This window comes from Lynx canadensis, chromosome A3, assembly GCF_007474595.2.
Source record: "Lynx canadensis isolate LIC74 chromosome A3, mLynCan4.pri.v2, whole genome shotgun sequence".
Classification (NCBI taxonomy): domain Eukaryota; kingdom Metazoa; phylum Chordata; class Mammalia; order Carnivora; family Felidae; genus Lynx; species Lynx canadensis.
This window is the reverse complement of record NC_044305.1, coordinates 132197697-132462369: the sequence shown is the minus strand read 5'-3', so window position 1 is coordinate 132462369 and position 264673 is coordinate 132197697. Positions and strand designations below refer to the sequence as shown.

The following is a 264673-nucleotide window of genomic DNA, read 5'->3' as shown; positions in this document are numbered from 1 at the left end:
GGCGGTTAAGCGTCCAACTTTGGCTCAGGGCACGACCTCACGGTTCGGGGGTTCGAGCCCCGCATGGGGCTCCGTGCGGAACTCAGAACCTGGAGCCTGTTTCGGAGGCTGTGTTTCCCTCTCCCTCCGCCCCTCCCCCACTCGCGCTCTGTTTCTCTCTCTGTCTCTCAAAAATAAACAAAACATTTAAAAAAAATTAAAAAAAGGAACCGGCCAAAGGCCCGGACAGACACCTCACCTCTTTGGTGACACCCACAGACGGCGACTCCACAGATGGAAAGACGCCCTACGTCCTCCGTCACTAGTGAGTTGCCAGTTAAAACCATGACGAGACTCTGCTACACGCCTGTTAGAGCGGCGAAGGTCCAGGACACCGATGACACCGAATGTTGACGGGGACGAGGAGCAGCAGGAACGCTCGCTCGTCGCTGGTGGGCGTGCGGGATGGAGGACAGATCGGCGGTGTCTTGTAAAACGAACCACACTCTTCCCGTGTGACCCAGCAGTCGTGCTCCTTTTCCCCCAGGGAGCTGAGAACCGACGTCCACACAGAATCCTGCACACGGGTGCGTGTAGCAGCTGCGTTCATAACTGCCAACATTTGGAAGCAACCAAGATGGCCTTCAGCAGGTGCATCGGTGAATAAACCGTGGTCCATCCAGACGACGGAATATCATTCAGCACGGAAAGGAAATGAGCTCTCAACCCGTGGCAAGACACGGAGGAAATACAAATCCATGTCCCTCTAGGCTCATCGACTGGAACAAACACCCCACTCTGGTGGGGGATGTGGATGACGGGGAGGCGGGTGTGGGAGCAGGAGATATAGGGGGACTCTCTGTACTTCCCTCCTAATTTTGCTGTGAATCTAAAACTGTTCTAAACAATAAAGTATATCAAAGCCAAGACACCACACATTTGTTCTGTTATGCTTCTGGAGGTCGGAAGTCCGAAGCCAGTTTCACGGAGCTTAATCCAAGGTGCTGGTGGGGGTCCTGGAGAGAGTCTGCCTCCTTGCCTTGTGGGTTCTCGGGGGCTCCGTTTCCTGTCTCGTGGCTCCTTCCTCCACCTTCAAGGGCGGCCGTGGGGCGTCTGCAAATCTCTCTCTGCTCTGTCTTTGCACCACCTTCTCCTCTCTGGCTAACCCTCCCTCTGCCTCCCCATCATAAGGCCACTTGGGGTTGTGTTTAGGACCCACTCTGATAATCCAGGAGAATATCCCCATCTCAAGATCCTTAACCACACCTGCAAAGACCCTTTTTCGAATCAGACAACATTCACAGGGTCCTGGGATGAGGACTTGCATGCTTTTGGGGGGGCCGTTCCTCAGCTGGGGCCCTGGGCCGCACAAAATCCTGACAGTGGGCCAGGCGGTCCAGAGTCCCTCCCTACGGCAAGGGTATCGAGGTCCTCGGCCCCCGCCCCATGCAGCTACTCCCTAGGGTTGACTTAAGGCCGACAGCCTCCGGGACCCTGCTCTGCCCTTTCTAGTTCTGGTCAGGAAGGACCTGGGGTTGATTCCCCTTCTGGCCACAGGGGACACCACGAAGCTCAGGGTGGGTAGGACTTGCTCGCAAGCGTTCAGCGGGTCAGCGGTAGGGCAGACCTGGCCCAGGACCCACACAGCCCACCTGAGGCTCCCCACTCACGCCTCCAAGTCCAAGGCCACTTGCAGGCGGGATTTCCCCCAGGGAGGCCGCCACGGACCCCCGACCCGACGCCAGAGGTGCTGGCCTCTTGGGCGGTCCTTTGCCCCTGAAGCTTGTCCTCCTGGGTCCCACCGCCTTCCTCGTGGGCTCACCTCCTCTGGAGGAAGAATTCAGCTCCCCTCCTCTGAAGACACCCCGCTCAAATTGGGCGAGAATTCCCGAGCATTCCGGCTGCCTCAGCGATGGGTGCCCGGTGGGCTCCCTTTTAAGGAAACCTAATATGGAAAAAGGCACACGAGTCGGCGAGGGCACCCCTGTTCTCGGCCTGGATTAAAACTTCATTTGGCAGTGCGATCACCTTGCAGTGTTTTCCCACAGCCCCCGTTTCCTGGTGTATGTAAAATATTCGGGTCCACGACCCTTATTAGGTGCCGTGACGGGTACCCTGGTGCCCTGGGGGTCGACGGGTGCGGCCCTGGGGGTCCCGGAGAGGGAAGCAGAGGAATGATTCCCTGGTAACTAGAAGCAGGCGGGGGGGGGGGGGGGCCGTGTCCAGGGCAGGGAGGGGCCGGATCGGGGCCACCGAGGGGCCTCGCAGATGGAGGGCTTCCCCGGACGTCTTTGCGGCCATAGTCTTCCCAAGCCGCCTTTACGCAGGAGGGTTTCCCGACAACACCCGTCCCGCGGAGCCACAGCCAGGTTGAGGGGGGGCAGAGCCATAGGCACATGACGCAACAGCTTGGCCCTGGACAAGTTCACGTGCGCTAGAAGGAGGAGAGAGGAGACACCCGGCTTTCCGAGGAGGCGGTGAACCCGGGGCCGGGGCTGAACGGATCCTCCTGCGGTCCGCAGGCTGGCCTCGTCGGGGGTCCACCTCACCCCCGCCTTCATTCCCGTCCCAGCCTTGGCTGCGTTTACGATCCGGCTCACGTGTGCCGGCCCTTGTGCCGGGAGCGTCTGCAGGGTCCCTCGTCAATGGTCATGACGAGCCAGGGTCCCGGACACTAACCCTGAAAGGCCACTTGCAAAAAACGTGCCTGCAGCTGTAAACCAGCACGGAGGGAGGGACAGCCCGAGTGGAGCTGGGTGAGGGTTAGGATTTCACAGATAGTATCACGGTGGGGGCGGGGGAATGCAGTTTGGAATCAAGGAGACGTGGTGGCCGAAGATGAGGTGTGAGGGAAAGCAGACCCCAGAGAGCGTGGGGCCGAGGTTCTCCAAGATCGGTCCAGGGCACCCCTGGGGATCTCCAAGACGGGCTCAAGGGGTGTGTGCAGATCAACACTCTTCCCACAATGACAGTGAGGCATTATTTGCTTGCCTTATTCCCATTGTCGTGAATGAGTTTTCCCGATGTGTGCACCACCGTGATAGGTTAAATGCAGAATCCTCTATGAGCAAGACATTAAAGACATTTTCAAAAATGTAAAAGAAGGACATTTTTCTCACTATGTTTTGTTTTGAAAACTAGGGCCTTTTTTCACTTAAAATGTTATTATGCTAACGTGTAATGGATCTTACTTATTTGAGAGGGAGCGAGAGCACGGAAAGGTGCAGAAGGGCAGAGAGAGAGAGAGAGAGAAGAATCCTAAACAGGGGCTTAGGGGCTCAATCCCACGACCCTGGGATCACGACCTTTGCCGAAATCAAGAGTCGGACGCTCAACCGACTGAGCCACCCGGGGGCCCCTGGACCTACATTAAAGCGAATTAATAAAAGTATTTCTGACACTGTTGTCCTAATTTCTAATACTGTAACTATCAATAACTATAACTCCCCTGCACGAAGCATCTTTGGGGTCCTCAATAATTTTCAAGAGCACGGAGGTGTCGTAAGACCACTTAGCTTAAGAACGCGGGTCTAGGGGCGCCTGGGTGGCGCAGTCGGTTAAGCGTCCGACTTCAGCCAGGTCACGATCTCGCGGTCCGTGAGTTCGAGCCCCGCGTCGGGCTCTGGGCTGATGGCTCGGAGCCTGGAGCCTGCTTCCGATTCTGTGTCTCCCTCTCTCTCTGCCCCTCCCCCGTTCATGCTCTGTCTCTCTCTGTCCCAAAATAAATAAACGTTGAAAAAAAAATTAAAAAAAAAAAAAAAAAAAGAACGCGGGTCTAGAACCGGCCCTAAAATAAAAGCTGTTGCGACGTCTTCAGAGAAGACTCTGAACTTGGAGCTTGTAGGCTCTGGGCGCATCGCTTCGTCTGTCTGCACGTGCTTCTCCTCTGCCTGGGGACGGTCCTTCCAGTCCACAATCAGAGTGTGTGTGGGGTGGGGGTGGGGGGGGGGGAGAACGCGGCTTCGAGCCAAAAGCCGTGTGCAGATAATAACTTTATCACCTTCCACGCTGCTCCCCGTGCTTCCCTGGGGGGTCAGGAGCGTGTGTGGCCGGCAAAAGCCCAGCCACGGACAACTATGGAAACTGTGTAAGGTGTAGATGGGGAACCGTTTCTCTCTCTCTCTCTCTCTCTCTCTCTCTCACACACACACACGCACACGCTCCTCTGCTGTGGGAGGTTGCTCAGGTGCTGGCCTGTTTCTGGCCCCCCCAAGCCCTCCCAAAGGCCGGTGAGGCAGGTGGGGACTTCGGGAGGCCAGGGACAGAAGGAGTAGCAGCTGGCCAGTGGAGTGACCTTGGGCGTGTCCTCCTTCCATGGCCTCAGTCAGCCAGCTGTGAAGTGAGAGGGTGGGAGTCTGCTCGGCCTCGCCAGGCTTCTACGGGCTTCTCCGGGAGGGAGGTGTCCGGGGACCAAGCCCATAAGGGCCGCCCAGCTCCACCTGGCAGACGGGCCAAGGGTGTTAGCCGGGCCCTGTAAGCCACGCCAGCTGGCCTGCCTGGTGCCAGTCTCCATCCTCGGGCCAGCACAGGAGCCTTATCAGGCCGGCCCTGCCCGAGACACCTAACCTAGAGCTCGCAGACCCAGCATCTCGGGCTGAGTGGGAAGCATTGTGTGTGCGTGCGCGTGCAAATGCCCCGCCTCTGTTTACACCGGAAGGATTTTTCTAACTGGTGCCTCCTTGACCTCAGGAAAAGGCAGAGCCAGAGGCCTCCCAACACATCAGCTCCTGCTTCCGGGGGAGACCCTCCGAGGGTGGGGAGGTTCTTTCTCAGAAGCCTGATCGCCAGGCATGTGGGCTATAGGGGTTGTGCCCATGCTCCCCTACAGTAAAGAGGCTTTGAACCCAAAGAATACGGGAACACCAATTCGAGGGGACACATGCGCCCCTGTGTTTACGGCAGCATTATCTATAACGGCCACGATACGGAAGCAGCCCCAGCGTCCATCGATCGATGAATGGATAAAGGGGATGTGGTCTATATATACAATGGAGTATTACTTGGACGGAGCTAGATGGTATTTTGCTAAGCAACATAAGTCCGCGAAAGACAAATACCGTGTAATTTCACCCATGTGTGGAGTTTAAGAAACAAAACAAGCAAAGGGAGAAAGTGAGAGAGAGAATCAAAGCAAGAAACAGATTTTGAATTGTAGAGAACCCACTGACAGTTACCAGAGGGGAGGCGGGTGGGGAGCTGGGTGAATTGGGTGGTGGGCGCTTGTCATGATGAACACTGGGTGACGTATGAAAGTGTTGAATTACTATATTGTACACCTGAAACCGATACGACACTCTATGTTAACTACCCGGAATTCAAGGAAAAACCTAGACGTCCGCCTGGGGGGGCTCAGTCAATTAAGCGTCCGACTCTTGATTTTAGCTCAGGTCACGATCTCACAGTTTGGGAGATTGAACCCCACATAGGGCTTTGCACTGACAGTGTGGAGCCTGCTTGGGATTCTCTCTCCCCCTCATTCTCTGCCCCTCTCCCGCTCCCTCCCCCTCAAAATAAATAAACTTTAAAATAAATAAAAAATTACCCACAGGCAAGGGAAACAAAAGCGAAACTGAACTATTGGGACCTCATCAAAATAAAAAGCTACACGGCGAAGGAAACAATCAGCAAAACTAAAAGGCAACCAATGAAATGGGAGAAGATCTTTGCAGACGACATATCAGATAAAGGGTTAGTATCCAAAATCTATAAAGAACTTATCAAACGCGACATGCAAAAAACAAATAACCCAGTGAAGAAATGGGCAGAAGACATGAATAGACACTTTTCTAAAGAAGACATCCAGATGGCCAACCAACACATGAAAAAATGCTCCACATCACTCATCATCAGGGAAATGCAAATCCAAACCACAAAGAGATACCACCTCGCACCTGTCAGAATGGCTCACATGAACAGCTCGGGCAGACGTTGGCGAGGATGCGGAGAGAGAGGATCTCTTTTGCATTGTTGGTGGGAATGCGGGCTGGTGCAGCCACTCTGGAAAACACGATGGAGGTTCCTCAAAAAACTAAAAATAGAACTCGCCTACGACCCAGCAATTGCACCACTAGGCATTTATCCAAGGGATACAGGTGCGCTGTTTCGAAGGGACAGGTGCACCCCCATGTTTATAGCAGCACGATCGACAATAGCCAGAGGATGGAAAGAGCCCAAATGTCCATCAATGGATGAACGGATAAAGAAGATGTGGTCTCTATATACAATGGAGTATGACTCGGCAATCAAAAAGAACGAAGTCTTGCCATTTGCAACTACGTGGATGGAACTAGAGGGTATCATGCTAAGCGAAATTAGTCAGAGAAAGACAAATATTGTATGACTTCACTCATATGAGGACTTCAAGGCACAGAACAAACACCAGGGAAGGGAAGCAAAAAGAAGGGAGACAAAACATAAGAGACTCTCAAGTATGGAGAACAGAGGATTACTGGAGGGGTTGTAGGAGGGGGGAATAGGCTAAATGGGTAAGGGGCATTAAGGAATCTATTCCTGAAATCATTGTTCCACTATATGCTAACTAACTTGGATGTAAATTAAAAAATAAAAAATAAATAAAATAAAAATTAAATTACATTTCAAAAAATTGGGGTACCTGAGTGGCTCAGTCGGTTAAGTGCTGGATTTCAGGTCAGGTCATGATCTCACGGTCCGTAGGTTCGAGCCCCGCGTCGGGCTCTGTGCTGACAGCTCAGAGCCTGGAGGCTGCTTCCGATTCTGTGTCTCCCTCGCTCTCTGCCCTTCCCCCACTCGCACTCTGTCTCTCTCTCTCAAAAATAAACATCAAAATTTTTTTTTAAATAAACAAAAAATTAAAACTTAAAAAAAGATGTTTTGAGCGCATCCTACTGTGGACACCTTTATTCATTTACATATTACACACAAGTGTGTGCAAGCGTTCCTGTACTAACATATTTACATAAATTATGAAACATTCCCTAAAGAGAAGTTTTAAAGGGTGAATCATATACAGAGAAGCTGTGTTTTCTCACACGGGTTGTTCCCTACCCCCACCCAGGCAGATCGATCATTTTAGGACCTGAGCCAATTCTTTTAATTTTTTTTTTTTAATTTGATTTTTGAGAGAGAGAGAAACAGCACAAGTGGGGGGGGAGGGGGCCAGAGAGAGGGAGACACAGAATCTGAAACAGGCTCTGGGCTCCGAGCTGTCGGCACAGAGCCCGACGCCGGGGCTCGAACCCACAAGCTGTGAGATCATGACCTGAGACGAAGTCAGATGCTTAACAGACTGAGCCACCCAGGCGCCCCAGGACCTGAGCCAATTCTGCCTGGGGACTCGGGCTTTGCTTCCTGGCTGGCAGTGTCATCCTCTCCTGGCCCATATCCTGGCTGTGCCCTGCCCCCCCCCCCCCCCCCCCCCGCCCCCGGTCAGCATTTTGCCAGGAGCTCCGGGCCCCTGCAGGAGCCCCCAGCCCGGGAACGTTTCAACCCGCTGCCTGAAGCCCGCAGTCCTGCGTGACGTCAGGGTCTGTCCCCGCCCCACTTAGAAGCCCTGCACGAACCCGAATGACTGGAGGCCGAGCGGATCTGCCGGACCCTGAACCCATTCTCGGTGTGCGTGTGCACGTGTGTGTGTGTGTGTGTGTGTGTGCGCGCGCGCGTGCGCGCGCACAGCTACCCTCCCTCTGCTTCCTGTGGGTGCTTCCGCTCTGAAGTTCAGCTCCTGAGAAGGGTCACTTAGAACCCACCTCTTCCGTCCCAGACACTGGAGTCGAACACCCGCAGCAGAACCGGTGTGCGGAGACAAACTGAAGTTGCTTTGGAAGGTGACATCCAGGGCCGGACTCCATAGACGCGGCCAGCCTGACAGCCTTTGGGACACCTGCTATGCGCGCACACACATACACACACACACACACACACACACACACACACACACACGCCCCTCCCCGGGCTGCTCACACAGGCAGGGGTGGGGCTCCCAGGGCCCTACTTTTCTCTTTTTCCTTCAGACTGTCTGGCCGATTCATACTTTCCTAAAGTCCTAGTGACCTCACCACCTCTTTATCGCTCCTGTGGTCGTGGCTGGGTTAAGATGTTTTTCCAACTTCCTTTTACTCTTTCCAGCTGATTTAACTTTCCACGCTCAAGGCCAAATGACACTCCGGTTACTCCCGGTTAGCAGCAACACTGGTTCGTGCCTTGAGTGCAAGGTGCTGGGTTCCGGGTGGGGGAGGGTCCCTGGAGCCCTTTTCACAGAGGTGGGGGCTGAGGCCCTGAGAGGGGAGAGGGGCAGGGCAGGGTGCAGGGGGCGGGCTTCTCCTGCATGGCCCACATTCCTCGCTGAAGGGCTGGGATCCCGCTTCCCTCCTAGTCACGCAGAGCTCCTCTCCCAACCCCCACCCTCTCTTGGCCAAGAAAACTCCTCATCATCCCTCAGGACCTGGCGGGCAGCGCTTGCTCTAGAAGCCCACTGATCTCCCGGTTTGCATTGGATGCCCTTGCCTCCCATTAGGGCTGAATTCCGTCCCATCCAAATTCATACGGTGACGCTCCAACCCTCCCCCCCTCCCCGGCCCAGTACCTCAGAATATGGCTGCATTGGAGATGGGGCCTTTAAAGAGGTAATTAGGGTAAAATGAGGTCATATGAGTGGGCCCCAGTCCAACCTGACTGGTGTCCTTATAAGAGGAGATTAGGACACAGAGGAAAGACCATGTGCGGACACAGGGGAGAAGAGGGCCGTCTACAAGCCAAGGACAGAGGCCTCCAGAGAAACCAGGCCCGTTGACGCCTTGACCTTGGACTTCCTGCCTGCAGAACTGTGAGAAAATAAATGTCTGTCGTTTAAGTGCCCCCCCGCCCCCGCACACACACTGTGGCATGTGGCATTTTGTTACGGAGTGTAACACACCCCCTAACTTCTCTCACGTCTAGGCCTCCCTCCTCCGCCCCAGCATCAGGTTCATACACCCTCAGTCCCCTGACGTTTCCCTCACCGGATGGCCATTTCCCCGGAGAACTCCGTTCCTTCCGTGCCTGGATCTTCAGGGGTTCGAGAAACACTTCTTGGACTCAACTCGCCTCTCTCTCTTTTTTTTTTTTTTTTGGTGCAAACGCACAAACTTTGTACAGCTCCTAGGTTCACCCAAGAAGTGAAGAGTGGAGCCGGGTAAGGAGACTTTTCAACCCTCTCAAGGGTTCCAGGGGCACCAAATAGTACATTAGGCTCTTTTTTTTTTTTTTTGAATTTTTTAACATTTATTTATTTTTGAGAGACAGAGATAGAACACGAGCGGGGGGAAGAGCAGAGAGAGAGAGAGAGAGAGAGAGACAGAATCCGAGGCAGGCTCCAGGCTCCGAGCTGTCAGCACACAGCCCGACGCGGGGCTCGAACCCACGAACCGTGAGATCGTGACCTGAGCTGAAGTCAGATGCTTAACCGCCTGGGCCCCCTAGGTGCCCCTAGGCTCTTCTGATGGATTTCTGACGACACCCACAGAGTGCCTCCTGCGTCCTCCTGTAGGCCTGCGTCCTTGGGCTGCTACGGCTGGTTGTACATGATCACCTGCCACTTGATTATGTTCCAAATCCGTTTATGTTAGTTATGCTTGTTATTATAATGACATTGTGTAATTCAATACACATAAAATGATAAAGGAGGAATTCAAAGAGAGGGTTTTTCTATGAACACTGAATTAAATGCTTTGAAAAAAGATTCAATGAAGGTGAGTTGCTTTGAAAATATTGCTGTTGGAGGGGCGCATGGGTGGCTCAGTCAGCTGAGCGTCCAACTCCTGACTTTGGCTCAGGTCACGATCTCACAGTTCGTGGGATCGAGCCCCGAGTCAGGCTCTGCGTTGACAGTGTGGAGCCTGCTTGGGATCCTCTCTCTCTCTCTTCTCTCTCTGCCCCTCCCTCACTCGTGCTTACATGCTCTTTGTCTCTCTCTCTCTGTCTCAAAATAAAAAAATAAATAAACTTTAAATATATGTGTGTGTGTGTATATATATATATATATATATATATATACACACACACATTGCTGTTGAATGAAGGTTGGTGGGGCAGCCATTCTCCACACTGGCCCCCAAGCTGGTCGCCTCTTGGCATTCACACCTCCGCGTAGACTCCCCAGAGAAGACGGTGTCAGCGGCACCTCGAGTCTTCTGAGGTGGGGTAAGAGGCTAGGAAGCAGGAGTCAGGAGTACAGTGTGGGGGTCGCTGACGGAAGAGGGTCCCCTCACCGTCCAGCGGTGGGACCCTGCTGGGAGAAGCCTTTGCCCCTAAGTCAAAGTTGACTGGTGAAGGTCCTCTTTGGGGATTTAAGTTAAAAAAAAAAAAAAATTGAGATATGTTTGAGTTTTTAAAAATACTTCTCCGCCGTAACCAACTTTTTGCTGAACGGAGCCAACACCAGTCCCGAAAGCTTAGGAGAGGGCGTTTCTGTGGGATTCTGTAGATACAAGTGGCTGTCTGTCCCTTTGTGCAGGGACCTGCAAGGTTGTACGTCAATCATACTCAAAACATTGGAATGGGACTTTAAGCATCCAATCGGATGCTTTGCCCAGAAAGGGCTTGTAATAAATCCTTTGACCTCATTTGCGTCCCCGTCCCAAACAGAGAAGCAGGCTTGGCCCCGAAAGATTCCTGCAGAAAGCTGTTTTCTGCGGGTGCCGCCGTCCCACCTGCCCTGCACAGCTGCTTGCGCGGAGAGTTTCTTCCTCTGTGTTTTCACGAACTGAAAGAGGGTCGAGAAAGGGCCCGGCGGGTCCGGCGGCCACTGGCTCTCTGCTTTCTGCTTCCCACTGGCCTCTGCCCCACGCTGCTCCTCCCCAGGCCCAACCGCCTCCTCCTGGCTGCCATCCAGGTGTCTCCCTCCCAAAGACCCGGCTGCTGTGTGTCCAGCCTTGGGCGGGGCGTCTTGCGCACGGCCACGGCTCAGGCAGCGACCTCTCCCTTCCCCGAATCTCACCCGTCCGGTGCTTTCTCCCAGCAAGTGGTGCTGCCCTCCACCCAGCTTCTGCCTCCTCTCCCCCCTGCTCACCTCCGATCGATCACCTCCCTTTCTGTTCTCGAGGCCCAAGGACCCACCAAGAGTGGTCGCCTTGGGGCCAGAAGAGCTGGAAACCGATCCCTGATCTGCCAGCCCGGAAGAGGGCCCTCCCCAAAAGCCAAATCTGCCGATACCGTGACCTTGGACTTCCCAGCCTCCAGGACTGTGAGAGAGAAGTCACCTAAGCCACCCACGCTGTGATGCACTGTTGGAGTAGCCCTAGCTGACTACGTCAGAGACAAGCACAGGGTCTCCGGCTCATAAGAGGTTGTTCCACTAGAAAAACAGGTTAGGGGCGCCTGGGTGCCCGACCTCAGCTCTGGTCATGATCTCGCAGTTCGAGCCCCGCGTCGGGCTCTGTGCTGACAGCTCGGAGCCTGGAGCCTGCTTCCCATTCTGTGCCTCCCTCTCTCTGACCCTCCCCAGCTCGAGCTCTGTCTCTCTCTCTCTGTCAAAAATAAGTAAACATTTAAAAAAAAAAAGAAAGAAAGGAAAATGAGGCAAAGATCAAAGAGCTGCTACTTTCTTTGGAAAGTGAAAGTCCACGGCCGTGAGGGTGAGGGGGAACCAGGAGCAGGCAAGGAAGTGGGGGGGGGGGGGGACACCATGCCGTTGTGCGCGACCATGACTGTGCCAGCTGCTGCTTCCCCAGTGGGCACCTGGGAGACACAGCAGCCGCTCGGCAGGCACCCTGCCTGCCGGAGAGAGAGGAGGGAGACACGTGCACGCCGGCCGGTGTCTCCCAGTTTCCGCTGGTCTAGGTCACCCTACAGGGAGCTCCCCAGGCCCAGGGCGTGTCACCCTGAAAAGCAGACGCTGAGTCCTGCAGGCTGGTCCTTCAGCTGAGTCCCGAGGCGAGGGTGCCTCTGGCGTGGGTAGGCACCAGGAAAGGGAGAGAAGCCGCAAGAAGGCGGGGGGCTTTGGAGGGCACAGCTGCCCTGAGCTGAACGCTTGTCTCCTCTCCTCAAGTCCTAGGTGGGCCCCCAACTCCAGCGTGGCCTTCTCCCAGGAGACGAGGCTTTGATGGAGGTCATCTGGGTTAAGTGGGGTCATGAGGGTGGGGCCCTGATAGGATAGGACTGGTGTCCTCCTAAGAAGGGACACCAGAGAGCCCTCTCTCTCCCTCTCTCTCTCTCTTCTCTCTCCCTTCCCTTCCAGGTCACAGCAGAAAGGGTGTCTTCTACTAGCCGGGGAGAGCTTCCTCACCCAAACCAAATCTGCCGACTTGATCTTGGACTTGCGGCCCCCAAACTGTGAGGAATAAGTATCTGCTGTTTAAGTCACCCACGCTGCGGTATTTTGTTATGGCAACCTGTGATACTATGATTTTTAATAAGAATTATATATTTGGCCTCCACTCCTCCTACCCCACCGCACCCTACTTCCTGGCACAGAGCTCCTAAACCCTTGGAATTTCCTAAAGCGATAAGGGAGATAAAGCCTCTTGCGACCACACCTGAGTTTATGTTATCGAGGTGACTTTGGGAAAGCCCCTGAGGATGGGGGCTGGTTGCCAGGGAAACCAACCAAGTGATTAGAGGCTTAGCATTTTCGGTCCCCTCCCCACTCCCCCACCCCCGACCTCTGGGAGGGGACAGGGGCTGGAGATTGAGTTCAATCATCAATGGCCAATAATCTAATCGGTCCTGCCTCTCCCGTGAAGCCTCCATAAAAACCCAAAAAGAAAGGCTTCAGAAAGTTCCAGGTTGGGGAGAGTGTGGAGGTGCCGGGAGGGTGGTGCGCACCTTGGAGCCGGCATGGGACCTCCACACCCCTTCCCACTCACCCGGCCCTTTGCATCCCTTCCACCTGGCCGTTTCTGAGTTGTATCCTTTTATAACGAACTGATAATCTAGTAAGTCGACTGTTTCCCTGAGTTCCAGGGGCTGCTCTAGCAAAGTAATCAACCATAAGACAGGGTCATGGGACCTGCAGTCTTTAGCCAGTCGGTCAGAAGCACAGGTGACAGCCTGGACTTGTGACTCGAGTCTGAAAGGGGTGGGGGCAGACTGGTGGGACCTGCCTCTATCTCCAGGTCAGTAGCGTTAGAATTGAATCGCAGGGTACTCGGTGATCCGGTGCTGTAGAATTGCTCGATGCAGGGAAAACCCATCCGTCTGGGATACAGAGTATTCTGTGGGTGGACGGAACCAAGGAGTTTTTCCGAGACACGGCCAGGTTTGCGCTCGGTACCGTGAGCAAGGGGTCAAATTCACCTCTGCGTCCTGAACAGCCCCTGCCTGGGAGCTGCTCTTGCAAAGAGGCTCCTGCGTCTTGCAGGGGTGAGTGGGGATGAGGAGCTTCTTGGGGGGGGGGGGGGGGGGCTGCAAGTGGGCCTTGAGATCGGCCCAAAAGCGTCCCAAGGAGGGAGTGAACGAGTTGTGTCTCTGGCCGGTCCCGCAGAGACGGAACGGTGGAGAGGAGCCCATCTGTGTGCAGTGAAGTTTCCATGGCCTTCTCCCCGTGCGTTTCATAAGGGCCGGTGTGTAGGGAGAGGCTTGTTCTTCATGGCCAGCCGCTGGACCCCCAATCTCAAGGCCCCCTTGCAGCCCCCCCCCTCCAGGAAGCTCCTCATCCCCACTCACCCCCGCAAGACACAGGAGCCTCTTTGCAAGGGCAGCTCCCAGCCTGTGCACCTGCGGGCAGGGCACCTGTCACCTGTCTTTCACCCTTGTCTTCCTCATCTTTCCACCTTAAAGCTCTACACTCTTCTTTTACTCTCACCTCAGATCCTGGGAGCCTAGGTCTCCTCTCTGCAAACGTCAGGATACCTTAACTTCCAGACCCTTCCTGGATATGGGGGGAAACCTTTCCATTTTCTCCCGGGAGGCGCATTCGACCCTGAAATGTGTTGGCTCCTTTTGATGCAACAAAGAAAACGAAGGGGGGGGGGTAGGGAAAATTCATAGTTTCCATGTCAGACTAGGTTGTACATTTATTTCCTGTCTCAACGTCATTCAGACGTTTGTTGTCGGGCTCTAACAATAAGCTGGGGGCTACGGAGGGGAATGAGACGGGTTCCTGCCCTCAGCTGTACTTGGGCAGAGGCCGGCATCACAGAGCAGAGGTAGCACTGGTGGAAAGCTCTGGGCCCCAGTGAATCCGGGGCGACGACCGGCTGGCCCGGCAGGGAGCGGGGGAGGCCTTCCGTGGCCCAGCTTCATGACCCTGGCCTTGAGGCACAAAGCAGGTGGTGCTTCAGCATTCAGTGGAGAAGGGAGAGCTTGGAGATAGAAGATGCCACCTGTCCCTCCCCTTTGGGAAGTCCCGGGACTCCCACGCCTCTGCAGCTCTGAGACACCTGGTGGGAGAGAGGGCCCCGTGGAGTCCCCTGCCACCATCCAGGCCCTGCTGCCACTAGGGCGCGGGGAGCTGAGGCCTGCGATGGGTGTGCTTTGTCAGAGCCTGGCCCGGACACCGGGTTGAGTACAAAGCCACATTGTGTCCTCTGACAGGTGCTCACGGGCTCTGTGCGGCCAGCCAAAAGCAAGGACGGAGCTGAGGCGGGGCTCGCACGAGTGCGCGGATGCTTCCACACGCTCCATCAGGGGCTCGGCGGCCTTGCCTCCCCCTGAGGTCTGAGCACACCGCCCCCGACAGACGCACGCACACGCACGTCTGGCGGACAACCCCCGCAGTAGCCTCAGACCCTGGATTCTCCAGGACGGGCACCTTTTCCCACCGGCGGTCTGGGTGTCCCGATTCGGGGTTTGGAACATACAACCACAGACCCCGTGCCGGCTTGTGCCCCAAGACCTCGGCGGGGAAGCCGATCACCTACGACCTCCATGAATGACGTGTCCCATCCCACGAGCCTTCGAGAGCTTCCGTCCCACGGAGCGCTTCCTGACGGTGGACACCTTCGTGCCCCACCACCCCCAGGGGAGGAAAGCCGCCTTCGGAAGCAGGAGACGGTCAGGAGTGAGTGCTCGGCCTCAGGGCTCGGGGCAAAAGCAGGAATTTGTATTTGTACTTGAACTTCAGTCAGTGACCGGCAGTCCTGTGCGTTTCCTTTGCCACCACCTTGCCTTCCCTCTTGGGAGAAGAAAAACTCGGGAGGGCCTCTCCAGGGCCCTCCGCGGGGACACGGCAGGGCCTCGAAGGGCAGGGGTGGAACAGACACGCAGAGAGGCGCCGTGGGGTGTCCCAGGGCTATAATGAGGGGGTACAGAGGGCCACATCCCCTCCCATGGGGCACGGGCGCTGGGGAGGAGGCGTCTCAGGGGCCACAGCGGGAAGGGCTGCCTGGAGACCCAAAGCGGGAGCCACCCTGCAGAGGTGAGAGACCGCATGGTGCCTCCAGATAAGGGGTGGGACGTTCAGGGCAGAGGTCATGGTTATTTAATTCTTGAGCCAGCTTTAGAAGGAACGCGAGGCCCAATCCCTACTTCTCAGAAATAAGCAAGCCCAGGCTCAGGGAGGTTGTGCAACCTGCCCAAGGCCACCCAGCTGCAAGTGGTCTATTGAAAGCTCAAGCGTGAAGCCTGACGCCCGGTCCGGGGCTGGCATCTCAGAAACACAGGCCCCGGGCCCTAGAAAGCACACAAAGCTCCTCGCTGGCCGGCCGGCTGGAGGAAGTGGCAAGGCTCGCAGCAGGAAGCCCGTCCCGGTGCTGAGTCACCCCGGCCCCCTGGCTGGGATGGGGCGGCAGGAAGGTGGCCGTCCGGCAGCCCCGTGGGTCTGTCCGGCTGTGTAAAATCAACCCACTCACCCTGCCTCAACTGCCTTACTGGGCGAGGGCTGCTGTGTGGCCATGAGGGAGCCCCCCTCAGCGTGCTCTCGGGACCAGGGTGGGGGTGCAGGCTGGTAAACAGTTATCGCAATGCTGTGAGAGAGGAACACAGAAACCGGGGGCACAGGCCGGAGGGTCTGGAGGGGCGCTGGTGCTGGCTGCCGGAGAGGTGCTTAGGGAGGTGGCATCGAGCTTTGAGACCGGTTCGGGAGGGGGACGGGTGCCTGCTAAGTGCGGAACGCGAGGTGCGCTTTCCCAGCAGGGAGGGGTGGGTAAGGCCGGCATGTGCCGAAGCGAAGCGGAAGGAATTCCAGGGTCGGCCTCTGCAGACGGGCCTGCAGGGGAGCGAGGGAGAGAGGAGGCCCGTCTTCTGGCTGCCAGGACCTTCCGGCATGTGGTGGACCCTGAATTCTCCGCAGACCCCACCCTGATCGGGTTCTGGGTGGGTTCTCGGGCCAGGAAGGCCGGTGGGGCTCAGGGAGGGAACCAGAGCTGGAAAGGTCTGCAGCATCTCCATATCTTTACTGAGATCAGGAGACAGAAGGTCTTGGGTGCAAATCCCACGGGAAGGTTCCTATACCCTGATGGGTAGTCCGATGGGGCGTTACCTGACTCCCCGTGGGCAGGCCCGGCCTCCACTTGTCTCTGCTTTCAGCTGGGGCAGCCAGGCCCTTGGCTTGAAGGGTCCGTGGGCCCAGTGCTCTGTTCACTCTGAGCTGGTGCAGTCTCTGACAAACCAGGACAGTCGGGGCCTCCGTGGAAGGCACTAGAAGGAGGCACAGCCCCTGAATCCCAACCAGCAAATCACCCCTCACCCAGAGCAGAGTCCGGCAACCTTCCAGCTGACCCAGCACGCTTGCTGACTGCAGCCCCGAAAAGAGAAGCAAAGCGAGGTACTTTCCCGCCTGCACAACTTTCGAGTTCCTTTTGGTCCTTCCCCACAACCGACTCGGGTGGGATATTCCAGACCCAGGCTCCCGGGGCCGCCTCCTGCGAGCCTGGAGACCGTGTTGTCCGAGATGTTCACGATAATATCTCAGGCCCGGGGGTCCTGCTGACGGCCGGCCTGAATCCAGGGACAGTGGGCCTGGAAAGGACCATCTTCGCCCCGAGCCAACACGCGACGCTGCTCAGCCAGCCCAGGTTAGGTCAAGCCTCTCCGGCTTCAAGCAGGTTTCCCCGGGAGAGAAAATGAACTCAGGTTACTTCTCTGTTTTACTTTCCAGGAGGTGGGGAGGGCAGGCAGGTGACTGGGTTCGTTGGCTCTGTTCCTTTCTTTTCTTTTCTTTTTAAATTTTTGAATGTTTATTTATTTTTGAGAGAGAGAGAGAGAGAGAGAGCAGGGGCAGAGGGAGAGGGGGACAGAGGATCTGAAGCGGGCTCTGTGCTGACAGGAGAGCGCCCGATGCGGGGCTGAAACTCATGAACTGTGACACGCGGCCTGGGCCAAAGTTGGACGCTTAACAGGCTGAGCCACCCAGGCGCCTTGGGCTCTGTTCTTTTAGCGCAGAAGGAAAAGCGAGCTACCCATACTTCATTAATTCAGTTCCTAGTTCATTAATTCTGCCAGTGAGTGTTTGGGACAGCCCGTCTCTGGCACAGCCTGTCTTGACTCTGGGTATAGAAATGAAAATAGGGGCGCCTGGGTGGCTCAGTCAGTTAAGCGTCCCGCTTCAACTCAGGTCATGATCTCACGGTGCATGAGTTCGAGCCCTGCATCAGGCTCTCTGCTGTCAGCGTGGAGCCTGCCTCAGATCCTGTTTCCCTCTTGCTCTCTCTGTCTCTCTGCCCCTCCCCCCCTCTCAAAAATAAATAAACATTAAAAAAATTTAGAAATGAATACATAAGACAAGTCCCGCCCCCAGGGAGCTCCCAGCTTGGTGGTGGAGACAGGCAAATACCGAGCTTATAACAAAGCTGTGGGACAGACTCCCACAGAAGCAGGACAAGTGCAGAGGGAAGGCTTCCACAGAACAGGAACTAGGGCGAGGAGAGGGGGGCACTGACCTCACGTACAAAATGCAAACAGGCACCGAAAACTCAGGCATCGACAATGTCATTTTAATGTAACGTTTTTCAAACTCAAAATTAATGTAAAAAATCCATGATGAACATGAAAATTTAAACAGAGACAGGCTATTGTTTCTTGTAGGAATTATTTTTTAAAATATTTATTTATTTGGAGAGGGAGAGCACAGGTAGGGAAGGGGCAGAGAGAGAGAGAGAGAGAGAGAGAGAGAGAGTCCCAAGCAGGCTCCAGGCTCTGAGCTGTCAGCACAGAGCCCGACGCGGGGCTCGAACTCATGAACCGTGAGATCAGGACCAGGGTTAAAATCAAGAGTCGGGAGCTTAACTGACTGAGCCACTCAGACACCCCCGAAACTGCATTGTTGAGCAATGGGAACAAGTATGTCTAACTATGAACAGATTAGGCGACCCAGGGCTTTCGGGTGTAGGGCTCTTCTTCACCTATGGTTTCAGAAATGGGAGGATTTGGGTGGCTCAGTCAGTTAAGCGTCCGACTTCGGCTCAGGTCATGATCTCGCAGTTTGTGGGTTCGAGCCCCGTGTTGGGGTCTGGGCTGACAGCTTGGAGCCTGGAGCCTGCTTCCCGTTCTGTGTCTCCCTCTCTCTCTGGCCCTTCCCCTCTCGAGCGCTGTCTCTCTCTCAAAAATAAATAAACATTAAAAAAAATATTTTTAAAAAATGGGAGGAATTTTGATAAGTGTCTGGAGGGGCCCACACTTTCCCTTTGGCCCAGGGCTGCGGTGTGACTCAGGATGTCTGAGTAGCTTCTAAAGGCTAAACGTGTTTCGAGGTGGAGGACAGGCAGCCAGGGCCTCGGCAGAGGGCTCAGCCTGTGCAAAGGCCCGGAGGCAAGAATGCTATTCACTTGACCTGCCAAAAGGATACAGGAAACTAAAATCTTTTTTTCTTTTCTTTTCTTTTCTTTTCTTTTCTTTTCTTTTCTTTTCTCTTCTCTTCTTTTCTTCTCTTCCCTTTTCTCTTCTCTTTCTTTTCTTTTCTTTCTTTCTTCTTTTTTTTTGGTAACAACTTTACTGAGATATAATTCACATAGTATGCAATTCTCCCATGTTAGTGCACAATTCAATGGTTTCTGTCTGTTCACAGAGCTGTGCAACCATCACCATGATCAATTTTAGAACGTGTTCATCACACCAAAAAGAAACCTGTCGCCTTTAGCAGAGACACCCACCCCCCCTGCTCCCCCCCTCCCCCCATTTCACTCCGATCACTGCCTCTGGCCCTAGGACACCATGAGTTGACTAAGAAAAGAACATAATTTTTACTTTGGATGTTTGACTCTTGCAGATCCTAAACCTGTCTCGGCAGTGCAGACACAGATCTGCGCTGACATTCTGACCTCGTGCCTTCACTGGGAAAGCCCTGAGACCTTCGCGTGGTCGGTTTTCTAGCTTGACGCTTCCTTTTTTAAGCAAACAAAATATTTTTTTTGTTTATTTCAACCACTTTTTCATGGACATCTTTCTAAGATATTGTGAACATTGGCCCAACAGTGATTCTCCTCCTGTTCCTTAACAGTAGGATCCTAAATTTATTTGGAACTGCAAAGACCCCATTTAAAGACTACACATTTTCCAGCTTCCTTATGGAAAGGTGTAGCCGTATGACTAAGTTCTGGCCAATGAGATGTGACCAGAGGTGTTGTGTGGCACTTACCTCCTCTTTAGAAAGGAAGGGATGGCCCTTTTCCCTCTTCTTCTTCCTTCTGCCTGGACAAAGGATATAAATGCTGGAGCTTTTGCAGCCATTCTGAGCCATGAGGTGACTTGGAGACCAAAGATCATGGAAGGAGGAGAAACACAAAACAGACTGGGTTCCTGTCATCTGGGACTATTTTAATCCCGGACTTCCTGTCTCTGGACTACTTAAAAATAAATTTTTTAAATCAACTTTATTGAGCTACAATTTACTTAAAACGCACCCATTTTAAGTGCACAGTTCATTGAGGTTTGACAAACGTATATGCCCGTCACATATTCCAACCAAATGCAGAATATTTTTATCACTCCCCAAAGTTTTTATCCCTTTACAGTCAATCTCGGATCCCCCCACCCTCCATACACCTGCCCCAGGTTCCACCTACCTGCTTTTTGTCCCGTAAGAATAGTTTTACCCTGGGCTACTTTTAAATGAGCAAGAACTGAATGTTCTGTCTTGCTGCAGCCAATATTTGGGGGGGCCTTTATTATTCGCAGCTGATTCTAATGCAGAAGTGAATAGAGAGAGATTACACGCAGCCTCAAAGAGAGGCCCCTAAATACATTGTAACATTGTCTTGACCACCGTTAGATATCCACGTCTTAGATTGTTCCCTAGGAAACAGATCTGGAGATGAGATTTTTCGAGCCAGAGGTTTATTAGGGAGTGCCCTTGGGGACACAGCTCTGTGGTAAATAAGGGGCACAGGGGGCAGACAGCTGGACCAGAGCCTCAGCCATCCCCACAAGGAGCTCTGAGGCTGCGTAGACCTTCAGAGATGTCCTGGGCCCGATCCCCAAGTTACCAGTTACCGGATGGGAGCTGGGCCTGGGGAGCTGTGAACCTTAGGCCACCAGGCAGCTCCTTTCGCTCAAGGGCAGTTCCCAGGGAGGGATCGGCCAACGCTCCTTGCAGCTGAGGGACGTCTGTCTCGGCTCCGATGGGGAATCTGGAAGGAGAGTCACAGCGGCCACGAGACCGTGAATTCCCGGGTTGTCCTCGAGGGTTACTTAGCTGCGTGGGAGCCGCCCGCACCTGCCTGGAAGGCCTCATGCCCCTGATGGCGCAGACGCCCGGCTCGGTGGGTCCTATAGCTCTGTCCCCCCCGGATTCCCTCCGCACGTGGCCTCCTCACACCTGGGACACTGTGGCGTCAGACGCGTTCTCTGCCTGTCTCCCGGGCTGACCCTTGCCGGGCTGTCTTTGCACACAGTGACTTCGGCAATGCCTCTCCGTGTCCTGGCTTACTTTGAACTTCTCGGGGACTTCCCTGACCCTGCTCAAAAGACATGAAAGTTAACATCCTTCTGAGCCACTTAACCTTTCTCCACTCTGGGAACAGCTCTCCGTTTCCATGATCCTGCCTTACTTTACCAACAAAGCCTGAGGCTCCTAGAGAATTCCGTAAGTACCTGGGCTTCACAACAACCTTGTGGGGGGGGGAGAGCAAGAGCTTCTCCCCCTGCTGGGTTCCAAAAGGTTGACGTTCCTGGCACTTTGCCTTTTAAATTAGCTGGGCCTTCCCATAAATTAGAATCCAGACGCTTCCCAACAGACCAAATGAGGGACAAGGGATACGATTCATGTCCCCTTTTTATGAGAAATATTGCGAAATGCAGATAAATGCAGAGAAAAGGAATACACGGGACACACATGCATCTGTAACAGAGTTGCCACCAGGGCGCATTGGCTTTATATTTTTAGAAATAGTGCATGTCAGGCACAGGGGAAGCCCCTCGTAGCGCTACGATCTTTTCCGCATCCTGCCCTGTCCCAGAAGCAATCACTAACGTGAATCCGTGGGCTCTCCTGCAGTCCATTTTGATACTTTGCTATAGTTGTGTGTATTTACACAATACCGTTTCGTTTTCATTCCTTGCCTTTTTAAACATTCAGTGCTGTTTTTGTGGTCTATCCGCCTCGATTCAGATGTATCCAGGTGGTTGATTTTCCTGCCATTTATAGGAACTCATTGTAAGGGTATAAAGCACTTTGTGCACCCCTCCCCCTCACGCAGGACCTTGAGGATGCTTTTCTCTCCTCCTATGTTGTGATGTGTTCATGCATATGGCTTTTTGGCTTGTGCACAGACGTTTTCTTGGGGTGGGTAACTGCAGGGGCAGTTGCTGGGCTGAAGGGTGTCTGTCTCTCCAACTGTACCAGATATCGGCAAATTGTTCAAAGTGACGATTGCCGTCACGCTCTCCCCTCGGTGCCCGTGAGACCCCCTTTCCCCACGTCTTCCTCATTACTCTGTAGCTCTTATGAACAGGGCTGCTATCCACAGTCAGGCCCAAGTCTTGGGGTGGATGTATGTTTTCCATTCTCTCGGCTATGTACCTGGGAGTAGAAACGCCAGGTCACCTGGTAAGTCTATGTTTGAATTTTAGGAGAACTGCCAAGATGCACTCCAAAGCCAACGCACCATTTTCTGTTACCACCAGCCATGAATGTGGGTGGGTTCCAGATTCTCCAAATCCCCACCCACACTTGTTATTGTTCGTCTTTTTGATGACAACAGCCCCAGAGTGTGTGAAGTAATCTCACAGAGGCTTCGCTTTGTGTCTCCCTGACAACGAATGACGTGGGTCATCTTTTCATGCCCTTGTTGGCCCTGTGTATATCTTCCTTAGATGTCTACCTCAGTCCCTTTCCATTTTTATTTTTTATTTAAAAATTTTTTAGGGCGCCTGGGTGGCTCAGTCGGCTAAGCCTCCGACTTCAGCTCAGGTCACGATCTCGCAGTTTGTGAGTTCAGGCCCCGCGTCAGGCTCTGGGCTGACAGCTCAGAGCCTGGAGCCTGTTTCAGATTCTGTGTCTCCCTCTCTCTCTGACCCACCCCGTTCATGCTCTATCCCTCTCTGTCTCGAAAATAAATAAACGTTAAAAGAAAAATTGAAAAATTTTTAAAAAATGTTTATTTACTTTTGAGAGAGAGAGAAAGAGAGACAGAACATGAGCAGAAGAGGGGCAGAGAGAGAGAGAGGGAGACACAGAATCCAAAGCGGGGTCTGGGCGCTCAGCTGTCAGCACAGAGCCCAGCGCGGGGCTTGAGCTCATGCACCACAAGATCATGACCTGAGCTGAAGTCAGACGTTTAACTGACTGAGCCACTGAGGTGCCCCTTTCCCTTTCCATTTTTAAATTGGGTTATTTGTCTTTTTGTTGTTGAGTTGTAAGAGTTCATTATATATATGCAATAGAAGTTCCTGATTAGATATACGGTTTGCAAATATTTTCTCCCATTCTATGGGTTGTCTTTTCACTTTCTTGATGGTGCCCATTGAAGCACAAAAGTTTTAAATTTTGATGAAGTCCATCTTGTCAACTTTTTCTCTGATTGTCTGTGCATTTGGTGTCATGCTTAAGAAACCATTGCCTGATCCAAGGTCCCAAAGATTTATTCTTATGTTTTCTTCCAAGATTTTATTTTATCAACATTTATTTATTTTTGAGAGAGAGACAGAGCATGAGCGGGGGGAGGGGCAGAGAGCGAGGGAGACTCAGAATCCCAAGCAGGCTCCAGGCTCCGAGCTGTCGGCCCAGAGCCCGATGCGGGGCTCGAACCCACAGACCGCGAGATCGTGACCTGGCTGAAGTCGGACGCTTAACCGACTGCGCCACCCAGGCGCCCCTCTTCTAAGGTGTTATAGCTTTAGCTCTTACATTTAGGTCTTGGATGCGTTTTGAGTGAAATTTTTGTAAATGGTGTGAGGTAGGGGTTCAAATGCATTCTTGTACAAGTGACCAGCCAGTGGTTCCAGTATGACTTGTTGGGAAGACTATTCTTTCTCCTGTTGAATTGTTTCGGTACCCTTGTCAAAAATCAACTGAGTATAGATGTGAGGGTTTATTTCTGGACTTTCAATCTTATTCCATTCATCCAAATAGCTATCCTTATGCCAGTACCACACTCTCTTGACTACTGTGGATTTACTGTAATGAGACAGCTTTCCCAGATGTAAATGATAAAGCACCTTTCTTCTGCCTCAGAAGACCGTCTAGGCCGGTGGTACTCGGAGTGTGGACTCCTGACCAGTGGCAGCATCGCCTGGAACCTTGTTAGAAATGCAGATTCTCAGGGAACAGCCCAGGCTTTGTGAATCATAAACTCTGGGGTTGGGGCTTCGCAATCTGTGTTTTTGCAAGCCCTTCAGGGATTCCTTTTTTTTTTTTTTTTTTAGTTTATTTTTGAGAGAGAGAGAGACAGAGCGTGAGCAGGGGAGGGGCAGAGAGAGAGGGAGACACAGAATCCGAAGCAGATTCCAGGCTCTGAGCTGTCAGCCCAGAGCCCGACGCAGGGCTCGAATTCATGAACTGTGAGATCATGACCTGAGCCGAAGTCTGATGCTTAACCAACCGAACCACCCAGGCGCCCCCAGGGGATTCAGTTGTACACTGAAGTTGAGGATCCATTGCTCTATATCTGTACCGTCTGGGTGACAGCCACTGGCCACATATGGCTACTAAGCCCCTGAATTGTGCCGGTCCCAATCGAGACGTGCTATTAATACAGAACGCACGTTGAACGTCAGAGACTTAGTATGAAGAAAAGAATGCAAAACATCTCATTCATAACTTGTAGAGTGACCGCGCGTTGAAGTAAAAACATTTCCTCTATATTGAATTTACAAATGTGCCATTGGAGCGCCTGGGTGGCTCAGTCAGTTAAGCGTCCGACTTCAGCTCAGGTGATGATCTCGCAGTTCGTGAGTTCGAGCCCCGCGTCGGGCTCTGTGCTGACAGCTCGGAGCCTGGAGCCTGCTTTGGATTCTCTCTCTCTCTCTCTGTCTGTCTCTGGCCCTCCCCCACTCGCACTCTGTCTCTGTCTCTCAAAAATAAATGCACGTTTAAAAAAATTAAGAAAATAAAGAAAAAGAAACATGTGCCATTAACATTAATTTTGCCTGTGCCTTTTTACACTGAAAAATGTGCCTGGGTACGTGGGCCACCTTTTCTTTCTGTTGGGGTCTGGACCGCCGGCTAGAAGGCGAAACGGAGACACGCAGGGCTGAGGGGTGTTCCTTCCGCTGCTCGTTAGCCGCCCCACTGTTTCAGGCAGACACTCACCTACCGTCCGTGTGGGCTGGCGCGTCCCCATTTCTCAGGCACCAGGAGCTCTGTTTCCCAGAAGAGAAGCCATCCGGAACCGAGCTGGAAAGGCAAGCAGCCTTTTCTGGTTCAGATTGGTTGGAAACCTTGGTCAAAGCCACTGTTTGTGTTTGGCTTTCGGTTTAGCAGGAGCGCTGCCCCGCCAAACAGATTCTTGGCTGCTTCCAATGCACCCTGACCACTGCGTGGGGAGCGACCACTTCGAGGTCAGCACTCAAGTCCCCGGCAGGCACTTCCACAGCGTTCCAGGCCGTTTGCCAATCCCTGGTGCGTCTGACCTTTCCCTGCCCCGGTCGCCTGAGGGCAGCCCGACTCACTCCGGAGGAAACAGACTCCCAGAGCTTAGGTGTCGTGTTCAGGTGACGCATCTAGAATGTGCCAGAACTGAGACTGGAACCCAGGTCTCCGGAGATTCGTTAGGATGCTTTCCTTTATGCGTTTATACTGAGTCCGTCAGCGCAGTGCTGCTGACAATGACACTGAAGGTAACGTCCCGATCATTTATGGCGTATCTATCAAGCCATAGGCCCTTTACATACATTGCCTCTTTTAATCCAAGGGAGACGTTAACATCCACATGTTACAAATTAGGAAATCAGAGCCCTGGCTTAGGGCTCAGTCGTGATTGCTGAAGAGTATGTTCTTTTTATTTAGTCAGCTAGTTATTTGTGTTTATTTTTTTTAACATATTTATTTTTGAGAGAGAGGGAGCGAGACATAGAGTGCAAGCAGGGAAGGGGCAGAGAGGGAGACACAGAATCCGAAGCAGGCTCCAGGCTCCGAGCTGTCGGCACAGAGCCCGACGCGGAGCCCGAACCCACGAACCGTGCGATCAGGACCTGAGTCGAAGTCGGAGGCTTAACCCACTGAGCCACCCAGATGCCCCGTGACCCCGTTAACCTTGATTACTTCCTATAAAGTCTGATCTCCAAATCCAGGCACATGGGGGGTGTTGGGGCTTCAATGTATGAATTTTGGAGGGACACGATTCAGTCCATGGCGGGGTAGTCGCTCGAGGAGAGGGACCCTCTCGTTCATCGGAACCCTCTGGAGCTTGCAAGGGCGAAGGGGAAAGGGGGATCCATTGGAATGTGCCTCTGAGTCACATTCCCTGGGTAACCGCGGGTCATAGCCTCTGCCTCGGCGGCCATCACGAACACTCGTGGGTCCCAGGGGTAAGCAAGATGGCCAATCATCCAACGTCCCCACCTCGGATCCATACTGGCCCGAGGCAGGATCCAGCGATTCTAGGCATTCTTGCCGCTGGTGCTGCCGATAAGTTCTCTGACCGTTTCTCCTGGTTTGAGCTTCTGGAGCTGGGGGGTAGGGGGGTGGGCAGCCCCAGGTGCCTCATCTAGCTGAAGGGAGCAGCCCCACTCCTCCTCTCTGTAATTACAATGACACAGAGTGACCCAATCAAAAGAGGACCTGGAAACCATGGGGCCTCACTCCCTCAAGCTTCCAGGAGCCCGGGTTTATGACCTAGAACCGTATTTATCTGAAAGAGCCTCTCCAGGAGGATACACACTCAAGTTCATTGAAGTACTACAATTTGTTTTTATAGTATTTTTTCCAAAGCCTGTGTGGGCCCAGCACAGTGACGCTGAATCCGGCTTTTAGACCCCGCTGCCACTGTTACTAACATGTGACCTTGGACATTTCCTTTCTCCAAGTATAAGTGTCTTCATCTATAAAATGTGGGAATAGGGGCGCCTGGGTGGCGCAGTCGGTTAGGCGTCCGACTTCAGCCAGGTCACGATCTCGCGGTCCGTGAGTTCGAGCCCCGCGTCGGGCTCTGGGCTGATGGCTCGGAGCCTGGAGCCTGTTTCCGATTCTGTGTCTCCCTCTCTCTCTGCCCCTCTCCCGTTCATGCTCTGTCTCTCTCTGTCCCCAAAAAAATAAATAAACGTTGGAAAAAAAAAATTAAAAAAAAAATGTGGGAATAATCTTAACAATGTTGGAAATAGCATATTTAAAAGTGCTTCTAAAACAGTAACGTCATAAAACTATATCAGATATCATTATTTTATTTACTTTTTTTTAAACGTTTATTTATTATTAAGAGACAGAGAGAGATAGAGCATGAGCATGGCAGGGGCAGAGAGAGGAGGAGACACAGAATCCGAAGCAGGCTCCAGGCTCCGAGCTGCCGGCACAGAGCCCGACGCGGGGCTCGAACTCACAAACCGCGAGATCATGGCCTGAGCTGAAGTCGGACGCTCAACCGATGGAGCTATCCAGGCGCCCCAGATATTATTATTATTTTAATGTTTACTTATTTTTGAGAGAGAGAGAGAGAGAGAGAGAGAGACAGTGTGATCAGGGGAGGGGAAGAGAGAGAGGGAGACACGGAATCTGAAGCAGGCTCCAGGCTCTGAGCTGTCAGCACAGAGCCCGACGCGAGGCTCGAACTCATGAACCGCAAGATCACGACCGGAGCTGAAGTCTGACGCTTAACCGACTGAGCCACCCAGGTGCCACGATTATGTCAGATATTATTAAGAATAATCAGAACCAGTCCCGACTTTAAGTGTTTACAGCCATGGTATGGAAGACAAATTATATACAGCGTGCACCTGTTATGTGCTGAATTGTTCCCCCATAAAGATGCTGAAGCCCTAATCTCTGGTACCTGTGAATAGAACTCTATTCGGAAACGGGGTCTTTTGCACATGATCAAATGAAGGTCATTAGAATGGGCTCTAATCCAATGACTGGTGTTCTTTTTTTTTTTTTTTTTAAATTTTTTTTTCTTTTTTTTTTTCAACGTTTATTTATTTTTTTTGGGGGGACACAGAGAGACAGAGCATGAACGGGGGAGGGGCAGAGAGAGAGGGAGACACAGAATCGGAAACAGGCTCCAGGCTCCGAGCCATCAGCCCAGAGCCTGACGCGGGGCTCGAACTCACAGACCGCGAGATCGTGACCTGGCTGAAGTCGGACGCCCAACCGACTGCGCCACCCAGGCGCCCCGATGACTGGTGTTCTTATAAAAAAGGGGAAATGTGGACATAGAGGCAGACACACACAGAGGAAAGACGATACGAAGACAGAGGGAGAAGACAGCCGTCTGTAAGCGAAGAAAACACCTGAGGCTACGGAAGCCAGGGGAGAGGCCCGGAACAGATTCCCCCTCAGACCCCTCAGGAGGACGCAGCTTGGCTGACATGTTGACCTTGGCCTTCCAGCATCCAGAGCTCTGAGACGGAATGTCTTTGGTTTGAGCCAGCCAGTCTGTGGTACTTTGGGATGGCAGCCTCGGGAAAGTGACAGAGCACCATACCCTGAAATTGCTTTTCGTTTTACGCCAGTTTATCAAACTCAGAAGTACTTGTGAAGTAACTACTGCATGCCCTCCCTCCATGAAGCTTGATAAGGCGTTACTGAAAGAGCAAAAGGAAAGGACCAGGCTGTAGCTCATTTGAAGTGAGACACTCCTCTAGAAGTTCAGGGAAGGGAGAAGCGCACAGGAGCTGAGACGCGAAATCTGAACTGGATCCTGGGGATAGGGAGGTTCCAGATGGGGGGGACAGAACACAGCCCAGGCAAAGGCCCGGAGGTCCACTGATAGCAAATCTGCTTTCTCACTCTCCCCGAGCTTCCTCCCCCTCCACCCTGCTTCACCCTGGGTGAAGCTTTCCCCGCCTCCTTGTCTTTCAAGGCCCCTGACCCTCTCCCCACGAGCTGATTCTGCAGGTGATGGTAGCTAGCTGTGGCTCAGATCTCAACGACTCTCATGCTTTATGTGCGTGTCTGTCTGTTGTCCTGTGACTGAGCTTTGGAAAACTGTGCTCTGATTCTGTGGCAGGAGACGTCACGATGTGCCCACCAGAATGGCCGTTTTCTCCTGGGCACAGAGGAAGACTATAATTCCAGGACCCCCCGCATCCAGGTAGCACCTCGTGACTAACCCTGGTCAGTGAATGCAGGCCAATGTGACGTATGCCTCCTTCAGGCCTGGATCCTAGTGACTGCCTCCCCCCCCGCCCCGGCCCCCGACCCCCAGCTAGCACTGTCTCTTCTCTTGTTGCTGGCTGGAAGTCAAGGGGTCAGCGGAGTCCTCAGAAGTCCTGAAGGAAGAATCTCCAGTTGGAAGAGATTCTGCTGGATCTCCAGCTGGAAGGGGCTGGAGCTCCCGAATGCTCGTGACCAGCCTTCCCCGAGCCCTCCAACTGCAACCTGAGTGAGAAGTGAGCCTCACGTGTGACCCCAGCAGAACGTGACTTACCCCGTCAAACCCAGTATCCACCTGGTGGATGGGCCCGGGTTTGACATGTGACTGCAGGCGTCTCACCTGTAACCCTACCCTCTGCGTGGATATACTGCATCACCGTGGCTGCTGGTCTGCTGAGAAGGAAAGAGGGTGCCCCAGGTACCAGAGTGGCTCCCTGTGACGTCACCCCGGCCCCCTGCTGCTGACAGCTGAGTAATGATCGCATTTAATCCCCACAGCAGGGCTGCCTAGGAGACTAAATGCCTCTGGGGTGGTTTTGCCATTTGCTTGCCGAGAGAGAGAGGGGTCTGGGCTTCGACCACCTTGCCTGCCGGCCCACCCTGTTCCCCCGGCCCGAAGCCACCCACCAGCATTCCTCTCTGCAGCCTCCTGTGTGATGGGAGTTCACTCACCACTTTTGTGGAGGAGTATTTGCAGGAGGATTTGCGTTTTCCCCTAGAGACGCGAGAGAGACAGACTGTCTCAGCCTAACACTAACGCCCAGCTCCGCATTCATGGCTGTTTCTGTGGTTACCTTTTCTTCGGGGATGTTTGGGGTGGGTGGTGGTGGGTGGGTGTATATATTTGCTTTTCCAGGGCCCAGATCTTCAGGAGCTACTGGGAGGAGAGGCTCTGGGAAGCACAGTCCCTCACTCCCTCTCTCCCAGGCAGGTGCCTTCGGAGGGGGACTGAGGAAGTCTGCAGGACGCATGGGGTTGTCTCTCCCTGACACCCAGGCCACCGGCCCCTGAAAAAGGAGATTTCCCCCAAGTCCCTTCCTCCGCAGAGACTGAAGGCACAGAGCACGTCTGGGAGGCTCCCGTCCATTTCCTAGGTGGGGAAACCAAGGCCGGGAGTCTAAGGGACTTGCCCGAACCGCCCGCCCGGAATTGGCAAAGGCAACCAGAACTGGAACTCAGGGGTCCTCGGTTCTTCCCTGAAAGAGGCGCGGGAAGGCTGGTGCTATCTGCCCGGGGGGGCTGGCGGGGAGGATGCCAGAGGGCCCCGGGAGATGGCCTGGGGCGACTCCAGCCTCTTTCCTTTCTGGGCCACCAGAAAGGGCTGCACTTCCTGCAGAGGACTGGGGAGGCGGGGGAGTGGGCGCGGAACTGGCCCCTCCCGGTGCCGCCTCCCCGCCTCTCCCACACCCGTAGGCCAGAGGCCAAGGGTTAGGGAGGCGGAACTGGTGCTCGGCCCCGGTCCTGCCCCGAAATCCAGCCGACACGGGACCGGGTTAAGGCCTAGGCCGGGCGGAGAGTGCGCTGAAGGGCCGCGAGGGGCCGGCGCGGAAAGCTCTGAGGCCCCGGGCCGAAGGGCCAGCAAGGGGCGTGGCTAGAGACGGGGGCGCGACCCAAGCAGGGTAGGTGGGCGGGGGCAAGACGGGGGCGTGGTCGAGACGGGGGTGGGTCCGCTGGAAACTTGAGCGCCAGCCCCGGCCGCACGCTCCGCCCCCGGCCCCCGCCTCCGGGTCCCGCCTTCGAGTCCCTTCCTTCCCGGCGCTGGCAGGCGGGCCGAGGCGACCGCAGGCGGCGGACGGGCGGACCGGCGGACAGGCGGGCGCCTCCACCTCTTTCCCTCCCTCGCTGCCGGCTTCCTTTTGTTTTTCTGGGAGGCGATGAACGCAGGGCCGGCGCGGAGGCTGCGGGCGCACGGAGGCCCGCGCTCCTAGCCACCCTCCCGGCCTCGGCGCGCTCGTCCCGGGCAGCGGCCCGCGCCTGCCCCAGCGCCCGCGGCGCCGAACTTGGGCTGGGGAAGCCGGCGGACCGCGTCCTGCTGCGGAGCAGGTAGGGTAGCGAGGGGCTGCGGGCTCCGGAGAGTGCCGGCGTGTGCACTGGCGTGAGCTACGATCTGGCTCTCTGCGTGCGTGAGTGTGTGTGTGTGTGTGTGTGTGTGTGTGTGTGTGAGCGCGCGCTCGCGTGGTGTGTGTTGGGGGTGCCTGTGTTTGTCTGCGTGGTGGAGTTGTGGGTGACCGAGGACGGTGGCGTGTCCCTGGAATGGCGTGTCCTCGTGGGGATCCGTGTGTGCAGTGGGTGTGCACATTTTGGGCTGCGTTTGTGGAATTGTGTGTCCGGGCGCAGTTGCTGGTGGGGACGGGTGCGGGGCGGGTGGCTTGGGTGAGCGGCTGCGCGTGGGGCGCGGGTGGCGGGGTGGGCGTGGGCGTCCAGCCTGGCGTGCGGGGCCCTCTGTCCCCCGCCGGCCGGCGCAGTGCGGAGCTCCAGGGCCCTGGGAGACAGCTGGGATCCGAGGGAGGTAGTGCGGGCCTTTGGGGCAGCCTCGGCTGGCCCCGCGGGGGTGGGGGGCAGGTGCGCGCGGCCCACGTGGGTGGCAGGTGAGCTCCGGCCAGGGTAGGGGGCTGGCGCGGTGGCCATCCGCTCCCTCCTTACGGGCGGAGGGGCGACGGACAGAGAGCCCTGCTCCTGAGTTAGGAGCCCTGGTATCGCCGTGACCCGCACTGCGACCTGGGCCAGACACGCCACCTTCTCTGGTTGAGATTTGGTTCTGTATCAAATGGGGACAGTTCCTCCCTTGGGGTATGTCATGACATTTAAAATGAGAACGCGCTAAAGATAGGTCTCGGCCGGGTGCTTGGCACATAGTAGGTGCTAAGTTAATTGAATTAGCGTCTCTCTCTTTTTTTAAATCCTTTTTTCCCCTTCATCGTGGGTGGGGCTATTACATCCCCCGCCCCCCGCGCGTGTTTCGTGCCTCTCTCACGGCCCTAACTTAACCGCGAAGCCCCGAGATTCGAGAAAGTTTAGGCTGCTGGGTGCGCCGCCTGCTCGCCGCATCTCCCGGGCGGCGCCGCCTCGGGTGTGCAGGAGCGCGCAGCGCCCCGCAGCGAAGTCTCCAGCGCCCGAGCTGGGGGTCCCTCTCCTGGCCAAACGCGGCGGCTGCTGGAGTCGGGAGCCTTTTTGTTCAACAAGTGCCTAGTCCCCGGGGCTGTAGCATCTCACACAGTCTGCCAGCCGGGGCGTGAAAGTGGTGCTCCCCGCAGACGTGACTCTCGGGCTCCCAGGGCATCCCAGCCTGGCCTCGTCAAGCTGAAGGCCATACCCCTTTACTCTCGGCCAACACCCAGTCCCCCTAGAGGAGGCTGTTTGCCAGGACGGCGAGTCCCGCCTTGGGCCTCGGCATTGGATTCCAGCCGACCCTACCCCCCCGCCCATGCAACTGGGGTTCTGTTGGATCAGCCTTCCGCAGCAGGCCGAGGCTCCTAGTCCCACGCCACGATGTGTCAAATATTTAGTTTGAAACCTACTACTGTGTAACATTGAACGGCGGTGGATGCGCACACCCTCTAACCACGGTGCAGTCTCGGGGAGAGCCCTGCCAACCGCAGCACAGCGCTTGCTCAGACCCAGCAGGGCCAGCTGGCCCGCGCTGCCCTGCTGCCTTCTCCCAGAGCTGGTGATTCCTTCCCTGCATCGCCGTGGTTTCTTTCTTCCTCTCAGGACCCTCCCCAGTCCGGAAGACAAATAACCTTTCACCAGGGGAGCGGCCAGCCTCGTGGTGCGTGAGGCTCTCAAAATGGGGCAGGGGCATGGAATGGGGACGGGGGGCACGGGGACCATCACGGGCTGTGCGGAGGTGTGGGATGCGATTCCCGGGATCATCGGCTCTCGGTGGGTGTGCTCCGGGAAGCTGGCATCCCTTGCAGGCTTTTATGACACGGGAGCCGAAACCTCTCGCTTGCTCTGTCTTTTGCCAGCACTGACCGCCGAGGCTTCAGCGGTGATCGCAGGCCAGGGGACCTGGCTAAGCTAAGTTTTCATCTGATTTGGTGTCAGGGGCACACATAAAATGCAACCTGCTTTTTCTGTTTTCCTAAAATGATTTTATATCCTAGAGGGAAAAAAGGGCCTTTCATCTGAATCCTGCTCTCTTCCCCGTAATCAGATTCAGTAATACTGGAAAACAAAACAAAACAAAACAAAACGAACAAATCAGGCTGGCTTCCTCAGATCAGAAGATAGACTGAGAGCTGGCCTGTTTGTTGTTGTGGTGGTTGTTTTGTATTTTCTGCTTTAGGCCACCCTTTATCTCAAGCAAACCAGTGTTTTGGCCCTAGATCTATTTCTGTTTCACTTTTGAGAGCGCCTGTAATTACTGAGCTCTTGAGGTTTTATTGGATAATGTGCCGGAGGGAAGGCTCAGGGGCTCTGCCTCTTGCTTGCGGTGGGATGTGGTTCGACGTGGTGCGTTTCAGCCTTGCTTGCTCCCTTTGGGTTCCGCTTTGATGCTTTTTGTAAGGTGGAAAATAGATGTCAACGTGTGATAATCGTGGGGGACACTTGGCATTGGGAATCAGAAGGCTGGAGGCTCAGACTTGTGCAGGAACAAGTCTAAACCCCAGAAGAACAGAGATTTGCCCAAACTCGGGCCAGTATCCATTCATTTCCAACAAACCCTCTAGAGGGAAACTCTTAAGAGATATGAAGGAGCTGGGACTCATTCTTCCAGAATTTATGCTAACGCCGCTCTCTGGCCACTGACTGGGCCGGGCAGAATTCGGAATGCAAGCTTTTGAACCCCAAGGAGTGGACTCACCTTTGTGCACAGCCCCCATGTGGGCTTCGTCTTTACTGAGCTGTGTCTCTACCTGGAAATGCTGCCGAGTTTGCTCTTAGTAAGGCAGAAGTACTCTCTTCCCCGGCTGACACCCGCTGCCTTCAGGGCCCCGCGTGCACGGTTACAAAGGTTGCCTTTTCCCATAAAATACCCTAGTGTGTATCTGTGCATTAGGCACTCTGTCTCCCCGTCACTGCCTACGGTCCTTCCCTCAAACTTATTCTAAGACCTCGTATTGCCTCTCCTAAGCGGTAAAGTGCTCAGGTCACTGAGGAACCGGTGATAATCCTGGATAGGCCTAAGGAGCCCCAGAGTGTATTTGGCACCAAAGAGTAAGCTGCTTGGCAGCTGAAATTTTATCTAGATCGGGATCAGGTTTGTGTTAGAATTTCGCATTCCAGGAAGCCCTAAACCAAGCTTGTTTGTTACGGGATAATGCTTCCAATTTGTGAGTCGCCAGCCCAGGCTTGACGGGGGGGGGGGGGGGGGGGGGGGGGGGGGGGGGGGGGGGGGGGGGGGGGATTAAGCGTATTTTGCTAGTGTGTCAGCCCCAAATGTCATTGTGCTTGCGGAAGGAGGGCACTTGTAGCCTTTAATGACGCTCTGTCTACTTTGGGCCTCACCATTCTCCCGCAGTCTTCGTTGGGTTTCTTTGGCGTTTTCACGTCCACATGCGAGGCTGTGCCCTCGATGCATCTCATATAGCTCTTGCGCTCTTTGCTTTGGGTCGAGTTTCCAACCAGGGGGTGACAGGTAATTGTATACGGAGATAGCAGAAGGGGTTCAGGAGCTGTCTCCGTGACTCTTGCTCTATGGGGGGGAAGATGTTTCTTTCAAAGTACTTTCCACCAGAAAAAAAAAAAAAAAAAAGAGGGTGGAACCTAGTGGCATGGGTTTTAATGTAACTTCAGGTAATCAATACAGTTTGACAGGTGCAGCATTTCTTAGGTGCTGATGAGCCAGTCTAGAGAATTTTTTTTTTCTTTTTAATCATCAGAAAAGCACAGTAAATCCTTTAAGAGAACCCTGCCTTGGCCATGTCCTTTCAAGTATAATTGAATTTCAGAGGCAGAGCTTCATATCTCTGCATTTATGAGGCATGACTAACTAAAGACACCTTCGGGGAGATGTTAGGCTTTCTCCCTGTTGCAACCCTCCCCTGCCAACAGCAGGTGGGCAGAGATGTCTTCTTGGGGCTCTTTTCATTTTTCTTTATAAGCCGAGTGCACCCCCCACCCCCCGCACCTGCTAATCCAGCAGCTGTGTTTTCCAGATATCGGTTTCTTTTCAGCTCTTGAGGTACAGCTCAGATTGGCAGGAAACCAGGAGACGGGGTGGGGTGCTGGCATCCGCCGTCCCTGCCTCATTGGGTAAATTTCTGAAGAGCGAGTGATGGGTCTGCGACCCTTGCCCAAGAGACAGTTCAAGGTACTCCATGGATAGAACTACCATGATTCTGAAGACAGGAGGAAGGCTTTGGGGGGCTGCACGGTTCTCCTCCTGGAAGTCTTCCATGATTGCCTCAGTACCCTGTTGCCGCAGCTGAAATCGTCCCTCTCTCTGTGTCTCTTTCAGCCAGGGAGGTGTCCCTGACTCAGGCCCCCTTCTAAGCGCTCTCCTTTCACCTGGGCTCCCATCAGGTGAGCAAACCTGAGTTCTCCCAGTGCTCGGACCCCACGCCGTGGTGCAGGCTGCACGCAACTACACCATCAAAACCGAGCCCCGGACTTCCCCTCCACCTCCAAGCCGGTCTTTTTTTACCTGTTATGATGAAGGACTCTAGCCGGCTTGTTCATGACAGCCGGAGATCTCCTGAGTGTGTCTGAGCTCTTTCCCTTTCTTCCTCTGTCCGTAAATCGGTCAGTCCTCTGTTGCCCGGGTCCCTCCTCTCGGTCCCCACGGTTCCTCTTCTGCAGAGTAGCGCTTTCTCGTCCCGTATCCTGGAGCCCGGCCTCCAGTTCCTCAGTCATCGCTGCCATCAGGTCGGTGTTGAAAACAGATTTTGTCATCTAACTCTGTGCTCCGGGCCCCCCCCCCCCCCCCCCCCCCCCCAGTTCATGCTCTTCCTTAGTCAGTGTTCTTCTGGACACCTGCCGTGTGCCTTGCTCGAGCAGGACTCTGGAAGCTGGACACAGGCTTCCTTCCGGCCACAGCCCGGCTTGGGCTGGGGGTTGGGGAGACCACCCCTGTCTCCTGAGAGCCCATCTGAGGGCTTCTCAGACCTTGACAGGTGCCCCAGGGAAGCACCACTCCCCCCACCCCACCCCAACTAGGGCAAAGGGGGTCAAGGTTCTGGGGTCCGATCTTCTAAGCTGCAGCGGGAGGGGTGCAGGTGTCTGTCGGGGGGAGACGGGACTGTGAGGGGGAGGGTGGCCGGGCCGCTCCAGCGCCCGCTTTTCTTCTCTCCCACCCAGACTTCTTTATCTGCTAAACTCCTACTCATCCTTGAAAGGAAGATTTGTGTAACTAACAGCTTTATTGAGATATAATTTATATACCATGAAGCGTACCCATTTCAAACATGTCCAATTCACTACTTTTCAGTAAATTTACAGAATTGCGCAAGCGTCGCCACAATCCAGTTTTAGAACCTTTGCATCACCCCAGAAAGCTCCCTTGTGCCCATTTACTGTCATTTTCTGTTCCCGCCCCCGCCCCCAGGCAGCCGCCAATGGGCTTTCTGTCTGGAGATTTGCCTTTTCTTCCTGCCTCTTGTTTTATAGATTTGGCCTAAGGGCCTCTTCCTTGAGGCCTTCCTGGAGTTTTCCGGGGAGAGTTGATTGCTCCCCCAGGCTGATCAAGTGGCCGGGTGCTTGCTTCCCCGCCTGGATGGCCGGCTCTTTGGCACAGTGACTGCGACCTTCTGGCCCCCAGCCCTCCCCTAGCGCGGCGCTGGGCGCCCGGGGTGCACCCAGGGCATGTTGTCTGTGCTTGGTGCAGTCGCTTCCCTCGTGTTTCTTTTGTCAGCTCCCGAGTTAGAATTCAGTAGAGGGTTAGAATTCTAAATACAGGGCAGGCAATTATGATGTGGGGCAAGAACGCGTGAGGCAGGCGGGGTCAGACCCATTTTTTAAATGAAAACATCCAGGATGCCCAGAGGAAAACAACTCACCCAAAGCCATCAGCAGGGAGGAGAAGAACCAAGAATTAAGCCAGGTCACTTTCTCTCCCACCCCTGTTTGGAAATCAGGGCATACCTTCTGTGGCTTTTCCTGGAGTCCCGTTCAGTTTTTCTTGTCATTGCCTCCAAGTCATGTGAACAGACTCCTTGTAGGGTATGAATTTGCCCTACGCGGCCCATCTTCATTTGCCCCATTACTTGGCTCACGGCTGGCCAGGTAGGAGTGACTCAAGCGCGTGTGTGTGCGAGTGTGTGTGTGTGTGTGCATGCAGAGAGGTCTCCTGGGAGATGGATAGAGAGAGGCCCCGGGAGTGCGGGAGGTGCACTTACCTGGCTTGTGCGTTTCAGAAGAACTTCTCTCCTTGTGTCATTTTTGCCCTTTCAAGAAAAGCGGAGGAGGAGACCCCAGTTTACAGATTGCAAACTGAGTCACGGAAGCTGTATACGCAATGTATGCAGGCGGATCGGGGTCTGGGGTGTGGACCGCCAGGTCACAAATGCTCACTCTCTCTCCCACCGACGCACAGAACTTGCATGATAGACGGCAAGAGTGTCTCGTCTCTTTCTGGAGACTGGAGATGTTGGGGTCTGGCAGACCTGGGTTTGAGGCAGGCTCCTCTCTGTCCTTCATCAGCTGGGTGGCGCTTTGGAGCTCCAGTTTGCTCACGCGCACAAAGAGGTTCCATGGAACCGTATCACATGGAACGTGGATGTATTGGACCCAGTTGAGTCTTTGGCCGGTCACGTGTCTGTGGCAAGTGCGGGTGGCTGTTGCTATTTCAACATTCCTGGGTGGCTGGCGGTGCCTCCTCTGCTACTCAGTATTTCTTTTCTAATTCAGGTTTATTAGGCATCTTTGACCCAGACCGTAGTAGCAAAGCATTTGAGGTGGGAGCCTGTGAATGTGTGCGAAGTCTCCTGGAGGGGAGCTGGTGCGGCTCACGATTTGAAGTTGAGGGAGCTGCCCTTTCGGATGGCCCGGCTTCTCAGAAGCATCTCTGAGGGTCGCTGACCCACTCGTGGGGACCCCGAACGAGGGGAAGCTGCACAAAGAGATCTACAGGATATTCCTGCAGATGGGGCCCCGATCTCTTGATCCCCCGCCTCCTTGAGCGTTGGAAGCGTTTATGGAGTTTGGATGCTTGCGTGCTGGTGGGCCAATGGGCTGCCTGGGGGCTCTCGGGGACGCTGGCGGAGTTATGATTCTGTGCGGCGGCGTGTGCGTGGCTCACAGCCCTTGTTTTCTTCCCCTCCAGCAGCAAAATGCTCAAGTCTCTGCTTCCTTCCTGTGCATTTGACAGGCATCTCCAGACAACAGAACTGACGACAGCTCCCCACCCTGCCCCGTCACTCCCATACTCACTTTGCTGTGCCGTCATCCGTTCTTGGAGGGAAGTGAGCACCGCTCAAAACCAGTCACCCGGGGTTAAAAACAAATCGCTTCCAACACGGTACCATTTTCTGTATTTACAGGTGGTTCACACGTGGGGCTGGCGAGTCGCGCCTGCCGGTGTGAGCGTGGGATGTCTAGAAAAGGCTGCCCCGGCCGTGGGCCCGAGGCAGGGCCGTGGGTGGGCAGGACCGACGGCTCGCTCACGCTCTCTCTCAGCCCTCTCCAAGGCGTGGGGTGGCGGTGGCGGCAATAAGGCTGTGTTAAAGATCCTCAGTCATGCAGTGCCAGCCGCATGCCTGGTGACGCAGCCTGGATGGTCTGGTTCAGCTTCCGAGGGGGGGAGACAAAACGGGGCAGCTGCTCTGGCTTCTTTGGGCGTCTTTCTTCTCAGTAAAGTAAAGGGAGAAAGACGGGATCACGAACCGCCGCTTCTATGAGCGTACGTTCTTGGCGATACGCTGTTAGCTGGCCTGAAAACAACACGGCCCGGCTGATTGTTTTGAGAGCGAGGCGGAAGGTGGCTTATGCATTTGGGAACTATTTTCACCGTTGGTCGAGCCAGTGGGGGTGGGGAGGGGAAGATGTCGCCCAGGTAAGGGATTCCAGGTTCCCTCGGCCAGGGGCCCCCAAGCACTGGGAAGGTCTCACGGTGGCCCGGTGCTCCTTCCCCTTGCGCTTTGTCCCGGGGCCACTTGCTGGCTTCCCACGCCGTCCACGTGATTGTCCTCATCACCGCCGCCATCACCGTCATCACCATCCAGTCTCCACGCTGCTTCCCAGCCTCTGAGTGATTGCTTCCCACGTAGCCCATTTGCGTTGAGTTAGCTGTTCTTTGCTTCTTTGCTGGCAGGTTGGGGAGGGGTGCCCACTGTTAGGAGGGTAGTGAGGGGAGTTAGCACAAGATGGTGATAGGCCTGCAGAACCCAAACGGGTGGGCGATGGGATGTTTCTCTAAAAGAGGCCTCGTGAGACTGGGATGGTTGATTTTATGTGTCAGTTTGACTTGGCTAAGGGATGCCCCGATAAAAACATGACCTCTGGGTGTGTCTATGAGGGTGATTCTTGGAGAGAGTAGCGTTTGAGTCAGTAGACTGAGTAAAAAAAGACCCCCTCACCGATGTGTGCAGGCATCATTCAACCATCGAGGGCCCGAATAGGATAGCAAGGCGGAGGGAGGTGGGATTTACTTTGTTTGAGCTGGGAAGTCCTTGTCCTTGTCCTTGGACATCAGCGCTTCTGGTTCTCGGGCCTTCGGCCTCGGACTGAATAACACCGGCTTTCCCGGGTCTCTAGCTCGCAGGTGGCCGACCGTGGGATTTCTCGGCCTCCAAAGTCGCGTGAGCCAATTCCAGTAAGTCTCCTCGTATGTATATACCTCTTACTGGTTCTGTTTTTCTGGAGAACCTTGACTGATACACCAGCCATTCTGTAGGCCCCGGGAGAGAGTCAGTGGTACCTGTTCTGTTGAGCTCCCCTTCGCCCTTCCGGGGAAGATAAATTGCCCTTCGCTTACCCTCTTCACCGGTGCAGGTTGGAGCCTGACCTTGCTGGTTGGGCCCTGTGCTTGTCTGCCTCTCCCAGGGCAGCGGACCTCTTTGCATGCAGGACCTTGTGGATTTCTCTTCCTTGTCCCCCCCTTCCTGGCACAGAGCCTGGAACACAACGGATGCCCAGATGTGTGGCTGGACCACCACTCTCTTCCCTCCCCTGTTGGATGATGGGGGGGGGGAGTTGAAGTATTTAAACCTTAACACCTTTGCCAAAGGGCCTTGCTTTGCAGGCCTGAATGTGTGATCAGCAGGTCAGCGCACTCATGCTGCTTTCTGTGCTCATCACTGATTGGCGAGTGTTTTACCCCTTCATTAAAATTATGAGACAGCGGTGTAGAAGCCATCAAGGCTTTCTGGGCTGGCGGAATGACCCCCATCTGATCATTGATGTCTGGCTTTACCTTGGCGTGAGTGGCTTTTCCTCTCCAGATCTCAGTTTCGTTATTTGTCAAATGGGACTCAGGACCAGGTCACCTTTACAGTCTCTGTCTGCTCTACGATCCGACATAAAGCCCAGAGACAATTTTCCTAGGCCAACTGACTGCAAAAATTAAAAAAAGAACCTCTTAGAGTACACAGACATCTTAGCAAGGGCCACCTTAACAGCCTGCACCAGAATTCAGAAGACGCTGGCGATGTTGAGGAAAAGATCTGTGGAGCACAGATTGGAAGGAAGGGGAAGGGTCAGAGGATACTGAAGTTGGGGAGGTGAACTCTTGTGTGTCCCATCCATCCATCCGTCCATGCAGCACTTCCTGTTCCCGGAACGGCGCTCTACGCGAAGGAATGAGCTCGTAGTACAAAGGAGTGAGTTCAGTGGAGCGCAGAAGGTTGGCCATTGGCGGTAGAGCTGTGGTCTGAGGCTCTCCGTCCCGTGTCTGATTGAGAAGCTGTTTGCTTATCCCTTCAGGAAGGACACGCCCAAGGAAAACCAGTCCAGAGGAGGCGGGTGGCCCTCCTTTTTGTAATAGTTCTTTCTGGGAGGCCCGTACCATACCGCTGATTATCTGAGAAACTGGTGGCTGAACTTCTCCTTGAGACTAATCGTGAATTAGAGAGAAGTCAGAGTTAAGGGAGTATCATAGAAGACAAGTAATTGGGTTACTTTCGGACAAAAGTACCTGTGTGTGCAAACTCCTGAATTCATTGAGTTCACGAACTATTAAGAATTCTTGGAGATGAGCACATTTGTGGTCATAGGTCGGTAGGTTTTTGCTATGAAAATCAGAAGCAATTTAAACATTTCTCCTACATATAAGACCGGGAGCAAGGTATAGAACCGTCTGGACGGTGTCATTCCAGTTGTGTTGCGGAGGGAAAAAAAGGTCTGAGGAAATAGACGAGAAGGGAATACACCAGGCTCTTAACAGCAGTCGAGTCTGATGGGATCACGAGTGGCTTTTCTTTCTTGCTTTTTCACATTCATCTACACTCTGACTTTTCGCCAGTGGGTGTGTATTACTCTTGGAGTGAGGGGGAAGAAAAGGTTTCGAAAGGAACACCAAGAGCACATTCCTCTGATAACCTTGTTTACCCTATTAATTTGCTTAGCAAACTTTCTTTTTATAGTCAGACTGGCTGGAACCCACAAGTTCCATACTTGGGATGATTTGGATTAATGGAAATTTAGCATAATACATCATTAGAGTTTGCTAATGCCATCTAAATTCAATACTAAGTAACTCTGTTAACTGGAATATGAAGAAAAATGTTCTGAGTCTTCCTAGAAATCCACCATTTCAACATGGCGGAGGGTGGAGTCTGTGGCCTAGAATATGTTTCTTCTTTTCCACTTGCTCGAATTTGGGCGTTCACTTTGTTTCTCGACTGAGAAGGAGCCTATGTGGCTCCTGCTGGGTTTCCCCGGGGTAGTTTGATGAGGTGGTTTGGTGTCCTCGTACCGTTGCGCCTGGTCCCAGCTTCCATTGCTGTTTCTTTGCTTTTCTCGTCACGGGTGTTCAGCACAGTGGAACCTCTTCCGGAGATCATCTCCTTGCTGTTCGTGGGTCAGGCTGCTCAGTCCACTGCTTCAGTCCACGGCTGCTGTGGACTGAATAGCTTTTTCAGTTCCCCACCCCTGCCCTTCCCCCCATGACAGCCCAAGAGTAAACCTGCTGGTCTTTATCTCCGTCCAGTTGGAGGACTCATGGGGGTGATCCTTCCCCACTCCCTGTGCTGCTCCTGCCTTGGACCTTGGGTTGACTTGGGTTGACGTTGGGTTGGTGTTGGGTTGACACTGGGTTGACTGTATTTACTGGCTGGGAAGCAGGACCCTCTCAGCCCTTGTTAGGGCCATGCCGACTTTCGGTGGCATCCTTCCAGAGCTTCTCAGGCTGTCGTTCCCATCATTTTTCAGAGGTTTAATCTGTCTGAGTCCAGGATATTGAGTCAGCAGTGGAAAGTTATGAAGTCGAGGCCAATCGTCAGAGAAATTGGCCAATATCAAGGATTAATTTCAGGGTGAATGAAGGAGAGACATTGACAGCTGGGCTGTCTCTCCAGGCAAATAATGTTGCTGTCAGCTGTTGCCTTCGCTACAAGCTCGGGGTCCGCTTACAGTTTCTCGGGTTAGAAATTTTAAAAAATCACATCTTTATAGTCTGCTGTCCATATTTGCGATCTTGAGAAAGAAAATAATTGTCAGCAAAATTCCACACACATCTGGTAAACGATTTCAGGATCTTAACCATAAGGAAACCATATTTAAAAATTAGGATGGCTACGGTATTCGGAAATTATTATTTTTGAAAGCTGGGTCCTCAGTTTATTGCAGGATTCCACAAAGAGGCAGGAAGGAAGCCCTCCAGTCACTGGAAGCAGGTAGGTAACCATGGAGACTGGGCGTGTCCCTGGGGTTTCCTGGGTATCCCAGTTGTCCCGGAAAAGGATACATAAGCCTGACTTCTATTTCTGCAATTGTGCGTGTGAGTTAAATTTTTCTAAACAAAGGTCATACGCTTTATTGACTCGACACTCGTGACATTTCGGACATAATTTTGCCCTCCTTTCTGGCTGCCTGATTATTAATGCTGCGTACCCCCTGCCTTTCCTGCCAGAAACACGAAACACTTCAATGCACCCCGGGAGCACCTACCCATAAACAGCTGGAACAAAATCTTCTCATAAAGCTAGGGGTCCTGTCTCTAGTGGGAACGATGGTTGCTCTGTACGATTCGGCAGATTAGTCCGATGCTTATATTTTGCGTGGCAAGCTGGGCTCTGGGCCCTGGGCCCTGGGGGACGACAGGGAACAGGATGTGGGGGGGGCCCTGCCCTCGCCGAGCGCATGTCATGGTTGTGACCCATAACATGACGGCGTGAAGCCAAGGGGGGGCCCTTGGACCCCTCCGCTCCTGGCTCACTCGGGCAGCCCCAGAGCCAGAAAGAGCCTTCTACGGCATGAGCGGCCGGAGGCCCATGGTGGGCACCCCTGCCAGATGCTTCTTTGTGGTCACTTCACGGGTGCCGTGACAGGCACGTCCGCTCTTTGGCCTCCCTTCTGCAACGCACTGCAGCCTCGCCACCGGATGGCCCTTTTGGCACAAGCTTGTTAACTGGCAGGGACCGGTGTGGGCTTGTCACAGCCTGAAGAGGCTGCACGAGCGGGGAGCAGACTGGACGTCGGCGATGTTGAGGAAGCGGCCGACCCCAGCCTCCGTGTACGCGGTGATTTGACCGGCGAGCTTGGTCTTTCGGCCGCAGAGGATGCTGTCATCTGAACAAGAAAACAGCCTCCGGGCCCCCGATGTCCCGGGCTTAGAGGCTTCCTGCCTCGTTGAGCTGCAGAGGGTGACCCCAGACTAGAGATGTCTCTTCTTGACGCTGGACCGACTTCTGTTCGAACACGTAGTGAACCGGCTGTTCTGTTTAAAAGGAGAAAAGGCACCTGCGTGGCCCCTCTCTCGCTCCCCTTCCTGCGTTGTAAACAGCACCCGCCGTGGCCGTCCCCATGCGGGTCCCTAGGGTCTGCTGGGAGCGCTGCCCTGGAGCATTTGTGTCTTCGTCCGAAATGGGAATTATAAAGCCCCCTCCCAGGACTGTTGTGAGAAATAGCCACTGGGCCTCTTGTTTTTGTTTTATTTATTTATTTTTGAGAGAGACACAGAGAGAGCATAAACAGGGGAGAGGGGCAGAGACGGGGGGGGGGGCGGGGGGACAGAGGATCCGAAGCGGGCTCCACGCTGATAGCAGAGGGCCCGATGCGGGGCTCGAACCCACCAACTGCGAGATCATGACCTGAGCCGAAGCTGGACACTTAACCGACCGAGTCACCCAGACGCCCCAGCCGTTGGACCTCTTGTAAACTCCAAAGTGCTGTATTAGTGGAAGGACCACCACCACCACCACCATCACGGATGTTTTTATATTCACATCCTGCAGCCCCTGACACGTGAGTGTCTAAACAGCAGGTTTCCTTGCTGGGTCTTTACGGCTCCCCCTGGGGAAACTCTTGGGTGTTGGGCCTTGGGTTATGGGGAAAGAGAACACTCCCCTCCACTCTCACTGTTTGCCCTCGTTTGAGGAGAGGAACTCCCCCCCACCCCCAACCTAGTGAGCACCCACACATCCTTCAAGAAGCAAGCGGGCCTCTTATGCTGGTCGATACCTTTTCCCTGCCTGTGCCCTCGGCACCTGTACCCCGCCCTCACTGTTAGGGTGTCTTTTCGACGAAATGGCGTTAAAAAAAAATAATAAGTCTTTCTTCCCAGCAGACTAGATCCTCTGGAGGGTGGAGACCGAACACGTTCCCATTCATCTTTCTAGTCCCTGTTGAGCTTTGCACTGGGCCTAGCCCTTGCCCTTGCGCTGGATGGAGGTCCGGTGGACTTGGTGGCGAGTGGCCGAGGCAGCTCCAAGTGAGGGATCCCACGTGAGCCCCCACACGTGCACCCCTTATCCTTCCAGCCCCAGAAGTACACCACCTTCTCCGGGCTTGTCCCACACGTCACTTAGAATGAAGATGGGAAAGGCACAGGTAACTGGCACTGTCCTAAATGGCACCTTATCTCAGGTCGTGAGAATTAGCCCCCACTCATTCCTTCATTCGTTCGTTCACTCAACGGTTAGCCAGCGCCTACTATATGCCCGGGATTCTAGGCACAGGAGATGGGTCAGTGGGGAAGAAGAATCTCTTGGAGCTCCTCTTGGAAGTCACCCAGGGTTACTACCCCACACACCTTGAACTCACGCACAGAGCATTCTAATCAGATTAATTTTTAAATGTGACGCGAGGAGAGTCCAACGGATGAACTTCAACGTGCAAAAGGTCCTCGTGTCTTCTCAGAGGGAAGAAAAGAAAAAAAACAAAACAGGAAAACTAAGCAAAACGTACTTCCAGAAAGTCAGTGAAGAATTTTTCCAACCATGCAAATGCTGACTTGCTAGCTTTCTTCGTGCTGTTGTAAGGGTCCCCGTATTAAAAACCCACCCACCCTGTTGTTCTGAAGGCTGAACCCAAGATGTGGAGTTATGTAAAAGCCAATTAAAATAAAGTAAATGCAACTACTGTGCCATTGTGCTGTAAATTTTGAGAACTGGATCAATGGAGGTTGTGGAAATGCCAAAGTTGTTAAGACTTTGGTTGCCATGACAACAGTGCTCCGCGGTGGGTAGTGTGTTACCTGGGAATTCTTCTCGGCCAGGCTTTCTTTCGGGCCACTGCATTTCTCTCTGGGCAAGGGGTGGGGTCCTCCGGAGCGAGGTCCCAGTCCCGCCAGGCCACCTGTTTCGTGACCTTGGGAAGAAAGCCGCTTCCCGTCTGCCTCGGTTTCCTCCCTTTGGGGACCGCCACTCCACGGCTGTGAGTGTGGCATAGCCACGCAGCACTTCTCGGAAATCACCGCAGTAATTTGGAGATTTCTGACGGGCCCGCTGGCTTTCAGGCTGCCTTTTGGGGAAACCAGGATGACAGGGCCGAGGGAAGGGGAAGGGACTGCCCCAGGTCCCGCTTTACCTGTCTTACCTGGCCTTAGGTGACAGTGCAGTTCTCTGTCCTCTTGGCTAATGGCCAGCTGGGACCTGCCGGCTTTGTTTCGGGGGAGGGGGTTGGGATTTAAGCCACCGGCTGCCGGGATCACATCTCCTCGGGGCTTTCAGTTCGCAGACGTGCTCTCCAGCCATCATTTCAGTAAGCTGGCTTAGTCCGGAGCCCCAGCCTCCGGGGCCACAATTATTTTATAGGCGGGGGATTTACAGACGTTGGGATTTGCCAGCTACCCGTCCGAGGTCTCGGGGCCCTAAGGCAGGCAGGCCAGGATCGCCGTGGGCTCCTGAGTGCGGGGCAGAGACGGGGCTGTGCCCCAGGGAGGCCCCGGGGCCCACGCTTCCCCGAGGCCTTGCTCGGAGCTGGCCCCAGCACCCTCCTCCAGACTCCAGCTGACCAGGCCTCTCAGTTCCTAGCACTGGGCTCAGCGCCGCCGTGATGTCTCTTTTGGGGTGTCCCTGCCAAGAAGCTTCCGAGGCGTGGTGCTTTTAGGACGTTGAGATCCAGAGGCGTACAGGAGGCCTCTGCTCTCTTAGCTGGGACGAGGGCCCGGGAATACCTGCTATGGGCCACCTGGCTGACGCCCCATCCTGCCCCGCGCTCCTGCTTTGCCGGCTAAATTGGGGCTCATTAGTGCCTCTGCAGGGCTTCGGTGCCTGCCCTCATTCAATGAGACCGGGCTGACCTTTTTCCGCTTGACGGGGCGGTGGGTCACTGGAGGTTGGTTGCTGGGAAATGATACAGCAATTGGGGAGTTTTCAACTCAGTGGGAAATAGGTCGTGGCACCGACATTATTTAACCCTCCGCAGGGCAGCCTGACTGTTTAGCTGAACGTGAGGCCCTGGAGGATGCCAAGGGCCGTGAGATCGAGGGTTGAATGGGTGCCGTGGGCCGCCCCGTGTCCCCCCTCTGCAGTGGCCAGACTCCCTCCTGGTGTGACTGCCCCTTGGGTGCTCGCCGACTGCATCGGGCCGGGAGAGACCCAGAAGGCAGAAGTTTGCTCCAGAGGACAGGTGTGTTTCCAGCCTTGCCCCGGGGGAGTGAAGTTTTTAAAAGTATTTTTTTTGTAATGTTTATTTATTTTTGAAAGAGAGAGAGGGTGGGGGCAGGGAGAGGGAGACACGGAATCCAAAGCAGGCGCCAGGCTCTGAGCTGTTGGCACAGAGCCTGATGTGGGGCTTGAACTCAGGAACCGAACCTTGAGATCCTGACCCGAGCTGAAGTCAAGTGCTTAACAAACTGAGCCACCTAGTCGCCCCTAGAAGTATTTTTTTTTTATGTTTATTTCTGAGAGAGAGAGAGACACAGAGAGAGAGAGAGAGAGACAGAGCATGAGTGGGGGAGGGGCGGAGAAAGAGAGGGAGACACAGAATCCGAAGCAGGCTCCAGGCTCCGAGCTGTCAGCAAAGAGCCCGACGCGGGGCTCGAACCCACGAAGCACGAGACGGTGACCTGAGCGGAAGTTGGACGCTTAACCCATGGAGCCACCCTGCGGGGAATACCGTTTAATTAACTCAGCCATATTTTCTTGGAGTTGCTTCTCCAAGTGCAGAGGGGTCTCTCCCGGCCTCACGGGGCCGCAGGCTGTGGGGCCGCGAGCCCGTCACCTGGAAGGTGGGAGGTCCCTTTAGTGCGTGTTGAAGGAGGCTGGTGTGTCATCTTTGTCATCCTTAGGCTCTTAAAGCAGACGGTGGGGACCCTGTGGCTGGTCCTGTTTTGCAGACTGTGACCTTTGAAACTCTTCCCCTTGACCTCCAAAGCCTTGACCAGCCACTCTTTGAGGGTGTGGGCTTGGGACCCGCCAGTGCTGGCTGGACACCTGGGCCGGGAATTAGCAGCTTCGGGGTGCGCTGGCCTGTCACCCTTTGCAGCCCCCCCTCCCCCCGCCCCGAGCCTGTGTCCCCACCCGGGAGTTAGGCGAGGCCACCGGCCCTGCCAGCTTTCTGGGTTAGGCTGTGACTCAAAGGGAGAGTGTGATGTTGGCTTGCAGCCCGCGGTGCCCCGTGTGAAGGGATTCTCTTTCCTTCTCAGCGGCCACGCTGATAAATAGGAGACACGGCGTTTCTCCCTGTGGGGAGAATTGGGGCAGTGTCACTTAGAACCCATTCTGTCCCTTAGAGAACGCTCGCCCCCCCCTCCCCCTCCCGTGCCCTTTGACGTCGGCCGGTGCTTGCTGCCCGGGGCTCGCCGCTCTCAGCCCGGGCCGCTGGCCACCGCGTCCACCCCCGTGCCCACGCTGTGTCCAGCCGGCCTGGACAGTTGCCATCCCACAAACACATCGGCGTGCCCTTCTGGCCTCCGGCTCTTTGTCTTTGCCGTGTCCCTCCCTCGCCCAGCTAGAGCGAGCCTTTGGTCCCGCTGGCCGCGGCACATGGGGCTGAGCCCTACTTTGGCCCGTGGACCCCGTATCGTAGAGGGACGTCGTGCCAGGGCCTCTCCGCGGCAGTGTCCCCAAGGAGATGCGCTGCCGGGGCACGGATGGGACTCGTTCCCCCTGCGGCCCCGGCGCCCCGTCCGGCAGGTAGAAGGGCTCCCGTCACCCGAGTCTACCTGGAACCCAGCCTCGCCTTCCCATTACTCCTGTGATTTGCAACCACGGCTCAGGGCTGGAGGGATACTGGGCACTGCTCTAGGTTAGGTCAGGGTTTTAAAAACGTGCATCTCGTTGGTTCTGTAAGCCCAGGATATGTAAAGCAGCTGTACCTATCGTGGGCCTGCTCCGGGAGAGACCATGCTGGTTGCCTCGCGATGGCTGGTGGTGGGGTTACACCCTGGCTCTGTTTCTTGGCCCTGTGAGCCCCACACAAATCCCTTAACTGCTCGGAGCCTCCGTTTCCTCACGTGGAAATTGTACCGTCGCGAGGATTCTGTGAGCTAGGTGACGTGCCAGTGCGGCATTCGTTTTTAGCTTATTAACATCAGAGCTCTATGGGTTTCTCTTTTCTTTTTCTTCTGAAGTGCTTTTAAGACCGAACAGGAACGAGTTTGCTCGTCATCTGTGGGTGGAGGCACTCTCACCTTCAGCCAGGGCCTAATTTTGGCCAAGAGCCTCGTCTCGTTCTGCTTAGAGAATGGTGCTATTCAGAGCCAAAGGATACGGGACTTACTTCTCTGGGTAGCATTCTCTCTCTGCAGATGGTGTGAACACTAATGACTTACTATATATGTATTCACAAGTGGGTGATTTATGGTTAACACCAGACCCGTAACTTTTCATTTCCTGACGGATGCTGATGTATCAGAAGCGTCATTTGTAGTGGCCTGTAAGATGCAAGAAGTGTAAAAAAACCGAAGTTGAGGCCCGTTTCTGTCTGCGAGCTGTTCGTGTGCTTCTGGAGCTGCCTGGCCCCACGGGGCATGGCCGAGGGGCCGCCCCGTGCGCTCGGCTGTGTGTGTGGGGGGGCTCTTTGCGTGTGCATCTCCGCAGTGGGCAGGCCATGGCGAGGATCCCATCTCATAACGAGGACACTCAGGCCCAGAGAGGTTAAGTGCCTTCTCCGAGGGTTCATAGCTCCGAAGTGACAACAGGCCTTGGAACTCAGGTGGGTCTGACTCCAGCCTGGAACAGTGCCTTAGCATAGAGCGGGCGCGCAGCTAAATGTATCGTCCCAGATCTGGTTTACTCGCCCACCTGAACACTCTCTACCCCAGATGTTAGGGCCTCTAGCGGGGAGGGGTTGTTGGGGAAGATTATTAAAATGCAACCTCCTGGTCTCAGCCCGCCTCTCCGGCATCAGGGACAAATAGGGGCGCGTGGTAAGGGGCCTTGAACGCGATGAAGATTGGGGATCATGACTCCCGGCCAGTATCCCCGATTATCCAGCTGGACCCAGTGTCGTCACGTGAGTCCTGGGGGAGGAGCCTCCTCCAGCTGCAGTCTGATGGCGATATGACTAAGAACCAGCAGAGAGATGCAGCCAAACGCTGCGGCTGGCTTTGCAGAGGAGGACAGGGCCACCGGCCAAGAGATGTGGGCGGCCCGTGTAAGCTGGGAAAGGCAAGGCAACGGATTCTCCCTTGGAGCCTCCAGAACAGACGCAGCCCTGTGGCTCCTCCGTCCCAGTGAGACCGGTCTCTTCCTCGTTGCTTCGTACTTTCTCTCCGGCACGTCCCCCCTTCCCACCGCCCCGGCCCCTTGGTCCCAGCCCTGCCCAGGCCCCAGATTCCCGGGCTTCAGGTGGGCCTTGGGGCGGCGTGGTTCCCGGCTGCAGGAACTGTGTGTGAAAGATCCGGCTAACAAAGTGCATTGGAAGCGGGGCTGGTCCCACCCTCTCGGCCTTAGACTTGACGTGTCGCGCTTTTTCTGAATGAAGGGGTCTGTCCACGCGGGGGTGCGGGCCGCGGCTATGCCGAGCAGCGCAGGGTTCTGAGAGTCTGGCTCCTTCTCTCTCGCTCGCCGTCTCCTTCTGCCTGCACGCACACGGTCTGCAGCCCTCAGAACATTTCCTGTTATTTACATCTTGGTCCTTTTGATTTTTTTCCTTTTAAACCCAAGACTTGACTTTGTACGCGTTTTGTGGTGAGCTAGACATGTTTTATTTTTCCGAGTGGCCCAGTCATCTCTGAATGTGGGACGAGGGCCTTGTAACGGGAGTCGGTGAGGCCCGCTTGGCGGTCCCAGTGTAGACATGACCGATGAGGAGGAAAGGTGATCAGTCTTGAACTTGAATGCTCTCACCGGAATGTCCTTAGTCCTTTAAGGACAGTGGTTGAGAGCATTAGCTTTGGAGGGGCCTGGGGGACTTGGGCCCCATGCTATCCCTCCTGGCCTCTTACTGGTGGGTTATTTAATCATGCCAGTCTCTGACTGGGGGGTCTTAAGCCACAGAAACGTGTCTTCTCGCGGTCCTGGGGGCTGAAGTCTGAGATGAGGGTGTCACAGCCAGGTTCGTTTCTTCTGAAGCCTCTCTCCTTGGCTCGTAGACGGCTGTCTTGCTGTGGCCTCGCATGGCCGTCCCTCTGTGTGTGTGTCGGTGCCCTGATTTCCTCCTCTTATAAGGACACCAGTCAGACTGGATTCGGTCTACCCGTATGACCTCATTTTAATCACTTCTGTGAAGAACCTGTCTCCACGTACGGTCACATTCTGAGGTCCTGGGGTTAGGGCGTCTGCGTATGGATTTGGGGGCCGTACCAGTCAGTCCGCAGTTGAATTCCCATTCACGTGGGATTTAGAGGGCTCCCCTAATAAGGCTGGTAAGGGATTAATTTAAATGACGGTGTATTTAAGTGCTTAGCACACTCAGGAGGTGGCAGCCAGCACTAACCGGGGAACACGTGAGGGAATTTTTCTTGAGTGCCTGGCACGTGACAGTCTGGGTTCTTGCTAGATGTCAACTTGCTTTCATGTGTCGCTGTCTGCGTCGTGCTTCTCCCAAAATGTGGACCCTGGTCGTCTCGCGGAGACTGTAGATCCCTGGGCCGCAGGCCAGGCGTTTGGAGTCCCAAGCTGCTGGGTCAGGGCCCGGGAATTTGCACCCTAAGTAAGTACTCCGAGCACCCCAGGTACCGTGGCAGAACCGCTACGCCAAGCCTTGTCGCTTCTGCCTCGACCGTATGCTCCCGTCCACGGCCCTCGCGCCTGCCGTCTTGTCCTTATCTTCGCTCTTCCTCAGCCGACTCCTGTGGGCCGGGCTGGGCATTTCCTCCTGCTCCTTCTTGTCCTGGTTGGCACGGAGCACCGTTTCCGAACCCGGAGACACTCCGGAAGCGTGTGTTGGCCGAGCGGATGTAAGAAGTGATTTTCCAGGGTTTTCCAGGGCGGGAGACGAACTCCCGGTGACTCTTTCGAGGCCGCCTCGCGGCCAGCGGCCAGGCTGAGACGGGCGTCCTCCCTTCTTAGGGGTGTTCTTCAGGCCGGGCTGTGCTTGCCTCTCACCGAACGTCCCCGGACCTTTGTGAGTTCGCATACCTTGCGCCGTTTCTGTCTCCTTCTTTGTCCAGGGCCCTGCCTTCTCTCCGGCTGCCTCTCCCTCCCCGTCTGATGTGTCGCTGTTGCTTCTGTGGGCTTGGGAGCCAGCTCTTCCGTCAGCTGCTCGGCCACACTGGCCACACGGTGGTGGCCCTGGCGGAGCTTGCTGCCGTGGTGGTGCAGTGCCCTTGGCAGGGCTTGGCTCGGGGGCCGTGTGTCACCTGTTGTCAACTCACGAGGGAGCCCCGTGTCACCTGTGCCCTCTCAGGAGGGAGCCCCGTGACACCTGTTGTCATTTCAGGAGGGAGCCCCGTGTCACCTGTTGCCATTTCAGGAGGGAGCTCTGTGTCACCTGTGCCCTCTCAGGAGGGAGCCCCGTGACACCTGTTGTCATTTCGCGCCCTCAGGCCTTGTCTGTTCTGTTACCCGCTGCACACCTGGGCTCCCAGCTGGGGCCTTAGTGGGAGTCCTGCTCCGGGTGGGTGTGAGGTCCGGTGGAACCATAGGTAACTGCTCCTGCGGAGGCGAGAGGGAGGGGCGTGACGGGGGGAAGGTGAGGGGCTTTACCTACTATCTACCCCACCCCCCACCGCCACCCCGTGTCTGCATTTTATGGAGGTTCTGGGTGACGTTTCACTTTAAAATCCTTAGCCACAGTGTCTGACCTCTAAGGCCCTTGCAGGGCTAACCTGCTTGGGCTTTGGAACAAGTCCCTTTGTGACTGCAGGTGTATTCCCTAGAGGTCACTAAGGTCAGGTAGGCCTGTCCTGGCTGTCCCTACGAGCTGTCATCGCCGCCAGGAAAGGGCAGGTGAGGTGCCGTGGGGTGTGGGGGGGCCTCCCTGAGGTTGTGGGGGGCCCGGCGTTTGTCCTCCTCTCGGGCATGCCCCGGGTTCCCCTGCTGGTCACTTCCAGGCCAGACGACTGAGCCTTGGGCCGTGGCCTGGCGAGTGTAGACTAAGCCTGAGGGGCACGAGCACAGCTTTGGGGAGCAGCGTGACGTTTGGGGGTCCACTCCCGAGCCGATGGGCGATGGCAGGTGCTGGAGGCTGAGCGCCCTGGGCTCCTGTGGTGGGTCGGAAAGGGCGCCCGGCAGGAGAGAAGGCACCGCCGTCATCCTGCCCACCGAACCCGAGAGACACGTCGCAGCCCGCCAGCGAGCTGTGGCTAAAAGTGTCCTACGTCTCATAACCCCTGTTGAGCTCACAGTTCAGCTTTGGGCGTGGATTTGCCCAGCAGCGCGTGCACGAGACAGGCTGCCGTACGTGGACTTCCCGTGTCGTGGGGCGAGTATCCTGAGCGTGTCCCTCCTCCCAGAGCAGACGGATGGATGGACGGACAGACGGATGGGAGGGCGGAACTGCTTGTTTTGCGGAGACCGCGGTTCCTTATCTCGTGTCCTCTCCCTTCCTCCTTGCGTGGAGGATGACAAAGGGCGATTCGGGGGATGGGGGGAGGGAAGTGCCGTGCCGGAGGTCACCCAGAGTTGAGGCAGCACGGGGACCAGATCCCTGTCCCCTGTCCCGTCACTGCTTCTCCCCACTCTCCTCCTCCAGCTGACACTCTCTTTGCTTCTCTTTCTTTCTTCCTGCCCCCTCCCTGCCTCCACCCAGTGCTCTCGGGAACTCCCTCTTTGACCCCACCCCCACCCCACTTTGGGCAGGTGGCGGGGTGGGGGCGGGGGGGGGGGGCGTGTACAGTGAGTGACCCCCTGTGCTCACCAGGCCAGGCTGTGGGCTGAGGAAGAAACCATCTCGACAGGTCCCAAGCGGTGGGGGGGCTTGACTCAGGACTAGTGCACGGGGCTGACCTCTGTCGCAGCAGGACGGAGAACACAGCAAGGACGAGTGGGGACTACGGCCAAGGAGCTGGGGGATGGGGGGGTGGTGGAAAGTTACTCATCGGCACCTCAAGGGCGGGGGGATCCTCACCGAGGTTGTTGCTCAAGGCAGGTCAAGGACTGATACGTCAAAGGTCGGAAAAGGGGAAGGTGGCCAGGGACCGCGGGTCTAGACGTCGAGGTTGGGGGAGGGGGGCTCCCCCTAACCTGTCGCCGGAGGCTGGGCAGTGACAGGCCCGTGGGGTGCGGGGCCCCTGCACGAGCCGGGTCACACTGGGCTTGGGCTCTAATGAGCCTCTTGGGCCTTGTGGGTGGAGACAGAGATATGTCTCTTTTTCAAAGTTCTTTGTTCCCCTCTGATAAAAGCAGCGTGTTTTCACTGTCGTCGCAGGAAGTGGAGAGAGGCGTAGATCAGGGGGTCAAAACCAGTTGCGGCCGCTCGGGTCTGTGCTCAGGGGAATTGCTTTGGCCGTTCTCCTCTTGACCTCCGCTAATGTGTGAAGCCTCGGGGTGTGGGGGGCATTGGGCTGTGCCGAGGGCCCGGGAGCCTCACGTCGGCCTCAGCAGCCTCTGGCCTCCAGCACTGGCAGCAGGAAGCCCTTCCCTCCGGGGACAGGCGCTGGCCGCACAGCTCCCTGGGACCCTGCCATCAGGTGCAACTTCACCGGCCGCCCCCCCACCCCCACCCCCCTCGGGGCAGGGCACCACCGAGGGTGAGCTTCCCTGGGCCCGCGTCTCGTCTTCCTTTTAAATGTTTATTTTGCAGCGAGAGACACAGAGCGTGATCAGGGGAGGGGCAGAGAGAGAGGGAGACGCAGAATCCGAGGCAGACTCCAGGTTCCGAGCCATCAGCACAGAGCCCGACGCGGGGCTCGAACCCACGAGCCGTGAGATCGTGACCTGAGCCGAAGTCGGACGCTCGACCGACTGAGCCACCCAGGCGCCCCCCGGATTAATTCTTAGAAGTAGAATTGCTGGGTTAGGAATATGCACGTTTGTAAGGCTTTTGCAATTTCTTATGTTAGGTTTTTGCTGTGACTGCATTTCTGCTGTGAAATTGTAAATCATTATTAGTCTTGACTGATTTTTAAAGGGAAAAAATACTGTTCTATGGAAATACTCCTCTGCACCCCGCGCCCCGCTATGACTGTAACAATTTTATTTACTTCTTCTTGTAAGTTGCTTTGTGAGGTTTGGTGGGGCAGGTTGTTTGTTTGTTTTTTTAAATTTTTTTAATGTTTATTTATTTTTGAGACAGAGAGAGAGAGAGAGAGAGAGAGACAGAGCATGAGCAGGGGAGGGCTGGAGAGAGGGGGAGACACAGAATCCGAAGCAGGTTCCAGGCTCTGAGCTGTCGGCACGGAGCCCGACGCGGGGCTCGAACCCACGAGCCGTGAGATCGTGACCTAAGACAAAGTTGGACTCTTAACCCACCGAGCCACCCAGGCGCCCCGATGGAGCAGGAGTTTTATCACTGTTTTATAAGTGGGTAGCTTGAGGCTCAGAGAAGTTGAGAAATTTGCCTAGGATTGCACAGCCGGTGGTGAGGAGAGACCCTGACTGATGCCTGCCCGGGCCCGGACTCTCCCTCTGCCACTCTGGCCTTCAGAGCCTGTGACTAAAATCTCCCCAGGCCCTTTGTTCTCTGCTCCCCCAACCCCCTGCTCCTGTGCTCCCTTTCCAGATAAGCCGCGTGGCTGTTGGCGTGGTTCTCAGAGAAGCAGCAGGCCCAACGCTGGAGAGGCCCATAAGAGCCTGCCCTCTGAGGACGAGCCGGCCTCGGCTGCAGTGCTTAATCTGCATTAAGGTATCGCTGACCATCTTTGGACTTGGGGAGGGGATTTACTATTTTTAGAGAAATGTAAGGGAGCGTTTTAAATCCTGTTAGTTGGTGGAACTGAAGAGGTGTGTGTATTTATGGAGGACGGTGACTCTTTCTTAGGAGCCGTCGATTTGAGACCAGATAGATCAGTCTGTGTGATGGTTAAGTGCTGAAATCTAGGTAAACCTCACAGTGGGGCCAAACTGCATGATGGGATTCCTTCCCCGGTCCCTCTGCGAGTGTCCACTCCGCCTCTGGGCCAGAGGAGAAGCGGGACCAGGAATAGTGCCTTGTGCTCTTGATTTCGCGGAGATCGAGGCGTCAGGCTGTCATCTTTGAGTCGGGTTATCCATCGTCCCCGGGCCTGTAGTTTGCTCATCTGTAAAATGGAAAATTCTTCCCCGCCTGCTTTCCGCGCTCGCTGCGGGAGCCCGTGAGATTTCGCAGAAGTGCAGTGTGATTCGTAGACGCCTAGACTATAAATGGATACATCCTGCTGGGATGGCGATGGCTTGGAGCCCAAAAGACGGACGGTAACAAGTGTTGGTGAAGATGGGGAGAAATCCGAACTCTCGGTGGTGGGAATGTGTGGGGAGCGGCGCAGCCGCTTTGGAAAAACAATCTGGCTGCGCTCCTCAAACAATTAAACACAGAGTCACCGCACGACCTGCCTTCTCAGGTATGTGCCCGAGAGAACAGAAAACGCGTGTGCCCACAAAACGCGTCCGCGAACGTCCGCGGCGGCAGTATTCATAATAGCCGAGAACGGAAACAACCCACGTGTCTGGTGGGTGAACGGACAAAAGAGCGTGGTCTACCCGTGCGATGGAATATTATTCAGCCGTAAAAAAGGAATGAGGTGCGGATTCACGCTTCAACCGGATGAGCCTTGAAAGTATCAATGCTGCATGAAAGATGCCAGACGCAAAAGGCGACATGTTGTGTGCTTTCGTGTATATGAAATGGCCAAGGAGGCAAGTCTAAAGTGGCAGAAAATGGGTTAGTGGTCGCCAGGGCCGGAGGTGAGGAGGGATAGGAGAGGTGGGCACAAGACGTGGGGTGTCTTTTTTTTTTGGCAGTGGTGAAAATGCACCGAATCAGACAGTGGTGACGTTTGCACAACCTTGGGAAGCTGCTAGGAACCACAGGATTGTGTACTTTGAAAACAAAACAAAGGACATGATAACGGACAGTGTTTTGATGAGTTGTTAGGGGCAACACGGGGACACAGAATGTGAACTTTGGAATGAAACATGAGAAAGACACAGATGGCCAGCAGGGGAGGGGCAGAAAGAGAGGGAGAATCCCAAGCAGGCTCCGAGCTGTCAGCACAGAGCCCGGCGCGGGGCTTGAACTCGTGAAACTGTGAGATCGTGACCTGAGCCAGCGTCAAGAGTGGGAGACTTCAGTGACTGAGCCACCACCCCGGCACCCCTGTGACTTTCCTCTTTTTGAGCCTCGGTCTGCCCATTTGTGAAGCAGGGGAGTTCCCACTTTGGGGCGGAGGACCGGCTCGGCGAGGCGATGTTTGTTTGGATCACTCGGCACTCGCAGGTGTTCATGGAGCGATACCTGTGGTTGTTCGCTCACCCTCTCTATGCCCAGCTCTGTGCGGGGGTATGACGACGGTCGACCGTGGGGCAGAGCCAGGCACTGGGTCCTCTTGCAAGACTGCCTGACACCGTATACTTGGGGGGGTACCGTTCGGAGAGCCCCCCCCCCATACCGATCTCCCTCTACTTACGATACGGTTGTGTCTCCAATAAACCCGTCGCAAGCTGAAAATATTGAGCGTCGAAAATGCACTTAACCCGCCTAACCTACCAAACATCCTGGCTTAGCCTCGCCTGCCTTGAAGGTGCTCAGAATGCTTCCATTAGCTTCTAGTTGGTAAAATCATCTAACACAAAGCCTCTTGTGTAATCAGGGGTTGGCCCTCTCACGTAGTTTACGGAATGCTGTCCTGAGAGTGAGAAACAGAACGGCCGTATGGGTGCAGAACGGTTGTCGGGGTATCGACTGTCTACCCTCGCGACCGCGGGGCCGCCCCGGGAGCTGCGGCCGCGGCCCAGCATCACGAGAGTCACATCCTGCCCGTCGCCAGCCCCGGAAAACATCCAAATTCAAGATCCGAGGTACGGTGTCTACGGAACGCTTCTCGCTCTCGCCCCGCTGCGAAGTCGGAGGTTGTTAGCTGTGTCGTGGGAAGTCGGGGACCGTCTGTATTCCAGCTGCGCAGCGTACCCACGAGGTGGCCGGGGCAGGGAACGGTGTCGCCGCTGGACGGAGAAAACAGCGATGCGCAGGGGTAGTAGCAGAGGCGGCCTGAAGTGTGGCCGCCGCGGTGAAGCGCCCGTGTTTGCTCGTTCATCTGAGAATAGCGAGGAAGACAAAAGCTGCTGTTTATTGAGCACTTACTACGTGCCAGCCGCTGGTGTCTGAGATGCCCTCGCTTTAATTCTCACGGCAGCCCCGCGGCCTGCCGAAACGGCTAGGGCCGGACCGAGGGGGTGTGTCCCAGGAAACACTGGGTGTGAGCAGGGAGCGTGGCGGGAACAAGATGTGCCACGCGCGGGGCGTCCGAAGCTGGGTGACGGCTGCCTGCCATTCACCGTGCTGGTCTCTCTGTTGGGTATGTACTGGGAATTTTTTATAAGAAAAAGGTGAGAGGGGCGCCTGGGTGGCTCAGTCGGTGAAGCCTCCGACTTCGGCTCAGGTCACGATCTCGCGGTCCGTGAGTTCGAGCCCCGCGTCGGGCTCTGGGCTGACGGCTCGGAGCCTGGAGCCTGCTTCCGATTCTGTGTCTCCCTCTCTCTCTGCCCCTCCCCCGTTCATGCTCTGGCTCTCTCTGTCTCAAAAATAAATAAACGTTAAAAAAAAAAATTTTTTTTTTTTTTTAAAAAGAAAAAGGTGAGAAACCAAGGCAGTGCGGTAAGGCGCGGTTATCTTCGTTTTACAGGAAGGGGGGGAATGGAGATAACAGCGTGCGGGTTTACACCGCAAGCCTGAGAGAGCTCACTACACCCTTCTGGAAGGTGAGGCTTAGCAACCAGGCCCTCCCCTGAGCCAGTGGTCCTCTGGGGGTTACTTGAGACCGGTTCTTTCTCCTGCCAGAACCCTTGAGGGCCAGGGCTCCTGTGTCCCCAGCCTGATACCCCTCTTTCCTGTCGCAGGAGATCTAGGCCTGATAGGTGTGGGGGAGGGGCTGGAGAGCTGAAAGGCTGCTGGTTCCCTGTGCCCCTAAATGCGGGGGAGGGGGGATACTTGGTTGTTCTGGGCTCCATGATGTTGGGGGCTCATTCATTAGATTATGTTGATCTGGGGCCCCTGGGTGGCTCAGTGGGTTAAGCGCTTGACTTCAGCTCTGGTCATGGTCTCACGGTCCGTGAGTTCGAGCCCCGCGTCGGGCTCTGTGCTGACAGCTCGGAGCCCGGAGCCTGCTTCGGATTCCACGTCTCCTTCTCTCTCTGCCCCTCCCCCACTTGTGCTCGGTCTCTCTCTCTCTCTCTCTCTCTCTCTCAAAAATAAATAAATGGTAAAAAAAAAAAAAAAAAAAAAAGAGTAGCTGTTATGTTGTAGGGCCTGTCGCTGAAAGCCGCACAATCTCTGTAAAGGATAATGTTTTCCAGGGGCTGGCAGAGAAACGTTCTGGTGGTTAGGGTGTCTTTAATGCTGGATAACTCAGAATATCGCCCGCAACGTAAGGGAGGCCGGTGTGAGAGGCCAGCCGTAGGTGGGCACGGGACGCCCCAGCAGGGACGACACCCCATGTGTCCCGCAGAGGCGCTCGCTCAGAGAGGACTGAGTTCGCCAAGGCTTTGCTTTTACGCTCTCGCTCCAGATGCCCGGGGAGGCTCCTTTGGGACTTGGTCTGTTTGAGAAGAAACTTCTGAGGCCTGCAGGGCCCTGCAAGATTACACCTGCCCCTGATTCCACCCTGCCGGCCCTTTTCCTCCTCCGTACCTGTGTGCCTGTCCTATTTACTGTCCTCTGGGCAAGAAAGAGCTTTTATAATCATGATGATTGTACTACATTAACCTTCAGACTTCTGTTCTCCGGGCTAAATCATCTCCCCCCCCCGACCCAGCCACCCCAAACATCTGTTCGAAATTCCAGATGCTATATTGGGTATGTAATAAACTTCGAATCAATTACATGTGATGCCCCACTAACCTATAATGCACCTAGAGGCAGGTTTTCAGCAGAGTTCTGCTTTAAATGGAATGTCCTGGGCCATTTTTCTTATGGCCTGGGTTGACGACCCAGGGGTCCGGGTTTATAATGGAAATTATGGCAGACACTGAACCATATGCGTGCTGTCAGGCCCTCTCTCTTGGGCTTGGTTGTGATTGCGGGGTGAGGGCTTGTGCGGTCCGGGGTCTTTCAACAGGGACTCTCCTAGATACACTGGCAGTTGCCCAAAGGCTCCAGAAACCTGAACCAGAGCCATTGGCTTTGTTAAAATCGGGAAGTGATTCTGCGGCTGCCTCGGTGGTGTTACAACTTCTGAGGGAGGGTGGGGCCCGGCGGCGAGACAGCAGGGGCTGGTGGGGCCCGGCGCTTCCTGACAGCTGCCACACCGTCTTAGAGGCTGTACCTTCCCAATTACCCTGGAGAAAATTCAGATATTTTGAAAAGAACCGGAAGCTTGGAGTTTAAGGAAGGGGTCCTTCATTTCAAAGTGGTGCTGTTTCATTCAGATGGCAGCTTAGAAGATTGAAGATGGGATTTCAGGGACGCCTGGGTGGCTCCGTCGGTTAAGCGTCTGACTCTTGATTTCAGCTCGGGACGTGGTCTCGCGGTTTGTGAGTTCGAGCCCCGCGTCGCGCTCTCCGCTGTGTCAGTGCCTGCTTGGAATTCTCTCTCCCTCTCCCTTTGCCCCTGCCCCACCCATGTGCACGCGCTCTCTCTCTCACTGTCTCAAAATAGATACATACATTTTAAAAATTAAACAAACCAAAAAGATGGGATTTCATTGCTGGTGAGGAGTCCCTAACTTCACATTGAATGAGTATGGGGGGTGGGTGGGCGGGCAGGTCCGTGCTGCGTTGCCCCAGGGGGCTCACTGCATTCTCTCCTGGCTCCCTGGAATGCTAGGGTCCTACATCCCGTGTGCAAGGCCAGACCCAGAGCTCTGGGTCACCGGATAAGGCGGTAAAGAACGCAGTCCCTGGCCTCTAGCCTGGGATCCTGGAGCCTGACCATAAATCACCCTGTCCGCAGGGATAAGTACCCAGAGAGTTCCAGAAGGGACTGATTAACCTGGCCTGAGAGGCGGTGACGGGAGGCCTCACAGGGAGGTATGCTTGCCTGGGCTTTTAAGGATGCTAGACTTTTGGCATGGGAAGAAATCGGGGTGAGTACATTCCAGGCATAAGGAACAGCATGTGCTAAGGCGTCTGGGCTGTAAAGAGCCGCATATGTTTAAGCCACTCGATAAGCTCCTTTCTGTGGCTCTCCTTCTTTTTCTAGTTGAGTTTTGTTTTGTCACCGGTCAAGGAGAGGCACAATCTGTTCCTGGGCTGGGCCGGCTGCCCTCCAGAGGCTGGGCCAGAACGTTCTGGCCCGCCTCTGACGATGCTGTCTGTCTGTCCTGTGGCCTGAATCCAAGGCTGTGGAGTGTAAGTGGCCGTGTCATTTCTCCTCTCGATGTCCTCCAGCCCCCTTCCGGGCGGGCCGGTGCTCGAGCCAGGGCGTGGCTGAGCCACGCAGCAGCAACACAGGCTTTGGTGACGGCCAGCTCCCGATCAGGGTTCCCGATCAGGGAACTGTGTCCTTCTCCCTCCTAAGGTCAGGGTTGAGGATGGCAGAGTTTTAGGACAAATTAAAAAAAAAAAAAATTTAATTCCTCTTTGCACCCTCTCCCCTAGTGTGTCCATCCTTCCAAAGACTGTTCTCCCTGGAGTGGAGGAACCCGCTCCAGTAACCACAGAGGTCTGTCTGACTCCCTAAAACATGCTACGCTCATTACTCAACACCCCCTTCCCTTGCCCCTCCACTGAGAAGGCCCATCCTCAGAGTAGTGGCTCTCTTCTGGAGCAAGTTGAATGCAACCCGCTGGCAATTCTCACTAGCGTGTGAAGGACTGATGGCACCATATCTCCCCCCGAGGACTCCTGGGTGGTGGGCGAGCGTCTGCCCGCTGACTTCCGCGTAAGCTATTCCTGCTGTCCCCAAGGTGGTTCTTTCTTTTGCTTCCGGATTTGGAGGTTTCTTGAAGTCTGTAGCATTTTCAGGGTGAGCGGTGGCTTTGGGTAGGGGGATCTGATGAATGGGCTCGCAAGCTGCAGTTGCCTTTGGCCGTGGACCCCGGACTGAGCGAGGCCACTGCTGGCTCAGAGAGATCCAGCTAAACATCCTTGCCGAGGGGTGTCCGGCTTGGCCCCGGATGGCTCTTCTCTTGTTGGGAGGCAGGGAAGGGGTCGATGGGGAGGGGAGGGACCAGAGAAGAGAGGAAAAGGGTCAGTCTGCAGCCTGTCTGTGTCACCAGTGCGGGCTGGTCAAACGGCCGTGGGCCGCACTCTTCCTGAGCGAGTAATTTGAGAGCAAGCCTCGGCTCAGGAAGCCCCGGGCTCCTCCGCTCTGGGGTATTGAGAACATCAGCCAGCCAGCCCTTTGAAGTGCAAACCCAGCAACTGCAGAGCGCCCTGACCTGCCGGGTTTTTTTTTTTTAACTAGGTTATTATTGAGCTGTTGAAGGACCAGGGATGAAGGGTCTCTTATTAAAAAGTAAACAAGAGACAAAGAAGGCAGAACAAGTCAAGCAGAAGACCGAGTGTTGCGGTGAACTCATCAACCCCGCGGCTTTGATCTTGGAGGATGAGGAAGACATGATCTTTGATGTTCGCTCCCTCCAGGGCCGTCGCTGTGCCAGCCGTCCCCGCGCTGCGCCTCCGAGCCGGGGGGATTAATTATGTAACAGAGCTCAGATCGCCTCGCCAGGAAGGGGGCCTGGAAGGCTCTGCCCGAGTGCCCCCAGGTGCCTGGGGATTAGCCTAAGGCCCGTTTATCTGGGAAGCGCGAACAAACGCACATCTGTTCGGCGGGTGCACTGAACGGCGTTTCTTAAATTCTACCGTTATTGTCTTTACGGAACCCCAGAATAGCTTCCTGGGTATCACTCTTCAGGGCCCTGAAACGGAGCCGTGCGCAAAGACATTAAGAAAAGTATCAGGGCATCCGCAGCCGCTATTCTACCATCTGGCGGCTCAGAAATATTTTATAATCAAATGAGTAAGACGGACAAGCATCTCGCTTGCCATGCGTCTGCGGCCCGCCTCCCCCCTTCCCTCTCCTCCCAGGGCGCGTTCTCTGCTGTCTTTGGCAAACGCTAGAGAAGCCTTTTCCCGGGTGTGAGGACGCCCACGGGCTCAGCTTTGGCCGTGTCCTGGCCGGGCGACCTTGGTCTGTCCCTTTGTAACATGGAGGCACTTGTGCTCAGGGCTGTTAGGCGACTCGAAGTGACACTGATACGTGTGTCCTACCACGAGGCTGTACCCGCTGCTTGCGTGAGACTTTCAAAAAGTCGCGTACTTGAACTTTTCCGGAATATAAATGCGGTTATACGCACGTCTGCCGTAGGCTATTTAGAAAATAAGGTAGAAACGCGTTGGGGTAACGGGGGAAACCGAGCCGAGAACCACAGCCCCCCAGATGGGTGTTTCTTTGCATCGATTAGGTGTGGGGAGAGTGTTGAGCGTCTCAAGCACAAGTGTGTGTGTGGTTGAGCCTTGAACAAAACGGGTTTGGACTGCTCACGGGCGGGTATGCTTGTGGGCGGGTTTTCTTCATAAATACAGGACAGCAATGTCAAATGTATGTTCTCTTGTGATTTTCTTCATAACATTTGCTTTTTCTCTAGCTTACTTGATTGTAAGAATCCAGTACGTAAGGGGCAGGCACCTGGGTGGCTCGGTTGGTTAGGTGTCTGATCTTGATTGTGGCTCAGGTCATGATCTCGTGGTTCGTGAGTTCGAGCCCAAGCCCCCCTCCCCGTCAGGCTTTGACACTGTGCTGACAGCGTGGAGCCTGCTAGGGATATTCTCTCTCTCTCTCTCTCTCTCTCTCTCTGCTTCTGCCCCACTCATGCATGCACACGCACGCTCTCCCTCTCTCTCTCCCCCTCCAAAATAAATAAGCTTAAAATAATATAGTATATGATACATACAGCATACAAAATATGTGTTAATTGACTGTTTATGGTATAGTAGGTTTTCCAGTAGGCAATTAATAGTTGCGTTTTGGGGGCGTCAAAAGTTTTACACAGATTTTTGACTCTTGGGAGGTGGGGGTCAGCACTGCTAACCCCTGCATTTTTCAGGGGACATCTGTCCTGTATTTCCAGCAGGATCATGTAAAAATGAGAACACGGCAATCCTGTTAAGTCCCTTCATCCCCACCCAATACATCCACAGGCACCGTCCCTGCCCCCCTCCCTTTTTCTCTCCTCATTGGAGACAGGGCCACTCCGATGACATTTGACTTTAAACCTTTGTTTCTCTCCCCCTCTCCACGACCCCCACCCACCCACCCAGACCATTTTCTTTTTTTTTTTTAACATTTATTTATTTTTGAGAAACAGAGTGAGACAAAGCGTGAGCAGGTGAGGGGCAGAGAGAGGAGACACAGAATCTGAAGCAGCCTCCAGGCTCTGAGCAAGCATTCAGCACAGAGCCTGATGCACGGCTCGAACCCACGAACTGTGAGATCATGACCTGAGCCGAAGTCGGACGCTCAACCGACTGAGCCACCCAGGCGCCCCACCCAGGCCATTTTCTAAAGGGATTTATATTTGTTTGTAAAGTGGTGCAAACTTTTTTCATCCTGAGAGAAACAGAGCCCTCGCAGAGAAGCCCGAGTATTGCATTGCTGGAATTCATTTTCAGAAGTTTCTTGAACCCCTGCCTCAGGACCCCTGGGATCCACCGTGTGCCTGAAACCCAGAGCACTGGCCACATCCACTTGCTTTCAGCTCCCAATCCCTTCATGTCTGTGTCCCCGTGGTTGCAGATGGGGTCCAGCTTAGCAAACTATATTTCAAACAGAGTAAGTAATCATGAGAATGTGGGGGTGTGGGCATTGGGGGGGGGTTGCCCATTTCAGCAGCCTCTGCCCTTCCGGAAGCCCTGGGCTATAAGAGAAGGACCAGCGTCCTGATAAACTGCTCTTAAGGGCACCATTCATTCCATTATTAGATGCCTACTGTCAACCTGGTGCAGTGCTGGGATGGAAAAGCCAGGGTGGTGGTGGAGGAATTTAGGTCTAGAGTCGCACCTCTTAGCCCTCTTCTCCTGTGTGTAGCAAAGCAGAAACACTGCGTTTCTTTAAAACTGCTCTGAACACTGGCCTTCTCCCAGGAAACCGAGATTTGCCTGGTGTAAGGTTGCTTGAACCTTCTTCCAAAAGCAAGCCAGCCTTTTCAGCAGGTGAACCAAAGAGCTCCGTGGAGGGGCCTGTCTCAGCTTCAGCCAAATTAAGGAGTCGATATCAGCGTTTATTAACTCTCAAAGAAAATGGCAACACACTCGAGCCAGGGAGTTCTGATTAGTCTGGCGTCCTGTATCGTTCCTTTTCCATATTTCTTGTTTACCTTCGTAGCCTTGGGGCACTTCGTGGGCCCCAGAGACAGCACTGCCGGCCGGGGCCGTGTGGCATTTCTAGATCCTTTCCCTTCGTCAGCAGGGAGTAGTAGAATCTGAATCTTGAAAAGGACATTTTAGTACACCCTTTCTCTGCTGTAAAAGCAATACATTCTCGTTAGGGCGTCTTGAAAAAACTACATGGTAAAAAGGAGATAACAACAACAACAACAACAAAAATGACACCTCATCACACCTGCCCAGGTAACCACCATTGTATCTGTGTACCAGAAGAAGCCTCCTTCTGGTGCCATCAGCCCTGGCCGTGACTTGCTTGGCTGAAAAAAAGATTAGTAAAGAGGAGATCGTGAAAGTGATGCAGACATACCTTGAACATTTTAACCTAAAACATACAGTCATTCCCCCCGCCCCGTCTCCAGGTTTAAAGCCACGGCCCTTCTTGGTTTACGGATCTACTGGATGATGTCCACATTATCTTTTTTGTATGACCCTTTAATGCAACCAGCCCCCCCCCCCCGATTCTCAGTTTCTGTTTCTATCGAGTGAAACAGGGACTGAGAACCCACTACTTTGCAGATTTCCATATACCCCTAATATCATACGGTGATTTTTGTCCACGCCTAGTTTAACAGTGATCTTCCCTAAACGTCCAACACTTGTTTCATAAAAACAATTCCTTTTTGACTCCTCTTCCAGTGGTTTACATAAACTTTAATTAAGTTGTGTAATTACGTAAGTACAACCTGTGTAGGCAGGTTTGAGGACAAGCACAGCTGAATCTTCGTGAACTCACAGAGCAGTCCATCCAACGGTTGGGGAAGGCCCTGTTTCTCACAGGGAAGGCTGAGCCTGTCCCTTAGTCCGGGGGCCCTTCAGGGAAGGCACCTGTGCTCGTTTTGCATCTAGAACAGTTTGTGTGATTCTTCACTACTTAGAGAAGTCTCGTAATGTTACCAACTCCAGACTGAACAGTTTGAACTTAAACGCACGACAGCTAATGTTCGACTTAAGGGTGAGATGCTCAACGCTTTCTCTCTAAGATCAGGAATGAGACTAGGTTGGCCGTCATTGCCACTTTGATTCAACATTGCAGTGGAGATCCTAGCCACAGCCGGCAGTAAGGCAAACAATGCAAACGGACAGATCTCAAACAAAACCCACAAACACCCACGAGTAAATAAAGGACATCGAGATTGGGACGTAAGAATTAAAACTGTTTGCCGATGAGATGATCTTACTTAGAGACCATGCGAAGGAATAGCAGAGCTTATGAACAATTTCAGTAAGGTTGTGGGATACAAGGCCGATAGAAAAAATGAATTACATTTCTGTATACTTCTGCATTTCTATATACTTGCAGTGAAAATGAAATTAAGAAAAGAAATCCATTTGCAGTAGCATCAGGAAAGAATAGAATGCTTAGGAATGAATTTAACAAAGTGCAAGACTTCTCCCCTGAAAATGACAACGTACTTGAAAGAAATTAACAACCTAAGTAAATGGAAAGACATCCCATGTTCATGTATCAGAAGGCTTAATATTGTTAAGATGGCTTTGCTCCCAAATTAATTTACAGATTCCACACAACTCCCTTTGAAAATTCCAGCTGAATTCTTTGCAGAAATTGACAAGCTGATTCTAAAACTCATATGGAACCTCAAGGAACCTGGAACAGCCAAAAGAGTCTTGAAAAAGAGACACCAAGTAGCAGGGCTTATACTTCCTGATTTCAGAACTTACTACAAAGCAATAGTAGTCAATGCAGTGTGGTACTGGCACAAAGATAGTCATACAGATCAGTGGAATAGAATTCAAAGTCCAGAAATAAACCCTCACATTTCCAGTCAATTGATTCGCAAAAGTAGCAAATAATTCAGTAGAGAAAGAATAGCCTTTTCAACAAATGGTACTGGTACAACTGAATAGTCCCATGTAAAGGAATGAAGTTGGACCCCTACCTCACACCATTTATAAACATTAACTCAAAGTAGATCAAAAACCTAAATGTAAGAGCTAAAGCTATAAAACTCTTAGAAGAAAAATAGGTGTAAATCTTTTCCTTGAATTGGGCAATTGTTTCTTGAATGTGATACCAAAAGCATAAATGACCAAAGGAAAAAATAAGTAAATTGGACTTCATCAAAATCAGAAAGTTTTGTGCTTCCTAGGACACCATCAAGAAAGTGAAAAGACGGCCCACAAAATGGAACACAGTATTTGCAAGTCATATGTATTCTATGCTTGTATCTAGAATAAAGAGCTCTTAGAACTCAGTAGTAAAAAAACAACCAATTAAAAGATGGACAAAGGCCTTGAATAGACATTCTCCAAAGAAGATATCCAAGAGGTCACTGAAAACTATAGAAAGCTTATGAAAGGAATTGAAGAAGACACACAAAAAAATGGAAAAAGATTCCATGCTCCTGGATAGGAAGAACAAATATTGTTAAAATGTCGATACTACCCAAGGCAATCTACACATTCAATGCCATCCCTATTGAAATAACACCAGCATTCTTCACAGGGTTAGAACAAACAATCCTAAAAGACCCCAAATAGCCAAAGCAATCCTGAAAAAGAAAACCAAAGCTGGAAGCATCACAATCCCAGATGTATTACAAGGCTGTAGTCATCAGGGCAGTATGGTATTGGCACAAAAACAGACACTCAGATCAATGGAACAGAATAGAGAACCCAGAAATGGACCCACAAACGTATGACCAACTAATCTTTGACAAAGCAGGAAAGAATATCTAATGGAATAAAGACAATCTCTTCAGCAAATGGTGCTGGGAAAACTGGACAGCGACATGCAGAAGAATGAAGCTGGACCACTTTCTTACACCATACCAAAGATAAACTCAAAATGGATGAAAGACCTCAATGTAAGACAGGAAGCCATCAAAATCCTAGAGGAGAAAGCAGGCAAAAACCTCTTCGACCTCGGCTGCAGCAACTTCTTACTCAACATGTCTCCAGAGGCAAGGGAAACAAAACCAAAAATGAACTGTTGGGACCTCAATCAAGATAAAAAGCTTCTGCACAGCGAAGGAAACAATCAGCAAAACTAAAAGGCAACCTACGGAATGAGGGAAGATAATTTGCAAACGACGCATCAGATAAAGGGTTAGTATCCAAAATCTATAAAGAACTTACCCAGCTCAACACCCAAAAAACAAATAATCCGGTGAAGAAATGGGCAAAGACTTGAATAGACACTTCTCCAAAGAAGACATCCAGATGGCCAACCGACACATGAAGAAATGCTCCACATCACTCATCATCAGGGAAATACAAATCAAAACCACAATGAGATACCACCTCACACCTGTCAGAATGGCTCACATGAACAACTCAGGCAGATGTTGGCGAGGATGCGGAGAGAGAGGATCTCTTTTGCTGGTGGGAATGCAAACTGGTCTGGCAGCCACTCTGGAAAACAGTATGGAGTATCTTCAAAAAATTAAAAATAGAACTACCCTATGACCCAGCAACTGCACTACTGGGTATTTATCCAAAGGATACAGGTGTGCTGTTTTGAAGGGACACATGCACCCCGATGTTTATAGCAGCACGATCGACAATAGCCAAAGTGTGGAAAGAGCCCAGATGTCCATCGGTGGACGAATGAATAAAGAAGATGTGGTCTGTATATACAATGGAGTATTACTCGGCAATCAAAAAGAATGAAATCTTGCCATTTACAACCACGTGGATGGAACTAGAGGGCATCATGCCAAGCGAAATTAGTCAGAGAAAGACAAATACTGTATGACTTCACTCATATGAGGACTTTGAGGCACAGAACAGATGAACACAAGGAAAGGGGAACAAAAATAATATAAAAACAGGGAGGGGGACAAGACAGAAGAGACTCATAAATATGGAGAACAAACTGAGGGTTACTGGAGGGGTTGTGGGAGGGGGGGATGGGCTGAATGGGTCAGGGGCATTAAGGAAGACACTTGTTGGGATGTGTAACACTGGGTGTTACACATAGGGGATAAATCTACTCCTGGAATCTACTTCTGAAATCATTATCACACTACATGCCAACTAACTTGGATGTAAATTTAAAAAGAAGATCTCCAAGGGGCCAGTAAGCACATGAAAAGATGCTCAACATCACCAGTCATCAGGGAGATGCAAATCAAAACCACAAGATAGAACTTCACACCCACTACGATTTCTAGAATCAACAAGTCAGATAAATGAAAGTGTTGGTGACGAATCAGAGAAATTGGAACCCTTGAACACAGCTGGTAGGAATGTCAATGGTGCGGCTCCTTTGGAAAATAGTCGGGCAGTTTCTCACAAGCTTAAACAGAAAGCTACGATATGACACAGTAATTCTGTTCCTGGGTATATATACCCCAAGAAAAAGAAAACTTACATCCATGTGAAACTTGTACGTAAATGTGGAAACAACCCAAATGTCCGTCAACTGATGACCGAGGAAACAAAATGTGATGAATCCGTACAATGGAATATTATTTGGCGATGAACAGGGAAGACTGCCACACGCTACAATACAGAAGCAGCTTGAAAACAATATGCTGAGTGGATGAAGTGAGCCACGCAAGACCACGGATTGTGGGATTTCATTTATATGAAGGGTCCAGAATGGCAAATCTGTGCAGTCAGAAAGTGGATTCGTGGTTGCCCGGGGCTTGCTGGGGCTGGGGCTGGGGGCTTGGGGGGGGGAGATGGGGAGTGACTGTTAGTAGGTGTGGGGCTTCTCTTGGGGGCGATGGAAGTGTTCTAAAATCAATGGTGGTGATTGCACAACTTTGTGCAACTACGGCGTTGAATACTTGAGATCTGTGAGTTGCGTGTGAATTCTAGCTCAATAAAGCTGTTATTTTCTTTTTTCTTTTTTTTAAAATTTTTTTAAAGTTTATTTATTTTTGAGAGAGACAGAGACAGAATGCGAGTGGGTTAGGGGCAGAGAGAGAGGGAGACACAGAAGCAGAAGCAGGCTTCAGGTTCCAAGCTGTCAGCGCAGAGCCCGATGCGGGGCTCGAACTCACGAGCTGTGAGATGATGACCTGAGCCGACGTCAGACGCTCAACTGACTGAGCCACCCAGGCGCCCCACATCTCTTTCTCTTTCTTAATGGGCTGATTTCCCACTAGGTTTGTGTCTGATTCTAAATTAATTATCCTGGAAGCAATTGACTTCATCCCCCATCAGCTGGTTCCATTGGCACGGTTCATGCATGCTGGGGCAGGACCTGGGCCTGCCCCTTCCTCTCTGGTCCTCTGGGGACGTCCGGGATCTGGTTTCAGTATCCAGGGGTCATGAGAGCTCAGGCCTCCACGGGAGAGGTGGGGAAGGAGCTCGAGGCCTGGCGTTCCCCGCGGGAACACCGTTGGAGTCTCCCCGCTCTGCCGGGCCTTCTGCCCAGATATGGAACGTTCCAGCTTTCTGCACTCTCCGGAGCAGAATGAAAAGAATCTGCTAGTCTGTCTGACCAGCTAGGACGTTCTTGAAAGGCAGGTGCCATTCTTGACCTTAAAAAAAAAAAAAAAAAAAAAAAAAAAAAAAAATTGTGAGCAGGTTAGACACTTGACCCTTTCTGATCTGAACTGGTCCCTGAAAACAAAGACTTCAGGAAGATTCTGTTTCGTCATTTCTGCAGACAGAGGGGTGGTTGCATGTGTGGCTGACCAGGTTAAGATGAAGGCCGAGATCGTGAGCCCACTACCCTGGGCCGGGAGGAAGTGAGTGAGGACACATTCCTCTGCCTTGCAGTTGGTTTGCTGGGAGACGGTGGAAAGGTCACTTCGCCTTTCTTCAACCTCAGTTTCCTCATCCGTCAAATGGGGACTTTTTCTGCCCCGCCAGCCTCAAAGGTTTGTTTGAGAACCAACAGAGGCCTGTGCACGTGTGTCGGGCATGAGACCGTGAGGTCAGGGTCACCTCCCGTGGCCCGTCAGGCGCCCCGCATTCCCTTGCCTTCGCCCTGGGCGTCCTGGGGCTGCAGCCACCTCCGGGTCACCCTCAGGGGTAGCCGAGGACCTGGGGGTGTCACCCTGGTGCTTCATGTGGGAGGCAGAGGCTTAGAGGGGTGGGGCTGGGGGCGGGGGGGTGAAAAGAAGCCTGAGGGAAAGTCAGTTTTTCGGACCCAAAGAAGGGTAGGGGCTCCCGGACTTTAGGATTCTGTGAACTGGCTTAAAAAGAAATCAGGGCCAATATAAGGTTGCCACCTTTAACTTTGGTCAAGTAAGGACATAAAACCTTCTCGTCTCCATTATTATTATTTGATGATAGAAGGGACGTTTAAAAATTGTTTTAAATGTTTATTTATTTTTGAGAGAGAGAGTGCAAGTGGGGGAGGAGCAGAGAGAGAGGGAGACACAGAATCCAAAGCAGGCTCCAGGCTCCGAGCCGTCAGCCCGGAGCCCGACGTGGGGCTCGAACCCACAACCTGCGAGATCATGACCTGAGCCGAAGTCGGACGCTCAACCGACTGAGCCACCCGGGCGCCCCGAGAGTTTTTAGTCTAAGCACCCACCCAATGCTTGGATTCCTTTTACTGTGGTTTTGTGAAGCGATCTTTCATCTGCTCTCGGCTTGCGTTCTTCCAGCGACGGGGTGCTCGCCCCCTCCCCCAGCAGCAGCGCCTTCCAACGTCACGCAGTTCTTTTCCTTATTGCTCTGCGGCCTTCTGTCCCCGAGCTTCAGCTCACAGATCTTTGTGTGCACCCCCTCAGGCTCAGCGGGATTCTGCTCCTTCTCCCCACGCGTAGCCCTTCAGCCCTGCACTCAGTCTGGTTCTCACCGCTTCCCTCCATCGGTCCACAGATGTTTCCTGTGGGCCTCCCACTGCCAGGCAGTGAAAGCCCTCTTGGGAACCTCCCCGAACCTCCCAGCGCCTTCGTCCTCCCCTTCACTGGAAGCCACCACTCCGCTACTCCACTCTCCGACCTTCTCGGAGACTCGGAGGACGAGCTTGCCAAGTTAAGGCCGGGTCAGGGTCGGGCCGCCTTACAGGTTCCCTTGCCACGGTGTCCTGGAGGCATCACTGCCCTCCTTGTGCGGAGGAGGAAACTGAGGCTCGCCGGCTCCCTGCGCGGCCGGAGGCCAAGGCACCGCGGCTCCACGCCAGGTCTTGGCTGCGAGCCTCTGGCCGTTTCCGTGGCCTCGCACTGTCAAGGCGGGGACGGGCTTCTCACTAGTCAGAACCCCCTTGTGCCTCTCTCTGGGTTCTCGCATGGCTCCAGGGGCTGGAGAATGTGGACGGGGGCTTGGCGTCCAGGAGCCCTAGGTTTTCCAAGAGCTTCTGATCCTAAATGTGCAGCTTCACGCCCAGCCCTGGTATGGGAGCTTGTGACGCGGTGTGTGTTTTGCGAACTCTTGTCACCTCCTTATAGCTCCTTCAGCCGACGAACCCGCCGAGTCTCCCCCATGTACCAGGCACGGTGTTAATTGCTCCGGAGAACACGATGAGGAAGACAGTGACCTTGTGCCCCAGGAGCTCACAGACTAGTAGAAGGTCAGGAGGCAGATGGGCATGTGCACCCAGCCTTCTGGAAGCCCGGGGCAGCAAGCGGTGGGACCTTCCTGGCCTGGGTGGTGGCGACAAAGGGAGAGGGCATTTGGATTGGGCTTTGAAGGGTGCATAAGAGTTCGCAGGGCAGCCACACAATGGACTGATCACTAAAAAGTAAGTGAGGAGTGGGGGCGCCTGGGTGGCTCAGTCGGTTAGGCATCTGACTCTTGATTTTGGCTCAGGTCATGATCTCACAGTCGATGGTGGGTTCGAGCCCCGCATCGGGCTCTGTCCTGGCAGTGTGGAGCCTGCTTGGGATTCTCTCTCCCTTTCTCCTGCTCATGCTCTCTTCCTCTCTCTCTCTCAGAATAAAAAAAAAAAAAAAAAAAAAAAAAAAAAACTTAAAAAAAAAATTAAGTAAGGAGCAATAATGGGGGTTCAGTCATGACAGCTTTTCCTGGAGACTGTCTGCGACTTTGTTAGTATGTGCAGAAACACTGCAGGATTGGCTGCGAAAAATCAATAACTCTCTCCGACTCCCTTTGTTATCTGCTTCCTGCCCGGGGCTCAAGGAGATCGAGAAGCTAGTGTTGCAAAGGCACGGGAAGATTTAATTCCACGTTAGACGTACACATTTTTGCTAAGTAGATAAATAATGACCTTATTAAGGTTTCTTTTGGCTCTGTGTCGGGGGCCCGCAGCCCATTGCTAGCAGGGTCTCAGAAATCGGCGTCTGTTTTCTCTTATTTGGACAGGAGCCTCTGGCTGAGGTGCTGAGCCGTCTTGGAGAGTTCTCTTCCCCGCAGAGCATTAGTCACGAAACAGTAATTTACCGCAGGAATCGCACAGAGTGGGATGATATTGATTTGTGGGCCTTTTGGCAAAACGTACTCGTTCACAACTGGTCAGAGAAGCAGCCTGAAGACGTTCTGGGCGAAGCGTGACTGTGTGGTCCCAGATGAGGTCCTGCCCTGCTCTCCGAATGGGGGGGGGGAGAGCTGGAGAGAGGGCTATGGGCTGGAGGGGGGGGGTGGTGCGGGAGATACATAGAGAGAGAGAGACAGAGAGAAAGAAGGTGGGGAGGGAACAGGGGAGGGAGGGAGACGGGCCGGTGCGTACCTGGCCTTTTTCTCTCCTTGGGAAGCATCCTTGGGGGTCCGGCCCCCTGGCCTGGGATCCTAGGACCCCTGCCTCGCATCTGTGAAGGGACACGGGTCTCGCAGGTGCAGGGGCTCAGCCCTCTCTCTCCCGCGTGGGGCTCCCCGGCCAGAGTTCCAGCTCTGATGACGGAGGCTCCTGCAGGGTCTGGAAGCCCGCTCCCCCCTCCCTGGCCCAGTTGGTTAAATCGTGTGCGTGGAGGGCTCCCTCCTGCCCTCCCTCCGCGCCGCCCAGCGTTAGCGAGCATTCATCCGGCCCCAAACCCTGTGACAGGTGCTGCGGAAGAAAACGCACCTCGGTGTGCGCGTGCATCAGCGTGCCCCCGGCTGGTGTGGGGGGTGGGGTGGGGAGGGGGGTCAGTCCTGACGTTGCTCACACCTTTGACATGCTCAGTTTGCACCAAGCCCTTTTCTTTGTTTATTCATTCACTCACTTGCCCTTCTGATTCCGGCAACAGCCCCGTGAGACAGGTATTGTTGCTGTCTTTGTTTTGTACGTAAATTGACGCCCAGCAAGGTTCAGTAACTTCCCTAGAGACACACAGCTCCTAAGTTCATGGTGGGATACCCCTCTAGCCTGAGGGGTCTGGGGGGACGGCTTGGATTAGGGCCTGGAAGGACAGCCGAGGAGAAGCTTGAGGGAGGGAGGGGCACGCCAGGACAGTGGAGGGCAGCGGGAAGGGCTGCCCTGTGCCCAGCACCCAGAAGCCGCGTCGCATACTGTCCCTTTTGTCCCGCAGCCCGTTGGAAAGGCCAAGTAACTGGTCCAAGGTGTGAAGGCAGGACGGGGACCCAGCTCTGTGTGGCTCCACAGCACGTGCGTGCCCTCAACGCCACACCACCCCGGGGGCTTGGCCAGCGGGCGGGGGCACCCCGGGGTCGGTGGCACAAAGCGGGCAGTGGCTGCTGTACCGGAAAACCCTCACCATTGTTCTTTCGGCATCTCCCACGGGGTTCTGGGCCCCCCCCCCCCCCGCCTTCCCCCAGCTCCGGCTCCTGCCCTGCACTCGTGTGGGCCTCTCCCTGCACACCCCTCCAGCCTGAGCACGTTCACGGCTTCACACCGGCGCTGGCTACCATCCCACGGACCCTAGCGGGGCATCCTCATCCGCAAAGCGGTTTAAAACAGTGGTCTCTTGACTTGTGGGCTGGGCGGCCCGTGCTCCCTCGAGGTGCCCGTGCCATCCACCCTGGGAGCCGCGTCCGAAGGTCTAGGGTGGTGGATCGGGACGGGAGGAGGGGTGCTGGGAACACACGAGCCCAGGCAGCGGGGGGGGGGGGGGGGGGGAGGGGGGAGGGGAGGGGGGAGGCGAGCGCCTCGGCAGCCGATGGCCGCGTGGTGAAATTCACAGCTCCCAGTGTAGCCCGCAGTCGCGCCCGGTCTTTGGCTCGGCTCCTTCTCGTACATACAGGCATCCTCCTTATGACGTCGCGGCGTTTCCTTCTCTTCCTTCTTTCTTCCTCTGCGGCGGGAGCCCGAGTCTCAGCCCTTCTGTGATGCTGCTGTGGCCGGGAGGCCGCGTCTGTGCTGATAAATGACCCCAGACGGGTGGGGGAGGGAGGCTCAGCGCCGCACGGTTCTGGCCCTGATCGGTTTCACACCCCCGCTCGGCTCGCGCTGCGTTTCCTCCAAGGGGAGTGTTTTAGGAAGAGCAGAGATGCCTCTTGGCGTCTTTACGAGATCACCCCCAGAACCAGGATGCTCTCTTCAAGCGTCGCGACCTTCCCTCCCCACGTGGCGTCTGCAGAGCAGTTGCATTTACTCCCGCTGTTTCCCCCACCTGCGGTGTTGAGAGGAAAGTCAAGCAACCGTGTTTTTCTCCTCCGCGCAGGCCCAGCCCCACCAGGACAAGCGACAGAGCTGTCCTCCTTTCACGCTTCAGGCGCAGGCTACCTGTCAGCGGCTTGCTGTGTGCGGCTTGCTGTGTGCGGCTCTGGTGGAAGGAACCTCTCTCCGGGGCCACAGGGATTTGCAGCAAGAATAGAAGAGTGTTTGGCTCCAGTTTCTGGCTCAGTGTGGCCCCGATGGGGATGACCCTGGTCGCACTTCGTAAACGGGGGACAGATGTGATGCCAGGCTGTTGGGATCGCTGGGTTGAGCCCTATTTTTTTTTTTTTTTTTTTTTTTTAAGTAGAAAGTAGGAGGAGAGAAACAGGAATAAATCAGTACGGTAACCATCGCAAGAGCCTTCTCCTATGGTCTTGGGAAATTCCGGGGGACCCGGGGAGAGGCCAGATAGCGGCAAAGGTGCAGACTGGCTGACAAGGGGCTCCAGGCGGCCCTCAGCGTGGAGTCCAGCGTCCAAGGTGATCTGGCGCCCCTGGCCTCCTGCCTGCACAGAGTCACTGGGCTCCTTCTTACCTGGCTTCTCCCACGTCTGTTTTCCTTTGTAGCCCCTGCGGGCGAGGTACTGCAGAGCAGTGGCTGAGAAGCTGAAACCATTGTCCCAGTGCCTCCTGTCCCCGTCCCGATGGCCGGCATGGCAGTGGCGAGGTCAGAGAGCTGGCACGGGGGACTTTTCTCCTGTCCTCTGCCTCTCGGGGAGCCACTAAGCCTTGGCGAGCGGGGCCGTGTCTCCCTGGCCCTCTTCTCTGGTGGAGCCTCTCACCTCTAGCCCTGGGGCGTGGGAGGATGGTTCTAGACCGTGAACCCCGACCCCATCTTCCAGGCCCGCTGGGTGGCTGGGGCTTCGGCCTCCAAACCCAGACAAACCACAGCTCTCGTTCCCTGCCTCCCGTGACCCTGACTTTCACATCACTGCCTGAGGGGCGGATGGTCAAGCCGGCTCCTCTCTGCTCTGAGTAAGGTGCCCCCTTTCCCGGAGTCCAGCACCCGCAGCAGCGGTGGGCGATTTTATCTCCATGTGTATTGATGCATTAACACACGCGGGAATGCTCCTCTTCCAAGAAGACTGGGTTGCCTGCCGCCTTCACCCAGCTTGGGAGACCCTGAATTTGCCTTTTACCTGCTTCCTCACTGCCCGTGAGTTTGCACTGTGGGCCGAGTGGCCCCACCTTTCACTTACTCATTGTTCCTTCTTTATCTGACATCCCACCCGGTCTCGTGCTGGGGGGTGTGGGACACCAGCAAGGGCTCCCGGTCTCCAGAGGGCGGTCAGACCCCTAAAGGGTGGGTGCATTGATGGAGGAGGCGTGGGGTGAGGGGAGAGGCCCTAATGCCCCACCTGGGGGGGGCGGGGGGACAGTGTTGGGGAGGCGTCCCTGGAAGGAACCCTGGGAGCCACCAGGGAGGAGTGTGTGGGCCGGAAGGGGCTTCGGGCTTAGGCAGCCTCATCCAGGGGTTGAGTTCCCCACACGCCCAGGATCGGGGAGCCGGACCCGTGAGCCAAGGGCTTTGGAGATGACCTGACTGCCCTGTTTCATGAGAGACTTTTTCACAAAGCTACTGAGTGGCCAGCTATGGAAGACTGAACAATGGAAAGCAAAACCAAAAATAAAACACTATCCTTTCACTGAACTTGCCTTTGGAAAACAAATATTATGTGACAGGAGACCAGCCGTCTTCCTAGTACCAGAGCTGAGGCCCGAGCACATTCCAGAAGAGTTCTTTGGGATCCTTTCCCCTCCTCCCCCCACCTCCTCTCTCTTCCTTTTCCTCTCCTCTCCTCTTCCCCCCTTCCTCCCTTCTTTTCTCTCTCTCTCTTTCTACCTTTGAGATTTCTTTTTTTTTAATGTTTATTTTGAGAGAGAGAGAGAGAGCAGGGAAAGGGGCAGAGAGAGAGGGAGACAGAGGATCTCAAGCAGGCCCTAAGAGGCCAGCAGGGAGCCCGATGCGGGGCTCAAACGCGCAAACTGTGAGATCATGACCTGAGCTGAAATCACTTGTCAGATGCTTAACCGACTGAGACACCCACTCGCCCTTGCCTTTGAACTTTCTTAATTGTACTTTTCATCAGCATGTAATTAATTCCCCTGTCCACCAGCATCCCCACAGTAGAGATGTCCGGGAGCCTGTAACGTGCTGTGCGTTTGCTAAGTGCTGGGGATATGTGCGAACCGGGACTCTATTTCTAGAATACTATCTGTGGGACTCCCCCCGGAAAACCCGGTCTGGCCACCCCAGGGCCCTGTCACATCTCCCTGAAATTTGAATCAGTTTCCCTAACTAATTGCCTTCAACTTATCAGAAGAGGGAATCTCTAACCAAAGTCCTTGTCCAGCCCCAGCTGTCTGGGGGTTTGTCTTGTGTCCTCATTGGTGCAGCGAAGCTGTCACGTTCGGGGACCTGGGATGACCGACTCCCCGATTATTTTAAACGAATTCCCTAAGCTGTATACACAGCACTGACACTGTGACTAAAGCCCTTCCCATTCTGTAATGGTCACTCTAGCGCATTGGCAGGGTAGGATTTCTCTGACGGTGACTGTTGCCTTTTCGCAATAACATTGATAACAATTGAAACGTTGTTATCAATAACATTGATTGACATTGAGAAGCTCTCGAAAGCTTGCCGAGTGCCTTCGTATACTTTAGCTAACTCGATTCTCATGAGAGTCCTATGAACTGGGGTTACGACGTCTCCCTTATAATGAGGAAACCGAGGCTCAGAGAGGTTAGGGGATGTGTTCAAGGTCACACAGCTAGTAAGTGGTAGAGCGGGGTCCTAGTGCTGGTGTGACCTGTTTTCCCCGAATTTGAGTTGCTCAACCAAGGAGTCTTTCTGGAGTGTTTGCTGTGTGCTGGCCTTCTGGAGGAGAGCAGGTGCAGGGGCGGGATAGGCAGGAGCAGGTAGTGCTTGGGTGGCGGGAGGGAGCATGGCATCCGCGGGGGCTTAGGTCTACATTGTGGGCTGAGTGTGATGGCCGGAGCACCGAGTCGTGGAGAGGACAGGGAAGGACCGTTTCTGCTTGTCCCTCTGTCTCCTTACCTAGACGAGTCTTCGTCCCTGCAGGAAAGAAAGGTGAGCCGTGGGGATGGAGGGAGGCCGAGGCCTTCACCATGACGTTCTGCCAGCTGGCGGCCTGACGAGGGACGTATCTGCAGACACGGGATCCCATTCCTGCCCCCGTGGGAGAGGAGGGAGGGCAGGCCCTGAGGCCGTGCGGACTGCACGCTGCGTGCAGAGGGACTGGCGTGTTCCTTTCCCCGGCCTGGACTCTGAAGTTGGTCCTGCGTCAGAAGGAAGTGCCCAATAATGGGACTGGTTTGAACCGTGGCTTTTGCACAGCCGTGGCCTGTATCAGAGAAGATACGGCCAGATGATTGCTGAGCAGAGGAGAATCTTTAAGGGCAGTATGGCTGGGGAATCTCAGGCTCAGAGAGGGCAAGCGGTTTTCCCAGAGTCACACAGCCCCAGGCTCGTTCTATCCTGTGCTGTGCCTAATTGTTTTTGCTGAAATAGACTTGAAGACGAGAAGGTGTTTATTTTTTATAAAAGCAGCGGCGAGCGGAGCAGCAGAGAAATAGCTTTCTTCTACAGCTGTTCTCCTGAGGTCACTGTGACACCGCGGCGAGGAGTATTTCTGATCCTGGAGACCTGCAGTGTGAAGCAAGCAAGTGTGGGCGGCTGGAGGTTTGCACCCCAGCAGCCCCTTTCCTGCTGCCCCCCAAATTTGGGTGGTGCTAGAGAGACTTGGGACTTTTTTTTGCTTGTGCTTAGGAGCTTAGAAGTTTACAGGGGAGTGTGGGAGGGACTTTTAGGAGGCGCGGCCCATATGCAAGACCCCTGCGTGGGGCATTCCAGTTGTGTGACACGTGCAGGGGCGTCCTGATGTTTCTGGAAGGTATGGCCCACCTGCCATCGGAACCACGAAGCAGCCGGCAGGCTGTGATGCACATTCCGGGTCCTCCCAGGCCTACTGATCAGAATCTCCAGGGCGGGACCGGGAATCTGCATTAAAAAAAAATTTTTTTTAATGTTTATTTCTGAGACAGAGAGAGACAGAGCATGAGCGGGGAAGGGGCAGAGAGAGACGGAGACACAGAATCCAAAGGAGGCTCCAGGCTCCGAGCCGTCAGCACAGAGCCCGACGCGGAGCTCGAACCCACAACCTGCGAGATCATGACCTGAGCCGAAGCCGGACGCTTAACCCCCTGAGCCACCCAGGCGCCCCGGAATCTGCATTTTAAACAGGCTCTGAGGTCAGAGCGCTATTATGCGCTGACCCCCCTGCACCCCCCCGGCCCAGAGCCAGGATGTGGTTCAGATCTGGAGACAGCCTCCCTGGGCGGCCTGACCTCCAGTGAGCTGTTTCCTCCCCCCCCCCCCCCCCCCCCCCCCCCCGAGCCTCGGGTTTCTGGTCTGAAAGGTGGATATGCCACCCCTGCCGTTTTAGGTCACAGTCGCCCGACACGGGGACAGTGTTAGTGCCCAACAAGTGGTGGCCTTTACTGGGTCTGCCAAGCAGCGGGCAGGGCAGGGGGTGACTCGGGGCCCCGAGCGGGTGCCGGTGTCCGGCCGGGATTGGCAGGGGCCTCCTGCAGGAGCGTGGGCCTCTGGGAGTGAGGAGGAGACTGCGCTTAGGGCCTCAAGGCTGCAGTTTGGGGAAGAGACTGTGGTGAGACTTAGAAATGGCACCTTCTTTGCCTTTGGCCCAGACGCACAGGCTCCAGAGGGCGCCCGGGACGGGTGTCCAAGCTGGGCCCAGGCCCACGTGCTTGCCTTTGAGCCCGGGCTCCCCTAGAAGACTGTTGCCGTTTTCCCGAGCGGTGACGGTGGCCCAGCACTCTGAGCACGGGGGAGGAGGGGCCGGTGACCTGGAAGGGGGGGGTCGCCAGGGAGACAGAGGCCGGGAGTGGTGTGTGTGCGGGGGCTGGGGGGACACTGGGGAGACGGCTCAGATAAGTCCCGCGGGAGGCACCCGCGGGGCCATCCGCTGATCCCCTTTCCTGTTGACTGGTTTTTAAGGAACTTCCTTTCCCTCCCCTGACTTCTTGCAGACGGGTCGCTTCCTACCAGGCCGGTTCTGCCTCCCCTTGCTGCCGTCTGCCCCGCCCCCCAGCAGGTGCAGCACCCCCTTGAAAGAGGAGCCGTTTGAGGGACGCAGGGCCCTTCCTGCCCCCTGACGTGTTCCCAGTGCTTGTCTCTTTGTAGCTGGGGCCTGGACACAGGAAAGCCAGCCATATCCTGAGCCAGACGCTCTACGGGAGGCCACCCGGCTGTCACTGGGCGCGTGCATGCTGGTTCTCCTCCGACCAGCGGCCTGAAAAGGACCCCGAGTCCCCAGGAGCTGGATGTGAGGGATTTGTGCCCCCTTCCCCCACAGCGCGCACACACACACTCTCACAGGCCCAGCCCCCAGAGGCAGTCATGGACAGAGCTGCCCCCATCCTCCAGGACTTGGTCATCCACGTGGTTTACAGGCGAGGAAACTGAGGTCTCGGAACTAGAACTCACGTCCCCGAGCCCTGCGCTGGCTCCTCTCAGATGCTGTTCCAGGACAGCAGGATCCGGGCTATCTCAGCGGGCTACCCTACCTCCTGTGCACCTGCTCCGGGACCGTGTGTGTGTGTGGGGGGGGGGGTACTTAGGAGCGACTGAGCCCAACTCTGGGCATGTGCTTGGAAATAAATGCACCCTCCGGTGCCAAGATGCCTGGGGTGGGGTGGGGGGTGTCTGCCATGTGAACAGACAGCCTGTGGTCCACGCAGGGGGGTGGGGCAGAGCTGATGCGGGCCTGGGGAGGGACAGGCAGGTTCCTCCGGGACGGCTGTTTCTGGGGGTTGCAACCAGGAGCCGCTGCTTCTCTTCCCACCTGACCTGGATGGTTCTTCGGCCCTCCTGCATCTCACAGTGTGCCCCACCCCGCCCCCCAGTCTTCACCTGCCTCCCCCGCTGCCCCTGCCGCGCTGTGCGGGTCACACCCCCCGACCCTCATCAGGCTCCCGCTCATCTGAGTGGCCTCTTGTCCCCGCCTCACAAACAAGCCCCCGGAAGGTGGAGTGGGAGGAGAATACGGAGCGGTCCGTCCGGACCAGCCCCCCGAGTCTTCTGCTTTCTGGAAGAACAGTCTCCCCGTAGAAGTGGCTCGCCTGCTGGATGTCAGTCCCCACCCTCCGTGTCCTGCAGCCCGGCCACGGAGCCCAAGCCAGACTGGAACGTGGACCGGGCAGGGACTGTCCGGCACCAGGAGAACTGGCCATGCCAGGCTCGCGGAGAGGGCCCCTCCTGGTGCCCTCCTCCCCGGCCCATCCGCAGCCGCGTTCTCTCACCTCCGGGCTCAGGGGTCGCCTCTGGAAGCCTCCGATGCCCGCCCCGCCTGCCTCGGGCTCCCCTCACTGGCCGCTGGCCTGGTTTCCGCTCCCTGGTGTGGACACCACCGTGTGCACCTCTGAGCATCCTTGGCCTTGGTGCGAACACCGTGGTTTGGTTGTCAGACGGAGGACGTTGGAGGCCGCGGGAGCCCCGAGTATATATCTCACACAGTGCCCTTGTTTGAAGGGGGATGCATCGGCCTGGGACAGGGCAGACGCCGGGTCCCTCAGTGTGGGAGGATGGGGTGTTCAGCCAGGCAAGGGGCGCCCGGGGCCACGCAGAGCGGTTCTGGCTCTGGGGCCCCCGAGTCGCAACGGGGGAGTCCGAAGGGAGACGATTCTGCCTGGCTCTTTCCAGTTGTTTCTCAGGTTTTCCTGTCATCTGCCAGGGCCTTGAGGGGAATTTGTCCCTGCCTGTGCTGCACTCATTCATTATAGGAGATATTTAATCCACGGGGGGCGGGAAGATAGGAGTGTCATTCTCAGGGGGCGCTTTGTTGTCACAATGTAAACTAAAATTTTAGAGGGTGCCTGGGTGACTCGGTCGGTTGAGCGTCCGACTTCGGCTCAGGTCGTGATCTCCCGATTCACGAGTTCCAGCCCCGCGTCGGGCTCTGTGCTGACAGCTCGGAGCCTGGAACCTGCTTCGGATTCTGTGTCTCCCTCTCTCTCTGCCCCTCCCCTGCTCACGCGCTGGCCCTCTCCATCTCAAAAATAAATAAACGTTAAAAAAAAAAAATAGTGGAAGCTAAAATTTTAGTATCCCTTATGGAAAATTCATAAACTTTAGAAAGAAACCAGTAAGGCAACCATAATAATCCCCATAATCCCACGCGTCAGTTCTGGTATAAAAGTTAGGCTTCCTGGCGCAAAGGAGTCAAAGCACCAGAAAAGCCCCTGTCCCATACCGCAGTCCCCCGGCTGAAGCCCCCTCAGAAAACCGTGGCGCTGTCGTCCCAGTGAGCCCTGTGTTGGGTGGGGGGTGTCTGCACCGCCTTCCGTGAGCTGGAGAAGCCCTCCGCCTCTCACCCGGGACCGCGTGCTGCGTGGGATCCTCAAGCCTCGGATGGCCTTTACCCTCTCTACCGTGGGACTGTGCACACGCACTGCATGTGCACGTGTGTGCACGCGGGCGTCTGTGCGTGCAGGTGCGTGTGTATCCGTGTGCACGCATGCGTATCAGTGCGTGTATGTACGTAAGTGCCCGTGGGGGGCATGCGTATATCTGTGTGCGTGCTTGCGTGAGTGTGCGCGTGTGCGTGCGCACATGCGTGTCAGCGTGTGCATGTGGGTGTGATGACAGACGGGCGTCCACGTTGACCCGAGTGGGGGGCGGGTTCTCTGGTCCTCCTCCTCCTCTCAAGGGGTCCGTGAGCTTCGGCGACACTGGGAGCCTCCTGACGCCCCCCAGATGCAGCGAGCCTTCCTTCCTCGAGCCCAGTGCGGTTTGTTCGCATTTCTCGCGTAGCGCGCCTCCCGTGGTACTGTCGGTGGCTACTTGTGGCCGTGGGCTGCCTCCCGGCGGCCGCGGCCTCCCCCGCAACGCCAGGCTCCAGGGCTCGGGGTCAGTGGCTGCGCGTCTGGGCTTGAACGACGATGTGTTTACTGAGCTTCGCCACCGCCTGCCCCAGTGGCTCCGAATGACATTCAGGAATTGAATTACATTTCGGTTCTTGCAGAATCCAGGAATAGATCATTTGATTGTGTCTGTTGGAAGTCACGGCCGCAACCGGCTTCATTTTCTTAGCCAACATCTCTCCCGAGTGGGGAGCGATGGCAGAGGAATGCCATCACGGACTGGATTTTCCCCCAAGCGTGTCTCCCGAGCTGGCGGCGGCCCGTGCTTTCCCCCCAGGCTGGGGGAGGCTGGCAACTGGAGGGCCGCCTCGGGCAGGACCCAGAGCGGCACTGCCACTCGGTGCGTGGGTGTCCTGCCTGTCCCCGCGGCCTGCTGAAGATGCCACTGCCGGGCGGCGGCTGCTGGGAGAGCTTTCCCCAGCCCTGTGGGGTCGGGGGAGGGAGCCGTCTCGTCTGCCTGGGAAAGTCATGTAATGCCCCGTGCCTCATTTCCATGACCCCTCTGGCCTTTGAGGGGTGTGTCTCCTCCGAGGGGCTCACTCTTTGCCCAGGCGTCAGCAGCCGTGGCTAGCTACTCTTCCCTCGACCCATCCGGAATTTCTCTCTGGCTTTCCCAGCCTCACGGTATCGGGAGAATCTTCTAGAAATCTCCGGATGCCCTTCCTGCTGGGCGTCTGCCTTCCTGCCGGCCGAGTGCTTAGTGGTTGCAGGGCCAGGGGGCTGGGGGCTGGGTGAGGGCGGCCACTTGCCCTGTGCTCCCATTTGGGTTCTTTGTGGTGTGAATGGAGACTGCAGAGAGGTGAGGACCGTGGGTCCCCATCCAGCAAGGGGCAGGGAGTGGGTTCCAACCCCAGCGTGCTTCCTTCCCCTGCTACTTGCAGAAACAAGTGAATTTTCCTAAGGAACGGTTGCTCCAGGAAGCCAGCTGTCAGCCCCCTCCGGCACTTTCTTTCCACCCCGCCCACCCTGCTCTAGCTGGTCCTTCTCTCTCCGCCCGCTCCGTCCGCCCAGGCCGATGGCCGGGTCTCCGGATTCATCTCCCGCTAGGGCTCCGGCCCCCCGCGTTGGGTATGGAGTGCTCATCTCCCGTTAGGGGCTCCGGCCCCGCGTTGGGTATGGAGCTGCCTGGGGAGAACCAGGCTTCTTCCCCAGGAAATGGAATCAGGCCAAACACAGAAGTCAGATAGTTGATGAAAAGGTGCTTCGGCGTGTGGTTGTTTTGACAAGTAGTTCTAGAAGCGTGTGCCCTTGGGCCTCTGGTTGCCTTAGAGTTCAGCTCCGCTTGACTTGAATTCCAATTCGCGAGCACCGCCTGGTGCTGTGAGACGGTTCCAGAACTGCAGGCGCCCCGCCCCCCCCCCAGCCCCCCGGGAGGAGCTCACAGGGCAGGGCAGTAGGGCTCTGGTGTGCGGGAACCCTCGGAGAGGTCCCTGACGCCTTGTGGGAGGAATTTTGTCATCGGAACTGTTCCTATTAAAATCAAGTAATAATGAATATGCTGTGTTTGGATCCACCAGGGAGAGTTGAAAGAGAGCTAGAAGGAAACGCGAATTCAACCAGGCCAGGATGACTTCTCCCATATGAAGTTCAGCTGATGGTTTTGAAGGAAGAAAAGCCTCTGGCCTCATCAGGCCACCCCCAGCGTGTCCTTGAAACCTTTTCGCTCCTTGAAATGTGCTTCTTAACCTTTTGGAAGAAAACAACTTTCCCCTGCTATATATAGCCCTTATCTGGAGGTGCAGGCACAGACCGGTCCCCTTGTCTTCAGCAAACTGCTGGGTTGGGCCCGGGGGTGGTGGGGGACTCAGGTATTGGCTTTGGCATTCTGCCCACGTGGAGCCTAAACACTGGGCTTTGGGCCCTTGGTGGAGATCGCTGGGAACCCTCTCCCAATTCCATTCCCGAATTTCTCCTTCCCCTTAGACGTGACCACTTTCCCTTTCCAAACAACGCCCCTGGTGACTCCGTAGAGCCCAGTGGAGGATAGAGGGCCAGCATGCGTGCGTCCCCGTGTGCCCACAGATGCTTGGCGGGGGCGGTCCTTGGGGTTAGGATTTCGGCCTGGCGTGTTTCTCTGGCCCGTCTTGTATATTGTTCCCCATCTGTGGAAGCTCTAGGCCCGTGGGCAGAGCTGGACTGTCTCGGGAGGAAGTCAGTCTGATGTGACAGGTAGGGGCTCCAAGGAGCGTGGGAGGTGCTGGCCTCGGGGCGGGTCCAAGCAGGTGTCCCACACGTAGGACGGAGAGGGTTGACTGTGAGTGGCCCTTCGACAGGCAGCCTATGATGCCTGGATGCTGGGGGTCGGGAGTGAGGTGACCTCTGGCGCTGGCCTTGAGCCGGGCACAGGGGTCTGCCTGGGGATGTGATCCAGGGGCACCGAAATAAGGCCGCCGATTGCCCACTCGGCTGCCGAAGGATACCAAGGGTGCTCATTCCTCTGTAAGGGGGCACCCTGTCCCCGGGGGCCTGGAAGGGCGGGCTCACAGGTGGCGGCCACGTCGAGGGAGGATTGGGTTCCAGTTCTGACCTTGCCGCTAGCTTCGGTCTTCGTCCCTGTGGTCCTCGGTTTCCCCACCGTAAGGCGAAGGGGCCCATCTGAGGCTGCGTTACGGGGCTGAACCCCTTTGCTGGTGGGGACTCCAGCTGGTACCTCTAGGGACCCGGTGGTGAGCCAACGAGAGGATCCGAGGAAGGGGTGTTACCGGGGCCCTGGATGGCCCCACTGGCGGCCTGGAACTGGTAAGGCAGGGTTAGGCGATTGCATGAGCGCGTGTGGCCCGCTGTTTGCATTCGGGGGGGTTGTGGGTATGGCGGGCTCCCGGGTGGGGCAGGAAACACCAGTCTGAGTACCTATCAGCCCCTGGAGCTGGGCAGACAGGCAGAGCCGCTGTCCACGTCTGCCCCGAGCCCGACCGTGTTATGGTTCTCCTCGGGGTCAAGCTTTTCTTAGCAAACCATTCACCTTGTTCCCTTTGTGGCTCTGTGACCTCTGAATGCAGTTCCCCTGGGCCTTGAGGCCACGTGTAGCTCACTGGTTTTGGTGCAGGCAGGGGTGGTCTGGGCGGGATGGCCCGCTGGGGAAGGCCGTCCTGGGGTTCCGACCCCACCCCCCCCCCCCCCCACGCCACTGCCCTCAGCCCCAGCCCAGGGCTCAGCAGGGAGAGGGAAACGTGGAGAGAGACGCACGTTTGTCTTCCTTAGGCCGCTGGGTATATGCCTTCGTTTCCGGACAGGCTTCCAACTCCATGCTCCCCTGTAGGGTCTCTCTGTTCATCCAGAGACCACCTGGGCGGCCAGGTGAGGTGCCCGGGAAGTCCCTCCGTCCTGGCCTGGGGAGGGGGGGCTCACTCCCAAGGGGGACGCCGTGCCCTGTAGGGCAGGGGCCTGGCTTCCCACGGTTGCCGCTTTTACTGCCCTGTGGCCCGTGCCCAGGTTGATCCTGGTCCACCCTGGAGACCTCGGTGCACAGGGCGGCCGCCACCCTCCTCGGGCGAGACTGGGTCTGCGGGCCGCTTTTGGACCTTTCTCTCTTCCTGCCTCACCTTCTTGGTTTCCTCTGCCCGATGAGCTTTCAAGACGAAGGACTGCACCGTGGCCGTCTTCCTTCTCTTACCCGAAAGCTGCTGACATGTCGGGGGGACGGTGGATGGCCTCAGTCTAGCGCCACCCAGCGGTTGTGAGTTTACTTCTGCTTTATGGTCCGTTTCTGGTCAATTCGCCCAAAAGATAGCGAAAACCACATCTCCTCCGTGTGAGCCACACAGGAGAGCGGGGGGGTGACGCCGTGCGGCTGCTGGCCGAGGGGGGGAGGAGGAAGCTCGTGAGAGGCACGTCATCGGGGTGCAGTCGGATGCACCTTGAGGGTGCCGAGAGCCCATTCCACGTCCTCATCCACTGTAAGCACCTGTGTGTTCCAGGCACTGTGTCCACCGTGGGCGTACGTGACGGTGGTAAGGCCTGATGCCCGGGGAGCCTCCAGTTTGGAGGCGGAAGAGAACAGGTGGCTGGGACGCAGGGGCTCCGCCCTCCCTGGCCCAGAAGCCAAGGCTGGTCCTAGAGAAGGAGGCCAACTCCAGGGTTCCCTGCCCTGCCTCTGGAGGCCCCCTGGGCGCCCCCCTCCCTGCCCTACAACTCTTCAGTGCCCTCCTCGGTGAGCAGAAAACAGTGCTACAGGGGCTCCCCAGAACAGGAGTGCTTAACCCTCCAGGAAGAAGGTCTTGAACAGGTGTGACAGTGGACGCCCCAGGAGCAACAGCCACGAGCAGGCCTGAGTGACCAAGGATGCCCCGGGAAGGAGAATCGCCTGTGGGCCAGTGGGGTAGCAGGCCCTGGGGGTGGAGGGGGGCTGGAAAGCAAGATTCCCTGCCTGGAAAGGGAGGCAGATGAGGAAACTGAGGCCCAGGATGGAGGGGCTTGTCCAGGAAGGGGCAGAGCGGGGCCCCCGAGCAAGTTCTCCGTTCAAGCGTCTCCAGGTATAAGACATTGTGGTGGGCGGAGGCCTGGAAAGCATCGTCGTCATCATCTGGACTGATAATAGAAAAATTAAAGTTTAAAGTGATCTCAAGTGACGGGTGACGGGAGTGCTCCCAGAAACCGGAGATTGGTGTAGGTAGGAGCGGATCTCGGTGTAGATGAGGAGCATCACAAAATCCCCCGGAGCTGGTGGGTTTTGGATGTTTCAGAACATTTCAGGCCGCCTTGGGAAACTGGCTCTCCTCCCCCCCTGGCCCTTGGCCTTCTGGAACCAGAAGGGCCTCCTAGGCCGTTGTGTCTGCGTCCTTGGGCAAGCCGGCAGCCCTGGCCTGGCCTGTCGGCACCACCCCAGAGATCTGGGATGCCCTTACTCTGGGAGACCCGGCCACTGCACTCGGGGTCGCTCTGTTTTGTCCCCAAGTTGCTTATCTGAGTCAAACCTCGGGACTTCATAGTCCAGACCCAGCTTACCTGGGCTCTTTCGGAATTGACTCTGTGTCCATTTTAGCCTCAAGGTCTGTGTTTTCCCCTTGGGCCTCTAGCAGAATCCAGCTTGGACGGGTCCTTAAGTCCCCAAGTCTCCTAACTGGCTATTACAGGAGCTTGGGGCAGCCAGGTTGGCCTAGCAAACCTGCCTGTTCCCCAGGATTCCAGGCCTCCCTCCCTTCTTTCCCTTCCTTCTTCTCTTCCTTCCCACCTTCCCTCCCTCCCTCCTTCCTCCTTCCCTCTTTCCAGGGTGTCCTAGATCTCCCCCCTGGCTCACTGGGCCATGACTTTGAGGTCAGTGGGGCCAGAACACCGGAGCCCAGGGACACTGGACGGCATAAAACCCTTACTTTAATTAGAAAAGTTATGTAACAATATATCAGAAAGTTGGCGAGATATAGGACCAAAAAAAACCCAAACAAAACAACCCTGATCGTGGCCTTCCAATACAGGCGCTCACCTCTGCGTGTTCCCTTCGGGTCTTTTGGTCTTTGTCACAAAGGGTGGCCCCTGGCTTCCGGGGTGCCTGCTGACTGTTCTTTCAGTCTTTCCGATTACATCCGGGAGCTCACTCACATTTTTACGGGGTGCAGGATGCAGAAGTGGAAACCTGCGCTGCCCTCGGGCGGCCGACCACCCAGACCGCGGGCACACTTGGAATTGAGCGCAGCTTCTGGCGCGGCCGGCAGGCGGGTCTGTGCTGGGTGTGGGTGAAGTGTGGCTTTGAAGCAGACCTGCCCCGAAGGGGCGCGCGGGGGAGAGGGACACGGGTGTTTAATTCAAAGACGAAACGTAGGACAGGAGTTCAAGTAGGCAGGAGCAGAGCGTTGAGGCACGTGGGTGTTGGGCAGAAAGGGAAAGAACGCTTTTGACTGGTGGTTCTGAGAAGGCTTCTTGGGACAGCCTCTTGGAAGGGACTGGGAACCGAGTGTCCCTTGCAGGAGGATTTGGACAGCGAGGAGGCGGGCAGACCTTTCCTGTCCGATGGCACAGAGGTGACGTCCTGACCGCGTCTCCTCCACGGGAGCGGAAGCTTCATGGGACGGGGGCTTTGTTGGTCCGCTCCCCACACAGAATAAATTGCCTTGAAGTGTTGAATGGGAGGATGTGCGCACAGGCAGGTGTCTATGTAACAGAAGAGATTCATGGGCTAACTGCGCGAGGGTGGCCTTTGGGGGAGATCTGGGCCCCACGGGAAATCAGGATCTCTTCCCTCGTTAGCTGTCTTTAGGGAAGAAAATCCGACCAGAACGAAGAGGTGATGGGACGCCCTGCAGGTACATATTCCTAGAGATGTCATTTCACACGTGAGGTCCTTCCCGATCTCCTGTTCGGGGGCCTGTTCTGTTCACGCAGCAACACTCTGTCCTCTGTAGAATTCACCAGGCTGTATGCAATCAATAAGGAGCTTCTCCTGCCTGGACATTCTGGTGCTCGTCCTAGGGCTGGGGGTCTCGGGGGCTTCTCTCGTGCCCGGAAATTGTGTCACACGCCGTCGGGTGAAGAAGGAAGTGCAGAAGCAAGCTGGGCAGTGGGAATGGCAATGACAGCCACCGTGTTTCATAGCGTGCGGGGCACTCAAGGCAAGACTGTCACACAAGATGCAGAAAGAACACAGATTACATCCGCCCCCTCGTCTTTCACGGCTGTAATAACTCCATCGGGGCCTGGGTGGCTCCGTTGGTTAAGCGTCTGACTCTTGATTTTGGCTCAAGTCATGATCTCATGGTTTGTGAGTTCGAGCCCCATGTTGGGTTCTGTGCTGACAGCGTGGAACCCTCTTGGGATTCTCTCTCTCTCTCTCTCCTCTCTCCTCTCTCTCTCTCTCTTTCTATCTGCCTCTTCTGTGCATGTGTGCTCTATCTCAAAAGAATAAACTTAAAAAAAAAAAAATACAACCCAGTAACTCCATCGTTGTTTGCTGGGACGAACATGAGTTTGGAGTCAGAATCTGCCGGGACGGAAGTCCCGGATTGTCCTCTCCCCAGCTATGTGACCTGGGGCACGTTGGATAACTTTCAGACTATAATTTCCTCACTCGTGCCCCGGACACAGCACCTCCCTTGGAGGGTTTGAGGAGAAAATGAGACCCAGGAACCCATCTCTGTGATAACACCTTATGGTCAGCAAACGTTGGCTTCCTTTCTGCCCTTCTTTTGTATCTGGGGGAAAAACAGAAGAATCCGTGGCAAAACTGTCATTTAGTAAAATAATCAAGAGAGTAGTTAGAGAAAAGATAAGTATTCATATTAGCCACGACTGCTTATTAATATATAATTTTCAAATGTCCCCTTCTTCTGCTGGAAATGTCACATTGGTCGGTTCACAACGATATACCTTTGTCCAAATTCACTGAACTGTATACATAAAAAGGATTAATTTTAGCATATGTAAATTGCACCTTAAAGAACTTGCCTTTACAAGAAAAGATCCCATTCTTAACGCTGATAAAGCGTATGAAAATACCCAGGCCTAGCATTAAGGGGAAATGTGCCCGATGTAGATGAAGAAAAAACCCGTCATTTAAATATTTTGCTATTGGTATTTTCTCCTTATTGCAAAAGATACATGTGAATTCAGCGGGTTTCATGAATGCCCACTACGTGCCAGGCATTGTTTTAGGCTCCCAGGGGGGGAAAAAAAAGACCCTCCTCCTTCAAGGAGAAGGCCTTTAGTGGGGGACAGATAATAAATATGATAATCAAGCAAATTCCTTCACGTTGGGAAGGAGTTGAGCAGGGTAATGGGGGAGTGGCGGTGTTGGAGGGAGGGGCTTTCAATTTGAGATAAGTCAGTGGTGGCAGACCTCATTAAGGTGACATTTGAGGGGCGCCTGGGGGCTCAGTCGGTTAAGTGGCCGGCTTCGGCTCAGGCCAGGATCTCTCCGTCTGTGAGTTTGAGCCCCGTCGGGCTCTGTGCCGAGCTCAGAGCCTGGAACCTGCTTCAGATTCTGGGTCTCCCTCTCTTTCTGCTCCTCCCTCACTCACACTCTATCTCTGTCTCTGTCTTTGTCTCTCTGTCTCTGTCTCTCTCTCAAAAATAAATAAATGTTCAAAAAGGAAAAAAAAAAGGTGACATTTGAGCCAGTGTGGGGACAGCTGTCAGGGAGGGTGGTCCGGCCAGAGCCAACACAAGACCCAAGATAGGAGTGGGCCTGGCAGGCGCCAGGAGGGGCTTGGAGGCCAATTTTGGAAACAAACCCTCCTCGCTGGGCAGGGCAGCCTGGATCCCACCTTCTTACGGTTTCCAGTCTCGTGCACTTACAGAAAATGCCTGTCTCGTTCCAGTTTGCTATAACGAGACTATTTTTTTATATGTGCTGTGTAACCTGTGTAATGTAACTTACTGAATACATCCCACCACTTTATTAAAATTATCCTTTGTGGCCCGATTTTGCGGGCTTTGGCCCTCATTTCATTCTTGGGCGTGCACTACTCATTGAACCGACACCCTGCTGTTCACCGCTGGGTCCTTCTAGAAGGCACTGTGGAGAGGTGGGGTGAGCTGGACAGCATAGGTTGTACCCACCCACCCTGCGTGGCCGGCGAGATGCGGCCGAGCTGAGCCGCAGCTAAAAGCATGGTGCCCGTGGGTCCAGACGCGCTGGGCACTTGGGACTTATTCTGTCTTTCCCGCTGCCTTCGCACTTCCCCCAGGCAGGTGTAAGGATAGCACTTGAGACTGTCACTGCCGTCCTGCTCCCAGGGCGGTGTGTTTCCCGACACCGAGGATTCTGGCGCCCGAGTGCCCGCCACGCTGGATCCCGCACCCCCTCGGCGGGCACGTCCCCTTCCGGTCCTGTCGCGTGCCACTCTGGAATCTCTGCAGTCCTCCTGGCCCACGTCCCAGCCCGCCTGCTGGAAGCTTCCCTCCGGCTCGGCTCGCATCATCCCTCCAGCCTCCCAGGACGTGGTGCTTGGACGGTATCGGGCAGACGCCCACCTCTCTCCCTTCCCCCGTTCAGGCCAAGCGCCGGGTTGGGCACCGAGGTGCCAAAGGGATTCTGCGGAAGCTCTGTTCTGGAGAGCTGTCAGCCCAGTCGTGGAAGATAACCAGATCGTGCAGAGAGCATCCCAAGTCCCTCCTGGAGGGCAGCGTGCAGGGGAGAGAGTGTCCGAGCAGCTTGCAGGGGAGGAGGGGGCCGCTGGAGAGGAGCACAGGCCCAGCAGGCCTCCTCGCTTTGGGCCCAAGGCCTTCGCTGAGCCAGCTGGTCATTTCCTGGCCCGTGGCCTCGTGTCAGCTGGGCTGTGGGGGCCAGGATGACACTGGCTCTTTTGGGGGTAACTTGTTTGGGTCCAGGGCTCTCCGTGATGGTTTGTGACCTGGCGGGATCCTGCGGTGGATGCGGTTGTCTGAATTCCCCGGCAGATTCCAGTGTGAGCGCCGCACCTGCCTTGCCCACGGCAAAGTCCCGGAAGAAGGTGTCACCGGAGTGTCTGTGCGGGGGCGCTGCCGTGGGCAGGGCGGGGGTGGATGGGTGTTTGCTGTTTGCGTCCTCAGTACGACCAGCCCCCAGGCTTTTTCCAGCCGCGCCAGCCCTGCTGGGACAAGCCCGTGGGCACCTGGCTGCAGGCCTCTCTGACCGTGATCTACCCGGGGGCCTTTCACACGGGAGCTGGGGGCTCTGCCCGCAGCTGCCCACTGACTGTGTTGTGTCAGGGGAGTGCCTGGGGCCTAGGGCCTGAGGCCCCCACTGCCTGGGTGAGGGAGCTTCTCGGAAAGTCCCCGGCAAGGCTGCTCCTCACAGCCCACCCCTCTGCATTTCCTCTGTCTCTGTCTCCCTCTGCCTGTCTGACTCATTTGCATCTGTCTCTGTTTAAATGTCACCTCCTCCGAGAAGTCTTCCCGGATCCTTAGGTAGGGCTGTAGGCCTCTCAGCGCACATGCCTGCCAGCATCCTGCACTCGCTTTTCTCATGGCGTGTGTCGCATTGGCCTGTAACCTGGGGCACTTATGTGACCTCCTCGAAGGCAGGAATTGTTCCGGAACACATAAGACAGTGCCCGCCGTCTGCTAAGAGTTCAGTTAAATGTGTTCCGAGTAAGTGAACGGATGCCCAAATAGCACTTTGGTTCCAGCTCAGAGACCATTACCCTGACAAGCAGGTCAAATGTGGGAGCCACTCGGCGTCTTGCTTGGCCCAGGTCACCTGCGTCACTGTATGTGCAAGACAGAGGCAGCCCCCGTCCGCGTGGGGGCTAACGGGCCAATGGGAAGGCCAGGCGGGGGGTCTGCTGCGTCTGTCTGAGGTGTCTGGGGCCCCTGAGGTAGGCCCTACCTGGGAGGTGCATCTAACTATGAAATACCAGGTAGACCCCCGACCCAAGCAAACAGCCCCTTGCGGCTCCTTAAAAGATTCCTTGAAGGTTGAATGTTGCCCTTTGAACAGCAACGCAGGCCTGAGTCGGCTGAGCCCCGGGAGAAGTCTCCCCCAGGGTTCTCGAATCTTCCTTCTCGCTCACACCAGCCTCCCACCTTCCCCAGCCCAAGTTTCCGGGTAGGGAGGGTAAAGTGACACCGCGGATGTGACACTCTCTCCAGACCGTAGCGCGCACTGTAGGGAGTGGATTGTTCCGTCCCCCTCATGGTTTGCCACCCGGTGTAGACTCATCCTGCCGGGCAGGGCTCAGGGACTGCATTTGTCAGCCTGCCCCTCCTCCGCGGAACTTGGGGGGGGTGGGGGGGTGGGCTGACACTTCGAGGTTCCCTGTGCCAACGAAACCTAAGGTCAGCAGAGCTCTCTGATAGAACATTTGTGACTTCCGTCTGCAGAAAAGACCCCATCTTGTGGGATCTTAAAAAAAAGGGGGGGGCGGTTCCCAGAAGTAAACGGCCCCAAGCCAAGGGTCAGCTAGAGCAGAGGCCCCGGGTGGCATTCCTTGTCCCGCGAGGGTCGAGTGTAGCCTGTGGGTGCCTGCTGTCCCTGCCGAGGGCGGTCTCCACCAGCCAGCCGCAAAGGCTGTACATCTTGCCGCTTCTTCCCCGGCCACACAGCAGGCCCCTTGACACTCGAGGCTCGTCCTGAACAACCGAAACTCGGGTTTCCTAGAGCCCCTCCCTGTTGAAGAGAAGCGAGGGGGTTGTGGGCTGGCCTGTGCAAGACGTTCGGGAGCGGTGGGAGCGCGGGGTGGCTCTGCGCCCTGCCGGACTCTGGTCCCTTATTTGGGAAGGAAGGGCGGGTGCTGCCTTCAGGGAGCTTCTCGCTCGCTCGCTGTGTCACCAGTTGTGAGGCAAACAAAGACGTGACCAACAGGGGGATGCATTTGTGTCAGGGGCTCTGCCCTCGGTACTGTTGACAGTCTGGCTGCGTAATTCTTTGTTGAGGTGGGGAGGGCTCAGTCTTGGAGGGTTTGCAACGTCCTGGGTGCCAGGGGACGACCCCCCGCGCCCCCGCTGTAATAAAAAATCCGCCGACCCTTCTGGATGTCCCAGGGGAGCAAAATCCCCGCCAGTTGAGAACCCCTGAATTATGTGTGTACGTGTGCACGCACAGACACACACACACACACACACACACACGTGCATGCCTTTTTGTGAGTTGTTCTGGATGAGCAAGCCTGCTCGAGGGCCAGTATCAGCTTCCTGTTACTTGCCCACACACCTAAAAACAAATTTCCCTTCCATAAACAGCCAGATGGGCGACCACTGACCTCTACTCTCAGAGGGCAGAGGAGAGGAGAGGAAGGGGTCCCCACTTCGTTCCCCGCAAAGAGCTGGAAACCTTGTACAGACCCGGTTATGGAAGGACAGGGACAGAGGGACGAAGGCGGCCTGCTCATATCACACGGGACAACTAACTCTGCCAAGAGAAAGCTTTCACACCTCACGCAGACCTTGAGGCTCTGGGCCAGGCTGGGCCCCAGGTCGGCGGGGGGGGCGGTGGGGAGGAAGATCTCAGTCCCTCTACTGTCCCTTCCCTTGTGGGCCCCAGACGCAGATCAGCAGATCCCAGCAACCTGGAGGGCTGTAAAAGCCGGCACCGCCTGGAGTTCGGGGCCTCCCTGAGGGAGGGACCAGGCTGGGGCTCCCCCCCCGCCAAGGGAGGCGGGTTCTCTGGGCACCCAGGGGGCGTTCTAGAACGGCAAGCAAATGGCTTGTCGGTGGGCCACAGCCTGGGACTGAGACAAACCTCACGGGCTCTCCTTCCCAAATGTGACGCGAGCTGAGCGGACTGGAATCAAAGGTATAAAATCGGAGGCAAGAGGTATGCAAAGACCCAGCTGTGAGCGGCCTCTGCCGAGCACCAGTGCGTGAAAGTGCTTTGCAAATGTTCTTTGTTGCCATCCCCCAAAAACCCAGCAGAGCACCTGGGGCCCCAGAGGCGAGAACCTGACCCGGGGCTGCCCAGCCGCGCGAAGCTAGAAGCTAGAAGCTAGAAGCTAGAAGCTAGAAGCTAGAAGCTAGAAGCTAGCCGAGTTGTGATTGATCCCGGTGGCTCCTCCCGGTGGCCTCGGCTCAGAAATGCAGTGTCCCAGGCTGAGCCCTGGAGACCGTGTGGACCCGGGAATCTGCATGCTAGCAAGCAGGCCGACTCTAGGCTTGTGTCCCTGCCGGGGACGGTGACTCAGACCCCGGAGGGGAGCAGTCATGAGGCTGTGGGTAAAAGGCCAGTCCTTGGGCGCAGACGCGCTCTGCACAGCAGCCCTGCGTCGCCCGGGCCGGGCCGGGCCGGGCTGTGATTTTCCATCTGATGCGGGGCTGATGTCACTCGTGGCTGCAGAATGGAAAGCAGCAGCGTGGGCTGGTCGGGCGAGAGCTGTCTGCAGGGGGTGACGGCAGAATCCGGTGTCTGGTCCGCAGAGCAGTGTCCCTAATAGGGTTCACTGAGCCTTTGGGGTGCTCGCCGTGCGGTGGCTGTTGCAGGACCCCGGGGGCTGCTCGTTTGTGGGGAATGAATAATTAATTTGCGTTTTCGGAGGACTCATCCCTTCACCGCAGATACGGCAGCCAAGCTCGTCGTGCTCCGTGGGCTCCTGAGTGAGCGGCTTTAGCGGGAGAACTTGCCTTAGTCCCCGCGGCCCTGGGCACCTGTTTCCAGGCTGTTGGTGGCAGACTGCGTTTCAGGAGAGCCAGACCTTCCCCCTCTCCAGACACTTTCTTTTCTGTCCGTGGGGAAATGACACTCTCTCTGCTGGCCTTGGGGTCTAGGGTCCACCGGAAACTAGGACACTGATACCCACAGGGCAGTGGAGTTCTGTCTCGGGGGCTCGTTTCCGGTTTCCCAGTGTGGCCGGCTGCAAGTGTGTGGTCACAACCCCCCCGGAAAAGGTCCGGTTGTCACAAGTGCCTGGGCCCGGTCGTTCACCCCCGCTGCCCCACGGAGGGGTCTCCCGGACCCAGCCTTCACACTGCCTTCCTTCCTGCACAGCTGTCCAAGCGTCTTCCTCCCAATCCATGCCAGAGAAGACCACCATGGCTCCCTAACTGCCCAAAGCAAGGGGAAGCCCGATGTAAAAGCCTTCCGTGGCCGGCTCTGGCATTCCTGTGCAGCCACACCTCACGCCTCTCCCTCCTCTGAGCTGCCAGCCCCCAGATGCTTCAGGAAACGTTGACTGAGAGCCCACAGCACTCCTGGCGCTGTGCAGGTGGATTGCTGGGAGGCGGAGCACGGCTGGGCCTTGCGTCTAGAGGGGCCAGGAGCCCCAGCAGGTGGGTTACAGGCAGGCCACACAGACCTCCGGGGCCCCAGGAGCGGTGGGGAGCAGGGAGGCTTTGTGGGAGGGAGTCTCAGAATTTCTGGCATCTTTAACCCGCCGCACCCGGCGGGACTGGGGCCCGACTGTCAGGCCTTGAATGCCAAACCACGAGGGTCTGGGGGCCGTGGGATCACCGGGGGCTTCAGTTGAGCGGGGAGAAGCCGGCATCCGGAGCCCGGCCTGAGGAGAGCCCTCTGCAGGCAGGCAGCCTGGCCCGGAGCCCCTCTGTCCACCCACCCTTCCTGCCTCGGCACCGACCCCACCTCGGGCCCCGCCCTTTGCACTGCCTTCCAGTTTCATTGCTTAATTACGCTCAGATACTTGATTGTGCGGCTTTCCTTGCTCCTTTATCGATCCCCGAGGGCAAAGTTTGGTCTCTGGGCTCCATGTGGGGGATGGGGAAGCAGAGCCTGCAGGCCAGGTGGCCTCAGTGGGTGCCCGCGCTGCCTGGCCGTGGGACCTGGGGAACGTGGCTTGCTGTTGGTTTCTGAGCCTCAGTTTCCCCATCTGTCGTCCCCCAAGAGTGGGACGAGGTGAGGATGTGCCAAGAGGTCCTGAGGCAGAGCCTCGCATGCTGCGTTTAGACTCCAAGTTCACGCGTACGGCCTTGAAGAGCGCCCATGTGATTCATTGCTTTCTGTGGTTCTCGACGCTCAAGAGCAGGAAGCAGGCCCAGAAGGAGATGACGTGCCCAGGGCCACACAGTGGCACATCAGAGTCCGAATGTGACATGCTTTGGGCCACTTGCCCGTGAAGGGGTGCTCAGTACCCCTCCACTCCACTGCCCCTGGTGCTCTGAGAATCTGCTGTCCTGGTGGCCTCCAGGCGGGCCCAGGGACACCCTGTCAGGGAGGAGGTCTCCTGTCCTCTGCCGCCCAGCCGTAGCCACAGTGGTTGAGAGAAGGGGGGCCTTTAGGGTGGCAGGTGCAATATGGGTGCCCCTCACGCCCCTCCCCCCGCCCCACCTGAGCCAAGGTGCACCTGTGCTACAAGGCCCAGCCCATGTGTCACCTGGTGACACCTTCCTTGGATCCTGCTTACAATGACACGCCCCCTTCCCCTCGCCCTACCTCACTTAAAGTATGTGGCATGATCCACGCACAAGGGCAGGGCTCTGGGTCTGTGAGCTCTCCGCACCTGGGTGGCCGTCGGCTCCCGGGTCGCTGGGTGAGTGGACGGAGGGACGCATGGCAGAGAGGCAGGTGGCCTGGACAGAGGCTGCTCCCACCTCCAGTCGAAGACCAGGCTCCTTCCTGGAAGGAACGGCTGCCTTGAGTGGGCAGCCCTGGTCGGACAGCAAGTGGGACAGTTACTGTCCTGAGTTGGGGTCGGTAGCCCATGCTCTCCTCCTCTTCCTGGCCCTGTGGCTCCAGGCAAGACCCTCAACTTCTCTGGGCCTCGGTGTCCTCATGCATGAAGTGGGGAAAGCCTGAGCCCTTGGCCGCCGTTTGCCGTTCGCCCACTGTGGAATTCCTATGCTCTCCTGCCCCACCGGCTTTCGAGGACAAGGGCGATATTGACAGCTTGTCCCAAACCTTTTCTATTTCCTCCAACATCATTCTTTTTTTTTTTTTTTTTTAAGTTTTATGTATTTATTTTGAGAGAGAGAGAGAGAGAGAAGATCCCAAGCAGGCTCTGCACTGTCAACACAGAGCCCCACGTGGGGCTCGAACCCGTGAACCGCGAGATCATGACCTGAGCCGAAATCAAGAGTCAGATGCTAAACTGACTGAGCCACCCAGGCGCCCCCTACCAACATCATTATTAACGGAGCACTCAGAACATTTAAGGGAGAGAGTCCTGTGGCCCAGCTCAGGAGACGGGTGACCAGCAAGGGGACACACAGCCTGAGCACCTGGAACCTGAGTCCCCCTGGGAGGTTGGGCTGGCTCCTCCCTGGCGCCGTGCTCTGGGGCGAGGCCCTACTTGCCCAACTGCAGAATCGACAAGATGCATGGGCTTCCCTCTTCTTTTTCTTTGTTATTCTTCTCTGCAGCTGAACCTTTTCCCTCCCGAGTGAAGTCGTGGGCGGAGGTCGATGCACGGGGCAGGCGAGGTGGCCCCGCAGGGTGGAGGGAGGCCTGGCTGCTGGGGCCCAGGCTTTCTAGGGGCCCCTCTGCTGCAGAGATGCAAGGCTTGTTCCCGGGCTGAGACAGCGGACAGTGGGTGTGTCTGTGGGCACATTGTGCCCCCAAATAGAAACTGTGGATCGAGTTCGGGTTTCTGCTCTCCACCTCCCTGGGGCCCACTTGTGTTTCTCCTGTGTTTCCCCTGCGGCTGCCTCATTGTTGTGATGTTGGCAAAGGCTTGCTTTTGCTTCCTTCTCTGTCCGGAACAGGATGCGCCTCAGACGCTGAGAGCATTTCTATGGCCTCTGGTCCAGGGGTCGGTGGCATCGGAGGGGGGCGGGGGGGGGGAGGCATGGGGGAGGCAGGTGGCAGCGGCCAGGACTCAGGAGGTTCCAAGCATTTTGTGAATGGGCAGTGAGCCATTTTATTTTCTTTCCGGGAGAGTCAGGAGCAAACCAACCTGAATTTTATGTCTTAAGACAATGCAGCACGTTGGAGGGCTGGAGAATCTCAGAGACCTCACTTCTCTGCTGCCTCTTAGTCCAAGGTTCTTATCACCTCCTTTTCCCCCGTGCCTGGTACCTCTGGTTTTCAAAATTCTTCTGCAACAACTGTGCTTAAAATGAAATGCAATTTTTTTTCTTTCTTTCTTTTTTTTTTTTTTTTTTTTACCAAAAGGCTCAGGTAGGAAAATCAAAAGACCCCTAAATGCTAAGCAGTTTGGAATAGGAAAAAGTCTGAAATTCCAGCTGGATCCATTTTCTGAAATGTATTTCGTGTAATCTCGCCCCACGGTTACACAGTGAGAATAAGATTTCCCCAGCTGCACACACCGGGGGGAGTCAGGCGTATTGTTATCCTCCCTTAAAGATTTAGCACAGAAATCTTAGTCACAAATATTGCAGTTAAATAAATCAGTCGTATGTTAAAGGAATCCTGCAGTCAGGAAACCAATTTAACTTTGTGAAAGGAAGTCATTTGCACATTTACGTGACCGCAGGGCATCTCTTACCTGTTACATTTTGTAAGGCACAGCACCCCAGACGAATTTTCCTTGGAAGACAGTTTTGGGAAGGCTGTCTCTAATGAAAGAAGGAAGATGAGGACATTTAAAGGTCCTTCAGCAGAACAGTGAAACCTGGAGGAAGATGAGATTCCGTCTTACTTTCTGAAGAAGAGCAAACATCTTCCATCAGTTCAGACTCTGTCGAAAGGGCTAGAAAAACTGTTTCAAAGTGGGTTAAAGCACAGAAGGGAATTTAAAATTTTTTGATGTTTATTTTTGAGAGAGAGCTAGAGAGAGAGGGAGAGAGAGAGAGAGAGAGAGAGCGGGGGAGGGGCTGAGAGAAGGGAGACAGAATCCGAAGCAGGCTCCAGGCTCTGAGCTGTCTGCACAGAGCCCGACGTGGGGCTCGAACCCACGAATTGTGCGATCGTGACCTGAGCCGAAGTCGGACGCTTAACCGGCTGAGCCACCCAGGCGCCCCAAAAGCAAAGAAGGGAATTTAATATTTCACAACACCGAAGAGTCCGGGGTGGACCGGGTTAGGACACTGCCAAGGTACCTGCACCCCCATGCTGCCCCCTGTTCTCGGGGAGCCCCGTGTGCTGTCTGGAAGCTCATCCCCTGGGGCAGGGCAGCTGATGGCGGTGGGAATCTCCAGCCATTCCTGTTGTCGGGACAGATGGCCGTGGGAGAGAGGGAGAGAGCTCCCTCTGTGGTGGAAAGACGAGGGGGCCCCCGCTTTGGGTCCAGCGAGTTGGGAATGGGGGCAGCGTGGACCCTTAAGAGGAACTGAAGAATGTTGCTGTTAGAAGACAGAATGGATGCTGGGGGATGGGGACACACAACCAAAATGCCAGAATGATCTCTAGGGCGTTTCCCTGGTCCGTTTTCCTTCGTGCTGGGGGTGCTGGGAGTCAGGGGTGGGGAACCAACTCTTAGAACATGAGCTAAAGATCTGAACGCTGACCCTGAGAGAGGCAGACAGGAGGAGTGGGGGGGTGTTGGCCGGGTTCCCCTACTGCACCGGACAAGTTCGAGAGAGACCCATTGTTGGCGGGCGGACAGGAAGGCAGAGGCTCTTAGAAGAAAGAGTATGTCTGGCTGCTGAACCCCCTTGGGTTGGAATGTGGCCTTGGTCATTGGCATGAGTGGGAACCCCCTGAGGGCGACCCCAGCCCTCCTTCTTCTCCTTCCAGCTCTCTGAGAATCTCTGTGTCTACACATGATCACACGACCCCTGGCCTCTGTGGCTTGGTCCTAAGATGCTCCTTATTTCTGGTGCCGGCTGAGAGGTGGCACATAGTCCGAGGTGGTCGTCCCAGTGCCTCCAATTCTCCCCACCCACGGCAGTCGTGGCATGCAGCTTCGATCTGTGCGTGTGAATTCCTTTTTTAACCCTGACCCCCTTCATCCATTCTCCCAGCTCCCCCACCCACCCCCACCCCGCCATTTGTGTTTTGTGACCGGAAAGTAAGCCCTTGGAAGGCAGGGTGCTTGACAACAGTCGGGTGTCCCCAGTGCCCGGCACAGAGTCGCCCCTTGTGACGTTCAGTCTAGTTGCTGAGTGGCTGGAATCGTGGGGCATGCAGGCTGGGCGCTGGAGACGCAGGGCCCTTATCCTGTGAAAATTCACGTCGCCGGGGGCCTCCGCGGACGTGATCGGGTGGGGAAGATGAGGTGCCGAGAGGTTGGCCAGCCTGGCGGAGGTCAGGGCCTGAAGTGGCCTGCTCTCTTCCCGTTGTTCCGCAAGTGACCGGTCCCGCACGGAGTGTTCAATGGAGCCTCCCCCAGACTGGACTGCGTGCACATCCTGGGGGGCTTCCCCCCGCTCCCTGCAGTGGGTTGGATCTCCCCCTGACTCCAGAGAGATCCAGAGAGCTTGTGTCCACGCGTCCCCCCCACCGCAATCTGGCATACACCTGAGCGTCCCCCACGGGGCCGTGGGCTCCTCAGAAGTGGGACTGTCGTCCCTGGACCTGACACTCGTGTGGGGCACTCAGCATGCGAGTCGAGTGCATGCTGTGTTGGGGGTGGGGGCCTCCGAGGCCGTTGTGCAGCGTATTCCTGGGGGCCGTGTCCCCAGATTGGAGGCCGCCGGGTTCTGGTGTGGGGGGGTGAGGGGAGCTGAGGCACCAGCAGTGGGAAGTGTGCTCCCGTGGGTCTGCTCTTTGCCCTGCTGCTCTCGGGGGTACGGAAGTACCGAGACACTGACTTAGGGTCCTTTTTTAAAAATGTTAACAGCTAGGGAGGGGCCCCTGGGCGGCTCGGCTCAGGTGGTGAAGCGTCCGACTTCTGCTCAGGTCACGATCTCCCAGCGCGTGAGTTTGGCCCAGCGTCGGGGTCGGTGCTGATGGCTCAGAGCCTGGAGCTGCTTCAGATTCTGCGTCTCGCTCTCTCCCTGCCCCTCCCCCGCTCACGCTCTGTCTCTCTCTCTCAAAAATAAATAAATGTTTAAAAACATTTTTAAATGTCAACAGCTTTATTGAGATGTAACTCACATGCCATGTAATTCACCCATTTAAAGTATGCAATGCAGGGGCGCCTGGGTGGCTCAGTCAGTTAAGCATCTGACTTCAGCTCCGGTCATAGCCTCATAATTTGTGGGTTTGAGCCCCGCATCGGGCTCTGTGCTGGGCAGCTCAGAGCCTGGAGCCTGCTTCAGATTCTCTCTCTCTCTCTCTCTCTCTCTCTCTCTCTCTCTCTTTCCCTCTCTCTGTCTCTCTGCCCCTCCCCCCTCATACTCTGTCCCTCAAAAATGAATACACGTTTAAAAAAAATGCAATGCAGTGGTTTTTGGTACATTTACACGTATGTGCAACCATCACAATTTTAGAATATTTCTATCATCCTGAAAGGAAACCCCATACCCTTCAGCTACTCCCTTCCTATCCTCCCATCCCCCAGCCCTAAGAAACCACAAATCCACCTTCTGTCTCTATAGATTTCTTGTTCTGGACATCTTATATAATGGAATCAGGCCATATTTATCCTTTTGTGTCTGGTCTCTTCGCTTAGCGTAGTAGTTCGAGGTTCATCTGTGTTGTGACATGTGCCAATACTTTGTTTCTTTTCATGGCTGAATTATACTCTACCGTAGAAATATAACCACATTTTGTTCTCATGCATGTGTTGACGGACATTGGTGTTGTTCCCACCTTTTGGTTATTATGAACAGTGCTGCTGAGAACGTTGCGTAAGAGTCTGTGTGTGGCCGTATGTTTTCATAGCTCTTGGGCGTATGTATACTCAGGAACTGAGTTTCCGGGTTACCGGAACATATGATAACCATGTGATAAACATATGATAACTGTATGTTTAATCATTTGAGAAACGGCCAGACTGCTTTCCAAAGCACTGAATTCCCAACAGCAATGTGGGTTTTGATTCTCCAAATCCTTGTCGGCACTTGTATCGGTCTGACTTTTTGATTCCAGAAATCTTAGCGGGTACCAAGCGGTATCTTACTGTGCTTTTGATTTGTATTTCTCCAATAACTAATGATGTTGAGCATCTTTTCGTGTGTTTTATTGGTCCTTTATATGTCTTCTTCAGATACGTGTGTATTCGCATCCTTTGCCCATACTTTAGTTGGGTTATACGTCTTTCTATTGAATTGGAAGGGTTCTTTATATATTCTAGATACAAATGCTTTATCAGTAAACTTATTTGCAAATATTTTCACCCATTTTGTGGGTTGTCTTTTTGTTTTCTTGTCTGTGTCCCTGAAGGGAAAGTCGTCCAATTTATCTTATCTGGTTGTTTGGGCTTTTGGTGTCCTGGCTAAGAATCCTTTGCCAAATCCAAAATTAATGAAGATTTAGCCCTATGTGTTTTTTTTTTCCTAAGAGCTTTATAGATTTAGCTTTTACATTTAGTTCTCTGACCCATTTGAGTTAATTTTTGTATACGATGTGAGGTGGGGGCCCAGCTTCATTCTTTTGCGTGTGGCTTACCCAGTTTTGTCCCGCACATTTGTTGAGAAGATATTCTTTCCCTATCTTGGCACACTTATTCAACATCAGTTGACCAAAGATGTGTGAGTTTATTTATGGATTCCTGGTTCTGTTTCATTGATCTGTATGTCTGTCCTTGGGCCAGTACCACACGGTCTTGGTTATTATTGATTTGTAGTAAGTTTTGAAATTGAGATGTGAGTCCTTATGTTGTCCTCCTTCAGGATTGTTCTGGCTATCCTGGGTCCTCTGCCATTCCATATGAAATTTATTTTTTTTTTTAATTTTTATTTAGAGAGAGACAGGTGCGCAAATGGGGACCAGCAGGTAGAAAGAGAGAATTCCAAGCAGGCCCCATGCTGTCAGTGTGGAGCCCGATGTGGGGCTCAAACCCCCTAACCGTGAGATCATGACCTGATCTGAAACCCAAGAGTTGGACACTTAACCAACAGAGCCACCCAGGCACCACCCCCCCCCCCACCCATGTGAAATTTAGAATCAGCTTGTCAATTTCTGCAAAGAAGTAAGCTGGGATTCTGATGGGGGGATGTACTGAATCTCTAGATAAGTTCGGGGAGTGTTGCCATTTTAACGACGTTAAGTCTTCTGATCCGTGAACATGGGATATTTCCCCAATATTTAGATTTTCTTTTTTTTTCTACAGTATTTTGTAGCTTTCCAAGTATAAGTTCTGTCCTTCTTTTGTTAAATTCGTTCCTGTTCTATTCTTTTTGGTGCTCTTGCTAATGGAATTGTTTTCTTTTTTAAAAAAATTTAAATGTTTATTTATTTTTGAGTGAGAGAAAGAGAGAGAGCGAGCAGGGGAGGGGCAGAGAGAGGGGGAGACACAGAATCCGAACCGGGCTCCAGGCCCTGAGCCGTCAGCACAGAGCCCGACGCGGGGCTCGAACTCACAGACCGTGAGATCACGACCTGTGCCGAAGTCGGACGCTTAAACGACTGAGCCACCCAGGCGGCCCTGGAATTGTTTTCTTAATTTCATTTTTGGATTTTTCATTGCAAATGTATGGAAATACAGCTGAGTTTTGTATATTGATCTTATCTTATTAATGTAGTACATCATATCAATAAAGTGAAAAGCAAAAATCAGCAATCTTGCTGAACTGTTCATTTTTTTAGTGGAACCCTTAGGATCTTCTATATATAAGGTAATGACATCTGCAAATAGAGATAGTTTTCTGTCTTCTTTTCTAATCTCACACTTCTTTCTCTCGCCTTATTGCCCTGTTTAGAGCCTCTAATATACTGCTGAATAGCAATGGTCACGGTGGGCATCGTTGTCTCAGTCCTGATCGTAGGGAGAAAGCATCCAGTCCTTTACCATTGACTATGATGTTAGCTGTGAGGTTTTTTTTTTTTGTTTTTTGTTTTTAATGTTTACTTTGTTTTATTTTTGAGAGAGAGCGAGCAGGGAAGGGGCAGAGAGAGAGAGAGGGAGAGAGACACAATTCCAAGCAGACTCTGCACGGTCAGCACAGAGCCCCACATGGGGCTCGAACCCATGAACCGTGAGATCATGACCTGAGCCGAGATCAAAAGTCAGGTGCTTAACCACTGAGCCACCCAGGCACCCTAGCTGTGAGGTTTTTTGTTTTTTTTTTTTTAACAGATAACTCTAGTTCCCTTCTACTCCTGGATTCTTTAGTGTTTCTATTATGAAAGCGTGTTGGATTTTGTCAAGTACTTTTTCTGCGTCACTTGAGAAAAGCCTGATTTTTGCTTTTTATTTTATTGATATGATGTACTACAGGCGTTGATTTTCAGATGGTAAACCAACCTTGCATTCCTGAGATAAATCCCACTTGGTCATGACGTATAATTCTTTTTATTCTTTATGTTGCTGGATTTGGTTAGCTAGTATCTTGTTGTTTTTGGGGGGAGGGGGTTGCATTCATGTCCATTAGGGCCGCTGATCTCTATCTTTCTTCTCTTGTGAAGTTTGTCTGCTTTTGATGTCCGGGCCAGTACCTGCTTATAGGACAAGTCGGGAAGTGTTCCCTCTTCTTCTGTTTTTTTGGATGAGTTTGTGAGAATTGGTATTGATTCTTGAAATGTTTATAGAAGTGGGCAGTGAAGCCATCTGGGTCTGGGTTTTCCTGTGCGCGAGTAATATTTTGATTACGAATTCAAGCTCTTGCCTGCTTATAGGCATTTCGGATTGTCTCTTTCTTTCAGATCTTCCAGATTTTTCTGGAGTAGGTTTTGGTAGCGTATGTCTCTCTAGTGGCTTAGATCCTGATGATCATGTTCTTTGTGGCCTTTCAGTCCTTGTTGACATTGACTGAGTTCTCCCTACGTGCCAGGCATCTTTCTGTGCATTAGCTCATGCAGTTTTTATACACCGTTGATCAACTAGGTAGCGTTATTACCATCTCCACTCCACATACCTAGAAACTGAGGCAGAGAGAAGTTCACTAGTGGGTCAGGGTCACACAGCCAGGCAGTAGAGGGAACAGTAGAGCTAGGATTGGAGCCTGGGTGGGGGCGCCTGGGTGGCTCAGTCGGTTAAGCGTCCGACTTCGGCTCAGGTCACGATCTCGCGGTCTGTGGGTTCGAGCCCCGCGTCGGGCTCTGTGCTGACAGCTCAGAGCCTGGAGCCTGCTTCCGATTCTGCGTCTCCCTCTCTCTCTGCCCCTCCCCCGTTCATGCTCTGTCTCTCTCTGTCTCAAAAATAAATAGACATTAAAAAAAAAAGGATTGGAGCCCGGGTGGTCTGGCCACACAGCCGTCTATGCTGTCCCTCTCCCTGCTCTCCCGAGGCCCTTCTGTGTGCTAGAAGCTGGGAGGACAAGAATAGGTCAGGCCTGGTCATTGCCCAAGTCACCGCCCAGAGACCCCAACCTACGAGAAGGAGGTATCTTATGTCTGACGTGAGCAAGGGGCTGGGGAAGTTCTATGTCTCCTCTCTCCCAAGTGCTCAGCAGAAGGGCCTCCCAGAGAACCTTAACCCAGGATGCTGGTGCCCCACCCGGCACGAGTTTGGAGCCGGGGGATCGTGCCCGGTACGTCTGGATCCCCCAGGCCTCTGCAGTTAGCTCTCCCGGAGAGGAAGAGGCAGACCGCTTGGAGCGCAATCGCTAGGCAGAAATCAGGAGCGACCAGACATCACTCCACATAATTATTTCTGCATAATGACTTCTGCTACTTGATTCAGCCTTGGGCGACGACTGTAATCTTTATCTGTCACGGGAAAGCTGGCGGCCGGGGAGCCCCTGTGGCTTAGCGATAGAGCCAGGAGGAAATTTGCCATTTGAGTTCGCGGAGTGTTCCCAAGCAGCTGGGGAGCCAGAGCCCTCAAGGCCTCTGGACTGATGGACCCTCCGTCTGCTGGGAAGCCTGGTGTCGGAGCTGGCCCAGCCTCTGAGGGTACGCAGGCCCCAGGCTCTTGTCACGGCTTGGGGAAGCGGAATGGCAGAGATGACAGGGCGTGGCCAAGTCACAGGGCTGCTCAGCGGCAGAGGCCCGCCGGGACCAGACTTCTTCCCTGCTCTCCTGCCACCCAGTACTTTCCCCAGGAGAGCTGGCGCGTGTCCCAGTGAGACAGGAGGAACTGTGGTAGAAGGCGTCTGTGTGGACTGGAGATGTTCTCGCCTGGCATGCGGGGCACGGGGCTGGTCACCGAGCGCGTTGGCTGCTCAGGACTGACCCTGGGAGGCTGGAAATGGCGGGGCCTTTGTAGCCAGCTGACCTGCACCCAGGCGAGGTGTGGTGGCATTGATCACGCGGTGTGGCCGTGGTGTGTGTCCTGGAGGGCAGGGACCCGCGGAGAGGGGTGTGGGCCGGGGGAGCGCCTACTCGGGCTCCAGAGCCCCCCTGACCGGCGGGGGCTCGCTCACTGCATTCCCACAGTCTCCGATAAGCCCCGGTAATTCATGAGGGCGTCTGGAAAGCACAGAGCATGGGTTTAGGGATTGGCGTTGGGCAGCCATCCTGCTTCGGCTCTGTGAACCGTGGCCAGGGTCCTGAGTGTGTTTGCTCCTCTTGTCAACTGAGGGTTAGAATGGGCTTCCCTGCTAGACCGTTGAAAGGGCAGGATCATAAAATGATGACTGGACACAAGCTTCTAGCACATCCTGCTGCCAGCGTACCGGGTTTCACAAAGGTGACCTTGGGGAGGACCTTTGACCCTATCTGGGGCTTGACCTCCTTGAGTGTCAAAGCCGGCTTACCGAGCGCAAGATAACTTCGCTAAGATCGTCGATTTGAAAGTGTCTTTTTAAAACTATGGGACGTGGGGCGCCTGGGTGGCTCAGTCGGTTGAGCGTCCGACTTCGTCTCCGGTCCAGATCTCACGGTTCGTGGGTTCGACCCCGCGGCGGGCTCTGTGCTGACAGCTCGGAGCCTGGAGCCTGCTTCGGATTCTGTCTCCCTCTTTCCTCTGCCCCTTCCCTGCTCACACGCTGTCTCAATCTCAAAATAAATAAAGAATTTAAAAATATGGGGCGAGGCAAGCTCAGAGGACTTTTAGGCAGAGTAAAACATCTCTGTATGATGCTGTAATGGTGGATAACATCATTATATCCTTGTCGAGACCCCCAGAGCGTCCACCGCCAAGAGTGAACCCTAATGCAAACTGTGGATTGGAGTGATAACGTGTGTTTGTGTGCGTTCACCATCTGTAATAAACATGCCCCCGTCTGTAGTGGGGAGTGTTGATCGCGGGGAAGGCTGTGCGTGGGGGGCACAGGGGTGCCGGAACTCTGTGCTTTCCTGCTCCGATTTGCTGTGAACATGAGACTGCTCTAAAAATAAAATAAAGTCTCTTTTGGGGTGCCTGGGTGGTTCAGTCGGTTAAGCGTCCGACTTCAGCTCAGGTCACGATCTCGAGGTCCATGAGTTTGAGCCCCACGTCGGGCTCTGGGCTGATGGCTCGGAGCCTGGAGCCTGCTTCCGATTCCGTGTCTCCCTCTCTCTCTGCCCCTCCCCCGTTCATGCTCTGTCTCTCTCTGTCTCAAAAATAAATTAAAAAACGTTAAAAAAATTTTTAAAAATAAAAAAAATAAAGTCTCTTTTAACAAATTCACATTATATAATGAAATAAAGTATATACACAAAGTACCGTGTGTGTGTGTGTGTGTGTGTGTGTGTGTGTGTGTGGTTCTCTCTAAAAGCACAGTGACCTTCCAGTGAGAATTTCTGATGGGAAGACGATGTATGGCTTTTCTCTTCCGTGTCTTAAATCCCAGCCCTGAACTTAAATAATGTAATCGGCACGTACGTTCTGTATTGCTGCGACAGGGTAGAATTTTAACGGAGCAAAGTGCACTCTGCTTTCAATAATGTCCATGTGATGAGTTTGGGGGCACTCACTGGTCAAACACCGATTATTTATTGAGCGCCTGTTGCGTACCGGCAGCACAGAAGTGAAGACAGTGCCTTCCCGCCCTCCTGGAGCTCACGGTCCATGGGGAGCAGATCCAGCCCTTTATTTCGCAGGAGCAAAGGAGCGAGGGGGGCCCCCCGGGTACCTGCACGGCCCGGGGGCCCTGTTTTCTGGGGGTGAGGAGCTACTTGGCTCCGTCCTCGGGACCACTGCTAGTGAGGGCGTATAAACGGTGACCATTGTAGGAGATGACCGTGTGTTCTGAGAAAATAGCCGAGAAACGTGTTTGGATCGGGAAGACAAATGGGCTGGCAGGTGCGGAGACAGCGTGAGAGGGCACTGGAGATCGAGAAGGAGCCAGCCGGGGGGGGGGGGAGGCCGTGTGGCCCCGGGTGTGAGAGCCCAGGACTGCCTGGGCTCCGTTCTCGCTCTGCCACAGTTTCCCCATCTGTACTAAGGTGATGCCCACCTCATAGGTTGATGGGAGGATTAATAGGTTAGCGCAAATAGATGATGCACAGAAAGCTTTTCGTACGGCACCTGGCAATGGGCAGTTGGTGGCCACGAGGATGTTATAATTACACTTCATCGTCATGTACAGGGTGTAGCCGAAAGGGGTGAAGGAGGAGGTCGGCCGTCAGTGAGCCACGCATGCAGGGTGTTTGGAATGTGCCAGAAACTGGTGGTGGTGGTGGAAGGCGGGGGATTGGTCGGGGCACCCAGGATGCCCGTGGTGCGTGGGCGTGTCTTCCCGTCGTGACCCTGTGACTCCGGGAACCGTTGGCTAGAGGTTGGCGATGCCATCTGACCTTTCTTGCGGGCAGGACGGGAGCTTGGCTGGTGGAGCCCCCGTGAGCCCACCCCGTGCACAACCCTCAGGGCCCTTACGGTGACCCTGTGGGCCAGAGCGTCGGGTCGGGCCGCAGGCGGCGTGGTGACGGGCCGCAGTGACTCAGTGATGCAGCCAGAGCCCGAGCCCCGGGTGTGCAGACCACAGAGGCCGTGGCCAAGGGCCACACCCGGCGTTTGCGCCAGCTTGCGATAGCCGGTGACCTCACCCAAGGGGTGGCCGGGGTCCCACTGGGAGACTCGTCCCATCAGTATGGTGGGGACTTTCCTCCCTCCCAGTGCTCATGGCCCCGGCCTCAGTGGCTCCCAGGAACCCAGGGCTTTCCTGTGCTTAGTGTGGGGCTTGGAAAAGCTATACTTCCCCCCGGTAAGTGCACAGAAGCAACCGGAAAGGCAGTGGGCTCTGGGCCAGGGGTGTCTGCACCCTAAGTGACCTGTTGTTCCTCCCTTCCAGGGCACGGTCTAGCGGCCCAGACAAGGACGTGGAACCAGCCCCCGGAGTTTCTGGTCCCTGCTGTCTCCGCCTCCGCTTGGCCTTGGGTAAGTCACTTTGGGAGGCCACGTGGGTCTGGAAGCAGGGTGAGGACGGGCGGGCGGGGAGGGGGGGGGTTCTACCACTCTGTGGGGTCTTGCCTGCGGCTGGTGGACGGGGATTTCACCCAGCTCAGTGGGAAGAGCAGGGAAGACCAGAAGTCGGGGAGCAGGGGACAGCCTGCCCAGGACACCTGAGGTGGTCAGGAACCTGAGGCTCTGAGATGGAAAGAACCCACCCAGGTCCCGTGATCAGCTCGGCTCTCGCCCTGAGCTGGCCCGTCTTTCTCGTAGGTCCTTTGACCTCGGGTGCTTTGATTTGGGAATGTATCCAGTGACGGGAATAGGGCATACCCGAAAGCTCCCACCTCCTATGTCCTGCCCACCTCCCCCTCCCACAGAGGGGAAAGAGCTGCCTTCCCAGGGCCCCGGGGCCGAGCCTCCCCACCCCCACCTCCCTTCGCCCCCAGCCCTCCCCATGGTTCCACTGGGGCCCTCTGAAAGCTTGGTGCAAACGCTGCCCCCTTCTCTGGCCCCACCTGCGTCCTTCCAGGCTTTTCTCTGCCCTCTCGTGGACTTCCCCCAGCCCCTCCACTCTGCCGCCCTTCCCGCCTCCCCAAAAGACTGACCACGGGAACCCCTTTCTCGCTCACAGCCCCGTGATCCTCTTGTCCACCAGCACGGCAAGGCCCTGACCAGGCCCGGCCCCCCAGACCCGGAGCCCAGCTGCTCTCCCCTCAGTCAGGGGGTCAAGTCCACAGTAATTAGCATGCCCTGCCAACTCTTGGTCTCTTTGAATCCACCACCCTCCTGGCCCCATCTCAGGCCACCGCCCGCTTTGGGTTCTAGGCAGGATCCAGGGGAAGCAAAATGCCTGTGATGTTCGAACGCCGTCCTGACCCCAGGGCTGCACCTGTTACCTGTCCTCTGTCCTCTAGAGGCACTCTGGAGGGCTCCTGTGCCACCTGTTGGCTCCCCCGCCAGGAGGTGCTGGCTGGGCACTGAACAAGCCCTCCTGGGGGCCCAGGTCCCCGCTGCCTCTGCTGTGGCGTCTGTCGTTCTTGCCGGGCTCCGTGTTCGGCTCTGTTCCCGAGTGAGGAAGTAGGTGGTGAGTTGGAGAAAGGCCTCTGGCTTTGGGTTTGTGTCCTCCAGATCCTACTGGGTGCACTTAACAGCCTCCCCAAGTCCAAGTCTCCTCTGTAAGAGGATTAGTCACACCTCCCTCTTGGGGTGGTTGTAAGAGTGGAGGCCGGCGGGGGTGGGGGTTGGGGGGGAGCCTCAGCTGCCTCACGGCCCTTCTTCCTCTTCCTCCTCCCCGGCTTCTGGTAATTAGGACAGTGTCTGTCATTAGTCATCGGCCCTGCCCTGCCCTGCCCTGCCCACCCCAGTGCTGTGAGCACCAGTTGAGGCCAGGGGTGTGGGGTCTGTTGCCAAAGACAGAAGGAGGCAGCACGGGGGAGGGGCCAGGCCCAGCCCGGGAGAGCCCACCTTCTAGATCCTAGAAGCATGTAATTCTCACCTTCCCACCCGGAAGGAATCCCCTTTAACGCTCAGCCGCGAGGCTAAGATTTGGACCCCAGACCTATTGAAGTGTGCGTATTTCCACCCTAATAAAGCCCCTTAAGGTTGCTGGGTGCCCAGCACAAGAGCCGGCGTGCCCGAGGGGGCAGCAAGGCCGGGAGGCAGGTGCCAGGCTGCTGCTTCCCTTTGAGCGGACGTGAGCGTTAGCAGGTCAGACCGGCAGACTCCCAGCAGCCCCCAAACGTTGTCGCTTTCAGACCAGGCCCAGACACCCCCGCACTTCTCCTTGCTGACTGTCCCCCGAGGAAGCCCGCATCCCCCGGGTGGGGGGGGGGGGGCCCCCCTCGCTTGTGTGGATGTTGGGGGTGTGCCCTCTGCCTTGGTCTTCCTGAGGGAGGAGTGTTTCTCCCACCACCCTGCCCTTCCTTCTCTCATCCGTCCTGTTCCCCCTTGTGAACGTGCTCCCAGGGTTGGGACCATGCTCCTGGGGGTTGGGACCGTGTTCCCTGGGATTGGGACCGTGCTCCCGGGGTTGGGACCGGAGCCCCAGGCGGGGCCTCTGCCTCAGGGGATAGATTAGTGTGGAAGGTGCTGCCTTCACCAGCTTCCCCTCCTTCCTTCCTCGGCTCTATGGGAGCTGCAAGATGGGAGGGGGAAAATCTGGCTCTGTGCTCCCTGGACGTTGCCTGTGTGCAGGCACGCCTCGGAGACCCTGCAGATTCGGTTCCAGAGCACCGCAGTCAGGCAAACATCCCAGTAAAGCGAGTCAATGAATGTTGTGGTTTCCCAGTGCATGTAAAAGTTATGTTTATACAATACTGTAGTCTACTGAGTGTGAAATAGCATTAAGTCTAAAAAAACCCACCAGTGTATATACCTTAATTTAAAAATACCGGGGCACCTGGGTGGCTCAGTCGGTTAAGCGTCCGACTTCGGCTCAGGTCATGATCTCGCGGTCTGTGAGTTCGAGCCCCGCGTCGGGCTCTGTGCTGACTGCTCAGAGCCTGGCACCTGCTTCGGAGTCTGTGTCTCGCCCTCTCTCTGACCCTCCCCCACGTGCTCTCTTTCTCTTTCAGAAATAAATAAACGTTCAAAAAAATTAAAAGACTACTTCATTACTGGAGCCCCTGGGTGACTCAGTCGGTTAAGTGTCCGGCTCTTGATTTCAGCTCAGGTCATGATCTCACGGGTCGTGAGATTGAGCCCTGCGTGAGCTCTGCTATCAGCACAGAGCCTGCTGGAGATGCCTCTCTAAAAAAAACCAAAACAAAACAAAACAAAAAAACAAGAAAATATTGCTTAAAAAATGCTAATCATCCTCTAAGCTTTCGGGGAGTTGTAATCAGTGATCACAGATCACCCTAACAAATATCATAATAAGGAAGCAGTTTGTCCTTTAAGTAGTGACACGGCCCCCCCCCTCCCCGCCCCCACGAAAATTTCATGGTTGCTGCTCACAGAGATTTGGTTCACCACAGTTCTTCTGGAAGATGTTAGGTTGACTGGGGCATGGAGATTTGGGATTTTGCAGAAGAGGACGGGAGAGCGTGATCCCGGGCTAACCTCCCCTCTGGGTGTTGGGCTTGTCGCCCCCCTAAAGTGTTGCCTAGTCTGCGGGTTCCAGCTGGGTCCCGCGGAGAGCCGTTCTCCAGGCCTTTCTGAGGTAGCGGCCGCTGCAGTTTGGAGGCAGGACGCTAGGAAAGGGGAAATCCTTCCTGTGTTGCCAGTTGAGGGTTATTTTTACAGGGACTTGGGATGACTTTGCAATATCACTTCCCGTGGGCGTCCCCTTCACCCCTCAACCACAGGGGCAGACCCTGCATGACAAGCGTTGTGGGCAAATGCCGGCGACAGTGCATGCACCTGCACAGACACACACACACACACACACGCGCGCGCGCACACACACATCGTGAGCCTGCAGACTTGGCTTGGCATTCTGATGGGGGCGGCGGGGGCGGGGGGTGTGATGGGGGCGGCTGTTGTCCTGGCCCGAATCAGCACTGCCAGCATCGGGCAGGAACTCGCTGCCCGTCGGCATCTCTGAGCCTCTGCCTCAGGTGGGTCTCTCGTTGCGTCTCGGAGATGAAAGGCAGAGACAAATAGGAAGGGGGTCGTCCCTGCCAGTGAGTCTGTGCTCAGCGCCCAAAGGGCGGGACACAGAGGGAGCCTCCGCAGTGAATGAACGGATGGGTGATCGAGCCATGTCCCCACGATCTCGCCGCTTGCTGGCACCTGGGCTGGGGCCCCCTGAGCCCGGTCCGAGCCCACACAGGGCCTCCCTTCTCCGCGACACAGGCGTCTCAGGGCGGCCCGCACCGATCCTCTCTTCCCAAGGCCCAGATTTCCGGACCAGCCCAGACTGCATGTGTTCTGTCCTGTGGCCCCCTTGACATTCCTGGACCTGACAGGCCGTATGTGCGGGTTTCTAGCTGAGAAGGACGCCCTGGGAACATACTTAACAAAGGTCTGCTCTGGTGGCTGTGTCTGGGGCCTCATAGCGTGTCCAGGAGACTGGCTCTTTCTCTGAAGTTAGAGACTATCTGGGTCGGAAAGTCACGGACGGGAAATTTGGAGGCCTGGAATGCCAGGATGATGGACTCCGTGGGCCGCAGATCACTGTGGAAGGGCTGGGCCTGGGGAGGACCTGGGGGCGGGGGGCGCGGTCTCAGCCGGACCTTCTGACCTCCCTCCCTGACTTGCTTCTTCTCCCCAAGTGCCAAGCACCCTGTCCTTCCTGTGTTTTGCGCACCGTGCTAATCGGTTGTGGGCTTATTCCCAGCCGTGCCCTGGGTGAATGGAATTCAACGCTGTGTCCCCGGGGGTTGAGGGCAGGAAAGGACGTGGGCCGCAGGCCCGAACACTCAAGTCTGTCGATTCCTCCCGGAACGCTGCCTTCTTTTGTGCCCCCTTATCCGTCCGGCACGGGAGCTCGGTGTCCGGCTAGTGTAGGAGCTGACTCGGCCTAGAAAAGAGGGAAGGCATTCGTGCCTTGCCTTCCCAACCGGACAATAAGCAGCACGAAAGCCTCTTCTCCTTCTGCGTATCCCCAGCGCTTAGCGCTGTGTCTTTCACCTGCTGCGTGCCCTGTGAATGCAGGCTGATCGACACTGGCTGTGTGTGAGTTTGTACCTTGGTCGCAACTCTCCCTGCCCAATCTATGGCTTCTGGTGCTGTGATTTAAAGAGTAAAACCGGCAGGGGCACTTGGGCGGCTGTCGGTTGAGCGTCCGACTTCAGCTCAGGTCGTGATCTCACAGTCCGTGAGTTCAAGCCCCGCGTCGGGCTCGGTGCTGACAGCGCGGAGCCTGGAGCCTGCTTTTCGGAGTCTGTGCCTCCCTCTCTCTCTCCGCCCCTCCCCTGCTCATGCTCTGTCTCTCTCTCTCAAAAGTGAATAAATCTAGGGGCGCCTGGGTCGCGCAGTCGGTTAAGCATCCGACTTCAGCTAGGTCACGATCTCGCGGTCCGGGAGTTTGAGCCCCGCGTCGGGCTCCGGGCTGACGGCTCGGAGCCTGGAGCCTGCTTCCGATTCTGTGTCTCCCTCTCTCTCTGCCCCTCCCCCATTCATGCTCTGTCTCTCTCTGTCCCAAAAATAAATAAACGTTGAAAAAAAAAAAAAAAGTGAATAAATCTAAAAAAAAAAAAACCCTTTTCTTTTAAAGAGTAAAAATGGCAAAGGGCAGCTTCTGTGAGCTGTCTGCACTCCTGATTATACACACACTCTCCAATGACAACCGAAGGCTGCAGCCGCCGTGGCCACCGAGGGGCAGCCGGGCCCGTCACCATTTGTGAGCCTCGTGTGTGAGCCGGGCTGATGCCATTGATGTTGAGAATGACTTACTGTTTTTATTTCTTCCCAAAGACATTAAACACGGATCAAATAGCATATGAGATGATGATTCACTGGCAGATTCCTTCCAAGTTTAAAAACAAAAAAAAGAAAAAGAAAAAGAAAAAAATTTTTGGTGTAGCGAGCTGAGCCCCGAGTAGTATCAAACCAGCATTTGGTGGCAGCCGCGTCCCCAGGAGCTCTGCCGTGGGGAGGGACCTACATCCCAGCGAAGCGAGCGGACCTCCCAGCTGCTGCAGACGCGTCCACTGGGGCTCACACATGCCTCGGGGTCCACACGGCCCCAGACAGGATTCCCAGACAGGAAAGCAAGGCTGTGAGACACATGACCTTCCGGGCCTCTGACCACTCCGAGGCTGGGAGTGAGCGCCGTGCTAATAACAATTAACTTCTCTGCTCATACACATGCCGGCCTGCCTCCCTCACAGCGCTGGGTCGGGCCTTACCCTTTTCCCGAAAACGAATTCAGAGGCACCTTTTCAGACGTTTTTTGACCCGGACTTGACAAATTTGAACCGCCCTTCGAGTCAGTAGTCTGAATTCCTAGGATTTGATGGCATTTTTTTTCTTCTGCCCCCGAGCTGCCCCACCTCCCCACACCCTACCTTTGTTAATCTATCCACTGGTTCCATATTGTTCTGCACTGTTCAGTACTGTGATGTTATTGGTGCCATATGTTCTATGGTTATTATGTCACTGCTCATGAAGGGGCCTCACGGCCCTGGAGGCCTGTCCCCGGCCTGCCCTGGCAGAGCGCGGCTCCGGCATGTTCTTCCCGGGAGGCTCACGGCGGCTCCCTGTTGACGTCCTCAGGTTCCCGTGTGCAGTGAAGTCCCGGTGTGCAGTCTAAACCGGGTGAGGGTCCAGACGTGGTGGAGGGAGTGAGTGAGTGAATGGTAAACGCGGCCCATGCTCTTTTCTGTAAGATAAGAACGAGCCCAGGAGGGAAACCCTCGTGGTCCCAAACACTGATGTGCTGGAAAGGCCGTCGTCAGCACCCCCCACCCCTGCCCAACCAGGCCTGTGTTCTCCTCCACTGGGAGCCGGCAAACAGACTGAGGCTTTGGACAATCAGTGGGGGGTGGGGGGGGCACACCAGTATGGACGGCGGGGGGGCGGGGGCGTGGTATATACATAATGTATGCGCCGTGGGGTGTGGAGGGGTGCGGTGTGTGGGGGTGTGGGGGTGTGTTGGGAGTGCACACCCTGTCCTGTGCAGATCTGAGCCTCCCAGCCTCCTCGGAACACTGGGGCTTGCTCTGGGCGAATTCCAGAACTCTCCTTCCGCACCTGCTGCTTCCCCGTCCTTGAGGGGCGCGTCCTGTGCAGAAACCGTCTCCTCCATGCACCACGGGCCCGAACCAGGCAGAAGCCACAACTGAGTCCCCGGGAGACACCTGGCCCGTAGAGAAGAGCCCAGCCTCTCCCTCAGGGGCTCCCCCTCCCCCCAGGGGGCTCACAGTGTCCCACGGCCGGCAGGGAAGGAGCAGCCCCCACTGGGGCTCTGCCCTGCCGTCATAGGCCTGTCCTTTTCTTCTCATTTTCTCTGAAGAACAGGAGTTGGAATTTCACTGACCCGGACCCGCACCGGTTGTGTCTGCGCCGCTGGGATCCCGGGTTTTCACGCTCGGTGCTGGGCCCGCGGGCGAGAAGTGGCCGCAAGAAGTGCAGGCCGCCCACGAGCCCCGGCCGGCCTTGGCCTCGGCCTCCAGCCCGCTTCTGTTCGATACTGCAATTAAGCTCATTAAGCGCGTCACCCGTTTCTTTTCTCCTCCAAGCTGTGACGTTACCTCCCGGTATTTGTCGGGTGCTTTCCAGTTGTCGGTCCTTTTACACCCTTCAGTTTCCCATTATCTTCACGGCTACCTCAGCAGCCGGTACGGACTGTTCCTCAGGAAACTGAGGCCCAGAGAAGTTATGAGAACAGCGGAGGCCGTAAGGGAGGCAGGGGAGCCCGGCAGGAGCCCAGGCTGGCTATTTTCTGCGCACCTGCTGCCCGGCGTGGCCCTTTTGTGCACGGCCACCTCCCACCGGGCATTCTGGTCCCGTGGCCAGAGGAGCGCGCGGAGACTGGGCCTGGCCCAGGGCGCCCTCTGCCTCCCAAGAGCTGCACCGCTGACCCGGGTGTGCGGACACTGCCCCCTAGGATCCGTTTCCCTCCTGGGGGGTGTTGTCCGCCCCGGTGTTCCGACACCTGGCACAGAGGGGAAACGGAAACGTCTGCCGGGGTGAGGGAACCAATCCAGAAATTTCACCGCCCACGCCAGCCCGGCGGTGAGCGGTCTGTCCCCATAAGCCTCAAAACTCACACAGGGATGGTCATACGTGGCAGTTTTGGCTTTCAGAAAAATCACACGGTCTTGTGGATCCTGCCTAGAGTCCTTTTCCTGTTGTTAGCAGATTCTACAAGGGGGAGGATTGTTCTCTTGGGCATTTCCTCTTCCTTCTCCCCTCTTCCTTCTTTCCCCAGAGGCTCATTTCTGTCTGTTCCACTAACCTACCTTCCTCCGCTGGGCAAGCAGTTCAAAGGGCTCCTCCCCGGGAGGCTCAAGTGGCAGTGATGTTGGGTCGAGGCGGGGGCGCCGCCACTCAGGTGACCCCCGCTGGAGGGCGGCAGTAAGGCCCCTGGGCCACCTACCGAGCTGGGGGCACGTTCACGGGGGAGGGAGGAGATGGGCACCGGGTTGGTGAAGGGAGCCCCCGGCCTGACACACCCAAGGCGGGCCCTCTACTCTGCTGTGGCTGTGCCTGTGCCAGTAAATGGAACTTTCCGAGATACCAAGTCTGAATTATGGAATGTCCCTTCTTGGAGCTTGAGGCCTAAGCAAGAGGGCACTTTACCACCCTGTCCCATGATACGTTCCTTCCCGAATCCCGGATACTGGCGAAGTCACAAAATATTAGAGCAAGAGGGTCCTAGAAGAAAGCCGTTCACTCACTCGTCGGCTCATTCACGCGGGCATCGTGCCAGGCCCTTGGAACGACACATAAGCATTATTTCAAATGTATTTATTGAGCACCAGTCGTGTGCCAGGCCCTGTTCTGGGCAACGGAACAGGGGGTGGGGGGCCAATGTATTTGAGATGGGTTCCTTGGAGGAGGCACCCCCAAGAAGATGCAAAGACGTGGACGTTGAGGGGGTGCGCCTTGAGACCAGGCGTAGGGAACAGCAAAGGCAAAGGCCTTGGGGCCAGAACATGGTTTGGCATGAGCGAAGTCTTCTCTTTCCTCAATAAGCTCACAATCTAATGAAGGAAGGACACAAGGAAACGATGTTGCACACGCTGAGGTCATATTAGAAATAGGTTAAAAAATGGGAAGGGGGTGCAGAGGGAAGAGCAATTTTCGGGGCCCAGGACATACATCCCTGAATAAGGAGCGTCTGAGTTGGGCTTTGCTGGTTGAGTAGAAGTTTGCTGGGCAGCCGAGGCCATGAAGCAGTGTTTTCGGAGGCACACGGTGTATAGGGAGGGACACACACAGTTCCTCTTCCTGTTGCATTAGCAGCTTCTTCGAGGGACAGAACATTCTCTTGGGGATTTTTCTCTCCTTTCCCCCATTTCTCCCCCCCAACCCCCACCCCGCCCCGTCTCCCAGCCCACATTTAGGGCATTCCAATCTCGGCTAAGTGGAAAGGAAGGTTCAGGACCGGAAGGGGAGTTCTCTGCCTTGGCCAGCTCCCTCCCTCCCTCCTTTTATTTTTTAAAGCTTTAGGAAGTCCTGGGGAGTTAAGCTGCTGGCGATGGGTACAGAAGTCAGGAGGGTTTTTGGTTCTCAATCAAGTTCAGTTCTCAATCAAGGTCACTGGTCTGGAGCCCATCCAGCTGGTAAAACTGGATGCAGCAGGTTTTCAGAAGTCCTCTGAAAATGAGCTCCTGGAAGTCAGTGAGCTCAATCTGGATCTGGGCACACCCTGTTAACTGTCCGCTCCCAAGGGTGTCTGTCACTGACCGCCTCTTCCCCCAGATGTGGCCCAGGGGCTTCTGTTCTCCCAGAAGTGGAGGAGGACCACCCCCTTTCTGCCGCTCCGTCACCTGAAGGACCTAGGTAGGCCGTCATTGCAGCTGGCCTCTAGCAGAGGTCTTGAAACTTGTGGGACTCGCTTGTGTCCTTGTGAGTGAGATGTGAATGCCGTGGGCGCCCTTTCTTTTGTGGGCACCTAGGAGTGAAACACACAGACCCCTCCCAGCTGGGTGGCAGTTTGCAATGGGCCTGTAAACAGGGTGCTGACGGGCTTCAAGGGTTCTTGTTTGGTGGCCCCAGATCTACTGTCCCAAGGAGCTACCCAGTGATGGCAGCCACTAGAAATACAGAATCGGCCACATTCATGTGTAATGTTAACGTTCCTGGTAGGCCACGTTAAAAACGTAAAAAGGAACAGATGAGATTCACGTTACCAACATGATTCATTTAACTCACGATATCTCAGACGGTCTCGTTTATCATTCCACATGTAATCGGGATAGGAAAATGACTCTGAGATATTTTACATTATTTTTTATGTATTAAGTTGTCAGAACCCAGTGTGTATTTGATACTCTTAGGGCACATTTACGAATTCAGACGGGCCACATCTTACGTGCTCAATAGGCACATGTGGCTGGTGGTTACTTTGTTGGACGTGTCTCGCTTATAGACAGAGAGACTGAGACACCCCCCCCCCCCCGCGGCGACGTGGAGGTGGCTTGGTGTGGGGGGCGGGGTCGGGAAGGCGGGGTCTCCATTTCGGTCCGAGGATCCTGCCTGCCTGCGCCCTCTAGCGTCCGCCCGGCCGCGTTGCAGCCTGGGCCGCCCCAAAGCGCGCCGTTCCCTTGCTTTGGTTCTGACAGCGGTCACAGACCCCTTGGGACAGGACTGGCCCCTCCCCAGAGCAGCTGCGCTAGAAGCCAAGGCCGCATGCGGCTTGCCTCTGACCCGCTTACTTGGAGACAAGAAGGACGGATTCTCGGCATTAGTCCGTTTGTTAATGGGTCGCCAGGAGAAAGAACCAGGTCTTACGCTGCATGGGAAACGGCACAAATCGCCTGTTTTCTGCTTGTCCCTCCAGCCCCTGCTTTCCTGCTCTACCCCAGACAGAGGAAGCAGTCATCCCCAAAAGCCCTCTGGTCCCTTGAAGTTCAGATTCGCAGCAGACGCCCTCCCAGCCTCACCCGGAGCGTTGGCCTTTTGTAAGGACTTGGTTCCTCCAGCCTTTCCCCGTCTGTCTCTCTCCAAGTGTTTGTAAATCTGCGTGGCCCAGTGAGCTCTGGAGATCTCACTTGATGAAAGCATTTTAAAGCAATGGATGAAATGTGACCCACGCCACCAGCCAGCATGGAGCTGTGATTAATGGCACATTCGAGCCCTTGGTTCCCAAGAGCCTCACCAGGCGGTTGGTAGAACTCTGCCATTAAAAAGGCTTTAATTTGCTGGCAGGACCTACTTCGGGTTAAATATTTTCCTAGGGTTCCCCAGCTACATGCGTGCTTTTTTTTTTTTTTTTAATTTAGCACATTAAAAACAATAGCAGAGTCACCGAGAGCCAGAGAGATGAGCGTAAGCGCTATATTAACCCCCTCCCCGTTCCTTCATTACGGTGAATTAAAATGTCATCTTTGACATGCTCGAAAGGCCGTTGCCTGTCTGATCCAAGCCCTGCGTGGCCACGAGGCTTTTCAAGCCAAGTGAGAGGTGGCTCTGATCCCAAATTGATCACCCTTCCTGGCACGTCCGTTCTTCGCCCCATCCGTCAGTGGAGAGGAGAGTGAGATTTTCTGGTCTACCGATGAGGGTTGGGTGTTTGTTTGCCTGGCCACCGGGGCCGGGGGAGGGAGGGGACGTTGCTGCTGGGAAATGGGGGTGAAGGCTTTGTCTTTGCAGAAACGCTGGCTTTTTGTCGTCTGTCTTTCCAGCCGGCCAGTCGTCAATAAGGTTGGTGCCTTGGCTTAATTAGTAAGAGAGAGGTCACCGTGCATGCAGGGTTCCGCTGTCCCTGGTCCCTGCGAGGCCGGTTGCTTTGGGCCGAGAGCCTCCAGGAGAGAGCTAAAACGAGGCTCTTGGTATTAACCGTTTCGTCTGAGTCTTTGGTAAGCACATGTGAGCCGGTCCAGTGAGGGACTGGCAGTGCACGGGGAGATTTATTTCGTATTCATGGGCTTACTTCATGGCGGAGTGGATGCCAGCCGGGGGCACCGTGGCGGCCTCCATCACCGCCCATGGACCTGGGCAATGAAAGGGCCCGGGGAAGGTCACAGACAAGCACATGCCCCATGGAAGCCTCACTTCTTTGTCTCTAAGACGGAGATGACGTTGCCTTCTCCCGGCCTGGCCAAGCATGACCCCCACCTTCCCAGTGCCCTAGTATCTGGTGTGTGCTCCCTAGAGGTGGCCTGAGTTTGTTTGTTTACATTTATTTTTTGGGGGGAGAGAGAGAGAGAGGAGAATGCAAGCAGGGGAAGGGCAGAGAGAAGGAGACAGAGGATCCAAAGCAGGTTCCTCGCTGTGGGTGCAGAGCCCGATACGGGGCTTGAACTCACGAACCGCCAGGTCATGACCTGAGCCGAAATCAAGAGTCGGCCGCTTAACTGACTGAGCCGCCCAGGTGCCCCGAGGTGGCCTAAGTTTTGATTCCACATGCTGTCTTCCCCCCCCCCCCCCCCCGCCCCGTCATGTTACATCTTGTGCCCCATCCATAGGTGCCTGTGCCGTAAGCAGCCCAGAGCGCTGAGAACCAGGGTGCACATTCAGAGGGCCGGATGGGCTAGAACAGACCGCACGCACAACCGCCCCCCCCCCCCCCCGCCCCGTGCACCCAGCCTGGCACCAGGCCCCGAGAACAGGCTGAGAGCCGGGGCGGCCCGCACTCCTGGGCTTGGGATTTGGGGGAGCAGAGCGCCGGCTGGTGGACACGTGTGGGCAAGCATCCCCGCGATTAAATGGCTCAGGACACGGTGCGGGGTGTGATGAGGCACACAGATCTGTAGACCACACGTTTCCAGATTCCTCCAGGGAATCCTGTACCTACCACCTTCCCGGACTCGACGCCTTTCTTCAGAGAGGGTCACCTCTTGGGAGGAGAGCCTTCCCTACCTCAGCTCCAGGCACAGGAATCTTCGGCCTGGACCTCTAGACCCAGGGGTCTTAGACTATCAGAGCGGGAAGCAGCCCTAGTCCTGGAAGGAGGCCCCCCTCACACCACACTGTCGTGATACTCGGGAAGCACATGGAGAAGGAGGGGCTGGGAGTCCAGATTCTCAGTCTTGTGTGTCACCCGAAGGTGACACACTGGGGAAGGGTCTGGCCAAGCACGAAGTTGCTCCCCAGGCACATCACCGTGCCCTCTGCCTGTGACCTTCTAGCTTTGGGTTGACCGGCCTCGTCCCTCTCCCGGATCTGGTACCTTCCTTTCCAGAAACACCTGTTACCTCGGGCAGAGGAGGTGCGAGGAATTTGGCATTTCTGTGGGGTCTGTGAGTGTATACATCACACACGCGTTCTGAGGCAAACTGATAGCATTGTTCGGAGGGGCGATTTGGTGTTCCGGGAGGTGAGTGGGTCCTAAAGGGACCGATCCTGAGCCCTCAGAGCCTAGCACTTCACAGAAGCCCGCTTGTTTCCCTGGCGAAAAGGGCAGGGTTGCTAATCAGGGCAAAGGATGTGCCATTAATGACCCAAGGTGGCTGTCTGTGACCGTGTTGCCCTGCCCTGGACCCGCCTCCCCCGGGCTGCCCGCAGCAAGATGTGGGGCCTGAGCCGAGTGCTGCCTTCGCCTCCCGGGCCGCTAGGGCTGGTTCCCCGCTGATAAGGTGGGACTGATCTACGCGAAGGGTCTGACAGTAAGCCAATTGTCCCACAGTCCGTGGACCTTCTGGTTGTCCCTGCTGCTGGTGCTCAGGAGTGAGGTTGGGGGAACCGCACGGTGCCCGGCACGGGGTTCTGCCCCACTGTTGTTGCTCAGGGCAGTGCCCAGGGACAGCTGTCTTAGTGTCCCAGGGCTTTCGTAACAAAGTAACAAGGACCGGGCAGCTTCAGGAGCAGGAATTGGTTTTCTCACGGCCCCAGAGGCCAGAAGTCTGAGATCAAGGTGTCAGAAGGTTCAGTTCCTTCCGAGGCCTCTCCTTGGCTTGGAGACGGCTGTCTTGCTGTGACCTCACGCGGCCTTCCCTCCGTCTGTGTCCCAAGCCCCTCTTGTAAGGACACCGGGCAGATTGGATTAGGACGCACCCCAGTGACCTCATTTTACCTTAATTATCTCTTTTTTTTTTATTTTTAATTTTTTTTTTTTTCAACGTTTATTTATTTTTGGGACAGAGAGAGACAGAGCATGAACGGGGGAGGGGCAGAGAGAGAGGGAGACACAGAATCGGAAACAGGCTCCAGGCTCCGAGCCATCAGCCCAGAGCCTGACGCGGGGCTCGAACTCACGGACCGCGAGATCGCGACCTGGCTGAAGTCGGACGCTTAACCGACTGCGCCACCCAGGCGCCCCATTTACCTTAATTATCTCTTAAAGGCCCGGTCTCGGAATACAGTCACATTCCCAGGTGAATTCGGGTCACACGGGTCTAGAGCAGCGGCTGTCCCGTCCTGCTCGCGCTGGTCCTCCCTGGCCACACACCGCATTACGCCGTCCCCTGTGAGGACGTCAGGGGCGGGGGAAGCGAGGGAAGCAGGTGCAGACGAAGCCACCCGAGGTGCCGCCCGCTGTGCGCGTGGTGGGGAGGCCCGTGTTCTCCACCTTCCGGACGCTGGCCGGGAGACCTCCCCAGTTCACGAGGAGCATGGAAAAGAAGGTTTAACAGCAGCTGAACTGATGAGGGAAATGAAAGATGAGCCCTTTTTCAAGCACAGGTAACACCGGGCCGGAAGTGTGTGAAGTCTTGGCCGGGGGGTGGGGGTAGGTCACGGCTGGGAGCCCTGGGTCGGGTGCTGCTCCGAGGCCCATCACCCACCTCCTTGCTCTGCAGACACAGAGAGGTGGGGCTGCCTTGGAGAAGCCACCCAGTGAGTCACCCCACCCTGGGAGTCCCAGGCGACCTGCCGGGCCACCGGCCTAAAAGTTCTGCAGTCCAGAGTTTGCCGTTCAGAAGTCCTGAGTGACAGGATTTGGAGGAGGCCGGGAGGCTGTTTAAACAGAATGGACAGGGGCGCCTGGGCGGCTCAGTCGGTTAAGCGTCTGACTTCGGCTCAGGTCACGATCTCGCGGTCTGTGAGTTCGAGCCCCGCGTCGGGCTCTGTGCTGACAGCTCGGAGCCCGGAGCCTGCTTCGGATTCTGGGTCTCCCTCTCTCTCTCTGACCCTCCCCCCTTCATGCCCTGTCTCTCTCTGTCTCAAAAATAAATAAAAGTTAAAAAAAACTTTTTTTTAATTAAAAAAACAAACAGAACGGACAGAGGCAGGCGTGCGGTGAGCAGGTTACTAAAGGGATCCTGACGGGAGCAGGGAGAATTCGCTGGGGACAGCACAGAGGGCGTCCGTGGCTCTGAGCTCCGAGGGCCCTGCCTGCTGCCCGGTTTGCCCGCTCGGTGGCTGGTGTAGCTTCATCAGAGTCACCCTCGGGGGCCCCCACGCGGCACCAGGGGCCTCCCGGACTCGAGTTCCCCCCGTGTGTGTGCGCGCGTGCGTGTGCGAGAACACGGCACCCGGGAGGCCGGCGTGGGCAAGAGGCGCCTCAGTGAGGGGACCAGCCTCAGGGGACGGGTGTCGGGGTCACACCCGGGGCTGCCTGGATCTGGTCCCCGCACAGACGAGCCCGTGGATGGACAGATGGACGGGCAGAGAAGGATGGGCACCTGGCCCGAGGCCCAGGCGGCTTCTCCTGTGCCCTCAGCTCCCATCCTTGGGTCTGGTGGGCAAGGGGCTTCATCTGTGGGGCTGAGGGGCGCCTGACCCAGCAGAGCCATGCACATGCGCCCCCCCCTCCCCCCCGCCGGTGTCTGTCAGCTCGGGCTGCCCTAACAACGTCCCACAGATCAAGCAGCTTAAACAGCGGGAACGTATTCCCTCACAGCCCAGGAGGCTGGGGGTCAAGGTGTGGGCAGGGGCCTCTGAAGGCTGTAGGGAAGCATCTGTTCTGGCTTCTGGAAACCTCCGGTGTTCCTGGGCTTGTGGATGGCTCTGTCTTCTCCACATGGCTTCCTTCTGTACTGTCTGTATCCAACTGTCACCTTTTTCTAAGGACACCCCAATAACCTCATCCTAACTTCCTACGTCCCCGTTTCCAAATAATGTTATATTCACAGGGCTTAAAACCTCAACATCTTTTTTGGTTTGTTTGTTTGTTTGTTTGTTTTGTTGGGGGAGTCAACCGTAACGTGAGGGCGCCTGAGGAGACAGACCTGCCACGCTGAGCCGTCCCGGGCATCCTGCGCTCACAGTTCTGGGGCACGGGGCCCTGCCCGCCCGGCAGGGCTCTCTGGGGACAGAGCCATCCTGGTGTGCCGTCATCAGGCCCTCCAGGGTGACACCTGGAAGGACCCGGGAGCTCGTGTGGCTGGGGCCCCAAGAGCGATCGTAAAAAATGCAGAATCCAGAGGGAGCCCCCATCTCCAAAGCTGGCTTAGAGCTTTTTCCAACAGGACAGAGATGTTAACGGATGTCTTGACTGTCTGTCTTCTTCTGTGAGACATTTTGGTGTCTGATGTTTCGATTTTCACTTTTTTGGTTTTTTTTTTTTTTTTTTTTAACGTAGAAACCACAGTGGTCGTGGAAAACATCTGAATTTCCAAAAGGACCGGAAGTCAGCTATATGTTAACACCCGAACTTTTGGGGGGCCTCCCAGAACGTGCTAGGAGGCCCACGCCACCCCAATCCCTGGGGTGGGTCAGAGAGCTGGCCAGTGGAGGCACGGGAGATCCCCCATCTGGACCCCGTGGCCTCGTTCTAGAACGCACTGCAATTGGCGAGGTGACCTCATGGTGGACTCGGGTGGGGCAGAAGCAGATCCCCCTGCATTGGTCCTGCCCTTGACATTGGTTCTCCTAACCAGGAAGCTGACAGCCAACTTACTCAGGCACTTGCCGGTGTCCACTTTTTAGGGCCAACCTATAGGTAAGAAAACAGACACTGTAAACCCTGACTCTGTCAAAATACCAGTGCCCACGACAGAAGCTGATAAGGAAGGAAGGAGCGGCGGGGCTGATAGCTTGATCTTGTGGAGAGAGAACCAAGAGTCAAGGTGCTTGACCAAGAAATAGAGGCTTGGTTATTTTTATTTTTGTATATTTAGCTTTCGGATAGAAAACACATGCACAGAGTTTGGCACTGAAAAATTTCTGCAAAAGGATTTACGGTAAAAACTCCCCGTCCGACTCTTGGCCGTCAGCCGTCTCTCTCTGGCCAGGGTTATGTCCTAAATAGGTCCTTCCAGACGCAGAAACATGCTCACAAATAGTGTTTTCTTTTTTCACAAATGGTAGCAAACTACGTAGCTGCTCCGAACTTTCTCCTTTCACTTAAAAATGCATCTTGAGGGGCGCCTGGGCGGCTCAGTCAGTGAAGCGTCCGACTTCGGCTCAGGTCACGATCTCATGGTTTGTGAATTCGAGCCCACGTCGGGCTCTGTGCCGACAGCTCGGAGCCTGGAGCCTGCTTCGGATTCTGCGTCTCCCTCTCTCTCTGCCCCTTGCCCCGCTCACTCCCTGTCTCTCTCTGTTTCAAAAATAAATAAACACTAAAAAAAATTTTTTTTAACGCGTCTTGATCGCTGCTTCTCAGTACGTGATGACGGACGCCTGGGTTAGTGTTACAGGCAGCGGCTCAGGAAGCAACAGCGTGCACGGGCTGTTCGCCCAGGTCGAAGTATCTTTAGCGACGTTCCTCAAAATGGGATCGCTGGGCGTTTGCAGTTTTGAAAGACATTGCCAAACCGCCCTCCATAGGAGTTAGGAAGGGAACCTGAAGTGTGTAATTTAGAGTTATAAAGATAACGAGTAAAAACAGGGATATGTGTCATAAAACCAATAAAGCCCAGGAGGGGACGAAGGAGGAAATGCCGGGGAGACGAGATGAACCACATCTGTTACCCTTCCTGATGGGGATTCGGTGCGTACTCCTTAGAGCTTACAAACACACACGCCGTTCAGAGTGGTCCCCTCTGGGACTGGGGCAGGAGACATCTTCCTCTCACTGTGTTTTCCTACGTGCTCGAAAAAATGATGAGGCCATGTTCATGTGTTACTGCCAGAGGCAGACGGCTGTGTCCGTGTCTGATAGTGACACCACCCCAGGACCAGTCTTCTGTGCAGGCTGGGTGGGAAACCGCTGTGGGGAGCAGCTTCTGTGCTCCCACGGGTGCCTGGTCGCTTACGGGTGACATTTGAGAATCGAGGACTGTCCCGGGCCCCTTCTGGTTCCACCCCGCCCCCCGCCCCCTGTCCCCGGGAGTTTCTCAGAGGCAAAACAGAGAGGGGGCTCCTGAAAAGTTTCTGGACACCTGTTCTGAGGGGAAAGCCGGAAGGTGGTGCCTGAGAGAGGAAAGAAAGAACTATTCAGACCCCAGGGTCCCGGGGTGCGCTCCACGTGGCAGGACCTTCGTCAGGAGGGTGAGGACCGAATCCTCAACTCTTGTACAGACCCAGTGGACGGCTGATAGGCGCCTCATTCCGCTGGTTTTAAGTTGCGTTTCCCCCCCTACACACACACACACACACACACACACACACAGAGTCATTTCCCCATTCCGGAAGTCAGAATGTGTCTTTCGCTGCAAGCGTGGGGCAGCTCGGCTTTGCCAGGGGTGCGGGGACTCATGGCCCACCTTCCTGCAGCCTGCAGGGTGTCCTGGACGGGCCGAGACCTCCCACGCACGGCGGTGGCCTCTCCAGCCCTCCGAGCGCAACACGCAGGGGGAGTTTCTCGGCCGCCCCACGGAGGCTGCAGGCGGCGGCGGCGGGGGGGGGGGGGGGGGGGGGGCGGGGGACGGGCCCCGGGTGCCCCCGGCTTGATGGCCCTGTCTTGCAGGTGTAGCCGCCGGCCACCATGGGCAAACAGAACAGCAAGCTGCGGCCCGAGGTGCTGCAGGACCTGCGCGAGAACACGGAGTTCACCGACCACGAGCTGCAGGAGTGGTACAAGGGCTTCCTCAAGGACTGCCCCACCGGCCACCTGACCGTGGACGAGTTCAAGAAGATCTACGCCAACTTCTTCCCCTACGGCGACGCCTCCAAGTTCGCCGAGCACGTCTTCCGCACCTTCGACACCAACGGGGACGGCACCATCGACTTCCGGGAGTTCATCATCGCGCTGAGCGTCACCTCGCGGGGCAAGCTGGAGCAGAAGCTCAGGTGGGCCTTCAGCATGTACGACCTGGACGGCAACGGCTACATCAGCCGCGGCGAGATGCTGGAGATCGTGCAGGTACGGCTCCGCGCCACGCCGGGCCCGCCCCCCTCCCCGGACGCGTAGCGGCGGCCGCCGCGGCGTCGGGTCATTCTCGGCCGGGGCGCCCCCTCCCCCGCCCCGCACCGTGCGCTTTTGAAGGTGCCCGGCCGGCACCTAACCGGGCGGGGCCTTGCAACAGGAATGACAAGAGCCCGGGTTTCTCGATCGCTCGCTTGTCCGCGTCAGGCCCGGGGCCCGAGGGCCCCGATCTGTTTTCTTCACGGCCCTGTGCGCCAGCGCCCTTCTCTGCACCTCACAAAACCTGAGCCTCGGAGAGGTGATGCCCTAAGAAAGAACAGAGCCGAAAATTAACAACTGAGGGGTCCCTTGATGCTTGCCGAAGGCGCCTGCTGGGAGACCTTCTCGAATCCCCGTACTCGAGAACGCAGCCGGCAGCTTGTAATGTCCCCGGGAACGCGCGGTTGTAAAGCAGAACCGAAGCGTTAGTGGCCCTGGAATAAGTCAGACGCAGGAGGGACACCTCTTCATGAGACCTTCTCGCCTCACCTTCGCGCCTGTCAGGAGCTCTGGCAGGCGAGGCTGTTTCCCAGAAAGAAACCAAGTTTTGTCCACTTCGCCAGAGGGACCCCGGAGCTGCTCCTTCCTGGTGCCCCCCTGTGCCCCCTCTCCTGGAGCCTGGGGGAGCCGGCTCTAGAATTCCTCAGAAGAGGCGTTCTCTACATGGAAGGAAGCAGCTTCTTGGCTCAGGAACGAAGTCTTGAGCAAAGAGCATCAAACCGGCCACGAGTGGCCTGATCAACCCATGCCTCAAATAGGTGGTCTTCACAAAGAATAAATCGACACAGGTTTGGGGAACTCTGTGGTCCATTCGTCGCTTCCGGTCCGTAGCTATAAGGGGTGGGAGAAGTAAGAAATCTGCCTCCCTGGAATGTCTTCATCCCGCCCTACCCGTCAGCCCTTTGGCAACCAGGCATGCCCTCCCCCTGTCCCCTCGCATAGCTCCTCAGCTTGCCAGGTGGGACACCCATCCCTACACCTTTCGCAGAACGGACTGGTGTTTTGAATTGAAGAAAAAAAAATTTTGTTTCATGTTTATTTATTTTTGAGAGACAGAAAGCGGGAGACAGAGTGTCAGCAGGGGAGGGGCGGAGAGCGAGGGAGACGCAGAATCCGAAGCAGGCTCCGGGCTCTGAGCTGTCAGCACAGGGCCCGACGAGGGGCTGGAACCCACGAACTGCGAGATCCTGACCTGAGCCGAAGGCGGATGCTTAACCGGCTGAGCCTCCCAGGCGCCCCAGAATGGACTGCTGTTTTAAGTCCTTCAGAAGCCTACCTACCAAGTCCTCGCAGGGGCTTGGTGCTGCCTTTGGCTCTGCACTTGGGCAGGAGGGGTGGCCCCGGGCCCAGGAGGGTGTCCTGTCTCAGGAAGATGCACACCCGCGTGGCACAGCTCCCCTGGGCCGCGAGGCTGGTGGGAGACGGGACCAGGCCAGGCCTGCCCCTGCCCTGAAAACAGAGAGGGGGCAAGGAGCAGGGGAACATAATACATATGGGAAAACTCACTCAGGACCACTCTTTTTTGGGTTTTGTTTTTGTGTTTTTTCATGCCCTGCTTTTAAGTTAAAATAAGTCTCAGACTTTTGCTGTTCTTGGTCTGTTGTTTCAGGAATGGGGGTTTCAGTCAGGCCACTTGCACGGAAGCCCCTTCCTCCTTGCGTGTTACTCTGATGGTCGCTGGCCTCCTCGCGGCCCCTCCACACGCACGCCTGTGCCCACCACGGCACGGGGACGCGTGTCCAGGCTGGGCCCCCGGGACAGAGACACACCGGGATGGCCCGTGGTGGTGGTGAGCCCGCGGATGGCAGTGCTCTAAAGAGAAGGGCTTCTATCCTTCTGGAGAGACCCGTGCCACCTCGCTGCTGCCCCTTTCTGGGGCTGGTTTTCTCCCTATGGGTTTCAGGGACTAAATCTTTCCGTTCTAGACTGAGGTAGTACATATATGTCTGTGTGCCCACCACCCTCGGTGAGTTACGGACATTCCCAGCCCCCCAGAAGGCTCCCTCAAGGGCCTCCCCGGGCACTGTCCCACCTCCCACCCTAGACAGCCCCCCAGTCTCAGCCCCCTGTCACTGTGGAGTTGTTTTGCCTGCCCTTGAACTTCGCACAAATGGGTCTGGCTTCCTTTGCTCAGCATGCCGTCTGCGATAGTCGCCGTGGAACATTCCAGAAACGTTCCTCTGGAAAGCTGAGGAAGGGTCCCGAAGGCTGCTACATCCCGACCTCTTCGCGCCTTGCCGTGAGCTGCGTGGAAGCTCACGCCGGCCCCATGTGCCCGGAAACATTCCAGAATCTCCGAGCACATCTTCCGCGTGTCTCTTTGTAGGCTATCTACAAGATGGTGTCCTCTGTGATGAAAATGCCCGAGGACGAGTCCACCCCGGAGAAACGAACGGACAAGATCTTCCGGCAGATGGACACCAACAATGACGGTAAGGAGTGGGTGCGTGTGTGTGCGCGTGTGTCTGTGCAGGGCGGCTGAGGGCAAAGATGTGGTTGGCCCCTTCTGCGGCTTCCCGGGCCTCTCCCAGCCCACCCCTGGCCTCGTGCGGCTGTACTGAGGGAAGAGGCAGGATTCAGAGTCAGAGAGACCCGGTCCTGCATCCTGGCTCTGTCCTCAAGGCATGTCCTGTCCCCCCGCCCCCGAGCCATAGTGCCCTCACTTCTAAAATGAGGGAGACCGTCAGCCCCATCGGCGTGTCCCAGGGAGGGGGAGGCACCCGGGGGGCAGGTGCATCAAGGGGCCCGGATGGTGGGAAACCTTTGCTTTGCTGTCATCCTGGCTGCCAGGCTCCCCGGTGCCCCGTGGCCTGCAACAGCCGTGGCAGGGTCCCTGGGGCCATACTGCAGCAGGACTGGTGGGGACAGATGGGCAGTGGTGGTGGCCGTACGGGGAGGACATGCTCCACGTGTCGTCCTCTGCCTCAGCACTGAGGTTCGGTAGGATCCACGCAGGGGGAGGCAGCCCTGCAAGGGCGGGTCCGTGCCTCTTGCCGGCCCTGTCATCCTGGAGGTTAAAAATCAGTGAATACGTGAAGGGGTGCTCGGTAAACTCTCAAGCACTTTTGGCACATGAGTCAGAGGACTGAGCCAGCCCGGGCATGACGTTTACGGTGTGACCGCAGGCGGCAGAGGGCACCCTGGACACATCGGACAGCAAGGGAAGTTTCCCAAACGCGTCCACATGTCAAACAAGACCGCCTTGTGTCGGGCATTGCCCTTGTGCTCACTTAAAACCCGTCTTTCACCCTCCAGGGTAGCAAGGCACAGGCTCCAGATGCCCACAGACCTGCACGGAGTCTTGGGCTCGCCCGAGCCTTGGTTTTCTCCTCTGGGAAATGGGGTTGATAAATTCAGGCTCGGGCGGTGGTGAGGATTCAATGGGACGATGCCCAGGAAGCTCTTAGTGTCGCCCTTGGGCCCCCCCCTCCCCTGCCGGGACCCACGCACCCGTTCCGGGCCCAGCTGGGCCCGCACCGTGCGCCTTCCCTGCTTGTTGGTGAACCTGAGTCCGTGCACCGTGGGGCCGGGCACCTCTGTGAGCCCCTGTCCGTCTGTCCCTGGGGCCTGGGGAGGGAAGGAAGAGTGGGTGTTGGAGGGATCAGGGCGAAAGCAGGGGTGCCCAGCCCTTGAGCTGGGGGGGCCCTGCACTCTGTCTTATTTTCCGGCCACCCCGGGGGTCAGTGGTGCCCACGGGTTTTCTCCAGCACCACCCTCTCTTGTCCACACCCCCCACCCAGCCATACGTGTGAACTGAGACTGGCCGCGTGCCAGGAGCGCCCTGACCACTGCCAGACGGACCCAGAGACGCAGATCATGCTCAGGAACCCCCAGAGCCCCCGAGGGCCCCCCTCAGCCCCTCACCCGCCCTGCTGTCTGCCAGGAGGAAGGGGCTGTGCTTTTAGAAGCTTCCCCGCCCCCCCCACCCCCACCCCTACCCCGGAGCCATCAGATGGTGGGGGAGTGGCCGGTAAAAGTCCCCACCAGCCATCAGGAGAGTGAGAAAACACAGTCGTCCTCCGTGTAAGCAGAGGGTCCCGGACGGTTTCTCCTCCTCTGAAGGGGGTGCTTCCCAGCGCAGCCTGGGGCCTAGAGGCTGGTTAGTCTCCCCGAGGGGCCTGTCTGCCTGCCCCCTACTGGGGACCCGCAAGAGGGGGTGTTCCTCTCCGGCGGGGGGCTGGCAGGTGGTCTCGGCCCGGGAGGCTGGATCCTCGCCTCCGGACCCCTCACTTGGCTTCCTGGAAGCCGCTCGCGGAGCGTGTCCTCTGGGTCAGGTCGGGGCTGGAGATCCCTGCCCGTGGTGGCACGGCACGGGCCACGAGCTCCTTACTCCCTTTACTGCTGTCCTGCGGGGTACATATCACGGCCTCACAGCCACAGACTGCCCACGCATCAGCCGGCAGAGCACAGCCAGCTTCACCCCGACGTCCTTGCCCATGTGCGTCCTGGGAGAGGGGGGCAGTGACCGTGTGGGTCACGGTCTCTCCGGAACTCACTGAGGTTGTCAAACCCACGTTCCTATCTCTTCGTCCCAACAGTGGCAGGTTCGGCGGTGCGGGAGGGACAGAGGGTGGGGGAGGGCCGGCTGGACGCTTGGCAAGGCGGGTCTCCTCGAGTCCCCCACCCCAAAGGGTGACAGTACAGCCGGTCTGCCAGCCAAGCGGAGGCCGGGCAGTGCCCGGGGGCCCCCGGCTGCCCTCCACCCACCCAGCCGTGCTCCCCTCGGCTCTGAGGAAGTTATGGGTGAGAGGCAGAGACCGTGTTCTTTCTGGACAGCTCACGGCTTGCTTACGTAAAGCCTGGGGTGACTGCTAGAAGGATTTAAATTGCCCCACAAGCCACAGCTCCCGTCTTACTGGATATGCCCCTTAAGCTGCCCCGTGCTTTGCAGCGAGCGGTGACAGCAAAGCGGGAGTTTCCAGGAGCGCCTGCGAAGGGAGCGGAGCCTCCCTTGGGCCCCGCTTCGAGAAGGTGCGAGACTTAGACCGGAGGGGGCGTCCCGGACCCGGGAGCCGTCTCCGTGACCTCTGGAAGCGCGAGGGGCACCGGGCACTGGCTCACCCCCTCCCCGTATCTCCTCTCTGCCGTCCCACAGGCAAACTGTCCCTGGAAGAGTTCATTAAAGGTGCCAAGAGCGACCCCTCCATCGTCCGCTTGTTACAGTGTGACCCCAGCAGCGCCAGTCAGTTCTGAGGGACCCGGCGTCCGGAAGGTTGCAGAGAAACACAGGCTCTGCCTCGCCGTTTCAGCTTTGCTTGCAAAAGTGGATGCCTCTCCTCCACCGCTCCTGCTCTCCCGGCCGGGGCCCCGGGCGACACGCGGCACCTGCCCGGCCTGGCGGCTGCGCCTCCCCCCTCCCCCCGGCCTCCTCCTGCCCCGGCCCGGCCCCCAGGGCGCCGCCCGGGCAGGTGTTTACACGCGGGGCTCATAGGTCTCGATTCCGGGGTGCCTCCCCGCCCCGGGGAGCCCAGGGCACGCGGCTGAGGACACTGATGGGACTTCCCAAGATGGAGACAAGGCGGGCTCATCCATCTCGCGATCGCGGGTGACCGTGGGAAAGCCGGGGACAAGAACGGAGGGAGAGGAGACGGGCAAGCCCTCCCCCGTGCATGGCTCCACCTCGCTCGTCCGTGGCCTCCGATCAGAGCTGCTCGCACGTACGCATACTATGGCCTCCTTTCTTTTGATATATAAATTATGCCCATGGTGAGGTGCAATGTCCCGTGTAGGTCCCGTATTTCATGCCTCCGTTGCCTGTGAAGCGTGGTTCCCTCGTGGCCTGTGATCTCCCCTCCCGCCCCCCGCCCCCGGCCCCGAACCTGGTTATCTTGTGGTATTTATGCGCTCTCCATCCGCCCCGTGTCAAAGGAAATGCATGCGTGCCCCGTGCCGTGGAGACCCTCCCGTCCACGTAGTGAACACAGGCGTCTGTGCAAGGGCTGTCCTCCCGTTGATTGGTCTGGCATTTCCTGTATTAAAATGATCAAATAAACGGAATCCTTGGAGTTGTCTGTTGGCCCCCGAGAGCCCCCCCTTGGCTGCCCGCGGCGCTCCGCACTCGGCTCCAGGTAGATTCAGCGGGTGCAGCTGCCGTTGGTAAACTGGGCCCCGCTCGTGTCCCCGCAGCTGCCACTGTGTCTGTAAATCCTGTGCAGCCTGTTCAATATCTGCCCAATGCCAAGAAATATCCGTGGAAATACAAGAGGACTGGTCCCGGCGGGGTTGACCGCCTTCCCCTCCTCGCCCCGCCCTGGCGTCTCCCACCCCCGTTTAATCAACACAGTCCCGGCGAGGGCACAGAGGGGACCAGGGGCATCGGCACCGGCCGTGAGGGAGACCTGCCTTCTCAGCCTATGACCAGAGGGACACATGTGGTCCCAGCAGGAGAAAACCGAGCCGAAGGTGATTCCACCCGACTCACGGGTCGAGAAGTCCAAAGGCTGTAGGCTTGTCTAATTTCAGCAGCCTGGGCCCCCCACGTTCCCTCCACCTTCCCCACCACCCCGCCTCCCAGTCTCACACTCGCGTTTGTCCTCGCACTTGTCTCTTTGGGGTCCCCACGGTACGGCTCACACAGCATCCCACAGGCAGGAGGAGAAGCAGGCCTGTCTTCTCTTCTTCCTGGAGAGGGAGGAGAACTTTCCAGAATCCTCCCCGCCACCCCTCCCCTTCTCACCAGCTTCGCCTCTCATTGGCTGAAACCCAGGTCCGTGCCTTGGCAGGGGGCATGAAGGGACCGTGACCGGCCAGGCAGGATACACCCTTGGCTCTCAGAGGAGGGCCCACCGTGTCCTTCAGGAAAAGGACCGGAGTTCTGTCTCCAAGATGGGCACCCACAGTGTCCGTCACACCTGCCCGTGGGCCGCGGGGCCTCTCCGAGGCTCAGCGTCTCCCCCTGTGGAAGGGGCGAAATGGAGAAGGGGGTAGTAGCTCGGAGCCTGCCTCACAGGCTGTCGGGGACCGGGGCTGTTTTGTTGGCTTTAGTCATCTTTTTTTTTTTTTTTAATTTTTTTTTCAACGTTTTTATTTATTTTTGGGACAGAGAGAGACAGAGCATGAACGGGGGGAGGGGCAGAGAGAGAGGGAGACACAGAATCGGAAACAGGCTCCAGGCTCCGAGCCATCAGCCCAGAGCCCGACGCGGGGCTCGAACTCCCGGACCGCGAGATCGTGAGTGACCTGGCTGAGGTCGGACGCTTAACCGACTGCGCCACCCAGGCGCCCCGGCTTTAGTCATCTTTTAAGATACGTGCCTCCGTGTAGAAACCACGAGCTGCCTGTAAGGTGCCTTCTGGGCCGGTGGCATTACCAGATCCCAGTTCGTGGTGAATCTCCCTATGTGCCCGCAGCTCTGGACCTTGGTGGGCGGCACTCTCCAGGGGTGGGGGTGGAAGGAGGGAGGCCAGGTGACTTGGGATGGGTCCAGCTTGCTGCCCAAGGGCAAGGTGGTGCCTTGATGACGCTGCCGGGCCCAGGGGAATCTCCCCTCCCAGTGAGGGGCTTGGATTTTACAAAAAAGGTTAAGTCGGTAACTGCTTGTTGGGGAGAGTTTCCGCGCTAGGGTGACATAATGGGAAGGATTGCCGTAGCGGGATCGTCCAGAGAAGTAGAACCCACAGGAGAGCTGCGCGTGCACACGCACGTGCACACGCACGGATTTATGATAAGGAATTGGCTCACAGAAGAGCCCCGGGAGGTGTAAGCGGGACATCCCAGCTCAAGACTTTCAGAGCGAAATTTCCCTTACGGAGTCTTTTGCGTCAGTCAGCCCTTCAACGAACTGGGCGAGGCCCACCCACGTTGGGAAGGGCCATCCGCTTTGTTCGGTCTCCTACCTGAAATGTCTATCTCATGCAGAAAGGCCCACGTAGACACGGCCAGAATAGCGTTTAAGCAAATATCTGGGTACCCATGACCCGGTCCCACTGGCACAGAAAATTAACCGTCCCAAGGGCTTCTGTCCAAATGTGGACGATGTGGTTCTGGGGGTCCTAGTGGACCCTGCTCCAGCAGGAGCTCGCAGAAGTCAGTGGGGCAGTTCTGTGGGCAAGGGGAGTCGCCCCAGAGATGGTATCCAGATGCCAGGGAGCTCAGCTCATCGGAGGGGGAGAGAACCCAGAACTGAATTCAAAGCTGGCTGGTCCGAGCCACCTCCCCAGCAGGAATCCTCTGGCTTGGAGCAAGCTCTTCCAGAGCTGCTTGCTAGAAGGTTCCTCCTCCTGCCCCTCCCTACATTGCAAATTATAGATAGGCCTGGGCCTGCCCCCTTCTTCCCTGCACCCCACCCTCCTACAAGGGTCTCGTCCTGCCTTCTCCTTGCCCCGGGGGAGCCCAGACCCTCTGCCCTCCTGCATGGGCACCTCACGTTGGTTAAAGCTCCTCCGGAGTTTCTTCTGTATCCCTTAGACTCTAGACTGCAGAGCTAAGAACGTTATGTGTCTAAAGCAGGCCTTCGAGAAAATGGCCCCGGGCTAGTCTGCGTTTTCCATGACTCTGTGGGACCCCTGTGGTCCCGCCCGGAAAACACAGGATCCCAATGTGCCCCAGAGGCTGCGTGAAGGGTGTGGCTCAGCCCTCCATCCTTCGTGTGGACCGAGCACCCCTGGCCCAGGGTGATACCTCCGTGGAACTTTTCCAGTTGTTCTGACACCCCGGCTCAGTGTCCTGTGCTCGCGGATTAAATACAGCGATAGGAACAACTCCTGATACAGGAAAATGTTTAGAATCTAAGGAAGGAAGCCCTGGGGTGTGGAGGGGATGGTGGGGCGGGGTGGGGGGAGCCGTGTCCGAGGCTGCTCATCTGGGCAGGTCGTGATCAACCCCCATGAGGGTGGTACTATCACCCCCTCACTCCGAACCCTGGGTTTTTATGAAGGCAGCCTCAGACTTTATCTCTTTGGGTAGGCTGGCCTCCTCTGTGCAAACCGGCATTAAGTCGCCAAACCATGAGCCCCGTTTGCCGAGGGCTTCCTAGGACAGAGACTGCTCAGTGTATTGATTTCAACCTCCCATCCACATGCAACGTAGCATTACCGCCCACATGGTACAAACGGGCCACCTGGGGTTTAGAGAAGTGACCTGGTCCAGAAAGGGGGTGGTGGATTCGGGACCGGAACCCAGGTGAAGCTCCCGAGGGCCCAAGTTGTGTGTATCTCCTCCCAGTTAGAGAATGGCCGTCAGGTAGCTGACTGGTCCGTGCTTCCTTGTCAGCCCTCTGCAGCCACCTTCAGGGCCCCAAGCATCTGGGGAAAAGTCCCTGGGTCCCTAAGGGGGCCACATTTGTGGCCGATCCCCGCCACGGCCTGTGTCCTCCCAGCGGGCCTGTTCTCAGGGCCTGGCCCTGTACTGGGCACCGCCGGGGGCCATCAGCTTCGTTCCCGACACTTGGCGGGCCCGCGCTGGACGGCCAACACTGGCTTCCAGTCTGATCGCAGCTCCCTGAGGAGGGGACAGAAGCCATCAGCCTTCTGACAGGGAGACCGCAGGCCCACGGAAGGTATTCTGGGGGAAGGGGAGTTTGTGCGTGAGTTCTTCCTGTCCCTGACCTTCCCCAGATCCCCCCTGCCCTGGGCTGAGGGCCAGCAGTGAACAAAGCCCAGTCTGCCCGGAGGAGCTCACTGGCCAGAGGGGAGACTCAGGCATCCAAGAGGAGAGCCCTCAGGCTACATGCACTGGGGCATCTTCATGGAGTCCTGGTGCCTTGGTGCAGCCCTCTCCTGGGCCTGGGGGACACCCAGAAGGCCTCTCAGAGGAGAAGGGGTGAGGGCGGAGTAGATGTTGGAGACACAGTGGTGCAGGAACACTGCGAGCTGGGCCTGGAGGGAGGTGTGTTTAAGGAGCAGACACGCCCAAGGGTGAGCTGGGGACACGGCCGGGCAGGACACCGCCAGGGCCAGGGTCCACAGGAGCCGCGCGGGGCCGGGGTGAGTGCAGTCTGACTAGCGCAGGGTCCTGGGAAGGAAAGTCCGCCGCCCCTGGAGGGTAAAGAGTAGGGCTCTCCCCCTCTGTCACCTCTGGGCTCTTTCTAGCAGCTTCTAAGACTGCCTTGGGGGCTGGGGGGCTCCCTGGGCTCAGACTCTGAGGATGGCCAGGCCACCTGACTCCTGCAGTTCACGAAAGGGCACGCTAGGGCCCATCCTGGCCTCTGGGCTGGGTGTCCCCACAGCTCACAGCTCGAGCGCGCGCGCGCGCGCACACACACACACACACTGCACGCGTGGCCAGGTCCCGGCACCGCTGTCCCGCTCTCACAGCGCCGTTCTGTTTACAAGGGCCTCTCTCGCGCTCCTGCCCCACCTGCCCGTGAGACGAGACCCCGGGAAGGGAACGGACAGGCCCCACAGACCCCCCACGGGCTCCCAAGACTCTACTAGCAGCAACAGCCAGGCCCCTCAGCCCGTGGGGTCCCAGGACGTCAGTAGCAGAATCAGAACTAGCCAGATCCCGACCCCCGACGGTGCCCCCTGCACTGTGTGCGTGTCTGGGGAAGGACCAGTGACGTGGCCTGTGCCTGTCTGCCCATGGGGATTTGGCGAGGTCCAGTTTGGAGTGTCTGTCCTCTGTGGAGGGGTCGTGGACACACATCCAGGCACGTCCCGGGCAGAGACGTGGCATCCAGGGTCCGGTCCGTCTGGCCTGGGACTGTGTTGGCAAGCGGGTGGCTCCTGAAGAGGTGGGGGAGGCCGTGTGGAAGCCCCGGCAGCTCATTCGGGGGGGGGGGGGGGGCGATCCACCTTGTCCGTGGCCCTCAGCCTGGCTCAGCTCTGCCGTTGCTCCTGTCCCCAGGTCCGGTGACAGCGGCCTCCCTGCCTCCTCCTCCTCCTGGAATTTCACGCCCACCCACACACCAGGCCCTTCCTCTGACTACATGCAAATGTCCCCTCCTCCCGAAAGCCACCCCGCCTCTCCCCAGATAGTCCCTACAGCCCCCCCCCCCGTACTCCCCTCACTCATAGCGCCGTTCCCCTTATATTGTCACTTCATTTCCTTCCGGTCACCTTTGCCCCTGGATGCCCAGCACAGGATTAGCTGCCCAGGAGGAGACCAACGGGAATCAGCCCGTGGCCCCTCCGACCCCCTGCAGCTGCACCACGAGGGCCCTGGTCACAGAGGCGGAGGTTCAAGTCCCAGCGTGGCCACCAATGAGCCACGTGACGCCAGACAAGGTCCTCCCTGTCCTCTCCTGTAACACAGGGTGACCTGGACCCTGCGTGTCGGCAGGAGGAGGGGCCCTGGGGCAGGGGGCAGCTATCTACTCTCGACTCCCCAGCTCAGAGCAGTGGCCGCCAGTGTCTCCTTGATCCCGCAGATGTGGGGCCGTGAGGCCAGGGCCGAGGTTAGGACGAGACACCCCCAAGGGGGCAGCTCTGGCGTGGGAAGGACACGGACCTGGGACCGTGCGAAGACGCGGAGGGGGTGACACTGATGCGTGGAGACCCACGGGACCTGGATCCTGGCTTCGAGGACAGCTCAGTGGGTGGGGGCCCCAGAGAACATTGCCCCGCCTCTTCCCACACCCACCTGTATGGCCCGGAGGGCTAGGGCAGGAGGGGCAGGGGGCGGCATCACCAGGGCACCTCGGTAGGTGGCTGGGGTGTAACCCACCCCGGACAGGCCGGGGCAGCAAGGACAGGCTGCAGGGCCCCGTGAGCTGTTCACCGGGCTGGCGCGACCGAGGCAGGAGGGGCGGTGGCTGGGCCGGGAGACGGGCTTCACATACTGGGGCAGTGGCTGTGGACAAGGCTGGCTGGAGCCCCTTTCCCCAGCGTTTGTTGAGTGACTGAACGACCTGACAGCTTGGTCTCAGTGCCCAAGTGGGCCGAGGAACCTCCAACACAAGGCGCTGCTGCCCCCTGGTGGCTGCGGCCGGGAGGGCCGTCTCCGGCTCGGGCGTGCCGATCCCCAAGGCCTCCCAGCCTGGTTTCAGAGCCGCTTGGGCCTGCTTTATACCACTTTCCGTCCCCGTTCCACTGGACAGATAAGGGGACACAGGCTCAGAGGAGCACCTTTCTGCGTGGGCCACACAGCATACAGAGGCTGAGGCCGGGCTCCTGATACCCAGGACTCGGGAGGCCCAGTTAAATCTGAATTTCAGATAAACACACGCCCCACGCATCAGCTTCCATGTTTATTTGCTGAGTCTGGTGACGCTACTTGTCCAGCCAAGGAGCAGAGTGTGCAGTCCCCGGGGGGCGGGTCGGAAGCTTCGGGGGCCCGGCCACCTCACAGGCCACCTCTGGTCGTGACCCTCCCCATTCTAGGGTTAGCAGTGAGGGTGGAAAAAAAAAATCCTCCCCCAGAAACAGCAGCAAGGATTTCTCAGAGGTTTTCCGTCCGTGCACTAAATTCTGAGCTTTGTAATAACGGCCGGTGAGGGACTCAAAAGCCTCCCTTTCACGGGGAGAGGCCACGGTGGGGCCGCGTCCGTGCAGCTCCGGGTGCCCACCTGAGCAGGGCTCTAGAGCCAGAGGCGCTGCTGCCCTAGGCGGGGAAGGAGACCGAGGCAGCGGGCGACAGGGACAGCGGTGTCCCCACCGCTGCAGGGAGAGAGGATCGTTCCTGCCATGGCTCTTTTCAATAAGTGACCAGGAGCCAGACTGGCCAGGGAAGCAGAGACCTATTTACTCTTAGATCCTCTGGACTCGCTGGCTTCCCTTGGACGAGTCACTTGGCCTCTCTGGGCTTCAAATTCAGCAACGTATGTGTAGGCTAGGAAAAGCGCCCCAAGCGGATGCGGGAGTCACACGTCCTGCCTCTGTCCACAGCCGTGGGACTGGAGCCACTCATTTCTGAGCCCCTTTCCTCACCTGGGAGACTTGTGATTTCTTTAAGATCAGCGCAGACACGTGTGAAGGCAACTATGCAGTCTCCACCCCGCTCCTCAGGCCCCGATTCTCCTACCACCAGTTTGTGGGCTCTTCTGGAATGCCTCTGTGCCCATCCGCGTGTGTGCGGCCACACACAGAGTTGGGTGGGGGTGTGCTTTGGGATGGCTTTCAACGGCGGCACGCTGCCCGCTGCCCCCCACCCCGCTCCCTCTCACTCTAGCTCGGAGATGGGCCCCTGTAGGCCTGCGTCCTCCCGGCAGCCACCGGCCCGTTCCACTGATCTTCGGTGCCCTCCTGGACACGCGGGTCATGTCCCACACGTGCTGTTACAACGCACAGTGAAAAACCTGTAAGAGGGTTTGTCGGAAAATTCTTAGAATTGCCGGATGAGATAGCGTGGCTTGTTTTTCACATTTGCCAAATTGCCTCCTCACCATCCCCCTTCCGTCTAGCGTGTCAGTGCACCTAAGCCGGCGACCCAGGCTCGTCTGGCACATTAACGTCATCTCTCGCGCTTGGGGACCTCATGCCCAAAGGCTTTTCTTTTCTGTGGACCCAGGTTCGTGTCTTGCCTACGTCCTGTCGTCTCGTTCCTTTATTTACCGCAGCTCTTCCGGTACGAAGAAAGGTAGCCCCGTTCCTGTGGTTCCCGTCGGTCCCGTACCTCTTTGACTTCAAATGTCTTCTCGCTTGGCGGTCTAACCCGCTACGATGGTCACCTAGGATGTGCCGTGGAAGGAGTGAGTCGGGGAGACTCTTGCTTTTTTCAGGTGGGTGCCCCGTTTCCGGAGTGTGCGGCGGGCCCGGCGATCCGTATTTCTTAGATGCTCCCTCAATGAACAGAATGCAGAGCCAGAGACCATTGCCTTGGACCTTGGACTTTAGACCAACAGCTGGAAACCCCTGGGTCCCTCCCCACGGAAGGCCCGTCTGGTCTCCAGCACCTTCAGGAGGGAAAATTCACCTGTTGCCTTGGTGGAGGCCCAGAGCCACTGTCCTCACTGACCTCACGCTACAAGTCTAGAAACATCCGGTTTCTGTGAATGACTAGCTAGTGCCACCTTTAAGCCCTGCACGGCGAACGGGACCCGAGAGGGTCTCTGGAGGAGTGTTCACACACACCCGGCACCTGAGAGTTCCGTCCTGACTAAACTCACTTGCCTCCTCCCGGGTGTAAGGACGAGTGAAGACCGTTGGGCCCGGGGCCAGGCCCCGTCACCCTCCAGACCCGAGTGCGGCCCTGGCAGAGCCCAGGAACTCGGGAGGTCACGAGCAGCTTCAGCAGGCTGCCAGGAGTCGGGCTGAGGCTGCTGTGTGGGCGGAACGGGCAACCCGTGCCCGCTTCTGTCCCCACCGGCCAGTTGGCTGGACTGCATTTTACCTCGCTGCTAAGAGCAGTTTCCAAGTCCCTGGCATACTTTGAGTGAGGAAGTACGCTCTCCCCCTTTCTCTCTTCCGTCCAAGTTCACTGCTACCCCTACAAGGTCATCCTTCCTTCCTGCTGAAGTAGAAAGACCTGATGTCCCGAGCTCCCAGGCTCGGTGACTAGTCCCACTTCTCAACGCCAACTCTCTGCCACGAACACCCTGAAGAATCACGAGAGGATGCGCTCACAGAAGCGGGACAAAGTGTCGACGGAAGAGGCTTCTCCCTCCCCGCGGCCCCAACTCCAGCCAGACGTGTATCTCGTACACAGCTCCTGAGAGGTATCACTCCCATCTGACGACTGAAATACGTTCGCGGGCCCAAGAGGGGAGATGAGAGCTGGGGACGAGCCCAGCCCAAGTCTGGCCGAGCAGCCGAGGAAGAGGCAACGGCAATCACAGCGACGCAGTGTCCGTGTGCAACTCGGGTGTTGGGGGAAGCTGGCTTTTTAGCAAACAGAAGCCATTCCCCTCAAATCCTTTGGCAGATGTACTCGCACGGCAGGAGCTGGCGGGCCCGGCTTCCTTTTCTCCCCGAGAGGAGCCGCAGCCTTCCCGTCTGGACTTCCTGTGCGCCTCCAGACACGCCACGCCGCTCGGGGACCGGCGGGGGCCGGTGGCTTACCAGAGCCAGGCCTCCCCTCCCCACGTACAGCTACTGCAGGGATTCGACGCTCCCATCTTGGGGGTTACCTGCTGTCCTGTTTTGGGCAGGAGGGGTCGGAGTTGAGGAAGAGAACATAAAAGCCGGCGGACGACGTCAAAGAAGGCAGAACTCTACAACGCGGGATAATGGTCGTCGCATTTATTAAAGTAAGTTGCCAAACGTTGTACCACTCTCCTAACGCGTAGCTACACAGCTGGTCCTGGGAGAGAAGACGGGCGGGAAGGAAAGGTGGGGCCCGAAGGCAGCACGCAAGAGGTTTCACGGGCCCTCCCCTCCTTCCCTGGGCACAAGCCCTGACGCGACAGTCAGTCAACCAGGGGCTCTGGGCCCTCCTTCACCAGCCACTTCTGTGGACACTCGGGGGTCTGACCCGGGCCAGCAGCAGAGGGCACGGCCTGTCTCGTCCACGCTTCTCCTTCCGCCTGCACGTGGGCCGGGTCCACTGTTCTTTATGCAAACGCGCGGCCAGCTTTCTACAAAACTCACGTACTTGAAAGAAAAACACTCAACAGGACGAAGGGAATTTTTTGATGGCTTTTCAAAATACTGAAAACCACGGGTTCGGTTCCCAAGTCCTCGGCGACAACGTTCTCGGCAGTGGGGCAAAACATCGGTCCCCCCCTCACAACACACACTCGGGATGAGCCGTTTGGAATGGACACGGTGTAAAAATTCCCCAATGCCCGATTATTTCAAGATACTTTATTTTTAAAACCGGTCACAGCACTAAGCTTTCGGCCCGTTCTGCCGACGCACAAGCTACAAACGCTTGCTCAGCAGCTGAGGGGCACTCTTTAGTAGCATGTTTGAAAAGTGAATAAAAATCCGTATAAAACAAATATTCAAATAGTTTCCATAGGAACACAGATAAGTGACCCCAACTCCTAGTCTTCCGTATTGTTGCATCCGTGCCAACCCTACTTGCAAAGACATTTCGAAACTAGCGGTAGTTAAGTTAGACGGTCCCCCCCAATCCCAGAATTCAAGCTAAACTCCCGAGTGAGCGGCTCCAGGAGCGGCACCTACACGTTAATGCTGGCCGAGGCGCAGGCGGCCGGGGGGCGCTTCATCCCACTCTCCCGGGCGCAGGACACGGGCAGCGCGCTCGCGTCCTGCTCCTCCGCTTCGGGCGGGAAGTCGTGGTTCTGGATCTGCTGCATCCGTTGCCTGAGACAGAAGTGGCACAGTCAGAAACCCTGATCACCGACCCGGGCAGCCTCGCCACGAGAATAACTTCTTTACGAGCCCAATTACTTCCTCGGTTACTATGTCTTCAGGAGGCAAGTCAACGTATTTCTTTTTTTTTTTTTTTTTTTTTTCCTCTCAGGAATTTATTTTATTTTATTTTATTTTTCAACAGCTTTTTTTTTTTTTTTTATGAAATTTATTGACAAATTGGTTTCCATAAGTCAACGTATTTCTAAGGCAAGCATTTCTTCACAACCATTCTTTTGGTAACAGGGAAACCACAGGCCGTACACACCTGTCAAAATATTCTAGTCATACAGAAATACCCTAATGGCTCTTTTTTGAAATAGTTACACCTTTGCAAAAATCTGAAAGGAAATACAGATCGGTATTAGGAGGATTTTCTTTCCGTTTGTATTTTCCAAATTCGGGAAAGCACATATTCTTAATACAGGCAGAAAATAAACTTGTTTTTAAAAACACTGTATTTAAATCTAAACAGAATGATTTCTTACTCAACCAGACAAGGGCCAGTAAAAACCCAAGAAGAAATCTATTCTTACGAGACCCACATACGTGCACGGAGACTCTGGTCACTAACCATGTCGGCCCCGACATCACGTAGTAGATGGTTGGCCTCTGGAACCCGTTGAAAGTAGAAGCAGCAGCAACAGTGTAAGCACCCATGTTTTCAAAGAGCATCCAATCGCCCACGTGCATCTCGGGCAAGTCACAGCGCTCAACGATGCGATCAAGGCCGTCACATGTTGGTCCCCATATGCTGGTTGAGTAGTATTTCTCATCTGGTTTGGGTCTCTGCGTTTAAGACAGAAAAATATACCTAGTTACACTTGTTAGGACCAAACATCCTTCACTGGTGTATGTGTTATATTCAAAAGGTACAGGGGCGCCTGGGTGGCTCAGTCGGTTAAGCGTCCGACTCTTGATTTTGGCTCAGGTCATGATCTCGCGGGTCCGTGGGCTCAAGCCCCACGCTGGGCTCTGCAAAGACACCGCAGAGACTGCTTGGGATTCTCTCCCTCCCTCCCTGCCCCTTCCCCACACGCCCTCTCTCAAAACGAGTAAAAGAAACTTAAAAAAAAAAAAGGTACCTTCTGCAAAAGGGGCTTCACGTGTGCGTGATCATAAAGGATGCAATTAAATGATCCGTACACTCCGTCATTCACGTAATACATAAAGGTTTGTTCACTCGATTCATCTTCATCTGGAAGGGCAGACTGGTCTCAATTACCACGTTTTGTACCAACGCACAGTTACGCATGCAAGCATTCAACCTTTATACGCACCATCAGAGCCCGTCTGTTCCTTTACTACGAGCTTTTTGGCAATGATATTAACTGCAAGCGTGAAAGCGGACGCGACGTAGTATCTGCCGGGCTCAGCTATGACTCGCACCCCCGAGTCTGCCGGGAAGTACTTGTCCAGGGCGGGGTTGATAACACTGGTGATCTAGGAGAGAGAGACAAGAACGGTCATCATCAAGGGGAACTCGCATGGAAGTGCAAAAACCAGCGCTCTGGGAAGTAACAGAATAAAAAGAGGTGAGAGCAGCCACCAGCAGGGAGGTTTAGGATCGAGCAACAACGGCAAGAGAACAAACATCTCCCTAAAAACCAGCCTGCGTGTCCCGTGGTTTCATCTGGATTCCCCTCCGGACACTCCCCTATCCTCTAAAAGATGTTATGGGTTATGAGTCTATCAAGTGATAGTATAAATTTATTACTGCTTACTAAGGTTTCAAGGGGCCTGAATACTTTAATCTATCCAATAGGATAAAGCCATCCTGCCTGTCTCGTAAGATTTTTACAAGGTGGGCCTATTTCACAAACCCAACCACCCTGTAATGGTCCAATTAACAGTACGTCCACTTTAACTTCCTGAGTGACTAAACAATTAAAATGTCTAAAGAGAAATACAAAACCAAGAAAAAGCACATTTGGGGTAATGATGTACCAAAGTCTGCGTGCTCACTTTCCACACCAACACTTCCTAACATAATCAACTATTTTCCAAGATTTTGGGGGAAACGGACTCATTTTAGCTCACAAAACCAAAGGATGTTAAATACAATTTTAAATAGCACACAACTTACTGAAAATACTAATACCAACACATTGTTTTTGTTTGTACAATTTCTTTTGATATTAGTTAAAACACTTAAAGAAGTTTCAAAATACTCCAAAATGGAACTTGTGAAAATAGCTATGAATATTAGCTTTATTATAATTACCTCTTCAAATTTAAGCTTTACATCCTCAGACCCAGGAAAGCCGCCACCGATATCGAGCAGACACATGTTGAAACCAACCTCAGCCTAGAGTCGAGAACATTCGGTCAATCGAGTAGTCAGATTGGTACCAAGTCTTAAAATTCTATGCAGATGGATTTAAGCCTCTGGAATATGGGGTACTTCCCCAGGTTAATTCTAGAATGAAGTCTAGTCACTGTTAGCCCTGCCCCCTCCTCCCACCCCCACACTTGGGTTTACATATACTTACCCCCATGTCAAAGACACAGCGGGCGTCGGAGATGGCCTGCACGAAGGTCTCGGGATCGGTACAGCCACTTCCCACGTGGAAGCTGGGGCAAAGAAAGGAGAATATATGATTTCCTGCTATTTCTGAAAAGAACCATTTGCAGAAGACCTATGAAAGGCGCACGAAAATCTCAGCGTCTATGCCACCACCAAGAGCTCACCTGACACCGATGACATCAATATTTAGCTCCCTCGCCCGTTCCAAAAGAAGCCTGCTGGTTTTGAGTGTGGCACCAAATTTAACACTGAGGCGACAGACTGCCTTGGAATCATCGGTGGCAATCCGCAAAACCAACCTAGAAGCAGGAAGATCGTATGAAAAATTTCCCATGACAGAAGACCGCTTACAGCCACGGTTAAAACAACAAGGCTCTGTGGCTCGGATATCCTGCGGTTTGAGCTTCACACGGTTTCACTCAAGAAGTTTTCCGATTTTCAACTCTGCCCGACCCAGCACACTTTTATACTTTACTAAGGTACAGAAATCTCAAAACCGGAAATCTGAGTTTGACAACCTGCAGACCCCATACCTGACCCTGCCCTCAAAACGGAGTCACTCACTTTGCCTTTGGGTGAGCTCTGGCAACTTTCATCAACTCCACTTCACTGTCGAAAGTCATCATCTGGACTCCGTTATTGGCAGCATACTTAATCTGAGACACTTGTTTACAAGGATTTGCATAGATGATCCTCTCCGGAGGCACCCCGAGACTCTGCACCAGCTGGATTTCAGTCTGAAAAAGAACAGATCGTGCATTATGTACACACGGCTAATCGACGAAAGAAACAGAAAAACACGGCAGCTTGCGCACTACGATCTGCTGCCCAAGAAACACACAACTTTGATCTGTCCTGCTGGGAACACCAGCGCCATTTTATAGAAGGACTCTGGAGCCCTGCCGCTTTTGCTCACCTTGCTGGCACAGTCGAATCCTGTCCCAATGGCAGCTAGGGTCTTCACTATGGTTCTGCTATCATTGCATTTAACTGCATAAAAGGGGGTGACCCGAGGAAGAGCTTTTAACCATCTCAGATGTTTCTTTAGAATGTCTCCCAGATCCGCGACATAGAAGGCATCCTTATCATCCTGCAGAAAGAGTGTTTGCAGGGGACTCAGCAGCAGCCTAGTAATACATCCCACATGCGGCCCCTCTTCTCTCCCATCGTTCTCAGTGAACCCTCATCTTTTTACTCCCGTCACTGACACGAATATCACCATTACCACTGGGTGATCCACAGCTAATAAATCCCAAATTCCCTAACAAGACATTTGAGTTCCATTACATTTCCTTAAGGTTCCCACTCAAGTTCCCCACTCATCTGCCCAGCATTTTCAAGCTGCACTGCCAGCATGGACTTGATCTACTTACAGAAGAGGAAACTTCATTGATTTTTTGGTCCAGAATGTCCTTGGCAGTAAAGCCTTCATCGAGGAAATGGCAGTCAAACTCTGCATTACTAAAGCTGTTCATGGTTTCTTGATGTTCCTCCGATACGTAACAAACTGCAAACGGGGTGGAGAAATTCACTCAGAATTCACTGCGACACTTAATGATGCTTTAACAATAACCTGCGGCAACCACGGATACTTACGTGGAAAACTAAGAGACGGAATTTAAAGAAATTATTGCCAGCTTTTCACAAAGGCAATTCTCCGGGATCCCAAGCCCCCTGGAGGAAGGGCGTGCCCTCGGTGCAGCAGTGGAAAAGTTCTGATGAACACAGAATTCGCCGTCTCCCTTGGGAACACATCAAATTGAAACATCAGACGCGGACTGCACACACACAGGAAGCCGGGCTACTCCAGCACCCCCGCAGACAGCTCGCTCCCTGGATTCGGGAATCGCATTATTCCAGGTGGAAGTCACATGACCCCACAAACCTCTACACCATCCAAGTGGACACCAGATTCAACACTAGCCTTTTTCAAGCCCCACGCTAAAATTCCATACGCAGTACTGCACATCCCAAAATAAGCATTTCAAGTATTTATGCTAAAAAACCTACAGAAAGCCGGTTTCAGAATCTTCACTTAGTTCACAAACGTGGACAAAATTTTAGAGTGGTCAGTTTACTTGATTTCAGAGATGCTTTAGCTTTTTAGAAGCTTAAAACAGCGTTACGCTAATTACGGAAAGGCACCCTAGAAACATCTTGTATTTCCTATTTTCACTAAGTCTTGCACCAGAGTAACTTAGTGACTAAAAGGCATCGTGGAAGTGTCTAAGGCTCAACTTACTGAGTGCTCTTAAGTTTCCTAAAAATGTTATGAATTTTTATGCTATTTTATTTTCATACCGGGCATGTGTTTTTTTTTTTTAAAAAGTACAATCTTCCTATCAAGAAGATGCACCATGGCTGCTGTATCTGATCAGAAATCAGCATTCTGGAGTCAGGGTTGGCTCTTGTCCAGTGAGCACAACTCTGGCAACCTCTTCTGTCCTCACAGGCACCCTAACACTTGCTTAGCTACCGACAATAATCACATGGAAGTTACTTTTTGGCTAACTTTACAAATAACAAAAATAAAGAAGCGTACGTGAATTATGAACAAGCAAAACTAAAGCTCGTCACAATCTGAGCCACTGTCCTTGGCCTTCATGAAATGGGACACTGGTAAAGGAGTGATCTTAAAATTACCGATTTTAACCTATTTAATTGCTGCTAGGCAGGGGACTTTGTTTTCACTGTGCGACCCGCTTCAGTGCCTGCAGCCTACGGCAGGGAGGCCAGGCAATGGTTCGGGGCCACGGTTGGCTCTGGCATGGGGCACTATGAGAGGCCCAGGGGGACGAGCCTGCCATAAATCCAAACCCATGCATGGTAGGACTTGTTTTAAGACTTGACCTAATGTAACGTGACTTTCTGGCACTATCAGCCTCCTACGTTGCCCAAAGCACCCCTAGAGGCAGGCAGGGGACTAAGGGGACAGCAAACCCTTCTCGGCTGTGTAAATAACACACAGCGTAGGCCACTCAGGGGCAGACAGGGTTATTCAGTTAGGGCCTATCTTTAAGGCAACGTTCAAGCCTACACCTGGGAAGTTTTCATTACTTTGCACTATGTCACTATTAAGAACCTTCTAAAGGTTTACTTTAATAACTTGCAACATAAAGAAATCCCACCTTCCGGTGTTTGTATAGCTAAGCTCCTTAAAATGATGAGTCAATTAGCACAAGATCGCACTTTTCTGCTACGAAACTCTTTACTGCCAACTGGGAAGTATTACAAGAGACAGAGACTGATTTAAAGGAACGGAAAACGTTTCACAAGTCAACTAAATTATGCCCAATTTCGGGTTTACGTGAAGTCAACACATTCTTTGTCCTCCCCAGACATTTCAAGAGGCTGTGCTCTCCATACGTTCCCCAATTACTTGGGATTCTCAAACAACCGCCATCAGCTTTCTTCTGAAAACCGGAGGGCTGCCTCCTAACTGCATGTCTGCTCGCCTGACCTGCGATCTTATACATTCTAGGCTTTTCTTCAATCGCGAAGTCCAAGATTCCTTAAACGGACAATCGCAACTCACGGCGAATGGAGACTTTATCGCCACAGTTACTACAAGGCTCTCTTGGCTCCAGCAACTCCGGCGAATTTCGAGATCGGGTCATTTCCTCTGCACGCGAAAACTAAGGGATACAAAACTCCAGGACAACGAGGCAAAACGGTTTGCCTCATCCTAATAAAAGTGAGAGGAGCGATGGGAGCCCGAGACCTGCACGGGCTCGCTCATCTCTCTCCTGCACCTGCTGCCGGGCTTGCCACGCGCGTCTTAAAAAAGAATAGCGGTTGAAGGAACCCCGGGCCTTCCTATCAGCTTCCGGCTCTGAACACTCACTGACGTGGTTCGGAAGAGGTGAAACGCAGTCCCCTCCAGCCCAGGCTGCCCTAAGCCGGGGCCATCGCGGGCAGGACGGGCCGCGGCGAGGGTGGCCGCACAGGGCCAGGGGGTCGGCGCCCCCCTTCACGGGGGAAACCAGGCCCCGGAGGGCAGCGACCACCAGGCTCAGGGACCCGCAGCCGGCTCTGCGACCACGTGTCCCTCACAGATTCAGGCGCAGGGTCGGTCCCCCGGCCTCCGGCCCGGCGCGCAGGGACACGTGGCCGTCCCCCCTCCTGCCTCCCAAGCGCCCAGACGCGCCCCTCTCACCTTAGAGCGCACCGGCGCCGCGGGCCAGCCCCATGGAGATGCCGCCGCCGAGCGCGCAGGACCGCCGGCCGCCCCCGTCAGCCGCCCGCCCGCCGCCTCGCTCCCTCCCGCGGAGGACCGCCGGCCCGAGGTGGCGCCGGAGCTCTGGCAGAGGGGCGGCGGCGGCGGAGGCTGAGGGGACTGACAAAGCCGACGGGCCGCCGCTCCGCTATTTATAGCGCCGCGCGTGTCGTCATGGAGACGCACCAGCTCAAACCAGCCGCGATCGGTTCCGTCCGGGCGTCCCCCGAGGAAGGGGGCGGAGCGCGGTGGCTGCGGCCAACCCGCGGCCGGACGGAGGGGCGGGGGGCGCGGGCAGTTGTACGTCAGCAGCTCCGAGCGCCACCCGGCCCGCCCCCGGCCTCGCGCCCCTCCCGGCCCTGCGGCGGACTTGCGCACGCGCATTACGCCGCAGGAAGACTCCAGCGGCCTCGCACCCCTCCCGGCCCTGAGGGAGGCACGCGCACGCGCACGCGCACGCGCACGCCGCCGCGGGGCGCCCCCGGCGGCCCCGCGCCCTCCCCGGCCCTGCGGCGGGACCGCGCACGCGCACCACGCCGCAGGTCCCGGGATCTCTCCTGGCGCCCGCCGTCCGCCTGGGTCTCAACCTCGGGGGCGGGAGCCTGCCCCGCGCAATTGCGAGACCTGCTGCTGACCGACGCCGACTTTCAGCATCTGCGCCGGACGGAACTGTTCTTCCACTTGGCCCTTTATAAATGCCGTGCGCCCTAGAGCAGAGAAAGGAGCTCGCGGGCGCGAGCGGGCCACGTGGACCCCGCCGGGCGGACTCTGGCCCCTTCTGCCGGGGCCCCTCCAGTTCTAGGGACGGGACCTGTAACGATCCTGGCTCCGCTCCAAGAACGGGACACAGACGCAGACAGGGGCAAGGTGCATGCCGAGGGTCACCTGGCAAGTTGGTGGCGCCGCTTCAGGCCCTTCCTGAGCCAATAAACCGTGCCTGACCTATCCAGGTGTGTTCGACTAGGTGGCGGGGAGCAATGGCCACGCCAAGACCCTTGTTCAGTGTTCAGCTAGAGGCTTGTCTAAGGGCCGAAGGGGAAGGGGGAGGAGGTAGAGGGTCCGGAAGTCACCGAGTCCCCCCCCCCCCGCTGCCCTTTACCATATTGGATGGCACTCATCAATGACTAGACATCTCCGAGGGCAGCTGCGATTGCCTCGCATTAAAGTCTCCACAGTGAATACGTAAAGGCAAAAGGCTTAGGAAATTGGTTGTCCTTTAGAGCGCACGTGGCCTCTGGTGGAGGACTGTGCCTCTCCATTGTGGGACACCCCACACCGCTGGCCCCAGGGAGAGGAAGGAATTGGGGGTACCAGAGGGTTGCCAGTGAGGATATAAAAAACATTGAAAATAGCCCAGGTCACAGTTGGTGCAGAGGGACCCTGGAGGAGCTCAGTGCTCTAGCCTGTTCCTGGCCCCAACTTGCTGTGTGATCTTGGGTAAATTCCGTCCCTTCTCTGGGCAGGAGGTTTGACTAGATGACCCAAAGATATTTATAGCTGCAAAACCCTGAGGCATTTTGAAAACCTTTGTCCTGTCCCCTAGGCCTGGGACCCACCTCGCTCAACTTTATTTCCGTATGGTCCTTGAGCAGCCACTGGGAGGGTGCCTGGCAAATTGGACTAGAGAAGGGAGGAGGGGGTTTATCTCCACCCTAACAAGCTTAATTCCTATGGAGGGATGAGATTACTCCCCCTTCAGAGAACATTCCAGCCCAGACACTTCGGAATCATGATGAACATTTGTCCCCCCCTCTGTGAAGAAACATTTTCTCCCAATGCCAGAGTTCTCCTCACATTCCACAAGTCTCCAATGCCAAGGGCAAGAGGGGAACAGTGTCCACACTCCCAGCTTTCCTTGACCCGTCAGTCAGCCGGTCATTGCCAGGCGAACATTGTGCTGGCTCTCTCGCCTCCTCCAGGCTGAGGGCACGGGATGTCTCCACACCTGGGATCCTGGTAACAGCCTGGAGGGAAGGGCAGTCCGCCCACGTCTTGCCACTTCCCTGCGGCTCTGAGCTTCTGATTCTCCAGCTTGGGGCCAGATCTAGGGTCCCGTGTCAGCTTAGTTGTGTGATTGTATTTTATTTTATTTTTTTTTTATTTTTTTTTCAACGTTTATTTATTTTTGGGACAGAGAGAGACAGAGCATGAACAGGGGAGGGGCAGAGAAAGAGGGAGACACAGAATCGGAAACAGGCTCCAGGCTCTGAGCCATCAGCCCAGAGCCTGACGCGGGGCTCGAACTCACGGACCGCGAGATGGTGACCTGGCTGAAGTCGGACGCTTAACCGACTGCGCCACCCAGGCGCCCCTTGTGTGATTGTATTTTAGATTTCGAGGTATTCACTGAAACATAGAGGCAAGTTCTTGACTGAGGAAGGAGGGTAGCCTGTCCCTCTGCTGTTCATATGTGCCGCTCACACCCAGGTCGCCCATCGTGTGGGCTAGCCCCCTCCAAACATGCAAACTCCTGCCAACGTGCTGTACTTTCCTCTGGGGAGGCCACGTCTTTCCCAGATGATCCATCTGACCCAGATAGGGAAACAGAAGCAAGGGAAGGAGGCCGTGCTGCTTCCTTGAGGGCTGGCCCAGCTGGCTGCAGGCAAACTCTTGGAGAGGGCCTTGGCCCTGGGTCTGGGAGTCAGCAGGGACTGAGTCATGACACCCGGCTACTAACCTGGATTTGAGAAGATAAATCGATGGTGACTAAACCTGGCCTTATTCATATGCGTGCCATTAATGTCTTTGCATATTTTCAGTAGACTGTCCTCTCCCCCCACCCCTCCCCCGCCATTTCTTTCCTCAGACAAAAAGCCAAAGATCCTCGTAAACTATGTGATGGCCAACTAGTAAAAGTTACACTAACGTGAAGGTGAGGTTTTTGTGTTTGGCGCAGAAGCGGTCATGGAAGCAAACAGACAGCAAAAACCACGTTGGACGCGCCAGTAAGATGTGTGTCTTTAGTCATCCCACCCGAGTTCCAGGGTCCATTCCAATTTTGTAGCTACCCTCCCCACTGAGCTCATTCTGGAGCCCTGGGCTTCCCTTCCCTCCGGGTCTCAGACTCTTTCTGTAAAACACTCTGTGGCTGGACTGAAATAGACATGCAAACTCTTGCACCCTGATGTTCTAAGAATTTCTGACTTCTCTTACAGTGAGGCCTATGTATAAATACACTGTACACAGTTTTTGAACCAAAAATGAGGACGTGTCCGAAGAAGGAGGTATTTTTTCCTTAGTTATTTACATGAAAGGGCTTATATAGTCATACAGTGATTACAAATATAAACAGTAACCTTCGCTGGAGATAATTAAGTGACATTAAAAGACAACACTCCGCAAAGATTTATGTATCCATGTGGTCGATATTGGAATATTAGACAGTGAAAACTTCCTGGAAAATGGGTTTGTGTTCTGTCCACGTGTCCAAGGTGGTATGCCATTGCACCAAATTTCTCCCAGAAGCACAGTCAGACCATGGAGGGAGGCCCAGGACATCCATGAGGACATGTGGACTTTGAGAGGTTAGGACCTGTCCTGCTAGGGTGCCATAACTCAGGACACCTGGGAACCGGTCATGGCGCACTCTTCCCATGTGGGTTGTTTGACCAAAAATAATTTTCTGAAGCTCAGGCACTCAGCAACACTCCGGCCGTGCCCTGGAATTGTTTTAGGTGTTTCCAAAATCCCAGTCCGCCCTCCGAGGTGGAAAGCGCGCTGCCTTTGCCAATATCCAAATGATGTGCCTCAGGCGCAGAGAGCTTCCGGATGGCCCTCCTCGCTGTGAGCAACAGGCTCATCAGAGCTTCTCATCAGAGAAGGGGGGCATCTCCAAAGGTATCTGTCAGGAGCCAAAGACACCCATGTGGAAGTCCCAGGACGTCTGTTTTATAAGTGTTGCATCACGGCCCCACCTTGCCCCCGCCCTGGTGTGGCTCCCTTGGGAAGTTGCCAGGACAGAGGCCATCTGGCAGGAACTGGGCCAGGGCCTTCTGGAGCCCAGAAGGTAAGTCGGTAACCGCACAGTGCATTGCAGAGAAAAGGTGGCCTCCGTCCAGATGTTAAGAGCAGGCGTTCACTCGACTGGCAAATTGATTTTAGAAATGTTTATTTTAAAAAAAGTTTTTTAAGTAGACTCCGTGCGCAGCATGGGGCTTGAACTCATGACCCTGAGATCAAGAGTCGGACACTTAACCGACTGAAACTGGCCGAGTGACTTTAGCAATGCTTTGCTTCCCACAGCCTGCCTTTTGAGTGGCCTGGAGACAGAGCCCCAGTACCTGTGCCCTGAGCCAGCGTTCAGATGTGCGGCCTCCCTAACACGGGGACTGACAGCAGAACAGAAGGTTCATCTAAAAGCTTCCCTTCGTTTATCTAAAATTCTTTGCTGGTGGCCTTTGGCCCAGTGGGTAAAGTCCGACCGCCTTAGCCTGGCTCCGGGGACCCTCTGGGGTCTGCCCTGCTCACCTTCCCAGTCCCATCTCCTGCACTCCAGCCCTCCTAACCCACCTTGTTCCACGGACCCTGCCTGCCTGTCATCACAGCATGCATCCCGCAGTATGGGCACCTCGGTCTTGTCCCCCCCGTCTCTTCCTACTCCCTTTGAAGTCAGGGCCACAATTATCTTCATACGTCCGGTTTCTAGCCAAGTACCCGGCACACAAAAGTCACTCCGTATTGTTAGGTTGGAAGGAGGGGTGCCCTGAGAAATCTGTGACTTGTGGCCACGTGACTGATACGCTCATGGGAAGTTCTCCCCGTGTGCTCTCTAAAGTCAGAGGGAGAAAAGATTCTGAATATTCTTCCTTTGGTCATTCATTCATTCATTCATTCATTCAGTGCGTGTTTACATCGAGTGTCTCCTGCATGCAGTTGATGTACTGGGTGAGGGAGAAGCCTCTGGCTGCAGCTCTGGGCTGGCTGGGGTCTTGGGGACCAGCGGGGAACTACCAAGGGCCTGTTCCACCCACCACCTCTTCTGTCTGATTTTCTCCTGGGCTCCTGCTGACTGCCTCTGACCCCACCTGTCACGGCACGTCTGCTGGGTTTTGCCACTGCCCCACCTCTGCGACGCCCCAGAGCCCGCAAGAGTTCTCCCTCTTGTGGCAGGGAACAGCATGTGGGGGGCCCTTGCCCAAGGTAGGCCTTCTGGAAAGTGTGCACTCTGCCTGGAGGCGGTGTGAGCTCCACATCCCTGCCAAGTCAGGCCCCAGACTGAAGGGCCAACAATATCACGCTGGACCGGGCCCCGGGGCCCCGGGCGTAAGGCAGCCCATTTCTGGGCTCATCAGGAGAGGCTGCAGGGGCACCTGAAGGGGCTGCGTGTTTTCCCCCTTCAAGCAACCTGGGAGCCCTCATTCGAGGCCAGGCCCCCTCCTGCTGCCAAGGAGGAGATGAGCCAAGGAGCTCGCAGTCCAGAGGGAAGGTCACATCCCAGGCTGGTGCTATGCATCTCTGGTCACCAGGCTAGTAGCCACACGAGGCACCACCATGGGCACCCAAGGACAAAGGCATGAGCTGGCTCTGGGTATGAGGGACAGAGGAGCCTGGGCTCGGAAAGGCTCGTCCAGGGCTGGACTGAGCTGGGGAGGGGCCAAGAGCACCCTGGGTAAGAGCGTGTAGAGAGGCAGCCATCCGTGTTCCATGTGCCCAGCTTCACTTGGGGAGAGAACCACGGGCTATGATAAGGCTCACTCTGGGGACAGCCTCTGACCCCCACCCCCCCAACCCAGGGCCACTCCTCACTCCTTTGTCGTGCAGATAGTTCAGCACCGGCCTCAATCTGCAGTTCCCATCAGCCCAACCAAACCCTTGCTGACATCAGGACCCAGTGATCTAGGAGGGGGGAGGGCAGGAGGGCAGGCTAGCCGCCCACGTGCAGGCATTAAGCCTTCCCCTTTGGCACACCAGGCCCTGCGTCTTTCGGGGTCCCAACAGGCAGTTCAGTGGGGTGAATTTAACACGGGAGCTAGTTACAGAGACGACAGAATATCTACGAGCTGTAGAAACAGCAGCACCCGTAGGGCTGGGCATCAAAGGGAGGAAGGGCCCCCAGCGGAGCTGTGGCCACCTGGGGGGCCGTCCAGTGGGAAATGGAACCCCAGAGGGGCATGACCAGAGGGGAAGCAGCCAATGCGGGAGACATTGCTCGAAGCAGAGAGATGAGAGTAGAAGGATCCAGCTGCTTCCGCCCTCCACTCTCTCACTGGGGCCTCCCAACTGGAGCTGGCCGGTGATTTTTCAGGGCTCAGCCCACATCCCTATCCACCTGCAAAACAGAGCCAGGCCCCTGCCGGGTGAGAGGGTGTGAGATCAAGCAGGCTGATGACAGGCACACCTCCCTCTCCAAACGCCTGTCAAAATCTTCCTCCTGCTGGCCTGGAGGACGTTTCCTAAGAAGAGTTCCAGTAAAGCACAGGGTCACGTTTCCTATCGGCCTGAGCAACAGAGAAAACTAATCGTCTCACCTACCAAGAATTCTCCAGGAAAGGAGGCTGCAGTCTCATTCCCTCAGAAACTCACAAACAGCACTGAAGACCAGGTTCTGTCGGTCTGTCTCACTTCCGTGCCCGGGGTGTGGGCTGCCCTGGCTCTAGAAATCAGACGCAGATAAAGCAAAGGCTCATGGGAAAGCAATGCTCCTCTCATCTGCTGCCTCTCCCCGGGCGCACCTGAAAACGCTCTCTGGGTTGGGGCCGCCTGAGGGACCCGGGTCTGGAGGAGGCCGGAAGGCCCCGGAAGGGCCCAGCTGGGAGCCGAGCCTGGAAGAGTCAGAACCAGCTGGACAAGAAAAAAAGAGAAGCGGCACAGAGCGGATTTTACCAAGGCAGCTGTTCCAACGTGGCAGAACCACCTTTCAAGACGTGAAGTGGAATCTGGGCTTCCCGGTGGCTTATTTTCAGCCCACGGAATGTGACGGAGGCCGGGCAGCTTCTATCTGGCGAGCTGGGATGCTGGCCTTTGGAGCCCTAGGTCACCTTGTAAGATGGGAGGCTTCCCCGAGGCCACCATGCTGCGGGAACCCCAGGCCAGCTGAAGAGTCCCCACGCAGGCGTTCTGCTCACAGCCAAGCTGAGCTCCCAGCGCGCGGAAAGCTAACGCCAACACCTACAGTCCAGCCCCAAGCCAGGGAGTCACTCAGCCACCAAAACTTCCCCGTTGAGGACCCCAGACATCACGAAGCAGAGGCAAACCCATCCCCACCGCCCATGACCCATCGAATCTGCAGGTGTAATAAATGGTTGTTTTAGCCCGCTAAAGTTTGGGATACTGTGTTACCTAGCCAGATTAAACTAAAAGAAGCAGCTATAATATTCTTTTTTTTAGATTTTTTAACATTTATTTGAGAGACAGAGACAGATCATGAACAGGGGAGGGGCAGAGAGAGAAAATCTGAGGCAGACTCCCATCTTGGAGCTGTCAACACAGACGCGGGGCTTGAACCCACGAACCACGAGATCATGACCTGAGCCCAAGTCGGATGCTTAACTGATTGAGCCACCCAGGCACCCCATCAGCTATAATATTCTTACCGAAAAAGTTCTGAGCGGGGCCTGCATACCCCAGCCGGCAGCACTCTCCGGAAGAGCCCAGCTGTGGGATTAAATACGTCATAACACAGGGGTCAGAGAGTGAGCTCTGGAGACAGAGTGCAATGGGTCTGAATCCCAGCCCTCCCTGGCAAGTCAGTTCATCTCCCTGAATCTCAGTTTTTTTTCTTCTCGAAATGGGGAAAATAATAGAAGGCACCCCTTGGGGTTGCCACGGAGGTTAAGTGAGATAATTTACACGTAGCACCAATCTATTGTATTTGACGCCTGAAACGGAAAACTTCAACACCCCCCCCCATACAACAAAATTGTTTTCCGTTTATCACTTCTGTAAAAAACCACCAGTAATTATTATTTTCTCGATTTGTTCTTTACGCTTAAAACAAAAAGATATATCTTAAATTTTTTAATTAAGTTTATTTTTTTATTTTTATCTTTAAACATTTTATTTTCTATTTTATTTTTATTTTATTTTTTATTTTTTGAGAGAGACAGAGAAAGCGTGAGTGGGGGAGGGGCAGAGAGCGAGGGAGAGAGACAATCCCAAGCAGGCTCCACGGTGCCAGCACCAGAACTCGACGCGGGGCTTGAACTCATGAAACCGTGAGATCACCACCTGAGCTGAAACTGAGAGTTGGACACTTAGCTGACTGAGCCACCCAGGCACCCCACCCTTCCCCGCCCCCACAAATAGTTTTAAAAGAAGAAACTTCAGTTCTACAGATATTATTCAAATTAAGCATCTCGCGTATGAACTAACATTGTTACCTACCAAAATGCAAATGTTTTATCTTGCAGTTAGCATTTCCATGGCTTAAACTTTCCACGTCGGAACTACGTAGGGGATGACAGCATTGAAATCAGTGGAGCTCTGTCCCTTTGCATTCACACACTTGTGATATTGTTGGTTTCAAATCTGTCATGAGAGCTGGAGACATGAATTTTTCCCCGGCCGAACTCAAAGGCAGGGTGGCAACTGGCTGGGACTTAGAGTGTCCAAAGCAGAAAAGTCCCTGGCGATCGGGGACCAGTTGGTTAGGCTACCGAAGGGCTGCAAACCATAAGGAACAGAACAAACTCATGCAGCCGAGTCTGTGTGAATCAGGAACCAGCTGGAGAACTAAGAATTTTCTGAATTAATCTGGGTGCAGAAGAGGGTGTTGTGAACGGGCAAGCAGTGACATCATGGAGTTTCACGTACGCGTTGTTAAAATTCAATCATAACCGCAAGCAATCGTTTAGAACAAAGGATTTTTTTCGGGGAGGAGTGTTTCATCTGGGACATTGTATAGAGTTGATGGGCTGGGTGATAATGACAAGCAGAGCAGCTTCCGGTTGGTTTTATTATCGTTTTCAAATCACCTGCAGAGACAATGCAGGTCCTTACTGCCTGTACCTGGGGCAGTCGCTGGGTCGTCCCGCCTGTCTCAAACCACAATGCCTGGTGAGCAGAAATGTTAGGTCTCATTACAGCTAGCCCTGGGCTCTCGGGGAAGTCTTTCCACCTCTGTTATTTTGTAGGGTTGTCGGACATAGGAATTTGCATGGTTGTTGGTTACAGGATTATTCCATAAATTACAAGGTGCCTCGCTCAGCCCTGACATTTGGGAGGGGCTCAACAACAAACAGTTGAAAACTCTCCTATCTGCCTCCGTATCTACCCCGTTCCCTCTTCTGGAATGCCTTACCCTTAGATCTTGGCTGATTGAAACTTGCCTCATCTCAAATGGGTGAAGCCCTCAGTCGCTACATTCCTGCAGATCTGTTTGCTCCTGCCGTCTCCTGGGTCTCTCGGCCACATCTGATCTCGTCTGGTGTCCGCTTCTTGGACAAGGTAGAGTATCAGCATTCAGGTGGGTGTGCTGTCCTGTCACCCCATGAAATTGCATGCTCCTTGGACGATGAGGCCACGTGTTCCCTTTGCTGCGTCCATTTAGCAACCAAACGCCCTAATAAGGTCCTCATTCCCAATGTTTGGGGTCCCATTCCATACAGATTCTTGGCGCTGAGTTTAGGATAGACATGCGGTCCCAGGTGACATGTAAGTTGGGTGGAAATCCTGGTTTGCCTGAGACAGTTGTTCCCATGTGATGAGTGATAGCATCCCCTTCACTCTCAGCGGGTCCTGGTTTGGCTGAGAAGTCTCATCGTCTCCTCCCTCCAGGTGGCCTCGTCGCCTTGTCTCCCAGCCCCTTCTGTTGGCACAATTTCCTCTTTTACCGTCTCTCTCCAGAAGGCACCTGCATGGACCTCAGGGCCGGGCTATATACCCGTCTCTGCAATTCGGGGACACCTGTTGCCAGTGTCCTTTCTGATGAGTCTGAGCCAATGGCCTGGGCACTGTTGCTGGGCTTTCAACCCACAGCAGCACTTCGAGGGTGAAAGCAAGACACGAGCAGGAGGAGGGGAGATGCCACCGGCTGCTGAGACCTTCTGAACCGATTCAGGCTGCGGGTGTGACAGAGGCTGTCTCACATAGCGAGAAGTACAAACCGGTTACCACCCTTACTGAATGCAATCTCTCAATAACTGTGAGAAGCCTTCAACGTGTTGTCCCCTTTCGTCTAGTGAACCCACTTGTAGGACTCCATCTATCCACGGATACACTCTCAAAAGCAGATGAAGTTTTATTCACAAAGGTATTCACGGAAATGTCATTTATAATACCCAACGTTGGAAACGCTTCAAAGATCCAACATAAACGGAACGGTGATAAAATTAGGCTGTAGCCATAGGACAAAAAAGTACTCAAGCTTTACAATTATATTTACGCACGTTTTCTAACGATTTGGAGAAAAGTGCTGTGTTTATAAAGTGAGAACAGATCTACAAAATTGTGTGTCCAGGATGAATTTTTTTTCGTTTTGTATCGTGGTAAAGAATATACATCACAAGGCCCACCATTCTAACCATTTTTAAGTGGACGTTCCGGTGGCATTACGCATAGTCGCAAGGTTGTACGACCATCGCTGTTCTCCATTTCCAGAACTTTTTCACCGTCCCAAATAAAACAGCCATTTTATGTAAATACATGTGAATAGATGGGATCTTTATTCTTTTTTTTTTATGTTGTTCTGTGTAATCAAACTTTTAGTCAATAAGCGAATTACCTTGTTGATTTAAAACATATTTATTTTTAATTTTTTTTTTTAATTTTTTTTTTCAACGTTTATTTATTTTTGGGACAGAGAGAGACAGAGCATGAACAGGGGAGGGGCAGAGAGAGAGGGAGACACAGAGTCAGAAACAGGCTCCAGGCTCCGAGCCATCAGCCCAGAGCCTGACGCGGGGCTCGAACTCCCGGACCGCGAGATCGTGACCTGGCTGAAGTCGGACGCTTAACCGACTGCGCCACCCAGGCGCCCCTAAAACATATTTAAAATGCTGTCTACTGGGAGCGACACCATTTTTATCTTCAAAATAACATTATTAAGGGCTGCCTACAATGCTTGGAATGATTTTTGGATACTTGCTACGGTGAAATTGATCGAGAGTAAAGAAGCGTAAGTTTAGATCTCCTCCATCATCCTTAGGACATGTGCACGTATTTGAGTATGGTTGCCTGTTTACTTTGCGTCTTCCCCGCCAGACTGAGCCTGGAGAGCGGGCTTGCGGCTCGTATGCTGTATTCCCAGCATGGTGAGCAGGGTCTAGTTTTAGTAAATGTCTGTTGAAAGGAGGATACTGGAAACTTTATGTCCACTTTAGGCACGGAAGTGAGGCTTTTTAGCCTGACGCGGGGCTCGATCCCGTGAACCAAGAGATCCCGATCTGAGCGGAAAACCAGTAAGATGCTTAAATGACTGAGACACCCAGGCGCCCGTTTTTGGTTTTGTTTTTTTTTTTCTTTTTAAATCAAAAGTCCTATACTCTGTGACTCTCCGTAGTTCAGCGGACCCGTTCATTGTACAAATATTCACCGAGCACTTTGTGCAGCAGACCCTATTCTAGACACTTGGACGCTATAAATCTGGGTTCAGGTCTCGAACTTCCAGCTGACTTTGATCCCTTAAAAGATCATAGAGATGTTCGCTGTTTTCTCTCTTCTGACTGTCCTGAGGACGTTCCAAGTGATCCAAGTTATCTCGCACCAGCTTGTACCAGAGAGGCAGCTACCCCCTCCTGCTCCACCGTCTCCAGAGCGCCCCGTGCCTTCCACAGTCTTGGAATAAATCCACCCTCGGGCTCAGGCGGTGGATACCTGACCCAAACCTGCTGGGCCAGATTCCCTCTGCCTGGAGCACTGACGCATGTCCCGTGCACCAGAGCAATAGGGCCCTGAGTCTGGTCGGCGAGGATCAACTGTGGGACTCACTCAAGTCCACATGCGCAGAAGAACGACCTCGTGGCTGAGAAGTCAGGGTGAAGGGAACATGGGAGGGGAACTGGGACCACCCGGCCTGGCATGTGGCCACTCCCAGCCCCATCAGGGCAGAACTGCCTCCTCCGGGTTTCATGTGACTTCCCCGAATTCTTAGAATAAACCTCCCCTGCTTCGTCAAGGTCAGCTTGGGTCCTTGACAGCCACCCTGCCCTAGAAATAAACAGGAACATTTTCTTGGAAGAACACGATATGACTTAATACCGATCTCTTCATGGTTACATTTCTAGGCCCGAAGAGACACACCAAGTGCGAAATAAGAGACTGCCTGTAATTCGTTCGTGTCCCAGAGTGTCCTCCCTATGTGAGGTCTGCACTAGAACTTGTTCTGTGCAGAACCGCTTTGGCACTGTGATGTACCTGGCAAATTTCTCCCGCTAGGATGGCATCCCTGTCCTCAGGTCCAGATTTTCTAACCACATCTAGCCCTCCAGACTCTCTCACGTGCTCGTGGGGTTCAGGTCCTTCTGATTGCTTCCCTGGGTCTGTGTGATCTGCTCTCCGCATCCACTCCCGCCAACGATGCCCACTTTCTAGGCCTGTACCGTTGATGGCGCAGTGATGGAAGTGTTCCGTGGTTCTGCTGTCCGGGAGGGCGGCCACTTGTCACCTGTGGCTCTTGAAACGTGGCTGGAGTGACTGAGAAATGAAAGTTGTAAGTGTATTTCATTTTAGTTAGCTTACGCTCTTAAACGGCCATGCCCGGCTGGCGGCTGCCATGTTGGACCCTGACGCTCCAGGCGAAAGCTATAAATGGTGATTCGAGATGGACAAATAGCAACAGAGCCAATGGCATTTGCATTTGGAAGACCACCCGAACCTACCAGGCCCATGACCCCCTTTCATCCTGTCTCTCCAGGAACTGTGTTCTCAGGACGGGACTCTGGCCTAGGACAGGACATTCCTTGGAAAGTCTGTCAACTCAGCACTTCAGAAGCAAGTGGGAACGGCTCCCCAAGCCACAAGCTGGGCATCCTCCTCTCTGACCTTCCTTTGGAAGAAAGCACCCCTGTGACTCTCTGGTGAGGTGTCATACATTGCCGGAGCCTGAGAGCCACCCCATGACATAATTTTAACTTTAAAACCACTTTTTTCGTGCTGCTGGACAAAGGCAATTCTTCCTGCTTATAAAACCAAACCCCTTATTACACTAAATTGACTCTCATCTAACCACTACTTTTGTGAAACACACGCTGGCCTGGATGAAGGGTCCGGAAGGATGCTGGGTTGCAGATTTGAAGCACAGGGGAAGTGTATGTGTCACCGTCACACCTTTGTGAAGTCACACATGGACAACTCCCAGTGACATCACTGAATGACGCTCACAGAGCAGCCCTGTGGCCCGCTGGCTGCGCGGGGAGATGGCTCTTACGGCTTAATTGCACGTGTGCGCTTGGGCCTGGGGAGGGAGCATTACAGCACCCTGACCCGCACCCTGCCGAGTTAGGGTTAGCCAAGTTGCCTCCCTGTTCCCAGCCTCACTCTTCCGGTCTATCAAATGGGAGCGGGGGATGACTGGCCGACGAGCCCCAAGGTCTTTAGAATGCTGACTTTCTCCAGGTCTAGAGTGAAGCGGAGGGAGGAAAAAGATCCGCCCGGGGAAGTGAGCGGCCAAGTTGAGCAGGAGCTCCAGCCTTTTGTGCACAAAAGTACTTTCCGCCCTTTGCAAACGCCAGCTTCCCGACCCACCTTCACGGAGAAGTAAACCAGCAAACGTAGATTAGGTGAACGGAACGCCCGCAACCTTAGCCGGAGAAGAAGGTCGTGAGGCAGACAAGCTTGGGTTCTGCGACCAGACTCGCCACTGAATAGTTGTGTGACCTTGGGCAAGTCACAAATTCTCTGTGCCTCTGCTTCCTTGCGTCTAAAGTGAGGATAACAAGATCTATCGTACAGGCTTATCCCTCTTCGCTTCCTTAATCTCTGCCTTTAATTCACAGACGACGACTGATAGCGCGAGCATCAGCCATAGTTGATGTTCGGGTGCTGAGACCACGCCAGTGTTTCTGTATCGAAATAATTCTGCAGTTCGGAGCCTTCTGACTGTCCAGCCCCTCCCTGGGGACCTTCCCTTCCCCCCACCCACCTTCCCTCCATGATTCAGCAAAGAAGGAGCCGATGCCTGGATTGCTCACTGTCTGTGTCATACCGGTTGTCCATTTTTTTTTTTTTTAATTAAGAAGACTTTATTGTTCAGAACGGTTTTAGGTTTACAGAAAAATCGAGCCTAAAATACAGAGTTTTCATATACCTGCCCCTCTCCCTCTGTCATTAACATCTTGCGCGGATGAGGTATGTTTGTTATAACTGATGAATCCGTATTGACCAATCGCTACGTTATCGTTAACTCAAGTCCATTGTCTACATTAGGGCTCACTTCTTACGTTGAGCGGCTGTTAACTATTTTTAACGTCGCCCTCAGTGTCAACGCTGGGCAAAGCTTCGTGGGCAGATGCATGCCAGACGCTCACTCTTATGGGTGCTTTCCACACATCCTCATTGACTCCCCATGTTTTATTTTAATCAAAAAGAGAAGAGGGGCGCCTGGGTGGCTCAGTCAGTTAAGCATCTGACTTCGGCTCAGGTCATGATCTTGCGGTCCGTGAATTCGAGCCCCGTGTGGGCCTCTGTGCTGACAGCTCAGAGCCTGGAGCCTGCTTTGGATTCTGTCTTTCTCTCTCTCTGACCCCATTCTGCTCACACTCTCTTCTCTCTCTCTCTGTCTCTCTCTTGAAAATAAAACTAATAAGAACATTAAAAAAAGGGAAGATAAAAATGTTCTTTGTTTGACAAGTCTGCTGGCATAAAATGGAGTTGAACATTAGAATTATCTGGGGAGCTTTCAAAATACGCCAATGCCCAGACCCCAACCTCGACTATTAAAGCGGAAAGTTTTGAGGGGAGCGGTGCCCAAACATGACTCTTAAAGCCCTGAGGTGATCCTAATGTGCAGCCAGGGACAAGGATTACTGCTTCCCAGCCCTGCCCTTCAGATGGAGGCCTGAAGTCCCGCAGGGGCACTGGGGCCTTGGTAGAAATTCAGACTCTCGGGTCCCCACCCTGGACCTAGAGAATAGTGAATCAGAACCTGTGGGGTTTGGTTTTTTTTTTCATTTTTTTATGTTTATTTATTTTTGAGACAGAGAGACGGAGCATGAGCAGGGGAGGGGCAAAGAGAGAGGGAGGCACAGAATCTGAAGCAGGCTCCAGGCTCCGAGCCATCAGCACAGACCCCGATGTAGGGCTCAAACCTAAAGCATGAAATCATGACCTGAGCCAAAGTCAGACGCTTAACCAACTGAGCCACCCAGGCTCCCCTCAGAACCTGTGTTTTAACAAGACCCAGGTGATCTGTGGGCACACAGATGTTGGAGAAGCAAAGATCTAGGGAGGATTCTTGGCCTTTTGGAAGATAGGCTCCTGTGTGAATATGATGAGTGAGGTCATGTGACCCTTCCTACAAATCAGGGCCTTCCCACCCCTCGTAACCCACCCATAGGATGGGTAATGAGCCTCTGCTTTAGGTCTACATGTTTGAACGCTTAAAAATTGTCCAAGGTCTACATGAAAAAATTACATGTGCTATGATATCATCTCTGTATGCAGCTACGTGTATACTTGCACAGAAAGAGCATATTTTTGAATTTAAAAAAAATTATGAGAAGCTTGTCTTACTTTTATTTTACTTGACCCATCTTTTTTAAAAATGTTTACTTATTTTTGGGAGAGAGAGAGAGAGAGACAGAGAGAGTGAGCTGGGGAGCGGCAGAGAGAGAGGGAGACACAAAATCCAAAGCAGTCTCCAGGCTCCCAGCTGTTAGCACAGAGCCCCAAGCGGGACTCGAACCCACGAGTCGTGAGATCATGACCTGAGCCAAAGTGGGACGCTTAACCGAGCGAACCACCCCCCCCCCGAGGTGTCCCTGACTCATCTTTTTGAGTTCACCTTGTTTAGATGGAGAGGGGCACCATTCAGCAGCAGAGGATCTAAGCATTTGCATGCTTATTAATTTTGTCATCAAGAAAACAATAAGACCCCGGAAGAACCTGCACCCTGAAGCCATCTGGCTGCACCCTCTGTTTACTCAGCTACTTGACATTTACCTAGTGCTTCCAGTTCATAAAATGCTTTCATGGGCTGGGGCACCAGAGAGCTCAGTTGGTTAAGCGTCCGACTTCTGCTCGGGTCGCCATCTCACGGCTCGTGGGTTCGAGCCCTCTGTTGGGCTCTGTGCTACCAGCTCAGAGCCTGGAGCCTGCTTCGGAGTCGGTGTCTCCCCCTCTCTCTGTCCCTCCCCTGCTCTTGGGCTCTGTCTTTCTCTCTCAACGATAAATAAACATTAAAGGAAACAGTTGCTCTCGTGGGCTTGATCTTCTTTAACTCTTGTCCCAGCTCAGCGAGGCGAGAGCCCGATTTGAGATAAGGAAACAAAAGCTCAGGGAAGTCCCACGCTTCGTAGCAGGACGTGAATCCGGGCCTCCTGGTCTCGGGAACTGCCAACAGACGTGCTTCTTTAGATCTGCGGCTGAAGCACACGGTGGAGGCCCGGGAAATATGCATGGGGCTGAATTCAGGGTAGGGGAAGCTGCTCTCCGGTTCCCCGGTCCTGAGTTCGGGAAGGTTCTTGCGATGAATGGTAGCAGCAGAAATGACCAGGCACCAAGGCATCTTTTGCCTCCGGTGACCCCCACCTTTATCCACCCCGTCAGTGAACGCGGGCCAGCTTTCAGATCTGGCCGCAGTCTGCCGGGATGGGCTGTCAAAAGGCTTCACTGCACCTGCCCGCCCCACCAGCCCCGCCTGGGGCCAAGGGTGAGAGTCAGTCTAGGGGCTGAGGGCCCGTGAGGTTCGAGATGGTGGTGCCGAGGCAAGGCTGCTCCAAGGCCCCAGGCGGGAGGATCGTGGCTCAGGGCCCTGGGCTGTCTTGCGTGTAACGACCCACAGCGACGGTCTGCCAGAGAGAGAGAGATGCAGGGCACGGGTTGCTCTAACCGCCAAGTAAAATCTTAGCATACAGCCCCTTCTTCTTCTTCTTCTTCTTCTTCTTCTTCTTCTTCTTCTTCTTCTTTTGGTTTAACGTTTATTTATTTTTGAGAGAGAGAGAGAGAGAGAGAGAGGGTGGGTGCAGAGAGAGAGAGAGAGAATCCCAAGCCCGCTCTGCACTGTCAGCGCCGAGCCCGACTCAGGGCTTGAACCCGCAAACCGTGAGATCATGACCTGAGCCGAAGTCAGACGCTGAACCGACTGAGCCACCAGGAGCCCCACAGCCCCCCCTTCTAAGGTCCCGAAGTGAGGGTGCTGCGCTGGAGGGAAAAACAGTAGACGGGCCGCCCGCAGGCTGCAAAGGGCACCACCTGTCCTCGGACATGGGCCCCGTTTCCTCCTAACCTACATCACCGGCACATCTCCTTGGCGGTGATCGCCTGGCCATTCCTATCCGTGGAGGAACATCACACTTCTGTACTGAGGGCCTCTGCACGTCTAACGGGAAGGACGCCTCTTTGAGGGGGGGACAGGGTGCACTGCTGCGCCCTCGGCACCTTGCTAAGTGTCCCCTCACGTGTGATGGAGAAATGAGTCCTGCGTGATGACGGGGGCAGGGGCGTCCCTGGAATGGCGCAAAGCCTCTGCTTCAGAAGTGCTGCCATCTAGCAGGGGAGGTAAGCTGTGCACAACCCCGGGGTGGAAAGGACAAGGACAGAGGGCCCTGGGCTTTGGCCCCAGCAGCAAGCACAGTGACCATTCCGGTTCAAGGGTTTGTTGTTGTTGTTTAAAGACGTCTGGTAAAGTACACCTAACAACATTTACCATCTTAGGGTTACAAGTCGACAGCATTCAGTACATTCGCAGTGTTGCACTACCAACACCACTATTTTCCAGAACTTTCTCATCTGCCCTACAGGAAACCCGACAACCACTAGGCAGCCTGGCAGACGTAATGAGAATTACCTGTGACAAGAGACCGGGGAGTCCCGGGCTCACGGCTACAAACCTCTCCCAGCCAACCGCGGCCACCCCTCCGGCTCACTGGTCAGTGGGTGCAAAATGGCTTAGACCCCGGGAAGGGGCAGCCTGGGCCAGGTCAGGCCGGAGGGGGCTCTGAGCCTGCCACCCCCCCCCCAGGTGTCCTGGTCCCTCAGTTCTAAACCACACACCCCCCTTGCCCGCCGTCCCTGCTCCTAGGAACATGAGTCCTAGAGACTCAAGCCCGGAGAACTCAGTATGTGTTACCATCATAACCCCAGGGTGGAGGGGTTCCAGATGATCTTAATTTTTCCCTTCATATTTCTCTGGAGCTTTTAGCGTCCAGCTGACCAAGACCTTGAGTGTGACCGGGGAAGACTGTCTCATGACCAATTAAGATTCAACAGGTGAGCCTAAAAGAACAAAGAGGGGCCCACAGGTGAAGGAGAGAGAGAGAGGTAGGGGCTGGTATTATAGAATTCGTTTAAACCTTAGATGTTGTTGTATAAAGGCTTTTTTTTTTCTTTTAGTTTTCTTAATGTTTATTAATTTTTGAGAGAGAGAGACAGGGACAGAGTGCAAGTGGGGGAGGGGCAGAGAGGGAGGGAGACTCAAAATCCGAAGCAGGATCCAAGCTCTGAGCTGTCAGCACGGAGCCCGACGCGGGGCTCGAACCCACAAACTGGGAGATCATGACCTGAGCTGAAGTCGGACGCTCAACCGACTGAGCCACCCAGGTGCCCCAGTAATTTTTATTTTTAAAGAGCTAATCCAACAGGAAACCGTGTTAGGTTTTCTCAGATCTGCCACCCCTGAGAGAAGCCTGAATGTTCGGGCCGTGGGACTGTACCCGGGTGCCTGCCGCTGGCCGAGTGGTGCTGGGGAGGGGCTCCTGGTTTCCCAAGGCTCTGCTTGTGGCTGGGACACGGTCAGGGCAGAAGGGATCCTGGGGCGTCAGGGCCTGAAGGCCTGGAGCTCACTGAGTCCGACCTTCCACCTCAGGGAGGAGGGCCTGAGTCTCCGGATCCGGAAGCGGGAAAAGCAGCCCCCACCGTGGGTGAGAGTCCAAAGTGGTCACGGGGGACTGCGGGGAGCGGCTATCGTGACCGCTGCTGGGTATGGCAGTGACCTGGGTGAGGTATGCCGGGCCCTCAAGAGTCTGAGCCAGGATGTTGGCAAAGCCAACAAGGAAAAGAACGGGGTGGCACTGGCGTGAGTCAGGCAGCTCCACGACGGTGGAATGTCGGCAGTGGCCAGGCAAGAAGAGGAGGGGAGAGGGGACATTAGTGAGCACCTGCTATATGCCAGGCCGGGTGCAACGGCTCCTTCTCCTGATGAGGAAACCGAGATGTGCCGGGGTTGGGACTTGCCCAAGATTAACCATAAGTGAGTACAGAACCGGAATTCAAATCCAGGCTTGTCCAACTTCAGCAGTCGCGTTGGAGGAAAGTGAAGTATCCTGAGCCGTTCTCAGTGTCTCGAGCCCGAGGGAAGGAGTTTTGCGGCCGTGGTGAGGGGCCATTGAGGCAGGAAGACAATGGAAGCCTTCTGCCGGGCACCCTCTGGAAAGGGTCTCCGGAGGAACCGTGCCCTTGGTGAAATCTTGCGTCTAGCCGGTCCTTCCCTATTAATCCCCACATCCAAGAAGAGAAGCCGCCAGTTTGACCTGGCTGACAACAACACAGAAGCTCTCCACCTGCCTACGGAGTCCGTTGTAGGATCGACAGCTTTCCCTGCGACACGGCTGGACATCAGCCGTCAGCTGGTTGAGTGACAACGTCATCCGTCTTTGAGCCAGAACCCGGCTGGCCTTCCGGTCCTCCTGCGTGACCTTGGCTCTCCCATTTCACCATCTGAGCCTCCGCTGTCCTCATCCGTGAAGTGGGGGGGTGACCACATCACACATCTGATCGCCGTAAGATATAGAGGAGTTGGCACGGACGGGGAGGATCGTGCCCGGGACACGGCGTGCGCTTGGTTGAGTCCAAACGTGAGGGAAATGTGAGTCTCCTGGCAGAGACAATTTTGTGGCAGGAGGGTTCCGATCGGGGAAGGGGGTTAGCCGGCTGTGCCCAGTACCGAAGATAGGCCAGTACCCAGGGGCGACACATGAGTCAGCCTCAATAATTCCCCATAACGCCTGTAAGGCGAACAACATGTATTTAACGCGGGCGCGACAATCGCTCGAGGTCCCCCCACCAATCACGCCCTGGGGCCCAGGGAGACAAGCGGGGCAGCCCCCAGTGGGCCAAGTAAGGCCTGAGACAGCCGTTTTGTGGTCTTGCTCAGACTTAGCTACTAAATGCTTTGGGGCCTTCGGCAAATTACTTAACTTCTCAGTGTCTCAGCTCTCCTTATCTGTAAAATGGGGATAATAATACTTACCTACCTCACGGGGCTTGTTGCAAGAATTAATTAAAGTTTATGAAGGGCTTTGAGATTCCCGGATAAAAGGCCCTACAAAAGTACAAAGTATTATTATCGTAATCTAGTAGACTATAAAAGATAATTTTGCAGGAAAAGGCAAAATTTTAATTTCCATACAAGCAGAAACAAAGGCAGATATAGTCACAGAAAGTAAAAAAAAAAAAAAAAGCCTAGAAGATAATTTATATAATTTTTAAAAATTATAACACGTCTGCTCCCTGCCAATAATCAATGCAGCACGATAATTACAGATTTCAGTCAGAGGCCAGCAAATAACGACAGTAAGTGTCTCTGATGCGTGTGCTGGGCCTTGGGTTGGGGATTCTCTCCTGGCATCCCACGACAACCCCACGAGGTGAATCGCATCACCCTAGTTTGACACGTTGGCGAGAACTCCAGGACAAACTCCGGAACCTTCTCCCGGCCTTGGCCACTGCTCCCGATGCTTGAGCTCTGAAGAGGGCTTGGTGACATTCTGATTCCCCTTGGTGGATGGAACTCAGGCGGATCTGAGATGTAGCCACAAAGGGAAACCGAGGCAGGCCCGGATCCGGTTCTCTGACGGGAAAACAGAGCTGTTGCCAGTCTGCAGTCTAGTTCGTGTTCAAACGCCCATCCCCGGCGAAAGCCACCCAGCCCGCACCTCTAGGCTTCTTTCTTCCTAAGAAAAAAAGAAAAGACCGTCTCCTCTTGCCTCTGAGCTGTGTCGGGAAGAGTCAATTACCTTCTTTTAAAAACATTAATAGATGATAAATAGATAGATAGGGCTTTCAGATGAGAGGCCTGTGTATGGAGAGTTCTATATGGCTGGTTCTTTCATCTCGACTTGAAGCCTTTCCACGTGTGCAATTAAGCCCCAGGCTGGCGAGCCCTGGAGCGGACAGGCGGGCCACCCCAGGACCCCGGGCTGGTTCTCCACTCGGGGAAGCGGAGGCAGAGTGGGGTAGCCATGGGCCTGGGGTCTGAGGAGCCCTAGATTGATTCCGGCGTGGCCCCCATGTGCTGTGAGATCTGGGAAGAGAGCTGAGCCCCCGGTTTATCAGTCAGTGCACGTAAAGCACCCGATACCGAAAAAGAAAGTATTATTCTTTTGTACATTAGAGGCGCAGAGACATGGGAGATTGCAAGGTGGGCAGAATCGTCATAGACTTTAACCGCTTCTCTGGTGTATTAATTGAGGCCCGATCATTATAAAAGGAACGGGCATCCGTAGGAAAAACAAGGATGTATCTGCTTTGCTCATTCCAGGTCCTGTATGTCTGGGGCGAGGTCTCTGCTGGGCAGGGGGGAGCTGTCTGATAAAGGACAAGGAGGGACACGTAAAATGGGACCCTGCCCCACTGGGGGCAGACCTCTGAAGCAGGCGTTGAGGTCACAGCTTACCCAAGCTGCTTCCTCTGGGCAACAGGTGGTGAAGGGGCCAGTCATTTCGTGTTACTCTTTTCAAATGTCAGCTTCGCCACTCATTCTCTGTGACTTCAGGAGTCCTTGGATTTCTCTGGGTGTTTCCTTATCTGGAAAACAGGGACCCCCCCCCCTCCCTACAGAGTGTCGTGACCACACAAGGGAGCTCAGTGCCCACATAGAGGTGCCTGGCCACCAGCCACGCCCCAGCCTGGGCCAGCTCCTTGCTAAATGTACTTTTAATAATTTTCCTTCCTTGGCTCCCTTCAGGGAATCTATGAGGTGAAGGGTTAACATCTTCAGTTTACCTTCCAGAAATAATTTCCTTCTTGCGAAAAAAGAGAGCGAGATAAAATCTGAGATGTAATGGGACAGAGATGAAACCCCTTGCCTGGTATCCAAAGTGCTCAGAGCAGCCCTTCCGGCCAGGATTTGAGCAGGAAGCATGGCCTTAGAGAATACCTGGCAATCGGAACCTTGGAGACGCTCTGTCATCTCCCACAAGTGCTGGCATTCCCGGGCAGGTGACTAAGAGTCGGGGAGGGACAGACACCTGGAGAGCTGGCCAATGGGGCGGCAATCCCACCAAATATGGGCACTCAGAGTCGGCCACGGTCTCTGCAGGTTCAGACCCCCAAGGCAGGGTTGGCCCAGATGGGTGAGAAAGGAAATCCTTTCCCCTGATTCTTGGAAGTTGAGGAGTTAACTAAGCACTGGAGGGACTTTTGAGATAGTCTAATTTACAGATAAGGAAGCTGGGACTTAGAGAGGCCCCGGGGACTTTCCTGAGCTACCCAAGTGGTGTTCACGCTCTTCCTGGACAGGCAAGGCCAGGGTCCCCTGTTCCATTTCTCACAGACTCTATAATTCAGGTGGCCTCCCGGGCCTTGGCTTTCCCATCTGCAAAGCTGGGATCCCAGCAGCTCCCGTGACTGTCCCGCAGGATTGTGGAGAGGCCAGATCGGTCACGAGAATAGAAATTACGGCTGGTGAAGCCACTGAGGGCAGTGAGGGCTGCAGGAAATTATCGATCAGCAGAGAGAGGGGCTGGAGGCCAGGCTTTGGGGCCTCCAGCGTTTCTGGGCCTGCTTTTGGAGAAATGGCCAGAGAAGGGCTGCTGGGGCCTTGTCAGGGTTTTGTCACCTTTCTCTCATCTCTGTTGAAGGTTCTCCTTCATTCCCCAGGCCGAATCCAGGCGGCCACCCCGCCCTGAGCCGACGACACAGGCCCTGTTCCTGATGAGGAAGCAGGTCGGGGAGGTAACCCTGCTCCCTGACCCGCACCCACTCCCCCTCCCACCCCCCCACACTGGCTTTCGATTGGCTGGTGTCCCACCTTTGGGTGGCTGCCTCCTAAAGGCCATATTAGAAGATGAAGTTCTGGGGCGCCTGGGTGGCGCAGTCGGTTAAGCGTCCGACTTCAGCCAGGTCACGATCTCGCGGTCCGTGAGTTCGAGCCCCGCGTCAGGCTCTGGGCTGATGGCTCAGAGCCTGGAGCCTGTTTCCGATTCTGTGTCTCCCTCTCTCTCTGCCCCTCCCCCGTTCATGCTCTGTCTGTCTCTGTCCCAAAAATAAGTAAACGTTGAAAAAAAAAAAAAATTTAAAAAAAAAAAAAAAAAGAAGAAGATGAAGTTCATAGTGCGCCCGCCCATCGTGTGCGGGGAAATGTTCACCCCAAGCTTTAGCGACCTCACCCAGTCCTGCCATGGCACCTGTAGAGGGGATCCCCGTTTGACAGATGAGGGCACTGAAGCTCGGTGCTGTCAGGTGACTCACCTAAGGCCACACAGCCCGGAACGGCAGAGCCTTCGGTGTCTCAGACCCCTACATGCTGGGCTCAGGGGACAACACGAGCGTCCTTATCTGTCAGAATGAAAGGGTTGTAGATGCTGATTTTGGAAATGAAAACATCCTTCATATTCTGCTAAGGAAGAGATCCTCAACATGCACTGAGAAATAGGGGCGCCGGGACGGCTCAGTCGGTTAAGCGTCCGGCTTCGGCTCAGGTCATGATCTGGCGGTTGACGAGTTCGAGCCCCGCGTCGGGCTCTGTGCTGACAGCTCGGAGCCTGAAACCTGCTTCGGATTCTGTCTCCCTCTCTCTCTGCTCCTCCCCTGCTCATGCTCTGTCTCTCTCTGTCTCAAAAATAAATATAAACATAAAAGAGATTTAAAAAAAACCTAAATAAACATTAAAATTTTTTTTAAAAAGATGTATTTAGAAATAGAAGCATGATACAGAAGCAGATCCCAGTTTAAAAGTTATATGTATAAATAATAAAACAAAATAAATATTATGTGTATATATATGATACATCTATATACACATATACACGATATGATATAGACGCCCATTCAGTATATAGACTCAAAAGATATATTCCCTTATTTTTCCCAAAGAATCAATACAAGAGTGAGCCAGATATTCATTTTAAAGGGGTGTCCTGTTAGCCGAGGGCGAGGCCAGGGCCAGAGAGGAGACGGGTGTGGAGGCCAGACCTCTCCAAATGCGCCTTGCATCCCTGTGCTAATTTTGGAAACTGCACAGATGTCTATAATTTTAAAAAAACCAACTAAGTGACAAAGAACAGCAAAACCATCCAGAAAACATAAAGCACGCCGGTTAAATAAACATTTGCACGTCAGCTCGGTGACATAAAGGCCCAGAGAAGAATGATTTCCATGGACACTCCCGTGCTGGTGACAATACTCACCCAAAGGACCCACCCAGGGGTCTAGACTGCATTTGGGGGCCGCCCCCACAGGGCTCCGGGAGACACTGTTACTCTGAAACGATTGCCTGTGGGACCACGTGTGGTAGGATCAACGTGGGTAGTTCTCAGAGTAAGAAAAAGGAGACTCCGATTGCATGCTTCTTAAGACCGCGGCACAAATGTTTCTGGACTTGTGTCCCCCGGGGAGACTCCACAGGATTTGGCCCAACTCCGCTCCCCACCAGCCCCTGGCTCTTTGTCACTGCCTTGGCTAGCTCTATACTCGCAGGGGGGACAGATGGCTTGGTTTGGAACTGTTTTCTTGTTCTGAGAAAACCAACTGGAACCCTTCAGGAGGTGATCATTAACTGTCCCTTTGGTGCTGACACTTGGTGGTCTAGAACCTGAAGGTGCTCAGCTAGCAGACTTACACTGAGCTTGTCCTTAGGTTAATGCTGCACGGAAGCCACACCTGAGGTGAAACCGTTCCGACACATTCCAGCAAAGAGCTGCCTTGGTCGACGGTCCCCCGAACAGCATTGTTTTCATGCTCTGATCTCGGCCGTCTGTGGCTTGGGCTTGTCGTGCTGACTGCACCGGACTTGATCATTTACGATGTCCACGAACCTGCTTTGTGTGGGGAACGTTTACGATGTCTCCCCACTTTCTCCGTGCCAAGACCTCGTGAAGTAGGGATTCTTGACTCAGTTTTCCCAGGGGACCTGGGGGAGCGCGAGGGCGCTGAGTGACCCCGCCCTGGACCCAGCCAGGCAATGGCGCGGCCAGAGACCAAGTCTGGCCCCGCTGACCCCAAGGCCCATGAGTGCCTGAGCCCTGAGTGCCTGTCACAGAGACAATAGTCTCCCCGCTCTTTCTAAATGTACAAGACGGGCTGTGAATGACTTCAGCCAACAGCAAAAGGACTTAGTAGCGGGTTGGAATCTCCTGTCCTGAGAATGGCCCTGTCCTACGGTGGCAGAAGAGAGAAGCGTAGACACAGTAAGACTGGTGGCCATTTATTAAGCCCCGCTTAATAATAGTGGCCATTTATTAAGCCCCGTTAGCTCAGTGTATCTCCACCATACAAATGGGATAGGGCTTCTCTGAACTCTACCAGAGGGGGAAACTGAGGCTCTGCATGGGAATGAGGAGACACAACTCCAGATTAGGCTGCAACCCTGCCGTCGGGCTGCTGAGAATTCTAATTTCAATCTCTGTCTTAACCCTACCGTGGTAGGGTCCCCTCCCTCAGGAAAACAAAAAACAAAAAACAAAAAACCCTCAAGGTAACCTGGCGATGCGCGTTCATGACAACATCCCTCATGACCTTGTAACATGAGACCGCTCTAAACTTTTTTTTTTAATGTTTATTTATTTTTGAGAGACAGAGAGAGACAGAGCACAAGTGGGGGAGGGGCAGAGAGAGAGGGAGACACAGAATCCAAGGCAGGCTCCAAGTCCGAGCCGTCAGCACAGAGCCCAATGTGAGGTTCGAACCCACAAATTGCGAGATCGTGACCTGAGCCGAAGTCGGACGCTTAACCGACTGAGCCACCCTGGTGGCCCCGAGTATCGAGGCCACTTAATCAGACTACGTGTTTGTGTGTTACCATATATGGGAGACAAAGAAGTTAGAAAATATATAAAATACCGTGGCATTCGGCGCTCAGTTCTTCGGGTACGAACCCCACTGAGAGGTCGCGGAGGTTGAGAAACCTGCTGTGGCCCAGATCGTTTCTCTTCCTGCTTGTTAGTGTTCCAGAACCCTTCGTTTTCAAGGGCAGGGAAGCCAAGCTGCTCTTCAAAGTTTCCAGAGCGTCTCCGTTGGCAGGAGCCAGGTCAGTGACAGGGGACCCGTCTCTTTCGTCTCTCCAAGAGGGTTGGATGCTGGAAGCCGGTGTTTGGAAAGAAAACATGTGAGGCCAATTATTCAAATGGGCTTCTCCTCTGAGAATCTGCTCTCCTCTGAACTTCAAACATCTTGACCAATACTAATTGAGTGGCAACGCACCTCGGGAAGATTCTATCAGCCCCCAAACCAATTAGTTTAACTCTGGGCAAGTTTACCAAACATTCTTCTTTGATCAAAGAATTTATTTTTTTCAAAGGGTATGATCCTCTACCCATATGTTTTCTTTTGACATTAATTGATAGACCAAGAAGGAGGAGGAAAAAAAAAAAAAAGTCCCATTTTTGAAGATGGCGTCGGTGTTTCAGAGTCAGGTTGAAAATGCTGTATTTTTCACTGTTGTTTCTGTGAGTAGGTACAGAGAGAGGGAGAATCTTGGGGTTTTGAGGGACCCGGGAAGCACTCGAGGAGCAGAATCCCCAAGTCCCAGGCTCCGGCAAAGGAGAAAAGATGCCAAGTCCCTTCTGGGCCAGGACAAAATGGAGCCCACCGCAGGGCTGGCTGGTTGATGGCCTTTGTGTGAATGACTTTCTATTCACTGAGCGGCCCCACCTGTTGTCAAGCCCATTGCCGGGTACTGGGGCTGCCATGAAGGAAGGAAGTTCCATCTGTGCCCTCAAGTTCGCAGTCCAGTGGGCATGCCACAAAACCCAACAAACAATTATGGTGCCTTTGTGTCTCTATGTGCTGTAGGCCCACCCTACTGCTGGATGGGTCTGAACCTCCTGCCTTCCCTCCTCTTCTGAACATCTGTACCTGCTGGTTCTTTTCCTGGTGAGATCTACTCATCCTTCCAGACCCAATGGCAGTGTAACTCACCCAAGAAGCCTCCTCCGTCCCAAGTTGAGCCACCAAACTGCCCAGGCTCCCTGGGCTTCTCTCTACCAGGGCACTGGGCCTTTGTTCGCTTTTCTCTCCCTACTCCCTCCCCTCAAGTGTGAGCATCTTCAGCTGGGGCCCTAGGTTCTTTGTGTATCTTCAATGCATGGAAGATATTGGATAAGTATTGAATGAATGAATGAATGAATGAAGTTGGTGGATGTAGACACAAGGGCAACAAGAAATAATGGCGAAGTGGGGACACCTGGGTGGCTCAGTCGGTTAAGCATCGACTTTTTTTTTTTTTTTTTAGTTTTTTAAAAAATATAATTTATTGTCAAATTGGTTTCCATACAACACCCAGTGCTCATCCCAACAAGTGCCCTCCTCGACGCCCATCGCCCACTTTCCCCTCTCCCTTGCTTCCCCCCCCATCAGCCCTCAGTTTGTTCTCAGTCCTTCTCAGTCCTTAAGGGTCTCTTATGGTTTGCCTCCCTCCCTCTCTGTAACTTTTTTTCCCCCTCCCCTCCCCCATGGTCTTCTGTTAAGTTTCTCAAGATCCACATATGAGCGAAAACATATGGTATCTGTCTTTCTCTGACTTCTTTCACTCAGCATAATACCCTCCAGTTCCATCAGCGTTGCTGCAAATGGCCAGATTTCATTCTTTCTCATTGCCAAGTAGTATTCCATTGTATATATAAACCACATCGTCTTTATCCACTCGACAGTTGATGGACATTTAGGCTCTTTCCGTAAGTTGGCTATTGTTGAAAGTGCTGCTATAAATATTGGGGTACTTGTGCCCCTATGAACCAGCACTCCTGTATCCCTTGGGTAAGTTCCTAGCAGTGCTATTGCTGGGTCATAGGGTAGGTCTAGTTTTAATTTTTTGAGGAACCTCCACACTGTTTTCCAGAGCGGCTGCACCAGTTTGCATTCCCACCAGCAGTGCAAGAGAAGCAGCCGACTCTTGATTTCGGTTCCGGTCACGATCTCACTGTGCATGAGTTCGAGCCCCGCATCGGGCTCTGCGCTGTCCGTGAGGAGCCTACTTGGGATTTTCTGTCTCCCTTTCTCTCTGTTCCTCCCTTGCTCATGCTCTCTCTCTCTCTCTCTCAAAAATAAATAACTAAAACTTAAAAAAAAAGTAAGGGTGAGGTAATGCTGAGGTAGAGAAAGGAAAGCTTTGTAGCTGATGCTTTGTCATGACTGCTGCTGTGGTTCTGGTATTTTCCCTCTAGAACAATGCTGACAGGCATCCAATCAAATAAATTAATATTCCCTTTCCACCATGAAAGACTCATTTCGTGGGAACAAGTCCACACAGCAGTGTGTGGGTGTGTGCCCCACACATCAACCCCACCAGAAACCATAACGTGTTTGCCTGTGTCTTCCTGTTAGCAAGACATGGGGAGTGTTCCGCTCTCCCTTCTCATGATGGCCGTTGACCTCGGTCTGACCTCACCACTCTGTAATGGCGGGAAAATAAAGACGAGGTGGGAAATCAGGCGAGATGAAAGGGAAATGTTTATTAAATGTGAATACATGCGCTATTATAAGACAAAAAACCCGAGTTACCACTACGTAAAGGTCATAAACTGTGTGCCTGTGGAATAGTCTCCTGGAACTTTCCATTAAAAAAAAAGATGACAATTTTTTTGTAAACAGAAAAATGGAGATTCTCTTCTCTTCAAGATAGTAGAAATAAGTTTGTCTGGTTGTAGGCAAGTTGGATTTAGAGCTAACAGTGACGGCCACATAAACTCCTTCATATAGATTTTGAACCTCCTCTTGATTAAAGTTGATATTTGAATTTTTGAAGAAGAACAATCATTACTAAGTAGTTCTGGGGCCTGTAACTCTAGTCACTGTAGCATCAGTAGATGTGTTCACTTGAAAACATTTATCAGTGGGGCACCTGGGGGGCTCAGTCGGTTGAGCGTCCGACTTTGGCTCCGGTCACGATCTCACGGCTCGTGAGTTCGAGCCCCACGTCGGGCTCTGTGCTGTCGGCACAGAGCCTGCTTCAGATCCTCTGTCCCCCTTTCTTTCGGCCCTCCCCCGCTCGTTCTCTCTCTCCCTCAAAATAAATAAATAAACTTAAAAAAAAAAAAGAAAAAGAAAACATTTACAGGCAGTTTCAAGATGGCAAAATGGCCCACAAATATTGCCTATGGCCAATCATGATAACCCTTTAGTAGCATAAAGCGATCTAAAGCCTATCAGTCCCTGTGAAGGTTATGGGAGAGCCGAGAAAGAGAGATAGACACAAATGTACAGTGTCGTGGCAACAAATCCATCCCTTGGTTTGGTCAACCAATGAGCACTGACGTGGTTTTCAACAACTACAACGTTCGCCGAGTACTTGCGAAGTACCACGCCCTGTGCTAAGTACCTGAGATAACTCCCTCGGCAGACACCCATGAGGGGTGTGTCCCGATCACCGGCTAACAAATGAGAAAGTGCCATGAAGCACCGCCTGGGCTTACCCAGCTCGTAAGCCACAAAGCTGAGATGGGAACCTAGCGGAACATGTCCGCGAGGGGTGCGCTCCCGGGAGAGCGTGGGAGCGGTGCCTGGCAAACGGGTTGTTCCTGTGTTCAGCGCCAGGAGGACTCTGTTCTGCACAGACGTTCTTTGAGGAAGGAGACAGCAGAGGCACATGGCTGTTACTCTTCCAGAATCCACGGGGGACTGGAGTCAGGTTCTCACTCAGCCTAGATAGGAAGGGGCCAGGAGAACGAGGGCTACACAACACTCCTCACACCTCCTTCCCAGGTAAGAGCTTTTCACTTGCCCCCTCAATGGCCCCCCCCCCCCCCCCGATTTGATTCCCTCACACGCTCTCCCGGCCCCTCGCCTCAGCTGGGAGAACTCCTGCCTTTCCTCCCAGATCTTGCCCAGTGGCTCCAAAGTCTCCTCCGAGTCCCCTGCTCCCTCTGAGGACTGACAGATGGGGACCATTATTATTATTTTTTACCATTCAAGGTGTATAGAGAAGGAGGACTTGATCTCTGTTCAGCGTTCTGTGTCCGTGCCTGCATTTTAGCCAAAACTCTCTGGCTCCCGGAGTCAGAAATTTAGTCACGTAACGGAATGACGGTAGTTGCTGAAACGATCCAGGGTGTGCAAAAGGGCCACAGTTCTTCCAAGCTCCTTCCATGAAGAGATGGAGCTCCTTCTTCCCTCCTTGAACCCGGGCCAGCCTTGGTAGAAGCAACATGGTGAGTTCTGTGCCTGGACCTCAAGAGGCTTTTACAGCTTCTGCTCTTGAGCTGGGAACCCTTCTGCCACCACGACTGAGGTAGCTTGCTGGAGGACAAGAGACATGTGGACAGAGGCCCAGACATGTGAGTGACCCCGAGCCAGAACAGCCAAGCTCAGCTCGGCCCAGAAGGACAACCTCACTGAGCCCAGCTCAAATCACTGGCACACAGAATCATGAGCTAAATAAAATCGTTGTCTTAAGCCGGTCCACCTTGGGGATATTTGTTACACAGCAATAGGTAACTGGTGCATAGGGCAAGCTCATGGACACAAAACCCAGTTCATGGGAGCTGAAGCTGGGGCTGGAAGCTATTCTCTCGATCTCTCCAGGTGTATGTGGTGACTCTTACTGCACACCTACTCATTCTCTTCTATCGCTCTCGGCAATCCTGCCTCCTCAGCCCCAGATGGCCACCCCAGCCCCGGTGCAACGTGACCCCTCAGTGCAAAAGCCTGCACTCACCGAATGACTGGTCCTGGTGTCTTCTCAGCTCACACCCACCTTGAACCCAGCTGGCCTGGCTCACCTGCCAATGGATAAGCTCCCCATGTCAGCGGGTCCTTGCGGGCAGCAGGCATTGTAGGGAGGGAGGTGGTCCAAGAAGGGGTTCATGGTGGGACAAATATTGCATTTCATCATGCGTCAGAGGGAGAGACAAGGTGAGATTTCTCATCACTGCTTTATTGCCAAAGAAGCTATGAGAGGAATATACTGACCGGCTCTGAGTCATATTAAGCGTAAGCTGATAAGCTTATACCTCCCAGTTTCCGCTTGCTAAGTATTAGAGGAAAAGCTTCCATGCTGGGTCTTTCGTGTCAGATGTGGCAAATCTCACTGGACTTCCCCTGTGCCCAGGCCAAGGGAAAAGGCCCAAAACACACCATCCCCACCCTTTGGTTTATTTTTCTTTTGGGGTAGTAATTTTTCTCCTTTTCCTTTTTTTCTGCCAGCCCTCCATGCCCCTTCCAACTCCACCTATAACAACTCTCCAGGATGTCTATGCTAACAACCTAGTACATATTCTCTTTGCTAGCTTTGTCATTGTGAAGAGTTATCTCAGTTAATAAAAATTGCACATCCTATACTATTAGAGGTTTGAGAATCTTCTTTTTTTTTTTTTTACACTTTTTTAACGATTATTTATTATTCAGAGACAGAGAAAGAGCGTGAGCAGGGGAAGGGCCGAGAGAGGGGAGACACAGAATCCGAAGCAGGTTCCAGGCTTTGAGCTGTCAGCACAGAGCCCGATGCAGGGCTCGAACTCATAAACAAGAGAGCATGACCTGAGCCAAAGTCGGACGCTTAACCGACTGACCCCCCCCAGGTGCCCAGAGGTTTGAGAATCTTTAAAAAAAAAATGTGTTAGTCATTTGGATTTGTTCATCAATGAATTGCTTCTTTATCTTCTTGATCCATTTCTTTACTGGGCAATTGTCTCTCATCAGTTTGTAAGAACTCTTTCTATATAATAGATACTAAGCCCCTGTCTGTTCTCTGAATTGCAAATATATATAATTAGCAAATTGTTTAAGATATCTTTTGCTATAAACAATTTAAATGGTTTAATATTGACAAATGAGTCTCCCCCCCTGCCCCCCCGCCTTTTAATAGCTTCTGAGTTTCTATTCTTGGAAAAGTTTTCTTATTGCTAAATTATTATGTAGTCTCCTAAAAAAAGAAAATATATAAAATCTTTCTTCTGAGATTTTTATTGTCATATATATATATATATATATATATATACACATATACACACACATTTAAATGTTTAATTATTTTTGAGAAAGAGAGAGCGTGCAAAAAGGGGAGGTTTGGTGGGGGGACAGAGGATATGAAGCAGGCTTTGTGCTGACAGCAGAGAACCTGATGTGGGGCTTGAGCTCACAAACCATGAGATCATGACCTGATCTGAAGTCAGACACTCAACGGAGACTGAGAGCCACCCAGGCGCCCCTTTCTTTTTATATTTAAGTCTTTGGCTGAAATTGATTGTTGTATAAGTTATAAGATTGAAGATCAGTTTATCTTTTCCCATCAGTAAAAGATGATTTTTCCATGTAGTACATATTTTTGAATTTTTTTAATGTTTATTTTTGGGAGAGAGAGAGACAGAGTGTAAGGGGGAAGGGGTAGAGAGAGAGGGAGACACAGAATCCAAAGCAGGCTCCAGGCTCTGAGCTGTCAGCCCAGAGCCCAATGCAGGGCTCAAACCTACGAACTGTGAGATCACGACCTGAGCCAAAGTCGGACATTTAACTGACTGAGCCACCCAGGCACCCCTCCATGTAGTATATTTTTAAACCTACTGCTTTCTGCTTTCTATTTCTACTTTCTCTATTTTGTTCTAGATGTAATTTTCTCTTCCTATGCCAATACTATATTTATTTGAATTGAGTGGATTTCTGGTATGTCTTGGTCTGGTAATGCAAATTCCTCTAATTATTCTTAAAAAAAAATTGGTATTCTGAAGACTTTATTTTCCCAAATAAACCTTATAATTATTTTATACAACTCTCTGTCCTTAAAAAGAAAAAACCATAACTCTGTTGGGAGTCTATTTGGAATTGAATTAATATACATTAATTAAACTTAAATATATATTATATCTTCTCATCCAGGAATAGGATATGGCTTTCCTTTTGTTCTTGTCCTGGTTTATGTGATTTGATAATATTTTATTGTTTTTATGTAAAATATTTTTCTTTTCTTTTTTTAAAATGTTTTAAAATGTTTTATTTATTCTTGAGAGAGAGAGAGAGACAGAGCATGAGCGAGGGAGGGGCATAGAGAGAGAGGAACACAGAATCCGAAGCAGGCTCCAGGCTCTGAGCTGTCAGCACAGAGCCTGACGCGGGGCTCGAACTCACCAACTGTGAGATCATGACCTGAGCCGAAGTCGGATGCTCAACTGACTGAGCCACCCGGGAGCCCATAAAATAATTTTCTTGTTAGCATATTGTATTTCTAAATATTCAAAAGTTTTATGTGTTATTGTGATATCTTTTTTCCATTTCTAGTTACTTAAAGGTAGAATAGACACTATCAATGTTTGTATATTTATCTTGTATCTAGCCATGTTAGCAAGTATTTTTAATTCTAGTCACTTTGCTAATTTGGGGGTTTCTAAGTATATAGTCGTATCGTCAACAACAATAGACAAATTCATTCCTTGTTTTCTGACATTCAAATCAGTTTGATAGTGTTGTTATCTTATTGCACAGGCTGGAACCACCAAGACCATGTTCAAAAATAATAATGGTGGTAGTATCATCATTGCTTAGTTCCTGATTTAATTGAACATGGTTCTAAAGGTTTAGAAAACTATTCTCCATTTTAGAAAGCTATTCTCTGTTGGTTCTTGGTGAATGGTATTTTTTCTAAAGTTTCCATGTCTATTGTTTAGAATTTTTAAGGAAAGGATGCTTGTCAAATGCTTTTTAGGCTCAATTAATGTGTGTGTGCGTGTGTGTGTGATTTTTATTCTTTAAATTGCTCAAACTTTGTTTTTCAGGAAGAGACTTTCATGCTTAGAAATTTACACAGGCATATAGTCTGTTTCTCATTCTTTCCGTTTCAATTCATTTCTATGGTTTAACAAAGACAAAAATCAAGCAAAAACATCATTTTCAAAGATTATCGTCATGGGAAGAAAATTGTGAAATGAGTTAAAGTGGAGAAAAGTCTAGGATGCAAAACCCTATACAGCACGTTCCCTGTTCCTTAAAAGAAACACCTATCTATACAAGAAGAAATTCAGGAAAGAAACACATGATGTTGGTAGAAATATGGATGGTTTTTATATCGTTCCTGGTAGTTCTCTGTCCGCTCAAGATTTTCTACAGTACATTTGACATGCTGTTATAATCAGGAGGAAGACCACATTTTAATTTTGAGGTGACAATGGCAAGACTTTATGTCTCCTTAGATGAAAACAGCACCCAGGGTGCTCACAGTACAGCCTTGTTGGAGCTCAGTGAAGGATTGAGGCTCACACATTCTGCATGGTTCAGGGGCATACCACGCATGCCTCATTACCTCCCAATGGTTTCCTTATAGAGACCTATGTTACAATATTTTATTTAATCCAAAGTTCCTGCTCCTTCCAGCACTTGTTGGCCCTCTAACCCAGGACAGTGCCACTTGATAAGAGGCTTTCTGCCACCCAGCCTGGAGTGGCGGGGCCAAGTCTGAAATGGGGTCCAGGAGACCAGCCCAGTCTTGTCTTGTCTCTGTCCTTTTCCTGCTGTGTGACCTTGGAAAAGTCGCTCAGTGTCTCAGAGCCATAAAATAGCTCCTCGCCCATAAGATGGGGACAATCATACCTGATTCCTCATACAGTTGGTTGTGTGGACCAAAATCCAAAAGAGACTCTACAGGTGGGACTACCATCCAGTGTAGCACAAGCCCAGGGGATTGTTCTTGCCTCCACAGAGAGAGCTCTTTGCCATCGTGAACAACCTGATTGCAAAACAATTCTACCTAATTGGATTTATCTGAGTAGGTCAAATAATAATAATAATTACTGAGAGTGGTAATCATATCAAGAACAGCTCACCATGCTTCTATTACATAAGCTGAGCTTCTCTCCAACGCCCCGATTTGAAAGCCTCTCCCATTCACCTACTTGTGACTCAGGGATCCCAGATCAATCCTGTGCTTGGAGAAAGGCTCTCAGCCTTGTCATCCTTGCTTTGGTCTCTTCACACCCAACCACAAAGTAAGTATGAGCGGATTGCTCAACCTGCTTTGAAACACATATTGTCACTGCTTTCCATACAGATGAGGGGTTTTAAGAAGGCCAAAGTGGCGAATGATGTCATGGTGTCATCTGTTCTTTCAGCCAAAGTGCGTTTAAAGCACCCCTCCCCCACCCAACACAGATTCACCCCGGGGAGCCCTCAGAGATCCCTTTCCACCACAGTCCCTGATGCCCCTGTTCCCGAACCTGGTTCTTTTCTCCAGCTCCCCAGGGAGTCAGTGGTGGGGTGGGGGTGGGTAGAGAGGGTCCTGGACCCCTAATGGAGCTCCTGCACCCAGTCTGGGCCTCACTTCCCTTTAGTAAGCCTCGCCACTGATGAGACCCCGCTCCAGTCCAACATTTCATCCTGTGACATTTGGTTCCAAGGGAAATCTCAGCTGGTCCCCAAGGGGGCAAGGAGGGAGCGTGCTTCAGGGAGGGTCAGGGGCCCACAGAGGGCAGGCCCTGGTGCTGTGCTCGAGCGGCCCTCCCTTTAGTTCCGTCTGCGAAGCCTTCTCGCCCACCAGAACTGAGAACAACTGGTAGAGGCCTCTCTTCTCCTATATATCAAGGGGAAAATGACTGCTTACAACTTTTCAAAGAAATGAAATCAAGCCACCTTCCCAGGGAAGCCTTGGTCATTGGCCCATTTTCACCCATTGTGCTGGAACTCAGGGACCCTGCCATTCTGGACACTCTGGCCTTTAGCTTGGGAAACTTTTTCTTGAATTATTTTGTCAACTGCTTCCTCTCCTCTTTTTCTCTTTCTGGAGGGTATTCTAGTCTCTTCTATTTTAATTGGGCCTCCTGCACAAGACTGTTCGTTTTCTTGTTTTTCTTCTCCGGAACCTTCACGTACCGTTTCGCTTTACTTCCTGGGAGAGTTCCTCAACTGAATTTTCCAGTCCTTCTATCGAGCATTTTATTACTGCTTCCTTCATGAGTGGAAGTAATATTCCTTTCAGGATTTCAATATGAATGATTTTTTTCTTCTCCTTACATACACTGTGTTTTCTGGCTTATTTGCTGGTGTCTCTGTAGATCCAGGTCCCGGGTCCTTGGCTGTCTAAAGTGCTGAAATGGCAATTAGAAACGCTGGGCACGTAGGCAGGGCTATAGGGTCATTGCCCTAGGCCTTTCTTGGGGGGACGGTGTGCCCAACATGTCTGTATCTTTAGGTCTTTATTTTGGCGCTGATAGAAATTCCAAAAGGCAGCCAGGTATGAAGATATAATTGGGTTTTTCCACTAACTTCTTCCATTTGAGAGCATGGCCGCAGGGTCACACTGTCTAGTGGGGAGACATAAGGGACAGCAGGACTTGCTTTGTAGGCAGTGGCCCGGGACACCAGGTCTAAGAAGTGTGGTGGCCCGGACGCCCCCGGCTGAGGCTGCTTCGAGGCAGTGTTGTGTGGCCTGCACACCAGCCTCAATGTGGGGGACATTCTTAGGGTGCTTCTGGCAACGCTGACCCAGGACCCCCCTCTGGCGAGGAGGACGTGCTCCCCCCCTCCTCATGGGCCTCCCTGCTCTTGCTGAACGACCCTCTCCCCAACCCACCTCCTCAAGGTACTTCACAGCCTCAACGCCGCCTCGCCCCTGCCAGCCCCTGTGGGGACCCGATCGAGGGCTCCGGGCACAGGCTGGCTTCGCTCCGTGCCGTGGAGGGCGGGCCAGGCCACCCAGCCTGCTCGCGGCTGGGGCAGAGAAAGGGCAAGTCCAAGAGAAGCTTCTAGCATCCGGCTGACCAAGACCTTGAGTGTGACCGGGGAAGACTGTCTCATGACCAATTAAGATTCAGCAGGTGAGCCTAAAAGAACAAAGAGGGGCCCACAGGTGAAGGAGAGAGAGAAAGGTGGGGGCTGGTATTGTAGAACTCGTTTAAACCTTAGATGTTGTTGTGTAACGGCTCTTTTTTTTTCTTTTAGTTTTCTTAATGTTTATTAATTGTTGAGAGAGAGACAGGGACAGAGTGCCAGTGGGGGAGGGGCAGAGAGAGAGGGAGACTCAGAATCCAAAACAGGCTCCAGGCTCCGAGCTGTCAGCACGGAGCCCGACGCGGGGCTCGAACCCACAAACCGAGAGATCATGACCTGAGCTGAAGTCGGACGCTCAACCGACTGAGCCACCCAGGTGCCCCAGTAATTTTTATTTTTAAAGAGCTAATCCAACAGGAAACCGTGTTAGGTTTTCTCAGATCTGCCACCCCTGAGAGAAGCCTGAATGTTCGGGCCGTGGGACTGTACCCGGGCGCCTGCCGCTGGCCGAGTGGCGCTGGGGAGGGGCTCCTGGTTTCCCAAGGCTCTGCTTGTGGCCGGGACATGGTCAGGGCAGAAGGGATCCTGGGGCGTCAGGGCCTGAAGGCCTGGAGCTCACTGAGTCCGACCTTCCACCTCAGGGAGGAGAGCCTGAGTCTCCAGGTCCGGAAGTGGGAAAAGCAGCCCCCACCGTGGGTGAGAGGCAGGGCTGGGTGACCCCCAGCCAGTCCAAAGTGGTCACGGGGGAGTGCGGGGAGCGGCTATCGTGACCGCTGCTGGGTATGGCAGTGACCTGGGTGAGCCCCAGCCAATCCTTCATTGAACGTGGGAGAGCAGATTCACACAAAACACGATCAGTTTATAAAATTCCAATTTCCATAGTGCTCTCGGAAAGACAGATACCCCAGAACGTAGGACCAGATCAAGCATGCCAACTGCACCTACTGTGGAATTTCCGTTGGGTGAGTAAAATCACCCCAGCAACATAGGGTGAGGATCCAGGCTCTTCTCTCAGTCAAAAGAGGATGTGCCGTATCCATCCAGTGTCGACCCCGACCGGGTGTTGGCGACCCGGCCAGTGGGGTTTCTCTAGATGGCCTAACTCAGTGAGAACCTCCCGAGTGAGGAGCGTGGGCAGAAGCTCAGACGATTCACCGCTTGATTCCCCAAGGAATCTTTCATTCATTCGGGCTCTGGGGCTAGTTTACAGCCTCTCCAGGGTCTTCTGTTCTGACTGGTCTTGTTTCTGCCCTACCGGGAAACTTCCGATGACTTCTGCCCCCCGAGATGCTGTATCTCAGAAACCGCGCTCTTAATATCCTCCTGAGTCTCTCCTGAGACTGAGTCATGGTTCTTTCTATTTGCAATTCCTATCCGAAGATGCTACATGTTGCCTGCAGGCGTTGGAAGGCGCCACTCACACCAAGCATTTAATTTAAAGACTTAACCCCCAGGAGAAGAGAGTATTATTATTATTATTATTTATCACATTTAAAGTGTTCCATCTCTGAGCCGCTGGGTACTCATAAAGTGAACAATGCTCCTATTTAGGCACCCTAGTTAGAGCTAAATGTCCTGAGTCGTCAGTTTGAGGCGGGCTATGGAATCAGAGAGGAGGGATGGGGATCTCCAATAATGCTCAGAACGCTTGGTTTCCAAAGACAGAGGGATTTTAACTCACAGACGTGCCACAGGGTCCGCGGTGTCCAGGAGCTTCCCCAATTGCACTCTTTGGTGGCATTCATAGCTGTCTAGTTCCGGAACAAGGGAGCCTCCTTGTTCTGCAAACATTAACAGAAGCCTGGAGTCAGACCCCGGAGACAGAGAGCTGGCTGAGCCTGGGTTACTGCCCCCAACCCGTTCTCAGTGTCCTGGAGGAGGCAGATGAGTCCATAGTGAGGATCAACACGCTGGACACCTAGAAACAGGGGAGTTGCTGGAGGTCAGCAATGGTATTCTAGGGGGCCGAGGGGGTCCCGGGAGGAATGGTCCTCTTTCCCTGCCACACGGGCCCTGTGCTCAGGGTTCTTGGTCCCACACCGTCGGAGAGACCTGGGCTAACGGGAACACTTTCAGACAACCAGTGAGGAGGCCGAGGGGCTTATAACCGTGTCTTATGTGTAACCTGGAAGGACTGCAGTTTTTCGGCAGGAAGGGAAGGTTGAATGGGGCCAGAGGGAGAGGGAGAACATTGTTGAAAGAAATGAAAGCAAACTTAAATAACTGGAAAGGCATTGCCAGTTGGTGGACTGGAAGATTTAATATTGTTAAGAAGGCAACACTTCTTCCCACATTGATCTATAGATTCAATACAATCCCTATCAGAATGCCAGATGGGGTTTTTTTTTGTGGGGGGGGGGGAAGAAATTGATAAGCTGATCCTCAAACTCATATGGAAATTCCAGGGACCCAGAATGGGCCAAAACAATATTGATAGGGAAGAACAAAGTTGGAGGACTCACACTTCCCAATTTCTTTCTTTTTTTTTTTTTAATTTTTTTTTTTTTTACATTTATTTATTTCTGAGAAACAAAGTGAGACAGTGTGAGCGGGGCAGGGGCAGAGAGAGAAGGAGACACAGGATCTGAAGCAGGCTCCAGGCTCTGAGCAAGCAGTCAGCCCAGAGCCTGATGCAGGGCTCGAACCCGCAAACTGTGAGATCATGACCTGAACCAAAACCAAGAGTTGGACACCTAACCAACTGAGCCACCCAGGCATCTTGTAAATGACTTTGGATTTTTATTAAAATTTTTTTAAACATTTATTTATTTTCTGAGAGACAGAGAGAGACAGAGCATGAGCAGGGGAGGGGCAGAGAGAGAGAGGGAGTCACAGAATCCGAAGCAGGCTCCAGGCTCTGAGCTGTCCGCATAGAGCCTGACGCAGGGCTCAAACTCACGAACCGGGAGATCATGACCTGAGCCGAAGTCGGACGCTCAACCGACTGAGCCACCCGGGTGCTCCCATGCTTCCCAATTTCAAAGCTTACCACAAAGCTACTAGTGTGGCTCTAGCATAAGGACAGATGTATCAATGGAATAAAACTGAGAATCTAGAAATAAACTTATGTACATTAGCAATTGACGTTCTTTTTTTTTTTTAATTTGTTTTAATGTTTATTTTTGAAAGAGAGAGACAGAGTGCAAGCGGGAGAGGGCCAGACAGAGAGGGAGACACAGAATCCAAAGCAGGCTCCAGGCTCTGAGCCATCAGCACAGAGCCCCATGCAGGGCTCGAAGTCACAAACCGTGAGATCATGACCTGAGCTGAAGTTGGACGCTCAACCGACTGAGCCACCCAGGTGCCCCAGCAATTGGTTTTTAATAATGGTTCCAAGACAATTCCATGGGGGAAGGAATAGTCTTTTCAACAAATGGTGCTGACACAGATGGATAGCTAATGTGAAAGCAAGAAGTTGGACCCCTATCTCACACCACATACAGAAAATCACTCAAAACGATCAAAGCTTTTTAAATGTAAGAGTTGAAGCTATAAAACTCTTTTAAAAACTCTTCTAAAAAGAGATATAAATCTTCGTGAGCTTAGATTAGGCAATGGCTTCTTAAACGTAACGCCAAAACACGAGGCAAAAATAAATAAATAAATTAATTAATTAATTAAATGTCATCAAAATTAAAATTTGCCGGGGGGAGGTTCCTGGCTGGCTCACTTGGTGGAGTGTGTAACTCTTGATCTCAGGGTTGTGAGTTCAAGGCCCACATTGGGAGTAGAGATTACTTTAAAAAAAAAATACAGCATTAAAAAATTAAAATTTCTTTTTCAAATCATCATGTTGTACTCTTTAAATATCTTACGACTTAATTGCCGACCATACATCAATAGAGCTGGAAAAATAAAGTAGGATTTTTGTGTGTCCAAGGATACTACCAAGAAAGTAAAAAAAAAAAAAAAAAAAAAAAAACCCACAGAAGGACAGAAAATATTCGCAAATCATATATTTTATAAGGGTCTAGTGCCCAGAATATATAAAGAGTTCTTACGGCTCGACAATAAAAAGATAAATAATCAAATTTTAAAAATTGGCCAATGCTTTGAATAGCCATTTCTCTGCAGAAGATACATGAATGGCTAGTAAGCGCATGAAAAGAGGTTCAGCATAATTAGCCACTGGGTAAGTGGAAATCGAAACCACAATGTCATACATACCGCTTCACACCCACTAGGATGGCCATAATTTAATAGATAGACGCTAGAAAGCAGCAGGCACAGGTTTGTGTTTAAATATCTGGAGGGCTGGCGGGTGGGTGAGGGCTCAACGCAAGACCGGTCAGACCTCCTGGGGTGATTTACTAAATCCTGGGTGACTTACTAAGGATTTGCTAAAATCCTTACAAGAAGAAAACCTATCGGTGCGAGCTGTTGTAAGACGGTACTGACCGCTTCCTAAGGCAGGGAGCCCCTTAGCCCTAAAGGATTTAACAAAGCAGGGGTTGATCCCCTTCCTGGCTGAACCGCTAGAGAGATTATTCAAGCACGTTAGGAGGGCAGCTCGGACCCGATGGCTGTACAAGTCCTTTCTGACCCTAAGACACTATCATTTCATGACGGGGTAAGAGAACCCCTCATGAGCATACAGTAGGTGCTCAGAGGATCCGTCTGGATCCGTCTGCCGGATCCAGCTGATCAGGAGTCACCCTCCTAGACCCTAAGGCTTGTGCTAAACCCTTCAATTGCAAGGAAGCAGGTGGTCTCATCCCGGAAACAGCCTGACTTTTCGGTTAAGAGACAGTGTCTTCCTTTCCCCTGGGCTGGCACTTCGAGACCCAAATAACCATAGAAGAATGTTTTCTTGCCGAACGCGGGCCCTGGGTGACAGCCACCAGCGGCAACTTCGGGAACCTGTGTCCGACCTGCGCCGGGCCCCACATCAGCCCTCACTGGAAGCATCTACTTCAGCAGCTGGCCCGTGTCTGCACTGCTCACGGGCTATTTGCGCAACCCAGGCGATGACGCTGAGAAAGGGCGCATGCAGAGACAGCAGGCTTTCTATAGATCACATCCTGGAAAGAGGGGAACCCCCGGGAGAGAGGATGATTACTTAACAGGATGTGTTCATCGTCCCACTGATTCACCTGGAAACCATTCAGGGCACCGTCAAGGCTAAGCCGTGTTTACCTTTGCAGAAGGTGGGACAGAGCCGCGGACTCGGGCGAGCTCTGAGGACACCCGCGTGGCAAACGAGGCCCCGGGAGCTGGTGGTGAGCTACAACCCCAGGCAGACCACGGTGGCTTTTCGCGGTGGGATCACGGGGACTGACCCTTGACGCACTAAGACTTACTCAGGGGAGGAAGTACGGCAGAACCCCGCATGGACGGAGGCCAGCACCGTCAAGTGAGAGTCACGCTCCCCTTACTCACACACGTATTCTACCATATGCAGAAATACCCACGTGTGTGACCTTGCCCGAGCGTGGGAATGACCCAACACGTTTGTGCCCATTTCACTGAGGAGAAAACTGAGGATTGGCGGAGCTCTGATCAGAAGCCGGGTCTTCGGACACTTTCTATGCTCCTCCTCTGGGTCACGGGGGTCTGTGGTGTGAACAGTCCAAGGCTGTGCGATTGGGTCCAGGCTGGCATTGGCCTCGTGGGCGTGCCTGTGGTCAGGACGAGTCCCCTGCAGGAGGATGAGGCTGTATCCGAGAAACTTAGCCCACCCCAAATATCCCAGCTCCCTCCCACTTCCTCCTTCTTTGCACGATTCACTTACTCCATCAGGATGTCTAGGACCTGGCCTACTGCGTGCTACTCGATCCGTGGTGCTTCGGCTGTAGTGCCTGCTCGACCCCGGCGGAAGTCTCCGGCGACGAGCAAATGTCGTGTCTTGCTGACCCCCATCCAACACGGAGACTGCTCCCAGACCCTCTCTCCCTCTTGGTTCCCATGACCCTCCTTCCTGTCCCACTCATCCTTTATGTTGAGACGCCCTTGACGTGACCCACACCCTTCCCACTTGCGAGATTCCTCTTGAGGGACCCAGCAGCTTTGGCCGTCACCTCCCCGCTCACGTTGCCGGCCTCCGTTTCCAGCCATGGCTGAACTTGACGCACTAGGAAATATCAATGGTAGGTCCCTCGGGAGCCGAATTTGGGCCTGTGGTCCACCCCCCCCCCCATGCCTTCCTCCCCAGTGTTCAGATTCTGCAAATCATCCCGGCCAGAATCAAGGGGGGCGGGGGTCCAGAGCGACGCCCCCACCTCCTTCTGATCAAAGCCTAGCCCTGCTGATTTTCCGCTCGTGTGTTATCAGCCCCTCGCAGGAGCCTCCTGGCCGGTCCTTGGGTCCCCTGAATCTTCTCCTCATGCTTGTGAAATGAACTTTCTGAAACACCTCTTGCTCCAAGTCCTTCTCCTACCTGGCAGAAGCCCCAAGGCTCTTCTGTCTCCGGACGAGTGCCCAGAGACACAGCCAGCCACAGCTATCGCCTGCTGCCCGCCACCTGCCTGGTTTTGTTATCTGTCGCGCATGGCGTCACAAGACGCTCTCCCCAGAACTGCTTGGGCCCCACTGTGCACCCTGCATGTTCGCTCAGGCTGTCCTCGCTGCTGAAACGCTCTTCCTTGCCTTGAGCTTGGCCTCAGGCCTACAGCAGACCTCATTCCTTAGGAAGGCCCCCTTGCGTGCTCATCTCGAATAAATGACCTGCCGACGTGTCTTTCTTCCATCACGCGGGAACACCGGGGGGGTGGGGCCTCCGTTCCTCATCTTGGACTCCCCAGCCGGCCACAGAATCAGTCCTCAGTAGAAAAACCGTCACTCAATCTGTCCCGTCTCAGTCGACGTGAGTGTGCTGAAGCAACCCAAGCGTCGGCCGGACTCACAGACTGATTTTTATTTAACCGTTTTGTTATGATAAAATACCAAACCCCACACCAAGTCAACAGAAGGGAGTAAGGACCCCCGTGTGCCCCTCGCCTCGCTTGAACAGGTGCCATCTTTGTTTTATCCTTCTTGCCACCAACTGTCCCCCCCTCAACTTGATTATTTTTTTTAATTCAAAATTACGCCTTTTTTTTTTTTTTTCTATCTGTTCTCCACATGACCGTATGCCATGGGAAAGAGCATTTACGTTTGGCCACTCGGCGAATAGCAGAAGAAAAGAATATCGAGTGTTATTTCAGCAGTCCTGGGACCCGTTTCATAAACAAGCCCTGGTTCTGCCTCGGGCGCACGGTGACAAGGGCTCCATAGCGTTCTCTCATTTAACTTGAAACGCCGTGTGAAGCAGGTGCCCTTACATCACTATCCCGGTTTCACAGCTCAGGAAACAGACTCAGAGATGCGCTCAGGGTTACAGCTGGTCAGTGGCCGAGCGGACTCCCAAACCGAATTGCAATCCCTCCGCGGTCCTTTGGCATCATTTAGGCCAACGGCCATCTGAAGCTGTCCCCTGGTCGGTGAGTTGGGACCGAAGCCCGGATCCCACGGAGCCCTGGGCAGGCGTTCTGAGCCGCCTCACCCCAGGAGACACAGAGGCTGCTCATGCCACACTCCCCATAATGATGGTGGTGAGAATAGGAGCCGACGATGCCAAGGCAAGACGGGGCCCGCCAGCTGTGTAGGGAGGCAGGAGGGAGTTACCGTCATGATGCATCACGGGCCGGGGCCGGGGCTGGGGCGTTGTCCAGCGTGCTGGGTGGGTGACAGGCAGGCGGCTGAGCGGGCTGTGATGTAACAGGGCTGCTGCGGCTGCTGGCTGGCAGGGCGACTGACTAACTTTCCTCTTCTATCGACGGCCTGTAATCGCCTCCCCTGAGAGAGAGGGTGGGAGGGGCGGGGCCCGTCGCCCAGACAGCCGGCCGGGCGGGCGCGGAACCTCAGCCACGCCACCCATCAGCCTCCCCGTGCAGCCGCCGCTCACCTTAGCCTTGGACCGGCCGCGCAGCTGGGTGGGTCCTGGCCCCGAGCGCGACGTAGAAAGAGAAAGAAACGCTAGGCAGACCCGAAAAGCAGAGCGTGTGCGTGTAACGGGCCGGAGAGGCAGCAGGGTTTCCTGGTTTTGACCTAGAGAAGGAGGCGAGGGAAGGAAATGATCATATACTGAGTACCGACCGGGTGCCTAGTGCGACGTAAGCACCTGTACTGTCCCCGTGAGTCTTCACAATGGCCTGGTGCGATGGGTACCGTTTGTTCCTTGGTTCATTCGCTCAACCATTTCGGGGTACCTCCTCGGGGTCACCGTTCACGCGGTCTTACAGACGAGGGAAGTGAGGCTCAGAGATGCTCTGAGTCCCCACGCGAGGCTGGAGCTGGTGTGAGGGCCGCGTCCCCTGGGCTACGGGAGGGAGCGCGTCTCCGGGAAGATGCGGCCTCCATCAGGCACTCGGCCTGGCGAGTCGACCCCTTGGCCAGGAACCCCTGGATCTGCGCCTAAGATCCCTTGGCCGGTGGGCGGGACAGCGCTGGGATCTCATCTCTCACTCTCTTGAGCCCCACCACCTCCCCCTGCCAGCAAAGGGCTCACAGCGGTGGTCACCTTAATGGACCCTCTGGCAAACTCTATGAACTAAAAAAGATGTGTCTGGTCTTAAAGAGGAGACAGAAGACCTCTTGTGGAGCAGCGAGCAGGCTTTGAGCCCAGGAGGGCTGGGGGCTGGAGCGGGGGGCTGGGCGCCCTCGGTGGAAGGGACAGGCGTAGACGACGGGTTCTGGGCCCACGCAGGCGGGGGCATGAATGACACTCCACGTAGAAGTGACTGCAGCTCTGGTCGGCCCACGTGAGTCCTAGTTTTCGGGCAGCTGGAAAGTTCCGTAGAAAAGGATAGAGATTGTCCGGGCTGCCCCGAAGATGTACGTGTATCAACCACTAAGGGGAAAATTTAAGAAGTCTCCAATAAGAGCCATCGAGAAGTAGAAGGGGCTGCCTTACCTGTAGTGAGGTCCCCATCATGGGCGGTGTTCAAGCAAGGGCAGGCTAGCCACCTGTTCAGACCGCCTTAGCGTGGATTGCATAACGTCAAGGGGACTTTCCGAGGGCAAAACTCAAGGATTCTGATTTGTTTGACAAACCCATTTAGGCGACAGCATTTAGTCATTGTGCCAGAATTCCTTACTATACAAGTGAGAATCTGGCCCAGCCGGGAGCCTGGAGATCAGGGCCAGGCGCCTGGAGAAGGAAGGGAAGGACGGCTGGAGGGAGGTGTGGCTGCAGGTGCATATGGGGAAACCGGGGCCCTGGGACTGTGCCTCCTAGCTGTTCCCCCAAGCTGCCTGGTTTGCACGTTTCTCTGGGCGCCCGGAGAAGGTCCTCAGCGCTGCCAGTGGGGGCAGAATCGGGAGACCAGGGGCGCCCGAGTGAGGCCCAAGCGCCCCAGCCGGTCTACACTGGTCACTACAATAGGGATGTTCTTCTACACCATCCTGGCCCCCCAAGATTCTGAGCGCCCAACACGGCCGGGCAGAAAGTGCCCGGTGTATGCGGATTGAATTCGTACGCATCATAACGTGAATAAATGAAAATCACGCACAGCACTGCTATGCCCTGGGGCGCCTCGGTCTCAGAGTCACTCAAAATGGCCAGGCCCTCCCCCGAAGTCTCTTACACCAGCAGGGGTGGGAGCTGGGCCCCAGGGACTTCGTGGAGAGAATCGCCAAATATGGCGCTGGTGCCTTTTTTCTATAAAGTGGTGTGGATTTCAGTTTACATTTTGGGAAAGGCTGCAAACGGTAAGGTAAAAAAAAAAAAAAAATCACTAGGTCACGATGATTTAATTTGGATATCTTTATACTGCAGATACAGTTAACTTTTTGAGCTGGGCTAACTCCTATCGAGTTCGCACGTGTACGGATCGCTCGCTCACAACGCTCTACGGTGACTCTCTTTTCTGGTCAGTAGAGCTCTTCGTGTTGGAAGGGGGTCGTACTTAGTCGTGGACGCGACAGATTTCTCTGCAATAGCCAGGGTCTTGGAGTCAGACTGGCAGGGGTCCTTCCGGGGCTCTGGGGCAGCCCCGGGGGACCAGGGAAGAAGTCACGTCAGCTGTGGCCCCACCGGGAAGTGTTGTTTTTAAAATCTGGTTCAGATCTTGAGGATCCCATGGAAGATTGCCATTGAGTAAGTTTGTGGTTGAAAACGTTGGGATTCTTCCCGTCCGAAGTGCTCGTTTTGCCAATGAAGAAGCCACAACTGCGGGAGGGAAAGTTCTCTGGCCACAAGCATACACACACCCACACCGTGCATATCACACGCACACACCAGGCACACACCGTCCCCCACATCGCACAACCACACACACTGCACACACACACACACACACCATATCCTCTGGGCACCCCAAGACTCGGTGCCCCATCTGCACGGGTGGACAATAGCATCCAAGAGCAGGGCCGGCAAGGGGGTCACCCAGCACGGTGCCTGGTGCTGGCTTTGGTCCCGGTGCTGCGGCTGCCAACGTGCCTGAACTTCGGTCTGCCTCAGTTTTCCCATCTGTAAAGTGGGGGCAACACCAGGGACACCTCCCTCCCGGGGCTGCGGTGAACCTTAACTGAGATCATTCGTGTGAAGAGCTTCGGGGAGCGCCGAGCACAGCGCTCAGTAAAAGTTAATTATTATTATTTGGCACGGGGCCTGTTACCTATTAGCTGTTCAATTAACTTTCCTCTCCTTCCCAGCCCCGAGGACTTGCGAACCCAGGAGGCTGCCGGGCCCGGGCGCTGAGCACCCCCTTAGTCAGAACCCTGAGTGGAGACTGAGAACCGGCGCACTCCTCCCTCCCTCCGGGGCAGTAACGTCTCCCGGTTGCCGCAGACCTGGCAGCGCCCCAGGCCGCAGGAGCCAGTGCCTCCTCCTTCCCGGCCCCACTTCGCTGTCGGCGAAGACAGACCATCAGACGGAGACACCACGCGGGGCAGAGGCCCTGCCTTTGCCCCCACCGTGTGAGACTTCGCCTCCAGCTCCCGGGCCCTGCTGTCTGGCCTGCCCTCACGCTTCTCTGCTCTCTCCCTGGTCTTCTCGGATGAGACGCCCGAGCCTGCTTCAGGCGCGGGTGCATCCAACTGTGGGCGCCTTGTGGCTAGCGGGAAGTGGGGTCTGGGGCGCCGCACCCCTCTGGGCCCACAGATTTGGGGTCCAGGCCTGGTCTCTGACCCTCGTGCTGGATGTGGACGGGGAAGTGGGAATAAGGGCAGGCCCCCTGAGCCCTGTTGCTTGATGCACCCAAAGAGTTGACCAGGAGGAGTAGGGCCGGGTCCGCCTCCTTCAAAGACTCCTGAAAAGTGAGGTCCCTGGCACTGGGCCAGGCCGGGACGGAACGTGAGCCCACAGCTGGACCCTGTCCATGTGGGAGACTCTGGGGAGGGCAGGAGCCACAGATGGGCTGTCACGGCACCCCCAGGAGGAACACCGGAGCCCTCCATGGGCACAGCAGTCCCCAAGATGCCCAAGGCTCCCCAGGGGGGCAAACCCGTCCCCCACCCTGAGCTCCCGCCAGTTCTGCAGGAAGAGGGCTGGGACAGGTCCGGAGAGGTGGCCGCGGCCTCGAGGCCAGGGCCGGGTCCTTCTGCCACATGGAGAGATCCGTCCCGTCCTCCACCGAGGAACCCCCTCCGCTCCTGCGCGCCCGCCCGGCATGCATCCTCACACGGCCCGGCAAGGTGAAGACAGACACCCCTCTGGGCTGTCCCCCTCGTCAGCCAGCCCCCTTCGTCTTTTCTGGACACTCTCACGTCATCAGTTTCCCCAGTCCGGAGACCTCCTGTGGCCCTTTCTCCCATCGGCCACTGCGCGGCCACCCCTTCCCTTCACACCCCCCCGCACACGCACCTGCCGGCCCTTCCTCATCTGCGTGCTCCGCCCCCCCCGACACAGGGCTCCCCCGGTCCCCAGGCCTACTCTCTGGCCTTGCCGCACCATTGCTGGCCTGAGATTCTCCCCCTCGGGCTTCAGCGGCACCTCTCTGTCCGGCCGCCCACGCCAGCCCTTCTCCTCGATGCGCCCCTGAAAGACCGGTGTTCCCAGAGAGCCCAGATACCCCCAGGTCTCAGATGCCACCTGGACCCCAGTGACTTCCAAGTCTGGCCTTTTTTCAGACCTCTCTCCAAATCTCCCCCAAGCCCTGGACCCACAGATTGCTTCACAGGCAACATCTCAACTCACTATTGTTACGCTGGGAGGAAACCTGCAGGCACCCCTTCCTGGCCCCCTCCCCCCACACCGCCCTTGGGCCTGCCCTTCCTCCCATCTGCCCCAGGGCAGGCCTCTCCATGTGGCTCCTGTCCTTGACTCAGCTTCACTGCGAACCGTGGAATAACCCAGAAAGAGCCGAATCACAGCGAGAGCTCACTATCTGTGCATAAGACCACAGCTCTTCCGAATGCCTCTGCAGCCGGGCCCCTGGCCTCCGGGCCCACCTGCCCCTCCCCTCCCGTGTCCACACGGAACCCCTGCTTCTCCACGCCACCTCTTTGCATAGGCTATTCCCTCTGCCTCGGATGTCCTTCCTGCCCCGCCTGCACGGAGCTCTCCTTGTCTTTCTTCAAGCCCCCCTCCTTGCAGGACCCCCGCTCTGGGAGGCCCAGTGAGGCACTGTGTGTCCTTTGGGCCCCCCTCCAGGGGTCTCTTGGCTTCTCTCCCCTGTGGCGTCCACCCCAGCACTAGGTCACCTGCACACAGTCTGTGTCCTTCCCTGTCGGAGGGCTCCCAGAGGGGGCGGCGTGTCTGACCCCGCTCTGTGTCCCCAGCCCAGGCCCGGCCCAGCACGCGGGGGCCGAGCTGTGACCAGAGGTCCAGAATCGCGGCTGCGGCTGGAAGTGGAGGTCCAGAGAGGGAACCGGGGGTCGGGCGGCAGGAAGAGTTACCCTCCCTTCGCAATTAGGAGCCTGAGAACTTGGTCAAACCTGCCCAGGGCGGCAGTTAGCGTTCCGATTAATTAGTGAACTCTGTAAAGCACTTTGAACATGAAACGCACTATATAAATGCTAAGTATTATTATTAAAAAGTAAGAAGTTCTCTAATACGCCAGGCGGGAGAGCCCCAGGCTAGTCTAAATAAATGAACGAATGCAGAAAATTAAGCAATTAGAAGGTGATGTTTCAGGATTTGCGAAAAACCGAAAGTACCAAATGGCTGTGCTCTGTGCCGGGCTCAGCGGCCGCCCTCCCGGCCGGAACGCGCGCTGCTCCGCACATGCCAGGGGTCTGGTCCCCCATCCCCCGGTTGGCTGGCGGGTAGACCTCAGGACGCCTCAGGACCCGCCGGGCCAAGTGGAGAAGGCGACTCGCAGGGGGGCCCGGGTCTAGGAAGAACTGCTGGGCTTGGGCCGACCGGCTGGTTGAGCGACCTTGGGCGGGTTGGCATGTACTTCCGAGCCTCAGTTTCCCTGCCTGTAAAGTGGAAGGGCACAGGCAACTCCGGCACCCACACCACCCTCGCCCCTACTCAGTCACTGGAAGGTTCTGAACGGAGGCAGTGGAGATGGTGTCCGAAAGCTCGAGGCTCCAGTTCTGCCTCCAACCTCCCCAGCTAGGTGACCCCAGGCAGGACACGTGCTCCCCTGAGCCTCAGTTTCCTCATCTGCCAGATGGGGATACTAACGTCCCCCCCATAGGACTGTTGTAGCTAAGAAATGAAGATTAGATACGGAAGCACCTGGAAAGCTGTGCAGGGCAGGCCAGTTAGGAGGGTTTGCTTGCTGTCTCGCCCTTCAAGCTTGAAATAGTGACTCCATTTTATTTCATTTTTTTTAACGTTTATTTATTTTTGAGACAGAGAGAGACAGAGCATGAACGGGGGAGGGTCAGAGAGAGGGAGACACAGAATCCGAAGCGGGTTCCAGGCTCCGAGCTGTCAGCACAGAGCCCGACGCGGGGCTCGAACTCCCGGACTGTGAGATCGTGACCTGAGCCGAAGTCGGACGCTCAACCGACCGAGCCCCCCAGGCGCCCCAACAGTGACTCCAGTTTAGAGTTCTCTCTTCTCTTTCTAGAGCTCTTCTCTTTCTCGAGCCAGGGTTCAAATCCCCGACATGCACTGACAGGCTCTGTGACTCTGGGCTCTTCCCACCTTTGCCTCCGTTTGCTTCTCTGTAAAATGGACGCGACGATGTACAGGTTCACCCAGCAGTTTGCATAAACCTGCAGCTGATCAGAGGAAGCTGGCCAGAGTCCCGGGGTGGCCTTGCCCATTTTGAGCCCCCTTTCTGGCCAGCGCGGGTTTCCTAAGGCGTCGTGTTCCCAGGTGGGTCCCTAGATTCCCCAGGGCTCTGGAAGAGGGAGGAAACCTGGCCTCTAGGAGCCACTGCCCTGGATGGGCCCTGGGCCGTCAGCAGCCGTGGAAGCAGGCAGCCTTACCCAGGGCCGGGCGTCAGGGACGGGCACCGAGGACCGCTGCTACCAGCCCCGTCCCTGCATGCCCACCGCCGGGCCCGGCTCCTGGCTCAGGCCTTGGCCTCATGGCTGCTGGGGATGCAACCTCTACTTGCCCCCGCCCCCGATTCCTGCCCCCGCTCCCCTTGCCTTTCTCCCTGTAGGCTCAGCTCCAGGGCTGATGCAGAATATTGTTCCCCCAGGGCCCCCTAAGACCCTCCCATGAGCATCACCTACGAGGCAGGCCGGCAGGGGACCCTGCGGAACAGAAGAGGAAACCGAGGCTCAGTGAGGCGGCACGTCAGGTGTGGTGGCTGCCCATCGTCCACCCCTGCACGGTGCCTGTGGCTCGTAGACCTCTGTGGCCGCCAGAGCTGAGGGGCCACCGCAGAAGAGATTCCCAGGCTGGGACTCTGGGCACGGCAGGACTCTGAGGGACAGTTGTCACACACGGGCACTAGGTCTGGTGAAGCGGAGGGCTGCACACAGCCTCTGGCTGGCCTGGTTCCCCCACACCTGGGCAAGCCGGTCACCTGCCCAGCCCAGCAGTGGGCCCCGTCTTCAAAGGAAGAAAAATGGCAGAAGTCCCGAGGAGCAGATTTAACCGGGGACTTTCCCAGAACTTCCGAGTTGAGTTACCGAATTTAGATCCAAGAGACTCGGGGAGCTGTGGAGCCCTCGCCGCTCACTTCGTCCAGTGCTTTCCCAGTCCACTGAGAACACAGATTCCTGGGCCCTGCCACAGCCCCCCGGATCAGGGCCTCCGGGGCTAGAACCCGGAATCCGACCTGTAACAAAATTCTCAGAGGAGGGACCGTCGCTACTCTCTGGGGACTCGCCATCTAGCCTGAGCCCTCTGTCTTACAGAGCAGCACCCCAAAGCCCCAAGAGGATGCATAGCCCTGCGGGAGGCACACAGCTGATGTCCAGCAAGGCTCCTGCTGTCCCACGCTGGCCCCTGTGACCTACCCACCTGCACCCCTCCTGCTGGGCCCCCTCGGACAGTGAGGAGGCACCAAAGACAGGGGACGGATGAAGGCAGCCCTGTGTTCAGGAGGTCCACGGCACCGTCGGGAGCTGGCCCACAGCCCAGCACTCTTGAATTCATAAACATTACTAATGACCTAGTGTAAGCCAAGGACTGGGCCCAGACACAGCCAGGGAAGGTGGCTCTTTCTTTTTTTTTCTAAGTTTATTTATTTGTTGTTGAGAGAGAGAGAGAGAGAGAGAGTGAGCGTGAGCAGGGGAGGGGCAGAGAGAGAAGGAGAGAGAGAATCCCAAGCAGGCTTCGTGCTGTCAGCACAGAGCCTGACGTGGGGCTTGAACGCACGAACCACGACGTCGTGACCTGAGCCGAAATCAAGAGTCGGATGCGTGAGCGACTGAGCCTCCCAGGCGCCCCGGGGAGAGCTGCTCTTGAAGAGGTGAGTCTGAAGGGCCTGGTTGGGTGGGCAGAGCTTTACAACAAGGCGGCAGGAGACGTTCTAGTAAGGCGGGGTGGAGCTGTGGCGAGAGAATGCCTCTCCGCGTTCTGTACGAGCCGACGGCTGGCGTGGTTACGGCACAGGTGTGTGGGGGAGAGCCAGGTGCTGGGAGGGCCAAGGGCACCGGAACCCCCCCGAGGGCAGGCTTCGTGTTTTCACCACTGCTGTGTCCCAGTACTTAGAAAAGTGCCTGGCACATAGTAGGTACTCCTATTTGTTGCCTAAATGAATGAAAAAAGAACAGAGCTGGAAAGTTCAGTTGGGGCCGTCTATGGATGGCCGTGGAACACCAGGCTAAAGAATTTCTGGTTTGTTCCTTCCTTGCAGACCAATGGCGACTTGCCGGGTGTGGGGTGAACCAACCTCATCGTGCTCAAATCGCTCTGGTGGCCGATGTGTGGTGCTTACCAAGCGTGTGCTGATCTGAATGGCTGACCCAGGCCCTGACCCTGAGGGAGCCACGTGGCTTTTAGGAGTCACGAACCAGCTCCAGATTCCCACTGCAGAAACCGAGGTAGAAAAATCTCTGGGAAGTGCTGATTCAGCGTGGCCAGCAAACACCGGTCTGCAGGCCCTGAGACCAGACCTGGGAGAGGACGGCTTTCTCCTTCTCTCCACTCACCCCCAACCTAAAGCGGCTTGAGGAGGCTATGCTCAGATTCAGGCCTGCTGCAGCCCTCAGGGTCCCCACTGTCACTGAGCCCCCAGAAAACCAGGGCCGGGACTCCTACTTAAACACTTGTTAACAGAAGTGCAGTCACGTAAATGCTCTCGTCGCAGACAAGAGAGCATAACTTGGTGAAGACCTTCCAGAAAGGAATTAGTAGTCACCTGCTTTGACCCAGGAAATCTACTCCTGAGAAACTACCCTCATAAAATATTTAGATGTTGCGGCACCTGGGTGTGCCAATTTTGGCTCAGGTCATGATCTGGCGGTCCGTGAGTTTGAGCCCCTCATCGGGCTCTGTGCTGACAGCTCGGAGCCTGGAGCCTGCTCTCTCCCTGCCCCTCCCTCGCTTGTGCTCTGGCTCTCTCTTTCTCTCTCTCTCAAAAATAAATAAACATTAAAAAATAATAATTAGATGGAAGTGGAAAGATGTTCATCTAGGCCTTGTTCAAGGTCACGAGAAACTAGAAAAGCGTTCAAATGTCCAGCAGTAGGGCAATCACTGACTAGCACAGTATAATATTAAGCACCCACAAAAACTGAGTTTCAAGGAATGTTTAATGATGGGCAAAGATTTGTGACAATGTTAAGGAAAAGAACGGGAAACAAAACTGTACAAATCAAACTACATTTACAAATACGTGCATCAGTGGGATGTCTGGGTGGCTCAGTCAGTTAAGCATCCGACTCCTGATTTTGGCTCAGGTCATGATCTCATGGTTCACGGGATCGAGCCCCAAGTCTGGGTCTGCACTGACAGCTTGAAGCCTGCTTGAGATTCTTTCTCTCCCTCTCTCTCTCTGCTCCTGCCCCACTCGAGTGCTTACGCGTGCACATGCTAGCTCTCTCTCTCAAAAATAAACTTCATATATATATAAATGTCTGTATAAATATACATTAATATATTAATGCAAATACACACACACATATATATATATATGTGTGTACATACACACACACACACACACACACACACACACACATACACACACACACATCAGGGGCACCTGGGTGGCTCAGTCGGTTAAGCATCTAACTCTAGATCTCGGCTCAAGTCTTGATCTTGGGGTTGTGAGTCTGGCCCTGTGTTGAGCTCTGCACTGGGTAAGGAGCTTACTTTAAAAAGAAAAAGAAAAATATATATTTGTATATACATCAAGTGAGGATTAAAGTGGACTCTATGAAATAAAGACAAAAGGAACAGATATGAAACCAACACTTAATCTTTGAAACGGTCGACAACATTGATCATTTGCTGAGCCGACCAAGAGAAAAAGGGAAGTGTTACAACTTACCAGAATCAAGAATGAAAGAGGGGACATCACTACAGACTCCACCAAAATTATAATAGTGTAAGGGAATACCATGGAAAATGTTATGCCAACAGACAGTTAAGAGGGAAAGGACAAACACAAATTTCTAGAAACACAAACGACCAAAACTGACTCAAGAAGAAAGAGATCACCTAAATAGACTTGTACCAGCAAAGAAAGTGAATTTGTAATTTGAAAAACCTCCCACGAAGAAAAGGCCAGGCCCAGAGGGCTTCACATTTAAAGAAGAAATAACACCCATCTGCCACAAACTCTTCCAGAAAATAGAAGAGGAGGGAAGATTTAACAACTTATTCTGTGAGGCCAGAATTAACCCTGATGTCAAAACCAGACAAGGACATCACAAGAAAATAAAACTACAGACCAATATTTCTTATGAATACAGGTACAAAAATTCTCAAAAAAAGTTCTAGTAAACTTAACCCAACAACGTATAAAAAGAATTATACACCATGACCGACTGGGATGTATCGCAGGAATGCAAGAAAAAATCAATTAATGTAACACATTGTATCAGTAGAATAAAAACTAAAACCACACAATCAGTAGGAACAGAGAAATGTATTTGAAAAAATCTAATACTCATTCATGATAAAAGCTCTCAGCAAGTAGTAACAGAAGGAAACGCTCTCAACCTACTTTACCAAAGCCTATAGCTAACATGATGATTCATGGTCAAAGGCTTTCTCCCTGAGGTTGGTAACAAGGCAAGAATGCTCACTCTCACCATTGTATTCATCTTTCTACTGGAGGTTTTGTCCAGTGCAATCAAGCAAGAAAATGAAACAAAAGGCATCTAGATCGGAAGGAGAAAAGCAAAACTGTCTGCATAAGCAGACAACACGACTGTGAAGACAGAAAATCCTAAGAAACGCACATACACACGCTCACGCACACTACTAGAAGTTATAAACAAGCAAGGTGACAGCTTAAAGCTCAATGACAAAGATCCATTAACAATCCAATAATGAGGGATGCCTGGGTGGCTCGGTCGATTAGGAGTCTGGCTCTTGGTTTCAGCTCAGGTCATGATCTCACGGTTTGCGAGTTTGAGCCCCGTGTTGGGCTCTGTGCTGACAGTGTGGAGCCTGCTTGGGATTCTCTCTGCCCTTTCCCTACTCAGGCGTGTGTGTGTGTGCACTTTCTCTCTCTCTCTCTCTCTCTCTCTCTCTCTCTCTCTCTCTCTCTCACATACACACACTCAAAATAATAAATAAATATAAACAATCCAACAATAAGATTATAAAAGTAGGGTGCCTGGATGGCTCGTTGGTTAAGCATCCGACTGTTGGTTTCAGCTCAGGTCATGATCTCATGGTTTGGGAGTTCGAGCCCCACAAGGGGCTCTGTGCTGACAGTGTGGGGCCTGCTTGGGATTCTCTCTCTCTCTCCCTCTCTCTCTGCCCCTCTCACACACGCTCTCTCAAAATAAATAAATAAACTTTAGAAAATAGAAAAATTCCAGGGGCGCTTGAGTGGCTCAGTCGGTTGAGCGTCCGACTTCGGCTCAGGTCACGATCTCACCGCTCGTGGATTCGAGCCCTGCGTCGGGCTCTGTGCTGACAGTTCAGAGTCTGGAGTCTGCTTTGGATTCTGTGCCTCCTCTCTCTGCCCGTCCCCCACTTATGCTCTGTCTCTCTCTGTCTCTCAAAAATAAATAAAATGTAAAAAATAAATAAATAAATAAATAAATCTACAAAAGCAATGTGACTCACAATGGCATCAAAAATCATAAAATATTGGGGCGCCTGGGTGGCGCAGTCGGTTAAGCGTCCGACTTCAGCCAGGTCACGATCTCGCGGTCCGTGGGTTCGAGCCCCGCGTCGGGCTCCGGGCTGATGGCTCAGAGCCTGGAGCCTGTTTCCGATTCTGTGTCTCCCTCTCTCTCTGCCCCTCCCCCGTTCATGCTCTGTCTCTCTCTGTCCCAAAAATAAATAAAAAACGTTGAAAAAAAATTTAAAAATCATAAAATATTTGGGAATAAATCAAACAAAAGACGCACAAGTCCTATACACCAAACACACCCCTGAAAGAAACTAAAGATTTAAATGAATGGGAAGATGGTCTATGTTCACAGGTTGGAGGGCCCAGTGTTGGTAAGTTGGCAATTCTCTTCGAAGGGAACTGTATGCACAATGCAGTCCCTATCAAAATCCCAGCAGGCCAGTTTTGCAGAAATTGACAAGCTAATCCTAAAGTTTATATTCTGGAAAGAGCCCAGACTAGCCAAAACTGTTTTGAAAAAGAAAAGGTCGGAGGACTCACGCTTCCTGATTTTAAAACTTATTACAAATAAGTTACGATGATTAAGACGGTATAGGACTTGCACACACACATAGAGAGAACAGTGGAACGGAACCAGGAACCCAGAAATAAACTCTTACATTTGTGGTCAATTGATTTTCAGCGAAGATGCTAAAGAAATTCAATGGTGGGAAAGATCGGTTTTTCAACAAATGGCGCTGGAAAAATGGTATATCCACGTGCCAAAAGATGAATTTAGATCCTTACTTCACATCATGCACAGAAAATAATTCAAAATAGATCCTAGACATAAGTATAAGAGCTTCAACTATAAAAATTTTAGGAATAGGGGCACCTGGGTGGCTCAGTCAGTTACGCGTCTAACTTCCGCTCAGGTCATGATCGCACAGTTTGTGAGTTCGAGCCCCGAGTCGGGCTCTGTGCTGACAGCTCGGAGCCTGGAGCCTGCTTCGGATTCCGTGTCTCCCTCTCTCCCTGCCCCTCCCCTGCTCACACTCTGTCTTTCTCTCTATCTCAAAAATAAACACTAAAAAAAATTCTAAAACAATTTTTAAGGAATAAACATAGGATAAAACCTTTGTGATCTTGGGCTGGGCAAATAGTTCTTAGATACAACACCAAAAAGCACAGGTAGCCAAAGAAAAAACCTGCTGGACTGACTTCCTCAAAATCAAAAACTTTTGTGCTTCAAAAGATGCCACTAGGAAGATGAAAAGACAAGCCACAGGCTGGGAGAAAGCGTTTGTCAATCCTACACCTGACATGGGGCGCGGACCCGGAACACATAAAGGAAGTCTCCCAACTCAACAAAAAGACGAAACAACCCAATTTGAAAATCGGCAAAATATTTGAGGAGACGCTTCACCAAAAAAGATACACAAACAGCTCGTGAGGCGTTAGGGGAACGCGGATTAAAACTGCTTCACGCTGAGATATCACTTCACGATGACTAGAATGGCTACAGTTTTCAAAACCTGCGGTAAATACAAGTGTATGTGGCCGCTGGGAACATAAACTGGAAACGCTTCCTCAAAAGAACTGCTTGTTGGTCTCTTAAAAAGTTATACACAATTTTCCCACTCAGCCCAGGATTTCCCCCGTGAAAATGTGCTCGAGGGAAATGAAAAGATACGGCTGTACCAAAAGTGTTACGTGAATGTTCACGGCGGCGTTATTCACAATGGCCCAAATGGAGAAAATCTAAATGCTCTTCGAACCCCAACGTTCTCTGTCCATACGTGGGGGTGATAATATTCAACAATAAAAGGGAACGAACTGCTGATTCCTGCTTACAACATGGGTGAACCTCAAAACGTTATGCTAAGTGCAATACACCAGATTCAGAAGACGCCAGACGGTATAATTCCATTTATACGAAATGTCCGGAAAAGACGGTAAGCAGATCGCGGCTGCCTGGGGGACAGGAGTAGAAGGGGGGAGTGATAGCAAACGGACACGAGAGATCCTTTGAGGTGATGGAAATGCCCTATGCTTGGTGGTTGCACAGCTCTGTAAATTTACTGAAAAGTTTTGAATTGTGCAGTGAGGGCAGGTGACTTTCATCGTATGTGAATTATATCTCAATGAAGCTGTTAAAAAATGTAGTCACGAGGAGCACCTGGGTGGCTCCGTCGGTTGAGCATCTGACTCTTGATTTCGGCTCCGGTCATGATCTCATGGTTCGTGAGATTGAGCCCCATGCTGGGCTCTGTGCTGACAGCTCAGAGCCTGCTTGGGCGTCTCTCTCTCTCCCTCTCTCTCTCTCTCTCTGCCCCTCCCTCCCTTTCAAAATAAATAAACCTAAAAAAAAAGAAAAGAAGAGAAAGACTGAAAGAGTACATACCAAAATGATAAGTTCTTTTGTGTTTGGGCAATAGGGTCCAATAGATAATTAAATAGATAATCCAATAGATAATTAAAAAAATTTTGTTTTTCAATGTTTATTTATTTTTGAGAGACAGAGACAGAGCATGAGCCGGGGAGGGCCAGAGAGAGAGGGAGACAGAGAACCCGAAGCAGGCTCCAGGCTCCGAGCCATCAGCACAGAGCCTGATGGGGGGCTTGAACCCACAAACCGTGAGATCACGACCTGAGCTGAAGCTGGACACCCAATCGACTGAGCCACCCAGGCCCCCCCTTTCTAAAAAATTTTTTTTCAATCACAAATGATTTGTATTTCCTCCTTTATTCTTTTCTGTATTTTCTAAAAGTTCTAGAATGGGCCCACAGCTCTTGCTTAATCAGCAAGTGTGTGTGTGTGTGTGTGTGTGTGTGTGTGTGTGTGTAGTCCAATGTGAGGCAAAACTTGCTGTTTGCTTTGGTGAGAGAAGCTGTCATTTTACTGTCGCCAGATCCTTCTCCAGCAGGAAAAGCAAGCATGTGTCCTGTATTCTGGGCAGAGGCCCCAGAGTCAGCCTGCACAGTTACACGCACAGAGGAGTCACAGGCCATTCCTGGATGTAATCCTTGAAACCCAGAGTGCAAGGGTCGCGGCAGAGGTGAGGGGGTGGGCAAATTCATAAACAGCGGGAGAAGTCTCCTGGAAGAAAAGAGAGGCCTTGACCTCTTCGCTTTCACATTTTTTAAGAAAAAGTTTCACCGACTGTACCCTGTATCACAAAAGCACAAATTCCAAGTGAACAACTCAATGCACTTTCACAAGGTGAAACTGACACCTGGAGCAAGAGACAGAGTATTCCAGAAGCCACCTTGTGCCCCGCCCAGTCACTAACTCCCCCAAGGGTAACCTGCCTTCTGACTTCTTACGTGGCAGAGCCCTCCTCATTGTCTCCGAACTCCGTATGTGTTAACAACACGCACTACGCTGTCCGGGGCCCAGCTGCACACTCGTGTCCTCACACACGCCAGTAGGAGAATCGGCAATTTGGTCTGATTGCGTGCCCTATTGCATCACTGGAATACACTTCAGCTCTGGGGCAGACGTTGGGGTGACTTGCAGCTTGACTCCGGTGAGTACTCTTCCTCCCTTCTGTGGACATGTGGGTACGCTGCTGTGGGCATGTCCTCGGAGCGGAATTGCCGGACCAGTGGCCAGCTTCTGTTTAGCGTCAGTAGATGGGGCTAAACCACTCCCCAGAGTGATCGTGCCCATTTTCACCTCCCACCAGCAGTGATGACAGTTCTGGCCGTCCTGCCTTGTTGCCAACACCAGGTATTGTCTGTCTTAGCCAAGTAGCCGCCATGTTGGGTGTGCAGTGCCATATTGTGGGTTTTTTTTTAATGTTTATTTTTGAGAGAGAGAGAGAGAGAGAGAGAGAGCAGGGGAGAGGCAGAAAAAGAGAGGGAGAGAGAAAGAATCCCAAGCAGGCTCCACACTGTCAGCATGGAGCCTGATGCAGGGCTCAAACTCATCAACCATGAGCTCTTGAGTCTGATGCTTAACTTACCGAGCCACCCAGGCGCCCCCCACATTCTGGTTTTGTTGCATGTGCCCATGGCTGATGAAGTAGAACACAATTTCATTTGCCTACTGGCCATTGGATTTAGTCTTTGGTGAAGACCCCGTTCAAGTCCTTTGACCATTTTTCTGTTGGCTTGTCTGATTATTAGTGGTTTGTGAGGATTTAAAAAATATATTCCGAGTACATGTATTTTCTCAGAAGTATGTATGGCCGATAACTTCTACCCTGTGGCTGGCCTTTACCCTCTCACAATGGTGAATGGCAACTTAACTGATGAATGGCAGTTCTTAATTTTCGTAAAGTCCTACTCACTAGTTTCTTCTCTTTATGGTTAGCACTTTCTGTGCTTTGCCTAAGAAATCTTTGTTAATCTAGGTATTTATCCAAAGGATCCAAAAATGCTGATTCAAAGGGGCACATGCACCCCAATGTTTATAGCAGCATTATCGACAATAGCCAAAGTATGGAAAGAGCCCGAATGTCCATCAACGGATGGGTGGATAAAGAACATATGGTGTTGGGGCGCCTGGGTGGCGCAGTCGGTTAAGCGTCCGACCTCAGCCAGGTCACAATCTCGCGGTCCGTGAGTTCGAGCCCCGTGTTGGGCTCTGGGCTGATGGCTCAGAGCCTGGAGCCTGCTTCCGATTCTGTGTCTCCCTCTCTCTCTGCGCCTCCCCCGTTCATGCTCTGTCTCTCTCTGTCCCAAAAATAAATAAACGTTGAAAAAAAATTAAAAAAAAAAAAAAGAACATATGGTGTATATACACAGTGAAATATTACTCAGCGATCACAAAGAATGAAATCTTGCCACTTGCAACAACATGGGTGGGACTAGAGCATATTACGCTAAGCGAAATAAGTCAGAGAAAGATAAATATCATATGATTTCACTCACATGTAGAACTTAAGAAATAAGACAGATAAACATAGGGGAGAAGGGAAGGAAAAATAAGATAAAAACAAAGAGAGAGGCAAACCATAAGAGACTCTTAAATACGGAGAACAAACTGAGGGTTGCTGGAGGGAGGTGGGGGGGGATGGGCTAGAAAGGAGATGGGCATTAAGGAGGACACTTGTCGGGATGAGCGCTGGGTGTTGTATGTAAGTGATGAATCACTAAATTCTGCTCCTGAAACCAATATCACATCATACGTGAACTAACTTGGATGTAATAAATTTTTTTAAAAAAAGAAAGAAATCTTTGCTAATCCCAAGACCGTGAGGATGCCCCCCTATTCTCTCTTCTAGAGGCTTTGTTGTTTCCCCTTTCCTATTTAGTCTCCAGTCCACCTGGAATCGATTTCTGGAAGTGTGTGGGATGAGGCCAGGGACGTTCAACATCCCCAGACTCTCCGAGGGTGGGAGAGACTTCTCTACAGCTGGAGGCAGAAGGTCTGGCCCTTTTGCACTGAGTCCCTGAGGCTCTGGGGCAACTGCTCAGCTGACTAATTTAAATACTGAAAGGAGAAGTGGCTGAGGAAGTGGGTCACAGCAGTAACATACACAAATAAGTGAATCATTTTTTCAGGCCATCCAAATAGCGTGTTTTCATGCAGCTTAGCCGGAACTTCGGCAGAAGAGGCATTCTCCACGCCCGGCCTATCGAGTGAACAGTGCTTTGGAAAATGCTATTCTGGGCGAGTTTCCACTACGCAGCACAGGCCAGACCTCCCTCAAAGTGCTCCTTGTCAGTGTTGAGTAAAAGGCTGCCTTCCAGAACTTTCCACATGGTCTACCAAGGAAGTGACCGAGAAATTGAAGCCTTGCTCTCCTTTGAACAAAAGGCTTCTTCCAAGAGCTGTACTTGCCCTTGTCCCACGTCAACTCTTATGATCTACTAAAAAGGGGAAGATCCTACCCAGTGCATAGTCACTGGGGGCAGCAGGAGAGTAGGGTCATTCCATTCATTCTCTCCTCTCCCACCACCTGGGGGCCCACCTTTCTCTTAGGTCACAAAAGCCCAGAGGAGACGTTCTATTCTGGTAGAAAGTGGGTAGGTCTTAGAAAGGATTTTCCTGGGATGATTCTTCCCTCTGTCATTTCCTGCTAACTACGAGACTCTGGGCATGTTCCTAATCCCTAGCCTCAGCTCTCTCATCTGTGAAATGGGGATGATGCCTATCTCAAAGAGTTGTAACGAGGATGAATCAGTATAACGAATTTCAAGAGCCCAAGTGCCATTTTGGAACATGGCAGGCACTTGATAATATTAGTTATTATTCCATTTTAGGCTGTCATCTCTCCTGGGTGTAGGTGTAGAGCCCACCCGTTAGAACAGTCCAGAGACAGTGTGTGGCACTTCGGCCCAGCCTTCTTTAGAAATTCACATCACTTGCAAAGTTCCATTGTGAAATATCGAAACATTGATGTGGAAGAAAGGAAGACAAAGCCCAGACTCTGAATCAACCGGTAGGTGTAGCGTTTTGGAGACTCAACGGGAGGGTGGGCCCGGTGACTCACCACAGTGATCCTTTTACTTTTCCTAGTGACCAATCTGATTTTTCCATTACACGGCAATGATTCACCATTTGCTGTCACAGTTATGTAACTGGGTTGTTTTGATTTAGGGTGCCCGCATCTATATTTCTATGTCACCATGGGAAGCTTTAAGAACGTTCTTTTTCACACGCTCTGTCACATGCTATCACGAACAGTTGTTGAGTGCCATCCCCGAGAATGAAATAACCTGCCTCCGTGTTCTCCAAGAAGTGGGCAGGCAAATGGCGGATGGGACCTTGAACTGGGCGTCGGGTGACCCTGGCCCAGGTTGGCCTTACCTCAGACCTCCCTTGTGTGTCCTTGACCTTCTCTGGCCTCAGATTCCCCACCTGAAAATGAGACATAAGCGTTGATGTTCCAAAATTTACAAGATGGAATTTTTCTCCATGCGCTTTGCTGAACGAGAGTTCCCAGAGTGTTTGCTATCAGATCTTAAGTGCAAGACACTACACAGGAGGACGTGGGGACTAAGCTAAAGGGCCGGGTGGGGTAAACAAGGAATTTATGCTAGAATTCTTAATAATAAATCAATCCAGCCTTGGAGGAATGGGGTTTCCATCATTTCCTGCATCTCTCTTGTACAATACATAACAAACAGAAGGCAGATCAGGAGGGATAACACCTCTCTGTCATTCTGATCCTGGTGCTCAGAAAAGAAGGAATGAACTTCACAGAGGCCATTATTGCACATGCACTTGCTTGGTTCACCCCCTACCGTGTCCCAGGGTGGGCTGAGATCAGCCCTTTGGACATGTCATTGGGCTACCCTGTAAGAGACAGGGCTGTGCCGAGCACTCAGAGTCCAAACATCCTCACTCTTTATTTTTCCTCCTTGGCATTTGTCGGGCTTCTTAAATCTGTGGATTGACATCTTTCATCGGTTCCGAATAATTCTGAGACATTATCTCTTCAAATAATAGTCTAGCCCCCTTCTCTCTTGCTTTTCCTTTGGGAATTAACAACTAAATGTGGCTGGACATTCTCACTCTGTCCTGCCCATCCCTGAACCTCTTTTTCATGATTTTCATCTTTTTGGTTCTCTGTGCTCTCATTCAACCATTTCTTCTGACCCATATTCCAGTTCACAGATTCTCTCTTTATCTATATTTAATCTATTAAATCCATTTCCTGAATTTTATATTTCAGTTATTGTAGTTTTCATGTCTATAAAAAAGATCTATTTGATTTTTTTTTAATCAGCCAGGTCAGTTTTTTTTATATAGTTTTGTTTCCTGCAGATATTTTTAAGCTTATATTTTATTTCTTGTAACATAATAAACAGATTTATGATTTGTTTCCTATTATTCCGATATATGAAGTATTTGGGGGTCAGCTTAGCTATTTTTTCTGCTTATTCTTGCTCTTGTTGCCTTATTTCCTTTCAGGCTTTTATTTTATTTTATTTTTTATTTTTTAAAATTTACATCCAAATTAGTTAGCATATAGTGCAACAATGATTTCAGGAGTAGATTCCGTAATGCCCCTGACCCATTTAGTCCATTCCCCCTCCCACGACCCCTCCTGTAACCCTCTGTTTGGCCTCCATATTTATGAGTCTCTTCTGTTTTGTCCCCCTCCCTGTTTTTATATTATTTTTGTTTCCCTTCCCTTATGTTCCTCTGTTTTGTCTCTTAAAGTCCTCATATGAGTGAAGTCATATGATTTTTGTCTTTCTCTGACTGGCTAATTTCGCTTAGCATAATACCCTCCAGTTCCATCCACGTAGTTGCAAATGGCAAGATTTCATTCTTTTTGATTGCTGAGTAATACTCCATTGCATATATATACCACATCTTCTTTATCCATTCATCCATCGATGGACATTTGGGCTCTTTCCATACTTTGGCTATTGTCGATAGTGCTGCTACAAACATGGGGATGCATGTGTCCCTTCGAAACAACACACTTGTATCCCTTGGATAAATTCCTAGTAGTGCAATTGCTGGGTCGTAGGGTAGTTCTATTTTTAGTTTTTTGAGGAACCTCCATCCTGTTTTCCAGAGTGGCTGCACCAGCTTGCATTCCCATCCTTTCATGCTTTTTCTATTTTATTTAGTGTGCTTACTGTTTTTGGGAAACCACTTAGTGGGAATTTTTTGAGATTGGGATGAACATGACTTCTTCTGGAAAGGGTTTACACTTGCTTCTGCCACACACTAAGAACACTCTCCAGAATCACCTTCATGTACACTTGCTTCTTGAAGTTTTTTGGACCTTTCAGGTAATGTGAGTTTGGGCTACCCATCTGCGCGAGGGTTAGCATGTGGTTATAACTTCCCACAACTGAGCTTCCCCCCCCCCCACCCCGCCCCGCAATATCCTCAGTGCCAAGAAACCATTCCTTGTAGTCTCTACAGTGCGGAAGAGGGGAAGATTTTCTTCTGGTTCACACTAATCCTCGGTGGGTGGTCCTTTAGAGTTCTAGGATGATGGGCTCACGATCTGCTAGTAGGGTCCCTACCTTACGTGGATCCTGGGCTTTGAATTTTGAACTCTAGGTAAATTTTCTTCTTCTAAGTATAGAGATGAATCGACTGGTATTACACTAAATCTCAGAAAATTATAAAAGGAGACAAAACTCCTTGAAATGAAACATATGGCATTCTTTCTGCTACAACAGATATCGTACTTGCTTGGGTTAAAGATCCTAGAACTGGAACGGCTACAGAACCAGCTTTAGAGAATTTGAGGGGATGTGAGACATACAAGTGAATCAGTTAGGGATGCTTTCAGCTGCAAATAGTAGAGACCTAACAGACAGGGACTTATTTTTCTTATATAACAGAAGTCTAGGGGTAGACAGTTGGGGATATTGGGTCATCTGCTCAAGAATGCCTTTGCGGGGGGCACCTGGGTGGCTCAGTCGGTTTAGCGTCTGACTTCAGCTCAGGTCACTTTCTCATGGTTTGTGGATTCGAGCCCCACGTCGGGCTCTGTGCTGACAGCCTGGAGCCTGGAGGCCGCTTTGGATTCTGGGTCTCCCTCTCTCTCTGCCCCTCCCCCACTCACACTCTGTCTCTCTCTCTCTCTCTCTCTCTCTCTCTCAAAAATAAATAAATATTTACAAAGACTGACCTTGGGGTAGGGGGACAGTCCAAGCTCTTTCTATATATCCCCTCATGTGTGTCAACTTTTCTTCATGTTGATCATCTCATTGTCATAAAATGGCTGCCATAACTCTAGACATCATACCCATATTTAAGGCAAGAAAAGAGGGAAGAGGTGAAGTCATATCTGCCTGTTTTATCAGGGAGACCAAAGTTTCCCAGCAGACACCCCACCCACTCTGTGCATCTCACTGTCCAAGATGCGGTCACGTGACGTGCCCTAGCTATGAGGAGCCTTAACCAACCAAGCATCCAAATGGAATCAGATTATCATGATTACTTAAACCAACCTTGGTTCTCTCGTTGGACGGAGCACCCTCTTGCTCTGAAGACAATCAGGACTATATTAGACAGGAAGAAGGGGAGGCCAGGGGACGGGGGTGGGAGGGACAATCTAGGGCTCGTCATGCTTGGAGCTCACTGTGCCCACCGCCCACCTTCCAGCAAAACAGCACAAAGTCAACCCGCTGATCCGAGAGCCTGCTGTGTGTGGGCGGGGGGAGCCCCCAGAAGTGGCTTCTAAGCTGGAGGACAGATATCCTGATCACAGCTGTTGTTTTTTAAATCCCCAAAACGTCTGGGAGAGATGACTGTCCTTGAAAAAAAATTTCCGCTTGGATGCAGATAAAGGCGGGTCGGGGGAGTCCAGATGTGGCCAATGTGGAGAAAGCATGCGATTTCCAAGCCAGGCCCTCTGGGTGACGAAACCCATCAGGGGTTGCCCTTTTGGTGCCAGAAGGAGGTGTAGACAGTGACACTGGAACCCGGGGAGCTGCCTCCTACTTCACAATCCCTCTGGCAAGTTACACCCAAGCATTTCCTCTCCTCACATAAACATCAGATCGGGCAAGGATCCAAGGGGGCGCGTTTGCCACACTTTGAAGGTGAAGTCTGATAGGCATCCGGGGCTGTCTTCCTCTTCCGGGTAGACAGAAGACCTGGCCTGTCTTGTACAGAATTTACAGCTCGACCACTCCTCAGAGACCTAAATCTGAAGCCCACTGGGAGGATATCCAACAACGTCTTCCTGTTTCCATTTTCCCAACATGGGCTAAAGATCTCTGGTCTTCAGTCCCGGGGGGCTGGTGAGTGACAGACAGGGCTTCCTGGGGTGGGTGCGTCGCAGGAGGAGGGTGTAGAAGAGCAGAAACCCATCCCTTCGGGGATATTCTGGGGAGGAGGGTGCAGGCTTTTTCTGTGCCGGCCACGCTTTTCTTTTTGTTTCCCTTACGTATCACACACTCCCCAGACCCAGGACCTTTGCACATGCTACTCTGCCTTAAATGTTACCTCCCAGCACAGCTTGATTTAGATACGTCCACGAAGGCTTCAGATCTCGGTGTTAACCTCGGTTCCTTAAAGAATCTCCTGATCAGGCGGCGGTTCCTCCTGTTTGCATCGAGAGAACACCTTGCACTTCTCCTTCGGAACACTTGTCTCCCTTCCAACGCCGTATTTACTACCCAGCTTTCTCATCGGGTGGCATCCCATTCAAGGGCATCTGTTCTATTTCCTGTTGCATTATCAGCGCCCGAAATGCGTGTGGTGGACTCTGAGCATATGTTTGTTGGATGAATGAATGAAAAATCAAAATCCACAAGCGGAGGGATGGTTAATGACATGTGAAAACACCCGCCTGTTAGAGAAACAACCAACAAATAGATGAAGCCGTACAAAATTATATGGGCAACATGGGACCATTTTAGGGGCAAATGCCCTTAGGAAAATCCTGGGAACAAAATGGAAAGAGCTACCATAAGATGTTAACCGCGACGAGCTCTGAATTCTTGGCTACGTGGGGAACTCTCCACAATCCCCAAATTCCCTGACATGTACCTTTCTGCCTCCCAAATGAAAAAGATGTAAGTCCTTCAACAGACGGACTCTAAGAAGACGTGAGTTAACCTTGGGAAGGATTTGCTCGAGGTCAGAGCTGCTCTGGCCGGGGGGGCATCGGTCAGCGAGGGTGTGGGAGGAGAGCCGGGAGCCCGAGTGGTGGCTGCAGTGACGTCTCTGGTCCCCGGATCACAGAGACTTTTCTCGACAGCAGGCCCCACGCGGTCACTTCTGGCCAGGGCCCAGAGCCGAGGCCTGCACCGGCGAGCACGGGGCACACCCAAGGCGGGCTGTCTCCCCCAGAGCCTTCTGTCCACTAGCCACGCAGGTGCACCGCAGATGTGATTTCGGTCTTTCACGTGTGTTTTCGGCGTGTTAGAACAAGACGCCACGGACGGGACGGCTTAGGCAGCAGACGTTTATTTCCCACAGCGCCGATGGCGGCAAGTCCAAAGTCAAGGTCCCAGCAGGTGCAGTGAGAGCCCTCTTCCTGGCTTGCCGACGGCCGGCCGCCTTCTTGCTGTCCTCACATGGTGGAGCGAGAACCATGGTCCGTCTTCCTCTTCTCCTAAAGGCACTAATCCCATCATGGGGGGCCCGCCCTCATGACTTCGTCTAAACCTAATTACTCCCAAAGGTTCTACCTCCTAATACCGTCACATCGGGGTCTAGGGCTCCCACATATGAATTTGGTGGGGGGGTGGGGGTGGGGGGACACAACATCCCGTCCATTACAACCTGCATTCGTACCTTCCCTGCAGGAGAAATCTCATGGGTGGACGCCATCCACCCCCCCAGACAGGAATACCTCCCAGTACGTGACCTACAGACTCATTAACGTCTTCCTGCCTGTCTTCCCGGGACGCTGTCTTTGAGTTCGGTCATCAGCTTACCCCGTTCATTAACTCACTCATTCATTCATTGAGTAAAAGATAATATAAGGGGAAATGCTGTGGTCCTAGATTGTGAGGCCCCAGAGCAGGGCCATATCCTGGTCATCATTTTACTGCCCACCCCCCCCCCGCCCCCACCCCCCGCCGCCTTCCTCGGGGCCTGAGGGCACACGAGGACCCCCACGGTGGGTGGGGGAGGGAGACAGAGCAGTCCTGGCTTGAGAAACAGCCTCACGCATCAGTGGGCACACAGAGGCAAGGCTGGGAGACAGGAGCAGAACCAGATAATGAGGGGCCCTGAACGCCGAGCCTCTGGCTCGGAGAGCAGTGGATTGCTCCTTCGAGCGGGGAGGTCCCTGGTCCGAATGACTTTGGAAAGCGCCCTCTGGGAGCCCAGAGGAGGAAGGGCTGGAGAAGGGGGGACTCGCTCTTTGGGTTGTTCTCTGTGTCCGTCTCCTAGCGAGTGTTTGAACCCAGCGCCACACAAAGCCTGGCCGGCAGCGGGCGCTCAGCAGAGGGGAGAAGAACGAGGCCCACCCAGGCGCCTCCTGTGTAGAGCCACGAACACCTGCCCCCATCAGGGTTGCCCCCCACTCTGCTTCCTGTGAAAGGGCACATCTTGGAGCACCTGGGAAGGGAGGCGGGAGGTCGGGCCCTGCTGGAGGGATGCTCCGGGTCCGAGTCTTAAACGCTGCGTAGGCGTTTAGCCGAGCGGGGGGGGGGAGGTGCCGGACCGGGCACCGAGGGGCTTCTGGAACGAAGGCCCATGTGCAAGAACAGCGTGACGGAGATGCAGCCAGGAGCAAGTGCTCTTGTTGGAGAAAGGCCAGAGCTGAGGCCGAGGGACGCACAGGGCCCCATCAGGCGGCCACACGCACCCCGAGAAGGAGCAGGGGCTTTGTCTCGGTGGGGCCGGGGCACTGGGGCTGAGGGGGCCTTCCAGAAGGGTCCACGTTGATGGCTTTGCAACGTGACTGGGCCCCCCGGGCGGTGGTGTGGAGGCAGAACAGAGACTAGGCTGTGGCAATGACCTGGGTAGGGGGAGCCGGAGGTGAGAAAGGGGGAGGAAAGGATCCCCCCCCCCCCGGAAATTTAGGAGGCGGACTGGGAGGAGCAGGTGATGATGTAAGATGGTCGGGGTGGGGGGAGGGGGCGTGTTCAGGGTGCTGTCGGCCCCAGGCAGCTCTTAGATGTCGGCCATCAGCACTGTCGGTGTGAAAGGTGCCAGCAGGTGCGCCCGGGATGCACCTGTCGTCTCTAGGCTCCCTCCAGCCCCGCCCCTCCCGGCTCCGCTCAGCTCCAGTGATGCTGGAGGGGGACCCTGCAAACTGTCTTGTCCACACTCTGTGGGGCTCTGCTGATGGGGCCTGGAAGGTGGCGGGAAGGGACCTCCTGTCCATTTCCCATTTGGGTCCACAATGCCCGGCAGAGGTCGGGCCTGTAACCCCCAAGCCCCCCCCGCCCCCATTCTGCTGACCGCATCCTTTCCCCTCGGTGGTGGGGGGGGGGAGGCTCCCCGTCTCACACATTCACGATTCCCCGCAGGGTTTGGGGTTGTTCCTTAACCGGCCGTGACCTGCCAGTTAGAAGGGACCTTTGCGCACAGGTTCTGAGGTGAGTTGGGGGTCGGGAGGTGGGAGGTGACGACCAAGAATGTAGATGGCTCTTCTAGAAATTAGGAAGGGAGAGGAAAGGGAGGGATGCGTGGGGGTGGGTGGGGCAGGATCGTTAACATGTTGCCTGTTTTCTCATCTTCCGTTTGTTTTGAGGCAGGGAGAGTTGGTGCGGGGCCGGGACGTGCCAGCCTTGGGGCCCCCACGCCTCTCCCTCTGCCAGGGGCGCCCCCCCACACACCTCACCCGTCTGTTCAGTGCCACGCCCTCCGGCAGTCCCCAGCACCCGCCCCCTGCCCTGCTCTGCCCCGTCTCTCCCCTGCGGCACTTTCTCAGTGTTTCATGGGGGCCTGGCCCCTGGAATGGAACCCACCAAGGCAAGGATGTTTCTGTTTTGTTTATGCTGTGTCCCCAGCCCGCAGACGTGGCCTGGCACCCGTGGGTGCCCCACTGAGGTTTGTTGACCGAAGAGTCGGTGAAGAAATGAATGATGAGGGAGTGAGCTAATGGGGCTGAGGGGCGGGGAGGAAGGGGTGTGGGGGCCGGGCAGAGGCTGCAGGGGAACTGGGAAGGGGGCTTTGAGACCACAGGGGCCGGCAGGGGGAGCGCGGGGGGAGTGGGCAGAAGGGGGGGGGTGGAAACAAAGGCGCAGGGGAGACAGACCCCTACACTGAGGGGGTGTTTGTATGGGGTGGTGGGAGCCTGGAGTAGCGGTGAAGTCCATTCCCAGAGGGCCTCCATGTCAAATTGAGGGGTTGAAATTAAGGGGTGCAGAACTACGGAGGTTTCTTTTTCTTTTGGAGCGGTCTTGAGCGTACCGAAAACATGGCCCCAAGAGTAGAGTTCCCAAATTCCCGCCGCCCCCCCACCCCACCGATTTCTCCTCTGATTAATGCAGGGCGTTGGCACCGTACGTTTGTTGCAACTGATGAACTAGTGTTGATGCATTGTTAACTCAAGTGCACAGGTCAAGCTTAGAGCCACTGTTGGTGTCGTGCCTTCCAGGCGTCTGGCAGCCGGGTATGTATCACGTACCCACCACGACCGCATCCTACGGAGTATTCACTGCCCTAAAGCTCCTCTGTGCTCCGTTCGTCCCGCCCCGCCCCACCCCCTGGCACCCACTGACCTTTTTTCTGTTTCCGTGGTTCTGCACTTTCCAGAATGTCACATACTTGGGATCATACAGTAGTACCATTGAGGACTTCTGAATGGAGAGATTTTCGGAGGGCGGCTGGGGCAGTGGGCCATAGAAGGGACGGGAAAGGGAGAAGCTGGAGGCAGAGAGACTGATTAGGAGCTTGCCGGACAGTGCAGGTGACAAGAGCCTTGACGGGGGAGAGGCACTGGAGTGGCAGGGGTGGGTGCAGCCGGTCTGGCGGGAGGGGTGCAAGGCGGCGAGCTGTGGCTCTCCCCTCGCCCCAGATGCCTGGCCCGCGGGCCTGTTAGATAAAGGGGCGGGTGGTCACCGGGTCCTGGGAGGCTGCCGTGTTTGTTGAGAACCTGCCGCATGCCAGGCCCCCGGGTGCACGGCCTCGTTTTGTTACCCTGTTTTACAGATGAGGAAACTGAGGCCCGGAGAGGCCCAGGAAGTTGCTCCCGCCCGCAAGTGAGTGAAGCCAGCATTCAACCTGCTGAGCCTGGGCCCACCCTCCGCGTACCGCAGCCCGGTCTGTCGTGGTCGGGCCTCAGCATGCGGGAGACACGGTCGCGGGGAGGGACAGCAGGGCAGGGGTTATGGGGCCCAAGGGAGAACCAAGAGTGAGTTCAGGCTTCCCTGCTCCCACAGTCACCCCGCATCTTGGCCACATGAAGGAGCCCTCCCCTGACGTTCACCCGGGCCTTCTGCCGGGGCCACCCCCCTGCCCCCTGTCCCCGCGCGCCCCCCGAATCGAGGCTGGCTCTGTCTTGCTGCAAGAAATAAAGCAATAATGACCCCTGTGACGCTGGCTGGGGGGGGTGAGCGGCGGGAACGCGGCAGGTGGGGCCGGCAGAGGTGAGAACTGGGGGTCCCGGTCGAGATCCCTAGGCAGGGGCCTCCAGGTGAGCTCCCCAAACGCCGCCCTTGGATGGGCCTTGTTCCCCTCGAGCAGGATAGCGTTTATTCTTCCCTCGGGAACAGTCACCAGGGCCGGGGGAACGTTGCGCAACGAGACTGCCAGCCAGGTCCCCTCCGCTCCTCCGTTTCTGTGACTCTTGCCAGTTTACCCACTGCTAATAACAGTAGGTCTGCTGTGCGGAGGGCCAACCTGTGCTGGCCTGCACCTCGCACAGTCATCACCTGCATTTCAGACCGGCGAAAACCGGGGGACTTGCCCGGAGTCACCTGGAGAGCCAGTGGAGCGATCAGGATTGGAACCCAGGGCCGTCCAAGGAAAGCGCCCTTCCCCCCCCTGCCACGCGGCCGTCCCTCGGCCACCCGAGAGCCTGTACACCCGAGGGGGCACCCTGCCAGTGTCGCTGGCCTGACACGCGCGGACAGGACTTGAGTGTCTCCCCCCCGGTCCAGAAAACCAGCCTGTCCGAGCTCCCCACCTAAGAGAGAAGGCGACTGGTGCTCTGAGGGTCCACCATAGACATTCGCACGCACCCAGCACTTTTCCCTAAGTGCTTTCCACGGTCGATCTCATTTGAGCCTCAGGTCAACCATTATCCACTTTGAAGATGAGGCGTTCTAAAGGCCAAGCACCTGGCCCAACACCACAGGACAGCAAGGAGGACGATGACCCAGGTCTGACTTCTCGTCCTGACCTCCTTCCACCCTACGCCCCCAGCCCCGGGTGGCTCCCCTGGGGAGTGGTGTCCCAACAGAATGAGCTTCCGGAATCCCAGCTGGAGCGCAGCCTTGGCCGGGCTGTGGCCACACTGCCACCCGACAAGCCCAGGGACCCATCCCAACGCGACTCAGGCCCGTGCCGAGACGGCTGCAGTGACCAGTCGTGCAAAGGTGAGGGCACCGTCCGAGGCCCAGAGGGCTGGCTCCAGGGGTGGGGGCTGGGCTTTCTTCCCTCTCGTGGCGCCTGGGTTCCCCATCTGGCTTTCAGCTCCGAGTCAAAATGTGTCTGAGCTATAAACCTTTGAAGATGCAGGTTCTTAATGAAAACGCAGAGAGAAGCCAATTAGAGTGGCAGGAACAGTAATCACTATAATAAGGGTAATTGAGTTGGATTTATTATAGCTGACGACGGGATTTTTTTTTTCCCCCCGCAAGTGAAGAAAATAATTTACTGATATTAAAACATGATTTCAGTTTTCCTTCACACCCCTGGGGAATGGTATGGTTTCTGGAACTTCAGCTCAAATGTGAGGGTGGCCGAAAACAAGACAAAGCCACCTTCGGTGACTTCACTTCCTCGGGTGGATTCCTCTTGACGAAGGCGCAGGCCAATGAACCCCGAGTTTGGGAGGCAGGGACGTACGCAACGGGGTAGTCAGACCCTATCATTTACTAGCTGTGTGACTTAACCAGTCCCTCAGCCTCTTTGAGCCTTAGTTTCTTCATCTGTAGAACGGGATAATAATACTAACACTCCAGGGTTGTTGGGGAAATTAAATTAAGCTAAATTACATTAAATTTAATTAAAGAAGGTATATAATACGTCTGGCAAGTGGTGGGCACTCAATAAATGTTAACAGTCTTCCCTAATAGTAGGGAGCTATCCATGGAAAGAGCCCAGGGCTCTAAAAGGCCTGCCATGGCCTTTTGGGTTTTTTAACAAGATAAACATTTCTTTTTCTGTCATGTAAAGTTCTACAGGTAAGCAGTCCTGGGCTGACTGAGTGATGTCACAATCTGCAGGGATATAGTCCCTATCTTTCTTACCATCTTCGCCACCCTTGCAGGATGTGCTCACCTCCTGGCCCAACATGGCTGCCAAGCTCCAGCCACATGTCTTATTTCCAGCTTAGGGGCGCCTGGGTGGCTCTGTCGGTTAAGCGTCCGGCTTCGGCTCAGGTCATGGTCTCACGGTCCGTGGGTTCGAGCCCCACGTCGGGCTCTGTGCTGACGGCTCAGAGCCTGAAGCCTGCTTCAGATTCTGTGTCTCCCTCTCTCTGCCCCTCCCCTGCTCACTCTCTCTCTCTCTCTCTCTCTCTCTCAGAAACAAATAAACATTAAAAAGAAAAAAGGAGCACAGTGGGGTCCTCTGCCTCTCTTTAAAGGGCGCTTCTTGGAGTTACACACAACGCTTTAGCTTATAGACCTTCAGACAGAATTTGTCACATAGCCCCACCCGGCAACAAGGAATTCTGAAGAATGTAGTTTTTATTCCAGCACCCGTGTGTCCAGATAGAATCAGGGTCTTTTTGCTAAGGAAGAAGGTGGAGAAAATAGGGGAAAATAGGCCACCTCTGCCCGGTCAGGCCTTTATCACGTAGCTTGCTGGAATAATGCACATAAAACTCCCAACAGTGTCTACACTGTATCAGGGCAGAGCCGGCTCTCACCTGCTCTCTCTACTAGAAAATAGGACTGTCATCTGGAAGGATCTCTTCTCCATTACAGGCCAGTGCCTCCAAATCTCTTCCGCCTGACTTGCTTGGCCCAGGCCAGAGGCGTGAGACCAGGCGGCCGAGAGGCGGAAAGTAGTGAAATGCGGGGACAAAGTGGCATTTTTATGCACATGTTCAGCTAGCAATGGGGATTCACCATGTGTCGGACACCATGGATAATTTAGCGTCTCTAGAAATTTAGGCTTAAATCAAGTGAATTAATAATTTTGCTTTTGGGTAATGTATATTGCTGTGGGAGAGTCCCCAGAATATTATATGCAGTTAAAAAAAAAAAAACAAAACCAGAGAGCGGGTGGGGGACCGGAGAAAAATTAAAACAAAAAACAAAAAACAAACCAAAACACCCAACCCAGCAGGGGCGCCTGGGTAGCTCAGTCGGTTAAGCGTCTGATTCTTGGTTTTGGCTCAGGTCAGGATCTCAAGGTTCATGAGTTTGAGCCCCACATTGGGCTCTGAGCTGAGCCTGTAGCCTGCTTGGGATTCTCTCTCCCTCTCTCTCTCCTCCTCCTCCGCTCTCTCTCTCTCAAAATAAACTTAAAACAACACACTTATATTAGCGTTCAAGTAATGGTATCCAGGCCATGGCCAGGTGGGGCGGCTGGGACAGGAGGAGGAAGCTTGTACTTCTTGCCCTGGGCTGACTTTCAGGCTTGGGGCAAACCCCAGGGGACCCAACTGTGCCTTGTGCCAGCTGGACAAAGAACACAGCGGCTCGGGTCATGGGAGGCCGGGCGCGGGGAGAGCGTCCCTCTGCCAGGTTCTCATGAAAGAGCCCTCCCCCGGGGTTATGCACCCGTAAGCCAACTGAAGTCTCAGATATCTCAGAGGTGGACCCTTAGCAAGCAAAACGTTGCTGTAAGTGATTTCTCCATTTTTCGAGATCACAGGGCTGTGCTCTGCTGTCTCTCAGCTGTGTGGGTATGGCTTCTCCTTTACTCTTGGCACAGGACCTCGGGGGCAGATCTTCTGGGCAGCCTGACCCCGGGGGGTGGAACCCCCTGGGTTCCAGAACCCCCTGGGTTCTGGTTCCAGCTCCGGGCCTCAGTCTCCCCACCTGCATCATGGAAGGGCGGGGCTGTGCCGCCCGGTTCTTCCTGCTGAGCCCGCGCAGACACTGGCCGGCCTGTCACTAGGATCAGAGTCACTAGGTTCAGACACAGATCCACTGGCCAGGTTCGCTGCGGGGTGGCCAGTCGCCTCCCCTTAATCCCTTCTTACTAACCTCCCTCCAACGTCGAAGAACACACTTCCTTCCCCACAGCCAATTCCCGGGGTCTGGGTCTCCACACACCTGAGGACAGCACGGCAGGACAGAGGGGGACCCCACTGGAGCTTGGTGAGTCAGGGGGGCCCGGAGGGCGTGGAGGGGGAGGAGGGACCGATCACAGAGATCCCACAGGGCCGGAGCGCGGAGTGAGGCTGGGCCACCCAGTCTGTGAAGCGGGCGGCCCACGCCCCGTGGCCAGCTCAGGGTGTAGACGGCTCCTTGCCACCAGAAGGGAGAGACGTCCTTCTCCAGCAGGGGCACAGCTGGGCGGCCCAGGCCTCAGGAAGCGTCCTCCGCTCTGTGGCCATAACCGCTGATGCACGGACACGGACGGGGAAAGGGGATGATAAGGACAAAACGACACTTCTGAAAAAGCGAGCCGAGGGCACGAGCCCCCCCACCCCCGCCCCTGCCGTGCAGGGTGGGGGAGAAGGCATTTGGGAGTAGGGAGGCCACCTGACGGCTTCGTGGTCGTAAATCGTAAGCTCCAAGCTCCTAAGCCTCTTAGATCTGCAGCACGGTGTAGGATAACGTCAAGGTCCTCACGGGCTTGTGGATGCGTCTGTGACGGCTTGGTTAGGGCAGGGTGGGCCCGGGGGTCTCCCCACACCCTGACCTGCGTGTGCACGCTCTTCTGGCTCGCCCTCCTCCCTCCTTCGCACACCCTCCTCCCCTTGGTCCTGCCCCCTCCCTCTCCTCTCCTCTCCTCTCCTCCTGCAGACTCTCTGATGCCACCTGTCCCCCCTCAGGTCAAATTCCCTTCTTCCCCGACTTTCCAGCCCAGAACGCTGGGGCCACGGCCAGCCTCCCCTCCTCCCAGGGATATAATGGCTACATTATGCAGCCTCTACCTGCGCTCACCTCCTCCCGTGCAGCTAGGAACGTCCCTCAGCCTCACTGCCTGTCTTCCCTCTAATTTACTCACGACGTTCCTGCCACAATCATTTTCTCCTGTGCTCACCCAGCGGGCTGGCTCCCTCAGACGCACAGCCCAGCCTTTCCTGGCCCAGCCCCTCCTGGCCGTGCTGCCCCGCGTTCTGGGCCCCGTCCTGCCCTCTCGGCCGTCCCTGGTCTCCAGCTGCCCCGAGCCCTGCTGGTCCGTCCTGCATTTTCCCAGCGGTCTCTTTCCAAACACAGGGGTGTTTCCCTGTGCTTCTCTGCCTTCGGGACGGCCCCTGACCCTGTCGTTCCCAGGAAGCTAACGAAGTCATCGGGGGTATGCCCCTAATGTGCGTTTTTTTTTTCTTAAATGGGGCTCCCCAAATTAAGTTTCAGACACCACAACACCCAGATCTGCCCTGTCGTGTGTGTGTGTGTGTGTGTGTGTGTGTGAATTTCAAGAACATCGCCTGGGGAGGGTTCTGTTGACCAATATCTCAACTCCGTTTCACTGCCCTGTGCTACAGGTAAGGGGCTGAGCTTCCCAGAGGCTCAGAGAACCAGGCCTGTACGAAGGGTGTGTTTTTTCCTCTCTCTCTCCCCCTCCCTCCTTCCCTCCCTCCAAATACAGGGCTTGGTCGGACCCAGTGGGGCCAAGGCACAAACCAGCTCACAGATGGCTGTCTTTACCCTCCCCCAGGACCCCACAGGAGTCCCCTGCCTCCTGGCAACATTTCCTCTGGGAAGCCTGTCGTTTGCATTTTTATTGCTTTTCTCTAATCACAAAAGGAGTATTTGTATCATAGTGTTCTTTGAGGCAGCAGATCGGGCCCTTCTTGCTAGTTTGAACAGAAAGGTATTTATCATGGAGCGTTAGCCAGGATACCCAGTTTCCGGATGGCCAGTGAGCCAAGCTTGGATGGATCCAGCCTCACCGTGGATGAGGCCCACCAGGCTGCTTGGGACTTCCCCGTCTCGCTGCCTTCGGGGCCGGGCCTACGGCGGACAGCCCACCGGCCACGCAGAGCGAGTCTTAAACCGGGCTCAGACTTCTCCTCCTGAGTCCTCTGGGGCCTGGGCCGAACTGTGTCCCCCTCCCCCCCAAAGCTACATTGACGTTCCAACGCCCGGTGCTTCAGAACGTGACCTCATTTGGAAATAAGGTCATTACTGACGTAGTCAGGGAAGATGAGGTCACCCTGGAGTAGTATGGGAGGTGACCCATAATCCACACATCACGCGACGACAGAGGCAGGGACCGGAGGGATGCATCTGGAAGTCAAGGATCGCCAAGGATTGCCAGCAGCCCCCAGAAGCCGGTAGAGGCCAGGGAGGACGCCCCCTACAGGATTCAGAGGGAGCACGGCTCTGCCAACCTCTTGACATCAGACTTCTGCCCTCCAGAACCGTGAGACGATAAATCTGGTTGTTCTGAGTCACCTCGTTTGAGGTACTTGGTACCGCGGCCCTGGGAAACTGACGCAACTGGCCGTAGGGCGTCCCCCCTGTAGGACGTGGCGTCATCTCGGCCACAGGCAGTCACGCAGCAGGAGTCAGAGCACAGGAACAAGAACCATCTGCTTGTTCAACTTACCTGTGCCTTTGGGACCTTCCCAAGGCAGGTCTCATAAACACGACCTCCCCTGGCGATTGAATGGCCACACCCAGTCTATGGCTTGATGGCTGAGACCACATTCAGTCCAAGGGGTCTAGCTGAAGTTCACCATTACTTGGTGTCTTCCATGGCCACAGTCAGCCTAGGATCCGCTTTTGCAACGAAGAGCCGTTATTTGCTGTTCGAAGTGGGGCTCTGCTCTGGAGTGGGGCGTCTGCGCTGTGGTTCCTTCATCGGGGCTGGCCTGGGTCCTCCGGGTCCGTCACGGACACTTAGGGCACCCTGGCTCCATCAGGGCCCAAGCTCCCCGCACTGAGGCCTGAACCGGCTAGAAAGACCTCGCTGGCCCTCGCCACAAAGCCTACGGTGCGGCCATTCACTAAGTGCAACAGAGCAGCCCGTGGGAATGCAGTATCTGATGTCTCCAAACTCCGCAGGGACTCACCATGCTCTGTGCCCCTTTCTCCGTAGAGCACAAAGTTCATCTTACAGGGGACTTTGCTCAGGCGGGGGGGGGGGGGGGGGTTGTCATACCCTCGGGCACACAGGTGACTTCCGGACATGTACAGATGGTACTCTGTGCTCCCCGATCGTCGGTGATGCCCTCATTGTCATGGTCCCGCCCGATGTCGTCTGCAACAACGAGGGATTCAAGTCTTCGGGGACTAAACTATGGCAAGGAGCCAAGGAGCAACCCTGCGGCGACAGGAAACCGCAGACCCCCCAGGTGACAACGTGCCCTCTGCCTGCTGGGTTGGAGGAGGGCCTTTCCCACATCGATAACTGCCCAAAGGTGCCGCTGCTGGCTATTTGCTCCAGCAAAGAGGCCCCGGGGGTGGGGGGCGGGGAACAGGAGCGGTGGGTCGTTGGAGTCACCACCTGATCGAGCTCACACGAATCCCGTCATCCTCCAGGACCCTTAGGTCTCTGCAAAGCCCAGGGTGCTAGAATTTAAATCACTGTCTCTTTTTTTGAGGCTTGATGATAAAAACGGTGTCTCTGAGTTCAGTAGGCACGTGGTAGGGCTTTGATACTTTTTACAAGGAGAGGGAGCTTTGGAGGAGGAGGAGGAGAGGAGGAGAGGAGACATCCACTCAGCTGGTTTCCACTGTGACAATCCTTGTCCTGTGAGCCTTGGATCCGCTGGCCCATGTATAACGGAACCATTCAAAAATTTGTTTTATTACTGACCCCCATGAACCAGTGTCCGGACCGGTGCGCCATAGTCACCAGACCCTACTAACTAGTCCTTGGTCGTTAGAGTTCAGGACCAGCGTCTGGCAATGCCCCCCAAGTCTTGGTTCTTCTTGGTCCACTCCACGGTTGCTCATTATGGCCATAGGCCCCCTTGGGGAAGGGGGGGGGGGTGGGCAGTTTGCGGCATTTACCTGTAGTGTCATCTCGGGGAACCTCCCCTCGGTGATTCCAAGGGCTCTCGGGTCTGGGCAGCGGGTGAAACACCTGACTTTCCACCATGATGAATCAGGCCAGGTCTCTGCTTGTCAAGCTGGACGTTTCTTTGGTCGTACAAATCGACGAGGACATTAGCGACAGTCTTTCTTAGGTCCCAGGAACCCTGTGATCGGTTGAAGACCTCTGCAGGGCAGAGCCTTTGAGGACCATGTGGGTCCTGCTGCCTGTCTCAGGGACACACCCACCTGGCCCCTTCAGGGACCCCAACATTCCCTCTGAAATCAGAGAGCCCATCTCAGTGGGGACAGATCCCGGGCTATCTCGGCAGCCCCCGGGGAGGGGGCGGGAGGAGGGATATTGACTTCCTCTCTCTTCAAAGATGCTGGTCCGCTAACTTTGACAGCTAGACTCAGGTAAAGGGACTGTGTCCTCGGGGGAATGGCGGGGGCGGGGGAGGGGCTGCACAGGACAAGTCTGCCCACCATTTATTCCCCTGATGTGTTTGGACTCTTTGCTTCACATTAGTGTGAAAACTCAACGTCCTTTATCTTGGGCCAACACCGGGTCCAGGTTAACAGCCAACCACTGAGCCAACAGCCTCACCCGGCTTACCCGGACTCCAGATTTTTGCTAAGTGCAACTATATTTAATGAGATCAACCCAATCTAGCATTCGATTTCTTTCTTCCTAGTCTAAATATTCTCAAATCCGTTCTCGCATATACTCCTCGAGACTGGGATTAAATACATTGGCACATGTTGGGGGGTTTGGTAGGAGTTTGGTATCCTTTCTGTGTCCTGAAGACTGGTCTCCCTCATCTTGCCTGGTGACCCTCTTGCTGTCTAAAGGCAGCAAGAGTGGGCGGGTGAGGAGGAGACAGAAGGTGGAGCTTTATCAGCTGGGGCAGGGGGAGGGGGGTGATTCTCGGGCTCTGGGGGCTTGGGCATCCCAGCAAAGCAAACATTCCCAAAAGTGCCCGTGCAATTCCCAAGGTTCCCACACTTTCCCTCAAGACGTCCGGAGGGCTACGAAATCACTCTGTGTTCAAGTCAGACTCTGTTCAGTTGGTTTTTTTTTAAAGTTTATTTTGAGAGAGAGAGAGAAAGAGAGAGAGAGAGAATCCCAGGCAGGCTCTGCACTGTCAGCACCGAGCCCGATGTGGGACTTGAACTCACGAGCCGTGAGATCATGACCTGAGCCGAAGTCGAGGGTCCGACGCTCAACCCGCTGAGCCACCCAGGTGCCTCCGGCCTGTGCTTAGTTTTGAGTCACATTAGCCAAGGCTACAGAGACAAGCTCTCTGATTCTGTTAACATGTCTCGAGCCCGTTCTTTCTTTCTTCCAACTCTTGGCACAATTAGGAGCTGCCAGCCCACACAGCTTCAACACGGTTCACCCCAGTGGCCGCGTGGCCGGCCTCCCCTGGGCTCCGGAGGCCTCCATTCCAGGTGAGCCCAGGACATGAGCTCGGTCACCGTGTCTCCTCTGTGGGTCACGCTTCCCTCTTGAAATGCCAACGGGGTCTGCCCTGCCTGAGACCCTGATGGCAAGGGTAACCACCGCCAGTCCCTCTCTTCTTGAGGGTCTCCTTGGGGTGCCCGGTTGCAGACAAGAGGGCCCACGGTAGCTCAGGCTGTGAGGCTTGGAGCTTCCGAGAGGAACGGACAGCCAGGTTCAATGCCACTGACCAGGAATAACACACTTGGGAGAGACACTTAAGGGTTTCCAGAAACCCCCCTGCAGCCCTGCTTGTCACCCCCGTTCATAACGTAGGCACAGGCCATGGCCCCAACCCAATGCCCAAGTCCCAGGAGGCGAGGCCCAGAACATGGCTGCTCTCGCGTGTTCCTCCGGCTGCCTTTCCAGTCTCGTCAGCGGGAGGGCAAAGACACAGACCCGGACGGGCCCTCGAAGCGGTCGGATAGCCCTGGAAGGTCGGGGGGGCGGACCCCATCCCAGCTGGGGACCACGGAGGAGAATGTGGATGGGACGTGGAGAGCTGTGTTGGACATGCGACAATGCAGAGAGAGAGAGAGCTTCCAGTGGGGACCCAGCCCTGCGGAGGCCTGGGGACCGGGTCGCACGCGGGCGGGCGTGCTGGGTGCCCTTGGGGCCTCTCCACGGCGGAAAGCACCCAGCCGTCCCAGAGCCCACGTCCTCCTAACCCTTCTGTCTGTTGCAATCCTCTGTGTCTTTCCCGGTGACTGGACACAGGGCCTGGTCGTTCCCTCGTCCGTCACAGATCGTAGACTGTCTCCAGGAGAGTCGCACCGAGGGTGCGGATTCAGGATTCAGCAAACGCCTTACTCGCCCTTTGAGCACGTGGTACGAGCTCAGGAGACCCCAGAGCCTCATCCCCTGCCGCTGCTTCTCTGAGCCTCCCATTCCCTTGCCCCCCACCCACAGGTGTCCCCTGTGCTCCTGTTGGGGCAGGGGGGACCCAGGGGCTTCTGTCAGACAAGCTGCTGCTTGCTCGCCCCCAGCTGCCCAGGGCCCTCTCTTCCCTCCCATTTTCGCACGGCTTCAAAAGTGCTTGTTTGGACGAGGCCAGGCACCTGCAACAGCGTCTCCAGGGTTAGACACACGCAGGTTCAAATTCTGGCTCTGTCTCCGCCCACGGGCTCTGTCACCTCAGGCGAGTGACTCAACCCGAGTCCCAGTCGCCTCACCTAGGAAAGGGGCGAGTATAATACCTACCGTAGGACGGCTGTGAACAAGAAATGAGCTGCAACCCTGAAGTCACGGGCCAGTCGCGGCCCAACCATGGCTCCGGCAGCAGCAATAATAACACGTCAAAGGCCAGCACCGGGTTGGATTGTCTCATCCGGTCCCCGGAGTGGCTCTAGGCCCTCTGTGCTGATGGAGACACTGAGGCTCAAGTGGCTTCTCCAGGGGGAAGCTTGGACTCTGATGCAGGCGGTGTGGCCCCGGGGCCTCCGCTCAAACTACCACCCTGTAACTTCTTTTCTTTCCAGACCCAGGGGAAACCTCCAATCGCAGAAGCGCGTTGGGGTCCCTCCTGGCATCGTGCGGCCAACACCTGCAAACCGTCCCCGGTCCCTGCCCTGTTCCACCTGGGCCGGCCCTTGCTCCCCGCGGAAGCCCGGGAACGAGGGCCCCCACCGCCTCCTGGCGGATCCTCTGCGCGGTCACAGAGCCCACGCCGCACTTGGCGTCTGCAGCCCACGGGGGCTTGGTGTCCTTCCCAAGGCCTTAGACTCCCAGCCGCGATGCACCGCCTCGGAGAGGCAGGGCATTTCCTGGCGGCTGCCCGGCAGTCGGCCCGGCCTTTAAATCAGTTGATGTTCTCTACGGCCCCGGGAGACAGGGCAGGATGCTATCCCAGCTTGCACGTGGGGAACCCAAGGCCTCTGCCAAAGTCACTCCGCTGGCAAGAACCTAGGGCCCTTCCTGCCTCTCGCCGGTCAGCTGGCATCTGGCGGCAAGACGGGGCGCGCTTCCCTGCCCAGGCCTTGTGTTGGAATCACCAGGGAACAGATTGCACACCCACTAGATCAGGGTCTCCGGGGTGGGGCCCATGCCCTGCAGTTGCTTTTTCAATACCCAGGGGGTTCCCGTGTGCGGCCTCCGTCATGGCCACTGCCATTCTCGCTGTGGCCGGGGGGGGGGGGGGGGGGCTTTCCCCCGAATCACCCACCATCATGAAGATTTAGGAACACATTGTGCGAGTGGAGGACGTCTCTGGAAGAACCGGGGAAAAATCAGGGCTGGAGATCGTTTTGAAATCCTGAGTTCACCTGGGGACACCGGGCTCTGTCTCGCCAGCTCAGAAACGGCCGAGCAAGACAAGACACATAAGCGCTCAGGGCTTTGATGAAGAACCGGAATATTTATACAAGAAACAACAACCGAAAAAGGGAAAAAGCAAAAAGCATCCAGACTGAGCCTGCTGTGTGCGCTTTTGCTCCAACAGCAGCCCTGGGGCCGTGGTGGGGGGGGGGTGGGGTTCCTATTTCTGGAATGCGTCTCCTTGCCTCGTGCTGTTGCTGTTTCAGCAGGAATGTTCTGGACGCAGGCAGGCTTTCTGTCGCCCTTGCTCTGGTCTGTGTGCTAACACCTACGCTGGGGCCTCCTTCGCATACAAGTGATGAATGTCAGGCCCAAGGAGGCTCCCTGGGTCCTTGCTGCCTGCCTACCCAGGCCCTCGCCGAGGAGTTTGGGGTTCAGGCAGGGTGTCACCGCTCGACTCTCGTCTGGGGTCCGCAGAGAACCCCTGAGTTGCGCCCTGCAGGCTCCCGGGCCCGTGGCACTTTCATGGAGCACATCTGTGGCCTTGCTGGCGGTACGCCCAGGGTCCGGAGCTGTCTGCCTCCGCTGGGGTCACTCCCTGCATGTCTTCAGGGCCGAGAGCCACCTGTCAACCTCCCCTGTTCTGGGAAGGGCGAGTCCCCGACCTGGCCCAGTCACCAGAGGCAGATTAAAGTGCTGGGTGTAGACCTCTGGCCCCGAGGACAGCCGGAAACACGAACCTCATCCCCCTCTGCAGAGCCCCTTGGGGCACAGACCTCCTGGCTTGGTCCCCGGCGCCATTCCGTCCCCCCACTGCCCCCCACAACGTCTGTTCCTAAAGGTTTGCTTTGTAGTCATTCACAGGTACATAGGCAACATTCCTCCCAGAAATTCGGGCACGTCCCCCTCCTGCCTTATAAATGCTTTACCCCCTGCTGTGGGAAGACTCAGTTTCTGCTCCCGAAAGACTGGAAACGATGCCCCCCAGACAACCGGGTGCGATGACATCATACTGCGACATGGGTCGCAGCCACCGGCGTCCTTCCTCAAACGTTCCCAACAAGGCAGACAGGCCAGCATTTGCGGCCACCTGAGGCACCTCTCTCACCTCTGACTCTGCACTTTGGCCCCGGATGGACCTCGGTTCAACTCTGAGCACCGGGCTCTGACCTCCTGGGGGGGGCGGGGCGTGAGCGCCAGGAGCCCCCAGGAGACAGATTTCATGCCCTGAGCTGCTGAAGCCGAAAGGAAAGCTGGCGTGGGGGACTAAGAATGAGAACCAGGATGAGGAGGGGGGTCCAGAAAAGAGAAGGGCCTGGCAGGAAGGCCAGACGGCAGCTGACTCGGTCACAGGCCACGGTCGTCGGGGGGCCCTGCCCAGCTTCATGGCTATGGCTGCAAACAGGTGTCTCCTCCCTCCGGGCCCTCCCTCCAAGGCACGTTCCGGCATCCACGCTTCCTTGCTAGCTGTCCTGGACCTTGGTGGCCTTGCTCATTCGCTGGCCCCCCGGACCCATGGCAGGAGCTCTGAGGGAGCCCCAGTCCCCTCCGTCTCCTACCTCGGGCAGCTGGGCAGAGTTCCCGCCTGTCACTTCTCCTTCCCTCCTGGTGGACGATGTAAGGTCAGGCCTGCTCTTGCAAGGAGAAGGTCAGAAAGAGCTTGCTCGCGCCAAGGATGGGGCGACGGGGCTGGAAAAGAATGAGAAATTTAGCTAACAGTCAACTCTGCGAACAGTCCAGCCTCCCGCACCCGCCCCCCACCCCCACCCCACCTCCCAGAGGCTGCAGAAAAAGGCCCGGGGCCAGCAGTGACTCAGTGACTTTCAGCCCTCCTGACTGTGGCAGCTCGAGCCGGGGAGAAGGTTCAGAAGGCAGAGGCCTCAGCTCGTACCCAGAGATGCTGACCCAGGGGACTGGGGGGGGGCCTGGAATCTGCATTTCTGGGCAGCCCGCAGGGCTTGGGGACAGTGGCTCATCTCTGACCACAGAGGCTGCAACACTGGACAAGGGAGAGACCTGACCAGGTCTGATGCCCACCCTGCCCAGGCCCAGTGAGCCTGACCCCTGCCCTTTGGAGAGGGCACTGACAGCCCAGAGGCCACCCGGGAGGGAGTGACCACAACGAGGCTGTCGTCATGGGCCGTCACACAGGGCCCGGAGTCGGTTTAACGCTCTGCTGCTGCCGTTCTGAAACACGTAATGATTTCTGAACAAGGGCCCTACGTTTTTATTTTGCACCCGTGATAGATAATAGAAAATACGTGTATTGGTCTCTGCCCCTGCTTCTTGGCCCAGAGCTCCTAAAACCTTTGCGATGCCCTGAGTGATAAGAGCATTTAGGAGCATTTCTGTTCCAATATTTGCTCTTTGACCGCAGTCTGACACAGAGCTCCTAAATCCCTCGGAATTTCCTGGGTAATAGCAGTGTCTTTGTTCTAACGAGGTGAGTCCCGGCGGGCTGCGGGAGGGGACTGGTCACCAGAGGACCAAGCCGTGATTAAAAGGCTGGAATTTCCAGCCTCACCCTCCGTTCTCCGTAGAGAGGACAGGGGCTGGGATGGAGTTAATGATCCATCATGCCTAGGTGATGAAGCCTCTCTAAAAAGCCCTCAAGTGCGGGGGACCCAGGGCTTCCAGGCTGGTGGCTCGTGGAGGTGCTGGGGGTGCACTGGGCACGGAGTGAAGCCCCTTCCCACATAACCCTGCCCTGTCCACCTCTTCCGACTGGAAGTTCACCTGTCTCCTTTGTCCGATCCTTTTAGAAAAAAATGAGTAAACAGTAAATCATCTGTTTTCGTGAGTTCTTTTTTTTAAATAATTTTTTTATTCATTTGAGAGAGAGAGAGTGTGTGTGTGTGTATGTGTTTGTGTGAGCAGGGGAGGGGCAGAGAGAGAGGGAGACACAGAATCCGAAGCGGGCTCCAGGCTCTGAGCCATCAGCACAGAGCCCGACGCGGGGCTCGAACTCACGGACCATGAGATCGTGACCTGAGCCGAAGCCGGACGCCCAACCGACAGAGACACCCAGGCGCCCCTGTTTTCGTGAGTTCTGAGAGCCTCTCGAGTAAATTAATCAAAGGAGGAGGTCGTGGGAACCTGCAATTCACAGCCAGACGGTCGGAAGCACAGATGCCCATCCGGACTTGCCATGGACGTCTGAAGTTGGCTGGGGGGAGGTCAGGGGCTGTCCCGTGGGACTGAACCCCTAACCTGTGGGATCTGACGCTGTCTCCAGGTGGATGGTGTCAGAATTGAGTTCAATCCTAGGACATCCGGCTGGTGTCGAGGAATCACCCGATGCGGGACGAACCCCACACCTCTGGTGTCAGAATGTTGGGGGTAGCAGCAGTGTGCAAGGAGGAGACGCAGGAGGATCGGGAGGGGGATTTCCTAAATTATTAAAATCTCTCCAAATTACACAACTGGTCCCAAGCAGGGGGGTGAGTGCCCTCGTCAACACCGGCACCTGCTGCCCGGCTGGTGCGTTAACGTGGAGGACATGGGACACACATAGAGAAGGAAGTGGCCGTCAAACATCCGGAGGGCTGGCAGAGAAAATGAACGATCTGGCTTCTTGAAGGACACTCAACCCTGAGGGTCGGACCGAGGCTGCTGGCTGGTTTCCAGGGGGAGGAGGCCGACGCAACATCAGAGCATCTGCCCGCGGCTTTGCTTCTCCACCACGGGGGCTGCGCTCCAGGCAGGAGACCCCGGGGCCTGGATTTGCTACCTGGGGTGACCCTCCTGGCACTTTGAACCTCGGCCCAGGGACACGAGTCGTCTGGCGAGTGCACTGAGAGACCACCACTGGGCACCCAGCGGGAGGGATGACAGGCCAGGTCTCCTGAGCGCTCACCAGCCCTCTGCCCGGGTTCATAAACACAAGAAGCCTGATCACCTGATTTTTTTGTGTTTATGATTGTCATCTTGCACATGCGATCTTCCCCATGTGGGAAAGTGGTTCCCAGAGCGGGCGCGGGCTGGGCTGGACGGGGCTGGGCTGGGCCACGGCACCCAGGCCTCCAAGCGTGCCCTCTCGTCAGCGGTCTGGGCTGGCATCTCATATCTGGCACCGCTGCACCCTGGGACCTAGATAGAGAGGCGCCTCGGGCCCGACTCCTCCTCGGCCATTAAAGGCAGAGCTGGCCTCCCCCACCCCCCAACCCCAGTCCAGTCCCAGCGATGGCTCGTTCATGAATCCATATTTGCTGGGTACTTCGTGCTGCTCTTTGCTTAGTCCTGTTTCGACTGGCAGTCCAGAGAAAAAAGAAAAGGGCCTTCCCTATCACAACCTTGGAAGACACGCAAACAATGGAGCCTCATTGTTTGGAAAGTCCTTGCCCTGGAACCTAATACTCTTTTGGCTTTTAGCTTTGATCTTGCATCTGGAAAAACCTTTACTCCTTACCCTGGAGCTCGGGCAGAGTATTTGAGAAGAGAGGCCACGCAGGCCAGCCGGAACTTGGGGAAGGGGATTCTTGGAACGACAGTGACCTCCTTCCTTCGTTTCCTGATTGAGTTGGTGTTGGTTTGCCTGGGGCCATTTTAGCACCAAAGTCCCCCAGTCACACCAGGCCTATAGCCTGCAGAGAGGGGCTCAGGGAGCTCAGAGCAGGTGGGTGGCTTGCCCCAAGGACACGGCTCAGGGGCCCCTCTTCCCCTCCCACCCGGCCCTCCCGGGCAAAGCCAGCTTGGAGGCATCAGCCCCACAGCCGGTGCAAGTTCAGCATAACAGATTCTGTTAGTCTTAGTAGAGAGTCAGAAATAAAATCAGTCTGATACTAGGTCAGGCATAGATGAGGAAACGAATAAGCAGAATGGAGAGTTCATAAATGTTTCCGGGTATACTCACTCAGGCACTCGCCGTCCAGTAAAGATGGCCCCGTGGAAACCAGGGGAAACTGACTCCTCGTACGTGTAAAATTAAGCGGGCTCTTGTACCTTAGAGCACGTCTTAAATAGCAGACTCCATGATGAAGTAATCACTTTAATTACGAACCTGATGCAGGCGTACCTCGTTTTATTGTGCAGACACCGTGTTCTTCACGAATCGGAGTTTGGTGTTAACCCTGCGTCGAGTCTCTGGGCTCCACTTTCCCAACAACATTTGTTCGCGTTGTGCCTTTGTGTCACATATCGGTCGCGAAATAGTTGGTAAATATTTCAGACTTTCTCGCCATTAGTCTATTCGGTATGGCGATCAGTGATCTGTTTATGCGGTCAGTGGTTATGACTCACTGGGAGCTCATATGACGGCCAGCATATTTTGGCAATAGAGTACTTTTTAATTAAGGTCTGCACGTTGTTTTGTTTTGTTTTGGTTTTTTAGACACAGTGCTATTGTATGCTGAAGAGACCATAGTAAAAGGTACACATAACTTTTATATTCACTGGGAGGCCAAAAAAATTCGTTTGACTCACTTTATTGCAATATTGGCTTTTTTGCAATAATGTGGAACTGAACCCACAGTATTTCTGAGATACGCCTGCAGAAGGAAAATGTCATAGGAAAGCTATGTAACCTAGAGATTAGAAAACGCTTCTTAAACAAGACCCCCAAAGCACAGACTATAAGGGAAAAAATGATAAAAGGATTCTGTTTCCCGAGTCCCACCCCCTCTGCTGACCATAGACACCTTTTACCAAACCCCCCCCGTCCTCCCCACCCCCACCGCTCAGACACCTTCCTTTTCGGGCATGTCCCATCTCCCAGCCCCGGACTCCACACATCCCCACAGTGTCCTGTGCACCGGTGGCTGTGTCCCACCTCCTGGGACGAGCCTCAAAGCCCTCGAGATTCTGAGTAAGAGAGTGTCTTGTTATTCATGGTGATGAGGGAGTCCTGAGAGTTCATGGTAACAGATGACTCAGGAGGGGGCCTGGCCACACCACAAAGGCCAACCGAGTGATTAGAGTGTTGGGGCTTAAGCCACACGGTATCAGAGCCGCCCTGAGGGGCAGGATGAGGAATCGGAGGTTGAGGTCAATCCCATAGCCAATGGTTCAAGCAATTGTGCCTAGGTAATTAGATCCCAGTAAAAATGCCGGACCCCAAAGCTCGAGTGAGCGTCCCCAGTGGACAATGTCACAGTCGAATGCCACGACCCCAGTGACCGTGGGGGCTCCTTACTCCGAACCCTCTGGACGTCTATACCCTCTACCCTCTTCCTTTGGCCAGGTTTAATTTTTATCTTTAGCTATAATACAACTGTAACCATAAAGTATAACCCTTGCCTGAGTTCTGTGAGTCATTGTAGGGAATTATCAAACCTGAGGGGATCTACGGGGACTGCCAAATTTGTAGCCAGTGGCTCTAAAATGTTGGTGGTCCTAGGGATCCCTGAGCTTGTGGTTGGTGTCTTAGGTGAGGTCCATCTTGTGGAGGGCGGGCCCTCAACCTTGAGTTTGGCTGACCCCAGGGAGCTCCCGTTCCAGAGCTGCTGTCCCCACAGTTACAGTGCCCACCCCCCCGCCCCCGGGCTGGCTCCCTGCCTCCGGTGTCGTCTTCTCTCCAGATCTTCCTACAGATTGCTGTCACAGAGATCCCCCTAAAACTCAAATATTACCTGACACCTCCCTTCAGCCCTTCACTGGCTCCCATTATACCCCAGGAGGAGAGTCAAGAGGCCGTGGCCCCCACACAAGACCTGTGACCTGGCCTCCTGCTGACCTCGCTTTCGCCCAGCTCAACCTCAGGAAATTTCTTTCTGGGCCTCACCCAACTCCTTCGAATTTCCTGAAGCTTTTTGTCCTGACATTGGTCATCTCCGCTTTGACCTTCAGAACTCAGCTCACGTATCACCTCCTCCTCAAAGTTTATCTTTGACCCTTTTCCCGAGACTCACCACTAACGTAGGTGCCCTGACATCGGCCATCACCCTGTGATACTTACACCTGAGAGTAGAATTGTCTGCCCTGGTGGACTGAGGACTGAACTGTGTGCTTTCAGAGCAACTGTCTCTTTGCACTTCTCATAGCCTCGGAAACCCAGGAAGCTCCCCGTCCATGCTTGTGGGATGAATCACTCAGCCTCGAGAATCCTCACTGACTCAGTTATCCCAGGAGAGTAAGATTTACAAATATTCATTTCTCAAATTGACACTGTTGGGTGGTTATTCCTGCGTGCAAAGTCCAGGGAGCCCTCACCCACATTGTGCATCACATTTTGTCTCTTTTTAGCATTGTGTGACCTTTGCGGATCACTCGTAGTCAGAAGAGTCATTATGGATATATGGATTACACATCGTCTGATTTTAACTAACGTAACTGTCTTCAGGGGCGCCTGGGTGGCTCAGTCGGTTGAGCATCTGACGTCAGCTCAGGTCATGATCTCACGGTCCGTGGGTTCAAGCTCCGCGTCGGGCTCTGTGCCGGCAGCTCGGAGCCTGGAGCCTGCTTCGGATTCTGTGGCTCCCTCTCTCTCTGCCCCTGCCCCGCTCACACTCTGTCTCTCAAAAATAAATAAACGTTAAAAAAAAATCAAAGTAACTGTCTTCAAATGGAGAAGTGACTTTAAAATGATTCAGGAAAAAAATCTTACAGTTGAAAATAATCCTAATACATAAGCCCAAGTACTGTATTTGTCCCCAGTTCCTGGCAAAGATCTCCTAAAACCCTGGTATCTCTGGGGCGATAAGAGTGTGTTTTGTGTATATGCTAGTGAGGGGTCTCAAAAGTGCTAGAAAGTTCCAAGGTGGGTTCTGGTCAACAGAAAGATCCAGCCACTATTAGGGGGTTTGAACTTTCAATCCCTCCAGAGAAGGGAGAGGGGCTGGAGATTAAGTTCCAGTCCCGGTGGCCAACAATTCGATCAATCATACCTATGTAATGAAGCCTCCATTAAAAACCCCTAAATGATGGGGCTTGATGAATACATTCACGTTCCGGGAGGGTGGCACACTTCCGTGTCATGGGAACAAGGCTTCCAAGCTTCAGGCCCCTCCAGACCTGGAGTTAAGTGTCCGACTTCGGCCCAGGTCATGATCTCACAGTTGGTGGGTTCGAGTCCCACATCGGGCTCTGTGCTGATGGCTCGGAGCCTGGAGCCTGCTTCAGGTTCTGTGTCTCCCTCTGTCTCTGCTCCTCCCCCGCTCATGTTCTGTCTCTCTCTCTCTCTCAAAGAGAAATAAAAACATTAAAGAAAAAAAGCCTAAGAGGTATCACCAGCAGGCAAACACTTAAATGGGCTACAAAATGGAATAGCAGGTGACAACCAACACAAATATATTCCTTCGCCAACAAATACATTTTCCAACAGGAAAATGCCTAGAAAACACTAGTGGAGATTTGAGCGATCATGAAACCATTTATTCAGTGGGAAGCATGCTGTACAATTGAATAAAACCACAGATACTGTTACTATATCTGGAAAAGATCACATTTCAATAAATGACTTACACAAAGAACTACTTTTTTTTTTTTTTTTTTATGAGCCCCTAAAGGAAGGCATTTTCTCAACCGTAAGTGACCTCTTTGAAACAATGTGTTTATTGAAAAACTCTGAGAGCTACTGGAGCTGCCTTCGGCTTGGAATTTTGCTTTTAAAGAAAGAATTCGGGATCAGGTTACAAAGAGAGTGAGGCAGGGAACTCACTCCTTTTGTCCTTGAGGAAGGCAACGAGGTTAATGCAAAGAAACGCACGCAGATACAGGTGGTTACTTTGATAAAGATAAAACCTTTAAACAGAGTAGGATCTCATCCAGCTTTTGCGATGACAAGAGTGCAGAAAATCTTTTGTTCCCCGAAGATCTAAGCGTGATCTTGTGACAGAACAGTTAAAAGGCCCATTGAGCTGAAAACAAACAAAAAACAAGTGTCCCAATTTATTGCCCCTTTGTCTGATGCACTTGCCTGGTAGGTGTCTAAGACGCGGCTGCACAGGCACACGCACCCGGGCGTGCACACCCTCTGGGCCTTCGGGGCAGAAGTGGCGTTCCAATAATTCTAAGAAATTGCTTCATGTTGTCCCGTTGAGCATTTCGGAAACTACGTTTGAAAAGGAGACTGTCGTGTGATTTTTTTGGTGGAGGGTCCCCTGGCAATGTGTCAACTACAGAGCTTTCGTATCCGAGTGCTTTAAAAACCTGAGTGGCTCAGCCGGTCGTGCATTGACTCTGGATTTCAGCTCAGGTCATGATCCCAGGGTCGTGGGATCGAGCCCCATGTCCGCCTCTGCACCGAGCATGGAGCCTGCTTAAGATTCTCTCTCCCCCTCTGCCCCTCTTGTGCTCATGGTCTCTCTCTCTCTCTAAAATAAAAATTAATTGATTTATTAATTAATTAAAATAAATCAAAACTTGGGGGAACATAGTTCTTTAACCTATTTAAAAACTGTACCAGGGGCGCCTGGGTGGCGCAGTCGGTTAAGCGTCCGACTTCAGCCAGGTCACGATCTCGCGGTCCGTGAGTTCGAGCCCCGCATCAGGCTCTGGGCTGATGGCTCAGAGCCTGGAGCCTGTTTCCGATTCTGTGTCTCCCTCTCTCTCTGCCCCTCCCCCGTTCATGCTCTGTCTCTCTCTGTCCCAAAAATAAATAAAAACGTTGAAAAAAAAAATTAAAAAAAAAAAAAAAAAAAAAAAAAACTGTACCAATGAAGAGGTCTGAACACAGTCATTAAAAATATAGAATCTTTGGGGCGCCCGGTTGGCTCAGTCAGTTGAGCGAGCGTCCAACTTCAGCTCAGGTCATGATCTCACAGCTCGTGAGTTCGAGCCCCGTGTCGGGCTCGGTGCTGACAGCTCAGAGCCTGGAGCCTGCTTCGGATTCTGTGTCTCCCTCTCTCTCTGTCCCTAACCCACTCGCATTCTGTCTCTGTCTCTCTCAAAAATAAATAAACATTAAAAAAAATTAAAAAAAAATAGAATCTTCTGGTTAGTTTGCACAAATAGATGACAACAGGGAAGATGGAAAGCTATTAGCCAGCTTTTAACAACAACAGAAATCTTTGCCTAATTGGTGGATTTCAAGGAGAAACACGATTTTGTCTGAGTAAACAATGAGGCTCTTCGTTCACGTATCATTTGTTTTTTCTTATCATTTCTGTATTTCATTGCTTAGTGAAGAAATAACGTCTTCAAGATTCATTTGTGCTGCGCGTGGGTAACTACAGCTTCCAAATTGAGCCTCCTCCCGACCCCACCACGAGCTTTGCTGTTCCAGCCAGGCAGGGCTATTGTCTCCCAATTATGCCCGACGCTTGCCGGTCTCTGATTTGTTGCTCATTCCATTTCTCCCTTCTGGAGAGTTCTTCCTTTGGTCTTCCCTACTCCCGCCCTGCTCATGCCTGGAAGCTCAGCTCAAATCCGACTTGCTTCCGGAAGCACTTCTGGGCATCGTCTTCCGTGTGCACCTCGCTTCTCAGACAGCCGGCTCCTGAACGAAGACTTGGCATGACGTTTCCCTGGCCCCTCTGACGAGCTCCACACCAGGCCAGGCGCCTAGCGGGTGCCGGAGAAGTAAATGAAAATGCGTGAAGCGTAGTATAATTTGTCCTAAGTATCCCCTGCACTTTGGGATCAGTTCAGTAGGCACTTCCGGTGGGGTAGACACGGCTCAGCTTTGGAGACCCAGAGGTGCCCGTTCCCAGCTGGGCCACTCGTGGGCTGTGGGACCTTGGTCAGCCTCAGTTTCTTCATCTATGAAATGGGCAGACGCTACGGGGGCTCACCAGGGTCAGTGTGAGTCGCGTCTTACACGGTATCTAGCTCTTAAAGCTGCGAAGTACACCCTGGGTGAGGTACCCGGGTACCGTCTCAAGGCCCGGGGGCACCCTCCCCCTCCCCACCCTGACTTGGGGTCCTTCCCACGAAGCCAGCCCCAAAGCTCTGTGGTTTCAGCCTCTTCTTATGGGAGCCCAGCTCAGCGGTTCCAGTAACACACTGAGTGTGGAAATCGAGATATTCTCTCGAGTCCTTTCTCCGTTAGATGTCCCCGTAGCTCTTCCCGGGCTCCCTGACCATTGTCACTACCTGGCATCATCCCCAGCCAAACCACATGCCCACCACTGCTGCCAGACTCTTTATTTTGGAGAAGTAAAGAACTGGAAACCAGATTGAGTGCGGGGCTGGGCTCCTGGTCACGGGGGGATAAGGGAGCGTGCTGGCACCGGGGACCCACCGGGAGCCCCGGAGGACTGGGGTGTCCCAACGCCTTTCAGTCAGAAGCGTTGGCTGCCTGCTTCCGTTCTGACATTCTCCCGAGAGCCGTGCCCTCACGGCATCTGGAATTCCCGAAGCTTCTCTCACCCGTGACCCCTCGTCCGGCTGACCCCACGGTCGGCAAAGAGTCCCATTCCCCACGAAGGCTGCGAATGGGCGTTCCTGGGTTTTATCTTTCATTGCTAATGGCTTCTTTTTAAAGAATCGATTTTAGGGGCTCCCGGGGGGCTCAGTCGGTTAAGAGTCTGGCTCTTGGTCCCCTCCCAGGTTGGGATCTCACGGTTCGTGAGTTCGAGCCTCACATCGGGCTCTGTGCTGACAGGGTGAAGCCTGCTTGGGATTCTCTCTCCCCCCCCCCCACCCCGCCCTCCTCTCTCAAAATAAATACATAAACGTAAAAAAACGGAATTGATTTTAAACGTTTCTCTTCATCTGTTGCTTTTTAAAAGTGTGGCTCTATTTTGAGAGAGACAGAGAGCGCGAGTTGGGCAGAGGCAGAGAGAGAGGGAGGGAATCCCAAGCAGGCTTCGTGCTGTTCGCGCACATCTCGACGAGGGGCTTGATCTCAAGAACCGGGAGACCGTGACCTGAGCCGAAATCAAGAGTCAGACGCTTAACTGAGCCACCCAGGCGCTCCTTAAATGTTTCCTTTTCAATGACGGAAGTAGCAAACGGGCTGTAAAAACCTAAGAGCAATGCAGATGTGCATAAAGGAAGATATCAAATGTTCCCCTGCCACCCCTACCAGAAAGAAATTGTCGCTGTCAGAAAAGAACCGCTTCTCGCCCACTTCTAGAGCCCCCCCCCCCCCCGGCAGCCGGCCTCACGATTCCTGACACTGTGTCCCCTGCCACCCCTCCCATTGCACGTGTCCCCAGCAAGGGTGGTTTCCGGCTGGTGCGGCCCTCCATCTCCAGGGTCCCGATGACATACCGGAAGGCCTGCCCCACCACCAGGGTCTGCCCTGAGCCGGACAGCTGACCCCAGCCCTTCCTTCCTGGAGGTTTTTCCTCCCCCGTCCTCGGGCCTGCACACGGCCTCTGTCAAAGGCTTCGTTCAGCAGCCACTGGAGGGAAATTCCTGTCTGGAAAGACTGGATCTAAGAAGTGACATCAGCCAGACCTGTCATGGGCATCACTTGGGTCCAGGGGGAGCGCGTCATCCCTCAAAAAGGGCCCGTCTGGAGCCTAAAAGAGGTACTTTTTAGCACGAACACGGGAAGTGTTATCTGACAAGGCAGGAAGTCGCCGCACGGATTTTGTCACTCCCCGGCTAACAGGACTTGAAGAGGTCGGATCAAATCACATCAAATCAAAACATGTTCTATGTGCCACGTGCTGAAAAGAATACAAAGAAATGTACAACGCAGTCTCTCCCTGCAAGGAAATTCAAAGGTGTGGATATTGTTGTCAACTGAACGTATTAGTCATTCCACTTGGCATCACGACGCAGAGAGATCCAAAGTGGCATCCTCCAACGTTCCGGAAGTCCAGACCAGCTGGGAGCTCCACAAAATCACCGAGATCTGTGCTCTAACGGGCTTTCCGAGGCTCATCCCTGGCGTGTATCCTTTGTCCTCACAGCCCAAAATGGCTGCTGGAATCTGGTCACTGCGCTAAAATTCCAGCCTTTGGGGAAGAGGCAGGAGATTGGAAGGGACGGTCCCTTCTTAAGAAACAGTGACTCCCAGAAGTGGCATTTATCACTTCTGCCGTGTTGCCCTTGTCCAGAACCGACTGACGTGGCCACACCTAGCTCCAGGAAGGCTGGGAAGTATAGTCTATTCCAGCAGTCATGTGTTAGCATTTAGGATTCCTGTTGGGAGAAGGGGAGGAGAGGTGTGGGGTCTGCAACACCAAAGCCTAGAGGAGACAGTGGTGGTTTGGAGATCCCTGGTGTCGGGGAGACGCTGGGCTCATAGGTCCTTCCACGCCGTGTCTAATGCGCCCCGCGGGGCCCGTGTGCTTCAGTCAGTTATAAAGATTCTTAGAATCTCTGCTCGAAAGGCCCTGGAGGCCCACTGGTTCCCACACCTTCGGCCCCGGTGATGACGAACATAGTTTCCTGTCATGCATTTGCCCCTTTTCTGTTGGAACGGCCCCCTCGACAGGCAGTCATTACCTTCCGAGGCACTTGGCATTTCTTTGACTTAACTGGTTCTCCTTCCGTTTGAACTTAAACCCGCTGGCAACTTGTAGGAGGTAGTGATCAATGCAACAGCCTGAAGGAGCTCAGGTTCTGTGCCAGTGTGGGGGGACCCCTCTGACGGGACTCCTGATGTGTGCACAGTAGTGCTGGGCCTGGGGGGTGGGGTATGTGCCCTGTGGGTGAGCAGGGCGGGCGCCCCGAGAGGAGAGAGCCAACCACCGTTAGCAATCAAACCCTTTCTCCAGCCCCAGAGTAAGCTGTGCAAAAATCCAACACGGTTGCTCCGTCCTGAGGGTAGTGGACGGGCAGGGACCGCCCCCCCAGCTGGGTCCCCCAGGCCCCCACATTACCAGAGGCAGTGGGGAGCCCCCAGGCCCCCTGAAATGACACTGCCCTTGTTCCATCGGGAACAACAGCTCTATAGGCCGTGGGGACAAAAAGGCCCGAGTGGGTAGGAGGCCAGTCCTCAGGCATTTGCAAGCTGGAGGCTGGGTCCCGGGCCTGTGGCGGGTAGGCTGCGTTCCCCAAGGCCTCGCCGCGACCCCAGGGTCAGGCGGCCTGAGTGCACCCTGTGGCTTTTTCCATATTTACTCCTGAGTGTCCTTCAAACAATGAAGAGGAAATACTCCCAAGCCCAGCTGTCCAGGATACACGTGTCTGCAGCCTTTTTCCAGCGACAGAGCTGCGGCTCGGTGACGGGGGGTTGGGGGGGGGGGGCCTGCTGGTCACGGGAAGGAAGCCCCACCCGCGGGACCAGGAAGCAATAATGTGGCATCACTGATTTCACGGCCGCTTTATTCTCCAGGCCATGAAAGACAGGCATCCACACACCACACCTGCGGCAGGCCCCCGGGGCGGCCTCGGCTTCCCTTTGAACGAAGCCCGGCCTTGGTCACACCCCAGCTTTGAGGTGTTGGGACTCCCCTCTGCCCGGGGACCCTTTATTGCGGCCTGATTTGTAAGTCAAGCCTGCCTCAGGCACTCGATCTCTCCTGCCACTACCCCCGAGGGCCACGGGCAAGATCACAAAAGCCACGCGAGCCTGCGGGGGACCATGGTGGAGCCCCCTGGGCCCAGGGAGGCAGGGACGAGAGGAGCAGAAGCACCTTCGTGGGCCTAAGCCCCCCTTTTCCAAAGCGGGGGGCTCCCGTCAGGGCCGCCAGAACACAGCACCACACCCCAAGAGGCTCGACAACAGAGATTTATCGTCACGGTTCTGGAGGCCGGAAGTCAGTGGCCTTGGTACCTTCCGAGGCTGCGAAGGCGGGGATCTGTTCCGGCCTCTCCCCCCGCCGCTGGTGGTTTGTTGGCAATCCTTGGTGGCCCTGGGCTCGTGGAAGCATCACGGGGACGCCTGCCTGCCTTCATCTCCGCACGGAGCTCGCCCCGTGTACGTGCCTGTGTCCCAATCTCCCCTCTTTACGAGGACAGTTGGGGCCACCCTAATAGCCTCGTGTTGACCGGATCATCTGAGTGACCGTATTTCCAAATACGGTCACACTCGTAGGTACTGCAGGTTAGGACATCCACGTGTGGATTTTAGGGGACACAACCCCCAACAGAAGATGCACTACGGGTCCCCAGTCCCATGTGAATTTCAGTGTGTCCCACACAGGAGTCGGGACAGACTCACATTAAAAAATAAAGCATCCATGGGGCGCCTGGGTGGCGCAGTCGGTTAAGCGTCCGACTTCAGCCAGGTCACGATCTCGCGGTCCGTGAGTTCGAGCCCCGCGTCGGGCTCTGGGCTGATGGCTCAGAGCCTGGAGCCTGTTTCCGATTCTGTGTCTCCTTCTCTCTCTGCCCCTCCCCCGTTCATGCTCTGTCTCTCTCTGTCCCAAAAATAAATAAACGTTGAAAAAAAAAATTTAAAAAAAAATAAAATAAAATAAAGCATCCTATACCCTCCTGTCATCCCTCCCTCCCTCCCTCCCTCCCTTCCTTCCAACTGGCAAACCTTATGTTAAGCAGACCTCCCCTATGAAAATTCGGATACCCCCAACAGAAAAGTGGGCTGGTTCTTTTCTTTATGAAAAGATTAATCATGAGATGTCTTTAAATAGCAAATCCCAGGGCGCCTGGGTGGCTCCGTCGGCTGGACGTCCGACTTGGGCTCAGGTCATGATCTCGCGGTTTGTGAGTTCGAGCCCCGCGTCGGGCTCTGTGCTGACAGCTCGGATTCGGATTCTGTGTCTCCTTCTCTCTCTGCCCCTCCCCCACTTGTGCTCTGCAAGCCCCGGTCCTAGAACCATCTTGGCCCAGTCACCTACTCTCTGAGCCTCGGTCCCGTCGGGGAAGCGCACATCTCCTTCGTTCGGAGGAGAGAACTGAGGACCTCAGCCCATCTGATGGGAGGCTGGAGGCCAGAGCCTCCCTTCAGCAGGACGGTGCGTGGGGAACCGGGGCCTGCACCTGGCAGGCTCACCTGGGCGCCCCCCCCACACCCAGGTACCCACAGTCACGAACAGGGAGCCGGTGTGGCCGCAGCCTGCTGGTGCTCCGAGATTTCTCCACTGAGATGCTCAGAGGCAAAGCAAAGTGCACCTGTAACGAGCCTGTTTGGCTCCTTTATTTTTTAAACATATATGCACATATATGTTTATTTATTTTTGAAAGAGAGAGAGAGAGAGAGTCAGAGCACGAGCAGGGGAGGAGCAGGGAGAAAGGGAGACCCAGACTCCGAAGCAGGCTCCAGGCCCCGAGCTGTCAGCCCAGAGCCCGGCGCGGGGGTCAGACTCACAAACCACGAGATCATGACCTGAGCCAAAGTTAGACGCTTAAGCAACTGAGCCACCCGGGCGCCCCCGAGCCTGTTTGGTTCTTGAAGTCCAGACTTTCTCTTGTGGTCAACAGCCCGCCAGGGATAGTGGCAGGAAAGTTATCCAAACAAACGGTGTCAGGTGTGGTTAGAACGTGGCCCAAGTTCTTGTGTGCCGAGGAGACGGGCTCGACCACAGCTATGATATGAAATCATGGTGTCGATCTCAGGGGAATTAGGCGACGTGACTCTCCAGCAATTAGACGAGGGGCAATTAGCAGGACCAGGCAGAGACTTGGGGGGGAACGGGGTCCTGGCACCTATGCCTGGTGGCTCGGGGCCCGGCCCAGCCCCGTCCTGCTGATGTAGCAGGGCTGGGCACAGGGACGGAACTGGCATCGCTCCTGGCGGGTGTGGACACTCCATCACAGCTCCCGAGCTGCGTTAAGCTCCGCACTCCAGACCAGGAGCAGGGCCTGACTGACTTGCCCCTTCCGTCTGACGTGCCACTCACTACCTCTCGCTCACCAGCTCCCGTGGAGTCTGCGGTGTTCGCTCCCAGAAGAACTCAAATCCAAGCAGTGACAAGGAGGGCACGAGTCCCTGGAGCCTGGCCGGGGGTGGCGAACGCCCATGAGACAAGGAATTGGGCCGTCTGCACGATTTAAAAATTTTTTTTTTTCAACGTTTATTTATTTTTGGGACAGAGAGAGACAGAGCATGAACGGGGGAGGGGCAGAGAGAGAGGGAGACACAGAATCGGAAACAGGCTCCAGGTTCCGAGCCATCAGCCCGGAGCCCGACGCGGGGCTCGAACTCCCGGACCGCGAGATCGTGACCTGGCTGAGGTCGGACGCTTAACCAACTGCGCCACCCGGGCGCCCCTCGTCTGCACGATTTGAGGAATGTGACAAATAAATCGGGTCTGACTCGGCGGGGCAAGTCGACCGTGTCCTTCAAACGCATCACACCTTGTGTCATAATCCTGGCGTGGGTTTTGCTCTCCTTTTCCGTCAGTATTATTTAAAACCCCCGCTGCTTGCTTCCCCGGATGATGCGGCTGCTTCCACAGGGACCCATCCGGTAGACAAAGTTCCTGACCCTGGAGCTGAAGGGCACTGATGAGTCAGTGCAAAGGGAGGCACCCGGGGTGCAGGACGCGGCTGATCAGGCGTGAAGGAGGCAACCTGAGCGCTCAGGGAGGGAGCTGGGGGGTGTTCCTGAGCCGCAAGCCTGAGCCCCGGGTGTGATGGACAGAGCAGGGCAGGGACACCCTGTCCTCAGGCGGCTGGGGCCACGGCCGCCCTCGGTTGACTTCAAAGGAGCTCAAAGCAGGGACTCAAACAGCTCCCCGTGTTCACAGCGGCGTGGTTCGTTCACGTCGAAAGCGAGCCTCGTGTCCGTCCACGGATGCCTGGAGAAGCCCGATGTGCGCGCGCATACAACGGACTATAAGTCAGCCTGAGAAATGAAATCTGGGTACATGCTACCACGGCACGGGTAAACCTTGACGACGTTATGGTGAGCGAAGTAAGCCGGACACAACAGGGCAACTGTTGTGCGATCCCCCCCCTTGCATGAGCTACCCGGAATTGTCAGCTTCCCCGGGGACAGAAGGTAGAATCGAGGTTTCCAGGGGCTGATGGTGGGGGGGGGGGCGGGGGGGGAGAGCTAGCGCTTCATGGGCACAGCGTTTCTGTGTGGGATGACGAGCCACTGAACTGTGTGCCCACAAACGGTTACAAGAGCAGAGTCCCTCTCCCCCACGGAAGGGACAGGCGTGTTTGTTTTTTTTTTTTTACTGGTATGAAGAATGCTATTCTCAGTTAAGGACATGCTTCAGGGAGCCGAGTGAGCCGGAGCCCAGGCCGGGGAAAGAGGGAGACAAGGATGGAGTGTGAGGCTGGCCCTGGGGCTCCCCCGCCCCCGGCCCTGGGCCGCTCGCTCCTTGGGGTGCGGACGTTGCCAGAGTGGAAGACGGAGAGGGAAACTCAAGTTGACTCATCTGCAGGATGTCCAGATCTGGACAGGACCTCCAAACTTGGCAACCTCGGAGGAAATGAGCGTAACTTTTTTTTTTTTTAGACTCTCGTGTCACCTAGACGCTCGGCCGGGACTCTGTTTCCTATTTCAAGACTTTTTCAAACGGTTGCGTTTGCGGAGACCTTCACAAACACACGTCCAGGGGAAGGAACCAGAAGGAACGGGGCTTCTCCAGGCCTGCTGTTCAATTCCCTGGGCTCGAAACCCTCCTCAGGTGTTGAGCCGGAAGGGAGTTGTGGGGACGAGCTCCGGGCAGGAAGCGTTGGGGCTCAGAAACTTTCTGAGATCTGACTCCAGTAACTAAAACATAGTCAAATGGAATGCGGATCAAGAGGGCTTTCCCGAGCGTCTGGGCCTCGGCAAGACTCCGCTCACCCTGAGTGAAAGACAGGTGGGGGCTCCTACTCTCTGGCCGTTTTGATGCGGCCCTTCCGAGAAGATCTAGAAATAAACGCATGGCTCGTTCCCATTCTCTCATGTTCAGTGGGCACCTGAGGAGCCCTCCCGCATGCTGGCAGTGGAGGCCGAGAACCGGAGCGGTGAGGCCCGGCCTCCGGCCTCCGAATTTCCAGTAATTTCCCCTTCTCCTCTTGTGGTATTTTTGCAGGACTAAGGATGCCCCTCCGACCTGCCCAGGGCCCTGACAGGGAAGGATGAGGACAGGTGTCCAGAGGGGGCCCCGCCTGCTCTCTCCTGAAAGATCAGCCCCGGCTCCTTTGCCCCCACGTGCTGGGAGGCCAGCCGTCGCGAAGGCCGCCCTCCAGGGTCCTTCCGGCCCGAGGAGGACGCACAGACTGAGCCTCCACAAGCCACTGACCGTTTTGCCTTAATTTGCTGCTTTCTGGTCTTTTCTTTAGACTTAATTCTTAAAAGTTAGACTGAATTTTTTTTTGGAGCAGTTTTAGATTTAAAAAAAAATTTTTTTTTAATGTTTATTTTTATTTTTGACAGAGAGAGAGAGACAGAGCATGAGTGGGGGAGGGGCAGAGAGAGAGGGAGACACAGAATCCGAAGCAGGTTCCGGGCTCCGAGCTGTCAGCCCAGAGCCCGACGCGGGGCTCGAACTCACGAACCGCGAGATCGTGACCCGAGCCGAAGTCGGAGGCTCAGCCGAATGAGCCACCCAGGCGCCCCTGAGCGGTTTTAGATTTACAGAAAAAAGCAAGACTAGAGAGTATAGGGAGCTTGCTTGTACCCAGCACCCAGCTTCCACCCTCACGGACAGATTAGTTTGGAACATGTGTTACGATTCGTGAACCAAGGTTTCCTTGATTTCTCCCTGCTGTCCTTTCCCTGTCCTAGGATCCGACCTAGGACACAGCTACGTCCAGTCTTCCCGTCTCCCTGGCTGGGGCGGCTTCCCGGGGACTGTGGTCTACCTCGTTAGCCGGGACCCCACACAGCACCCAGAGCTGTGCTCTGCCCTTCGAGTGCTCGGCCGGGGATGAAGGGAAGGGGCTGAAGCAGGAACCCGCCCTCTCTCCCAGCGAATGTCAAAACACCAGCAAACTATGTGAGTTCAAGTGACTCAACACCGTTGTCTTTGGAAAGACAGGGATCAGGGAGGGTGCATTTCGCTTTCCTTGTTACATTTCTGCAATGTTGAATCAATTCTTTCTAAATAATCAGCATGAATGCCTCTTCTGATTCGAAACAATAAAATAGTGGCACCTGGGTGGCTCAGTCCGTTACGCGTCCGACTCTTGATTTCGGCTCAGGTCACGATCTTGCGGTTCGGGAGTTCGAGCCCTGAGTCAGGCTAGGCTCTGCCCTGACAGTGTGGAGCCTGCTTGGGATTCCCTCTCCCCTTCTCTCTCTCTGCTCCTCCCCGCTCGTGCTCGATCTCTCCTCCAGAAAATAAATAAGTAAACTTTTTGAAAAATAAAAAAAGAAACAATAAAATAAAGTCCAGCAGTGAGGCGGGGCCGCCCGCTCATCATCTCAGCACGGCAGGCGGACGTGGACATTTTCCCACACGGAGAGGCCGGTGTCTACCTAGGATGAGCAGGGTACGAGAAGGGCCCAGAGCCACCCCGTTTCCTCCTAAGGCATGTCGGGCCCCCAGTCCCCGCCTCTGAAAAGAACTGAAGTTGGGCTGATGAGCAACCCTCCGGAGAAGGCAAGGCGAGGAGGTGATCGGGAAAGCAGGGGGTTAAATTGGCCAAGCCACCTTGGGCTCAAGAGCTGCCCAGCTCCTTCGCTCCAGGAAGGGAGGCGCAGGTCCTCGGGGCACCCAGGACCCACAGGAAGCCCTTGGCCACCTCCTGGAGCTGTTGCTGGCCAACCCTCATTCCTGGGTTGACCCCCCTGCCTGGAGTTTTAGGACCGCCCCATGCGGTCATGGCCTTGTCCTGTCCTGTCTCTCCAGGCAGAACTGGAGCGAGGGCCCCGGTCTTCCCTGACTCTCGTACACCCCACCCCGCTGCCCACCCCCGTCCGCTGTGGGGACAGCACCGGGGGGGAAAGGCTTCCTTCTAGAATCTGAAGAACAATCTGAACAGTCTCAGATGTCAAGTATGATTGACATCACTTGCTGGAGTCCCAAGTCCTGGTTGGAGATCACGTCCTAATAGAGGAAGCTGGGAACGCGGTCGTATGAACAGAGTCAACGTCTCCAGGCCCTGCGTGTCCCTGAAAGCTGCGGGTGGCAGTTTGAGGGTTTCTTCTGAGCCGTTTTCCCTCCCTCCACCCCCCCAGTCACGCCACACCGATCGCCCAGAAACACACACCCGTGACGCAGCTCGCAAGGGCTCGCGCAGTGGGATGTCGCCACTGGCGACCGTGCGGCCTAGAAACGCCGGAAAAATTTCATAAAAATGACTGAGTTATAAGTCAGGCCCGCGCATGGCAGGTTGTGACGGAAACCGCAGATCTGCTTTGGAGAAAAAAAAAAGGCCAATAATTCGAAACCCAAGAGATTGGGATTCCGAAATCAAAGGGAGGAGGCGGTGGGGGGGGGGGCGGATGAAGGAAGTGAAATTCTTGAAATTCACTCAATTTCTCGGGGGTTCTTCCTTCCCTGAGCCACGAGAAGCAAGGCCACGGCAGACCACCGGGCAGCACGAGGCAGGAAGCAGCACCTCCAGGAAGTAACTCTCCTCTGTTCTGGATCCAAAGACATGACTCTTCTACGATGGAATGCATCCGGCAGGTTGTATCAGGAAGAGGGAGGCCCAATCTATCAGAGATCTGGCCTCTAACTGATGAAAACGGTGGTGGGACAAGTGGGGTCAGGCAGTGGGGAGGGGGCCCCAGGGCTCCAAGAACTCTGTTTCCGTGGTAATGGTGCCTGTGGCCCGAGCGTGGAGCCCATGCCACGGACACAGGGTCTGGGACCTCATTTGGAGCACAGTCCCCACTGTGTTGCCATCTTGTGATATGGATAACCGTCCCGTGGGCAGAACCCATCAGAATGAGGCTCCCTGCCCTCCCCGCCCACCCTGCTCCGCCCCCACTATGCCACATCTCTGGCCAAGCTGGTCCAGGCCGGGCAGAGACGGGGTGATGCTGAACACCCACCAGGAACCCACCATTTTCCAGGCCCTGTCGGGTGCCTAACGCACTTTACCTCATTAAATGCACCGCCCCCCAAACTTACGGTAAATGGGAAATCTGGTTGTTTCTCCCGAATGCGTGGTTCCTGATGCTCTGCACACGGCAGGCCCGGTTGTGGTCAGGGTCCCTTCCCGGCGGGGAGGAGGTTGCTATGGTTACCGGTAAGTGGAAGGAATCCAATCCCCATGTTTGCCAAAATTCACAAAGGGGCAGACCTGTCAGTCAGGCCCTTTTTTGGAGGGCACTCTCAGCTCCATGAGCGTGAGACCTGTCCCCGGCCTTGCCCGATGTCACCTCTGTCACCAGGTTCTGGTGGGAGCCAGATGTGGGCAGAGGCACACGGCGTATTCTGCCCCAGCACCCTCCCCTTTTATCTGCATCAGTCGAGACAGGGCTGCACCAAGAGACATCGCGGACCCCCCGGGGCCTCCCGGGGCTGGAAAGTTAAGGGTGACGATGATGGATGGCCTTGTGAACTGAAGAGCTAGGATTTAGAGAGCAATCTAGGAGCCAGAGGGACAGAACCCCTGGATGGTGTGGCCCCTGAACACTCCCTGAGGCTGAGGGTAAGCTGAAGAGTTTGGCCCCCACACTTGACTTTTCTGGGGGCGCCTGGGTGGCTCAGCGGGTTAAGCGTCCGACTCTTGGTTTCGGCTCAGGTCATGATCTCACGGTTCGTGAGTTCGAGCCCCAAGCTGGGCTCTACGCTAACAGCATGGGGCCTGCTTGGGATTCTCTCCGCCCCTCCCTCCCTCTCTCTCTCTCTCTCTCTCTGCCCCTCCCCCACTCGTGTGCGCACACGCGCTCTCTCTCGCCAACTAAATAAACTGTAAAACACAAAGAAAACCTGAGTCTCTCCATCTAATTGCACACAGCGCCTGCCACCCGGGTCTCCGTGAAGAAAGAACACGCCGCGTTTCCTTCATGTGGTACTGAGCTCACCTACATGAAAGGCAATGACCCCACTTGCTAGGCCAAACCCTGAGGGAAAATAATTATTTTCCAGCAGACATTTCTTAAATGATTCTTCAAAGATGCACCCCCCATCCCCCCTCTGCCGAGAGGAGTACCCCTCCCCCCACTTAGGGGCAGAGAAGCCCATGGGCCTAGAACAATCTACCCTTAATGAATGCCGCCTGGCAGCCGGGCCAGGAAGAGGCCTCGGAGGGTCCGCTGCTCGTCGCTCTCTCTCCTCGCTCCCTCTTGCTGCTGCCCCACCGGCCTCTCCTCTGCTAGAGGCTTCTGCTGGGAACCCCGGCTGTGTTCCCGTGGCTCTCAGTCAGCTCCGTCCCCCTGGCCCCTCCGTCCCCTCCATCCCCTCCGTCCCCTCCATCCCCTCCGTCCCCTCCGTCCCCTCCGTCTCCGCAAGGGCCGACCCGTTAGCCTCACCGCCTTCAGGTCGAGGCCCTGCCACTCACCAGCCCGCTCCCTGTCCCCACCGGGACCTGCCTCCTCACGACAGTGGCCGTCACAGGTTCGCATGGGCTCGGTCAAGCCACGTCCCTGCAGTGCCACCGGGAGCTCAGGCTGACCGGCCTCGGCCCCTCCCGTCGCTCCTCCCTCCACCTCCAGACTTTCTTTATCTTCCATCGCAGAGCCTGGTTCTCCCGAATCCGATCCCTTCTGACCACATGCGGCGTGTCCCCAAGACGTGGCATTTTCCAGTTTCTTTCTTTCTTTTTTTGATACCTTAAATTTTATTTATTTTTAAATTTTTATTTATTTATTTTGAGGCCCAGAGACGGTGCAAGGGGGGAGGGGCAGAGAGAGAGAGAGAGAGAGAGAGAGAGAATCCCAAGCAGGCTCCGCACGGTCAGCCTGGAGCCCGATGCAGGGCTTGAACTCACAAACTGGGAGACCACGACCTGAGCCGAAACCAGGAGTGCGAGGCTTAACCAACCGTGCCACCAGGAGGCCCCAGTCGGTTTATTTCAAGTGTGGGAGTAAAGTCTTTGCCGTCGCCGTGGACTTGTGGCTCCACAGTCGGCCGTGCGCAGAGAGCCCTGCTGGCGGGGGCGGGGGGGGGGGGTGTTCCGGATTCCCCACTCCAGAGAAACGAGGGAGGAGGCTAAGTGGCCACGTACGCTGACCTCCGAGCCTGGCAGTTCCAGAAGCACGGAGACCTGTGGGACCGCCAGGGAGGCCCTCAGGCCCTGGAGAGGGTTTGCTTTCTCACGTGAAGTCACCGACAGCACAGTTCTTGCCCCCGGAGGGAAGAAGAACCCGGCTGCCACGGAGTCCGATCCTTGGAGTTTGGAACACAGCCCGTCTCAGACCCAGACCTCACTTTCCCCGTTGGTGACGAATTAAAAAAAAAATTTGTTTTCGTGTTTTGTTTTATTTATTTTTGAAGGAGACAGAAAGAGCGTGAGCAGGGGAGGGGCAGAGAGAGAGGGAGACACAGAATCGGAAACAGGCTCCAGGCTCTGAGCCATCAGCACAGAGCCCGATGCGGGGCTCGAACTCACAGACTGTGAGATCATGACCTGAGCCGAAGTCGGATGCTCAACCGACTGAGCCGCCCAGGCGCGCCCCCATTGGTGATGAATTAAGAGTGGTGTTCTCTGCCATCCCCCTTAGTCTTTTTAGCCTCATCTTCCGATCTGAAACTTTAGTAGTTTATTAACATCTGCTCCCAAGTCTAGTAGCTCCCACACATTTGTTGGTGCCCCGAAATGTTGCCCAGCGTCTGTGAAGCACGAGGCTGCGTCCGGCAGCTTCCCCACACCCACTCAACAAGGCCGGACCAAGAACTCGCTGCGTGTGCTGAATCCCACGCCCGGCGCATAGCGAGGGCCCGGCGAATCCCAGCGTGCTGGGTCATTTCATGTGTCAGCTTGACTGACTGGGCCCCTGGGTGCCCGGACATCGGGTCAAACGTTCTCCCAGGTGTTTCTGTGAGGGTGCCTCTGAATGAGATGAACGTTTTAGTAGACTGAGGAAAGATGGGCCTCCTCGGTGGGGGTGGGCCTCACCCAAACAGTCGAAGGCCTGAAGGCAGAGCAAGAGGGAGCTCCTCCTGCCTGCCCAGCACGCTGGGCCTCTCCGGCCTTCAGATTGAGACCGAATCTTCTGGAGTCTCCAGGCTGCTGCCTTCCTGGCCGGAGCTACGGCATCTTCGGGTTCTGAGTCGGGCCTCTGGACTCGGACAGGCACCACGTCGGCTCTCCGGGGTCTCCAGCTGGCTGACGGCGGATCTGGGGAACCCGTCAGCCTCCACCAGGTGAGCCAACCCCTCGCAGTGAATCGCTTTACATGTCTACAGTCTGAGGGTCCTCCCCGGACAACCTAGTGCAATCAGGTTATCCGAGCGGGGACTAGATCTCCATTCCTTGCAGCCGGCGGTGTGTCAGGTGCTGTGAGTGCATTCGCTCCAAATCGCTAAAGTGCCCGCTCTGCGCCCAAGAGAAAGAACCACGCGGTTCGTGCCACGGTGGGGACGAGAAGGTCGCAGGTGCCGGACTCGCTGTCGGTCGGGAGCTACTCGGTTCTTTATTACGGCAGAAACCAGCAAGGGTAAATTTACTTATTATCGTGAGCTACGCGGCCACACCTTTTCTTCTGTGTGCTTCAAACAAACCCGTTGTCACGGTAACTCTCTGAACACAAGATGCGACCTGCCTTAAAGAGCCTGAGAGCTAATTACAATAGTGCTTTATGTGTAGTTACACCTTTCTTCTGAGGAGTTTAATGGACCCCACTCATTAAGCTTCACAAACATCCTCTGAAGTCTGCAGGGGACAGATACTATTAGACCCATTTTACAGGCAGAGACACCAAGGCACAGACGGGTTAAGCGACTTGGCCACGGACTGGCAGCTTAGCCGCGAGCAAGTCCGGGCCCGACCCAGGCCTCCTCTTGTTGCCTTCTGTTGTCTCTGCTCACCGGGCTCCCTTCTGGGTTCCGAGAGCCCTTCTTCCCGAAGGGCTCGGCTTCCCACAGCGTGCCCTGCCACCGTCCAAGTGCAGAGGGGGTGCTGCAGGGGTGAGGGAGGGAGCGGAGCAGGGGAGAGAGGAAACCACTGCTCCATTGGCCTCCTGTGGCACAGTCAGCGACGGGCCTTGGGGGCCGCGCACTCGGCCTGATGTTGGCAGGGGGGAGGCGCGGCCGCGGGGCCACAAGCCGACTCCCAGGCGCACCTGCCTCGGTCGGGAGAAGTCTGCCCCTCAGTGCCGGCCACGCAGGCCAAACGCAGCCTCGGGGGCTTCTGCTCCGACTCAGGGGCCCTCCGAGCAGGGCCCAGATCAGCAGCGGCTGCCATGGTGGGAACCCCTGGAATCTGGGGGCTCCTCCAGTACCTGTGCCTGGAATGCTCCCCCCCCAGATGTCCTTTCAGACCTCCCCCCCGCCAGGGGCGCCTGGGTGGCTCTGTTGCTTAAGCGGCTGACTCTTGATTGCGGCTCAGGTCGTGATCGACGGTTCGAGCCCCCCCGTGGGGCTCTGTGCTGACAGCACGGAGCCCGCTTGGGATTCTCTCTCTCTCCCTCTCGCTCTCTCTGCCCCTCCCCTGCCCGCTAGCTCCCTCTCAAAATAAATAAATAGACTTAAAAAAAAAAGCGCCTTTCCCCAGGCTCATTTCTTCCCCCACGCCTGTCCCCACGTGGCCTGGTTGACCCGGCGTTGGCTCCCCCGGCCCCCATCCCGCGCCTCGGCTCCAGTGAGCTCGGCAGGGATCCCAGTCTCCCCATGACCCACCACGCAGGCCCCAGGGGCGCAGCGCCCTCTGCTTGGTCCCCGGCAAGGGCGATCGCTCAGTATCCACACGGGCCTCGAGTTTTGACTCAGGGTGTGAGCGGAACGTTGAGGACGAGGAGCGTGTTTGGCGGGGGTGGAGCACGGGGTCCACGAGTCTTGTTTGGGACACGCCGAGCCTGACACGTCCCCACACAGGCGACAGGTGCAGCTGATTGGTGGGTGGCTCCGGGACACCCAGGAGAGGTGACGCAGCGATCCAGAGGTGGTGACCGCTGAGAAGGGGAATGAAAGGTTCGCCGAAGAAGTCCCCGACTGTATCAGCATTGTGTGGGCGGTGAGGGGAAGGGGCTGGCAGTGAGACCAAGGAGGACGAGGGCCTGGACGGTGTCTGACAGGACAGGGGAGTCAAGCGGGGTCAGAGAAGTCTGGCCTCAGATCTGGCAAAATCTGCAGATGAGCTTCCGGCCTAAGAGCTATTGGAGGACGGAAGGAGGGGCTGCGGGCAGATGGACGCAGGCCGGGGGCCACGAGGAGGCGGGAGGAGGCAGTCAACTAGCCTGTAGATCGGCTGTGTAGACCCGCTGTGTAGAACCATGGGCGGCAGAACCAGCAGGGGTAGGAGGGAGAGAGAGGAGGGTCGGATGGGGAGGAAGGTTTCAACTCCCTAATTTTGAACCCACAACTGGAGCATCTGAATTGGGAACTGGGTGTGTCATTGGGAGGACAGCGAGTTCCAGGGATGTGATATGGGAAACCCACGCAGGCAGGTGTTGCTGCTAAACTTAAAAGATTCTTTCAAATCCTCGGAGTCTGGGACTCATGACTCTGTCCTGGTCCGAAAGAAACCCAAGGCCACTAGAAAAGTAGTTGGCCTCTCTCCCACCCAGCAGGAAAGCATTTGGCCCTACGGCCTTGAAGTTCCTCCTCTGGAACCTGCCACAATCACTCGCCCCCCCGCATCAGGAGAGCAGGGCGGCACACAGATTTTCTAATAAATTTTTCACCCACTATGTGCTCGTTCGTGATGAAGGACAAATGTTTGGAGTAGGGGACGGCACCCTAATTCCCCATATAGTTCATTCAAGTAGAACTATTAGACCGTTTGTATTGCACTCATTAATTTAGGTAAATTTACATCGGGATAAAAACTGATTTTCAAGAAGGAAAATTACTAGGACTGGAATTTTCCATGCATATTCAAGGAGACATGTAGTATCCTAAACCAAGTTATTATATATGCCTAAATATAAGGAAGTTCCAGATATAAGACAATTCCATAATTTCCCAAGGAGAAGAAAGAAAAATTATACCAACTTGGATACGTAAACTTTTTAGGAATATTGATAAAATCATCAAGTATCCACATATATATGTGTATGCACACACACTCACACACACACACACACACACACACACACACAGTTTTCTAATGCTTTGTCCTTCTCTTTCAAAGTATGAAATAGAATTCAGTCATCCTAAGACCCAACACATCCATTTACTTTGGACTTTGCTTGGACTAAAATACACTTTTGGTATTCTCAAATGCAAAGAAGAGACGAGTTTTCTATTGAATATGTAATGTGGAAACTAGTCTTTGTCACAAAGAGTTAAATGGTTATGTGATGAGGGTCACCATCTATATTTGCTCAAAAACTGGAGAGTTTTGTTTCAACGTCACGATTACACAGGTAAAGTGAAGGCTGAAAATCATTTCAAAACCAAAATTGATCAAATAAAAACCCAGCTTTTTAATGCATTGAAAATTTACCTAAGAACTAGAAAATCTTTCACGTTTCTTTATAAAGCCACGAAAGCTTTCTTCTATAAAATCTGTTTTGCATTTATTTCTTTAAATGTTTTTACTTATTTATCTTGAGAAAGAGAAACAGAGAGTGCACGCAGGGGAGGGGCAGAGAGAGGGAGAGAGAGAATCCTAAGCCGATGCGGGGCTTGAACTCACGAGCCAAACCGTGAGATCATGATCTGAGCCAAGATCAAGAGCTGGATTCATAACTGACTGAGCCACCCAGGCACCCTGAAATATGTTTTGCATTTAAATGATGCTGACAGAGCTTTTAAAAAGAATTAAATATTCATCTTGTACATTTAGTAAAAAAAAAAAAAATTCTTCTAGAAGCTCAGGCAAAATGTCTCACCACACAATGTATCACAATTACAAGTTGTGGCAACAAGGACACCTCTGGGGGATGAATTTCAGTGGGCTTTGCATCAGGTTTCTGGAATGCAACAATACAATCCACCTGTTCGGGTAGGCAGTGATTTTCAACTTGGGGCTGGATCTACCATAGTGGGTCGAGAAGTCAATTTAATGGGTGTGAACTTATTACGTGGATGGGTGGGGGGTGGGGGAAACGAAGGAAACTGGAATAGGATAGAAAGAACAATTGCAGGGAGCTTAATAGGTTAC

At 54.4% G+C, this 264673-nt stretch overlaps 2 protein-coding genes, 2 long non-coding RNA genes and 1 other non-coding gene across 11 annotated transcripts; 3 read left to right on the top strand and 2 right to left on the bottom strand.

Annotated features, from left to right (window-relative positions):
• Positions 1-15633: 15633 nt before the first annotated feature.
• LOC116738011 lies at positions 15634-19680 on the top strand. Its single transcript, XR_004343489.1, has 2 exons — positions 15634-16889; positions 18878-19680. It is a non-coding gene; the product is annotated as an uncharacterized LOC116738011 (long non-coding RNA).
• A 10643-nt stretch (positions 19681-30323) lies between these two features.
• HPCAL1 (hippocalcin like 1) lies at positions 30324-135198 on the top strand. 4 transcript variants are annotated; one of them, XM_030311655.1, is made up of 6 exons: positions 30324-30598; positions 54866-54988; positions 110377-110462; positions 128764-129159; positions 131528-131633; positions 134297-134400. In XM_030311655.1, exons 4-6 carry the CDS (start codon positions 128782-128784, stop codon positions 134392-134394), a joined length of 582 nt encoding a protein of 193 aa, XP_030167515.1. In that variant the 5' UTR covers positions 30324-30598; positions 54866-54988; positions 110377-110462; positions 128764-128781; the 3' UTR covers positions 134395-134400. The 4 variants fall into 4 exon arrangements, with proteins under 4 accessions (XP_030167515.1, XP_030167516.1, XP_030167514.1 ...); XM_030311654.1 differs by lacking the exon at positions 30324-30598 and adding an exon at positions 53583-53894; XM_030311656.1 differs by lacking the exon at positions 54866-54988.
• Positions 135199-144242: 9044 nt separating this feature from the next.
• Positions 144243-152111, bottom strand: ODC1 (ornithine decarboxylase 1). 2 transcript variants are annotated; one of them, XM_030311651.1, is made up of 12 exons: positions 152018-152111; positions 149458-149603; positions 149235-149368; positions 148778-148951; positions 148426-148598; positions 148026-148160; positions 147827-147908; positions 147559-147642; positions 146615-146777; positions 146420-146532; positions 145909-146123; positions 144243-145286 (listed from the first exon to the last, which is right to left on the bottom strand). In XM_030311651.1, the coding sequence occupies exons 3-12, from the start codon at positions 149334-149336 to the stop codon at positions 145142-145144; spliced, it is 1386 nt and encodes a 461-aa protein (XP_030167511.1). In that variant the 5' UTR covers positions 149337-149368; positions 149458-149603; positions 152018-152111; the 3' UTR covers positions 144243-145141. The 2 variants fall into 2 exon arrangements, with proteins under 2 accessions (XP_030167511.1, XP_030167513.1); XM_030311653.1 differs by lacking the exon at positions 152018-152111 and having other exon boundaries at positions 149458-149675.
• LOC115511365 lies at positions 150550-150684 on the bottom strand. The gene has a single exon (XR_003968026.1). It is a non-coding gene; the product is annotated as a small nucleolar RNA SNORA42/SNORA80 family (small nucleolar RNA).
• Positions 152112-223243: 71132 nt separating the features above from the next.
• LOC115511128 lies at positions 223244-228303 on the top strand. 3 transcript variants are annotated; one of them, XR_004343487.1, is made up of 5 exons: positions 223244-223472; positions 223616-223769; positions 224012-224122; positions 224242-225399; positions 228226-228303. It is a non-coding gene; the product is annotated as an uncharacterized LOC115511128 (long non-coding RNA). The 3 variants fall into 3 exon arrangements; XR_004343488.1 differs by lacking the exon at positions 228226-228303 and adding an exon at positions 226296-226391 and having other exon boundaries at positions 224012-224061; XR_003967952.2 differs by lacking the exon at positions 228226-228303 and adding an exon at positions 226296-226391.
• Positions 228304-264673: the final 36370 nt, after the last annotated feature.

Excerpts from the sequence above, each read along its gene's own strand:
- HPCAL1 (XM_030311657.1), top strand. The coding sequence starts at position 128,782 with ATGGGCAAACAGAACAGCAAGCTGCGGCCCGAGGTGCTGCAGGACCTG. Across the intron at positions 129,160-131,527 it reads AGATGCTGGAGATCGTGCAG|GCTATCTACAAGATGGTGTC; the intron begins GTACGGCTCCGC and ends GTCTCTTTGTAG. Across the intron at positions 131,634-134,296 it reads GATGGACACCAACAATGACG|GCAAACTGTCCCTGGAAGAG; the intron begins GTAAGGAGTGGG and ends GCCGTCCCACAG.
- ODC1 (XM_030311651.1), bottom strand. The coding sequence starts at position 149,336 with ATGAACAGCTTTAGTAATGCAGAGTTTGACTGCCATTTCCTCGATGAA. Across the intron at positions 146,533-146,614 it reads GGAACAGACGGGCTCTGATG|ATGAAGATGAATCGAGTGAA; the intron begins GTGCGTATAAAG and ends CTGCCCTTCCAG. Across the intron at positions 145,287-145,908 it reads GTGATGTCGGGGCCGACATG|GCAACGGATGCAGCAGATCC; the intron begins GTTAGTGACCAG and ends CTTCTGTCTCAG.